The sequence below is a fragment of the Zootoca vivipara genome, chromosome 3 (assembly GCF_963506605.1).
Source record: "Zootoca vivipara chromosome 3, rZooViv1.1, whole genome shotgun sequence".
Classification (NCBI taxonomy): Eukaryota; Metazoa; Chordata; class Lepidosauria; order Squamata; family Lacertidae; genus Zootoca; species Zootoca vivipara.
Window position 1 is genome coordinate 24,564,701 of NC_083278.1, and position 253,018 is coordinate 24,817,718.

Genomic DNA, 253,018 nt, shown 5'->3' on the forward strand with positions numbered 1-253,018 from the left:
AAATAAAGGTGCCTAGATACTATCATTTGGATTCCTAGGCTACCCACTCCCCAAAATCGTCTCTACTGTTAGGGTGTTCTGCTCACAGTAAGCCCTCAGTAGCCGCCCCCCTCCCCTGGCATCCACATAGAGAACATAAATAACTGCAGGGAGGCAGGAGGCTCCCATGTGATCTAGAACCTTGGCTGCTCAGGGTTCCAGATGGTGTGGAAGTCTGTACAAGTGTTAAGCATTAGCACTCTGCATGTGGGTTCAAGTGGGAGGGGTTACTCAGCACAGCTATGCTTGAGTGTTATTCCCTATAAGGATGTCTCCAAAGAGGGCTTCCCTTTTGCTTGTTGGTGTGCCCCAAATGCATTGGGATCCATCAGAATAGAGGGGCCTTGTTGTGCTCTCAACATGGTCACAGGGATACCAATCCAAGGGGAAGCATCCAATTGTTTATTCTTTTGTTTGAAAGTGCCCTCTCTGCCTGGACAGACTTTCAGCGATTTCCTTTAAAGGTAATGCTTTATCACCAAGTAAATTTGTGCATAGGCTTCTTTTCTACAAAAACTTAGGTCAGGAGACTATTTCCCTTCCCCAACGCTTGCCACCATTGACCCTCCCAAATGCTACCTCAGCAGCCATGTTAGTAAAGGTAAAGGGGCCCCTGACCATCAGGTCCAGTCGTGTCCGACTCTGGGGTTGCAGCGCTTATCTCGCTCTATTGGCCGAGGGAGGCGGCGTTTGTCCGCAGACAGCTTCCAGGTCATGTGGCCAGCATGACTAAGCTGCTTCTGGCGAACCAGAGCAGCACATGGAAACGCCGTTTACCTTCCCGCCAGAGCGGTCCCTATTTATCTACTTGCACTTTGACATGCTTTCGAACCTCTAGGTGGGCAGGAGCTGGGACCGAGCAACGGGAGCTCACCCCGTTGCAGGGATTCGAACCGCCGACCTTCTGATCAGCAAGCCCTAGACTCTGTGGTTTAACCCACAGCGCCACCTGGGTCATGTTAACGAGCCATGTCAACGAACGTTAATCCATTACGATAGTTTTACATGGATTGGCATATTGTAATTGTTTATGTGCAATCATTTTTTCCGTCGACTTTCATTGGCACAGCCATGTGGCTGAAACCCATTCCCACTCGCCTTGGTGCTTGTGCGTTTTCACAATTGTTGTGTACCAGCAGTTCATAGGCCTTCAGGAAGTCAACGTTTAAACTTCCCTCTGGCTTCCGTTGGTGTCCCAATGTCGCCACGTCCCTCTCAAACCAGCTAATGCAGGCATCCCCAAACTTCGGCCCTCCAGATGTTTTGGACTACTATTCCCACCATCCCTGACCATTGGTTCTGTTAGCTAGAGATCATGGGAGTTGTAGGCCAAAACATCTGGAGGGCCGCAGTTTGGGGATGCCTGAGCTAATGTCTACATCCAGGGACTCCTTTAAATAGTTCAAAACAATGGGCTGGATCCCAAGTGGCAATGAGTTACTCCACTGCAGGCCCTTGCTCCACTCCCATGGGTGGAAGGGGGTGGTTCCCACTGATTTCCCTCCTCCCCTTGCAGCCCCACCACCTCCCAGGCTGTTCCAGGTGGCCCCACAGCCTCCTGGGGAGGGGTGCAGCCGGTTCCAGAAGCTAAGGATGCTCACGCAGGTGCTGCTTTGAGTATACGCAATTTTGAGTATATTCACCACCCCGGAACAGGACCCCAGTGCAAGATGCACTTATGCTGTAAGTGGCATTTCATTAGAGCCTCTATTTGTATACAGTCGTACCTTGGAAGTCAAACAGCCTCCGTTCTCAAAGTCCATTCGACTTCCGAAACGGTCGTAAACCAAAGCTTGGCTTCTGATTGGCTATAGGAAGCTCACTTCCTGGTTTCAATCGTTTGGGAGCTGATTTTTTCGGGAGCCAAAGCGTTTGAGATCCAAGGTACGACTGTACAAGGACCCACCTAGGTGTGCTAACTCAGCAAGCCAACAAACATGGGATAATCATGTCCGCATGTCACATAACTCTAACCCATTAATGTAGCACATGAGGTCTTTTTCATGTCATGCCAGCAGCACTGCAGTGGCTTCCACACTGCCAGCCTGGCCTTAGCTGCGGCTTTTTACATGCTGCAAGCTTCCACAATAACAATTGTTCTTTCTGTCTCCTAACATTTGCATGGTTGTGGAATTTGCATGTATAAAGAAGTAAAGGGTGTTGGGTTTCCTACAGCCGGGCCTTCCTTTTGATTTCTAGCGGATGCCTCTTTGTAAATCTCCGCCACTCCAGTCCTGCTGCATCTTGCGAACTTTCCTCCTCTGTAGAAGGAAAGTCAATGTGACATGCGGCCCACTTCCAGCAGTGGCAGATAGCAGAGCTTCACATGACCTGAACTGCTCTTTAAAGTGCTAGCCTATTACTGCCTTAACAGAGAGGTGCTCAGACTTTTGCAGTAAGGATCAAGGAAGAGTGAGTTCTCCTTGGCTCAATCTGGAATCTGTTTTTCTTCTGAGCTTTCCTGAAGAATACTGGAGTGAGCAAGGGTGGCTTGATGAGAGAGAATGTGTTTCCTGTTTTCCAAGAGATTACAAGGGATAAAGGATCTCTCCTCTTCCTAAGCAAAGGAGAAAAGCCTGGTTTGTTTCCTTTAAGGAGATGATAAATCATAGAACATGCTCATTTTTTTTGCCAGCAACAAGAAGAATAAATAATAAGTGTCAGAGACTTCGTGGAAAAAGTGGGCTTTGATGAGGGAGTTAGAGGAAGGCAAACACATGGGTGAGAGGCAAGGAACCTGTGGCCTCTAAATGATACCATCTCCAGCCAGCATGCCCAATGGTCCAGGAGGACAGGAGCTGGAATCCAAGCACACCTGGAGGGCAAAGGGCTTCCCATTCATTGATGGAGGTGTTCTGGAATGGGGTTTCAGGCAGGCTTCAAGGCTGTGCAGGTCTTTGAAGGCAACAGGACAAGGAACTTATGCTTGGTCCAATCACCTGTGAACAATGAGAGAGGTGAATGGTTTTTTTGGGGGGGAGCAGAAAGCCCCTCCTCCGTGATTAAAAGTTGCAAGGCTCACCCACCCCAAACGTCTCGTTATATTCAAAAGAGACCCTGAAGCATGTTGAACTTTGCTTCATTTATACAATGAGCCAAACCCTACTCAAAGCTGGGAGCATGGGGGGGGGACAGCTGTAGCCCCAGAGTGGAGCCCCTGTAAATGGTCTCGGGTTCAACCATCTATGGGCAAAGAGCCCGCCCTGAAACCTTGGAGAGCCTCTGCCAATGAGCACCTCCCAATATTGGGCTAAATGTTGGGTATGGACCGGCAGTCTGGCTTGGTAGGAGGGCATCTCCCTCTGCCCTAATCCCCACCTTAACCCCCCCGGATGGCATTCCACGAAAAGAGGCCGCTGGTGCATTAAGATGACAGCCGTTCTATTGTACAGACTTGTCTGGCTGAACGTATCTATAATGCATAAAGTGCTGGCAGAGCAAGTCGGCAGGTGTGCTCATCTGATTGCTATGCTGCTCACACGCTGTTCTGAAGAGAGCCCAGGATAATTCCAAAGGTTACCGAGATGGGTGAATGAATCGGCTAAGAACTGACCTGCTTTATAGGTGAAAACGAGGAAACCGCCTCCCTGTGCGCATTTAAAAGCCCGCTGCTTGGAAAGTGAAATTTTAAAAGGGGACCTATTAAAACAAAAGACGTGCCACTCAAGCAAGGGGAGAAGGATGTCATCCTGGATTTTGGGTGTGTGTGTGTGGAGTTATGGGGGGGGGGCATTTTGCGGCTGCAGCGGCGAAATATCATTTACCTACTCTTAACACGTTCCACAATCCGACAGAGGTGCATGCAAATCAGGCTCCCAGACTAGCTAACTTTCAGGTAATTCTGGCCAAAAGCCGCTTTCCCAGTCAGCTCTTCAAGTCAGTTTGGGGATTACAAGCTCGAGAGATTCCCATCTCAAAAAGGAAAGGGCGGAATGGCCACAACCATAGTGTGAGGGTAGGATTAAGAGAGAGAGAAAGAGCATGGTGTGATTGCTGCATTAGCCAGGATATTCGGGATCAGCTCTTGATCTGGGTAGGCCTTTGTGCGATTGTTTGCAAATCCTTCAAGTTTCACAAATGACACCAGCTGTCAGTAGGACTAAAATCGTCAAATCTGGTGCATAATTTTTACGGCAAAGTGGGATGGAGGAAGGCAGACGTGGGGGGGTGGGGACTCGGAGGGAGAGAGACAATGCAGGTATGATTTTGGAGGGGAAGGCCATAAAGTGGGCTTTCCATTTAGCTTAGTTAAAAATTTTTAAAAATAAAGTAATTGGCGGAACTGTCAGATCTACACTGAAATTGCTAAAAAGGTGCCGAATTTAAATTTTTAAGCAGTGTGTTTTTAAGCAATTATTCAAAGAGGAGGCCTATGAAGGCTAACTTCCAAAGCTCATGCACACTCTAGTGGTGGAAGTCAGAACATCTATCCAAGTGGGGTTATTTCAGACATTTTCAACAGCACTGTGAATCAGAAGAGTGTGTGTAAACAGACCCTGTCTATCCGTCCGTCCTCTTTCTTTTTCCCCAATGGCAAATCACCCACAGGATTGCTCTTATTAGAGTTAACCTAGCTGTGCATCTGGGAAGCCCAAAAATAGCCTTACTGTGAATATGCATTGGGCGTATGGATGATATTGGGGAAGGGGAGCTTTTAAGTTCTGAATGGAATATTGTTTTACTCCATATATCTTAAGTGCCTGTTCTGAAACTCAATAAAAAACTGAATTTTGAAAAGAACCTTAAAACAACCTTTACGTGCTGTGCATGGATTGCAGAAACATATCCCATACCACGCAAGCAGAATGAGGAAATGCAACCAAATGCTATGTTGATGCTGTTCTTTTAATAAAAAAACCCCAAATTGCAGGCAAAGACCTTTTTCTGTTCGGAGAAGCCTTTGGCCACTAGCTGATTGTTGTGGCTAAGACTTCTGAGAGTAAAGGTAAAGGGACCCCTGACCATTAGGTCCAGTCGTGACCGACCCTGGGGTTGCGCGCTCATCTCGCATTATTAGCTGAGGGAGCCAGCTTCCAGGCCATGTGGCCAGCATGACAAAACCGCTTCTTGTGAACCAGAGCAGCACACGGAAACGCCGTTTACGGTCCCTATTTATCTATCTGCACTTTGACGTGGTTTCGAACTGCTAGGTTGGCAGGAGCTGGGACCGAGCAACAGGAGCTCACCCCGTCACAGGGATTCGAACCGCCGACCTTCTGATCAGCAAGCCCTAGGCTCTGTGGTTTAACCACAGCGCCACCTGTGTCCCAAGACTTCTGAGAGTGGGTGTTGTCTATTTTCTCCCCCACCCCACCCTTTTTTGTACTTTTAGATGGTTTTAAGTGCTTTTGGTGGTGGTGGTTTTTAATAGTGTTCCTTTCTTTTTTTAAAAAAGTATTTATACTGATTGTGTGTGTGTTTTAGCTGCATTCATTTTATTTCATGCTGCGAACAGCCTTGAGTCCTGCACTGAGAGAAAGGCAGACTATAAATAAAATAAATAATTAAATACCTACCTTATCTATCTATTTACTTTATTAATTTATGAATTGCTATTTTTGCATGAGTCTCAAGGCAGTTTACAAACATATCACATAAACAGCTAAAAGGTATATACAGTAGTAACTCGACTTACGAATTTAATCCGTTCTGAACGGACCTTCGTAAGTCGAAAAATTCGTAAGTCGAAGCCAATGGGGGGAAATTAAAAAAAAAATCGTAAGTCAAAAAAATCCTATCTAAAAATTCGTAAGTTGAAAAAATCCTATCTAAACCGCATCCAAAATGGCGGACGGAACTCTGTAACTCGAAACATTCTTAAGTCGAGTCATTCGTAAGTTGAGGTACCACTGTATATTTTTAAAAGCAGTACCAAAAAACCCCCAACTAAAGATAGGCCTATTTTTTTCAAACCTAACACGTAAGACAGAGACCTTTATTTGTCACTGTGCCATGTAAACATATAATGTGCAAAATCAAACCTAATTAAGCGTGGGCTAAAGAATCAAAACCCCAGCAAGTGTGTTTTGTTTTGTTTTGGTTTGGTTTTGGTTTTGGTTTGTTTTGTTTTGTTTTGTTTTTGGATCTTGCCAACTTTCGCACAGGCCCCTCTAACAGATATTTGATCTTCAGGAATTAGCAGGAGGAAATGGAAATAAACATCTCATGAAAACCACCACCCGCTCATTGCTATGCATCATGCTGCTTTAAAAGATTGAGGAGTTGGCTGGGAAGGTTTTATTTATTTTATTTTATTTTATTTTAAACTGGTTAGTTGGCAACCCTATCTCCTGAACGTTTGTGACCCAGAGCTAAACCCGGGTGCCTGATTCTGAGCAGAGAACAGCCAGGCCCCCAGTATGAAGTCAAAGAGAGCAATAAGCGAGAAGTACTCCTTTTAAAACACTCTTGCTAAATTGTCTTTGTGGCCATCTCCTGCTATTTTCCTTCTATTAGAGCAAGAGCTTTCCCCTGCAATAAGACAGGTAAAAAAGGAGGCTGTTTCAGGATCAACATGACCAGAATATCTTGTTACGGTACTTAAAAAAAGACAAAACAGTTCATGCTAGGCAGCCCAAACTCCAGTTAGCTGATCATCTAACATTCCTGCCTCCTCAGCTAGTCAGTACATAGGAGGTTGCCTTATGCAGAGTCAGACTATTGATCTAACTAGCTCAGTACTGCCTACTCTGACTGGCAGCAGCTCTCCAGGGTTTCAAGCCAGGTTCTCCCAGGCCTACCTGGAGACAGTGCCAGGAATTTAACTCGGTACCTTCTGGATGTGAATCAGATGTTCTATCAGTGACTTAGTCCTTCAAACAAAGGTGTGTGTGTGTGTGTGTGTGTGTGGTCACTCTAACTATTTTTCTCATGGGTGACCTCAGAATCATGCTACTGCTTTATAGAATTTTGTGAGGCTAAAGCCAATTGGAAGGGGAGAATTGGTTTTTTTAATGAGTTAATTCCTCCCCCACCCCTTTCCTTTCCTTTTCGTTCCAGTGTGGTGTAGTAGTGGTTAAGAGTGGTAGACTCTTAATCTGGGGAACCGGGTTCGCGTCTCCGCTCCTCCACATGCAGCTGCTGGGTGACCTTGGGCTAGTCACACTTCTTTGAAGTCTCTTAGCCCCACCCACCTCACAGAGTGTTTGTTGTGGGAGAGGAAGGGAAAGGAGAATGTTAGCCGCTTTGATATTCCTTCGGGTAGTGATAAAGCGGGATATCAAATCCAAACTCTCCTTCCTTCCTTCCTTCCTTCCTTCCTTCCTTCCTTCCTTCCTTCCTTCCTTCCTTCCTTCCTTCCTTCCTTCCTCTTTCTTTCTGCCTTAGTATTTGGATGCTACCACAGGATGGGATCATCCTACACAAAATGCTCTTAAGTATTTCTTGTTAACATTTAAATTCCACCTTCCCTCCATGGAGCTTAAATTGACAGATGTAGTTCCACTGCTCTTTTTTTTAAAAAAAAATGTTTGGGGTGCTCTCATTTTCCTACTCATATTGAAATACTGCCCCTCAATGAGGCCAAACTTAAGATTCACAAAATGTTTGGGGGTATGCATACCCCTGCGTCCTCCCAGGAAAACAAGCACTGCGTAGTTCTTGCCTCAACCCTCTCTGTTTTATCCTCACAGCAACCCTGTGAGGCAGAAGGTTTGACTGAGAAAGTAGGAACTTTTGACTAGCGCAAGGGCATCCAGTGAGCTTCATGGCTGAGTGTGGATTTGAACCCTGGTCTCCGAAGTCCTAATCCCACATTCAAGCCGCTACACCACTCTGGCTCTCTAATAGGGCTGGGGGATATATCAATATATCGTCCAAAACTGGTTTGGAGTACGTATCTTGATACCGGTTCCATAAATTTTGACCTGGCAATATAACATGAATCATGGTGTGTGTGTGTGTGTACACACACTATACAAACATCACAATATGGGTAAAACCACAAAGCCTGCCGATGCCTCTACATAGCTGCATTATTATTTCAGACACCGTGGTATATTGGTGTATTGCTATGCGTACCTGGTGATATATCACAATATGCTGAAAACCAGGTATCGCCGAGTAAGTACTGTATAGGTTTTATTAAGAGACAAGTAGGGTTCCGGTCTTTTTCCTAGCACAGAGATAAGGCTGTGAAGCCACACACCATGTTCTCTCTCTCTCTCTCTCTCTCTCTCTCTCTCTCTCTCTCTCTCTCACACACACACACACACACACACACACACACACACACCAATTTGCATGAGGCACAGAGATGACAGTCCTAAATGGAACACAGTTGAATTCTCTCATCACCCGCACGGGCAGGTGGCTACCTCACGGTCTCAGGTAAGACCTTGTGAGTTTCAGCTGCGATGGGAAGACTCTGCATCCTATCTGGGAGTAGATTTATGTTGGTCTGTGCTCTGTGTGCCCAGGGCAGGAACATCAAGAACCTAGCAGACGGGATCTGGAGACAACTGGCACCAGACCACCCCCTCAGTGCCCTAGCAGGAACCAGCCCTTTCACAAATGCTAAATTTTTAATTCCGAAATTTAAAAAGGAACAAGAGAAAAGTCCTGGGGGTTTCAAGCTGCTCCCTGATTGAGTGCAGGCAGACACAGTGGCTGTCAAACAAAAGTAAACAGCCCTCTCCCCTTCCCTAATTAAGAGTACAAATCATTACCTCTTCAAGCTAGTCAGCAGTCTAGATTTCCCAAGGTCCTCAAGTGCTCTCCGTTTTGCTAAAGGGCTATTCATCATGTTCATATATTATTATACCCACCCACCCCAAAGCAAATGAAGTAGGAAGGAAGGAACGAAGGAGAGCAGGGGAGAGAAAATGAGAGAGATGGAGCTGTACTCTATAAGGGAGATACTGTATTTGGAGGTGTGAGCGATGAAGGCAGAAGCATTGAGCTACAACACGGTTACCACTGGTCCCCTTTCAGCCTTCCCCTTCCTCTTGGAGCTCCCAGACCTTCTAACTGCTGTACGACAGGCAGAAATTCAACTGGTGCAGCTTTTCCTACCATGGAGCTGCAGCGCTGGGGGAAACTGAAATGGTGGCTGCGACGTCACAATTCCAGATTCCTTCCCGGAGGTGTTCAAACGTCACAAGGGCTAAGTTTTCATGTTAAAAACAAAAACAAAACAAAGGAATAATAAAATGCTGGCTGTTTAATTGTATAACCTTGAAAAGACATCTAAAGGCAGCCCTGTTCGACTTCCAAAATGTTCGAAAACTGAGGCGCAAAGGGTAGCCTGCAAATTTGAGAAAAACTGAGAAACACTCGGTGGAAGTTGTTCAACTTGCAAGGTGCATTTGAAAACGGAAGCATTAACTTCTGGGTTTTCGGCGTTTGAAAACTGAAAACGTTCAACTTCCGAGACGTTCGAAAACTGAGGTACCACTGTATTGGGAAGCTTTTTAATGTGTCATGTTTTATTATGCTTTTATATACGGTATGTTGAAGCTGCAGAGGCAAGAACGTATGTCAGCTGCAGCGTGAGGATTCGTCCACTGAGGGAAACGGGCAAAAACACAGGCCAGCTTCCCTTATTTAAGTATGTCTGTGCTCATCACACATTTTCTCATCATTGGAGGAATGACTTCCAAATGGCTTTCCCGGGGGGGGGGCATGTTTCCTGGCAAATAAGGGCTTTGGAGAATTGTTTTGCCATTAAGCCAGCTGAACAGGTGAGGTACTGCTGAGCTACGGAGGGAGAGAAGGCCCCATATCCCTCCTGGCAGCTGCAAACCCAGATTACAAAGGGGCAACTGGAGTGAACATACCAGGGCCCAAGTCTGCAAGGAGCCTTCTTGCCTCAAACCAATGTTTCACCCTTTTTTGTTTCTCGGTCCTAGGCAAGCAGGGCCGAACCAATGGCCCCTCTCCATCGCCTCTCACACGCACCCCTACAGAGAGACAAGGTCTCAACGTGTGCGGCTTCCGGTTCAGCGCCAGCGCCGATCGGCGGGGTCCCGTCTCGTGTCCGAGACGGCCCGTCTCTGCTAGGAGTGGGGAGGGCAGCGAGAGCGACGCTGCGCCCCTTAGAACCTCGGGAAGAGCGTCCCGGGGGCGAATTTTGCTCGGCAGAGCCCCAATCCGGACTCCCCAACTCTCCGGCAAGCTCTAATAAGAGCTCCGGAGCGAGGAGGGTAGAAGTCGCGGGGGCCATCTTGAGCAACAACGTTACCCTAGCGGAGAGAAGCTTCAAGCCGAAGGCGGAGAGCGCTGGATTCTTCCGAAAAAAACGATTGGAAATAAGAGTGTAAGTAATCTCACGATTTGGACTATAAAATAATTTGGATTTGGGAGAGAGGGGAAAAAAGAGGAAGCCACCCCCCCCCCACGGCAACCTAAGAGACAGTAAATAGAAACCCGAAGCCGTAAATAGAAGATTTCAATTTAAAAGGTTCCCTCAAAGGCATCAAAGAGGATCTCCCCTAGATGCAGGGTAAAAGGGGAGAAAGACTGCGGTTGTGAATACCCTGCAGAAAGAGGTTAAGATCAAGAAAGACCTTTCTTTTCCCCGGGAGCCGGCAGCCCAGACAACCCAGTGAGCTGATCAGGATCTATAAGTGGAATTTTATTTTTATTTCTATTTTTGGACTCTTTGGAAATCCTTTTTTTGGTTTATATGCTTTTGAAATGTGAGTTTGAACTTTATTTCTAATAAGACTTGGAGAATGCAGCCAGCTTGTTAAAATGGAGTCGAGAAAATAAACTGTGACCATTTTCCACCCCATGTGACAAGTTTTGACCTTGACAGGATTGAACTATGTCAACAAAAAGGTATTCGCCTGAGTTCCAGCGGACTGTTTTGACCATAATGTGGGAAGTAAGAATAGGACTATGTCAAGAGGAGACACAACAGCAAGAGTTAAAGCAACAATTTCAGATGGTGATGGCAGAATATGACTTCTTAGAGGATGAAGCTACTGAAACTGAGGAAGACGAGTGTGAGAATGACAGTGACAGTGATTTGGAGGATTTTGACAATGATGAGGACTGTGATTTGGAACGAAAAGATGAAGATGAGGACTGCGACAATATAATACAAAATGAAGCTCACCACGAAAAAAAAGATGATTTTACTCTACAAAAAGTCAGGTGGAGTGCCCCTCCTTTGAGGGGGGCACGATTGGATTTACTGGAACTCCAGAATGCCCACAGGGAAGAGGAAAAAAATAAGCAGAGAAGAGAAGAAACTCAGGGGTGCTGTATGGAGGCCTGGATGGCAAAATATTGTAAAAAGGGGGTGGGGTGAAGGGAAAGTGAAGTTGTGATTAATAGGATGGATTATTAGGATTAAAACTGGACTGCTGACTACAGAACCTGCTGGATTGGGGGGTTGGAGCCGGAAATTGGGGATGAAAGGTTAGATTGGGAATAGTTATAGTTTAAAAGTGAATTGATTTTGGAAAAAGGTGAAAATATGGAGGCTTATAGAGGGGGAAAAATTAGGCACGGGAAGAAAAAATGGGAGTTTGATTTTTCAGTGATTTGGATATTTGGTGAAAATGATAATAGCTAAGTTTTAAAGTAGTATAAGGTATAAAGGTAATTATTTCATAGAATAAGAAACTGTTGAAGAGGATAAAAAAGGGATGAAAACCGGGGAAGGGGGGAGGTTGGGGAAGCCCACAAAATATGGTTTATTAATTATGAATGAAAAAAGATTATTTTTGTTTTGTCTTTCCTTTTTTGTCTCTCTCTTTTTTTTTTTTTTACTCTTTTTTGGTATGAGAATAGATGGTTGGATGGACGTCTTCCTGCGTACTGCCCTGGTTTCCTGGAGCTCTCTGGTGGCAGGGGGGGGGCTTTGGGGGCAGGGGAGGGGGAGGAGGACAGAAATCCAACCATAAAATGGACCATCTCTGACTGTTCACCTGCGTGGGATACTTCTGTGGCAGGGGAGGACCCATGGAGAGGGGTGGGAAGAAGGTGGAAAAGGTGTTCATGTATGTACCGTTTTTTGTAATTTGTAAAATCAATAAAAATTATGTTTAAAAAAAAAAAAAAGGTCTCAACGTGTGCAGGCTTCCACACCAACTTGAACCCTTTTAAGACCATGTGGAAATCTTGTCTCTTCAGACGTTTCTCTCGGGGATTCAGCCAGCAGCTGTTTCTGTAGATGAGTGGGCCACATCAAAGCCTGCTCCTGCTTACAGTCGCTTGCAAACTTAGGGAAGGTTCCACCCGAAATTTCCCTTGGGAGCAAACACACAAGGGTGCTTCTCCGCAAAGGGACCTTCTTGCCTCCACCTGGTGTTTTTCCTTTTCTTTTGACTCAGTCCCAAATAACAGCCCCTTCCCTTCCCTTCCCTCTCACACCTTCAGAGATACACACCATGCTTTCAAAGCACATTCGAGAGTGGAGGCTGGTCCACTATGGGGCACAGCCCTCTGAAGGAGAATGTCAAGCCATTAAAAAATAAGTAATGTTCCCCCACACTTTCCTGCCGTACACACATTTGAACTCAGAGAAGCTGCAGAAATGCTTTTGTTCCCTGGCCAATGTGCTCTTTGTAGTACTCGGCCAATCCCAATCCAAAACCCTATGGCAAAGAGGTGATAGATTCATAGAATTGTGGAGTTGGAAGGGACCCCCCTGGGTCCTCTAGTCCAACCCCCTGCAGTGCAGGAATCTCAACTAAAGCAACCATGACAGATGGCCATCCAACCCCTGCTTAAAAACCTCCCAAGGGAGTCTGTTCCAACAGCGCTTGCCCATCAGAAAATTCTTCCTGATGTTTAGTCTGATTCTCCTTTCTTGTAACCTGAAGCAATTGGTTTGAGTTCTACCCTCCTGAACAGCAGAATGAATGAATGAATGAATAAAAATTGCATACTGCCCTTTAAGTAAAATCACAATATAAAAATGCAAAATACATAATTAAAAAACAAAAACAGCTCAGTAAACACCCCCAACCCAAACAAGCTTCCTCCACCCTCCATGTGACAGCCCTTGAGATTTCTGAAGATGCCTTCTCTTTCCCAGGCTAAACATACCCAGCTCCTTCAACCGTTCCTCATCAGGTCCCTCCCATATGTCTGTGGGAAATGGTTGTCAAGGCTACTCTCTCTCATCCACACATATTTATTCATCCACACAACACCCACCAACGTATATTTTCCAGTAGGCTGTAGCTGGTTGCTGACGGAGACAGAATGCTAGGCCAGATGGATCCTTGCTGCAACCCAGCCCTGCTCCCTCTCGCAGTCTTTGGCTCCTCTCGGTTTTAGCATTCCACTCAAGTCCAGGCATCTGGCTCTTGCTGCCTGTGGCCATGTATTTTTCCGCCGGCACAACAGCCCGCGGGGGCTCTGCTGGGAACTTCCTGCGGCTGACGCGCCACCAACGACCTAACCCTGCCTTGAACTAGTCGGCTAATTAGTGCCGAGGTTAAACAAGAAAGGAAGGAAGCGCCTCTCTCCAGTGAGCAAACGGCACGACAGGCTAGAAAGCCTCGGTCCTACAACACGGCCGCCCTCGACGCCCACACATGCCTGACACAGAGATGAGTAACCTGAAATATCAGTAGTGAAGCTAATGAGACGTGGGGGGAATGGCAGAAGAAATCACAATCGTGAGCTCCCTGTCCAGAAGGAATCGCTCGGTGAAGGCAACACTGATCCAAATGTGTGCACGGTTATCGCGCAACCCAAACTTGAATCCTGGCCACTTTGCAGTTTTCAAACCACTGCTGGACCAAGCAGAGGGCTGCAATCTGATTAATATTTGGAAGGAAATATGTTGGGGACTGCACCCCTGAAGTGCTCAACTGTAAGGGATTTTTTTTTTGATCATCTGCATAAATATTAAAACAAGACAGTGTTCTGATTTTCCAGCAAATACCCCATGCACTGCTGAACAGCAGAAAATGCTGTTACTTCTTAGTTCTGGTACCAAATCTGTGCAGCTATTGGGACATACCCTGCATAGCGCAATTGCAAAGAGTGTTCCAGTTCGTCTTGCCTCCCACCCCACAAGGGCTTGTGCAAACTCCATCTGACTTTCCCCACTGTAGGTCCCCCACTCCACCCCCACTGCTATCTATTGCAGATCTCTCATCCCTCCGGAAAGTGTTTGGGGGCATGCAGGGGATAAGGGGCAACATTCTTGTTCTGCCAGATATAACCTATTGACCAGAGATGTGTTTCAATGACTTGCTGCTGTAACCTGACTTCAACAGGATTTGCTGGATTGCACCCAAGGCGGAAAATAACTCTGTTTATCCAAATGCTTAGATAGTTAAGGAAGCCAGACAGAAGGAACCTGGTTTGTCGCGACTCATTTATGGGACACAGTAGTTATTTATTTCATAAAATTTATGTACCGCTTGATTGTTACAACCAACCAAAACCTCAGGCTACTGGATAAGGCAGCATTATAAGGATGCTATTAATAGTTTCTGCCCAAATATTTGTTGCTAAAGCAGCATTTGCACAAAGTGAATCTGCATGAACACGGCACTGGATTAACTCAAGAAGTATTCAAACAGTTTTAAATTTGTATTTTTAAAAAGAAAAAAACCAGCTCATCCTCAACTGAATAACGTCTGCACTATATTGAAAAGCAAAACCAGATCAGGTAAGCATTTATATTGCCTTGTCATCCGCGTTCCTCAGCTTCGTGCCCTCACAAAGTTGGAAAAGCTACGCTATAAGAATCTTCAGGTGTAACTGAATTATTTGACTACGTGAGCAGCAGAGAGATCCTTGAAATAAGTAGTCGAAGTTAAATGCAACCTCCAGTTCTGCTCAAAAGGATCTCTCCTACTTTTTAAGTAAAGGAAAGGTAATCATCTTCCATCCAACAATTGATTGAGGAAGAACAGAACAGACGCCCCCCTCTATTTGCTTCCCCTACATTAGAGCTGCAGGAAACCAACATCTCATTAATAAGCAGGTGGCATTAAGAAAGCCATTTTGCTATTTCCATTGTGCGGAAGTTGTGGGAAACTGAGTCTTGCGCCTCTCCACTGGTTTATTGTGCTGCTTGCACCAGAGACTGCTGGTACTGTACACGAGCAGGAAAATGATCCGCAGGCCTGTTGTACGCTGTCCACACAGGTTCTCCGACAAACAGCCTCATTGCCTTCACATAATTCTGGGAACGGAAACACAGAAAGTTCGCACTTAACATGGTTTACTTCTGCAAAACAAGAATGAAAACCCTGAAAGGAGTGGGGTTCAAAGTACAGGGCTCGATTCCAACTGAAGGGTTGGGAAACAGCCAGCTTTGGAGAAACGCTGGCTACTTTATTTGAAATATCCATTCCCCAATCCCCATAGCCTAATTGTGTTCCGATTCCTTGCAATATTCACATTTTGTGAAGATCAGACACTGTAAAGTGAAATCGCTTCGCCTTGTCCCTGTTCTAAGGCAAAAACATCCAGAAACCCTTCATGGAAAAGAGATTGTGAACAAGTCACAAAAGGGGGAGCCCCTTTTGGAACAGCCTGACACACCAAAATGTAGCAGTTAATGCCCCCCCCCCCACTATTATCTCTGTGTTTGGAACAGTTTCTCAAGTTGATTTTTGGCTCTTTAAAAAACAAAAACAAAAATGAGCACCGCTCAATGCAAAACCAACTGTGAACAAGGCTTGGGGCACACACAGAAGTTATTGCAATGCTAGCCTACATGAAATCAGTACGGTTAACATTTACAATTCAATACATGCAGGTTGGAAGGGGAAGAAGAGAGATCTCTTTGCTCTGTCCGCATTTTTAAAATTTACACACAAGAAGCCAGACTCCAGTTTCTGTTGCTGATGCACAGCAACACCTCTGCAGTTAATGTTCCATGTTTTGCTTTGTTTTTCAACACTGAAGCACCCTTACTCAGAGTAGACCCTTTGAAAGGAACAGGCCTAATACAAGTCCGTTAACTTTAATGGGCCTACTCTGAGCAAAACTTGGCTGACTGCCATCTAATCTTTCCGGCGAAATTAATAGCACGGGAAAACAACAAAGCACATTCAACAAAATTTGGGGGTCATGATATTGTCACTCTGTCAGGGCCTACACCTGTTTTCCTACCCAGAGGGAAACCAATAGATCGCAGAGCTCATTTTAAAGAGCCGGCCAGAGGCCTCAGACCCGTAGCAAGACAGCGACCTTAAACTTTCTATATCGAATGCTTTTATACATCCCTCGCAACAAGCCAGAGAACAGGGCGAGCAAAGCAGATCTCCCAAGGCTCCACTGCATAGTTGCTATGGCAACACCAATCCCTTACTAAAGATGGATTTTGTGACAAGGCTGAAGACACGAGTGCTCCATTTAACTGCAAAGGTAGCAGCAGCAGCAGCACAGAGCAGAGAAAGCGCATGTGCTCTAAATACTATCCCTGCCTGAACCTTGAGGAATTGATTTCTAAACCCAGAGAGTTGGGAATGGCAGCTTGGAAGACAGGTGGGCTTTTATGTCCGAACCGAGGTTGATGCTGCATATGCCTCGATTACCAACATGGTGCAGATACTTATGACTTCCAGTCACTACTAGTGCTTTTTTTTCTGGGGGCAGGGGACACACAGGGGGACACATACCGCTAAATACAGGTAGGTAGCCGTGTTGGTCTGAGTCGAAGCAAAATAAAAAAATTCCTTCAGTAGCACCTTAAAGACCAACTAAGTTTTTGTTTTGGTATGAGCTTTCGTGTGCATGCACACTTCTTCAGATACACTTGAAACAGAAGAGCCAGACCCTTATGTATATACAGAGGGTGGGGGTGGGTGGGAATGGGTGATGGGCTGATAGGAGTGGTAAACCTGTTGATGGCTGTTAACGACTGCTGATGACTGCAATTGGTCCTGCGGGGGAAAAGCAAGGGCTGAGGCGCTAAAGAAAGCTTGATCATGCATAATGAGATAAGAATCCTATGTCTTTGTTCATCCCAGGTAGCTCCATTTTGTGAATCTAAGTTTGGCCTCATTGAAGGGCGGTATTTCAATGAGTAGGAAAATGAGAATACCCCTAAACATATTTTTTTTTGGGGGGGGGAAGCACTGGTCAGTACTATCAACAAAAGTAGGACTGCTGAATTGCTGGGGGCAGGAAAGTCTGTGGGGAGAAGCATTTTTAATAGCTGTTTTTTTCTATACTAATAAACGCAGGCAACTTTAGATGAGGAGACCCAGGGTGTGGTCCGCTGAGAAGCCGGCAATTTGTAGAAGCAGCCTTTCTGGCCCCTTCCCCACAAACCCCTGAAAACCCTCTCAAGAAAGCAGTGGGGGATTCTCACTAGAGTTGCACAGAGAGCAAGATACTGCAGAGCCTGTGTGGTGTGGTGGTTAAAAGTCTCGTACCCAGGCCTGCGAGTCCAGGGTTCAGATCCCTGCTCAGCCCTGAAGCTCAATGGGTGCCCTTGGGCCAGTCACAGTCTCTCAGCCAAGCCAACCTCACAGCATTGTTGTTGAGATAAAATGGGAAGAGCTATGTACCTTGAGTTCCTTGGAGATTATGGCGGTGGAGATTATGATGATAAAAATTAGTGGGGGGGGGAGGAGGAATCCCTTCAATGAATTTCAAGTGACTCCCCGCACCCTACTCCATAGGTTTAATATGGCAAAACACAGGTTGTGTTCACACCAGGTGTGTAAAGCACATCTCCCCCCCCAAATAAAAAGAAAATCACAGAGCTACAATTCTCAGTACCCTTAATTCCCTGGGGGGAATTGCATGCTTTAAATGTATGGTATTGTATGCAGCCTTCAGCCTATAAAGAAGGCTGATCGCCGAAGGATTGATGCTTTTGAATTATGGTGCTGGAGGAGACTCTTGAGAGTCCCATGGACTGCAAGAAGATCAAACCTATCCATTCTGCGGGAGGCAGTACAAGACAGGAGTGCCTGGCATGCTCTGGTCCATGGGGTCACGAAGAGTCGGACACGACTAAACGCCTAAACAACAACAACAATTGTATGCAGCCAGAGATGGTCATCTTTCTAATATGGCGCCCTGTGTGAGGCCTATATTTTGCTCCTCCAAATGGATGGTCTCAATTAAGCATCTTCTCAATTTTGCTGCTCAGCTCAGCACCCTATTCATGGGAACAACTCACAATGCTCTAAATCTGGCACTGATGCAGCCCCACTTCTGACTGTTCAGATGTAGCCCTAGATTCCTTTTTTAAAAAATAAATAAAAAACAAATAAAAGTGGTCACAGGCTCTGATTCTGTACCCATTGCCTGTTATTCCCTCATTATTCCACCCACACATTTTTAATTTAGCAGATTACACTGCAGGTCTCAAGAGTTTTGTTATTAATATGCAGTTCTACAGCTGCAGACAATTCTGTCAACTCTATGTAGATGTTTATGGGGGGGGGGGTAAGGGGGGAAAAGTAATTTCATACAGATTCATCCAACGTAAATCGGTGATAGATGCCAGCAGGAAGCGTGATCATGTCTCCCTTTTCCATGGCAATCCGGATCCATTTGTCGTCTTTATCACGAACGTCAAAATACCCACTTCCTTCCAGGATGTAGCGAATCTCATCATCCAGGTGTAAGTGCTCTTCATAAAATATTTTTATCTGGGAAAGGGGAAGGGAAGAGAAAGCGGCTTTCCATTTAGCGAATCCTATTACAAGCGGCAAAGCATGTAAAGATTGCAAGATGTTACATCAGGAAACCCAAAGCGCCTCTCAATAATGCAATATTTGGCACTGAAAGGAGAGCCCTTTGAGCGCTCTTCAAGCTCTTTACCTGCATTCTCTAACAGCAACCCTGCAAGGCAGGGCAGAATCATTAATCTCATATTGCAGATCACTCTTTTGAGGAACTTCCCAACTCAGACTCTAGTCCAGGCATCCCCAAACTGTGGCCCTCCATTTGTTTTGGCCTACAACTCCCATGATCCCTAGCTAGCAGGACCAGTGGTCAGGGAAGATGGGAATTGTAGTCCAAAACATCTGGAGGGCCGAAGTTTGGGGATGCCTGCTCTAGTCCTTATTCCAGCTTTAGTCTGAGAATAACTAATCACACTGGATCTATCGTCCAGAGCAGATTTTGTGTATCATCATCATCACCACCTCTATTCTGCTTTATATTTTAAAGAAAAAAAGTCTCAAAGTGGTTCACAACACATGTCCAAAACATCTGGAGGTCCGAAGTTTGGGGATGCCTGCTTTACATGATGGATCTGCGAGTAAAATTACCTAGGTGCACCTGAAGTGCATTGAATTGCCAATGAACTACTCTCTTTCCCAGCTCCTCCCTTGTTAAAGCCTTTTTTTTTTTAACCAAAGATGCCACCACAACTGACGCGCTTCCTCAAGTGCTTAGTCAGCTCCGGAGGAAAGAGGTAGGGAGAGGAGAAGAACCTAAATTTAGTGGTGGAGAGAATTTGCGAGCCAACAACAGCTGAAGTGCACTGGAGCTTTCGGAAGGGTGCGTCAGTCAGCGCTGCCGGGTTGATAACGCTCTTGAGACATGTTATGGGTCAGGGAGATCGCAGAACCTGACGGAAATAAGCTGGGCAGGCATTCAGACTCCACTCCAGTCGCGAAATTACTAAAATATTCATAGCACTTAAAACGCCATCACCTTGACAACCAGACAAGGAGAGGCAGAAGAGCTCCCTCTTTCTGAGAAGTCTGAATAATGACTACTAGAAAAGAACCAGTTGGTTTTGTTGCTTTCATTTATAGTGTCCCAAGGAAGCGGTGTGGCCAATTGTTCAGAAGCTTATCATACGTCCTTCTGCCATATAAGTAGGGTGGTTGGCGGTGGTGGGAGAGAGAAGAGGTGTGTGTAGTTGTGACTTATTTTGTACTGGATCAGATTGTTATTACATGTGTGATCTTTGCTGCCTATTTTGTTGTTTCTTTGGCTTGTAAATTTGCCTTGTGTATAGTAATATAGAAAGGTGGTATACAAATTAAAAGTGAAAAGAACAGGGTCCCTTCCAACTCTACAATTCTACAGTTCTATCCAAAGCAGGCCAGTGAGAGAGCTCCTGCCTACAACCAAAACTTCCCAAATGCTCACTTAACTGCATGTGAAAAGACGGAAGTGATTCGCATGTATGCATAAGCTGCCAACTTTCTCCATTTTTTTCTGGCACATTTGCTGTGCCTTTTCACAACAGCAATGGAGGCAGAAATCAAACAGGTGCAACTCATTTTATCCCCCAATCTGCACTCCAGAATTCACCAGCTGTTAAGAAGGTACAGGAGCCCTGTCAGAAAAATAATAGGCAGCAACCAGAGGTAAGCACCTATCTTTCCCGTTATAATAGGTTTTGAAATGCAATAGGGCAGGGGAGAGAACAACTGCATGACTGACAGCAAAATCCAGCCATATCTACTCCGAAGTCAGCCCTTTTTAATTCAATTTGGCTTATTTTCGGGTTAAGCAGGGTTAGGATTTCATCCTTAGTTCTCAGGAAAGGGAGAGCCAGTGTTCATTCAGCAGAATCAGGAAACTTCTGAAACTGGCACACACTCTAGTGGCGAGATCCAGCATTTGCAACCCTTTCAAGGCCCAAACGAGAGACAGAATGTATTTATTACCTTCTCTTCGTAATTCGGAAGCTTATCTTTATGTATCGTTATTATATCCATCCAGTTGTAGTTCCTTTCTTTCCGGATCTCTGCTAACACAGGATCGGTCTCATAGTTGTCAGCATCCAGCTGTGGAATTAAGAAAAGGGTTTGGGTGACGGAAATGTTGAAAACGAGGCAGTTATTGCAATCGGCTGCATCCCAAACGTTCCTTGCGTACAAAACGCTTTTATGACTCTGCAGAGCAGGTTGTTGTGGGATGTGATACATAAGTAGCAGTCAAGTATAACATTCCTTGTTTTCCTAGAGTGGATGTGCAGGGGAACGTTTTGGTCCAGCCAGTCGAAAACTTCCTGTTTCCTCCAGGGCTGGGACATACTTCCTTTGCATGTGACTAGAGGTGGGGGTGACCTTACCCGTCCAGGTAACAAAAGGACAAGGCATGCAGCTCTCTCTCTCTCTCTGACTTCCTCCGTCAAAGTTAGAGCAGCTTTTGAGCTAGAAATGCTCTGTTGGCTTTCAGCCAACAGAGGACACTGGGATTATCCCCATTTGGGATAGATCCACATGTATATACTTTGTAACAAAGTCTGCGTTCAGGGATCCAACTGTAAACTGATGATGTGAGTAAACTTCTTTTATACACTTTAAACAAGATTGTGGCGTGTTTATTCTTTTAAGAGGGATATAAAGGAACTTACCGGGAACCTAGTAGTGAAAGGCTTACACAAGCCTGCAACCAGCGTTCTGCTGTGCGTTTAAGAGGGGAATGTAAAACTCTGCTAAGTAAAGGAACTTGCTAGCGCAAGTTAGGAAGGATATTAATAAACAGTATATCCTCTCCTGCCTCCCTGAACATTCCCACAGTTGTCAGTCTTCCCACTGTACTGGTGAGGAAAGAAAGCCCTGGTACTATTACCTGCTGACGTCCCATGTAAGACACTCAAGATATATAAGCCAGGTGCCAAATGGTTCCTTAAACCAAGGTTGCAGTTGCCAAAATGGAATGTCTAGTTGCCATTTTGGGGCTAGGCGGCTCTAAAGTCTTATTTTTCAAAAGATGTGATTGATTCTCAGTTAAACATCAGGCTAGTTCAGATGACAACCTTGAGCCCAATGGTCAGAAGTAGTGGGAATTCTCTGGATGGCACAGCGTTGGCTACTCTTGTTCTGGAAACCGGCAAAAAAGTTCTCAGTTTCTGAAACCACTTTTGTTCATCAAAAAGGGATCATTGAAAAGCTGGCCTTCAACCGTCGACAGTAGAGCAGGGTTCCCCCTGAAGGAGGACTGCTACACCAGCAAGAAGCCTCTGTCCATGAAGAGCTCTCAGCTGTTTTATACAACTTTCCCTTCCTGGTTTTCCCTCCAGGCGGGCTGCCATCTTTGGCAGAGCAGATTTCCAAAACAACAAAAATTAGCCTTGATAGGGGGAGCAGCAGGGACGCAGCAAACAAACGAGATTAAATTTAAACGCCGACAAGAATCAAGGGGTCTTCATTGATTATTTCACAAGTTTAATATATTGCCCGGGTCCTGATTTAACTGCATTTGTTCAGTAATTGCAATGGGTTGCACCTTGAGGGAAGCAGTGCAGCGCTCATGGGAGGGCAGGCGCAGGTCCACGCTGCCCACTCACCACCCATCCTGTCTAGGATAATCAATGGTTTGTACTGACATTGTAATGTAAACTTCAGCAAGAGTGCTAAAAACTCCTTTGCTGATATGTGTAAAATGAGCAGCCCCAAAGGTTTATGCTAAACCCTAAAGCAGAGGTTCTCAAGCTCCGGTATGCAAATCACTTTTGGCCCCCACAACCTCCACTCAGGTGCTCTGAGGAACAGATGCAGAACAATCAAGAATAGCTGTACTATACATGGTCATGCAATTGACTTTTTTCTCTGACAATGGAGGCAGAGGATGTTTTGACCAAAGCTGGATTATTGAACAGGCAAATAAAGCCATAGCCTGAGGGCCAAGATTTTCATGAGGGAAGTTTTTTAATGTTTAATGTTTTATTATGTTTTCATATATGTTGGAAGCCGCCCAGGGCAGCTGGGGCAACCCAGTCAGATGGGCAGGGTACAAATAATACTATCTATTATTATTACTTGCTATTGTAAGGTGAGATTTCCATCCCCCCTTGCCACCTTCAAGTCCAAATATGGAAAGTGAATGCTGAATAATGTCCAGAGACCAAACCTGACAAACAGTACACTCACCTTGGGATGTCAAGGAAATAAACAACTATCTAGCTTTTAGAAGACATCTGAAGGCAGCCTTGTTTAGGGAAGTTTTTAATGTTTGATGTTTTATCACTTTATTATTATTATTATTATTCTGTTGGGAGCCGCCCAGAGTGGTTGGGGAAACCCATTCAGATGAGTGGGGTATTAATAATAATAATAATAATAATAATAGAGAGAATTTTGCTTACACACAAAGCTGGCACATCCATCACATAAGTAAGTCAAGACTATGATTAATTTTTTTTTTAAAGTCAGAGATGTGCTTTGATTTCTAGCTTGCATACACAGACGCACAAACAAAGTGGTCCTCTGAGCCCCCAAAATTTTCAAGTGGCCCATAAAAAAAGGTTTGAGAACCACTGCTCTAAAATACGCTGTAGGATAGAGAGAACACTTAGTTTAAAATACGTACTTCCATGACCATTGCTTTGCAAACAAGATGCCCCAGGTAAAGAGCCTGCAAAATGTTTTGCTAGCCCATCTGTATACATGTACATCTTTAACCTCTGGGACAGCTCAGTTGGTACAACATGAATCTCAGGGTCAGGGGTTTGAGCAATGCAGGGGGTTGGACTAGATGGCCCTCATGGTCCCTTCCGACTCTAAAATTCTATGGTTCTGTGAGCTAAGCAAATCAATCATTTGTGGTACAGCACAAAAGATACTCCCAATCCACTTTAGTTGAGGTACGCATCGGTACACTCCGCCTATTCAAATATACAAGGGAAGCAAGGGCCTACCGTAACCTTTTTCCCAGCTCCAATCTCCACATATTTCAATAGGAAACAATAGGAGCTTTCCACACTCACTGCTTTTTTATTTCACGCTCTAGTATCTGTAGTCAAATGTGAAATACAGAGTACTGTAGAAGGTCCAAGGGCACATCATACAGCCACCTTGCTGAAGCTAAGCAGAAACAGAAACAAAGCATGTGGCCAGTGTAGTAGAAAAACACTGTTCAGGGAGCAGGTGACCAGCATGTGATATGGGGATTTCTGGCACTTACAGAAGGGTCAAGAGTCGCTGTGCTTGACCTGGGTACATGGAAGCTTCCCATACAATTATCACAGGCTGTAATTCTGCATTTTATGGCCGCTGGGCCCAGCAGCTTACGGCTGCTTTACTCCACACCCGTTAGGGATGACGATTCATACGCTGGAAGAAGAGGCAGCGCTGTGCCATGGGCAGAGTGCTGGAGTACAGCCAGGAAAGCCAGCTTTAAAAGCTCTTGCTCAGCCATGAAGCTCGCTGGGTAAACTTAAGCCAGTCAATATCTCTTGACCTCACACCAGCCTCACCAAGATGTGGGGATAAAAAAGAGATCGAGGAACTATGTATGCATTCAGCTCCTCGGAGGAAAAGCAGGATATAAATGTAATAAATTATTATTATTTCAAAAATAAGGTAGATTCTAGCCCAGGAAAGCTTATGCAATAATAAATGTTAAGTCTTTAAAATGCCACACAACTCTATTGTTCTTGCTACCACCACGTTAACAGAGTTACTCCTCTGAGTTATTATCAACAACAATAAAAATGCTATTGTTAATGAGAACTACAGCTATCTCTCACCCTCCCTCCCATGAGCTTGTGGGAGGGGCGGGGCACAAATACCGACTGTGTTGCTTTTATATTCACAACAGCCCTGCAGAGTGGGATAGACCATGAGAACACGATAGGCCCAAGTCCGCACCCAGTGATCTTCATGGCTGAGGGCATGGGCGTAGCCAGGGGTGTGTGCAAGCAAATAAATAAAAATACTGATTAACTAACTGACCGATTGCGCAGCAGATAACACGGTTCTGCACACACACACCCCAACATAAAACCTGCCCCCCTAAAATAAATCCTGGCTATGCCCATGGCTGGAAGTGGTCCGGATGCATCTCTCCTCATCCCTGGACCTGATGGAAGCTAGGAGTCCAACATTGCCAGCGCCTCGTCTCTGCTTGCTGCCCAGCTCTGGCGACTGGAAACCGAACTGCAACTGAGCGCACGTTTAAAGCACATTCCTCCCCTCAAAGAATTTTTGGCGCTGTAGTTCGTTAAGAGCGGCTGGGAGCTGCAGTTCTACGAGGGGTGGACTGCATCCCCCAGAATTCTTTGAGGGGAAAATGTTGAGCGTGTGTGTACGCGCAACCTGCAGCCAAAGCGCACAGGCTCCTGGACGGGAGGGAAACGCAGCGCCACCAGGATCCTGCTGCACTTTGCAAACCGAGCCCTGGCGCCAGGAATGGCTCCCTCGGGTCCTCCCGCTCCTGCCTACTTTCCAATAGAAGACGCCCAGCTGCTCCAGCAGCGTCAGGCTGACGGGTTCGTTGGGCTCCCGGCGGTGTGCCAGGCGCTGGTCCTCCGCCGACTCGTCCATATACCAGGCTTCCACCATGGCGACCCCAACTCGAGCCTCTCCTGCTTCCCAGCCTTCCCGGGGGAGGGAAGGCGCCACTCGCCGCGGCTCCGCCTCTCCGCTTCCCGGGGTGGGGAAACCACGCGCGGGGCTTCCTGCGCAGGAGCAACCGGGTCTGGCTGTGCCAGGAAGGGGCAATTCAAGTGTGCACGAGGCTCCTAGACCCGCAGCACCTTCCCCATCCCAATCCAGTTAAACTCCGGAATTTTTATTTTTTTTATTAGTTAAAGCGCTTTTTGTTGTTGTTGTTGTTTAGTCGTGTCCGACTCTTCTCTTAATTCTCTAATTTAAGAGAACAACAGTTACCAGACCTTTAGAAGGCATCTCAAGGCAGCCCTGCTTTTAATGTTTGATGGATTTCTGTATTTTAATATTTTGTTGGAAGCCGCCCAGAGTGGCTGGGGGAATCCGGCCAGATGGGCAGGGTATAAATAATAAATTAATTATTATTATTATTATTATTATTATTATTATTATTATTATTATTATTATTATTATCTTTGTGACCCCATGGACCAGAGCACACCAGGCATTCCTGTCTTCAACTGCCTCCCGCAGTTTGGTCAAACTCATGTTGGTAGCTTCGAGAACACTGTCCAGCCATCGTGTCCTCTGTCGTCCCCTTCTCCTTGTGCCCTCAATCTTTCCCAACATCAGGGTCTTTTCCAGGGAGTCTTCTCTTCTCATGAGGTTGCCAAAGTATTGGAGCCTCAGCTTCAGGATCTGTCCTTCCAGTGAGCACTCGGAGCTGATTTCATTCAGAATGGATAGGTTTGATGTTCTTGCAGTCCATGGGACTCTCAAGAGTCTCCTCCAGCACCATAATTCAAAAGCATCAATTCTTTGGCGATCAGCCTTCTTTATGGTCCAGCTCTCACTTCCATACATCACTACTGGGAAAACCATAGCTTTAACTATACAGACCACTGTTGGCTTTTTTTTTTTAGACGCGTGAAAAAGGAGCAGCGGCTCGAATCTCCACCCCGAGTCATGTCGTAATGGAACCGTTTGTGCACGTGTAAATTTGCCTGTTGGGGCAGCTTCCCACGGTATGGGTGTGCTGGTGGCATTTTTCACACCAGCCCACGCTAGCTGTGTGATATCCTCACCATGAGAAGTTTAGTAGGGCGAGATAACTCAAACTTTGCCCTGTACTGGCTTTTGTTTTCGACCCTTAAAACAAAACTGGCATTTCTTTCTGCCAGCCCATTGTGGCTGCGGAAACGCAGCCAGATGGGCAGGTATAAATAATAAAAGTATTTTTAGTATTATTATTAATTGATTGATCTCCCATAATTTACTCTGAAAATAGAACGTTTCAGAATTAAGATGGCCACTGTATTTGTGGAGAATGTATTAAATTTGATTTAATTTAAAAAAAGTTGGGAGAGAACTGCATGTGTCTGCGTCATCTGATATTTGCCTGATTTGTATTTGTATATTTTGTTACCTGCCCAAGCTAGTACAGGCAACTCTGCTTACACAGGGGTTACATTCCTGGGATAGGACATGAAGCGAAAATAGTGTATAGTCAAAACACTTTGGGCGCAATGGTGGGTGGAATTGCCAATACCAAAGTCCCGTCGTCCCCCCACACAAGTGCCCGCCCCCTTTTTGCTCCCTTTAATTTTTCTATTTAAAATTTTTTGCCAAACATGTAAAGCTGAATATGCACAAGTTAAATGCTTGTAGATTGTGAGTTACCTGTACTTTCACCACAATACAAAAGATCAGTTTGAGTACATAAGTTTTGGTACAATAAATGCTGCTCTTGTTATTAGATGGCATTTACACATCGCAGCATCAACCCAAATTTGCTATCTCATGACAAAACAGGAATGCCCTGGGCTATTTTCACAAAATGTGCTCCTGGATAAAACTGAACAGCAAGTCTTGGAGAATTTGGAGTGTCTTCCAGGGTAGATCAATCAGCGGTTCCATTTCTCAAAAGAGAAAACACAAAAGTAAAAAGGCAGAAACTGAATTGTGTTGATTTTTCTCTGGCATTTTTTTTAAGACGTCAAATTCTAATCTAGACCAATGAATTTGATGACACTCATAATCAAGCTTTTTTTTTAAGAATCAGGGCTAAGAATCCTGTGCATATCTACTCAGAAGTGCAATTGTTTTTCGATGGGTCTTATTCCCAGGTAAATGTGTGAAAGATTGCAGCCTAATTCAGTCATTAAATACTGAGAGGTCATTTATAATAGACACATAACATGAGTTATTGACTGACCCTAATAATGCATGATACTTGAAAATATATCCCATTGATTTCAGGGGACTTACTTCTAAGTAAGCACACTTAGGATTTCAACCCTGGTGGCAAATGTTCTGCTGTATAAAAACAAACACCTGAATTGCAGAGATGAGTACTCAAAATTATTTGTAAAAGAAACCCTGTTCTTCATAGTCCCTGTGCAGTTCTATGCATGGGCTTGTAGCTTGTAGCATCAGACGCTCCTACCTGGAATAATGTGTCACCCACTCAGCTCCTTTTTGGAAAGGCTATTCCTTCTGTCTGAGCTATGCTCAGGTTGAGCTAGTGCTCTTCAATCTTTCCTTGCCATCTTTGAAAAGTTATTTCATTCTGTTGCCCCTTTAGGGAAGTGATGTTGCCAGATGTTCTGCGGGAAGACTCAGCACGACTTCCAATAGCTTGTGGGAGGTTTACTTTGGCATGTGCGTTTGCAAAATAAAATAAAAAAAAAGACTGGCTTGGTGGGGTTAAACAAGATTTCTCCTTCCAAGTGGATCTTATCTCCGGTCTTTGTTTGGAAGGTAGGTCAGCCTGAACCTTGGGCGGCTTTGCAGAATTAATTGCGGAAGCTGCTTGTTCTCTCATATTGCAATCAACAGTATGCTTGGCAGTGTTAATCTGCTGCTGGCTAATTTAATGGTCTCTGCCTGCATAACTTTAGATAATTGCTTTTGTTCCTTGGGCTACATGTTGAGGAATGTTGTCATTTGCTCCCTAGGAAATACCAGGGTGAACAAATGGGCCCTGAAGCAGTCAATCCCAGATTGACTCTTCCTGCCCCCCCCCCCATCAGAGAGAGAACCCAGCGTTGCTGCAAGACAGAAAAAGATCCTTTTTCAAATCCACTGGTCATGATCACCAGTGGATTATGGAAATGTCTAGACACATGTCTAGCTATGGAACGCTGAGTCAGACGGTTGATTCATTTGGCTCAGAACTGTCTACACCGATTGGCAGCAGCTCTCCAGACGGCATGTTCCCAGTCCTACCAGGAACCAAACCTGGGATCCTCTGTATACCAAGGAGATGCTCTTATCATTGAATTGTTGCATTTTGTGGGTGATTTCAGTTGATAGTCAAGACCTTAGCAGAATTGGATGACTGGCATCAACAGTAGTCTCTGCATGGCCCAGTCAGGACACCCTCTACTGAAATAACTGGCAGTGTTGGATAATACCCTGCCTTTTAATAAGATTGCATTATGCCGTGCCCACTGTCTTACGGGACATTTTTGAGAGAAGAGAAGGCCAAGGAGTAAACCCTACACCATACGGAGTGGAGTCCCTAAGACGGTTGGATGGCGCCTTGTACTCCTCCTTCCGGCAGCTCCGGCAGCCCAGCTGGTGCCAGACGTATTGCTCTGCTTTTCTTTGGAACGCATCAGCGAGACCAAAAAGGGGGAGTTCTTGTTTGGGCAGCACTGCCCAGACTTGACCTTCCCCAGAAAGGTCATTTCGGTGCTGCTAACCTAGCAAAACAATGTGGGAGGCAGCAGTTACAAGTTAACCCAGGCATAGGCAAACTCCGGCCCTCCAGATGTTTGGGACTACAATTCCCATCATCCCCAGCTAACAGGACCAGTGGTCAGGGATGATGGGAATTGTAGTCCCAAACATCTGGAGGGCCGGAGTTTGCCTAGGCCTGGGTTAACCGGTTTCTGCAGCCACAGCAGGTGCTGTGATTCTCCAGTGGTTGGACTTCACCCCCAGAGGCACACTCCATTGTTCCTCAAGGCCGACGGATGCCAACAATTGTGCCAAAGCGATAACAGCGATTGCGACTCAGTCTTTATTGTAACCATTCTTGGCTATCCTTGCGGCGCCGTAAAATTATACATTTCAGTTTATGAATAAGATTTCTATTTTTCCCCCAGGGAAGCACCTTTAGTCATCACTATGTTCCGAGAGCGAGTACACAAACACAGTCCCCCACTACCACAGATTATGTAGTCACGTTTCCTGCATTTGGGAGATCGCAGGGGGTCAGCACACCTGGAGTGCAGTAGACGAGCCTCACCCTGGGGTCCCCCTTTGCCAGGTAAGTATGTATGTGTGTGTTTATCTCTTTAGCTGAAATGTCTACAAGTGGAACTTTCATGAAGTGTATTAAGGCATTATGCAACATATAAAAAATTTAATAGAATCAGTAAAAGTATCTATAAAAGCATAATAAAAAGCATCAGTTAAACCATCATTCCCCAAACTTCACCCTCCAGCTGTTTTGGGACTACAATTCCCATCATCGCTGACCACTGGTCCTGTTAGCTAGGGATGATGGGAGTTGTGGTCCCAAAGCAGCTGGAGGGCCAAGTTTGGCCATCCCTGGGTTAAACAGTAGTTACACATTGATTAGAGAGAAATTCACATGTGAAAGCCTGCCTAAACAATTACCATTTTCAGAAGACATCTAAAAGAAGGTAGGGATGGTTCCTGCCAAACCTCTACTAGTTCAGCAGGAAGTAAGTCTCACTTTATTCAATGGGGCTTAGTTCCAAGTAAGCGTGATCAGAATGATTCCTCCCACCGAAACACACACACACACACACACACACACACACACACACACACACACACACTGTGGACTAAGCCTTGCAACCTGTAACGTTACAGGCTTTTAGCATGAAGCTAGAAGGCAAGAGCGAGGCTGGAGTGAGACAGGCCGTGCATTTCTGATGCTAGAAGGCAAAGATCAGGTATTACAGCTTCACTGCAGGGTGTGTGTGTGTGTGTGTGTGTGTGGCTTATTCCTTTGATTCTGCTGCCACATAGGCAATCAAGTGGAAAGCTGTCATCATATTGGGCCTGCTTGCACAGAAGAAAAGTCGGGTAGCGTTATTGCCTTTCATCTAGCAGGAGAGAAACAGGGCAGGTTGCCAGCCTGTGCAGGACCCCAAGAATTTATTACGCTCGAGGTTCAATCTATATACACACACATCTCCTTGAACATTAAATTCCAGACGGACATTGCTCACAGCAGGAGCCTAAGGAAACACCAAATGTTGCATCTCAGTGGTGTTGTCGGGGTTTTTCCTCCCCTTTCCCTTTTCTCAATTATTTTTAATTCAGCTCCCCTCTCGTTTGCGGATTTCCAAGCATATGCCAAGCACAGCTTGCCACACATCAAATGATTTTTATTTTGCTGGTGTATCCAAAACTGACACAGGGCAGGATCAGAAGCGATCAGCAGGAGTGGGGTTTCCCCCACCCCTTGTAAACCCCCCACCCCCAAAAAACCTGTCTGCTCCCACAGATGCCTGGAGGTCTGCATTTTCTCCAGCTCCCCGGACTGCTAGAAACGCACCACGCGAAACACTCCAGCAAATCAATTCTGAGTCAGATGCTTCTCACAATGCTCCCCTCGTTCCCCTAGGCAAAACTGAAGGAATTTCTTCTAAGCTAAGCAGGCCAGAAGGCTGTCTGAAAAAGATAGATAGGCAGAGAGAAAATGAGCTCTAAAGGTGCAAGTAATGGAAGGCTTTCTTAAATCTCTAGGCTCAAGCTAGAAGGTTGGTCAGGGGGTGCTGAGAAACAACACTCAACAGTAGGCCATCTTCAGTTCTTTTTCCAGGTCTCAGAGCTCAGGTGAAGAAAGTTAAATACTGCAGTGGTAAACTTTTTCTCTCCCCCCCCCCCCCCGGGCTAACGTTCTTTAAAACTATTGCTGGAGCGCTGGGCTTTGTGGGAAAACAAGGGAGCCTTATGGCACATTAGAAAACTATGGGTGAGATTCACATAATGAACCTCTTCAGCAGAAGTCCTGCAAGAGGACTTCTGCTTGAGCAATGGGGCTTTGCCCCCTCTTCCCCTGTGCATCCCCCAAAATTGAGCAGGGTGCAAGGAGTGATAATCCTGACCAGCAAACTGAAATGCTTGTGCAGATGGAACAGTTAGAAGTGCGTAACATTTGATTGCCCCCCTTAAAAATTGTGGCATAAGCCAGCGGGTACCGAAGATGGTGCCTGGCAGCTATTGTGACATTTCTTATCCCCGTCTTCTGGCCATGCTACCTGATGACAGCTGTAGTCCAATGGCATCTGGAGGGACTGAAGCTCCCTATAAGCTTTTGGGGACCAGAGTCCACCTCATCCGATGCCAGAAATTTTATCCTAAGACGGCAAGCTCTCTCACACACACATACACTCGTGTTGAGTGGAGCTTTTACCCAAATAAATAGGCACTGAGTTACAATGAAGTCCTTATACAATGCAGCTCAGTGGTAGCTTTGCGAGGGAGAGCACGGGAGAAATTTTGCAACTCATTTCCAAAAGATCTTCCACTTTTTAAAAACGTTGTTTAATAGATGTTTCATGTTCCTTTCAGATACCAAATCCTCTTCTATTACAATGCTGACCCTTGCCTGCCTTTTCCACATGTAAATCTACCATGTGACTAGTGCCTTTTAAATAGCTATAGTGGCCAAGTTCACGTTTATAATAAGCTAGGCTTAATAAACCGCAATGTGAATTGGCAACATGCTGGTGAGCGAAGCCTATTTACTTCTCCCTTCATGTGATCGAGTAAACAAACCAGAATCACTTCCCATGATGTCCAATATGGGATTTTGTTGCTCCCCAAAAAGGTTAGGATTTGTAAGCCTACAACCTGTATAAAAGCTGTTTTTTTCTAATCCTGCTTTGTTTGGATGCAAAAAACCAAGAATTTCAGTTTTGGACATTAAGCAAAGTTCTCCACTCTAAGCTGCATGAACTAACTACAGCTCCCATCATCCTCGACCATTTGTCCTGCTTCCTGGGGCAGTTGTAGTTGTAGTTCAGCAAAATCTGTTCTCCACATCTATCATTGTTGGCTGGCATGTGATAGATCACATCTAACATTGTGGTTTATTAAACCAGGATTCATGGCTTGTTGTGTTTGAACATACCCATTAAGTACACAGGTGTGGATTCTGAGTTTTCTCCTGCTGACAAAAAAGAGAGCTTTCACTAATTTCTCCTTCCCTTGCAGCCCCTTGGAAAATCTGTTCCCCAAAAAAGGTTGAATATTGCAGCAGCCTGGAGGGAAATATTATATTGAAAGCTGTCTTCTTCCACCAGCAGGATCTTCTGCTGGATCTAAGGCCTTCCATAAATGAAGTCTTTTCCATTTGCAGAAAGCACACGTACAACCAAAGCCTTAATATTTAGATATGTCATGTGGATGTTTTTGATTAGTGATGTACCAGCATTCGGGATGTGGGTGGCACTGTGGGTTAAACCTGAGCCTTGGGCTTGCCGATCAGAAGGTCGGCGGTTTGAATCCCCGCGATGGGGTGAGCTCCCGTTGCTTGGTCCCTGTTCCTGCCAACCTAGCAGTTTGAAAACACATCAAAGTGCAAGTAAATAGGTACCGCTCCGGCAGGAAGGTAAACGGCATTTCCGTGTGCTGCTCTGGTTCGCCAGAAGCGGCTTAGTCATGCTGGCCACATGAGCCAGAAGCTGTCTGCGGACAAACGCCGGCTCACTCGGCTAGTAAAGCGAGATTAGCGCTGCAACCCCAGAGTTGTCCACGACTGGACCTAATGGTCAGGGGTCCCTTTACCTTTAGCGTGTCAAAAGGCCACAAGCCTCCTGGAAGATGAAATTTCCCCTCAAATCTCCCTGGGAGAAAAACTTATTGCTTGAGAAAATAAAAGCTGCTGAATGCATAGGCAGCCTTATCTCTACTAATGCACACACAGAGAAATTATTTTATTGTGTATTTTAATTATGTGTGGCCATGTTTTTATAACTGGTTTTATATTTGTATACTGCTTGGAAGTCATTGTGGCAAGTAAGTTAACAATGAAGGTTATAAGCACATTTTTTAGAGTCATATACACAGGACAAGACGACCGGGAAGCTTGAGGTGCTTTTATTTATCACCCACCCTGATTATATAAATCCTGATTTTACGCACATGTACTTGGAAGCAAGACCCAGCCTCTTCACTGCAGTAACATGCACAGGATTGCAGCCTCAGATCTTGACCAAGGCTGCGATCCTAACCCCTTATCTGGGAATAAGCTCCATTGAATTCAGTAGGACATCTGAGTAGACATGGTTACGATTGCAGGACAACCTCCAGACTTTGTAGCCGTTCTCTATGGCGTTTGGGCCAACCTTTTCCTCCCTTGTTCAGATGCATTTCTAATTTGAAACCGTCTTTTGCACTGCCTGCAGTGATTATAAAATAGCCCTAAACCAGGGAGGCTGCACTAAACAATTAAAGCAAGCTGCAGAGAACTCCAGCCACTTCTATAGGAAGTGCCTGCTTTTTAGAGGTTGGGTTGAGCCGCATTCCTGCCCTGACTGCATTACATTCTATGGGGCGAGTCAAAATACAATACCATGCCCTTAAGCCTGTATAACATTAGCTGAAACATAGAAGCTGGTGACTAAAACTGGCTATACATCCCCTTCCTTCTGCCATTAGAGGTTGGGTTGGCACGAATCATTCCTGGCCTCTTCTAGACTTCTAAACACAAATGGGCCTTTGCAATGTCAGTTTCTTTTTATCAGCCAGTATTTATCATCAATGTTTGTAATTTTTATCCTGCATTTTTATGGTAGTGTTGTCTAATTCTTTCAACAAAAAGAAAAATAAATTAAAGTGTATCTGGAATAGGAAAAAAAAAACAAACTTTGTGGGTTGTTTCTTGTTTTGCATCGCCCAAATAAAATAACCTTGTAAATATGTAGAAATTAGACCACTGAAGTCGTCCGCGAATCATAGTGTTTCTCGTGGTTCCAGGTTTCTTGATGACAATACAACACCTCCTCCTCCTGGTAAAATAAGCAATAACCTCCGCAGACTGGGAGAAGCTCTAGGAGGGAGAAGAGTTGTGGAATAAAACATCTGCTGTGCATTCTGAGCCATCACCTCCCAGGGAGATTGGCAAATGACTTCTGCCTTGCCAGTTCAAGGAGAGACGGATCAACAGCCCCATGCTCTCTGATGGATGAAGGGGAATATGAAGAGAGGACTGGTCATGAGAGGTCATTAATAATCTCAGAGAACCATGAAAACTGTCAAAGTCAAATTGCAGGGCGTCCGGGCAGGGGAAGAAAAATCAAGACTTGGACTGCATTTCTCTGCACTATTATTGTCGATCCATTTGGAGAGGCACACAGCTAAATAAGCAATGGCCACAACACAGTTGTTGGGATCCAATTGGTGCCCTTGAATTTCCGGGGGGGGGGGGGCGGGGCGATGACTTTAAAACTAGCAGCAATCTGCTAACTCTAGAAGGATATTTACCATCCCTAATGCCACCTTCCAGTTTGTGCTAGGTAGTAAACCTGTGAGCAAATTTTGCTGGCATAGGTCAAAATGTGACCCCCCAGGCCTTTCTTATCAGGCCCTTGGAACTCTCTGTACAGCATATCCCACCAGCCCTACTTTACCCTCCTCCAATATTTCTGTGACTGGAGTCTATCTCTGAACTCCAATAATGCCTCTGGGTTGCCTGGTGGACTCTGTGTAGAAACAACTACCTATCATAAAAAGTCAAAAAATGTACATTTGCTGTTCTTCCCATTTTTGCTTCTGGCCTCACCCACCAATAACTTGGTTAATAACAGGCTCCCCGCATGTGCATTAAAGTATGAATTGGAGCAGTTTTGGGGGCCTGATTTGAGTATACTGCCCTAAGGTTGCTACTGATGTGTATTTGGCACATGCTGTTGTAAATCTGTGATTTTGGTGTTTATTGTTATTATCTATCGCAGTTGAGATGCCAAGGTGAAAAACAAAAACTTTTATTAAATTTTTTTATATATAAAACACAACTCTTGAATGTACAACTGTGAAACAAACGCCTTACGTAAAATTCTGCGGTGTCGTAACTCTTCATAACCAGAATGCATCAAACAAGCATTTTGTTTAAATATCTCATGCCATCTTTAGAATAATCCTTAGTATCCAAACCTGGGCTTCTCAGTATCAAGAAATTGGATGGCAAGTCAGTAAAACTCACATTTATCCACCACAATCACAGCCTGTTAGTCAAAAATGTTGTTACTCTGCCCCCAAAGTCAATGGATATTTCTAACACATTCTAGGACAAGGACTTTCCAGCACCTTTTTTTGCTAGTCGATCAGCTGCTTCATTTCCAGCAAAGCCAGAATGACCTGGAACGTGTTTCTGTTAACAGTAAATTGAACCAGTTACTACAACTGTACAGCCATATTCATTTTATGACTATCTCCCCATCCTCCACATCTCACGAGACAGCTTTCAGTTCAAAGTGCCAAAAATGACTCTTTTTAAAAAGGCCAATACTCAATTCTTGTTTTTATCAAAAGCTAAGGAACAGACATGCAAATGGTTTGCTACTGTTAAGGCAGCGTGTTGGTAAGACATTTTTCCCCCAGTCCCGCACCCGCAAAGAGTTAGAAAGCAACACCGTATTTCAATTCCCCCCAAAAAAACTTGTGAAGAAAAATACACGGGTCAGAATAAAATGCAGTTTTCTGATTCAAAACATAACAAAACACAGGCCTTCCCCTGGACTGGTACCAAACACTTGCACATTTCCATTACTAAACAGAATTACTTGCATTATTTTTGTTAACATTCATTTTTAATAGTATGCACTTGCTATTTATGAAGTCTGCCTTTTCAAACCACATAACTTACCCACTGAATATCCATGCCTTCCGAAAGCTTATCAAGCCTTTCAAAGTCTTCCCTGTTGGTTACATCTGTTCCTTTGTATGTTTTCCAATCATTCTTCTTCCAGTTTTTAACCCAGCTTGTCATACCTATGTAAGAACAAGATGCATCTGTTGAATCGTGACTTTTTTAAAGGACTGCTGAAATTGTCCTCGGATTCTACCGCACATCTGCAAAATGCCATCCAGTTGTGCTGTTCAAAGAAGTGTATATGGTGGTGAATCCAAGCTGGGTCTAGGCAGGCACTGAATGTTTGCTGTAATAAATTTGCAGCCCATTATAAGTCATGCATATTCAGTTTGACTTTGGGCCTACCATTTTAAGCACCGGTCAGCTTATAGCTGGTCTTGCCTGCCATAAGTAGAAGCTGAAGACTAGATCTTGAAGGGGTCATTTGTGGACAGGGACCCACTTCAAGCATAGATAATGGGTAACATCTGCAGATGTTCAGGTCTCTCTCAAAATAAAAAGTTAAAACCAGATGCGGATTCTACAGTTACCAACCCACTTCTAACCTTTGCTTTTGAGAAGGAAGTCACTTTCTGGGCATATATGAGTATTTAACATATTTTTCGCTCCCTAAGACGCACCTGACCATAAGACACACCTAGTTTTTAGAGGAGGAAAGGGGGAAAGCCCCGTTTTGGGGGGGATCAGCTCAAAGTTGTGCAGCTTCTTTTGTAAAGGAGAAAAGCCCCATTTTTTGGAGGATCAGCTCAAAGTTGTTGAGCTCACTTTGCAAAGGAAAAAAACCCCGTTTTTATGGGGTTCAACTCACAGTTCTGCAGCTTCTTTAGGAAAGGAAAGGGAGCTGTTTCTGCAGTTTCCAAACAGATAATCTAATCAGCCAGTCACATGTCGCTGGGGAAACAAACAGCCTCTGCCTGCAGAACATTCAACAATGGAGGCCTGGGCAAGGGGGTGGGGCCAGAAAGGGAGCCAGCGCTCGACCACACATTCGCTCCATAAGACGCACATACATTTCTCCTTTACTTTAAAGGAGGGAAAAGGGCTTCTTATGGAGCAAAAAAATATGGAATTTATCAGGTTTGTTGGATCCCTGCCAATATGGGTTTTAAACATAGGAAATGCCAGTCCCTAGCTTGGGGACAAATGCGTCCAAGTTGAAAGAGGATAAATCCAGAAAGGCAACGTTGGCTGGTAAATCTTGGGACTGGGGGTTGGATGGAAAAGAAACGGTATATGGAGGACAGCCTCCCTTGGCCACAATTCTATTATTGAAAGTATTCTCTGGAGAGCAGCATTTGTTAGCTTTTAATGCAAACCCTTCCCAAACCACTAGCTTTCAATAGAAAAACACCCAACACTCATTCACATGCCTGCTTACCACTAGGATCTGCTTAAACATCAAAAGCAAACATTCATTATATATTACATGCTAAATTCCTAGGTCTTGGATCATTGGAAAGTTATTTATTTCTAGCCCACCTTTCCCCCAAAGAGCTCAAGATTGTACACATAGTTCTCCCCCCACTCTCCATTTTTTCCACACAATGGTGTGAGGTAGGTTAGACCAAGATAATGTGACTGGGCCAAGGTCACTCTGTGAGCTTCATGGCCAAGTGGGACTAGAACTCTGGTCTCCCAGAAAGGTGCTGGAAGCGTCTTGGTAAATAATCAAAATACCAAGTCCCATGCCCTGCACAAACTTATTATCCTTTCAGAAGGCCATTTCACATGCTTCTTGCCTTATTACGTATTCCCAATGCACAGTTACTTACCTTCGATGGTGAACTTGCTGTCAGTATAGATTGCCAGTTTATTGATATTTCGACTCTTGGCTTGCTCTATTGCTTTGCAAGCTGCCTACAGAAAACATTTAGAATACACAACTCAGCAGAAAGGAAGTTGAACCATCAATACTGATGGCAACTTTCAAAATTATAACACAAAAGCAATGTAATCCAATTGTAGCACTGTTTGTCCAGAAATTGAAGCAAATTATGTTAAAGACAATTGACCAATTACTTAACTAGGTTTTATGAATTCTCATAATAGCTACATAATTATTCTGCGTCACTAGCCTATCCATCATGCAATTTCTTTTTGGGATTTATGAGATAACTTTTTAGATTGTTCTTTCAATTTCTCCAAATACTCTCTCTCTATATATATCCATGCAATTCCCCCCTTGAAAAAGAAGTACATTTCCATTAAAACTAAAAGGCTCAAGCACTCAATCGTGCCAATTCTGTGATCCATTTAACTTACCTGTATTTCAGCCCTTTGATTAGTCTGCCGCCCAGGAAGTCTTTCACTACTATTTCTGTAAGAGTACAAAATACATACAACATTCAAGTAATTTTTCTCATGCATGAAGCATTTCAAGGCTAATATGGGGATCAAAATACATCTGTGACCTGAAAGAAACTCTGCATGTTTATAATAGGAAAACCAATGTTATTTTCCTTCAAACCACAGATTTTCAAATTTAGTCCTACGCCATGTTTGCTTCTACCTGAATTGCACATATTGGATCAAAAGAAATGCCAGAGGAAGGCTATGGCCCTTCTGTCCCCAACAGCCCCTGCCAAAAACCCACCCAAGGTTTAGGAAGCCCTGTTGAGTGAGATGGGCTGAGGAACTATGGCATTGAGGGATGAAGTAAAAAGTCTGAAACTTGGACAGAAGCACCTCCTGGGAATGGAAATCCAATCCTTGCTATTTTAAAGTGTTATGTTTTATGTTATTCAGTCAGGCAGACCTCTTTATTGCTCCATTTTGGGAGGAAAGTAAGGAGCCAAGTGAGCCACTACCAGATCTCACATTTCCCAGAGAACAACTGGAAAGTTTGAATGGCTTCTCATGCTTTCAAGGCTGCCAGTGCAAGATGTGATGAATGGCTGGTGTTCTTGGTTCTGAATGATTTAGAGAAAGCCCCCGGGCTTTATTATTTTTCAGCAGTCACTACTTTCCTTTGGTACACACATTCGTCAAACAAGCCATTTCCTTCAAATGTGACCAAGGAAAGGACAGGATTGGTGGACAACAAATTGCTCCAACTCTGACCATCCACCTGGTCAAACGGCAGAGGCCATACTTTCCCTCTACATATCACAAGCCCTGAATATTTTCAAGCTGGATGTTGTTGTTTAGTTGTGTCCGACTCTTCGTGACCCGATGGACCAGAGCACGCCAGGCACTCCTGTCTTCCACTGCCTCCCGCAGTTTGGTCAGACTGGATAGGAAGACACATCATCCTGAGGGCTTTGGAAGCGAATTCTGGCAGATGCTCCTGGCATTAATTGCTTCTGAAAGGGACATCTCAGCAGCTACTTTGGACACCACTGTGCTAGCCTCCATAATGTGACTTCTTACCAGTCTGGTTTCTGGACATTCGCTTTGGTGGGCATGGACTTTATCCATCTGAAGAAGCATGAACAATCTTTCAAGACTGAAGAAAAGGGATATATCGAGACAGCACTATGAGGCTGATTCTGGCTCCTCTTTATTGCTTAGGAAAGCAGTGGACAGATGCCATGCACACTTTTTCTTCTTCTTCTTACAGCCTAGTCTACAACCAATGAAACTATGCTTGGACTAGATTCACCTGGCCGAGTGGATGCGGCCAGGAACCTGCAACTCTTCACAAGAGGCAGAAGATTGGATCAAGAGAAGTGGGTCCACCCTCTAGCCAAAGTATTCATCTGAAAATAATATTAGTGGAAGGACGGGAAAATATCGTGTCTGGATGCAAACAAAAATAGGGATCGCTGCCAAAAAAAAAGCTATTAGAATGGTTTTTATCGCAAGTTATTTGACCACTCATTTCTTACTTACAAAGGATGATCGGGTCCCCAATAGACACCAGTTCCAGCACGTGCTTTACGGCGCCCATTACTTGAGCAACACCCATCAGTATAAACAACTGCATAATCTCCTAAAAATGGAAATGGGACAATTAATTCAACAGGAATATTGCCAGCTGGATGGACATCACGTTTTTTAGTTCTGATATTTAAGAAAGGTGATCAGGACAACCCAACATACTACTGCCAAATTAAAGTCTTATTGAGGTTCCTACAAAAATACACATTTAGGAAAATGGGTTAAAAATAACACATACAAACAAGCCATGTGCTGCTCCCAATGCAGACTGGCTTTCAAGGGACATAGCACAACTGAGCCACTTTGTTTTGAATTATTGTATTCAGAAAAAGATAGTGAGCTACCAAAAAAGCTGTATGTCACATTAACATTATTGTTATTTATTCAATTTATATACTGCCCTTTATCACAAGATATCAGGGAGGTTCACAGAATAAAACGAAAGATAAAAAACACAAGCTTTAAAACATTTCTCTCCCATGGGTTTTGACTCCATCAAAGAGTTATTTCATCTATTTACCAGGAGATATAAAATGCTTTATTATACTAAGATCAATCATCTACTAGAACCTATTGCATAAGTTTGTGACTTATTCTATATAGCACAGAAATCTGCAGTAGCTTAAGCAGAGATAAAATCAAATATAAAATCCTATGTGAACTAAGAGCTCCACACCACTCTTAGTGCGCATGGGGCGAAACCTGGTAAGTTACTTCCAGGTTTGCCGCGCGCGCATGCCAAAGTTTACATAACTAGAGGGTTACGTAAACGGAGGTTCGACTGTGCTGGAAAAGCTCTCAAGTGTAAAAAAATTGTTATCGGTCAATGTGTTAAGACCTGGATTCCAAACTCTGTAAAGCCACTAATGGTGCCGTTCAAAACCTGGACTACTCTGGTTTAGTGCTGGGGCCACTGCCGAATCCACAAACTTGCTTCACACAACAGCGGGAGTGGAAGGTGATGGGGGAAGCAAATCACTGCAACAACAATTTCGCCCAATGCAGTCATGTGACAACAGTGGGACCAACTCAGGCCCCAAGGGATCCTGGGCAGGTGGAATCCTTCCCTTGGATTACAGGTTCCAGCAACTTCTACTGGCTACCGCTGATATGAAACCCACTAGTGGCACTTCTGCTTGCAGGTCGGCAGGGACACCTCCCACCTACTCCAACCCCCCCAGCAAGGAGGGTTTGGATTGTGCCATAACTCACTAGGCAGCAGCAAAGTCAATTTCAATAGGAGTGACTTGTGCATTTCCAGGAGCTCTTTTGCATATTAAATATATATGCAAAGAACTTCCAATGGGGGGTGGGAGAAAAGGGAAATTGGTTTTCTTTTTGCTCTTGTTTTTCTTAGGTATTTTGGGGTTTGTTATCTTATATTTTTATGTTGTGAACTGGATAGACAGTGGTGTACAAATTAAATAAATAACAGCAGCTTAAAAGCTCTATTTAAAAATTGTAAGGAGACAACATTGTTTAGTCACCTGCTGCAATAAAGACACTTACCTGTATATGAGAATTCATCTTTGCGTTCTGGAGGTGTGTAAGGTACCTCAGTATATTTTACACGCTTTCTCTCACGTTGGTTTTCTGAGGGCTGTTCATATGGTCTCTTGTATGAACTATAATCTGACCACGATGTTGTCTTCTTACCCTTTAACCTATTATTTCTTGGTCTTTCATAAGCTGCATTATCGTAACCTTCGAAGAAATGAAATGCAAAAAATAAAAAAAAATCACATTGAAAGTATAATATCCATGTTCAAGAACCTTATACACCCCCAATTACATAAATGAAGTCCCTCTAAAGTAATTAGAAATTAACTCATGAATAAACTGTGAGGAGGACTACAGAAAAATGCATAACCACACACACACAGAGAGAGAGACAATAAGGGTTATACTGCAAGACTAAAGAGTGAGCAGTGCTAACTTGCAGAAGCATGCTTTCAGCGATTAAACGGACAGCAGAACAGATCCACAAAAAAGATGGGCTCATGGAAATCCACTGGCAATTTCTAGGACTACTTAGCTGTATCTACTACAATACAATTAGGACACGATAGTTTTTCCACATATTAGGTACACGTTACAAGTTGTGAGTGGCTTATGTAGATCTGTATTGCCTACTATACAGACAGGCAACAATTGAGAACTCTTGAACAGTGTGTCAGCTTCTGAAATTTACATGAAAGGAATGCCCTGTTTGTGCTCACTTGATACTCTGGAATCTCAACCAAGATACGCATTTAATGTAACACTTCCATTGTTTCATGTAATGTATCTTGTGTTAAGTTGCTTTGAGACCTTTGAGTACTAAATGACTAACAAGTCTAACAAATTGCCATAATCAAGTAAGTTTTGAATACAAAACATACAACGAAACCTGGGGAAATTTTCATGAATCTGTAATTTGTCCTGACCTATCTGAAGCACTTGCTTATTTTTATACTCCCAACTTTCTATGCCCCTTCTCCAAGCACTCAGTCCATGACATTCAGCCACCAACAGAAATATGTGGAAGCACTAAACCAGTATCCAGGGAGAGAGCAATCCAGCGGTGGCACTGAAACACTGAGTCTCTCTTTCTGGCAAATACCACACTGAGCAAGAATGAGAGACAGTCAGATTGCAGTTTAGTAATGCAAAGCACATTAGAAAAGCTCCAGAATGAAAGCACAGGGGTGTGCGGCCTGGCGCATTATGCATCTACTACAGCACTACAAACACCAAGACAAATATGAGGAGCACCTTCTGTAACAACTGCTGGGTCATTAGGTGGTGATGCATCTGCATGTGCTGCATCCCCAGCCAGTGTGCCTAGTAAAGGGAACACATTGTATTATGTGACAAAGCAATTGCCAGTACAGTCATACATCTTCTTGCGAATGCTTCAAGTTGCGTTTTTTTTTTGGTTAAGAACGCGGCAAACCCGGAAGTGTTTACTTCCGGGTTTTGACGTGCATGCACAAGCGTTCTGCGTGGTTTGCACATGCGCAGAAGCGTCACACTGGTTACGGACTTTTCAGGGTGCGAACGGCCCACCCCGGAACGGATCATGTCCGGAACCAGAGGTAGAGGTACCACTGTACAAGTTCTTCCTGTGCTAGATGATCTGCATACAAAAGTCATGTGGACCAAGCTCCAATGCAACTGTAGGTTTATCAAAACTGCAATTTGATCTTACATGCTTCCTCAAAAATAAGTCCCCCTGAGTTCAGCAGGACCCATTCCCAAGGAAGTAAAGCATCGGAATGTAGTCTTCATTTCCCAGCTTTCTAAAGTAGCCCACGGGAATGTAACCATCTTCAATAGTTAGTCACACAGTACAATATCTAAAAATCTTGAACACTCGCATAAAGCAAAGGAATTATTTTAGTTACAAGGGCTTTCAGGCCCATTATCTGTTGCCTTTCAGATCTTGATGGAATCAAACTTTCATCAGCCACAGGCAGCATGACCAATAGGCAGGGATGGTTTGAGTTGTAGTAGTCCAACATCTAGAAAGCCATACTCTCCCCACCTCTGATCTAACACAAAATGAGATATGCAAGAGGTCTAGACTTCCCCTTCTTTCAGCTGTAACTTGTCACTGCTATTAACGCAAATCCACCACTTTCACTTAAAACCAAGCCAGATCCTAAATCTTGGGTGGAGCAATTAGCCTACATAAAAAAACCATCCCAGAACTGAGAACTCAGCCTGTGCCATTAGGAAATACAGCCGACAAGTGTATCAAGCATTTAGCACACCCATACTAATTACCGGAAGGCTACTCTTAAAATTTCTGACAAGCACCAACCCTTTACTGAGTGCTTACCAGTTGAATGACGAGATGTGCCTGTTGATCCATCATTTATGAAGTCCCAAGCATCTTCCTCTGTTGAAAACTTCTTGAAGCTAGCATATTTATATTTGTCAACTTGTTCTTTACATTCCTCCCTATAAAAATATAAAGCTATTATTATTATTATTATTAAAGAAAGAAACACGTTATTATTATTAAAGAAAGAAACACGTTATCTCCAATGCCACCTATTCTTCATTTGAGCAAATCTGGGGACACAAAGCTTCCCCCTATATCAGCTGAAGGGCAATCCTCACACAGTTCTTGGAAGGGAAGTTTCCCAATCTCAAGAATCCACCATAGTTTTAGCCCTTCAAAGGCAAAAGGTCGGGGTCGGCTATGTGAACCACTTTGGGGCCTGGAAACATTACATAAATCTAACTATTTTTTTAAAAGTAACTTAAACACAAAGCCCCATGGAACTAAGAGCACTGAACTAGTGTGAGGAAGATTTGGGTTAAAATCTGCACACAGTTATGAAACTTGCCTGGAGCCAGACACCTGCTCTCAGTGCCACCACCTGACATGGGTTCTTTTTTTATTAAAAAAAGGGGGGAGGGGGAGAGATAATGTTTACTGCCTTGGGCTCTTTGGTACTCTTTTAATCTCAGGGTTGTGGGTTCGAGCCCTGCATTGGGCAAGTATACAACACGGATATAGGTATAGGGCGGTATATAAATTTAATTAATAATATTAATAAGAAGAGGAGGAGTTTGGATTTGATATCCCGCTTTATCACTACCCGAAGGAGTCTCAAAGCAGCTAACAATCTCTTTTCCCTTCCTCCCCCACAACAAACACTCTGTGAGGTGAGTGGGGCTGAGAGACTTCAGAGAAGTGTGACTAGCCCAAGGTCACCCAGCAGCTGCATGTGGAGGAGCGGAGATGCGAACCCAGTTCCCCAGATTACGAGCCTACCGCTCTTAACCACTACACCACACAAATGTAACTGATCTGTCGAAAGCATAACCTGAAAAAAATGAGACAATGCACGCACTCTTGTAAATCAAGAAAAACCTTAATACAAATTTTTTTAAAGAAAAAAAATCTGCATTGTGGGGGGTGGAGCAGATGACCCTCGGGGTCCCTTCCAAACTGGGAGGAATACGAAGCATTTTAGCCCCAGGGAGAGGGGGGAGCTTGGTCACTCCAGGTGTGGCTTCGCTTACCAGGTGCGATACACGCCGGTCCTCCTGCCCTTCCGCACCGCGTAGAACATGTTGCCGCTCCTGACAGTTCCGGGGCCGCTGTTGCTGCTGGGGAGAAAACAAGGATGAGCGAGCAAGGCCAGGATCCGGCGCAGCATAATAACTGCAGACTTCGCCTCGCCTCACCTCCCAACCCCCCACCCACCGCCCTCTCCGTCCGTCATCGCTGTTCTCCTGCTCTTCCGTGTTCGGGCAGCCGCGCAAGCGCATAACTAGCCGCGCTGGAGTTTGAGGGTATGGTTGGGTTAGGCTGAAAACCACCACAGCGGCAGCCAACACTTCCGGATCAGAAACGGAAGAGGGGGGAGGGCAGACGCAGCAAGTAACCTCCTACGCCCCTCATATGGCAGCTATTTAAAACACGAACCGACCGGAAGAGTGGTGCTTTTCGAGTCTTTTCTCCCCTAGGGTCCAACCGAGGAAGTGACGACGCGGAGGAAACCAAACAGTGTTGCGCGCAGGCGCGTTGCCACCACCGCGGTCTCCGCCTTCTTTTCTCAACCTCCTTGCAAAAACCGGAGGGTGGGGAGGAAGGAAATCTCAAAAAAAGACTTGAGTGCGCATGCGCTGGTGCCGAAGGCGGGAAAATGAAAAGCACCGGTGTTAATTCGGTGCACCTTATTCAGAAACCTTTATTCTTTTTCACTAACAGCAGCTAATGGCTTTATTCTACAAACGCTTTAAAGCCAAACTTGCCAGTTCCTGGATTTATTGATAAAGCAACGAGCGTCTGATGGGCAAATTCCACACGTGTTTGCCCAGAAAGTAGTCGAAGTTTACTCCCGGGTAAACTCGAATATATTATAGTCGTAGCTTAAGGGACATAACACCAAAGGAAAGCAAAAGCATGATAGAAAAAAGGATATGAGCCCCAAAGAATGGCTGCATGATTCGCCAATCTAACCCACTTCTAACCGCCACTGCACTGCGATAGTAAAATAAGGCTGCAATCGGACACTAAACCTTTGCCGAGCAAGCCTTAAAAGCCACGGCAGTCTCTGGACTGCAAACACAGTGGCTTCACTTCGAACTGAAGCCTCCCTCCACCATTTTCGGCTTATCTGCACGTGCATCCGCTCACCTGCCTTACCTCGCAGATCTCTCCCTGCGCAGGCACATAAACCAAATGGCGCTTCCTGACCTGCCCACTCTCCCTAGGAGATCGGGAAAAACCACTGGTGAAACAAAAAAGAGGGGGAACATGCACCAGGGTCTTTGAAAGGTCAATTATAATTCCAGGACCTTCCATGCATTACCCCTTTCACCAACAATGGTACTTTCTTACTACCGATTTAGCAAATGCTGGAGAGGAAAGAGCTTCTATTGAAAAGAGCAAGTGGTTCCCCCTCCCACTCTAATGCATTCAAGCCTTATTTCTGGCCGCCTCTTGAATGTACGGTAAATTTGGAATGAGCATAGGACACGAAAGCTCATACCAAAATAAAAACTTAGTTGGTCTTTAAGGTGCTACTGAAGGAATTTTTTTTATTTTGCTTCGACTCAGACCAACACGGCTACCTACCTGTAATGAATATACAGTTACCTTGGGGTTAAGTCCCATTTAACAAAGTGGGGCTTACTTTTCTAGCAGGTGTGCATAGGGTTGAGATGCATGCGAATAAATTAATACCTTCTTCCTTTCACTTTTCCCAAATGATAATCGCCCAGAACCGAAAGTTCTCCTACTTGCTTTGTAGCTCTTCAATTCAAGTGAAATGCCACTTCAGGGCTACCACAAACACACTGACTAGCGTGGGAGCGGAAACTGCAGAAGAAACCTGAGTGCTTGCTAGTTGAGCCCACCCAGGCTATACACCTCGGGTTCCGTCCCTGAGGTTCCTATAATTAGGTCCATTTGCAGAAGCCTCTCTTCGGGGACTCAAAAATATTGAATCATCAGCAGTATGGTGGGCAAACTACGCCAGAAGGAGCGCGATAGGTAATAGCCCTCTCCAAACACCCTACGCAACCTCTATTTTTGCTTGTACTGTACACTACGACGGATCATAAATTATATTTGCAAAGCGCCTAAAGCGGTGGTTTGAAACGGATTGCTCAATTCTACCTCTTACTGAGCAACAAAACAAAACAAAACCGTATTCTTACAGGTATAGGCTCAAGCAGGCAACTTCCGACTACATTGAGCACTTTAATTTTAAAACACCCATTAATGCGTGCATATTTCTTCCCTTGGTGGATTTGCAACTTGGAGGAAGGAAAGCCATAGGTTTACTTTAATTTATACAGCCGACACAACCACACACTGTACTCCCAGCTTCCCAAAAGTGCTCTCCAATACAGTACAGTACAGTACGTATTGCCGTTTGGTGAAAGCAGTGCTTTATCCTCTGCCATGAGTTTCCTCCCGCCGGAAAGCTTCAGAAGGGCGGAAGTACCCTTTCAATCCCAAGCTCCCCGAGACGAGAAGTGGGCGGCGTTGCGGCCGTTCCCGGCAGAGAATCTGTGGTGCTCTCGCGAGAACTCCTCCTCTTCCTTAGGCCGGCGCTGAGAGAGGTAGGCACGGCCAGCCGGGGCCTGCTGGGCTGCGTGGGGGCTTTTTCCCGCGGGGGCTCCGGTGATATTGCTCCTGGGCGATGGAAGCCCTCGCGCCTGGCCTAAGTATCCAGAGATGCGTCCGATTCGCCGCCCCTTAATGCCCGATGGCTTCCTGGGACGGCGAAGGAGACGCATTTCGGGGATAGGGCAGGGGACGGTGGAAGGGAGGGGGAAAGGACCCCCAATTATCTTTATCTTGGTTGCTGGTGTTTCTACGGGTCTTCCATGCGCGCCTGGCTTTCGCAGAGTGTTGCACCGAGCACACTGCCTGGGACACTCTATGAAGTCTTATCAGTAGCTTTAACCACTAGGAAGGACTGCCTTCCGTGCTTTAGCTTTCCCGGGGGAGGGGCGCGGAGGCCGGTTCTACCTCCCTTTCGCTCCCCCACCCCCGCAACCTCCAAGGGTAGCACATGGTCCGTAAGCTCCCAGTATGCCCTGCTCGAATAAGAGAGGGATGCAAAGCAGGAAGCTTCTGCCCCACAGTTATCATATCTCCCCAATACTGTAGGGGAGGGAAACACTTGCTGGGTCTGTGTGTGTGGATCTGTGGAAGTTGTTCTGACGTGGGCCTGCATCAATCCTATTTAAGATGAGGAGCCTGTGTCCTCCTAGGTGTTAATGGACTATGGCTCCCAGCATTGGCCGTGAGTCTGGAAGGTGCTAGGCTGCAGGTTCCCAAAACCTGTTTCAGATTGTAGCTCTGCCTTGCCACTTAGCAATTCCGGATAGCACCAGGAAGGACTTTCTGACTGTAAGAGCTGTTTGACAATGGAACAGACTCTCAGAAGGACTCCCCTTCCTTGGAGGCTTTCTAGGAGATGATGGATGGTCATCTGTCATGGATGCTTTAGTTAAGTTTCCCACATTGCAGGGGGTTGGACTAGAGGACCCACCGGGTCCCTTCCAACTCTCCAGTTCTATGGTTCTATGATTGTGGCCCTTTGATAAAGCTTTAATAAGATGCTTAAGACGGGGGTTCTCATGTGCTTCTCTAGAGTCTCTTTGTAAGGATTCTGTGGTAGCTGGAAAATGCATGTTGGTGCTCGCCTTCTGTGTGTGGACTGTTCTGCATTGTATTAACCTTGCATTTTATTTGAGTGCTTCATATCTTAGTTATTGAGGAAAAAAAGGCCTTGTAAGATACACTACTGTTAATGTGGGGGCTGCAGTTCAGAGATTATGTCCTCCCCACAGACCTCCAATAAGATCCTGGCTAAACTTAAACAAGAGTGTTATTACGCTCATAGTAAATACTTTTAACCACTACACTCCTCTTTGTGGTACTTCTGCTAAGGGTGCATACGACGTTTTTTAATGTGTACCAAGACCAAATCTATCACTGGTTTTTCCTTAAGTAATTTGACTGAGCCAGCCTTTAGAATTGGCTTCTTCCCAGGGTGGATTTGATTTAAATCAATCTGATTTAAATCACGATTTAAATCACGATTTAAATCACTAGTCAGTAAGGCTTGATTTAAATCATAGTTTTCTACATAAAGACTAATTCTTGCTGGTATAACTTTAATATGCAAGTAGATGAATATTTTTAGAATAACAACTTTTCATATTAGTTTTTTTATCCCCAGTTTAATGGGTTATTCATATTTGGACAACTTTACTGTTGTACTTAGGAAGGAGAAAAATAATCATTACCTTAATAATAACAATTTAAATAGATTTATTCAACTGAAACAATAACATTACAGCATATGTTATTTGCTTAAACAAACATCCATGTTTGTTAACTAATTTGGCTAAACAAAAACAATATATATATATATTTTAAGAAACTTAGACTGTCAGCCCAGCCTACACATGAAAAACTTAAATACTGTCCACTCCAAACAATCAGAAAAATATTGTTTCTATTCTATTCACCGAACTTCTTGAAAGTTAGCACTGAAGGGGTTGTTTCTGTATTCATAGGTTTGTAGAACAATAGGATTAAGGCCTTTTTCGCAACTCTGTTCATGTTATAACATTTTTGCTGTGAAGAAGAGGCATGTGATCTCTGTTGAGTCAAATTCAGTTTTGAGAACTGCAAAAGTAAACCAAGTATCTGTGATAATATCTTGTAGGCAGAGAAACTGCCCAATAATCTTACAAAAACCTCTGGAAGAGCATGACATTGTGAATGGATTAATGGAATTTATTTACCCAAAAAATTAAACATATACAACCTTATTCTACATAATTAAAAAACTAATCTTTATTTCATGATGGAATAACCTTTGGATGGTAATATATATTTTCCTCAAAAAGCATTTTATTTAAAAAAATCCAATTTAAATCAAAAAAATCGATTTAAATCAAAAAAATCCAATTTAAATCAAAAAAAATCTGATTTTTTTGATTTTTTAAAAAAAATCATTGATTTTTATCCACCCTGCTTCTTCCACCATCAAGGCTTTCCCTAATTAGATGTCATTGTGATAGGTGGAAATTATTCTTTAAAACAGTACATTGAGATATTGATTGTTTCCTTTGAAATGCAGAAAGGCCATGTTCAGTTCCAGCGCAAAGATTGTGAAGCCCAATGGCGAAAAGCCGGATGAATTTGAGTCTGGCATCTCCCAGGTAAGTGCTCCTTTCAGCTGGTAATATTATAGGCTGTATTGCTTACAGAACATGTGAGAGTTGGAATCTTGAGGCTCCAATATGATGTCATAGTCCTATATTTTAGTATAGATGCTGTGCTAATTAACATTCAGCGAAATGGATACACTCAATCAAACTTTCGTAGCGGAAAAGCAGAGTTGTGATCCACACAAGGAAGAGGTGTGGGAGCAGCTACAGCCTGAGTATCTTTGTAAGCTGTTTGCAAACTCCTCTACTGTTGACCAATGTTTATGGGAACATTTGAACTATATGTATTTGAAATATAACTAAGGTAGTTTCTGCAGATCCTGCTAGATCAACTTGTTGAATATGACTGACGGAAGTCAAAGAAACATAGGTACCCAGTGATTTCCCCCTTAAAACATTTTTTACAGCCAAGAACAACTACAGTTATTTTAGAATTGGTTTGTTGGAGATATTTGTCAACTTTACTTTTAACTTTCCTCCCTCAAGGCTCTCCTGGAGTTGGAGATGAATTCTGACTTAAAGGCTCAGCTGAGAGAATTGAACATCACAGCAGCAAAGGTAGCTTAAAAATGGTTTTCTCAAAGGTGCAGGCTCATTTTATAGGATGCTTGGGGTATATAAGCTACCATGATGGTGTTTCCTGCTTGGCAGGGGGTTGGACTGGATGGCCCTTGTGGTCTCTTCCAACTCTATGATTCTGTGTTGGTATTTAAAGTGATAATTGCAGTGTGTGTTAAGTTCTACAGTGTTTTTCCGCCTGGACATGTCTTTAGCAGACAGATGTGTAACTTGTTCTCTCAGAGTACAACATGGGCATCCATTGAGGTGGCTCTCGCATGGCTCTGCCCAGGTGGCGTATGGGAGCTTAGCTCTGTAAGGTGCAATGATGTATAGTCCCATTCCACAATGTTGGACATGAAGCTTTTCCCTCCCCAGACCGAAAAGGCTGGTGTGGGAGGCGTCCTGTATATTCCTATAACTTCCCAGCTTTAACAGTTGCTGTGAAGACAAACCATGCAGGACACAAGTGATAAAACTAATTGGATGTGTTCAGGATGAGCTGCATTTCATTCATTCATTTCATGGAAACTAGGAATGTTGTTGTGTGCACTGTAGTAGTTGTGTTTGCAGAAATTAGGGAAGCTGTGCTGCTCACAGAAAACAGGTATGCAAAATCAACACACCACTCAAAAGTTAGGAATTTAAAAATACCTTACAGAGGCCTGGTCATCTGCAGTATAAGCTATTACCAGCTTTCTCTCATTCAGATGAGGAATCTGAAATAATGGCTATTTCATGAAGTCATGGCCAGGCCCTCATGAGTTTGGTGAGCTGTGTTGTTTTTCCATCCATTGGATATATCACATTACACGGTTACTTTTCCTTTGTTAATGTATACTAAAAATGCACACAAATCATCAGTTATGTTCCAGTTTTGAGAATCACTGGAGATTATACCTGTATCTGGAACTGAACAATTACGGTATCTTTTTCTTAAACAGGTAAATTGGGCTTCCATCCTATACCTGCTTACAGTACTTGTATAAAAGTAAAGATGTGTAGGGTTGTGGTAAAGATTGCCTTAAAGGATTCTGGAATAGGCTAGACCGGGTTTGATACTTACGTATCCTGTGGCTTCCTCTGAATTATCTAGTACTTGCTACTATTGGCGGCTAATAGGCCAATTGGATGTTGTTCTAACTTTTTGGGGGGGGAGTTTGGAGTTTGTTGGACAAGCACTTAAAACACTTGGAGGTTTTCAGGTGTGCTTTTCTAGTTTATATGTTTATATATATATATATATATATATATATATATATATATATATATATATATGATATTAATACATTTAATATGGAACTTGATAAATGTGGTGCTTTTCCTCCATGAAACTTAGTAGTGCTTGTTTCTATTGGTCAGGCCTTATGTCTACGGCAAAAGGGTGATACTCCGAAGTGCTTCTTAGGTTGTTTCCTTGAGAGCCAAAGAGTTCTTCCAAAAAATAAAGATTTCATTATTGATCCTTTTATTTTTAAATTTATTTTATATACCATCTTTATCTTCTAAGGATCTCAAGGTGTGGTTTACATGGTTTTCCTCCCCATTTCATCCTCACACCCACCTTTGGTAGTTTAGCCAAGAGGGGACACATTGCAGTGGTAGAGCCCCATGCATTGCATGCAGAAACTCCCAAGGTTCAGTCTGTGGTACCTCCAGCTGAATGACCAAGCTGCAAGCACCACTGCTAGTTAAGAGCAGATCATAACTGAGCTAGATAGACCAATGGTCTAAAGAAGATCCGTGTTTCATGACTGGAAGTAATCCTGCAAATGCTGGATGATGTTTAAAAACTTAAAACCATGCTAATTCCCAGTTCTGTTCTTGCTTAGGAAATTGAAGTGGGTGGCGGTAGGAAAGCAATCATCATATTTGTGCCAGTCCCTCAGCTGAAATCTTTTCAGAAGATTCAAGTGCGGCTAGTTCGTGAGTTGGAGAAAAAATTCAGTGGAAAGCATGTGGTGTTTATTGCTCAGGTAGGTGGCAGCTTGTCATAACTTTCTACAAAATGCTGGGTTGGGGGGGAGTGTTAATGGAGGTAGAACAATTATTTGTCTGTGAAAGGTGTGCTAAATTGAATCGGAACACTGCAGCCTTGTACATACTTGGAGACACGTCTTGAACTGGCTCCTACTTCCAGCTGTGTATATGCAGCATAGCATCACACAGGAACTAGATCACAAGAGTCATACCGTGTTTCCCCTTTTTTAATACGTACTCATAAAGTAAGCCATGGCAGGATTTTTAAGTATCTGCGAAATACAAGACATACCCCGAAAATAAGACATACCTCGCTGCTTTCCTTTAGAGCCTCAGAGAGGCTTGAGACCAGGTGGGAGGGGGTGCATGAATTGAGCGCGTCGCCAGGCGAGCCGCGCTAGGAGGACTTTTTACCCCGCTCTTCCCATGACTTTTTCCCACTCCGGCCGAGCACCTGAACAGGGAAACCCCTTGGCGTTGGGAGGCCTGCTGGCCCCTTCTGTGCCGCCGGAGCGTCATGGGCTGCATGGCCCAAGGCTGAGCGGCGGCGGGAGGCCCGTGAGCCCTTCCATGCTGCCGGGGCGACGGACGGCGGTGGGAGCGCTGCTGGCCCCTTCCGCGCCACTGGAACGTTGTGGGCTGCATGGCCCAAGGCTGAGCGGCGGCGGGAGGCCCACGAGCCCTTCCGTGCCGCCGGGGCGACATACGGCGGCGGGAGGGCTGCTGGCCCCTTCCGAGCCGCTGGAGCGTTGTGGGCTGCATGGCCCGAGGCACAGCAGCGGCGGAAGGCCTGCAGGCCCTTCCGTGCCACCGGGGCGACAGACGGTGGCGAGAGCGCTGCTGGCCCCTTCTGCGCCACCAGAACATCGTGGGCTGCATGGCCCAAAGCCCGCGGGCCCTTCTGCGCCGCCCGGGCAATGAACGGCGGCGGGAGCATTGCTGGCCCCTTCCGCACCGCGGGCGAGTTGGCGGCTGATTGACAGGCGGCCTCGCCAATGCCTGGAGGGAGAAGGGCGGCGAGGAGCAAGCGAGGGAGCCCCCACCCTGCCCGCTAATGGAAATGGCCCGGGGTGGGGAGGCAGGAGCGCCTCAGGGAGCACTGCCGTGGCGCTGGCGCCGCCGCTTTACCCAAGAAACCCGTGGGGGTGCTCATCGGGCGGGCCACGACGAACTCCCCCCGTTCCCTCTGGAGTCAGGGTGCCACCGCCACCGCCTCCTCCTGGAGCAATTCTGCGGGACTGGCTTGCTGGCTAATCGACCTCCTGAGTTTAAAGGTGCAGAGGATTCCTGAAGGGGGTCCCCGCGCGTACCCTCGCCCGCTTCCGCACGCGTTCAAGCGGGAAAGGAAGTTTGGCTCCTTGAGCTGCCGCCCCTTATGAATGCGTGTTTCGGTGGTGTGGACAAGGGTCTCGTTTCCCCCTCATGGGACCGGGATTACGCAGGCATCTTTCCGACGACCTACTTGCCATTCACCCCGGAGCCATTCGCGTCTCTCTCATCTCCCCCTCCCCCCGCTCTCCCGCCTCCATTTCGCGCCCGTCGGCTCCCATGTTAGCGATGGTATGGATGGCAGCACCCCGAGCCAGTAAGGTACCGTACCGTAATAAAAACCTAATAAAAAATTAAGACATCCCCTGAAAATAAGACACCTTGTGTTTTTTTGAGGAAAAAAAGTTATAAGACGGTGTCTTAAAAAAGGGGAAACACGGTAGTAGTATGTTTTTATAATTGCCCTCCATGAATTTGTTCCTATCAGTGTTGGAGACAGTATTCCTCTGAATACCAGTGGATGGGGAGAGCACTATTGTGTTCAAGTCCTGCTTGTGAGCTTCTCATGGCTATCTGGTTGGCTCTAATACTCTCTGTCTTAAATCTGGTTTGTTAATTCCATTCCTAAACATGAAAGAAATGTGCTGATATATGTCATGCTATTGTCTTTTAACAGAGAAGAATTTTGCCGAAGCCAACAAGAAAAAGCCGCACAAAAAACAAGCAAAAGCGTCCCAGGAGGTAATCTCAAATTTATATTATTTGAGTAACTAATCATGCACTAATCCAGGGGTTCCCAACAAAATTTTCTCAAGGACCCCACATCGAGCTGCTATTGTGACAAGGACCCCCATTAATTTGTTTAGAGATGGTTCCTGCACTGCAGGGGGTTGGACTAGATGACCCTTGTGGTCTCTTCCAACTCTATGATTCTAACCCCAAGGCAGCTGTTTTCAAAATATTTTTGTGCACCTACAAACCTTAGATTTCAGGTAGGTAGCCGTGTTGGTCTGACGTAGTCGAAACAAAATAAAAAAAATTCCTTCCCTTAAAGACCAAGTTTTTTATTTTGGTATGAGCTGCTGGAAGGAATTTTTTTACTTAGATTTCAGCAAGGCAGCTCATAGCTCTCCTGTGGTGGTACAGCTCCCTGAGAATCAGATCGACATTAGTATTTATGATATCATACAGTAAATAGTTTTTATAGTTGGTGGAAATGCATGTGCAAATTAACATAAAAACACCCTGCCATAGGAGAACAGCCACAGAAGAAAATATAAACTGCCTGGTTACAAGTAAAAACACAGAATACATTTTTTAAACCTTCTTGGCGTTCAAACTTTTTCTGTACGGTCGGGAGCTACCAGGGAAGAGGAGAGTGATGCGGGGCCGGGAAGAGCTTTGCGCTCCGTCTGCTACTGGCGGGAGCTGAGGCACGCAGCTGGCGGGTGGGAGGGAGGCCGCGGAGCCGCCACCGCCGCACGCGCCAGGCCGTGCATTGCAGCCTCTGCGAGGACCAAAGGCAGCCGAACCGGCACGCAGCTCCCGAAGGCCCTGGCGGGGAAGGGCGCTCCCTCGTCCCCATCATCCCCAAGGGAGCCAGGACGGAGGCGCGCGCCAGGAAATGTCCTCTCGGGCGCGGCGGGGCGCGGCGCTGTATTCCTCCGCACACTCCCACGCTCCGGTTTGCTCTTCCTGCCGGCCAGCCTTCCCCTCCCTCGCCTGGGCGGAGACTTCTTTCCTGCCCCTTCTGATTGGCTGCCCCTTCTGATTGGCGCTTCCTGCAGCCAATCAGTAGCCGTGCTGAACTACGCCCTCCCTGCGGACGCGGGAAGCAGCCCCAGGCAGCGCTGGGCAGCGGTGCGGACCCCTCTGGCATAGCTCGCGGACCCCTGGGGGTCCGCGGACCACCTGTTGGGAAACACTGCACTAATCCATTCCCTTCCGTTTGGCATGGGTGCCTATTTTAAAGCTTGAAGACTCAAAGGAGAAGACCATTTTAATCTGACATTGCGGGTCTCTGATCCTTGCCAGGCATTAATCATGAGTAGACCCATAGCTCAGTGGTAGATGACATGTTTTGTGTGTAAAAATTCCCAGCTTACTGGGTGGGCTAGTGGTTAGCCTCAGTATAAGGCAGCTCCATATTTATTTTATACCTAAAACTTAAATGCTGCTAGATTTTGTTCACTACCTTATTACTGGCATTTCATAAGGTTTAGTTACTAGATCTGTCTGCTGTACCCCTGGGATTGGGCGAGGGTAGAAGAATTCATCCTGTGGATGTTTACATGCTACCTGCTGTGTTAGCATCTAGTCTTTCTGCTTCTCTAATGATTCTCTGTGGTGTAGATGAAGGGGAGGTTGGCATTAGTAAAAGCATTTTAATTGTACACAATATTTCTGTTTAGCCGCACACTTACTGCGGTCCACGATGCCATTCTTGAAGATCTGGTTTTTCCGAGTGAAATTGTGGGCAAGAGAATCCGCGTAAAACTGGACGGCAGCCGGCTCATAAAGGTCCACTTAGACAAAGCGCAACAGAACAATGTTGAACACACATCACGACTGGGAAAACAATAGCTTTAACTATACGGACCTTTGTCGGCTGGGTTTGTAAGCTACGTTATAATATCATAATGCAAAGAAAGACAACATTGTGTCTGGTCTTTTTGTTCATCTAGTGACTCCTAGGTAGGCAGAATGTGCATAATTCAAAAGCATCAATTCTTCAGCGATAGCCTTCTTTATGGTCCAATAACATACATTAAAGGTGCATATACACACACAAAGTGAATCTAAGCTCCTGCAACCATTTCTGTTGCATGCATAATAGAAAACCTGGGCAAATAATGAAAAAGATGACCAGATGCTGAAGTGCTGTTGACAATATTTATATCTGATTTGTGCTGCAATGTGCATATTTAACTCTTATTCATTAGAATCTGCTAAGGCAGCCAATTTTTAAGAGGCTCGTTTTGCCACAGCTCCGTTGTAAAATGCTGTATAACGCTGCCATTAAAACTGAAAAACCTTCCTTGTTTCCTGCTGTGAGGCTCCAGATAGTTATTTCGTGGTATCTTCCTGAGGCTGCTGTGCACTCCTCATTAATAAAGTCTTTGAATGCATACAGGGAAAAGATCAGCCGTACATGCTGCTTAGCATAGGTGAAATGAAAGGGCTGTAATCTCAGACCTGTGGTTGTGAGGGCATGATCTATTCATTCCAGTGGGGCTTGAACTAATTTTAGTCTCTGGCAACTCTGACTGAGGAACTACATGATGCTTTCGGGTATGTTTTGATATATCAGGGAGGTGCTCAGACTTTTGCAGTAAGGATCAAGGAAGAGTGAGTTCTCCTTGGCTCAATCTGGAATCTGTTTTTCTTCTGAGCTTTCCTGAAGAATACTGGAGTGAGCAAGGGTGGCTTGATGAGAGAGAATGTGTTTCCTGTTTTCCAAGAGATTACAAGGGATAAAGGATCTCTCCTCTTCCTAAGCAAAGGAGAAAAGCCTGGTTTGTTTCCTTTAAGGAGATGATAAATCATAGAACATGCTCATTTTTTTTGCCAGCAACAAGAAGAATAAATAATAAGTGTCAGAGACTTCGTGGAAAAAGTGGGCTTTGATGAGGGAGTTAGAGGAAGGCAAACACATGGGTGAGAGGCAAGGAACCTGTGGCCTCTAAATGATACCATCTCCAGCCAGCATGCCCAATGGTCCAGGAGGACAGGAGCTGGAATCCAAGCACACCTGGAGGGCAAAGGGCTTCCCATTCATTGATGGAGGTGTTCTGGAATGGGGTTTCAGGCAGGCTTCAAGGCTGTGCAGGTCTTTGAAGGCAACAGGACAAGGAACTTATGCTTGGTCCAATCACCTGTGAACAATGAGAGAGGTGAATGGTTTTTTTGGGGGGGAGCAGAAAGCCCCTCCTCCGTGATTAAAAGTTGCAAGGCTCACCCACCCCAAACGTCTCGTTATATTCAAAAGAGACCCTGAAGCATGTTGAACTTTGCTTCATTTATACAATGAGCCAAACCCTACTCAAAGCTGGGAGCATGGGGGGGGGACAGCTGTAGCCCCAGAGTGGAGCCCCTGTAAATGGTCTCGGGTTCAACCATCTATGGGCAAAGAGCCCGCCCTGAAACCTTGGAGAGCCTCTGCCAATGAGCACCTCCCAATATTGGGCTAAATGTTGGGTATGGACCGGCAGTCTGGCTTGGTAGGAGGGCATCTCCCTCTGCCCTAATCCCCACCTTAACCCCCCCGGATGGCATTCCACGAAAAGAGGCCGCTGGTGCATTAAGATGACAGCCGTTCTATTGTACAGACTTGTCTGGCTGAACGTATCTATAATGCATAAAGTGCTGGCAGAGCAAGTCGGCAGGTGTGCTCATCTGATTGCTATGCTGCTCACACGCTGTTCTGAAGGGAGCCCAGGATAATTCCAAAGGTTACCGAGATGGGTGAATGAATCGGCTAAGAACTGACCTGCTTTATAGGTGAAAACGAGGAAACCGCCTCCCTGTGCGCATTTAAAAGCCCGCTGCTTGGAAAGTGAAATTTTAAAAGGGGACCTATTAAAACAAAAGACGTGCCACTCAAGCAAGGGGAGAAGGATGTCATCCTGGATTTTGGGTGTGTGTGTGTGGAGTTATTGGGGGGGGGCATTTTGCGGCTGCAGCGGCGAAATATCATTTACCTACTCTTAACACGTTCCACAATCCGACAGAGGTGCATGCAAATCAGGCTCCCAGACTAGCTAACTTTCAGGTAATTCTGGCCAAAAGCCGCTTTCCCAGTCAGCTCTTCAAGTCAGTTTGGGGATTACAAGCTCGAGAGATTCCCATCTCAAAAAGGAAAGGGCGGAATGGCCACAACCATAGTGTGAGGGTAGGATTAAGAGAGAGAGAAAGAGCATGGTGTGATTGCTGCATTAGCCAGGATATTCGGGATCAGCTCTTGATCTGGGTAGGCCTTTGTGCGATTGTTTGCAAATCCTTCAAGTTTCACAAATGACACCAGCTGTCAGTAGGACTAAAATCGTCAAATCTGGTGCATAATTTTTACGGCAAAGTGGGATGGAGGAAGGCAGACGTGGGGGGGTGGGGACTCGGAGGGAGAGAGACAATGCAGGTATGATTTTGGAGGGGAAGGCCATAAAGTGGGCTTTCCATTTAGCTTAGTTAAAAAATTTTAAAAATAAAGTAATTGGCGGAACTGTCAGATCTACACTGAAATTGCTAAAAAGGTGCCGAATTTAAATTTTTAAGCAGTGTGTTTTTAAGCAATTATTCAAAGAGGAGGCCTATGAAGGCTAACTTCCAAAGCTCATGCACACTCTAGTGGTGGAAGTCAGAACATCTATCCAAGTGGGGTTATTTCAGACATTTTCAACAGCACTGTGAATCAGAAGAGTGTGTGTAAACAGACCCTGTCTATCCGTCCGTCCTCTTTCTTTTTCCCCAATGGCAAATCACCCACAGGATTGCTCTTATTAGAGTTAACCTAGCTGTGCATCTGGGAAGCCCAAAAATAGCCTTACTGTGAATATGCATTGGGCGTATGGATGATATTGGGGAAGGGGAGCTTTTAAGTTCTGAATGGAATATTGTTTTACTCCATATATCTTAAGTGCCTGTTCTGAAACTCAATAAAAAACTGAATTTTGAAAAGAACCTTAAAACAACCTTTACGTGCTGTGCATGGATTGCAGAAACATATCCCATACCACGCAAGCAGAATGAGGAAATGCAACCAAATGCTATGTTGATGCTGTTCTTTTAATAAAAAAACCCCAAATTGCAGGCAAAGACCTTTTTCTGTTCGGAGAAGCCTTTGGCCACTAGCTGATTGTTGTGGCTAAGACTTCTGAGAGTAAAGGTAAAGGGACCCCTGACCATTAGGTCCAGTCGTGACCGACCCTGGGGTTGCGCGCTCATCTCGCATTATTAGCTGAGGGAGCCAGCTTCCAGGCCATGTGGCCAGCATGACAAAACCGCTTCTTGTGAACCAGAGCAGCACACGGAAACGCCGTTTACGGTCCCTATTTATCTATCTGCACTTTGACGTGGTTTCGAACTGCTAGGTTGGCAGGAGCTGGGACCGAGCAACAGGAGCTCACCCCGTCACAGGGATTCGAACCGCCGACCTTCTGATCAGCAAGCCCTAGGCTCTGTGGTTTAACCACAGCGCCACCTGTGTCCCAAGACTTCTGAGAGTGGGTGTTGTCTATTTTCTCCCCCACCCCACCCTTTTTTGTACTTTTAGATGGTTTTAAGTGCTTTTGGTGGTGGTGGTTTTTAATAGTGTTCCTTTCTTTTTTTAAAAAAGTATTTATACTGATTGTGTGTGTGTTTTAGCTGCATTCATTTTATTTCATGCTGCGAACAGCCTTGAGTCCTGCACTGAGAGAAAGGCAGACTATAAATAAAATAAATAATTAAATACCTACCTTATCTATCTATTTACTTTATTAATTTATGAATTGCTATTTTTGCATGAGTCTCAAGGCAGTTTACAAACATATCACATAAACAGCTAAAAGGTATATACAGTAGTAACTCGACTTACGAATTTAATCCGTTCTGAACGGACCTTCGTAAGTCGAAAAATTCGTAAGTCGAAGCCAATGGGGGGAAATTAAAAAAAAAATCGTAAGTCAAAAAAATCCTATCTAAAAATTCGTAAGTTGAAAAAATCCTATCTAAACCGCATCCAAAATGGCGGACGGAACTCTGTAACTCGAAACATTCTTAAGTCGAGTCATTCGTAAGTTGAGGTACCACTGTATATTTTTAAAAGCAGTACCAAAAAACCCCCAACTAAAGATAGGCCTATTTTTTTCAAACCTAACACGTAAGACAGAGACCTTTATTTGTCACTGTGCCATGTAAACATATAATGTGCAAAATCAAACCTAATTAAGCGTGGGCTAAAGAATCAAAACCCCAGCAAGTGTGTTTTGTTTTGGTTTGGTTTGGTTTTGGTTTTGGTTTGTTTTGTTTTGTTTTGTTTTTGGATCTTGCCAACTTTCGCACAGGCCCCTCTAACAGATATTTGATCTTCAGGAATTAGCAGGAGGAAATGGAAATAAACATCTCATGAAAACCACCACCCGCTCATTGCTATGCATCATGCTGCTTTAAAAGATTGAGGAGTTGGCTGGGAAGGTTTTATTTATTTTATTTTATTTTATTTTAAACTGGTTAGTTGGCAACCCTATCTCCTGAACGTTTGTGACCCAGAGCTAAACCCGGGTGCCTGATTCTGAGCAGAGAACAGCCAGGCCCCCAGTATGAAGTCAAAGAGAGCAATAAGCGAGAAGTACTCCTTTTAAAACACTCTTGCTAAATTGTCTTTGTGGCCATCTCCTGCTATTTTCCTTCTATTAGAGCAAGAGCTTTCCCCTGCAATAAGACAGGTAAAAAAGGAGGCTGTTTCAGGATCAACATGACCAGAATATCTTGTTACGGTACTTAAAAAAAGACAAAACAGTTCATGCTAGGCAGCCCAAACTCCAGTTAGCTGATCATCTAACATTCCTGCCTCCTCAGCTAGTCAGTACATAGGAGGTTGCCTTATGCAGAGTCAGACTATTGATCTAACTAGCTCAGTACTGCCTACTCTGACTGGCAGCAGCTCTCCAGGGTTTCAAGCCAGGTTCTCCCAGGCCTACCTGGAGACAGTGCCAGGAATTTAACTCGGTACCTTCTGGATGTGAATCAGATGTTCTATCAGTGACTTAGTCCTTCAAACAAAGGTGTGTGTGTGTGTGTGTGTGTGTGGTCACTCTAACTATTTTTCTCATGGGTGACCTCAGAATCATGCTACTGCTTTATAGAATTTTGTGAGGCTAAAGCCAATTGGAAGGGGAGAATTGGTTTTTTTAATGAGTTAATTCCTCCCCCACCCCTTTCCTTTCCTTTTCGTTCCAGTGTGGTGTAGTAGTGGTTAAGAGTGGTAGACTCTTAATCTGGGGAACCGGGTTCGCGTCTCCGCTCCTCCACATGCAGCTGCTGGGTGACCTTGGGCTAGTCACACTTCTTTGAAGTCTCTTAGCCCCACCCACCTCACAGAGTGTTTGTTGTGGGAGAGGAAGGGAAAGGAGAATGTTAGCCGCTTTGATATTCCTTCGGGTAGTGATAAAGCGGGATATCAAATCCAAACTCTCCTTCCTTCCTTCCTTCCTTCCTTCCTTCCTTCCTTCCTTCCTTCCTTCCTTCCTCTTTCTTTCTGCCTTAGTATTTGGATGCTACCACAGGATGGGATCATCCTACACAAAATGCTCTTAAGTATTTCTTGTTAACATTTAAATTCCACCTTCCCTCCATGGAGCTTAAATTGACAGATGTAGTTCCACTGCTCTTTTTTTTAAAAAAAAATGTTTGGGGTGCTCTCATTTTCCTACTCATATTGAAATACTGCCCCTCAATGAGGCCAAACTTAAGATTCACAAAATGTTTGGGGGTATGCATACCCCTGCGTCCTCCCAGGAAAACAAGCACTGCGTAGTTCTTGCCTCAACCCTCTCTGTTTTATCCTCACAGCAACCCTGTGAGGCAGAAGGTTTGACTGAGAAAGTAGGAACTTTTGACTAGCGCAAGGGCATCCAGTGAGCTTCATGGCTGAGTGTGGATTTGAACCCTGGTCTCCGAAGTCCTAATCCCACATTCAAGCCGCTACACCACTCTGGCTCTCTAATAGGGCTGGGGGATATATCAATATATCGTCCAAAACTGGTTTGGAGTACGTATCTTGATACCGGTTCCATAAATTTTGACCTGGCAATATAACATGAATCATGGTGTGTGTGTGTGTGTACACACACTATACAAACATCACAATATGGGTAAAACCACAAAGCCTGCCGATGCCTCTACATAGCTGCATTATTATTTCAGACACCGTGGTATATTGGTGTATTGCTATGCGTACCTGGTGATATATCACAATATGCTGAAAACCAGGTATCGCCGAGTAAGTACTGTATAGGTTTTATTAAGAGACAAGTAGGGTTCCGGTCTTTTTCCTAGCACAGAGATAAGGCTGTGAAGCCACACACCATGTTCTCTCTCTCTCTCTCTCTCTCTCTCTCTCTCTCTCTCTCTCTCTCTCTCTCACACACACACACACACACACACACACACACCAATTTGCATGAGGCACAGAGATGACAGTCCTAAATGGAACACAGTTGAATTCTCTCATCACCCGCACGGGCAGGTGGCTACCTCACGGTCTCAGGTAAGACCTTGTGAGTTTCAGCTGCGATGGGAAGACTCTGCATCCTATCTGGGAGTAGATTTATGTTGGTCTGTGCTCTGTGTGCCCAGGGCAGGAACATCAAGAACCTAGCAGACGGGATCTGGAGACAACTGGCACCAGACCACCCCCTCAGTGCCCTAGCAGGAACCAGCCCTTTCACAAATGCTAAATTTTTAATTCCGAAATTTAAAAAGGAACAAGAGAAAAGTCCTGGGGGTTTCAAGCTGCTCCCTGATTGAGTGCAGGCAGACACAGTGGCTGTCAAACAAAAGTAAACAGCCCTCTCCCCTTCCCTAATTAAGAGTACAAATCATTACCTCTTCAAGCTAGTCAGCAGTCTAGATTTCCCAAGGTCCTCAAGTGCTCTCCGTTTTGCTAAAGGGCTATTCATCATGTTCATATATTATTATACCCACCCACCCCAAAGCAAATGAAGTAGGAAGGAAGGAACGAAGGAGAGCAGGGGAGAGAAAATGAGAGAGATGGAGCTGTACTCTATAAGGGAGATACTGTATTTGGAGGTGTGAGCGATGAAGGCAGAAGCATTGAGCTACAACACGGTTACCACTGGTCCCCTTTCAGCCTTCCCCTTCCTCTTGGAGCTCCCAGACCTTCTAACTGCTGTACGACAGGCAGAAATTCAACTGGTGCAGCTTTTCCTACCATGGAGCTGCAGCGCTGGGGGAAACTGAAATGGTGGCTGCGACGTCACAATTCCAGATTCCTTCCCGGAGGTGTTCAAACGTCACAAGGGCTAAGTTTTCATGTTAAAAACAAAAACAAAACAAAGGAATAATAAAATGCTGGCTGTTTAATTGTATAACCTTGAAAAGACATCTAAAGGCAGCCCTGTTCGACTTCCAAAATGTTCGAAAACTGAGGCGCAAAGGGTAGCCTGCAAATTTGAGAAAAACTGAGAAACACTCGGTGGAAGTTGTTCAACTTGCAAGGTGCATTTGAAAACGGAAGCATTAACTTCTGGGTTTTCGGCGTTTGAAAACTGAAAACGTTCAACTTCCGAGACGTTCGAAAACTGAGGTACCACTGTATTGGGAAGCTTTTTAATGTGTCATGTTTTATTATGCTTTTATATACGGTATGTTGAAGCTGCAGAGGCAAGAACGTATGTCAGCTGCAGCGTGAGGATTCGTCCACTGAGGGAAACGGGCAAAAACACAGGCCAGCTTCCCTTATTTAAGTATGTCTGTGCTCATCACACATTTTCTCATCATTGGAGGAATGACTTCCAAATGGCTTTCCCGGGGGGGGGGGGCATGTTTCCTGGCAAATAAGGGCTTTGGAGAATTGTTTTGCCATTAAGCCAGCTGAACAGGTGAGGTACTGCTGAGCTACGGAGGGAGAGAAGGCCCCATATCCCTCCTGGCAGCTGCAAACCCAGATTACAAAGGGGCAACTGGAGTGAACATACCAGGGCCCAAGTCTGCAAGGAGCCTTCTTGCCTCAAACCAATGTTTCACCCTTTTTTGTTTCTCGGTCCTAGGCAAGCAGGGCCGAACCAATGGCCCCTCTCCATCGCCTCTCACACGCACCCCTACAGAGAGACAAGGTCTCAACGTGTGCGGCTTCCGGTTCAGCGCCAGCGCCGATCGGCGGGGTCCCGTCTCGTGTCCGAGACGGCCCGTCTCTGCTAGGAGTGGGGAGGGCAGCGAGAGCGACGCTGCGCCCCTTAGAACCTCGGGAAGAGCGTCCCGGGGGCGAATTTTGCTCGGCAGAGCCCCAATCCGGACTCCCCAACTCTCCGGCAAGCTCTAATAAGAGCTCCGGAGCGAGGAGGGTAGAAGTCGCGGGGGCCATCTTGAGCAACAACGTTACCCTAGCGGAGAGAAGCTTCAAGCCGAAGGCGGAGAGCGCTGGATTCTTCCGAAAAAAACGATTGGAAATAAGAGTGTAAGTAATCTCACGATTTGGACTATAAAATAATTTGGATTTGGGAGAGAGGGGAAAAAAGAGGAAGCCACCCCCCCCCCCCACGGCAACCTAAGAGACAGTAAATAGAAACCCGAAGCCGTAAATAGAAGATTTCAATTTAAAAGGTTCCCTCAAAGGCATCAAAGAGGATCTCCCCTAGATGCAGGGTAAAAGGGGAGAAAGACTGCGGTTGTGAATACCCTGCAGAAAGAGGTTAAGATCAAGAAAGACCTTTCTTTTCCCCGGGAGCCGGCAGCCCAGACAACCCAGTGAGCTGATCAGGATCTATAAGTGGAATTTTATTTTTATTTCTATTTTTGGACTCTTTGGAAATCCTTTTTTTGGTTTATATGCTTTTGAAATGTGAGTTTGAACTTTATTTCTAATAAGACTTGGAGAATGCAGCCAGCTTGTTAAAATGGAGTCGAGAAAATAAACTGTGACCATTTTCCACCCCATGTGACAAGTTTTGACCTTGACAGGATTGAACTATGTCAACAAAAAGGTATTCGCCTGAGTTCCAGCGGACTGTTTTGACCATAATGTGGGAAGTAAGAATAGGACTATGTCAAGAGGAGACACAACAGCAAGAGTTAAAGCAACAATTTCAGATGGTGATGGCAGAATATGACTTCTTAGAGGATGAAGCTACTGAAACTGAGGAAGACGAGTGTGAGAATGACAGTGACAGTGATTTGGAGGATTTTGACAATGATGAGGACTGTGATTTGGAACGAAAAGATGAAGATGAGGACTGCGACAATATAATACAAAATGAAGCTCACCACGAAAAAAAAGATGATTTTACTCTACAAAAAGTCAGGTGGAGTGCCCCTCCTTTGAGGGGGGCACGATTGGATTTACTGGAACTCCAGAATGCCCACAGGGAAGAGGAAAAAAATAAGCAGAGAAGAGAAGAAACTCAGGGGTGCTGTATGGAGGCCTGGATGGCAAAATATTGTAAAAAGGGGGTGGGGTGAAGGGAAAGTGAAGTTGTGATTAATAGGATGGATTATTAGGATTAAAACTGGACTGCTGACTACAGAACCTGCTGGATTGGGGGGTTGGAGCCGGAAATTGGGGATGAAAGGTTAGATTGGGAATAGTTATAGTTTAAAAGTGAATTGATTTTGGAAAAAGGTGAAAATATGGAGGCTTATAGAGGGGGAAAAATTAGGCACGGGAAGAAAAAATGGGAGTTTGATTTTTCAGTGATTTGGATATTTGGTGAAAATGATAATAGCTAAGTTTTAAAGTAGTATAAGGTATAAAGGTAATTATTTCATAGAATAAGAAACTGTTGAAGAGGATAAAAAAGGGATGAAAACCGGGGAAGGGGGGAGGTTGGGGAAGCCCACAAAATATGGTTTATTAATTATGAATGAAAAAAGATTATTTTTGTTTTGTCTTTCCTTTTTTGTCTCTCTCTTTTTTTTTTTTTTACTCTTTTTTGGTATGAGAATAGATGGTTGGATGGACGTCTTCCTGCGTACTGCCCTGGTTTCCTGGAGCTCTCTGGTGGCAGGGGGGGGGCTTTGGGGGCAGGGGAGGGGGAGGAGGACAGAAATCCAACCATAAAATGGACCATCTCTGACTGTTCACCTGCGTGGGATACTTCTGTGGCAGGGGAGGACCCATGGAGAGGGGTGGGAAGAAGGTGGAAAAGGTGTTCATGTATGTACCGTTTTTTGTAATTTGTAAAATCAATAAAAATTATGTTTAAAAAAAAAAAAAGGTCTCAACGTGTGCAGGCTTCCACACCAACTTGAACCCTTTTAAGACCATGTGGAAATCTTGTCTCTTCAGACGTTTCTCTCGGGGATTCAGCCAGCAGCTGTTTCTGTAGATGAGTGGGCCACATCAAAGCCTGCTCCTGCTTACAGTCGCTTGCAAACTTAGGGAAGGTTCCACCCGAAATTTCCCTTGGGAGCAAACACACAAGGGTGCTTCTCCGCAAAGGGACCTTCTTGCCTCCACCTGGTGTTTTTCCTTTTCTTTTGACTCAGTCCCAAATAACAGCCCCTTCCCTTCCCTTCCCTCTCACACCTTCAGAGATACACACCATGCTTTCAAAGCACATTCGAGAGTGGAGGCTGGTCCACTATGGGGCACAGCCCTCTGAAGGAGAATGTCAAGCCATTAAAAAATAAGTAATGTTCCCCCACACTTTCCTGCCGTACACACATTTGAACTCAGAGAAGCTGCAGAAATGCTTTTGTTCCCTGGCCAATGTGCTCTTTGTAGTACTCGGCCAATCCCAATCCAAAACCCTATGGCAAAGAGGTGATAGATTCATAGAATTGTGGAGTTGGAAGGGACCCCCCTGGGTCCTCTAGTCCAACCCCCTGCAGTGCAGGAATCTCAACTAAAGCAACCATGACAGATGGCCATCCAACCCCTGCTTAAAAACCTCCCAAGGGAGTCTGTTCCAACAGCGCTTGCCCATCAGAAAATTCTTCCTGATGTTTAGTCTGATTCTCCTTTCTTGTAACCTGAAGCAATTGGTTTGAGTTCTACCCTCCTGAACAGCAGAATGAATGAATGAATGAATAAAAATTGCATACTGCCCTTTAAGTAAAATCACAATATAAAAATGCAAAATACATAATTAAAAAACAAAAACAGCTCAGTAAACACCCCCAACCCAAACAAGCTTCCTCCACCCTCCATGTGACAGCCCTTGAGATTTCTGAAGATGCCTTCTCTTTCCCAGGCTAAACATACCCAGCTCCTTCAACCGTTCCTCATCAGGTCCCTCCCATATGTCTGTGGGAAATGGTTGTCAAGGCTACTCTCTCTCATCCACACATATTTATTCATCCACACAACACCCACCAACGTATATTTTCCAGTAGGCTGTAGCTGGTTGCTGACGGAGACAGAATGCTAGGCCAGATGGATCCTTGCTGCAACCCAGCCCTGCTCCCTCTCGCAGTCTTTGGCTCCTCTCGGTTTTAGCATTCCACTCAAGTCCAGGCATCTGGCTCTTGCTGCCTGTGGCCATGTATTTTTCCGCCGGCACAACAGCCCGCGGGGGCTCTGCTGGGAACTTCCTGCGGCTGACGCGCCACCAACGACCTAACCCTGCCTTGAACTAGTCGGCTAATTAGTGCCGAGGTTAAACAAGAAAGGAAGGAAGCGCCTCTCTCCAGTGAGCAAACGGCACGACAGGCTAGAAAGCCTCGGTCCTACAACACGGCCGCCCTCGACGCACACACATGCCTGACACAGAGATGAGTAACCTGAAATATCAGTAGTGAAGCTAATGAGACGTGGGGGGAATGGCAGAAGAAATCACAATCGTGAGCTCCCTGTCCAGAAGGAATCGCTCGGTGAAGGCAACACTGATCCAAATGTGTGCACGGTTATCGCGCAACCCAAACTTGAATCCTGGCCACTTTGCAGTTTTCAAACCACTGCTGGACCAAGCAGAGGGCTGCAATCTGATTAATATTTGGAAGGAAATATGTTGGGGACTGCACCCCTGAAGTGCTCAACTGTAAGGGATTTTTTTTTTTGATCATCTGCATAAATATTAAAACAAGACAGTGTTCTGATTTTCCAGCAAATACCCCATGCACTGCTGAACAGCAGAAAATGCTGTTACTTCTTAGTTCTGGTACCAAATCTGTGCAGCTATTGGGACATACCCTGCATAGCGCAATTGCAAAGAGTGTTCCAGTTCGTCTTGCCTCCCACCCCACAAGGGCTTGTGCAAACTCCATCTGACTTTCCCCACTGTAGGTCCCCCACTCCACCCCCACTGCTATCTATTGCAGATCTCTCATCCCTCCGGAAAGTGTTTGGGGGCATGCAGGGGATAAGGGGCAACATTCTTGTTCTGCCAGATATAACCTATTGACCAGAGATGTGTTTCAATGACTTGCTGCTGTAACCTGACTTCAACAGGATTTGCTGGATTGCACCCAAGGCGGAAAATAACTCTGTTTATCCAAATGCTTAGATAGTTAAGGAAGCCAGACAGAAGGAACCTGGTTTGTCGCGACTCATTTATGGGACACAGTAGTTATTTATTTCATAAAATTTATGTACCGCTTGATTGTTACAACCAACCAAAACCTCAGGCTACTGGATAAGGCAGCATTATAAGGATGCTATTAATAGTTTCTGCCCAAATATTTGTTGCTAAAGCAGCATTTGCACAAAGTGAATCTGCATGAACACGGCACTGGATTAACTCAAGAAGTATTCAAACAGTTTTAAATTTGTATTTTTAAAAAGAAAAAAACCAGCTCATCCTCAACTGAATAACGTCTGCACTATATTGAAAAGCAAAACCAGATCAGGTAAGCATTTATATTGCCTTGTCATCCGCGTTCCTCAGCTTCGTGCCCTCACAAAGTTGGAAAAGCTACGCTATAAGAATCTTCAGGTGTAACTGAATTATTTGACTACGTGAGCAGCAGAGAGATCCTTGAAATAAGTAGTCGAAGTTAAATGCAACCTCCAGTTCTGCTCAAAAGGATCTCTCCTACTTTTTAAGTAAAGGAAAGGTAATCATCTTCCATCCAACAATTGATTGAGGAAGAACAGAACAGACGCCCCCCTCTATTTGCTTCCCCTACATTAGAGCTGCAGGAAACCAACATCTCATTAATAAGCAGGTGGCATTAAGAAAGCCATTTTGCTATTTCCATTGTGCGGAAGTTGTGGGAAACTGAGTCTTGCGCCTCTCCACTGGTTTATTGTGCTGCTTGCACCAGAGACTGCTGGTACTGTACACGAGCAGGAAAATGATCCGCAGGCCTGTTGTACGCTGTCCACACAGGTTCTCCGACAAACAGCCTCATTGCCTTCACATAATTCTGGGAACGGAAACACAGAAAGTTCGCACTTAACATGGTTTACTTCTGCAAAACAAGAATGAAAACCCTGAAAGGAGTGGGGTTCAAAGTACAGGGCTCGATTCCAACTGAAGGGTTGGGAAACAGCCAGCTTTGGAGAAACGCTGGCTACTTTATTTGAAATATCCATTCCCCAATCCCCATAGCCTAATTGTGTTCCGATTCCTTGCAATATTCACATTTTGTGAAGATCAGACACTGTAAAGTGAAATCGCTTCGCCTTGTCCCTGTTCTAAGGCAAAAACATCCAGAAACCCTTCATGGAAAAGAGATTGTGAACAAGTCACAAAAGGGGGAGCCCCTTTTGGAACAGCCTGACACACCAAAATGTAGCAGTTAATGCCCCCCCCCCCACTATTATCTCTGTGTTTGGAACAGTTTCTCAAGTTGATTTTTGGCTCTTTAAAAAACAAAAACAAAAATGAGCACCGCTCAATGCAAAACCAACTGTGAACAAGGCTTGGGGCACACACAGAAGTTATTGCAATGCTAGCCTACATGAAATCAGTACGGTTAACATTTACAATTCAATACATGCAGGTTGGAAGGGGAAGAAGAGAGATCTCTTTGCTCTGTCCGCATTTTTAAAATTTACACACAAGAAGCCAGACTCCAGTTTCTGTTGCTGATGCACAGCAACACCTCTGCAGTTAATGTTCCATGTTTTGCTTTGTTTTTCAACACTGAAGCACCCTTACTCAGAGTAGACCCTTTGAAAGGAACAGGCCTAATACAAGTCCGTTAACTTTAATGGGCCTACTCTGAGCAAAACTTGGCTGACTGCCATCTAATCTTTCCGGCGAAATTAATAGCACGGGAAAACAACAAAGCACATTCAACAAAATTTGGGGGTCATGATATTGTCACTCTGTCAGGGCCTACACCTGTTTTCCTACCCAGAGGGAAACCAATAGATCGCAGAGCTCATTTTAAAGAGCCGGCCAGAGGCCTCAGACCCGTAGCAAGACAGCGACCTTAAACTTTCTATATCGAATGCTTTTATACATCCCTCGCAACAAGCCAGAGAACAGGGCGAGCAAAGCAGATCTCCCAAGGCTCCACTGCATAGTTGCTATGGCAACACCAATCCCTTACTAAAGATGGATTTTGTGACAAGGCTGAAGACACGAGTGCTCCATTTAACTGCAAAGGTAGCAGCAGCAGCAGCACAGAGCAGAGAAAGCGCATGTGCTCTAAATACTATCCCTGCCTGAACCTTGAGGAATTGATTTCTAAACCCAGAGAGTTGGGAATGGCAGCTTGGAAGACAGGTGGGCTTTTATGTCCGAACCGAGGTTGATGCTGCATATGCCTCGATTACCAACATGGTGCAGATACTTATGACTTCCAGTCACTACTAGTGCTTTTTTTTCTGGGGGCAGGGGACACACAGGGGGACACATACCGCTAAATACAGGTAGGTAGCCGTGTTGGTCTGAGTCGAAGCAAAATAAAAAAATTCCTTCAGTAGCACCTTAAAGACCAACTAAGTTTTTGTTTTGGTATGAGCTTTCGTGTGCATGCACACTTCTTCAGATACACTTGAAACAGAAGAGCCAGACCCTTATGTATATACAGAGGGTGGGGGTGGGTGGGAATGGGTGATGGGCTGATAGGAGTGGTAAACCTGTTGATGGCTGTTAACGACTGCTGATGACTGCAATTGGTCCTGCGGGGGAAAAGCAAGGGCTGAGGCGCTAAAGAAAGCTTGATCATGCATAATGAGATAAGAATCCTATGTCTTTGTTCATCCCAGGTAGCTCCATTTTGTGAATCTAAGTTTGGCCTCATTGAAGGGCGGTATTTCAATGAGTAGGAAAATGAGAATACCCCTAAACATATTTTTTTTGGGGGGGGGGAAGCACTGGTCAGTACTATCAACAAAAGTAGGACTGCTGAATTGCTGGGGGCAGGAAAGTCTGTGGGGAGAAGCATTTTTAATAGCTGTTTTTTTCTATACTAATAAACGCAGGCAACTTTAGATGAGGAGACCCAGGGTGTGGTCCGCTGAGAAGCCGGCAATTTGTAGAAGCAGCCTTTCTGGCCCCTTCCCCACAAACCCCTGAAAACCCTCTCAAGAAAGCAGTGGGGGATTCTCACTAGAGTTGCACAGAGAGCAAGATACTGCAGAGCCTGTGTGGTGTGGTGGTTAAAAGTCTCGTACCCAGGCCTGCGAGTCCAGGGTTCAGATCCCTGCTCAGCCCTGAAGCTCAATGGGTGCCCTTGGGCCAGTCACAGTCTCTCAGCCAAGCCAACCTCACAGCATTGTTGTTGAGATAAAATGGGAAGAGCTATGTACCTTGAGTTCCTTGGAGATTATGGCGGTGGAGATTATGATGATAAAAATTAGTGGGGGGGGGAGGAGGAATCCCTTCAATGAATTTCAAGTGACTCCCCGCACCCTACTCCATAGGTTTAATATGGCAAAACACAGGTTGTGTTCACACCAGGTGTGTAAAGCACATCTCCCCCCCCAAATAAAAAGAAAATCACAGAGCTACAATTCTCAGTACCCTTAATTCCCTGGGGGGAATTGCATGCTTTAAATGTATGGTATTGTATGCAGCCTTCAGCCTATAAAGAAGGCTGATCGCCGAAGGATTGATGCTTTTGAATTATGGTGCTGGAGGAGACTCTTGAGAGTCCCATGGACTGCAAGAAGATCAAACCTATCCATTCTGCGGGAGGCAGTACAAGACAGGAGTGCCTGGCATGCTCTGGTCCATGGGGTCACGAAGAGTCGGACACGACTAAACGCCTAAACAACAACAACAATTGTATGCAGCCAGAGATGGTCATCTTTCTAATATGGCGCCCTGTGTGAGGCCTATATTTTGCTCCTCCAAATGGATGGTCTCAATTAAGCATCTTCTCAATTTTGCTGCTCAGCTCAGCACCCTATTCATGGGAACAACTCACAATGCTCTAAATCTGGCACTGATGCAGCCCCACTTCTGACTGTTCAGATGTAGCCCTAGATTCCTTTTTTAAAAAATAAATAAAAAACAAATAAAAGTGGTCACAGGCTCTGATTCTGTACCCATTGCCTGTTATTCCCTCATTATTCCACCCACACATTTTTAATTTAGCAGATTACACTGCAGGTCTCAAGAGTTTTGTTATTAATATGCAGTTCTACAGCTGCAGACAATTCTGTCAACTCTATGTAGATGTTTATGGGGGGGGGTAAGGGGGGAAAAGTAATTTCATACAGATTCATCCAACGTAAATCGGTGATAGATGCCAGCAGGAAGCGTGATCATGTCTCCCTTTTCCATGGCAATCCGGATCCATTTGTCGTCTTTATCACGAACGTCAAAATACCCACTTCCTTCCAGGATGTAGCGAATCTCATCATCCAGGTGTAAGTGCTCTTCATAAAATATTTTTATCTGGGAAAGGGGAAGGGAAGAGAAAGCGGCTTTCCATTTAGCGAATCCTATTACAAGCGGCAAAGCATGTAAAGATTGCAAGATGTTACATCAGGAAACCCAAAGCGCCTCTCAATAATGCAATATTTGGCACTGAAAGGAGAGCCCTTTGAGCGCTCTTCAAGCTCTTTACCTGCATTCTCTAACAGCAACCCTGCAAGGCAGGGCAGAATCATTAATCTCATATTGCAGATCACTCTTTTGAGGAACTTCCCAACTCAGACTCTAGTCCAGGCATCCCCAAACTGTGGCCCTCCATTTGTTTTGGCCTACAACTCCCATGATCCCTAGCTAGCAGGACCAGTGGTCAGGGAAGATGGGAATTGTAGTCCAAAACATCTGGAGGGCCGAAGTTTGGGGATGCCTGCTCTAGTCCTTATTCCAGCTTTAGTCTGAGAATAACTAATCACACTGGATCTATCGTCCAGAGCAGATTTTGTGTATCATCATCATCACCACCTCTATTCTGCTTTATATTTTAAAGAAAAAAAGTCTCAAAGTGGTTCACAACACATGTCCAAAACATCTGGAGGTCCGAAGTTTGGGGATGCCTGCTTTACATGATGGATCTGCGAGTAAAATTACCTAGGTGCACCTGAAGTGCATTGAATTGCCAATGAACTACTCTCTTTCCCAGCTCCTCCCTTGTTAAAGCCTTTTTTTTTTTAACCAAAGATGCCACCACAACTGACGCGCTTCCTCAAGTGCTTAGTCAGCTCCGGAGGAAAGAGGTAGGGAGAGGAGAAGAACCTAAATTTAGTGGTGGAGAGAATTTGCGAGCCAACAACAGCTGAAGTGCACTGGAGCTTTCGGAAGGGTGCGTCAGTCAGCGCTGCCGGGTTGATAACGCTCTTGAGACATGTTATGGGTCAGGGAGATCGCAGAACCTGACGGAAATAAGCTGGGCAGGCATTCAGACTCCACTCCAGTCGCGAAATTACTAAAATATTCATAGCACTTAAAACGCCATCACCTTGACAACCAGACAAGGAGAGGCAGAAGAGCTCCCTCTTTCTGAGAAGTCTGAATAATGACTACTAGAAAAGAACCAGTTGGTTTTGTTGCTTTCATTTATAGTGTCCCAAGGAAGCGGTGTGGCCAATTGTTCAGAAGCTTATCATACGTCCTTCTGCCATATAAGTAGGGTGGTTGGCGGTGGTGGGAGAGAGAAGAGGTGTGTGTAGTTGTGACTTATTTTGTACTGGATCAGATTGTTATTACATGTGTGATCTTTGCTGCCTATTTTGTTGTTTCTTTGGCTTGTAAATTTGCCTTGTGTATAGTAATATAGAAAGGTGGTATACAAATTAAAAGTGAAAAGAACAGGGTCCCTTCCAACTCTACAATTCTACAGTTCTATCCAAAGCAGGCCAGTGAGAGAGCTCCTGCCTACAACCAAAACTTCCCAAATGCTCACTTAACTGCATGTGAAAAGACGGAAGTGATTCGCATGTATGCATAAGCTGCCAACTTTCTCCATTTTTTTCTGGCACATTTGCTGTGCCTTTTCACAACAGCAATGGAGGCAGAAATCAAACAGGTGCAACTCATTTTATCCCCCAATCTGCACTCCAGAATTCACCAGCTGTTAAGAAGGTACAGGAGCCCTGTCAGAAAAATAATAGGCAGCAACCAGAGGTAAGCACCTATCTTTCCCGTTATAATAGGTTTTGAAATGCAATAGGGCAGGGGAGAGAACAACTGCATGACTGACAGCAAAATCCAGCCATATCTACTCCGAAGTCAGCCCTTTTTAATTCAATTTGGCTTATTTTCGGGTTAAGCAGGGTTAGGATTTCATCCTTAGTTCTCAGGAAAGGGAGAGCCAGTGTTCATTCAGCAGAATCAGGAAACTTCTGAAACTGGCACACACTCTAGTGGCGAGATCCAGCATTTGCAACCCTTTCAAGGCCCAAACGAGAGACAGAATGTATTTATTACCTTCTCTTCGTAATTCGGAAGCTTATCTTTATGTATCGTTATTATATCCATCCAGTTGTAGTTCCTTTCTTTCCGGATCTCTGCTAACACAGGATCGGTCTCATAGTTGTCAGCATCCAGCTGTGGAATTAAGAAAAGGGTTTGGGTGACGGAAATGTTGAAAACGAGGCAGTTATTGCAATCGGCTGCATCCCAAACGTTCCTTGCGTACAAAACGCTTTTATGACTCTGCAGAGCAGGTTGTTGTGGGATGTGATACATAAGTAGCAGTCAAGTATAACATTCCTTGTTTTCCTAGAGTGGATGTGCAGGGGAACGTTTTGGTCCAGCCAGTCGAAAACTTCCTGTTTCCTCCAGGGCTGGGACATACTTCCTTTGCATGTGACTAGAGGTGGGGGTGACCTTACCCGTCCAGGTAACAAAAGGACAAGGCATGCAGCTCTCTCTCTCTCTCTGACTTCCTCCGTCAAAGTTAGAGCAGCTTTTGAGCTAGAAATGCTCTGTTGGCTTTCAGCCAACAGAGGACACTGGGATTATCCCCATTTGGGATAGATCCACATGTATATACTTTGTAACAAAGTCTGCGTTCAGGGATCCAACTGTAAACTGATGATGTGAGTAAACTTCTTTTATACACTTTAAACAAGATTGTGGCGTGTTTATTCTTTTAAGAGGGATATAAAGGAACATACCGGGAACCTAGTAGTGAAAGGCTTACACAAGCCTGCAACCAGCGTTCTGCTGTGCGTTTAAGAGGGGAATGTAAAACTCTGCTAAGTAAAGGAACTTGCTAGCGCAAGTTAGGAAGGATATTAATAAACAGTATATCCTCTCCTGCCTCCCTGAACATTCCCACAGTTGTCAGTCTTCCCACTGTACTGGTGAGGAAAGAAAGCCCTGGTACTATTACCTGCTGACGTCCCATGTAAGACACTCAAGATATATAAGCCAGGTGCCAAATGGTTCCTTAAACCAAGGTTGCAGTTGCCAAAATGGAATGTCTAGTTGCCATTTTGGGGCTAGGCGGCTCTAAAGTCTTATTTTTCAAAAGATGTGATTGATTCTCAGTTAAACATCAGGCTAGTTCAGATGACAACCTTGAGCCCAATGGTCAGAAGTAGTGGGAATTCTCTGGATGGCACAGCGTTGGCTACTCTTGTTCTGGAAACCGGCAAAAAAGTTCTCAGTTTCTGAAACCACTTTTGTTCATCAAAAAGGGATCATTGAAAAGCTGGCCTTCAACCGTCGACAGTAGAGCAGGGTTCCCCCTGAAGGAGGACTGCTACACCAGCAAGAAGCCTCTGTCCATGAAGAGCTCTCAGCTGTTTTATACAACTTTCCCTTCCTGGTTTTCCCTCCAGGCGGGCTGCCATCTTTGGCAGAGCAGATTTCCAAAACAACAAAAATTAGCCTTGATAGGGGGAGCAGCAGGGACGCAGCAAACAAACGAGATTAAATTTAAACGCCGACAAGAATCAAGGGGTCTTCATTGATTATTTCACAAGTTTAATATATTGCCCGGGTCCTGATTTAACTGCATTTGTTCAGTAATTGCAATGGGTTGCACCTTGAGGGAAGCAGTGCAGCGCTCATGGGAGGGCAGGCGCAGGTCCACGCTGCCCACTCACCACCCATCCTGTCTAGGATAATCAATGGTTTGTACTGACATTGTAATGTAAACTTCAGCAAGAGTGCTAAAAACTCCTTTGCTGATATGTGTAAAATGAGCAGCCCCAAAGGTTTATGCTAAACCCTAAAGCAGAGGTTCTCAAGCTCCGGTATGCAAATCACTTTTGGCCCCCACAACCTCCACTCAGGTGCTCTGAGGAACAGATGCAGAACAATCAAGAATAGCTGTACTATACATGGTCATGCAATTGACTTTTTTCTCTGACAATGGAGGCAGAGGATGTTTTGACCAAAGCTGGATTATTGAACAGGCAAATAAAGCCATAGCCTGAGGGCCAAGATTTTCATGAGGGAAGTTTTTTAATGTTTAATGTTTTATTATGTTTTCATATATGTTGGAAGCCGCCCAGGGCAGCTGGGGCAACCCAGTCAGATGGGCAGGGTACAAATAATACTATCTATTATTATTACTTGCTATTGTAAGGTGAGATTTCCATCCCCCCTTGCCACCTTCAAGTCCAAATATGGAAAGTGAATGCTGAATAATGTCCAGAGACCAAACCTGACAAACAGTACACTCACCTTGGGATGTCAAGGAAATAAACAACTATCTAGCTTTTAGAAGACATCTGAAGGCAGCCTTGTTTAGGGAAGTTTTTAATGTTTGATGTTTTATCACTTTATTATTATTATTATTATTCTGTTGGGAGCCGCCCAGAGTGGTTGGGGAAACCCATTCAGATGAGTGGGGTATTAATAATAATAATAATAATAATAATAGAGAGAATTTTGCTTACACACAAAGCTGGCACATCCATCACATAAGTAAGTCAAGACTATGATTAATTTTTTTTTTAAAGTCAGAGATGTGCTTTGATTTCTAGCTTGCATACACAGACGCACAAACAAAGTGGTCCTCTGAGCCCCCAAAATTTTCAAGTGGCCCATAAAAAAAGGTTTGAGAACCACTGCTCTAAAATACGCTGTAGGATAGAGAGAACACTTAGTTTAAAATACGTACTTCCATGACCATTGCTTTGCAAACAAGATGCCCCAGGTAAAGAGCCTGCAAAATGTTTTGCTAGCCCATCTGTATACATGTACATCTTTAACCTCTGGGACAGCTCAGTTGGTACAACATGAATCTCAGGGTCAGGGGTTTGAGCAATGCAGGGGGTTGGACTAGATGGCCCTCATGGTCCCTTCCGACTCTAAAATTCTATGGTTCTGTGAGCTAAGCAAATCAATCATTTGTGGTACAGCACAAAAGATACTCCCAATCCACTTTAGTTGAGGTACGCATCGGTACACTCCGCCTATTCAAATATACAAGGGAAGCAAGGGCCTACCGTAACCTTTTTCCCAGCTCCAATCTCCACATATTTCAATAGGAAACAATAGGAGCTTTCCACACTCACTGCTTTTTTATTTCACGCTCTAGTATCTGTAGTCAAATGTGAAATACAGAGTACTGTAGAAGGTCCAAGGGCACATCATACAGCCACCTTGCTGAAGCTAAGCAGAAACAGAAACAAAGCATGTGGCCAGTGTAGTAGAAAAACACTGTTCAGGGAGCAGGTGACCAGCATGTGATATGGGGATTTCTGGCACTTACAGAAGGGTCAAGAGTCGCTGTGCTTGACCTGGGTACATGGAAGCTTCCCATACAATTATCACAGGCTGTAATTCTGCATTTTATGGCCGCTGGGCCCAGCAGCTTACGGCTGCTTTACTCCACACCCGTTAGGGATGACGATTCATACGCTGGAAGAAGAGGCAGCGCTGTGCCATGGGCAGAGTGCTGGAGTACAGCCAGGAAAGCCAGCTTTAAAAGCTCTTGCTCAGCCATGAAGCTCGCTGGGTAAACTTAAGCCAGTCAATATCTCTTGACCTCACACCAGCCTCACCAAGATGTGGGGATAAAAAAGAGATCGAGGAACTATGTATGCATTCAGCTCCTCGGAGGAAAAGCAGGATATAAATGTAATAAATTATTATTATTTCAAAAATAAGGTGGATTCTAGCCCAGGAAAGCTTATGCAATAATAAATGTTAAGTCTTTAAAATGCCACACAACTCTATTGTTCTTGCTACCACCACGTTAACAGAGTTACTCCTCTGAGTTATTATCAACAACAATAAAAATGCTATTGTTAATGAGAACTACAGCTATCTCTCACCCTCCCTCCCATGAGCTTGTGGGAGGGGCGGGGCACAAATACCGACTGTGTTGCTTTTATATTCACAACAGCCCTGCAGAGTGGGATAGACCATGAGAACACGATAGGCCCAAGTCCGCACCCAGTGATCTTCATGGCTGAGGGCATGGGCGTAGCCAGGGGTGTGTGCAAGCAAATAAATAAAAATACTGATTAACTAACTGACCGATTGCGCAGCAGATAACACGGTTCTGCACACACACACCCCAACATAAAACCTGCCCCCCTAAAATAAATCCTGGCTATGCCCATGGCTGGAAGTGGTCCGGATGCATCTCTCCTCATCCCTGGACCTGATGGAAGATAGGAGTCCAACATTGCCAGCGCCTCGTCTCTGCTTGCTGCCCAGCTCTGGCGACTGGAAACCGAACTGCAACTGTGCGCACGTTTAGAGCACATTCCTCCCCTCAAAAAATTTTGGGCGCTGTAGTTCGTTAAGAGCGGCTGGGAGCTGCAGTTCTACGAGGGGTGGACTGCATCCCCCAGAATTCTTTGAGGGGGGGAATGTTGAGCGTGTGTGTACGCGCAACCTGCAGCCAAAGCGCACAGGCTGCTGCGCCCTGGACGGGAGGGAAACGCAGCGCCACCAGGATCCTGCTGCCCTTTGCAAACCGAGCCCTGGCGCCAGGAATGGCTCCCTCGGGTCCTCCCGCTCCTGCCTACTTTCCAGTAGAAGACGCCCAGCTGCTCCAGCAGCGTCAGGCTGACGGGCTCGTTGGGCTCCCGGCGGTGTGCCAGGCGCTGGTCCTCCGCCGACTCGTCCATATACCAGGCTTCCACCATGGCGACCCCAACTCGAGCCTTTCCTTCTTCCCAGCCTTCCCGGGGGAGGGAAGGCGCCACTCGCCGCGGCTCCGCCTCTCCGCTTCCCGGGGTGGGGAAACCACGCGCGGGGCTTCCTGCGCAGGAGCAACCGGGTCTGGCTGTGCCAGGAAGGGGCAATTCAAGTGTGCACGAGGCTCCTAGACCCGCAGCACCTTCCCCATCCCAATCCAGTTAAACTCCGGAATTTTTATTTTTTTTATTAGTTAAAGCGCTTTTTGTTGTTGTTGTTGTTTAGTCGTGTCCGACTCTTCTCTTAATTCTCTAATTTAAGAGAACAACAGTTACCAGACCTTTAGAAGGCATCTCAAGGCAGCCCTGCTTTTAATGTTTGATGGATTTCTGTATTTTAATATTTTGTTGGAAGCCGCCCAGAGTGGCTGGGGGAACCCGGCCAGATGGGCAGGGTATAAATAATGAATTATTATTTATTTTATTATTATTATTATTATTATTATTATTATTATTATTATTATTATTATCTTTGTGACCCCATGGACCAGAGCACACCAGGCATTCCTGTCTTCAACTGCCTCCCGCAGTTTGGTCAAACTCATGTTGGTAGCTTCGAGAACACTGTCCAGCCATCGTGTCCTCTGTCGTCCCCTTCTCCTTGTGCCCTCAATCTTTCCCAACATCAGGGTCTTTTCCAGGGAGTCTTCTCTTCTCATGAGGTTGCCAAAGTATTGGAGCCTCAGCTTCAGGATCTGTCCTTCCAGTGAGCACTCGGAGCTGATTTCATTCAGAATGGATAGGTTTGATGTTCTTGCAGTCCATGGGACTCTCAAGAGTCTCCTCCAGCACCATAATTCAAAAGCATCAATTCTTTGGCGATCAGCCTTCTTTATGGTCCAGCTCTCACTTCCATACATCACTACTGGGAAAACCATAGCTTTAACTATACGGACCGTTGTTGGCTTTTTTTTTAGACGCGTGGAAAAGGAGCAGCGGCCGAATCTCCACCCTGAGTCATGTAGTAATGGAACCGTTTGTGCACGTGTGAATTTGCCTGTTGGGGCAGCTTCCCATGGTATGGGTGTGCTGGTGGCATTTTTCACACCAGCCCACGCTAGCTGTGTGATATCCTCACCATGAGAAGTTTAGTAGGGCGAGATAACTCAAACTTTGCCCTGTACTGGCTTTTGTTATCGACCCTTAAAACAAAACTGGCATTTCTTTCTGCCAGCCCATTGTGGCTGGGGAAACGCAGCCAGATGGGCAGGTATAAATAATAAAAGTATTTTTAGTATTATTATTAATTGATTGATCTCCCATAATTTACTCTGAAAATAGAACGTTTCAGAATTAAGATGGCCACTGTGTTTGTGGAGAATGTATTAAATTTGATTTAATTTTTAAAAAGTTGGGAGAGAACTGCATGTGTCTGCGTCATCTGATATTTGCCTGATTTGTATTTGTATATTTTGTTACCTGCCCAAGCTAGTACAGGCAACTCTGCTTACACAGGGGTTACATTCCTGGGATAGGACATGAAGCGAAAATAGTGTATAGTCAAAACACTTTGGGCGCAATGGTGGGTGGAATTGCCAATACCAAAGTCCCGTCGTCCCCCCACACAAGTGCCCGCCCCCTTTTTGCTCCCTTTAATTTTTCTATTTAAAATTTTTTGCCAAACATGTAAAGCTGAATATGCACAAGTTAAATGCTTGTAGATTGTGAGTTACCTGTACTTTCACCACAATACAAAAGATCAGTTTGAGTACATAAGTTTTGGTACAATAAATGCTGCTCTTGTTATTAGATGGCATTTGCACATCGCAGCATCAACCCAAATTTGCTATCTCATGACAAAACAGGAATGCCCTGGGCTATTTTCACAAAATGTGCTCCTGGATAAAACTGAACAGCAAGTCTTGGAGAATTTGGAGTGTCTTCCAGGGTAGATCAATCAGCGGTTCCATTTCTCAAAAGAGAAAACACAAAAGTAAAAAGGCAGAAACTGAATTGTGTTGATTTTTCTCTGGCATTTTTTTAAGACGTCAAATTCTAATCTAGACCAATGAATTTGATGACACTCATAATCAAGCTTTTTTTTTAAGAATCAGGGCTAAGAATCCTGTGCATATCTACTCAGAAGTGCAATTGTTTTTTGATGGGTCTTATTCCCAGGTAAATGTGTGAAAGATTGCAGCCCAATTCAGTCATTAAATACTGAGAGAGGTCATTTATAATAGACACATAACATGAGTTATCGACTGACCCTAATAATGCATACTTGAAAATATATCCCATTGATTTCAGGGGACTTACTTCTAAGTAAGCACACTTAGGATTTCAACCCTGGTGGCAAATGTTCTGCTGTATAAAAACAAACACCTGAATTGCAGAGATGAGTACTCAAAATTATTTGTAAAAGAAACCCTGTTCTTCATAGTCCCTGTGCAGTTCTATGCATGGGCTTGTAGCTTGTAGCATCAGACGCTCCTACCTGGAATAATGTGTCACCCACTCAGCTCCTTTTTGGAAAGGCTATTCCTTATGTCTGAGCTATGCTCAGGTTGAGCTAGTGCTCTTCAATCTTTCCTTGCCATCTTTGAAAAGTTATTTCATTCTGTTGCCCCTTTAGGGAAGTGATGTTGCCAGATGTTCTGCGGGAAGACTCAGCACGACTTCCAATAGCTTGTGGGAGGTTTACTTTGGCATGTGCGTTTGCAAAAGAAAATAAAAAAAAAGACTGGCTTGGTGGGGTTAAACAAGATTTCTCCTTCCAAGTGGATCTTATCTCCGGTCTTTGTTTGGAAGGTAGGTCAGCCTGAACCTTGGGCGGCTTTGCAGAATTAATTGCGGAAGCTGCTTGTTCTCTCATATTGCAATCAACAGTATGCTTGGCAGTGTTAATCTGCTGCTGGCTAATTTAATGGTCTCTGCCTGCATAACTTTAGATAATTGCTTTTGTTCCTTGGGCTACATGTTGAGGAATGTTGTCATTTGCTCCCTAGGAAATACCAGGGTGAACAAATGGGCCCTGAAGCAGTCAATCCCAGATTGACTCTTCCTGCCCCCCCCCCATCAGAGAGAGAACCCAGTGTTGCTGCAAGACAGAAAAAGATCCTTTTTCAAACCCACTGGTCATGATCACCAGTGGATTATGGAAATGTCTAGACACATGTCTAGCTATGTAACGCTGAGTCAGACTGTTGATTCATTTGGCTCAGTACTGTCTACACTGATTGGCAGCAGCTCTCCAGACGGCATGTTCCCAGCCCTACCAGGAACCAAACCTGGGATCCTCTGTATACCAAGGAGATGCTCTTATCATTGAATTGTTGCATTTTGTGGGTGATTTCAGTTGATAGTCAAGACCTTAGCAGAATTGGATGACTGGCATCAACAATAGTCTCTGCATGGCCCAGACAGTCAGGACACCCTCTACTGAAATAACTGGCACGAGTGTTGGATAATACCCTGCCTTTTAATAAGATTGCATTATGCCGTGCCCACTGTCTTACGGGACATTTTTGAGAGAAGAGAAGGCCAAGGAGCAAACCCTACACCAATACGGAGTGGAGTCCCTAAGACGGTTGGATGGCTCCTTGTACTCCTCCTTCCGGCAGCTCCTGCAGCCAAGCTGGTGCCAGACGTATTGCTCTGCTTTTCTTTGGAACGCATCAGCGAGACCAAAAAGGGGGAGTTCTTGTTTGGGCAGCACTGCCCAGACTTGACCTTCCCCAGAAAGGTCATTTCGGCGCTGCTAACCTAGCAAAACAATGTGGGAGGCAGCAGTTACAAGTTAACCCAGGCATAGGCAAACTCCGGCCCTCCAGATGTTTGGGACTACAATTCCCATCATCCCTAGCTAACAGGACCAGTGGTCAGGGATGATGGGAATTGTAGTCCCAAACATCTGGAGGGCCGGAGTTTGCCTAGGCCTGGGTTAACCGGTTTCTGCAGCCACAGCAGGTGCTGTGATTCTCCAGTGGTTGGACTTCACCCCCAGAGGCACACTCCATTGTTCCTCAAGACAGACGGATGCCAACAATTGTGCCAAAGCGATAACAGTGATTGCGACTCAGTCTTTATTGTAACCATTCTTGGCTATCCTTGCGGCGCCGTCAAATTATACATTTCAGTGTATGAATAAGATTTCTATTTTTTCCCCAGGGAAGCACCTTTAGTCATCACTATGTTCCGAGAGTGAGTACACAAACACAGTCCCCCACTACCACAGATTATGTAGTCACGTTTCCTGCATTTGGGAGATCGCAGGGGGTCAGCACACCTGGAGTGCAGTAGACGAGCCTCACCCTGCCCCCCCTTGCCAGGTAAGTATGTATGTGTGTGTTTATTTTTTTTTAACTGAAATGTCTACAAGCGGAACTTTCATGAAGTGGATTAAGGCATTATGCAACATACAAAAAATTTAATAGAATCAGTAAAAGTATCTATAAAAGCATAATAAAAAGCATCAGTTAAACCAGCGTTTCCCAAACTTCACCCTCCAGCTGTTTTGGGACTACAATTCCCATCATCGCTGACCACTGGTCCTGTTAGCTAGGGATGATGGGAGTTGTGGTCCCAAAGCAGCTGGAGGGCCAAGTTTGGCCATCCCTGGGTTAAACAGTAGTGACACGTTGATTAGAGAGAAATTCAAATGTGAAAGCCTGCCTAAACAATTACCATTTTCAGAAGACATCTAAAAGAAGGTAGGGATGGTTCCTGCCAAACCTCTAGTAGTTCAGCAGGAAGTAAGTCTCACTTTATTCAATGGGGCTTAGTTCCAAGTAAGTGTGATCAGAATGATTCCTCCCACCGAAACACACACACACACACACACACACACACACACACACACTCAAACTCTGTGGACTAAGCCTTGCAACCTGTAACATTACAGGCTTTTAGCATGAAGCTAGAAGGCAAGAGCGAGGCTGGAGTGAGACAGGCCGTGCATTTCTGATGCTAGAAGGCAAAGATCAGGTATTACAGCTTCACTGCAGGGTGTGTGTGTGTGTGTGTGTGGCTTATTCCTTTGATTCTGCTGCCACATAGGCAATCAAGTGGAAAGCTGTCATCATATTGGGCCTGCTTGCACAGAAGAAAAGTCGGGTAGCGTTATTGCCTTTCATCTAGCAGGAGAGAAACAGGGCAGGTTGCCAGCCTGCGCAGGACCCCAAGAATTTATTACGCTCGAGGTTCAATCTATATACACACACATCTCCTTGAACATTAAATTCCAGACGGACATTGCTCACAGCAGGAGCCTAAGGAAACACCAAATGTTGCATCTCGGTGGTGCTGTCGGGGTTTTCCTCCCCTTTCCCTTTTCTCAATTATTTTTAATTCAGCTCCCCTCTCGTTTGCGGATTTCCAAGCATATGCCAAGCACAGCTTGCCACACATCAAATGATTTTTATTTTGCTGGTGTATCCAAAACTGACACAGGGCAGGATCAGAAGCGATCAGCAGGAGTGGGGGATTTCCCCCCCCTTGTAAACCCCCCACCTCCAAAAAACCTGCCTGCTCCCACAGATGTCTGGAGGCCTGCATTTTCTCCAGCTCCCCGGACTGCTAGAAACGCACCACGCGAAACACTCCAGCAAATCAATTCTGAGTCAGATGCTTCTCACAATGCTCCCCTCGTTCCCCTAGGCAAAACTGAAGGAATTTCTTCTAAGCTAAGCAGGCCAGAAGGCTGTCTGAAAAAGATAGATAGGCAGAGAGAAAATGAGCTCTAAAGGTGCAAGTAATGGAAGGCTTTCTTAAATCTTTAGGCTCAAGCTAGAAGGTTGGTCAGGGGGTGCTGAGAAACAAGTCAACAGTAGGCCATCTTCAGTTCTTTTTTTCAGGTCTCAGAGCTCAGGTGAAGAAAGTTAAATACTGCAGTGGTAAACTTTTTCTTTTCCCCCCTGGGCTAACGTTTTTTAAAACTATTGCTGGAGCGCTGGGCTTTGTGGGAAAACAAGGGAGCCTTATGGCACATTAAAAAACTATGGGTGAGATTCACATAATGAACCCCCTCTTCCCCTGTGCATCCCCCAAAATTGAGCAGGGTGCAAGGAGAGATAATCCTGACCAGCAAACTGGAATGCTTGTGCAGATGGAACAGTTAGAAGGGTGCAACGTTTGATTGCCCCCCTTAAAAATTGTGGCATAATCCAGCGGGTACCGAAGATGGTGCCTGGAAGCTATTGTGACATTTCTTATCCCCGTCTTCTGGCCATGCTACCTGATGGCAGCTGTAGTCCAATGGCATCTGGAGGGACTGAGGCTCCCTATAAGCTTTTGTGGACCAGAGTCCACCTCATCAGATGCCAGAAATGTTATCCTAAGACGGCAAGCTCACACACACACACACACATACACTCTTGTTCAGTGGAGCTTTTACCCAAATAAATAGGCACTGAGTTACAATGAAGTCCTTATACAATGCAGCTCAGTGGTAGCTTTGCGTGGGAGAGCACGGGAGAAATTTTGCAACCCATTTCCAAAAGATCTTCCACTTTTAAAAAACGTTGTTTAATAGATGTTTCATGTTCCTTTCAGATACCAAATCCTCTTCTATTACAATGCTGACCCTTGCCTGCCTTTTCCACATGTAAATCTACCATGTGACTAGTGCCTTTTAAATAGCTATAGTGGCCAAGTTCACGTTTATAATAAGCTAGGCTTAATAAACCGCAATGTGAATTGGCAACATGCTGGTGAGCGAAGCCTATTTACTTCTCCCTTCATGTGATCGAGTAAACAAACCAGAATCACTTCCCATGATGTCCAATATGGGATTTTGTTGCTCCCCAAAAAGGTTAGGATTTGTAAGCCTACAACCTGTATAAAAGCTGTTTTTTCTAATCCTGCTTTGTTTGGATGCAAAAAACCAAGAATTTCAGTTTTGGACATTAAGCAAAGTTCTCCACTCTAAGCTGCATGAACTAACTACAGCTCCCATCATCCTCGACCATTTGTCCTGCTTCCTGGGGCAGTTGTAGTTGTAGTTCAGCAAAATCTGTTCTCCACATCTATCATTGTTGGCTGGCATGTGGTAGATCACATCTAACATTGTGGTTTATTAAACCAGGATTCATGGCTTGTTGTGTTTGAACATACCCATTAAGTACACAGGTGTGGATTCTGAGTTTTCTCCTGCTGACAAAAAAAAGAGAGCTTTCACTAATTTCTCCTTCCCTTGCAGCCCCTTGGAAAATCTGTTCTCTAAGGTTGAATATTGCAGCAGCCTGGAGGGAAATATTATATTGAAAGCTGTCTTCTTCCACCAGCAGGATCTTCTGCTGGATCTAAGGCCTTCCATAAATGAAGTCTTTCCATTTGCAGAAAGCACACGTACAACCAAAGCCTTAATATTTAGATATGTCATGTGGATGTTTGTGATTAGTGATGTACCAGCATTTGGGATGTGGGTGGCACTGTGGGTTAAACCTGAGCCTAGGGCTTGCCGATCAGAAGGTCGGCGGTTTGAATCCCCGCGATGGGGTGAGCTCCTGTTGCTCGGTCCCTGTTCCTGCCAACCTAGCAGTTTGAAAACACATCAAAGTGCAAGTAAATAGGTACCGCTCCGGCAGGAAGGTAAACGGCATTTCCGTGTGCTGCTCTGGTTCGCCAGAAGCGGCTTAGTCATGCTGGCCACATGAGCCAGAAGCTGTCTGTGGACAAACGCCGGCTCCCTCGGCCAGTAAAGCGAGATTAGCGCTGCAACCCCAGAGTCGTCCACGACTGGACCTAATGGTCAGGGGTCCCTTTACCTTTAGCGTGTCAAAAGGCCACAAGCCTCCTGGAAGATGAAATTTCCCCTCAAATCTCCCTGGGAGAAAAACTTATTGCTTGAGAAAATAAAAAGCTGCTGAATGCATAGGCAGCCTTATCTCTACTAATGCACACACAGAAAAATCAATTTTATTGTGTATTTTAATTATGTGTGGCCATGTTTTTATAACTGGTTTTATATTTGTATACTGCTTGGAAGTCATTGTGGCAAGTAAGTAAGTTAAAAATGAAGGTTATAAGCACATTTTTTAGAGTCATATACACAAGACAAGACGACCGGGAAGCTTGAGGTGCTTTTATTTATCACCCACCCTGATTATATAAATCCTGATTTTACGCACATGTACTTGGAAGCAAGACCCAGCCTCTTCACTGCAGTAACATGCACAGGATTGCAGCCTCAGATCTTGACCAAGGCTGCGATCCTAACCCCTTATCTGGGAATAAGCTCCATTGAATTCAGTAGGACATCTGAGTAGACATGGTTACGATTGCAGGACAACCTCCAGACTTTGTAGCCGTTCTCTATGGCGTTTGGGCCAACCTTTTCCTCCCTTGTTCAGATGCATTTCTAATTTGAAACCGTCTTTTGCACTGCCTGCAGTGATTATAAAATAGCCCTAAACCAGGGAGGCTGCACTAAACAATTAAAGCAAGCTGCAGAGAACTCCAGCCACTTCTATAGGAAGTGCCTGCTTTTTAGAGGTTGGGTTGAGCCGCATTCCTGCCCTGACTGCATTACATTCTATGGGGCGAGTCAAAATACAATACCATGCCCTTAAGCCTGTATAACATTAGCTGAAACATAGAAGCTGGTGACTAAAACTGGCTATACATCCCCTTCCTTCTGCCATTAGAGGTTGGGTTGGCACGAATCATTCCTGGCCTCTTCTAGACTTCTAAACACAAATGGGCCTTTGCAATGTCAGTTTCTTTTTATCAGCCAGTATTTATCATCAATGTTTGTAATTTTTATCCTGCATTTTTATGGTAGTGTTGTCTAATTCTTTCAACAAAAAGAAAAAGAAATTAAAGTGTATCTGGAATAGGAAAAAAACAAACAAACTTTGTGGGTTGTTTCTTGTTTTGCATCGCCCTAATAAAATAACCTTGTAAATATGTAGAAATTAGACCACTGAAGTCGTCCGCGAATCATAGTGTTTCTCGTGGTTCCAGGTTTCTTGATGACAATACAACACCTCCTCCTCCTGGTAAAATAAGCAATAACCTCAGCAGACGGGGAGAAGCTCTAGGAGGGAGAAGAGTTGTGGAATAAAACATCTGCTGTGCATTCTGAGCCATCACCTCCCAGGGAGATTGGCAAATGACTTCTGCCTTGCCAGTTCAAGGAGAGACGGATCAACAGCCCCATGCTCTCTGATGGATGAAGGGGAAGATGAAGAGAGGACTGGTCATGAGAGGTCATTAATAATCTCAGAGAACCATGAAAACTGTCAAAGTCAAATTGCAGGGCGTCCGGGCAGGGGAAGAAAAATCAAGACTTGGACTGCATTTCTCTGCACTATTATTGTCGATCCATTTGGAGAGGCACACAGCTAAATAAGCAATGGCCACAACACAGTTGTTGGGATCCAATTGGTGCCCTTGAATTTGCGGGGGGGGGGGACGACTTTAAAACCAGCAGCAATCTGCTAACTCTAGAAGGATATTTATTTACCATCCCTAATGCCACCTTCCAGTTTGTGCTAAGTAGTAAACCTGTGAGCAAATTTTGCTGGCATAGGTCAAAATGTGACCCCCCAGGCCTTTCTTATCAGGCCCTTGGAACTCTCTGTACAGCATATCCCACCAGCCCTACTTTACCCTCCTCCAATATTTCTGTGACTGGAGTCTATCTCTGAACTCCAATAATGCCTCTGGGTTGCCTGGTGTACTCTGTGTAGAAACAACTACCTATCATAAAAAGTCAAAAAATGTACATTTGCTGTTCTTCCCATTTTTGCTTCTGGCCTCACCCACCAATAACTTGGTTAATAACAGGCTCCCCGCATGTGCATTAAAGTATGAATTGGAGCAGTTTTGGGGGGCTGATTTGAGTATACTGCCCTAAGGTTGCTACTGATGTGTATTTGGCACATGCTGTTGTAAATCTGTGATTTTGGTGTTTATTGTTATTATTTATCGCAGTTGAGATGCCAAGGTGAAAAACAAAAACTTTTATTAAATTTTTTTATATATAAAACACAATTCTTGAATGTACAACTGTGAAACAAACGCCTTACGTAAAATTCTGCGGTGTTGTAACTCTTCATAACCAGAATGCATCAAACAAGCATTTTGTTTAAATATCTCATGCCATCTTTAGAATAATCCTTAGTATCCAAACCTGGGCTTCTCAGTATCAAGAAATTGTATGGCAAGTCAGTAAAACTCACATTTATCCACCACAATCGCAGCCTGTTAGTCAAAAATGTTGTTACTCTGCCCCCAAAGTCAATGGATATTTCTAACACATTCTAGGACAAGGACTTTCCAGCACCTTTTTTTGCTAGTCGATCAGCTGCTTCATTTCCAGCAAAGCCAGAATGACCTGGAACGTGTTTCTGTTAACAGTAAATTGAACCAGTTACTACAACTGTACAGCCATATTCATTTTACGACTATCTCCCCATCCTCCACATCTCACGAGACAGCTTTCAGTTCAAAGTGCCAAAAATGACTCTTTTTAAAAAGGCCAATACTCAATTCTTGTTTTTATCAAAAGCTAAGGAACAGACACGCAAATGGTTTGCTACTGTTAAGGCAGCGTGTTGGTAAGACATTTTTTCCCCAGTCCCCCACCCGCAAAGAGTTAGAAAGCAACACTGTATTTCAATTCCCCCCAAAAAAACTTGTGAAGAAAAATACACGGGTCAGAATAAAATGCAGTTTTCTGATTCAAAACATAACAAAACACAGGCCTTCCCCTAGACTGGTACCAAACACTTGCACATTTCCATTACAGAATTACTTGCATTATTTTTGTTAACATTCATTTTTAATAGTACAGTATGCACTTGCTATTTATGAAGTCTGCCTTTTCAAACCACATAACTTACCCACTGAATATCCATGCCTTCCGAAAGCTTATCAAGCCTTTCAAAGTCTTCCCTGTTGGTTACATCTGTTCCTTTGTATGTTTTCCAATCATTCTTCTTCCAGTTTTTAACCCAGCTTGTCATACCTATGTAAGAACAAGATGCATCTGTTGAATCGTGACTTTTTTAAAGGACTGCCAAAATTGTCCTCGGATTCTACCGCACATCTGCAAAATGCCATCCAGTTGTGCTGTTCAAAGAAGTGTATATGGTGGTGAATCCAAGCTGGGTCTAGGCAGGCACTGAATGTTTGCTGTAATAAATTTGCAGCCCATTATAAGTCATGCATATTCAGTTTGACTTTGGGCCTACCATTTTAAGCACCGGTCAGCTTATAGCTGGTCTTGCCTGCCATAAGTAGAAGCTGAAGACTAGATCTTGAAGGGGTCCATTTGTGGACAGGGACCCACTTCAAGCATAGATAATGGGTAACATCTGCAGATGTTCAGGTCTCTCTCAAAATAAAAAGTTAAAACCATATGCGGATTCTACAGTTACCAACCCACTTCTGACCTTTGCTTTTGAGAAGGAAGTCACTTTCTGGGCATATATGAGTATTTAACATATTTTTCGCTCCCTAAGACGCACCTGACCATAAAACACACCTAGTTTTTAGAGGAGGAAAGGGGGAAAGCCCCGTTTTGGGGGGGATCAGCTCAAAGTTGTGCAGCTTCTTTTGTAAAGGAGAAAAGCCCCATTTTTTGGAGGATCAGCTCAAAGTTGTTGAGCTCACATTGCAAAGGAAAAAAACCCCGTTTTTATGGGGTTCAACTCACAGTTCTGCAGCTTCTTTAGGAAAGGAAAGGGAGCTGTTTCTGCAGTTTCCAAACAGATAATCTAATCAGCCAGTCACATGTCGCTGGGGAAACAAACAGCCTCTGCCTGCAGAACATTCAACAATGGAGGCCTGGGCAAGGGGGTGCAGCCAGAAAGGGAGCCAGCGCTCGACCACACATTCGCTCCATAAGACGCACATACATTTCTCCTTTACTTTAAAGGAGGGAAAAGGGCTTCTTATGGAGCAAAAAAATATGGTATTTATCAGGTTTGTTGGATCCCTGCCAATATGGGTTTTAAACATAGGAAATGCCAGTCCCTAGCTTGGGGACAAATGCGTCCAAGTTGAAAGAGGATAAATCCAGAAAGGCAACGTTGGCTGGTAAATCTTGGGACAGGGGGTTGGATGGAAAAGAAACGGTATATGGAGGACAGCCTCCCTTGGCCACAATTCTATTATTGAAAGTATTCTCTGGAGAGCAGCATTTGTTAGCTTTTAATGCAAACCCTTCCCAAGCCACTAGCTTTCAATAGAAAAACACCCAACACTCATTCACATGCCTGCTTACCACTAGGATCTGCTTAAACATCAAAAGCAAACATTCATTATATATTACATGCTAAATTCCTAGGTCTTGGATCATTGGAAAGTTATTTATTTCTAGCCCACCTTTCCCCCAAAGAGCTCAAGATTGTACACATAGTTCTCCCCCCACTCTCCATTTTATCCACACAATGGTGTGAGGTAGGTTAGACCAAGATAATGTGACTGGGCCAAGGTCACTCTGTGAGCTTCATGGCCAAGTGGGACTAGAACTCTGGTCTCCCAGAAAGGTGCTGGAAGCGTCTTGGTAAATAATCAAAATACCAAGTCCCATGCCCTGCACAAACTTATTATCCTTTCAGAAGGCCATTTCACATGCTTCTTGCCTTATTACTTATTCCCAATGCACAGGTACTTACCTTCGATGGTGAACTTGCTGTCAGTATAGATTGCCAGTTTATTGATATTTCGACTCTTGGCTTGCTCTATTGCTTTGCAAGCTGCCTACAGAAAACATTTAGAATACACAACTCAGCAGAAAGGAAGTTGAACCATCAATACTGATGGCAACTTTCAAAATTATAACACAAAAGTAATGTAATCCAATTGTAGCACTGTTTGTCCAGAAATTGAAGCAAATTATGTTAAAGACAATTGACCAATTACTTAACTAGGTTTTATGAATTCTCATAATAGCTACATAATTATTCTGCGTCACTAGCCTATCCATCATGCAATTTCTTTTTGGGATTTATGAGATAACTTTTTAGATTGTTCTTTCAATTTCTCCAAATACTCTCTCTCTATATATATCCATGCAATTCCCCCCTTGAAAAAGAAGTACATTTCCATTAAAACTAAAAGGCTCAAGCACTCAATCGTGCCAATTCTGTGATCCATTTAACTTACCTGTATTTCAGCCCTTTGATTAGTCTGCCGCCCAGGAAGTCTTTCACTACTATTTCTGTAAGAGTACAAAATACATACAACATTCAAGTAATTTTTCTCATGCATGAAGCATTTCAAGGCTAATATGGGGATCAAAATACATCTGTGACCTGAAAGAAACTCTGCATGTTTATAATAGGAAAACCAATGTTATTTTCCTTCAAACCACAGATTTTCAAATTTAGTCCTACGCCATGTTTGCTTCTACCTGAATTGCACATATTGGATCAAAAGAAATGCCAGAGGAAGGCTATGGCCCTTCTGTCCCCAACAGCCCCTGCCAAAAACCCACCCAAGGTTTAGGAAGCCCTGTTGAGTGAGATGGGCTGAGGAACTATGGCATTGAGGGATGAAGTAAAAAGTCTGAAACTTGGACAGAAGCACCTCCTGGGAATGGAAATCCAATCCTTGCTATTTTAAAGTGTTATGTTTTATGTTATTCAGTCAGGCAGACCTCTTTATTGCTCCATTTTGGGAGGAAAGTAAGGAGCCAAGTGAGCCACTACCAGATCTCACATTTCCCAGAGAACAACTGGAAAGTTTGAATGGCTTCTCATGCTTTCAAGGCTGCCAGTGCAAGATGTGATGAATGGCTGGTGTTCTTGGTTCTGAATGATTTAGAGAAAGCCCCCAGGCTTTATTATTTTTCAGCAGTCACTACTTTCCTTTGGTACACACATTCGTCAAACAAGCCATTTCCTTCAAATGTGACCAAGGAAAGGACAGGATTGGTGGACAACAAATTGCTCCAACTCTGACCATCCACCTGGACAAACGGCAGAGGCCATACTTTCCCTCTACATATCACAAGCCCTGAATATTTTCAAGCTGGATGTTGTTGTTTAGTTGTGGCCGACTCTTCGTGACCCGATGGACCAGAGCACGCCAGGCACTCCTGTCTTCCACTGCCTCCCGCAGTTTGGTCAGACTGGATAGGAAGACACATCATACTGAGGGCTTTGGAAGAGAATTCTGGCAGATGCTCCTGGCATTAATTGCTTCTGAAAGGGACATCTCAGCAGCTACTTTGGACACCACTGTGCTAGCCTCCATAATGTGACTTCTTACCAGTCTGGTTTCTGGACATTCGCTTTGGTGGGCATGGACTTTATCCATCTGAAGAAGCATGAACAATCTTTCAAGACTGAAGAAAAGGGATATATCGAGACAGCACTATGAGGCTGATTCTGGCTCCTCTTTATTGCTTAGGAAAGCAGTGGACAGATGCCATGCACACTTTTTCTTCTTCTTCTTACAGCCTAGTCTACAACCAATAAAACTATGCTTGGACTGGATTCACCTGGCCGAGTGGATGGGGCCAGGAACCTGCAACTCTTCACAAGAGGCAGAAGATTGGATCAAGAGAAGTGGGTCCACCCTCTAGCCAAAGTATTCATCTGAAAATAATATTAGTGGAAGGACGGGAAAATATCGTGTCTGGATGCAAACAAAAATAGGGATCGCTGCCAAAAAAAAAAGCTATTAGAATGGTTTTTATCGCAAGTTATTTGACCACTCATTTCTTACTTACAAAGGATGATCGGGTCCCCAATAGACACCAGTTCCAGCACGTGCTTTACGGCGCCCATTACTTGAGCAACACCCATCAGTATAAACAACTGCATAATCTCCTAAAAATGGAAATGGGAGAATTAATTCAACAGGAATATTGCCAGCTGGATGGACATCACATATTTTAGTTCTGATATTTAAGAAAGGTGATCAGGACAACCCAACATACTACTGCCAAATTAAAGTCTTATTGAGGTTCCTACAAAAATACACATTTAGGAAAATGGGTTAAAAATAACACATACAAACAAGCCATGTGCTGCTCCCAATGCAGACTGGCTTTCAAGGGACATAGCACAACTGAGCCACTTTGTTTTGAATTATTGTATTCAGAAAAAGATAGTGAGCTACCAAAAAAGCTGTATGTCACATTAACATTATTGTTATTTATTCAATTTATATACTGCCCTTTATCACAAGATATCAGGGAGGTTCACAGAATAAAACGAAAGATAAAAAACACAAGTTTTAAAACATTTCTCTCCCATGGGTTTTGACTCCATCAAAGAGTTATTTCATCTATTTAGCAGGAGATATAAAATGCTTTATTATACTAAGATCAATCATCTACTAGAACCTATTGCATAAGTTTGTGACTTATTCTATATAGCACAGAAATCTGCAGTAGCTTAAGCAGAGATAAAATCAAATATAAAATCCTATGTGAACTAAGAGCTCCACACCACTCTTAGTGCGTATGGGGCGAAACCTGGTAAATTACTTCCAGGTTTGCCGCGCGCGCATGCCAAAGTTTACATAACTAGAGGGTTACGTAAACGGAGGTTCGACTGTGCTGGAAAAGCTCTCAAGTGTAAAAAAATTGTTATCGGTCAATGTGTTAAGACCTGGATTCCAAACTCTGTAAAGCCACTAATGGAACCGTTCAAAACCTGGACTACTCTGGTTTAGTGCTGGGGCCACTGCCGAATCCACAAACTTGCTGCACACAACAGCAGGAGTGGAAGGTGATGGGGGAAGCAAATCACTGCAACAACAATTTCGCCCAATGCAGTCATGTGACAACAGTGGGGCCAACTCAGGCCCCAAGGGATCCTGGGCAGGTGGAATCCTTCCCTTGGATTACAGGTTCCAGCAACTTCTACTGGCTACCGCTTATATGAAACCCACTAGTGGCACTTCGGCTTGCAGGTCGGCAGGGACACCTCCCACCTACTCCAACCCCCCCCCCCCAGCAAGGAGGGTTTGGATTGTGCCATAACTCACTAGGCAGCAGCAAAGTCAATTTCAATAGGAGTGACTTGTGCATTTCCAGGAGCTCTTTTGCATATTAAATATATATGCAAAGAACTTCCAATGGGGGGTGGGAGAAAAGGGAAATTGGTTTTCTTTTTGCTCTTGTTTTTCTTAGGTATTTTGGGGTTTGTTATCTTATATTTTTATGTTGTGAACTGGATAGACAGTGGTGTACAAATTAAATAAATAACAACAGCAGCTTAAAAGCTCTATTTAAAAATTGTAAGGAGACAACATTGTTTAGTCACCTGCTGCAATAAAGACACTTACCTGTATATGAGAATTCATCTTTGCGTTCTGGAGGTGTGTAAGGTACCTCAGTATATTTTACACGCTTTCTCTCACGTTGGTTTTCTGAGGGCTGTTCATATGGTCTCTTGTATGAACTATAATCTGACCACGATGTTGTCTTCTTACCCTTTAACCTATTATTTCTTGGTCTTTCATAAGCTGCATTATCGTAACCTTCGAAGAAATGAAATGCAAAAAATAAAAAAAATCACATTGAAACTATAATATCCATGTTCAAGAACCTTATACACCCCCAATTACATAAATGAAGTCCCTCTAAAGTAATTAGAAATTAACTCATGAATAAACTGTGAGGAGGACTACAGAAAAATGCATAACCACACACACAGAGAGAGAGACAATAAGGGTTATACTGCAAGACTAAAGAGTGAGCAGTGCTAACTTGCAGAAGCATGCTTTCAGCGATTAAACGGACAGCAGAACAGATCCACAAAAAAGATGGGCTCATGGAAATCCACTGGCAATTTCTAGGACTACTTAGCTGTATCTACTACAATACAATTAGGACACGATAGTTTTTCCACATATTAGGTACACGTTACAAGTTGTGAGTGGCTTATGTAGATCTGTATTGCCTACTATACAGACAGGCAACAATTGAGAACTCTGGAACAGTGTGTCAGCTTCTGAAATTTACATGAAAGGAATGCCCTGTTTGTGCTCACTTGATACTCTGGAATCTCAACCAAGATACGCATTTAATGTAACACTTCCATTGTTTCATGTAATGTATCTTGTGTTAAGTTGCTTGGAGACCTTTGAGTACTAAATGACTAACAAGTCTAACAAATTGCCATAATCAAGTAAGTTTTGGATACAAAACATACAACGAAACCTGGGGAATATTTTCATGAATCTGTAATTTGTCCTGACCTATCTGAAGCACTTGCTTATTTTTATACTCCCAACTTTCTATGCCCCTTCTCCAAGCACTCAGTCCATGACATTCAGCCACCAACAGAAATATGTGGAAGCACTAAACCAGTATCCAGGGAGAGAGCAATCCAGCGGTGGCACTGAAACACTGAGTCTCTCTTTCTGGCAAATACCACACTGAGCAAGAATGAGAGATTGCAATTTAGTAATGCAAAGCACATTAGAAAAGCTCCAGAATGAAAGCACAGGGGTGTGCGGCCTGGCGCATTATGCATCTACTACAGCACTACAAACACCAAGACAAATATGAGGAGCACCTTCTGTAACAACTGCTGGGTCATTAGGTGGTGATGCATCTGCATGCGCTGCATCCCCAGCCAGTGTGCCTAGTAAAGGGAACACATTGTATTATGTGACAAAGCAATTGCCAGTACAGTGGTACCTCGGTTTACGAACACCTCGGTTTACGAACTTTCGGTTTACGAACTATCCTAACCCGGAAGTTAGTAAACCGAGGTGCCGGAGGTCTACTGAGCGTCCGATGCCTTCGGGGAGGCCGGGCCTTCGCTCCGATGCCTCCTGGAGGCCCGCAGCGAAGGCCCGGCCTCCCCGAAGGCATCGGAGCAAAGGCCAAACCTCCCCAAAGGCATCGGAGCGTCGGATACCTTCGGGGAGGCTGGGCTTCGCTCCGATGCCTTTGCGGAGGCCGGGGAGCGTTTCCGCGACTGGGCTGCAGCCGCGAAAGCGGTCCCCGGCCTCCGCAAAGGCATCGGAGCAAAGCCCCAGCCTCCGGAAGGCATCGGAGCCGGGACTTCGCTCCGATGCCTTTGCAGAGGCCGGGGACCGCTTTCGCGGCTGCAGCCCAGTCGCGGAAACGCTCCCCGGCCTCCGCAAAGGCATCGGAGCAAAGCGGTTAATCCGTTCTAGGGGGTGTTTTTCCTCGTCTAGAACAGATTAATCAACTTCCCATTACTTTCAATGGGAAAGTTCACTTCGGTTTACGAACACTTCGGTTTATGAACAGACTTCTGGAACCAATTGTGTTCATAAACCGAGGTTCCACTGTACAGTCATACATCTTCTTGCGAATGCTTCAAGTTGCGTTTTTTGGGGGGTTAAGAACGCGGCAAACCCGGAAGTGTTTACTTCCGGGTTTTGACGTGCATGCACAAGCGTTCTGCGTGGTTTGCACATGCGCAGAAGCGTCACACTGGTTACGGACTTTTCAGGGTGCGAACGGCCCACCCCGGAACGGATCATGTCCGGAATAAGAGGTAGAGGTACCACTGCACAAGTTCTTCCTGTGCTAGATGATCTGCATACAAAAGTCATGTGGACCAAGCTCCAATGCAACTGTAGGTTTATCAAAACTGCAATTTGATCTTACATGCTTCCTCAAAAATAAGTCCCACTGAGTTCAGCAGGACCCATTCCCAAGGAAGTAAAGCAACAGAATGTAGTCTTCATTTCCCAGCTTTCTAAAGTAGCCCACAGGAATGTAACCATCTTCAATAGTTAGTCACGCAGTACAATATCTAAAACTTGCATCAGCCACAGACAGCATGACCAATAGGCAGGGATGGTTTGAGTTGTAGTAGTCCAACATCTGGAAAGCCATACTCTCCCCACCTCTGATCTACCGCAAAATGAGATATGCAAGAGGTCTAGACTTTCCCTTCTTTCAGCTGTAACTTCTCACTGCTATTAATGCAAATCCACCACTTTCACTTAAAACCAAGCCAGATCTTAAATCTTGGGTGGAGCAATTAGCCTACATAAAAAACCATCCCAGAACTGAGAACTCAGCCTGTGCCATCTGGAAATACAGCTGACCAGTGACAAGTATATCAAGCATTTAGCACACCCATACTAATTACCAGAAGGCTACTCTTAAAATTTCTGACAAGCACCAACCCTTTACAGAGTGCTTACCAGTTGAATGACGAGATGTGCCTGTTGATCCATCATTTATGAAGTCCCAAGCATCTTCCTCTGTTGAAAACTTCTTAAAGCTAGCATATTTATATTTGTCAACTTGTTCTTTACATTCTTCCCTATAAAAATATAAAGCTATTATTTTTTTAAAAAGAAACACATTATCATCTCCAATGCCACCTACGTACTCTTCATTTGAGCAAATCTGGGGACACAAAGCTTTCCCCTATATCAGCTGAAGGGCAATCCTCACACAGTTCTTGGACGGAAAGTTTCCAACCTCAAGAATCCACCATAGTTTTAGCCCTTCAAAGGCAAAAGGCCGGGGTTGGCTATGCGAGCCACTTGGGGGCCTGGAAACATTACATAAATCTAACCATTTTAGTTTTGTTTTGAAAGTAACTTAAACACAAATCCCCATGGAACTAAGAGCATTGAACTAGTGTGAGGAAGATTTGGGTTAAAATCTGCACACAGTTACGAAGCTCGCCCGGAGCCAGACACCTGCTCTCAGTACCACCACCTGACAGGGTTGTTAGGAGAATGGGTTCTTTTTTATATAAAAGGGGGGGGTGAGAGATAATGTTTGCTGCCTTGGGCTCTTTGGTACAGGCTAGATAACAAGACTCTCTTAATCTCAGGGTTGTGGGTTCAAGCCCTGCGTTGGGCAAGTATACAACACGGATATAGGTATAGGGCGGTATATAAATTTAATTAATAATATTAATAAGAAGAGGAGGAGTTTGGATTTGATATCCCGCTTTATCACTACCCGAAGGAGTCTCAAAGCAGCTAACAATCTCTTTTCCCTTCCTCCCCCACAACAAACACTCTGTGAGGCGAGTGGGGCTGAGAGACTTCAGAGAAGTGTGACTAGCCCAAGGTCACCCAGCAGCTGCATGTGGAGGAGCGGAGATGCGAACCCAGTTCCCCAGATTACGAGCCTACCGCTCTTAACCACTACACCACACAAATGTAACTGATCTGTCGAAAGGATAACCTGAAAAAAATGAGACAATGCACGCACTCTTGTAAATCAAGAAAAACCTTAATACAATTTTTTTTAAAGAAAAAAAGAAAAAAAATCTGCATTGTGGGGGGTGGAGCAGATGACCCTCGGGGTCCCTTCCAAACTGGGAGGAATACGAAGCATTTTAGCCCCAGGGAGAGGGGGGAGCTTGGTCACTCCAGGTGTGGCTTCGCTTACCAGGTGCGATACACGCCGGTCCTCCTGCCCTTCCGCACCGCGTAGAACATGTTGCCGCTCCTGACAGTTCCGGGGCCGCTGTTGCTGCTGGGGAGAAAACAAGGATGAGCGAGCAAGGCCAGGATCCGGCGCAGCATAATAACTGCAGACTTCGCCTCGTCTCACCTCCCAACCCCCCACCCACCGCCCTCTCCGTCCGTCATCGCTGTTCTCCTGCTCTTCCGTGTTCGGGCAGCCGCGCAAGCGCATAACTAGCCGCGCTGGAGTTTGAGGGTATGGTTGGGTTAGGCTGAAAACCACCACAGCGGCAGCCAACACTTCCGGATCAGAAACGGAAGAGGGGGGAGGGCAGACGCAGCAAGTAACCTCCTACGCCCCTCATATGGCAGCTATTTAAAACACGAACCGACCGGAAGAGTGGTGCTTTTCGAGTCTTTTCTCCCCTAGGGTCCAACCGAGGAAGTGACGACGCGGAGGAAACTAAACAGTGTTGCGCGCAGGCGCGTTGCCACCACCGCGGTCTCCGCCTTCTTTTCGCAACCTCCTTGCAAAAACAAGAGGGTGGGGAGGAAGGAAATCTCAAAAAAAGACTTGAGTGCGCATGCGCTGGTGCCGAAGGCGGGAAAATGAAAAGCACCGGTGTTAATTCGGTGCACCTTATTCAGAAACCTTTATTCTTTTTCACTAACAGCAGCTAATGGCTTTATTCTACAAATGCTTTAAAGCCAAACTTGCCAGTTCCTGGATTTATTGATAAAGCAACGAGCGTCTGATGGGCAAATTCCACACGTGTTTGCCCAGAAAGTAGTCGAAGTTTACTCCCGGGTAAACTCGAATATATTATAGTCGTAGCTTAAGAGACATAACACCAAAGGAAAGCAAAAGCATGATAGAAAAAAGGATATGAGCCCCAAAGAATCGCTGCATGATTCGCCAATCTAACCCACTTCTAAGCGCCACTGCACTGCGATAGTAAAATAAGGCTGCAATCGGCCACTAAACCTTTGCCGAGCAAGCCTTAAAAGCCACGGCAGTCTCTGGACTGCAAACACAGTGGCTTCACTTCGAACTGAAGCCTCCCTCCACCATTTTCGGCTTATCTGCACGTGCATCCGCTCACCTGCCTTACCTCGCAGATCTTTCCCTGCGCAGGCACATAAACCAAATGGCGCTTCCTGACCTGCCCACTCTCCCTAGGAGATCGGGAAAAACCACTGGTGAAACAAAAAAGAGGGGGAACATGCACCAGGGTCTTTGAAAGGTCAATTATAATTCCAGGACCTTCCATGCATTACCCCTTTCACCAACAATGGTACTTTCTTACTACCGATTTAGCAAATGCTGGAGAGGAAAGAGCTTCTATTGAAAAGAGCAAGTGGTTCCCCCTCCCACTCTAATGCATTCAAGCCTTATTTCTGGCCGCCTCTTGAATGTACGGTAAATTTGGAATGAGCATAGGACACGAAAGCTCATACCAAAATAAAAACTTAGTTGGTCTTTAAGGTGCTACTGAAGGAATTTTTTTATTTTGCTTCGACTCAGACCAACACGGCTACCTACCTGTAATGAATATACAGTTACCTTGGGGTTAAGTCCCATTGAACAAAGTGGGGCTTACTTTTCTAGCAGGTGTGCATAGGGTTGAGATGCATGCGAATAAATTAATACCTTCTTCCTTTCACTTTTCCCAAATGATAATCGCCCAGAACCGAAAGTTCTCCTACTTGCTTTGTAGCTCTTCAATTCAAGTGAAATGCCACTTCAGGGCTACCACAAACACACTGACTAGCGTGGGAGCGGAAACTGCAGAAGAAACCTGAGTGCTTGCTAGAGGAGCCCACCCAGGCTATACACCTCGGGTTCCGTCCCTGAGGTCCCTATAATTAGGTCCATTTGCAGAAGCCTCTCTTCGGGGACTCAAAAATATTGAATCATCAGCAGTATGGTGGGCAAACTACACCAGAAGGAGCACGATAGGTAATAGCCCTCTCCAAACACCCTACGCAACCTCTATTTTTGCTTGTACTGTACACTACGACGGATCATAAATTATATTTGCAAAGCGCCTAAAGCGGTGGTTTGAAACGGATTGCTCAATTCTACCTCTTACTGAGCAACAAAACAAAACAAAACCGTATTCTTACAGGTATAGGCTCAAGCAGGCAACTTCCGACTACATTGAGCACTTTCATTATAAAACACCCATTAATGCGTGCATATTTCTTCCCTTGGTGGATTTGCAACTTGGAGGAAGGAAAGCCATAGGTTTACTTTAATTTATACAGCCGACACAACCACACACTGTACTCCCAGCTTCCCCAAAGTGCTCTCCAATACAGTACAGTACAGTACGTATTGCCGTTTGGTGAAAGCAGTGCTTTATCCTCTGCCATGAGTTTCCTCCCGCCGGAAAGCTTCAGAAGGGCGGAAGTACCCTTTCAATCCCAAGCTCCCCGAGACGAGAAGTGGGCGGCGTTGCGGCCGTTCCCGGCAGAGAATCTGTGGTGCTCTCGCGAGAACTCCTCCTCTTCCTTAGGCCGGCGCTGAGAGAGGTAGGCACGGCCAGCCGGGGCCTGCTGGGCTGCGTGGGGGCTTTTTCCCGCGGGGGCTCCGGTGATATTGCTCCTGGGCGATGGAAGCCCTCGCGCCTGGCCTAAGTATCCAGAGATGCGTCCGATTCGCCGCCCCTTAATGCCCGATGGCTTCCTGGGACGGCGAAGGAGACGCATTTCGGGGATAGGGCAGGGGACGGTGGAAGGGAGGGGGAAAGGACCCCCAATTATCTTTATCTTGGTTGCTGGTGTTTCTACGGGTCTTCCATGCGCGCCTGGCTTTCGCAGAGTGTTGCACCGAGCACACTGCCTGGGACACTCTATGAAGTCTTATCAGTAGCTTTAACCACTAGGAAGGACTGCCTTCCGTGCTTTAGCTTTCCCGGGGGAGGGGCGCGGAGGCCGGTTCTACCTCCCTTTCGCTCCCCCACCCCCGCAACCTCCAAGGGTAGCACATGGTCCGTAAGCTCCCAGTATGCCCTGCTCGAATAAGAGAGGGATGCAAAACAGGAAGCTTCTGCCCCACAGTTATCATATCTCCCCAATACTGTAGGGGAGGGAAACACTTGCTGGGTCTGTGTGTGTGGATCTGTGGAAGTTGTTCTGACGTGGGCCTGCATCAATCCTATTTAAGATGAGGAGCCTGTGTCGTCCTAGGTGTTAATGGACTATGGCTCCCAGCATTGGCCATGAGTCTGGAAGGTGCTGGGCTGCAGGTTCCCAAAACCTGTTTCAGATTGTAGCTCTGCCTTGCCACTTAGCAATTCCGGATAGCACCAGGAAGGACTTTCTGACTGTAAGAGCTGTTTGACAATGGAACAGACTCTCAGAAGGACTCCCCTTCCTTGGAGGCTTTCTAGGAGATGATGGATGGTCATCTGTCATGGATGCTTTAGTTAAGTTTCCCACATTGCAGGGGGTTGGACTAGAGGACCCACCGGGTCCCTTCCAACTCTCCAGTTCTATGGTTCTATGATTGTGGCCCTTTGATAAAGCTTTAATAAGATGCTTAAGACGGGGGTTCTCATGTGCTTCTCTAGAGTCTCTTTGTAAGGATTCTGTGGTAGCTGGAAAATGCATGTTGGTGCTCGCCTTCTGTGTGTGGACTGTTCTGCATTGTATTAACCTTGCATTTTATTTGAGTGCTTCATATCTTAGTTATTTAGGAAAAAAAGGCCTTGTAAGATACACTACTGTTAATGTGGGGGCTGCAGTTCAGAGATTATGTCCTCCCCACAGACCTCCAATAAGATCCTGGCTAAACTTAAACAAGAGTGTTATTACACTCATAGTAAATACTTTTAACCACTACACTCCTCTTTGTGGTACTTCTGCTAAGGGTGCATACGACGTTTTTTAATGTGTACTAAGACCAAATCTATCACTGCTTTTTCCTTAAGTAATATGACTGAGCCAGCCTTTAGAATTGGCTTCTTCCACCATCAAGGCTTTCCCTAATTAGATGTCATTGTGATAGGTGGAAATCATTCTTTAAAACAGTACATTGAGATACTGATTGTTTCCTTTGAAATGCAGAAAGGCCATGTTCAGTTCCAGCGCAAAGATTGTGAAGCCCAATGGCGAAAAGCCGGATGAATTTGAGTCTGGCATCTCCCAGGTAAGTGCTCCTTTCAGCTGGTAATATAGGCTGTATTGCTTACAGAACATGTGAGAGTTGGAATCTTGAGGCTCCAATGTGATGTCATAGTCCTATATTTTAGTATAGATGCTGTGCTAATTAACATTCAGCGAAATGGATACACTCAATCAAACTTTCGTAGCGGAAAAGCAGAGTTGTGATCCACACAAGGAAGAGGTGTGGGAGCAGCTACAGCCTGAGTATCTTTGTAAGCTGTTTGCAAACTCCTCTACGGTTGACCAATGTTTATGGGAACATTTGAACTATATGTATTTGAAATATAACTAAGGTAGTTTCTGCAGATCCTGCTAGATCAACTTGTTGAATATGACTGACGGAAGTCAAAGAAACATAGGTACCCAGTGATTTCCCCCCTTAAAACATTTTTTTACAGCCAAGAACAACTACAGCTATTTTAGAATTGGTTTGTTGAAGATATTTGTCAACTTTTCTTTTAACTTTCCTCCCTCAAGGCTCTCCTGGAGTTGGAGATGAATTCTGACTTAAAGGCTCAGCTGAGAGAATTGAACATCACAGCAGCAAAGGTAGCTTTAAAATGGCTTTCTCAAAGGTGCAGGCTCATTTTATAGGATGCTTGGGGTATATAAGCTACCATGATGGTGTTTCCTGCTTGGCAGGGGGTTGGACTGGATGGCCCTTGTGGTCTCTTCCAACTCTGATTCTGTGTTGGTATTTAAAGTGATAATTGCAGTGTGTGTTAAGTTCTACAGTGTTTTTCCGCCTGGACATGTCTTTAGCAGACAGATGTGTAACTTGTTCTCTCAGAGTACAACATGGGCATCCATTGAGGTGGCTCTCGCATGGCTCTGCCCAGGTGGCGTATGGGAGCTTAGCTCCGTAAGGTGCAATGATGTATAGTCCCATTCCACAATGTTGGACATGAAGCTTTTCCCTCCCCAGACCGAAAAGGCTGGTGTGGGAGACGTCCTGTATATTCCTATAACTTCCCAGCTTTAACAGTTGCTGTGAAGACAAACCATGCAGGACACAAGTGATAAAACTAATTGGATGTGTTCAGGATGAGCTGCATTTCATTCATTCATTTCATGGAAACTAGGAATGTTGTTATGTGCACTGTAGTAGTTGTGTTTGCAGAAATTAGGGAAGCTGTGCTGCTCACAGAAAACAGGTATGCAAAATCAACACACCACTCAAAAGTTAGGAATTTAAAAATACCTTACAGAGGCCTGGTCATCTGCAGTATAAGCTATTACCAGCTTTCTCTCATTCAGATGAGGAATCTGAAATAATGGCTATTTCATGAAGTCATGGCCAGGCCCTCATGAGTTTGGTGAGCTGTGTTGTTTTTCCATCCATTGGATATATCACATTACACGGTTACTTTTCCTTTGTTAATGTATACTAAAAATGCACACAATCATCAGTTATGTTCCAGTTTTGAGAATCACTGGAGATTATACCTGTATCTGGAACTGAACAATTACGGTATCTTTTTCTTAAACAGGTAAATTCCATCCTATACCTGCTTACAGTACTTGTATAAAAGTAAAGATGTGTAGGGTTGTGGTAAAGATTGCCTTAAAGGATTCTGGAATAGGCTAGACCGGGTTTGATACTTACGTATCCTGTGGCTTCCTCTGAATTATCTAGTACTTGCTACTATTGGCGGCTAATAGGCCAATTGGATGTTGCTCTAACTTTTTGGGGGGAGTTTGGAGTTTGTTGGACAAGCACTTAAAACACTTGGAGGTTTTCAGGTGTGCTTTTCTAGTGTTTATATATATATATATATTGTGTGTATGTATATATATATATATATATATATATATATATATATATATATATATATATATATGATATTAATACATTTAATATGGAACTTGATAAATGTGGTGCTTTTCCTCCATGAAACTTAGTAGTGCTTGTTTCTATTGGTCAGGCCTTATGTCTACGGCAAAAGGGTGATACTCCGAAGTGCTTCTTAGGTTGTTTCCTTGAGAGCCAAAGAGTTCTTCCAAAAAATAAAGATTTCATTATTGATCCTTTTATTTTTAAATTTATTTTATATACCATCTTTCTCTTCTAAGGATCTCAAGGTGTGGTTTACATGGTTTTCCTCCCCATTTCATCCTCACACCCACCTTTGGTAGTTTAGCCAAGAGGGGACACATTGCAGTGGTAGAGCCCCATGCATTGCATGCAGAAACTCCCAAGGTTCAGTCTGTGGTACCTCCAGCTGAATGACCAAGCTGCAAGCACCTCTGCTAGTTAAGAGCAGATCATAACTGAGTTAGATAGACCAATGGTCTAAAGAAGATCCGTGTTTCATGACTGGAAGTAATCCTGCAAATGCTGGATGATGTTTAAAAACTTTTTTTTTTTTTTTTTTAATTTTAAAAACAAACTTTATTTTATATCACAACAAAATACAATCAATCAAGATCAGCAACAAAATAAAAACGAATTACGAGCATAACAATGTTGCAATTGTCTTATTTTCCCACCCCCCACCCCTCCCACTTCCACCCCCTCCCCAGCGACTTCACAACCTGGCCTGAACTTATCCCCTTTATCTTCCTTTTAATTCTAATATACATACCTTATTTCAATATTTACAATAAATTCATATCATTCTTCTCGTCTATCAAGTTTCTTAACTCAAATTCTCTTATCCTGCTACAATTAGCACATCATATTTCTAAAAAGAGAGAGAAAAAGATAGAACCTTTAAACATTGGAGGTAGGCCTTAAATTATCTATCTTGGTTTGGATATAATCTGTAAATGCTTTCCAATTATTTTTTGAAACATCCTCTTTCATTCCTTTAACTTCTTCATGTTTTGTGGCCAGAATATAATAATTATAGAGTTTCTTTTGCCAGTCTTCTTTTGTTGGGACGGAAGCAGTTTTCCAATTTTTTGCAATTAACACTCTTGCGGCAGTTACAGCATAGCTTATACAGCATCTATCTCTGGGATTGACATCTTCGGGCACCATTCCTAACAGGAGCAGTTTGGGGCACTTCTTAATTGAGTATCTCAAGATTTTCTTTAATTCCTTGTAAATTATTTCCCAGAAAGCCTTAATTGGTTTGCAACTCCACCACATATGTATGTGGGTTCCAATTTCCTGATTACATCTCCAACAGGTGTTACTCGATTCTGGGTAAATTTTAGCCAATTTAGCTGGTGTTAAGTGCCATCTGTTTTGCATTTTCATTATATTTTCTTTTATATCATAGTTTGGCGAAAAATTTGAATCTCTCCTCCACAGATTTTCCCATTCTTTCATTAAGATGGGCTTGCCTAAATCCTGGCTCCATTTAATCATATAATCTTTTGTTAATTCTTCCTCGGTTTTCCATTGTAGTATAATTTGATACAGATTTTTTATATATTTATCTTTATTTACCAACAGAATCTCCTCTAATTTAGATATTTCTTTATCAAAGCCAATTTTTTTGTCGATTTGAAATCTCTGATTCACTTGAAAATATTGTAGCCATGTATTAAAATATCCTTTTACTGCCATATATTCTTTTAATTGCCAAATTCCATTTTTATTTTCTAATAAATGTTTATATGTTGGCCAATTTACTTCCATATTTTTCCTTTTGACCGCAACTATCTCTAGAGGGGAGATCCACCAGGGTATTTTGGGCTCAAAATATCTTTTATATTTTTGCCAAACTGCATATAAGGATTTCCGAATAATATTTAACAAAAAAGTGCTCCTTGATGATGTTTAAAAACTTAAAACCATGTTAATTCCCAGTTCTGTTCTTGCTTAGGAAATTGAAGTGGGTGGCGGTAGGAAAGCAATCATCATATTTGTGCCAGTCCCTCAGCTGAAATCTTTTCAGAAGATTCAAGTGCGGCTAGTTCGTGAGTTGGAGAAAAAATTCAGTGGAAAGCATGTGGTGTTTATTGCTCAGGTAGGTGGCAGCTTGTCATAACTTTCTACAAAATGCTGGGTTGGGGGGGAGTGTTAATGGAGGTAGAACAATTATTTGTCTGTGAAAGGTGTGCTAAATTGAATCGGAACACTGCAGCCTTGTACATACTTGGAGACACGTCTTGAACTGGCTCCTACTTCCAGCTGTGTATATGCAGCATAGCATCACACAGGAACTAGATCACAAGAGTCATAGTAGTATGTTTTTAGAATTGCCCTCCATGAATTTGTTCCTATCAGTGTTGGAGACAGTATTCCTCTGAATACCAGTGGATGGGGAGAGCACTATTGTGTTCAAGTCCTGCTTGTGAGCTTCTCATGGCTATCTGGTTGGCTCTAATACTCTCTGTCTTAAATCTGGTTTGTTAATTCCATTCCTAAACATGAAAGAAATGTGCTGATATATGTCATGCTATTGTCTTTTAACAGAGAAGAATTTTGCCGAAGCCAACAAGAAAAAGCCGCACAAAAAACAAGCAAAAGCGTCCCAGGAGGTAATCTCAAATTTATATTATTTGAGTAACTAATCATGCACTAATCCATTCCCTTCCGTTTGGCATGGGTGCCTATTTTAAAGCTTGAAGACTCAAAGGAGAAGACCATTTTAATCTGACATTGCGGGTCTCTGATCCTTGCCAGGCATTAATCATGAGTAGACCCATAGCTCAGTGGTAGATGACATGTTTTGTGTGTAAAAATTCCCAGCTTACTGGGTGGGCTAGTGGTTAGCCTCAGTATAAGGCAGCTCCATATTTATTTTATACCTAAAACTTAAATGCTGCTAGATTTTGTTCACTACCTTATTACTGGCATTTCATAAGGTTTAGTCACTAGATCTGTCTGCTGTACCCCTGGGATTGGGCGAGGGTAGAAGAATTCATCCTGTGGATGTTTACATGCTACCTGCTGTGTTAGCATCCAGTCTTTCTGCTTCTCTAATGATTCTCTGTGGTGTAGATGAAGGGGAGGTTGGCATTAGTAAAAGCATTTTAATTGTACACAATATTTCTGTTTAGCCGCACACTTACTGCGGTCCACGATGCCATTCTTGAAGATCTGGTTTTTCCGAGTGAAATTGTGGGCAAGAGAATCCGCGTAAAACTGGACGGCAGCCGGCTCATAAAGGTCCACTTAGACAAAGCGCAACAGAACAATGTTGAACACAAGGTAAGAAAGGGCATCTCTGTGGCGCAGTGGGTCAGGGTGTCTCCCTGCTAACCAGAAGGTTGGTGGGTTCGAGCCCACCCAGGGATGGCTTGTGGGCAGGATTCCTGCATTGCAGGGGTTTGGATCCAAGCACTCCATGAAGCAAGCAGAGTTGAAACTGGCAAAGATTACTGCTATTCCGGTTGCTGTGATTAGTCTGTGCTCAAGCTGTTTGACAGCCCATCCCCTTGGGGTGCTCGAAAGAGCCAGGTTTTCCACCAGCAGTATCTACAAACAAGAAGTATAAAAACTTGGGGAAATGTGCAGCTTTCCTTGGGTGTTCAGCGCTGTCCTTGCTGTCTCCTTGCTGACTCTGTAGTACACTCCAGTACCACATGAGAATTTGCAGTTTTAACAGCCAGCATGCTGGCACATCTGTACTACCTGAGTGTTGGTGTGTGCAGCTGGCATCACAAGATGGAGCCATTTACGATGAATGATGGAACTCAAATGGCAGAGTGATACTGGTCCACTTAATTATCAACACAGGCATTGTTCAGATTTTCTCATAATTTTGTCTGAAGTTTAAAATGCTGTGCTTCTATACAAGTGGAGTGACACAGTTCCATTTCGCAGTACAGTATGGAAGAGGGACTTCACTTCCAGAATTCCATGTGGCAATGCCATGCCTTTTGTCTGGCTTCGTGGGCTCCGTTGGGAGGAAGAATGGGATAGAAATTCAAAGAATAAACATTTTCTAAGAAGTAAAGCCATGTACAGCACCGTTTTGAAACTCGCTGTGTATATTGGTACAAGAACTATTGTGTTGTAGAAAACGATAGTTTTCTCTTTACCACTTTTGTGACTTCTGTTCCTTCCCTTTGCAGGTAGAAACATTTTCTGGTGTCTACAAGAAACTCACAGGCAAAGATGTTGTGTTTGAGTTTCCAGAATTTCAGCTGTAAAGTACAACAAATGATTGAATAAAACAGTTCAATTGTTCATATATCAAAAAAGTAATGTGTTTTTATTAAAACATTTGGAGAGAAAGAAAGAAAAAACATTTGGAGAGAATGGGAGTCTCTGCTAGGGTTTGGTGGTAGAAGGTTTAATGTCCCGCACAACAATCTTACTACTGCCCAAGGTAGGTAACTGAAAAAGAGTTCTGGCATAATCTTTAAGACCCTTGATCCCTGGCTTTTCTGATAGAAAAAGGAACCAGGACAGTTTCTGATCCAGTGTTTCTGTATGAGATGACATTGAGCATGTGTTGATCTGTAGACCTTAGACCTGCCTAACAGTATTTCTGATATGCAGCAGGATGCCAATGTAGTTTTAAATGTTTAGTGGTTTTTAGTCATTTTGGCATTTTAACAGTAAGCAAATTGTTCAGCAGCACTAACAAGATTTCTGCTTTGGTGGCTTGGGTAAAAGGAGAACTCTGGGTACCTAGGGTGGAGTTGAGCTGTCCTACCTACACTGTATCACATTGTTATTGATAAACTTTGATACTGACCTAAGCCTGTTTTGCTACACAAACTTCGCAGAAGAATGTTGACCTGTGAGCCATTTTTACAGTTCAAAATGGGAAATAGCTTTAGGTTTTAACTATTGAACTGATGCTGTAATGAATTTGAGGCTGCAATCCTGTACCCACATACCTGGTAATATGCCCCATTGAACTCAATGAGACTTGAAATAGACACGTTTAAGATGATCCATGAATGTAGTTCCTGTAGGGGGAATGTCTCTTTATAGTAATGAAAATTGCCTTTTAAAAGTGAAGCTTATAGCCTATTGCGTATACAGTATTCTACATCCCATAAATGTGTCAAAACAATAGAACATTAGATCTCATCTATGGCTAGATGTACTTAATTCTGAAGTAATTCTAGTAGAATGTGATATATCAACATTCTGTTCGGCACGCTTTCGTAAATAGTGGCTGTTGTCCAAAGGCTCATCCAAAAATTTGCGCACACCAATGAGGTTTTTTCGCTTTCTATTTTAACATTGGACCACTGTATTGTATCACAAACTACTTTTGAAAGGCAGCTTAAAATCAAAAGCAAGTTGCTGTGTGTGGGGAAATGAATTACTATTTGAAAAGGACAAGAACAAGCCCATCCTAGCACATAGAATTAGCAGGCGATGATCCAAAGAATGTCCTGTGGGTTTAGTGTCTTCAAAATTTTGGTGAATATCAGCAGTCTCTTAAGTCTTTAGACTCCCACATAATAAACTGGATTGTGAATTATCTCAACGTCATCACCATTCACTGACATGCTTAGTAAGACAGAAATACTTCGGACACTAAGATTTATGGTGGATTGTCAATATGGAGGATTTGCATCTCTCTAAAATTTCCAGGCACCCTTTTCTGTATATAGGATCTTTCTAAACTCTCAACTCTAGCTACCCTACCACACTTTTCTCAGGCCTTAAACATTCTTATATTGGACATGGATTTAGATAGGTTACAGCAAAACCTACCATAGAGCTATCCAAAACTGGCCAATCTACTCCCCTTGTGATGCTTCTGCTATATTCTTTCCAGGAATGTTCTATTAAGAATGTGAGAGGACTTTGAACTTCAACTTGGGTTCTGCTAATCATTATAATAGGGTTAGCTGGCCATGTTTTCTCCTGCTCTCTGCACTGGGTGATCAAAGAATTTCAGATCCTGGGTATCTGAATTGGAGAAGGAAAGATGCATGCAACATGAACTTGTCATCTTTCCCAGAATCACTGCCAAAAGAAACTCTTCCAACCCAGCTGGCTGGTGTTTTTTTAGACTTCTTCAGTGGGAACCGTCGAGAAGAGGGCAACCAAAATGGTCAAAGGCCTGGAAACGATGCCTTATGAGGAACGGCTTAGGGAGCTGGGTATGTTTAGCCTGGAGAAGAGAAGGTTAAGGGGTGATATGATAACCATGTTCAAATATATAAAAGGATGTCATATAGAGGAGGGAGAAAGGTTGTTTTCTGCTGCTCCAGAGAAGCGGACACGGAGCAACGGATTCAAACTACAAGAAAGAAAATTCCACCTAAACATTAGGAAGAACTTCCTGACAGTAAGAGCTGTTCGGCAGTGGAATTTGCTGCCAAGGAGTGTGGTGGAGTCTCCTTCTTTGGAGGTCTTTAAGCAGAGGCTTGACAGCCATCTGTCAGGAATGCTTTGATGGTGTTTCCTGCTTGGCAGGGGGTTGGACTGGATGGCCCTTGTGGTCTCTTCCAACTCTATGATTCTATGATTCTATGAGATACCACATCTTTGAATAAAAAACATGTTGCAAAATAATATGTCATGGGCAGTCTCAATCTGTAAAACTGATTGTTTTGTGACATCTCTGTTATTAAATGGGGTAAAGGGTTATCTTCCTACTTGGATGGTTGTAGTATTACCTGCCTTGAATATTCATAGTCTTAAAATCCGCCGTGAAGGTTCATGGTGGCGCTGTGTGTGGGAAGTCAGTTATCTGCCCAAGTTTTTAATGTGTCTACTGGGAACGCTGCTGTTCTGCAGAACCCTAGAGTCCATTACATAGCTGTGCCTTGACCTTACCCTTTTTAAAATAAAATCTTTAGGCACAAAATCAAGAATCTGCAGGAAAGCAATTGGATTCTTGGCACATGGTGGTTTGAGCAACTTTATAATGACATCCCGTGCCTCGTATCTGGAAAATTCTGCATTTCAGAATTATCAGTCGGTGCTGTTTGAATAGTGTACATTATGAACAGGGGTTGAAATGCACAGGATTGTCAAAGCTTTACTTCATGATAGGTTCAAGTGATTGGTGGAAGAATTGTGTGTAACCTCCAGCTACCTCTTGTTCTTACATTAACAGTTAATACGCCCTACTGAAGATATTTTTCTTTGAAGGTGGTTGTGTTCTGAACCTGTAACAATTTTATTTCAACCTGTAAGGCTTTAAATAGAGGTATCAACTCTACCTCACCTTTGGGCGGTTAATAATAATGGTTGTTAATAATAAAAGTTGTTTTTTTTTATCCCTCTCTTGAGGGATAAAACTAGTCCACTTGGAATGAGACACTCCTTCAAAAAAAATGTGTGATACTTGACTGTACTTATACTTGTGAGTAGACTCACTAATTTTACTTGGTTGAGTATCACCCAGATATTCTCAAGTTTCTTAAACTTATCCAAAGTATATCAGTTTTAAATATATAATATGCATTACTTTGAAAACGTCAACCTGTTTATTTGGTTCCCTCTACATTTTTTAAAAAAATATTTTTTGTCTCACTACTATTACACTGTTTATGGGCAGAGAGATCAATGCACTGGTGATTTGTATGTAACAGTCTTCAAAGGTGGGGGGTGGGGGGAATGAAATAACCCTGTCACATTCTGTACATCAAACAGATTTCTTGGTTGGTTGTGAGTCTCTTCTGATTCTTTAGGAACTACTTATATGAATAAAGGGAAATAGTTGCTTTTCAGCTTGGCTCAGAGAGTTCCTGTGTATTTGAAACTAATTGCTAGAAAATACAGTAGTTCCCCAGCGAATGCTTCCACTATTTTGATGCATATGGTTAACAAGTATTCACACTATTTGACTCCTAATTGAGGGCCCCAGACTTTCAACCACCGACAGTAAGGGTTTTTACTTGCTTCCAGAAGCTGTTTCTATTTATTGAAGTATCTGAAGAAGTGTGCATGCACACGAAAGCTCATACCAAAATAAAAACTTAGTTGGTCTTTAAGGTGCTACTGAAGGAATTTTTTTTCTATTTATTGTAACATCCTTTTTATAATGCAACCTTTTTATAATTCAACCAATCTGCATGAATCCACATGGGCAGATGAATTATCTTTCTTGGGCCAACAAGCAATGAATCCGATTCAAAGATTTCCTGAAGGGTAGTGAGAAATAGAAGAGTACTGAGGTGTCTGCTCCTCTTCCATTTCACTGGCTGCTATATCTTGGCTGTTCTGCACTGGCCCCAAACAAGACAGATGGAGACTTAAGCCCCTTTGGGGGGGTACCCCAAAACCAAAGGCACCTCAGTTTTATCTTAGCAGTTGAAAGCCTTCCAGAATATCATTACTATTAATCCATCTACTCTGAGACATGAACTACTGGACACCTTGTTCATCAAGAGAACATGTATAATAAGACCTTTTTCTTATGCAAGTCTCCTATGATCAATGAATACTACTCAGGAGAGTCTCCAAACAGCAGCTGCTGACAGGACAGTAGCTCCTGCTGATAATAGCCTGCTATAATTTGGCTGTGCTTATGGTGGAATATGAGCTGCTATAATCAGTTGCCTCTGGGAGTTTCTTGGTGCATAAGGGAGGCATTTCCCCCTACTGTGCTCTTTCAAGATAAGGAGAAATGGGAATGGGTGGGGCATCATTTTAATGGCCCAGTGGGGTTTTTAATAATAGTGTAGTAGGGTCAAATAGTAGTTTTCCACAAATATTTGGTGTCTTTATTTTTAGATGGCTGCAGCAAGAGCCTAGGCTCCAGTCCAGAGATCCAAGAGCAGTTAGTGCTAGGGATACAGTGGAACCTCGGTTTATGAACACCTTTTAAAACGTTTTCTCCCCGCAGTTGCCATTATAGTAGTACACCCTCAGAGTATACAAAGGGATCTATTCTAGCTTGTGAAGACCTGGAGTCTTCAGCATCGCTTATTGGTTTTTAATACCATGCAAACTGCACTGTGGGGAACACACCTTTATTATAGTATAGAACAGGGTTTCCCAAACTTTGGGTCTCCAGCTGTTTTTGGACTGCAGTTCCCATCATCCCTGACCACTAATCCTGCTAGCTAGGGGTGATGGGAGTTGTAGTCCAAAAAGAGCTGGAGACCCAAAGTTTGGGGAAACCCTGGTATAGAGGGAAGGTGAGCTTGTGCTGGATTTTATGGGAACTCTTAGGTACAGTTTTCTTGTGAAGGCGGGAAGCATGTAAGAAGAGGCTGCTGGAACTTGCCAGTGGCCTATCTAGTCCAGCATCCGGTTCTCGCAGCAGCCAACCAGATACCTGTGGGAAACCTGCAAGTAGGACCCAAGCAGAAGAACCCTCACCCTGAGATTTCTAGCAACTGGTATTCAGAAGCATTAAAAGGTAAAGGGGCCCCTGACCATCAGGTCCAGTCGTGTCCGACTCTGGGGTTGCGGCGCTCATCTCGCTCTATAGGCCGAGGGAGCCGGCGTTTGTCTGCAGACAGCTTCCGGGTCATGTGGCCAGCATGACAAAGCTGCTTCTGGCGAACCAGAGCAGCGCACAGAAACGCCGTTTACCTTCCCGCCGGAGCGGTCCCTATTTATCTACTTGCACTTTGATGTGCTTTCGAACTGCTAGGTGGGCAGGAGCTGGGACCAAGCAACGGGAGCTCACCCCGTTGCAGGGATTCGAACCGCCGACCTTCTGATCAGCAAGCCCTAGGCTCAGTGGTTTAACCCACAGCGCCACCTGGGTCCCTATTCAGAAGCATTACTGCCTTCCAACTGTGGAGGCAGAGCAAAACCATCATGGTTAGTAGTCACTTGATAGCCTTATCGTCAGGAATTGGTCTAGTCCCCTTAAGGCCGTTTTGAGTTGGTGGCCGCCGCTGCCTCCTGTGGGAGTGAGTTTCACAATTTTGACTCTGCTGCATGAAAAAGCACTTCCTTTTAACCGTCCTGAGCCTTCCAAAATTCAGGAAAACAAGGCACATTCATGGCACCATATTGGTTCCAGGGCCTGTACCCAATACATATGACTGGTAACATCATGGCAGCACTCTTCTCCACTGTGTTGGAGGAAGGGACTGATTAGGACAGTGGCTTTCGTCTCGCGAGGTGAAAAGGCTCTGACTGGCCTTGGAAAATGCAGCTATAAGTGGTGTGTTTGGGTCTGGCACAGAACTAACAGCTATTCCCACAGGAAATGCCTTCTCTTAGCAGCCCAGACAAGCTTCAGTGGTGATATGATTATTGAACTTCATTAGGTTTTGTCCTTGCTACTGCCTTGTCTTAGCTGCTGCTGGGAGAAGGCAGTCTGAATACAGTTACAATGTGCTGCAAGCAACATGGGAAACGGCAACTGCCAAGTCTCTGTGGCCAGGCAGAAGTGGTGCTGGTCAAGAGCTGCAGATGAAGTCCAGCCTTCCCCACAATTCAGTTATCTCCAGTTTCTATACTATAGGGCCCTTTTAACACCCCTACCTATGGTCTGAAGTGGTACAGTCCATAATTCCACTACCTCGCTGTGTTTAATGTGTAGAATGTCTCTAAGCCAAGTGCCAAGATTCGATGAGAACCATGCCCACAATGCATTTCTAAATATCCCATCTGAAAACTAAAGGGAGACAGCAGAAGCTTTGCTCTAGCTGGATCCTGTTTACATTACTGCAACTGGCCAGACCTAAACGGTTAACCAAGGATTTCTCTTCATGGGAAGGAGGGTTGTGAACGGAGAGGCATTCTGCATTCCCCCAAAAAAGTGCATTGCCAAAAGAAGCAGCTTACATCATGGGTCGCTGTAGCGTTCCCACACATTTTGCTCCTAATTACTGTCCTGCTGGACAGCTGAGCTGTTTCAAACAGGAAGCTGTTTATAGATAACGCTCGCAACTGTTGGGTCTGATTTGCTGGATGTCGAAGAGCAGGAGACGAGTTTGCTTCAAATTAAAAACTACCAGGCTTTTGTAAATAGTAGCAATGAGGTTCATCGGTGCAGTGTCCCTCCAGGCAGAGGTTGTGCTACGGTGCCTGTTTTCTCAGCAACTGTAAGGTAGGTGATGCTTCAAGCCTGAGATAAGCAGATACACTTGCTCAACGCAGAACTGTCAAGCTTTCCCTTTTCTCACTATTCAGCATAAGGGAATTTCCCTTAAAAAAAAAAAGGGAGAGCTTGACAGCTATCAGTGGAGTGGGTAGTAAACTTAAGGCTGGATTAACAGTGGTGTAGCGTTCATTTTCTTCTTCTTTAATGGAAGCTAAGCTAAAGAGAAAGCATGTTATGTTCAGTAGAGGAGTATAGTTTCTGGCTTTAGTTTTTAACAGTTCTTGAAAAGCACGCAAGCTGCAGTGTATTTTTACAGATGGTGTAGTAGTCACTTGAATATTTACTGCAGTCTGTAGAGAGTGTAAAGTAAGCTAAAAGGTGGAGTTTGTGTTGAGGGGTAGCAGACCAAAAGTGAGCTGTCTTTCTTCACAGCAGCTAAATAATAAATCTAAGGGGGAAATAGCAGAGAAATGCTAAGCAAAACCTTTCCCAACTCGTAATATGCAAAAGGATGCAAAGCATTTCCCAACTTGTAATATGCAAAAGGATGGCAGCTCTGTTAATACTGTTTGATTTCCTTTGTTTCTTTTTTCTTTTTAAAAAAGAGTAAGGCATATTGAATATGCTCGGCTTAATTTTTTGCCTGCCACGCTGCTTTTAAAGACAGCTAAGTCTTGCCAGGAAAAAAAGGTGGCAGTAATTAAATGGTATTGGCCAGCATCTTAGAGGAAGGTGTGGTGTGATCTGCATGGGTGCAAAAAACATTGGAAACTTTGGGAATCGGTGAGATTTTGTAATAGATTGGAGAGAGGGAGAGATGGAAACAGCAGCAAGGAGAGGGAAAATGCTCTTTCCCATTGGTGGATTCTGGTGGGTTCCCTTCCTGACCTGGCCTCTACACACCCTCTTCCAGGCAGTACTTAATTAAAAAGTGACAGGCTTCAAGCCTGCCTATAAAATTATAGCCTCTGTCTGGGAAATGATTCCAAGAGTGGTTGCTGGCTGTGAATAACTATTTGGGACTGAGTGAGGAATTCTCACAGCCATCCTGCTCCTTTTCCAGAATGGAGCCCAATGCTTGAAAGGAGCTCTGGAGACGGTTCTAAGAAGCCCTGACTTGAATTAAACTCTGCTTCTGAGAAATAATTATGGAAGAAGAAGAAGAAGAAAAAAAGGGGGGGGGAATGAAGGGCCTAGTAGAAAAAAAAAAACAAGATAAAAAAGAGTACAAGAGGAGGGAAGCTGGGTGAGTAGGTTTGGTGGTGGTGTCAAGTCAAAGGATAATAGAAAAGAATAATGGCCGCGGCGGGGGGAGTTAGTTGTGGAGAATTGAAAAGTGGAAGGAGAGGAGCACAAATGGATGTGGGAACAGGGAAAAAGATAATTAAAGATCCCTTAAATGGTCTCTGAGGTGTGTGTGAGAGATGCCTCAATGGCACTGCAAGTATTTCTGAGGTGCCCAAGTCTCCTCAGACTAATCTCCCAGTTCTGGGCACTGTCTAGTAGCCATTGCTTGATGGGAGCTACCTGGACTAGGAAGACTATACAGTAAAGGAAAGGACTCAGGGCTCTGTTCCTAGCAATCTTCTCCTCATCTCACATTTGCAGAAAGCAAGCAAGGGAACTAACAGACCTGGGGGAAGAAATGAAGTTGGTATTAATCCAACCCCCCCCCCCAGCCTGGTGACGGGAGTTGTGGTTCAATAACATCTGTTGACAGGCTGAAGAACAATGGTTAAAGCAATGTAGGAGGTTTAGTAGGAGGCAGAGTTTAGTCCCGAGGCCTGTTTCAGTGTCAGGGTTCAGACCTTAAAGCAAGTTTTTCAAGAAACTGCCACAGTAGTGAGTAACTGCACTGAGCCCTCTACAGATCTAGGATTAGGGAGCTGGGCCTCTCTAGAAGAGATCGCAGTCCTCAGGAATATCCACGACCTAAATGCACACCAGGTTTGACAGGAGGCAGAATAGATTAGAGAGTTCCAGTCCTTTCCCCCAAACCCTACTCCATCTTCATTCCCTGCCATTAGTGATGCCAGTGCCTCTTTTATCTCATAGAATTCAGTGGAGGCCACCTAGAACCAAGTCAGCCCCAATCCATTTTCCCATGCTAATCCAGGAGGAAATTGCCATTTGTTCTTCTTCTTGAGCTTGCAAACAACAGTGGAAAACAAAACAATTTGAGGCAGTTTTTTCATTAGGTTCATCTCACCCAATGCGTTTGTACTTGGGATCTGTTCCTAAGCGGCTTTCATTTCCCTCAGTTGAACTCTCACAGCGGTTTTGAAAATGCAATTCGGGCCTCCCTAAGGGAACCGTGAGCTTGACCTCTCCCACCATATGCATTGATTGGGCTCGGAGACTGGCTGTCAGCCTTTCCCTCCCAACCAGTGCAGTATAGGACTCTGTGGCTGCCTGTTGTGTTGTCTGTAGTGTGCTAGTCCCCCTCTCTCTTCGCCCTCCTTCCCTGGGGAACCTTAAAACCTCTTCAGCCTTGCGTTTCCATTTCTTTTGATCTGTTAGTCTGAACTTTTTTTTCCTGGGCTGAGGACAAGAGTGAGCTTTGGCTTGGCAAAGGCCCCTTTTCTCAGTTGCACTTGGGAGGTTTTGAATATTTCTTTGCTTTGCAAAGACTCTCTGATGAAGTCTGAGAACCCCCGATATAGCTTTTCTGCACATGACTTCCTGTGGAACTCTACTCTATATACCGCATAACACAAGGTACATGATAAGCTGCTTACATGCTGCAAAGGTAGGAGGCACTGGACTGTAGAAGACTGCAAACACCGCCTGGAACTACTGGAAGTCTTTGGAATTCCTTTTAACTGTTTATTCATTCTTTCCTTTTAGGAGTAAGGGACAAGCTCATTATGAAGAGTGATCTGGTTTTCTTTGTCTCTGTAATTAGCCTTGCCTTCCTGTCTCTGCCAAGATCTGGATATGCTCAGCATATTGCAGAAGAATCCTGCTCTGTTCAGATTCTGGTTCCAGGCCTAAAAGGTAACGGGCGTATCTATTTTCATGACCAGCGAAGTTCCCCTGATCCCACCCAGTCATATTTTTTTGTTTGCTGAGGTTGCTTTCGGGATTGTTAGGTGTTTTCCGTTGGCTAAAGGGAAAATGGGTTGTACCTCACATAGTTGGCAAGAATGCGTTTGCTAGGAGTCTCACAAACTTGATCAGGAGAGTGTTAAACTGAATCCTGAAAGTGGGAGATAATATTTTAGAGGACAGGGGACACACCAAGTACTGGGGATGATAACTTCATTGGTGTACAGGAAACTGGGTTAGTAGTACAGGAACTTGCTAATGGGCAGGAAAAACCAATAAGGAAGCAGCTGGAGGAAATGATTTATGGTTTTAGTTGTCTTTATACTAATGCACAGAACATGGGGAATAAAAAAGTTGAACTTGAGCTCAGAAGGTGGTAGACTCTCCTTCACTGGAGGTTTTTTTAATTAAAAAAAACCCTAGATCGTTATCTGTCAGGGATTCTTTAAGCTGTTATTCCTGCATTGTATGGGGTTGGATTAGATGACCCTGGGGGTCACTTTCGACAACAATTCTGTGATTCTATGAAATTACATGTGCATACTCGTTTTTCTAAGGCTTCGCCTCTGTAGGGGAAGGAGCTTTTAGTCTTATGGTAGGGAGCTAAAGAAATCAACCTGGGAGTTTTTAATGGTGATGGTGATTAAACATCACTGCACACCCACACCCTTAGTTCTCTGTCTAACCAGGGCTGAGAAAGCTGTAGCCCTCGAGATGTTGCTGGACGCCAACTCCCATCATCACCAACCAGCGTGACCACTGGTCAGGAACGATGGGAATTGTAGTCCAGCAGCATCTGGCTTCAGGCATCCCATGCCTGCTATAACCTGCCTGATACTGGTACCGTTGTCATACTTTTTACTCATCCCACAATCCTAGTACCTGTCAAAATTCAAGCACTCCCCCCTCAAGGATTGTAATGAGAAAAGTGTTGCGAAATTTGGAAGATTTCCCGATGGCAGAATTTCAAGGGGACCTGCACAAAGGTATGCTTCCCTATTTCCATATAGGCTGGCATGTAGCCTGTTTTGGAATTCTGCCTACTGGTGCTAAATCCAATTTATAGTTGCATTTCCAGATCACTTGTTAAGAATGCTGTAGAATTTTCTTTTAGGCCTGCATTATATAGTGATCACTTAGATCACTGCTGATCAGCTGATGCGTTCTTTAATTCCACCAGATCCTGGACTGCATCCCTGGTGATTTAGAGTTGCCCACCAAATAGGAAAAATAAATAAATAGATGCCTCCTACATGGCTGTTTCAGTGTATTTAACAATGGCCTGATATGTAGGTGAAGCTACATGGAAACAAGCACCATCTTCTAAAGTTTGTGCACTGAGCTGCTGTTAAAGACATAGCTTCAGTCACCTGTAGGGGACAAAATGACAATTTATGATGATGGTGCAACGCAAGGAATGAGAGTCTCTCTGAAGCATCCTTTTGGATCAACAGTTGTAGTGCTTGCGGAACATGTTTTTCAGAGAAACTACTTGGTGTGTCTCTTGACTTCATTCTCCCTAGGGTTAGTTAGTCTGGCCTACCAGCCCTGGGTCGCTTTTGCCCCCCTTTTAACATTTCCAAAACATTTTCTGGGAACTGTCGTGCCTGAACATTCTGCCTCTGACCTTAAGGCCACTACACTTAAAAAAGAGGGAAAGTAAACAAAGGGCCAGTTGGAATACACTGGAATTATTTAAGAAATGCGATGCCAGATCCCATGGTTTAAGCATTATAGCTGAGTGCTTTGTTACCCAGCCAGATGGGTGGGGTTAAAATAAAAAAAAAATATTATTATTTATTATTACCACTACTACAGTACTACAAGAAGTAAACACACCTAACTAGCGTTGTAGCAGTTGTTAAATATTCATGCTTTGGTATTTTAGCAAATGAAAGAAATTTACATTTTGGTTGCTTAATGTCTTCACATTTCATTTTCAAAGTATAAGGACGTCATTTTTTCGCATTGCTATTCTCGCCAATTGCCACCTAGTTTAATTTGTTGTCCCAGTGTACTTAAGCACTAGTGCCTTCTCATGCATACGATAAAACAAATCTAAGCCAATAAAAATGCAGCGCACAAAAAAGCAGCTTGCATCTACGGTGTGTGTACCCCTCGGGCATATATGCGCCGTAAGCTTACATTGCTGTTATGCCATCATTACAGATTTGCCACAAAGGATCTTTGGAACTGCAGTTTGAAGCAGAGTTTTGCTCGAGTTACCGTACCCCTTACAGATCTACAGTTCAAGAGGGAAGGATTATTCAACTAAATTTAAGCCAGTAGTATACAGTTATGCCACGTGTACAGTACGCCTGCAGAAACAGGCCCTAGTTAATGTGTAGCATGTGCTTGTTGGCCTCATGGCACATGCATTATATAGGTATGGAGAAAGGCCCCTAAAGCACGATGCAGTGGAAGACAAATGTATTTTGCAGTGAAGACGGGGAAAGGTAGAGCGGAGTATAATGGGGCTGCTCCTTCTGCAGGAGGAAAAGGTGGCAATGTTCTGTCCCTGCCTACTGTGCGTAAACTGGGCTGGGGTATGAGTCACTCTTGTGAAGGAATAATGGTATGTACTGAAAGTGTGTGTGTGTGTGTGTGTGTGTGTGTGTGTGTGTGTGTGTGAGAGAGAGAGAGAGAGAGAGAGAGAGAGAGAGAGAGAGACCTTGCCCTTCTGCCTTTATATTCCAGAATGCCATTGCCCAAGCCAAAATGCTGATTTCTACACCTTGGGGATGAAACTATCCAAATGCAATGTCTGAATTTAGTAGGATGCTTTTATTCAAACAGGCAGCACAGCACTTTAGAGAAAACGGAGAGCAGCGTTAAATTGGGACTGGTTGTCTCTTAACTAGATTTAATACAGTGCATATTTATAGAAAGGAATAGTCTATTCCGCAGAGCACAGACTAGGTAGATGGGGGCATTAATCTTGATCTACTGATGCCTTCTTTGACCTTGGAAGAGCATCTAAACTACTCTATGTTAGTAGTAGCATCACCACTGGATAAAACTATGAAACCACACAGAGTATGAACAGCTAGCTTACGTTTCGGGGGAAAGCCCTTCTATATATTGTCACACAAATGCTAAAAATGATGGTTGTTAGCATGCACAGGTCTGACTGTTTAATGAATTCCAACAATCTCATATTCATCAAATGATCAGAAAACACTATCTGTCTATTTCTGCCTGAGAAAGAAAGGGAGATGGGTCCCGAATCTGCTCATGGTTCCACATATCCTACCTAATTAGAAGCTATAATCATAATAGTGAAGGAGATTGATGAAGAAATTCAGTGAAGCACAAAATGGCCTGCGAAGGCCACAGCTAATATAAAATCTCTAAAAAGCCATCAGTGCCTGATCTAAACTGTCAGGGGGGTAGCTGGCTAGCTTAGAGGAGTGCTAATGAGATTTGGAGCCTTTCATCTGTTGGCTGAAATCCAGCTCATGCCCTCAGCTTCTCTGCAGCCTTGAGTCTTAGTACTTTGGAGCAATCGTATTTCTTTTTCTGGAGGATGTCGGTGAGGTGCCTTTGACACTACAGCAAAGATTTTAAAAAGTACCCACTTCACATCCGGAATGGCCCTGTGGCAGAGGCTGAATTCACACAAAGGCAAAAGGTGTCAGGTAACTAAGAAGCGGCTTAGTCATGCTGGCCACATGACCCGGAAGCTGTACGCTGGCTCCCTCGGCCAGTAAAGCAAGATGAGCGCCGCAACCCCAGAGTCGTCCGCAACTGGACCTAATGGTCAGGGGTCCCTTTACACCTTACCTAACCTTATTGGAGCTGTGGCTAAGGGCATGGCTAGTTTTCCTAAGGGCATGTACTGTATATACCGCAGTACATTATCCACATTTTCCTTCACAAGGAGGGCTATTGATCAATGAAAACATTTGAGAATCTCCCAGAGTTTCCACTGCTACATTTTCTAGTAACCTATGGTGCCATTTAAATGTTGCATTTGTCTAATGGTCAGTGCTTTATATTAGTGTGTTTGTGTGTGTCCGAATGTCTTATCATGTATTGTTGCTGTTGTTTTTAAGTTGAAAATAGAATGGAAACCATGACTTAATGCAGAGGCTCTGTCCGAAGTTTACTAATTGCATCCCCATTGCATGGCTAACATGTACTGTATCTGAATGTTCTGTGACCATGCTGTTCTTGTTTTCTGAAACTGAACTTTCTGCATCTTTTTTTTCTATCCTCTTTCGCCGTTCTCAAGACCTCATTAGGTTCTGACAAAGCCAGTTCTTTTCCTCTTGCCTTTGTACTCTCTCCCTTTACACCTTTGTCCTTTTCCCATTGACCAGGCTTGAGTGTAATTACCTTAGGGAAGAGGCCTACTCTTTGTTATATCTTTTAAACTTTTATCTGGAAAATCCCTCTCTGAAAACTTAAAAAATGGTGGAGTTCAAAAGCCGAGGTTGCTGAGCAAACACAACCAACCAGACCCTTGACACCAGGTTCTTCTTCTTATATTTAGACATACATGCACACACTGACACTCAAATGTCATTCAGTTATGCTCAGAGTGGGCCCTTTGGTACCAATTGCAAAATTATTTCAGTGGATCTGCACTGAGTTTGAATGCCGCCCGCTCCTATTACTACTTGTAATTTTCACTACAAATCAAGAGGCTTGTTCATATTGAGAATTCAAGCATGTTGCTGTTGTTATTGTATCTCCTTTTTAACTGCAAAACAGGGGATGCTGGAGAAAAGGGGGAGAAAGGTGCCCCGGGCCGCCCAGGACGAGTTGGACCTCCAGGAGAAAAAGGTCAGTATTTTTTTTAAAGAGGGAGGTGATGGAGGTTACTCTTCATGAAACTGTTTATTTCCTAGTGCTGAGTAGAGGGTAATCATGTATATCAGGCTTTCTGGCAGTATTGTTGGTTCCAGTGTTCTCAAAAGAGAAGAAAAGGCTCATAGCAGAGCCAGGAACCTAACATTTCTTCTGCCTTAAGTTTTCCAGGCATCATAATTCCATCTTCTGTGATGCAATCAAAACCATGGGAATTCCTGCCCAGTCTTCCACCACTAGAGGGAGTGCTGCTAGATAAAGCTGCTTATACCTGTAGAAGCTATAAAATATGTGGAAATGATGCAGCTTTCCCTTGGAGCAAATATTTCTCTGTTTGATTACGATTTCCATCTACATTTTCCCTGGAGCATATGGGAATTATGGCTGTTCATCATGAATCCTAAATATTTGTCACGAGAGCTTGTTCAGAGATGGTCTGAATACCAGTCGTGGAGAACAAACCACCTGCTCAGTGGCGTAGCTTGGCGGGGAGTCACAGGGGAGGTTGCCCCGGGCGCAAAATTGATAAGAGGCGAAAAATTTCAACACCCAGTGCTGCCTCGATACAGCTGCCCACTGCTGTCACTAGGCTCCATTGAAAACTGCTTCTCCATGCGAACCAGGAAGCGATCTCTCCAGAATGACTCTTTTCTTATTTCTGCGGCTGCAATCTCCTGGGCGACACGGATGCCGTTAGGCAGTTGAATACGTATGCACACTCCTTCTTGTTTCCCTCCCTCCGCATGGCCCTGCGTGCTGGCAACCCATGCTATGCCACTGCCCTGCTTGTTGGGTTCCTGGATGCACCTGGCTTGCCACTGTTGGAATCAGGATACTGGGCTAGGTCAAAAGTGGGAAACCTCTGGTCCACAGACCAATTTGGCCTGGCAGGCTGTTGCTTAAAAAACACACCCCACCTGATGTCAGCTGAGTGACATGAGTGGTCCCTATAGGTGTGGTGGGAGATAGTGACCAAGCACAATTGAACTTCCAGTGGATCTGTGTGCCATCAGCTGATTGAGCAGGTACTTCAATTCTGCTTTTTGCAGAGTTCTGGCGTGAGAGAGGGTTCTCAAAACCAAGATCCAGCAGGACCCTGCTTTCTTGTAATACCAGACTTAGCTAAGGAAAGGTATTTTTCACATTCAGGAAGCAGCCAGTGTATTGCCGGGGGGAGGGGGGCAGTAATGTCTGGAGCATGGGGAGGGGTGTGTGAAAGTAATTCCTTGGCCGATCTGGCAATGTTTTATGTTTATAATGATGCTTTGGGACTTAGAATCATTTCTGTAATTCCATTTGTGCCAGGCCTGTAAGTTCTAAAATACTTAGGCTCTTTGTGAGTATTATTAAAAAGACATAAGAGGCTATTTTCATGGTAAAAAAATCTTATGAGAGAACAATTGCACACCAGAAACCAATTTATCTGACCCCTTTTATTTGACCTTTCTTCTGGATTTAGAGCACTGGGAGCTCTTTGAGAGACCTGGAAGGAGTAGTTAGAAAATAAATACAAAAACTAAATGTGGCATTTGGCTTTAGAGAAGGTATAAAGTTTCTGCCCCCACAAACAAACATACACACACTCAAGCTCACCATAACAACGGCAAATAGCTTTGCAAGAAATGAAAGAAATAGTTAAGAACCTCTGAATACCAGTTAACGTTATACTTGTCAATTTTGTTGCATTATGATTTTTTTTTTTTAAGAATGCACATACAATGATTGTTCCATTTTTAAAAAGAAATTGGATAAAACAGTAAATAGCAATCTTAAAAAAACAGGGCATCTGATTTCATCACCATCAATAATAATTATATTGATTATTATTATTCTTTATTTTTAATTGCAAATTTAACAACTACTGTTGGGTACTACTCCTAAGAAGAGTGAAGGTTGCTTCTGCATAGAGTTCCAATGTAGAGAATGTTAGGTGACCCTCTGACAGGTCTAAGGATAGGGGAATCTTCCTGCCTTCCTTCTTTTGAATTTCCATTGCACACTTCAGCTTGCCAGAAGAGCTGCCTAGGCTTAAATCAATATGTGATACCTGTAATAGTTTTAAGTACTTTTATGTTGAGACCCAAAGACCTGAGTGAACCTCAAGGATCAGAAAACACAGGACTACAGAAAAACAAGTCCTATTATTAAGATCAATCACAGTTCAGAATGCATGATGCAAACTCTCAGGTTGGACACAACTCTTCTTCAGGCAAGATATTTCTATAATGGTTTTTGTTTGTTTAAAGAGGGGGATGTTTCTAAGCCAGAGGTCCATGAAGGATCATGTTAGCTGGAAGTATATTGTTCCATTGTCTAACACAGAGGTTTTCAACCTTTTTGAGTCCACAGCTCCCTTGACCAACTACATACTTTCTGCAGCACACACCCCTGTGGGGCTCAGGAGCCCAATGATTTCATCTCTTGTCTGCAGAGATAGCAGCTTCTCACTCTTTTTCAAACATCCTCCCTTCTGGTGTATTCCCTCAGCCTCCTCTCCTCTTTCATTGGGAGTCCTCTGGGCAGCTGCTGCTGCTGCCCCTGGTCTTTGAGCTGCCCCATACCTGCCCTAAAGAGAGGTGCTTCCTCACGCTGCCCCACAGGGGCCTGGGACTTGTCTGTCTATTCCCAAACAGCAAGGGCTGGCAGGCTGGGCTCCCTCCCTCACCCGCTTGCTTGCTTACTCTGAGGCCACCTCAGCCCCTGGCAACCAGCACCCCCTGACCAGCCCCAGAAGCAGCCTTTGCCTGGGGAGCTTGTAGCCAAGGCTGCTGCAACAAACAGCTGTGCAAGCCTTTGGGAGGCAGAGACACAAGAGGGCATCAGAGGAGGAAGGGAAGAGGGACAGAGGCCAGTGCTGCCCGTGGTACCCTGATCATCATTCAAGGCACCCTAAGGTCCAATGGCACACTGGTTGAAAACTACTGGTCTAATGCACTGAACCCTTTCGCACAACTCAATTTTGTATTGAATATAGTGATTATTTGGTTGCATCTGTTATAAGAGCTTCCATCTTCCTACATGAAACTCACCCTGCCATATGTACACAAGCATCCTATATAATCACTCTAATTTTTCCACGCATGGATGAGAGCTTCAAGCTGGGTTCCAAAATGTTGGCTGACGAGGCTGCTGCTTCTGTTATCTAGTCACAGAAGACTGTTGTGATTTTTTCCTGCATTCATGATGAGCATTGCAGCAGCCTCAAATATGCTGGCCAGAAGATGTCACAAAATTAGTATTGGTATCTCACAGCAGGAAACCGAGATGGTTTTTCAGTTTTAATGATAATGCTGTACAGCACTTTCTACAGCAGAGTTGTGACAAAATGAGCCTCTTAAAAATGGCTGCCTTAGCTATTTGTCATGAATAAGGAACATAAGCACAATAAGGCACAAACTGGGTACAAATATTGCTAGCAATGCTTAAGTATTTGTTCTGTGTCCTTTTCACCGTTTTTTCCAGGTTGACTCAGGGCCTGAGGTTGCAACCCTATACAGTCATACCTCAGTTTAAGTACGCTTCGGTTTGAGTACTTTCAGTTTAAGTACTCCCCGGACCTGTCTGGAAAGGATTAATCCACTTTCCATTACTTTCAATGGGAAAGTTCGCTTCAGGTTAAGTACACTTCAGGTTAAGTACAGACCTCCTGAACCAATTGTGTACTTAAACCAAGGTACCACTGTACATGCTTACTTGGCAATGAACCCCATACTTCTGAGTAGACGTGTATAGGATTGCATTATAAAACAATTCGAGACGGAGGACGGAAGCGTCCATGCACCCAGAAGCCTCTGGATTACTGTAGCAGCTACTGATCAAGTGGGGAAAAAGCCATCCAGGCTCTCAGTTTGCACGTTTTGCTTGTTCACTTACAATCTGCCACTACAGGTCTTCTCCCTGCAGCACCAGATAAGAAACAAGATGGTTGTAATGGGGGTTCATGGAATATAGCTCACTAGAATCCATGGTTGCTACAGCCTGCTGGGAGCTTCTGAGCAGGCGGAGGTTCTTCTTAGGCAACTTGTGTAAACTGGCTACCTCCATACTAGTGTGTGCTCTTCTTGGAATGGGATCTACACAAAACTATCCGCCCCCCCTCCCATTCTTCTGCTCATTTTGAGTGCTATTAAACAATGTTGTTTAGTCGGGTCCGACTCTTCGTGATCTCATGGACCAGAGCATGCCAGGCACTCCTGTCTTCCACTGCCTCCTGCAGTTTTGTCAAACTCATGTTAGTAGCTTCCAGAACATTGTCCAGCCATCTCATCCTCTGTCGTCCCCTTTTCCTTGTGCCCTCCATCTTTCCCAACATCAGGGTCTTTTCCAGGGAGTCTTCTCTTCTCATGAGGTGGCCAAGCTATTGGAGCCTCAGCTTCAGGATCTGTCCTTCCAGTGAGCACTCAGGGCTGATTTCCTTCAGAATGGATAGGTTTGATCTTCTTGCAGTCCATGGGACTCTCAAGAGTCTCCTCCAGCACCATAATTCAAAAGCATCAATTCTTCGGCGATCAGCCTTCTTTATGGTCCAGCTCTCACTTCCATACATCACTACTGGGAAAACCATAGCTTTAACTATACGGACCTTTGTCGGCTAGGTTTGTTAGCTACGTTATAATATCATAATGCAAAGAAAGACAACATTGTGTCTGGTCTTTTTGTTCATCTAGTGACTCCTAGGTAGGCAGAAGACTGCATAATTCAAAAGCATCAATTCTTCAGCGACATACATTAAAGGTGCATATATACACACAAAGTGAATCTAAGCTCCTGCAACCATTTCTGTTGCATGCATAATAGAAAACCTGGGCAAATAATGAAAAAGATGACCAGATGCTGAAGTGCTGTTGACAATATTTATGTCTGATTTGTGCTGCAATGTGCATATTTAACTCTTATTCATTAGAATCTGCTAAGGCAGCCCATTTTTAAGAGGCTCGTTTTGCCATAGCTCCGTTGTAAAATGCTGTATAACGCTGCCATTAAAACTGAAAAACCTTCCTTGTTTCCTGCTGTGAGGCTCCAGATAGTTATTTCGTGGTATCTTCCTGAGGCTGCTGTGCACTCCTCATTAATAAAGACTTTGAATGCATACAGGGAAAAGATCAGCCGTACATGCTGCTTAGCATAGGTGAAATGAAAGGGCTGTAATCTCAGACCTGTGGTTGTGAGGGCATGATCTATTCATTCCAGTGGGGCTTGAACTAATTTTAGTCTCTGGCAACTCTGACTGAGGAACTACATGATGCTTTCGGGTATGTTTTGATACATCACTGAGGCCAAGGTATTGTTGTCTGGGCAGCCCAGGTCCCCCATACATACTTCCCAGGCTTGTGCCCCAGGGAGGTCACTTCCGTGCAGTTTGATTTCACCCTTCGAGGCACACTCCATTATCTCTCAAGACTCTCTGACCTATGAGGATATATGTAAAAAATTGCATTTAATTTGTCTTTTGTTTTGTCCCCCCCCCAAGGAGAAACAGGGGACAAAGGACAAAAGGGGAGCATAGGGAGACATGGAAAAATTGGCTCCATTGGTTCAAAAGGTATGTTTTCTTTCAATACTTCCTAAGCGGTTATTTCTGAAAAAGTTGTTTAAATTATTCTGAGGTTCTTTCTGCAAGGAACAAGAGAAGATGATTGACCATGATTATGACAAAGCCACATGCGACGATCATGTCAAATAATAATACTGTAATAATAAATTTTTATTTGTATCCTGCCTCTGTCTCAGCTGTTGAGCGGCTTCAGGCCGCTCTCCATAGGCGCGAGGGGAGCGCTGGCCTGGGGCCACCTGAACAGCTGAGAAGCGTGGCGGCCCCAGGCTCGCGCTCCCCGCACGCCTCCGGAGCTTTGCGCAGGGAGCGGGAGCCTGGGTCTGCCTCCTCCGCGCCTCTCAGTTTTTGAGCGGCTTCAGGCTGTTCTCCGGAGGTGCACAGGGAGTGCGAGCCTGGGTCTGCCTCCTCCGCACCTCTCAGCTCCTCGCGCGCCCCTCCTGCCCGCCTCACTCACAGGGGGCGGCCAGAGGGATCTTGGCACCAGATATGGTTAAGACGGCCCTGAGGTCAGCATTCTGGTGTCAGTGTATAAGATAAAGGCTATTGTTCCTACTTGAGGCTATCTGCTGAGAAGCTTAACTTTATTTCCCCTTTCTTAGGAGAAAAAGGAGATAATGGGGATGCAGGACCACCTGGTCCTAATGGAGATCCAGGTAAACCAAATATATTAGCACTTGTTTTCATGTATTTACATCCAATTTAAGGTCATAATTAATAAATGTGAAATTATGTATAGTTTGTACAAGCTTGTATAATACAGTTTTTTAAGACAGAATATTTCAGCAGCCGTAATATTAGATTAACCACTGAACTCAAGGGATATGCATACAGATGTGAATTAGCCCTTAGCAGTCCAAGTCATCTTTTTTGTACCTATGTGTACTACACTCTCTCAAATTCAGCTCATGTCTATGAACCAGTCATTCCCCACCCCAGCAGAATTCCTACTACGTATGGGATAACACGGCAGAATCTTAGTTTGAACCCAGTTGTGAATAGATATGAATTTCAACAGCCATTTCTATGGTTATCTTAAAAAGTTGCAGGAAACTGTGGGCTCTGTTTGAGTGCAGCCAAGATTTTATTGGCTTACTATGGTACACGTGGTTGTTCAGGAAAAACAAATGATGGTTTGGATATAATGCTAAGAGCAGGCCTTGTGGTTTATATTGCTTGGCTGCAAAGTGGGAGCAACTGAACACCATCTACCAGCAAGGTGTTCATCCATAGTCTGCCATGGTTTATTCCATACTACGATTTACTGTGACGTAGAGACCACCCCCTGTGATCCCTTTGTGTTGGGAGGGACCATGTTGAACACAAACTGCCGTACTGTATATGTATGTACCAGCAGCCAGGTCTGGGGGTTCAATACCTGCAATGGAGCATTACTGGTATTCTCCAGAGGGTTGGAGTAAGAGGGTAGTAAGTTAATGGATAGAAGTTGTGAAATATGCACTATTTTGGGTGGCCAGCAAACAGTGCGAGGCGTTTTGTGCCAATGCCGAAATGTAACTTGCACACGGATTTTCTGCAGGCATTCCTTGCGAATGTGGCCAGCTACGAACAGCCATTGGTAAAATGGATAATCAAGTGACCTTGCTGACGACCGAGTTGAAGTTCATTAAAAAAGGTAAGAATGTCCAAACAGTCTCCCCTTCCTTGCATGTGGGGCAATCTTGCTTGCTTAATCACTGGTTGATTGTGCTATGCATTAAGTTGGTTTATATAGAAATGCAAGTGCTCACTTTTCAGCACTGCCCTCCCCCGCAGCTGTTGCTGGTGTGCGTGAGACAGATAATAAGACTTACTTGCTGGTGAAAGAAGAGAAGAGGTACATGGACGCCCAGCTCTACTGCCAAGGAAGGGGAGGAACGCTGAGCATGCCCAAGGATGAAAACACTAATAGCCTAATTGCTGCTTACATCAGTCAAGCTGGCCTCAGCCGAGTTTTCATTGGCATTAACGACCTCGAGAAAGAGGGCCATTTTGTTTACTCCGACCGGTCCCCAATGCAGACCTTCAACAAATGGAGCAACGGAGAGCCAAATAATGCTTATGATGAGGAGGACTGTGTAGAAATGATAGCCTCTGGGGGATGGAATGATGTCGCCTGTCATATTACAATGAATTTTGTTTGTGAATTCGACAAAGAAAATGTGTAGAAATATGATTCACCCCCACCCCACCCCACTCCCAGCTCAATTTTTGAATCAAGCTTTGTGTGCAGGTTAGGCTGTGTGTCTGCACTATCAGGTTTTTTAATGTACCGGAATAAGATGGTGCAGTACACATATCCTGAACTGCTATCTGTTTATGGGGTTGTGTGTGTGTGTGTGCATGTAACACTAAGCTATGGTTGGTTTTAACCATGATTTATTTAATAAGCCACGAGTTGTCTCAGTTTCTTGTGTTTCTCCAAAGCTTGGCTTGTTTCCCAGCCACCCCTGCCTTGTGATTTGTAGCCTGATGAGCATTTGGGGTGGGGTACCAAAGCAAGCCATGCTTAAGCAAGGCTTTCACATAAAGCAAAACCATAGTTAACATAAGTCACGGTTCACAAACATATCATGTTTGTTGCCAGAAATTAAACCAGGGTTTGTTTGCTGGGTTGGGTTCACCCATTCAAACAAATTTATTTAGGCTAAACAAATCATGGTTTAGCGGTATGTGCAAATCAGCCTTTATTTGAAAGTTAGTACCTTGTTGATGAGGTACTAATCTTTCAACAGGCTTCATATTAGTCTGGACAAATATCCCAGAACACCCTCACCTCTGCCAGTGTTTCAAAGTTCTTCTATCACCAAAAAAGCAATGCGACATTTATATTTGTTTAGTTCGGGTTATGTGGCTATCCATCCTGAAAAAAATCCTCATATCTGATCTCTCTCTCTCTCTCTCTCTCTGTGTGTGTGTGTGTGTGTGTGTGTGTGTGTGTGAGAGAGAGAGAGAGAGAGAGAGAGAGAGAGAGAGAGAGAGAGAGAGAGAGATGCATACACATTCCAAGATCAAGCCATGGCATATGTCAAGCTTCCCATTCCATTTGTGTGTGTGTGTTCATAGCATGGGTTTTCTTCACTCATATTCAGCACAGGTTTTTTTTAAAGCCCTGTTTCATGCATTATCTTTGCAGTGCTCCCTCCCCTCTGTCATACAGGCAACCAAGTATGAAGTGGAAATTCACAGCACATGCTTCCTTTTCTTCCACAAAAAGGGAATTCCAATACAGTTTGCTTGTTTTTTAGCCATAAGGAGAGTTACCTTGTGGAAGGAATAGGGGCGTGCCCACTTCTATACCATGCAATGAGGAATGTCTCCAAGCACAACCTTTCACTGAAATGATGAGACTCATTCATTTCAACAGGGCTTGCACAGGAAATCTCCCTAACAGATTAAAGAACAGCACACCATCCTGGATAGTAGTAGGCACATCTGAACATGAAATACAGTCATACCTCGGTTTAAGTACTCTTCGGTTTGAGTACTTGCAGTTTAAGTACTCCGCGGACCTGTCTGGAATGGATTAATCCACTTTCCATTATTTTCAATGGGAAAGTTCGCTTCAGGTTAAGTACACTTCAGGTTAAGTACAGACCTCCGGAACCAATTGTGTGCTTAAAATGAGGTACCACTGTATATTAAGAATACAACACAGGAATTAATGAAGGACAAACTTCAACATTAAGATCTATAACGCAGGGTGCTGGTGTCAATCAACTCCAAGACCTACCCTAGTTACTTTTGTTGATAAAGTATTATAGTAGTATTTTTAGAAGTATATTATATTAGTATTGTACAGCTGTAAATATAATCTAGGTATTTCAAATATCAATATTTACCCTTCAGAAGGGAAGAGCAGAGTTTACAGAGACATGGTTTAAAGAAATATGGCTGTAATCCAACACAGAATTAAGCACAGTTGAACCACTTGAAATCGGTAGGCTTATACTCACGTTATGTGCGAGGTATTTAGGCAGAAAATATCCATCAAATCGTTTGTTGAGATTAATGGAGATCTACAACAAAAGTGGAAGGTATAAATGTAGATTTTAGGAAGTTATTTTTGAAGACCTATAGTCATCATTTCTATCTTTTAAAAATCCCACCCTTCTATTGCTCACAATACATCCTGTGCTGGTTCATAATCATAAAATGTAAACTTTTATCTTTTATCACTTTCTGAATCCTAATGAACTAGTTCCTTAGCTCTTCCATTAAAACAGTTGCTAAAGTGGGAATACAGCACTGAAGTAAACCAGTTCAACTCTTTAGGCAGTGTTTAATAGATTATAAATTGAGTATTGCAAAATTATTCACAGAAAACACGAATATTACATTTTCCTTGTGTACCCTTTGGCATAGAGTGGATCTGAGCATTGTGGCTTGATGGCCAGAATAATGTAGCAAAGTTAATCAAGTCCCAGCCTGTTGCAGTTTAAAGCTATCTCAGTAGCCATAATCTTACTCTGAATTACACATGAACCAGGTTGTTCCATTAAATCAGGAGTACATTTTGCACAGAACTGCATCCTAAATAGTTGCCATGATTGTGTTTAGATACTTGCTTGCATGCTATTACTGTTTTCTTAAAAAATAATAATAATTATCCAAGCAGGTCTTTGTAAGTTGTCATGCAACTCACAAAAACTTTTAAGTTATTCATATTCTGAGAGATGTTTTAAAATTCATTTACCCATCCTTCCATTTGTCACTGTAGGCACATAGCTAAATGAATGCTAAGATTTTGTGGGAGTAAGTTGACTCTACAGACTTAATGAATGTTATCCATTTAAAACAGAGGATGCAGCTGGTTGCACCTGATGTTTGGCCCTTCATGAAGTTCTATAGTTTTAATTATTATTACTGAGGCCTTAATCCCATGATAGAGTCAATCCAATTGGATTTCTTCTAGCCTGGTTGCAAATCAAGGGAGGTAGCACATGAAACAGTTGAAGTTAAAATTAAATTTGCATTTTATTTCCCAGTTCATCTGCACAAACAAATCCACCTGAAGCCAGATACAAATCCCAGCACTCAAGCAGTGGGTATTAATTCAGCTGGCTTCTCAAGATTGCTGGCGTTGGAATTAAGCTGAGAAGTTCATTAATAATGGGTGAACTACAAGACTGAGTCCAGTACACGAACAAGAAAATTGGTTCACCATCTCTATTTGACTTTAGGAACAAGATTTATGCTGTTCCTAGTTATTGGGTTAAAACAGGCATCCCCAACTTTTGGCCCTGCAGATGCTTTGGACTACAATTCCCATCATCCCTGACCATTGGTCCTGTTACCTAGGGATCATGGGAATTGTAGGCCAAAACATCTGGACGGCCACTAGTTGGGGATGCCTGGTTAAAAACTTTACAGAAGCATAGGGCAGCAGTTCACTTAACGAATCTATATTTCCAATCCTGCCTATGCATAAACAACTGCATTCTCTTATTTAATAGATATCAAAAATGTGGCTATTTGTTATGACTAGTTCACTTCTGTATTAGGCTTACATTGCTATGCTGGTAGTAGAGTGCTTTCTAAACCTGTTCCTCCTTGTTGGGATGTTGTAACTTCTGTGCAGCACAGAGCTGTTCCGGAATTCGCTAGCGGACCATTCATCACTAAGTCACTTATGATTCAAGCCCTTTCCCCTTTCTCACTGAGGTTTGTAGCATTTCAAGTAGGGGGTAAATAACCTTTCCTCATCCAGGCATTGTTGAATTTCAGTCCCATCAGTCCCAGCCAGCGGGAATGATGGGAGTTGCAGCCCCACATCATTTTGGAGAGCCACAAGTTCCCCATCCCTGCTTTAAAGCTCTCTGCTGCTTTTCTCATTAGAAATAACTTGGATACAAAAATGAATGTGGCATAAAATAGTGAATATTGGCCCATGTGATAACTTGGAATAACTGCAGTCTTATGCATAGTTGGTAATGTATTCTGCTGAAGAAAGCAGGAGTTCATTCTAAGGGGATCAGACTGTCACCCTAATCTTGCCAATGTTGATTCAATGGGATTTCTATGTAAGCAAAAAACAATAGGGTTGGGTGTATAATAGGTTTCCTGATGCTGTAACATCCCAGAGACTATGACAAAAACAGAGTGGATTATCTGTAACTTGATACTGACTTAGTTCCCAACATTTAAAGCTTGAGGGTATATGTTTTCTGTTGCGTTCTTCAATATTTATGTTTAGTCTAACGATAAGCTTCCTGGTAGCACACAAATGCAAGTACGTAACTAATTTATAGCGACTGGGTTGATAAAGGATTTTTTTTTGTAGCAATTTTGCTCTCAAAAATAAAGTACGGCAAACATTTGAAATTATTGTGTATCGTTTTGCATTTAAGGGAAATAAATAAACAAATATGGTAAATAAATTTTATCCCAACTTTTGTTTCCTTTGAGCTTAATTTCTTTTCCCTTGTTTCTACCAGTTTGCCCAAAGAGGTGGAATCCCAGCAGTTTAATTTCAACCCTAGAATTTTAAAAGAATTTAAAGGGGGGGGAACGTAATATGTTTGACTCTATGATAGGGTCTTTTTCTCCGTTAGGACGTAAATTGGTTGCAGATATACAGGTACCATGCCTTGGAACCTCAGATAAAGTTAAGCTGAAGAAATTAATGGGAGGAAGTCCTCCCTGCTTCCAGGAAGCTATCTGTGGACTCCCCCACCCTGCCAATTTGGGGTGTTTCTTTGCTCCCCCAGAAACACCCCTGTGCTGCACCCCAACCCTCCAGAGAGGCACAGTGTTCACTACTGTGCATAGGTTGACATGTCTGAAATGTGTTTGTCTAGTAGACCAGCGGTTCTCAAACTTTTTTCTCTGGGCCACGCTTTCAGAATAAACATTTGCTCGTGTAACACCAAGTTTTTAATTGATAAGAAGCATCATTGGAAAACAAAAAGAAACAACTCCTAGCAGTTGCTTGATTTATAATGTAGAGCACATCCTATGCCCTTTGCATTTACAAATATCAATTTTAATGTTATACAAAGTGTCACATATATGTTATGCTCCTTGGAACTGTTCTTCCAAAGGGATTTTTACAAGAGCTTGTCTTTGACCATAATGAAGTATTCTATTCTAATGTAGAGCACAACTACTTTGTAATATAATCATGGGACACCCAGAAAGTTTAAAATAATGCATCAATATAAGAAATCACACACACCCCCAATACAGCAGCAGCAGCAGCAGCAGCAACAACAACAACATACAACAACATACAACAACAACAACAACAACAACATACAACATACAACAACAACAACAACAACAACAACAACAACAACAACAACATTTGTATCCCACCCATCTGACTGGCCTCTTACATGCATACCTTAAGAATGTATATAAGATCAATGAGAGATGTGAACTTGATTTTGCTGGGTAATCTCATTTATATTAGGTCTCAGCTCTTCATAAACACAAAGAAGCCTTTCTTTTTCTGATCTTTCATATCTGTCAGAAAAGGTATTTGGAAAAGATATCTATCCATTTTTCTGCAAATAAATAAAAAAATATTTTGATTACTATGCTACACTACACTACACTGAAATGTTTAAACCTTTCTTCGACTGCCCCTGAATGTTTTCCACCCTCTTCTGCCACACCAGTGCAGTGTGCCATACTCTTTTGAGAACCCACTGGTCTAGACAGCTTTGATAACATCCCAACAGATAATGCACTAGTGAAAAAACGTCCCTTTAGAAGTTATATGGCAGAGGGGTTTTCTAGCATGCCTGTGCAATGCACACCACTGTACATGGTGGTGGACACGCACCAGGTCTCTGTAGCCAATTGGATCTTCCCAGCACACCAGTACTATGTGTCCCTGTGTGTTGGTAGGTAACTGCTCCCGCCCCCCTCCCCCACAGAGACTATGTTGTCACGACACATCTGTCTTATATGCTGCAAACACGCCAGCAGTGCCAGACCTGACTTAATCATCTTTGTCCAGTGTGCAGTTTAATCATCTCTGCGTTACCATGCTGCCCTCTAGTGCCGTACTGGAAACAGTTGCTTTGAGTTTGCGATTATCGCAGGTAAGGGAGCCGGAACACTGATTTGAAATGGGGTGTTAGCCTTGCGTCGCTGTTTTTAGTCATTGTAATTGGCCGCTTGGACTGGCTGCTAATGGAAATGCTGTCTCTCTGGCCAGTATATTTTGTGTGTGTGTGTGTGTGTGTGTGTGTGTGTGTGTGTGTGTGTGTGTTGGGGAGGAAAATACCAGTCCATTTCAAATGCAGAAACGCACACATTATTTGGAAAGCTAAATTATTCGTTCTAAGCAAGTGTCAGTTTTCGACTGACTGGATTAATAAGTGTCCTAACTGTTCTCTGCTCTCCTGCAAATGTGTACACACACATATACCCCTACCCTTTTGAACCTGCTGCAGCCCCAGATATGCGGCACAACTGGCAACAACTTCCAAAGGGAGAGGTTACCATTGCAACAGAAAAGCAGCAGGGGTTGAGGGAACAGAAAGTAAGATGGTATACTAAAACAAAACAAAACAAAACAAAACAAAACAGCAGCAGCAGCAGCAGCAGCAGCAGCACAGGCAGACACATTTATGTCTGAATCCAGAAACAGACCTGGGACTGTTATAATCCAAGTTCTAAATGGCAGGAGAAACCTTCAAGTTATGAGTTAGGGCCAGTTCATGCCTGCTGTTGTCAAGCAAGCACTTCTAGCGGCAATGTATGTATGCATTGAAACTCTTAACTTAGCAGTAGTTTCTGGTCCTCATGAACTTGCAAGGCAATGGATCATCTAGAACAGTGGTTCCCCACTGGTAGTCGTCGGACCCCAGGCGGCCCATGTAACCCACCCAGGGGATCCGTGGCACCATTCACGTAGCAAAGACTACCAAAGAGATTTTAAAAAATTCAAATTCGGCTTTTGAAAAACAGGGGGTTTGCAGTAGGCCTACTTAGCTAATTGGGAACCACTGATCTAGAGGTATGCATACCAGTCCCTCACCTCAAAACAGTATTTCTCTCCCCAACCCCAACTGATTTTGTACCTGAAACAGACCTTTCTTCACATCCTAGCCTTTGAACTGCCTCCTTATTTCCCCCACCCACCCTAGGCCAGGTTTGACAGGTGAGTGAGGCCCAGCCCTCCTGACATCACAGTGATGTTGTGTGATCTGTTTTCATACAGCGCTCTGCATGGTGCTTTGCAAGCTCCAAAGATTACTAGATTTAAATCAATGTGGGAGCAAATGGAGCCTCTAAAATGCAGGCAGAGGCACAAAATATTAGGAAGGGAAAGCAGCAAAAATGCTGATATCCCTTCAATGGCTACTGTAAGGGCGAAGAGCTCTTTTCAAATTAATTATCCCAATAACATTTCTTAAACACTGATATATACCAGCAAAATGGGTGCCCAATTAAAAAATTGTGAATCAGCTGTCATTCACATCAATCCAAAGGAATCAATGGATTACTCAAGCTGCCAGAGCAGATAAAAAAATGTCTACTGTTTGCTCAAGGAGACGCAGCACAAAATTGATGGCAAACACAGAATTGGTGGTAGGTAGAAGAAACCAGATTTAGGAAACAGGCTTGGATTCAGAGATGTCCGCTGTTGGCAGAAAAACACTTCCACTTGCGCAAGCTGCTCCCTCTGAATTTGTTCATCATACGCCCCTACTCCACTTCATTCCACACCAATCGAGTGGATTGTGAATCCTCGAGGAGAGGCAGTGGCACAGGAGGATATAATGGGAGTCAGGAAAGCCCTTTTTTGTGAGAGCTTATTCATCTCTGGATTCGCCACACTGACTCCTTTGCAAGATATCACCCTAAAACTGTTCTGGAAGACCTTTGGCAGGTTTAAAGAATTGAAGTAAAGCCAAAGGTCACCTCCCAAAAAAAATCACAGTTAATACTAAACTAACATTTGGAAATTAGTTTCAATATAATATAAAATAGATTTAGGAGCCCATTTGTACCCGTTACGGCAGTTCAGAAGATCTGTTGGCGCACGATAGAGAGTACCTATGCATGGCTTATTACTGAGGAGGATGCCATAAAAATAAGGATGAATTAAAGGCAAACACTCAGCAGGAAGGAGCAGAATTAAATAAGCCCATTATTATGCATAGGTGTTGCCTTGAAAAGAGGAATGAAAAAGAAATGCAATACGATAAGCTGTTTAGTTTAGCCATTTTTCATTTAAAATAGGCAGTGGAGGATATAATTGACTTAATATTTCGTATTTCATCAAGTGGTTGGATTTTACCTTTAATGGCTCTTTGTGTTAAATTTTTCATTTTATTTATTTCCGAATTTTTTAAACATGCAATTAAATTTTGTAGGCACATGTGAATAGAGAAGAGAAAATAAAAAGTACCGGTATGAATCATAGAATCATAGAGTTGGAAGAGACCACAAGGGCCATCCAGTCCAACAATTTTAGGTTTTATGTCAGTAAAACGTAAGTCTCTCCACACACGCACCCCAAATCCTTTTTTTTAAAAAAAGCTGACTGCTTAGAGGCAAACTGGGAAGAAATAAAAATACAGTCATACCTCGGTTTAAGTACGCCTCGGTTTGAGTATTTTCAGTTTAAGTACTCCGTGGACCTGTCTGGAATGGATTAATCCACTTTCCATTACTTTCAATGGGAAAGTTTGCTTCAGGTTAAGTACGCTTCAGTTTAAGTACAGACTTCCGGAACCAATTGTGTTTGTAAACCGAGGTACCACTGTATATATAACATAACATTAATAAATTCAAAGAACCTTAGACAAATCTTGGAAGAAGTAACGAAGACTGCAGCAAATCAAGAGGGATTGCTCGTTGCAAACAGAATGGCAGCATGCGGGAACCATTTGCCGTGCTGATGGTCTTAGGGCCCTGGCAACTGACCAGCTTCTGATGCTGTCATTTGCTATTACTGTAAGAGAAAACACCACCCATGCCTCCTGTTTCAGCAGATGGGATACATTGTGCATATGTACACTCACACAGTATTACTACAGGCTTTCTGCCAAGGCAGGTCCACGCTACATGAGAATGATCATCCTCTGGCTGTTGTGTTGCTAATACAGCAAAATAGACCTTCTATTCCAGGCATGGTTCCAGGTGCAAAGTTTGTGAAGGCCAGTATCGTGGTAGAAAATAGGAGTTTAAAATGTGGCACAAACACCATGCTTCGAGCAATTTGCTAGGCTAATTTAAAATGCGCTGCTTAAGTAAAAAAAATGTATTATATTCATAAAGAGACTGCACATTCTTTTTGTATGTTTGTTTGAGGAAGAGGGTGGGTGTTTAGATGGATCCCTTACAGAATCAATAAAGACTAATGATTGTCTACTGGTTGTGTAACTTGCTTATTGGGGAATGTCCACCAATACGTTTAAAACACTAGTCTCTTTCACAGTGCAGATTATTTACAGCTGTCGTGGACCAAAACTACTAATAGAGTAAGACTAATTTATTTTTATTAATTTCTCTTGAGATGTTATGGCAAAGGTATTTTAGGCTGAATTATTTAAAAATATCCATAGGAATGTCCATATTTCATGTTTTCCCAGTGAATTGTGAAAAGTTTCAATTAAGTATAATTTAACAATTTTGTTCCCATTTTTGCTGGTGTGCCGAGACGACACAACTTGGCTATTTTGCTTGTAACTAATTAGCATATAGTTATTAGAATATATAGCACTAGCTTTTACAACTGAAATGCCATTGCTTTATATTGAAATAATTATGGTAGCACAATTAATCACATCTTATTAGCAACCTTGTAATTAAAAACAAAAATCAGCATGGTTTTATATTAATAACTGAACAAAAGAAATCTTTTAACTGTTTTTACAAAAAAGAAATTGCAACCTTTCAGCAGTCCCACTTGGTCAGGAGGACGTCCAAGTATATAAACATAATATGCTTGGACTTCGAAAAAAGATATTGACAAAAGACTCATGAGTAACTCTACAACAGTAATAATATATTCTCAGGAGTAAGCCCTATTGAATTCTGAGGCGCTTACTCCCAGGTAAGTGGGGTTGGGTTGCAGGCTAAACCTAGCAAACGTGGTAAATAGGGCTGGTCCGTTTTAGTTCAGTAACTGGCTAAACATAAAGCAGATGGAAGGAATAAACTGTTTCAAAATGGAGGCAAGTAAGCAATGAACTGTACAAGGATCTGTATTCTGGATGTGGACCAGTATTTTTATTTAACATTCATAAATGAGCTGGGGGGTAAAGAGTGAACAGTGAGGTAGCCAATTTGCAGATGGCACTTAATTACAGTCATACCTCGGTTTAAGTACACCTCGGTTTGAGTATTTTCAGTTTAAGTACTCCACGGACCTGCCTGGAACAGATTAATCCACTTTCCATTACTTTCAATGGGAAAGTTTGCTTCAGGTTAAGTACGCTTCAGGTTAAGTACGGACTTCCAGAACCAATTACACTCATACTTCAGGTTAAGTATGCTCCAGGTTGAGTACTCGGTGGACCCATCTGGAACGGATTAATCCACTTTCCATTACTTTCAATGAGAAAGTTCGCTTCAGGTTAAGTACGCTTCAGGTTAAGTACGGACTTCCAGAACCAATTACACTCATACTTTGGGTTAAGTATGCTTCAGGTTGAGTACTCCGTGGACCCGTCTGGAACGGATTAAGACGCTTTCCATTACTTTCAATGGGAAAGTTCGCTTCAGGTTAAGTACGCTTCAGGTTAAGTACAGAATTCGGGAACCAATTGTGTACTTAAACCGAGGTACCACTGTATTCAGGTGAATATTCAAGGAAAGAGCTCCAACATAATTTCTCCAAACTGAATCATTGGGCAACAAAATGGCAAACAATATTTAGTGCAAGTAAGTACGTGACACTCATTAGGGGGAACAATTCCCAACTTCATATATACAGTACACTGATGGCATGTAAGAAAGCTGTCAAAAAGGGAAATTCCATACTTGGGATCATTAGGAAATGGATTAAAAATAAAACTGCCAGCATCGGAAGACATTTATATACAGTAAATCTATTGAGTTGCCAAATTGTGGAATGCTGTGCACACTTAAATTAAATATAATTGAACTGAAAACTGTGCAGAAAAGGGCAAACCCAATGAGCAAATGTTAGAATTTCTTTCATAGGAGGAAAGAAGAAGAAGAGTTTGGATTTGATATCCCACTTTATCACTACCCGAAGGAGTCTCAAAGCGGCTAACATTCTCCTTTCCCTTCCTCCCCTACAACAAACACTCTGTGAGGTGAGTGGGGCTGAGAGACTTCAGAGAAGTGTGACTAGCCCAAGGTCACCCAGCAGCTGCATGTGGAGGAGAGGAGGCACGAACCCGGTTCCCCAGTTTACGAGTCTACTGCTCTTAACCACTACACCACACTGGTGTAGGAAAGCCTAAATAAAGTGCTTGGGGCTATTTTTTCTTAAAAGGCAACAAACAGATGATCATGAATAGAGTCTAAGAGCATTAGGCATGGTTTTGACGAAGTAGGTGGAGAAAATACTGTTCTCCCTCTCTTTTAAACCTAGAAAATGGGGGTCACCCTGTGAAACTAGTTGGCCATAGATTGAGAAACTGCTGTTAAATTACAATAAATGTACAGAATTTGCTGCCACAAGATATGGCGACACAGCCCACTGGCTTAAATGGTTTTCAAAGAGGATTCAATTCTAATGGCCACAGCTAAAAGGGAACCCCAGAAGGCCAGCCATATGGGGCCTTTCTGCATTTACCATTTATAGTGTGTAGTTGCTGTTTGATCCAGTGTTTGCCTGCTCCTTTTTGTTACATATCGCTGTTATTAGCAAGTGGGTATGCTACTTTCCTTTCCACACAAATTGTGGGTTCTGCCTGAACTGAGAAAATCTCCATACCTGTAGTAGCCTTGGGTTCCTCAAGCCAGGAAATACTGGATTTATTTATTTAATCACCATTACTTATTTAATCAAATTACAAGTTTGCTTTTAAGAAAGGGGGAGCTTAATGTGATAAGGTGGGGATATATGATTTATTTTATTTCTCTTCCCTTTTAGAAGAGCAATATCTTTTTAACAAAAAATAATCTTTTGAAGAATGATGACTGTTCATCTCTCAGAAAAAAAGGGCAATGTTTTACCTGACTTCCTGCATCTGAATGACTTGGGATGCGAATCTGTAGGAGGGAAGGTAAATTCAAAGATATTCACCGAAACAAGAGAAGTTCATAAAAGTAGATGATATTTAGCGTTCGTGCAGGGGTTTTGAAAATGTATTTTTTTAAAAATCTAACTTCTAGAGATATAAAGTCATTATCATAATTATTATGATACCAGGACTTGTTTGTCTGTTTGAATATATTTTGGTAATTGAAACAATAGTTTTCCATAATTAATTTTGATAGCATGTTCAAATAAAAGTGCTGCATAAAATCTTAAATCAAAAGCAGCTCCTGCCTGCAGGGCTGTAATCTACTAGACAGACAGACACAATTGCACACTTTCAAGTGCAAATGGTATCACAGGTGCACAAGTTTAAGTGTTACTGAGTGCAATAATAATAGCAGTTTAACTAGGATTTGTGTAGCTTCTTTCTCACATACAAGACACCCATTGGATTTGGCTTTTGTGTTGCGCTAGCAGAATGGCTGTGGTGTGAGCAGGCTGGTGTAATTGGATATCATCCAATATCATTCTACAGCACCTTAAGCAATTCAAAACCATATCAAATATAGAACACGATAAGTATAATAGCAATAATAATAAATAATAATTCCTCTGTAGCATTTGATTCATTTCAAGATACCCAATACAGCCAGCCAGCCATTCTGGTAAAGATGAAAAAACAGAATTCACTACTCATTGAACCCCCCCCCCCAAAAGTCATTTTGAACAAATGCAGTTTTAGAGCCCACGTAAAAAACCAAGATAAGGGCTGATAGTATGTCTCAGGGGAAGGAATTCCACAACTTGGGGGGCCATCACTGAGAAGGCCCTGTCCCTCATACAAGCCTGCCTAATCTCAAAGAGAGATTTCCAATGTCGCATGTAAAATAAAATTAGTAGTTACATGTAAATTGAAGCTGTAATTCATGCTTATTTTTTTTTATTTTGTAAAGGTTTTATTTGCAACGGATGACTTTTTTGCTCCGGCAGAAAACCTCTTAAAGGTAGGTATGCAATATCTATATGGCTCTTTTTTGGATTGCATATGTATTCTGGTCATAAAGGCCACTGCGATCAGGGCCGTCTCAAGCACGTCGGGCGCCCTGGCACCGTGGTGCGGAGATCGCTCCGGCGCCCCCACCCCGCTCCTTGCCGCGGCTGGTGGGTGGGCGCAGCACGCAGCACGGTTTCTGTGCGGCTCTGCTGCGCGGCGCCCCCCTGCCGGGCCAGCGCCCCGGCCACCCCGCGCCACCCAGACTACCCCTAGAGCCGGCCCTGACTGTGATCCTCTGATGAAGGCTGGTATATAAATCTAATAGATAAATAAAGGCCAATTAACAGTCTAATGCTTAAGGTATTGCTGCACAATTGCCTTTCCCAAGCTGTGAAAAGTTTTTTGGGGGAGGCACACACTACAGAGTTTCATTTCCTTTGTATAAGAATAAGCATTTGGCCAATTTACAGCAGTTAGGTACGGTATTTTCAGACTCTGGCCTTTGTGGTTGTACATAGAAGAATGTCTCTTTAGGTGGTAATGGTGTGCAACTTCACTACTTCACTTATTTCAAATGGCCTTACATTACAAGGGCTCCCCTTATAAACTAGCTCTGCTTCATTTGGGGTTGTAGCCCACCACTATATGGTAGCCGCTGTTCACGTGCTAGGCCCTTTTCAGGCTGAGACCAATCTCAAGGGAATGTCCACAGGCAGCTAGCCAGCCCACTAGCCCTCCCTTTGCCCAGTTCACTTTTAATTTGGTTCATTTCACATAACAAACAGAAAACCCCGAATCAAGGCATTCTGAGGCACCTACTATAAACATATAGGTTTGTACTTCCGTCAGCTTTGAACCTTATTATAATGAAGGGCATAATGCAAGCACTACCTTGATCTTTTTATATATATATGTTTGCTTAGAAACAAAGACCAGCATATCATGCAGACCTATTCACCGAGTTTGGGAAGTGGAGGGATGGATGGGAAACCAGGAGGAAGCGCATTCCAGGTAAAACAGTTGAACCAACGTGTTGTTTTTTTAAGAAAACTTTTCTTTTCTGAGAGAATTTCTGGAGATTATGGTGAAAGGTGGGTAAGGAATCTTATAAATAAATAGGGTGAAAAATTCCCTATATCTACATATATTAACTTTGGTTGGGTGTTGCATTTTAAAGGTTCTTCCTTTGCGTCTTAGGTCATGATTGGTGTATCATTCAACTGGGGGTGCCAGGTACGATTTATGGGTTTGAGGCAGACACTTCTTACTTTGCTGGAAACTGCGCTCCTCAGATATCAATCCAAGCTGCTTCCTTGAAGCCAGGTAACTTAAGATCTCAAGAACTTTGTTAGAGGTTCTGGTGATGCTGTATTAAAACACGGAAAGGTGACAGGAAAGGGATCCTAGCGGAAGCAACATCAGGACAACAGTCACGTGGCCTGAAACCCAGTGGGAAATGAGCATCATTGAGAGAAACTTTCCTTCAAGGCCTAGGGCTAGAGCAGGCATAGGCAAACTCCAGATGTTTTGGGACTACAACTCCCATGATCCCTAGCTAACAGGACCAGTAGTCAGGGATGATGGGAATTGTAGTCCCAAAACATCTGGAGGGCTGAGTATGCCTATGCCTGGGCTACAGATTACGAAAAGTCATGGAGGGGGCAAGGGAAAGCCAAAAATGGACCCTCAGGAGGAGAGATTGTCTATTGGGAAAGTGTGAAGGAGACTTTTTCAGGTTTAGCTACCAGGCACAAGGATATCTAGGGACTAATACAGGCACTGGAGATCAAAAAGCCATAGCAATGTTTCACCATTCATGACTCTGCTTGTTTCTAATCTTCTGTTACTACAAAAGAGCAGCAAGGGTATCCAGAGATACCTCAGTTGGTAGAGCATGAGACTCTTAATCTCAGAGTCGTGGGTTCGAGCCCCACGTCGGGCAAAAAGGTTTCTACATTGCAGAGGGTTGGACTAGATTCTATGACTCAAAGTCTGAAATGGCACAAATGTGATTAGGAGAGTGTGCACTTATTATGATGCATTCATCCCATGTGCTGCTATACTGTGCTAACCCCAACCTTATCTGCATCACAGGGACATCCTGACAGAAGCTTTCTTTACCCCAACAATATCAATATAGTAAACGGCAATGGTCGTGTTGGCAATGATGGTGTTGTCTCTCACATATCAGCAGCTTTTCATTTTTTTCATGTTTCTGCACGTGGTGTTCAAAGTCACGTTTAGTTTGCTCTTTAGTCTCCCCTGCCCCCTTAGCCCTACAATAGATACCCTGTTGCTAATACAATATTTTACGAGATAAAATAGTGACTCCAAACAATTAGCTTTTCGGAAGTGGATGTGGAAGAGGTTTTGAATATGCCCATATTATCTACTTAAATTTCTGTTGGGCATATTGTCTTTGCAGGGGAGGTACCAGCGCTGCCAGCAAGAGGGAACAGAATAGGAACAGCCGCTTCGGATGAAGAGCTGAGGATTGTGAAGGAGGTAACTGGGATGCCTGTGCAGGAAAAGCACTAGATAACACTGAGTTATTGCGCTAAAGTTACTGTGTTTTATCAAAATGTTAAGGCACATAATTTTAGACTACCTTCACTGCCTATTAGTCAGGTGTTTGCTGAAGGGAGGAGCTAAAATTGCCTCTTAAAAAAAAGTAAAGGACCCCTGACAGTTAAATTCAGTCGCGAACGACTCTGGGGTTGCAGTGCTCATCTCGCTTTACTGGCCGAGGGAGCTGGCGTTTGTCCACAGGCAGTTTTTCCGGGTCATGTGGCCAGCATGACTAAGCCGCTTCTGGCGAATCAGAGCAGCGCATGGAAACACTGTTTACCTTCCCGCCGAAGCGGTACCTATTTATCTACCATATTTTTCTGTCTATAAGACGCCCCCATGTATAAGACTATTTCTGGGGACTCAGATTTAAGAAAATGGGGGGGGGGAGAGATGTATCCGTGTATAAGATGCCCCCTAATTTTTGGCATTATTTTTAAGGGAAAAAACCCTAGTCTTATACATGGAAAAATATGGTGCTTGCACTTTGATGTGCTTTTGAACTGCTAGATTGGCATGAGCTGGGACTGAGCAACGGGAGCTCACCCTGTCGCGGGGATTCAAACCGCCAACCTTCCAATCGGCAAGCCCTAGGCTCTGTGGTTTAGACCACAGAGCCACCCGCGTCCCAATGAAATTGCCTCTTGGCATCTGCAAAATATGAAGGTGGGGGAAAGGGGATCGGCTGCACCATGCAGGTACCACATATAGGGAGTGACTAGCAGCAACCAATGGGGATAAAGGCCTATCTTCTGAACTCTATACAGTAATACCTCGGGTTACGAACGCGATCCGTTCCGGATCGCAGTTCGTAACCCGAATAGTTCGCAAACCGAGCGCGATGGGCGCCGCCATTTTGCGCATGCGCAAAGCGCGCGAGCGCGACTTATGCGCGCGTGCGTGCGGCGAAAACACTTCCGGGGTTGCGCAGTTCGTAACCCGAACTGTTCGCAAACCGAGGTGGTCGTAACCCGAGGTACGACTGTACTCTCTTCTGCTTCTCTGAACCATCTCCCACATATCCCCTCTTTCTCAATTTATTTACCCACAGCTCTCTCTGCAGCCCTAATCTCTAAAGCCTACTTTACAAATAATGATAAGGAATGAGTTGTTAAAGCACAAGTTAACTATGAGTTATCCCAGACCACCAAACAAGCCATGGCTTGTTTCTCCAAAGTTTGGGTTGTTTTCTAGCTGCTCTTGCCTCATGACTTTTATAATTCAGTGAGCACCTGGGGTGCCAAACAAGCCAAGGTTAAGGAAGGGTGATGGGTTCATACATATCACCAAGCCATAGTTAAAACAAAACAAGGTTAGTAAGCCACCAACGAACCATAGATTTAGAATGTACTTTGTTGTCAGTAAACAAACCATTGTTAAAGCTGCTGGCCTGGGTTCACACATAACACTATGCCATTTTTTAATTAATGCAACATTTGTAAAGGAGAATATACAAGAGTTTGTATAAACCTATGTGCATACAATTGTTGTATGTGCAAAGGCTCTGCTTCAATCTGTGGATATCAGGGGTGGGGTTAACAGAGAGAGCAATGCAGGATTGTCCAGCAAAATTTCTCACCATGCACAGAATAAATACATAAAAGAGAGCATGTGAATTGTGATGAAAACATTCTCCCATCACCACTCCTGCTTTTGACGCACTTAGGTAGACCTTGGATATTTCTATACTGGAGAAAGGGCTATAAACAACAGGTGTTTGGAATTTCCCTGAACAAGTAAACAGGATGGGGACAACAAGTGGCCTATGGAGCTGTGCTATGAATGGCTGGTTTAACAGATCACACCTACCTACAAGTTTGTAACATTAGTCACCTACTAAACTTGCATTAAAGAGGCCACTTTTAGCAGCACTGCACACTTCAAAAGTTTTACATCTGAGTTATGTAAGCACCCTAAATATTTTAAAGGCAGTCTTATTGTGGGCGTGGGGCCACCGCTATACCAGCTCAGGTGTATTGAAAAGAAATCTAAGTAAAGTTACCATTTCCTTGAAAGTTAACCAGCTAATGAATATTTATTTTTTAGATGAGGTCAGATGAATGGACTTCCTTAGTTCCCATCTCAAAGATAAAATCAGGAAACCTTGATGCTGCCCACAACTATTTTGTTGCAACTTTGAAGCAAAAATGGACACATCTAAGACTCAACATATATCCAGGTAAGATCCCTATCAGAGGAAAGGAACCTGTGACCCTCCAGATGTTGCTTAGTTATAACTCCAGTTATCCCTGACTATTGGCCATGCTGGCTGGAACTGATGGGAGTTGAGAGACGATGAACATCTGGAGAACCACAGCGACGAAGCTGCACCACAGCTGTATATGTAACACCATTTGCTTGCATCCTTTCCGTGTTATTTCTGTCTCCCCTTTAACAATAAGCATAGCATATATTAAGTTATATCCGCCATATATTGTAAAATATAGAAATGTGCATATGCATTATTTCCTCTAATCAAAATATGTGCATCCTTTTCTTCTGGCATGAAACCAGAATTAAAACACTTTCCCCCTCCCAGATGGTGGAATTGCACGTTTAAAAGCGTACGGCACAATGCAGGGAGAATGGCCACTCTCTGGCCTGAACCATTTGAGTGATTTGGTGGCAATGGTGAACGGAGGTGTCTGTGTTGGATACAGTGATGCTCAGTTAGGCCATCCTGGGAATATTTTAGGTAAGAATGACACCAGGCTTTGTTTATAGCCATTGGTTTCATGTAATGCAGTTTGAACGTGATGTTTCCGTGAAATTGAGCTGTCAACTTTTTAGTGAACCGCTAAAGAAACAATCCTCACAATTGTTGTTTAAGGGCATAATCCATGAAATACTATCCCCATTAATGGCACTTATGCTCAGTAAACCCAAGTGAAATAAACAGGCATGGTGCAAACAGTAGTGTTTGGTGAATTCCATTCTGTTTCAGCTGAGAGTCCAATGACATTGGTTAAGCATGACATTTTGCCCAACTGAAAATAATTTCTCCAGTTTATCGGTAGATGAATTGGCAGAGCGAGGCAGAGAATTTTGGATATAATTTTTCAGATATATATTTTCCACACTCCTCATTTCCCCTTGCATTAGGAAATTGCAGTGGGTAGTGGTTCGCACATTCAGCTTCCTTCTGAGGAGAATGTAATTTGTGGTATTGCCTTTTTTCCAAGACTTATTACAAAACAGGGGAATAGAGAACCACTTGTCTTTAACACAGTATTGGTTCCCCTAAACAGCCTGTTCTTGGATTCCTCTTGTTTCCCACAACTGCTTTTTGCCTGGGGGTAATAAATCTTCAGACTCCTTTGCTATTTATAATAGAATTCCAAACACATGGTCATGGAAAATGAAGGAAAAGAAAATATAAAGGAATAAAGTAGAAATCACATCTAGATGAAGGATTTGTATTAGAAAGACCCAGCTAAATAAGGTATTAATATCTATCTGCAATATGGATGAGAATCAAATGAATTCTGGGTTGCAATATTTAGTTATTGAATTAGTTTGATTAATTGAATACGGTTTTGTCAGCTACAAACATGCCACTTATTAATTAGGGAACCCATAAGCATGGGAAAGTGCTTAGTGAAAATCCTGACACCCTTGTATTTGAACAGCAGATCAATATGCCATATCAGAAACTCATTTTGAAACTTCACTCGAATGAATGTTTAATATGCACAAGCCCAAATCCCTATTGGGTATGCAGAACTAATTGTGTGGTTCTTTGGAACCTGGCTAAAGCATTTTTTTCCTTTGGAAACTGTTGTTTTATTGTTGCAGAAATTTTATTAAAAAATAATCATTAGGTGACCAATTACAATATTTACAGTTAATTAGTTGAGGTTTATCTTATCAATAGACAACCCTACTTAGTTCAGGAAAAAAATCACTTTAGAACATATAAAATTAAGGAATAAGGCGATTCATAGTTAAGACTTTTGAATTATTCTCTCTATATAGTGTCTCTACTCTTTTGTTTTGGTGATGGGTTAGGACAAGGAAGAGCAAAGTCCATGAAAGATGGATGGGAAACAGGCAGAAGTCTGCAAAGGCCACCCATTTTAAAGGTAAGAAACTAATTATTTATAACAACTCCTATCCAATTCCTAAACATAATTCATACACAGAAGAACACTGATCTTTAGAAGCTGCAATGAATGTAATATTTTCAGTATTCCTCAGCTATTTCTTGTCATTAAAGTGTTTTATTGATCTTTATGATGCCTCCAACAACAATGAACACGCATAACAGTATACTGAAACAATACGTTTCCATACAAAATGCAGTTTTTTGAGCGAAGGAGATAACATGGAAACTGCTGTATATTGGAATCCCCCACAAATGGATATTAATATGTGAGTGGATCACAAGGGGGAAATCAACTACTAAAAAAAAATGTCTTCCTTTTAATTCCAGCTTGGTGACAAAGGAATCTTACTTGTACCAGGAAGTGAATGGGCAGTCTTCCGACTGGGACATTCAGGTGTTATAACACACATAGAAATAGACACCAATCACTTTAAAGGTACACATTTCTTGTTATGTTAGTCTTATGTTCTTTTGTCAAACCCTCTTTACGTAGATAACTCTGTGAAAAGTTTACTACTATTCAATGTGTTTCCAAAGATTTTGGTCCAAATATTTATATATTTATCTGGAAGATTTTGTTAAAATTCAGCAGATTTTAAATATTTTGTCCCTCCTTTCAAGCTGTAACAGTCAAGCAGATGTTTTAAGAAGCAGACTGTGGTGGGTAATATTCATATTTCACCTTTGAAAATGCCACAGGGTACTACTATATAATCTGTGCAGTATGATCCTAAGCATGTTTATTTGAAAAACACACACCCTCTTATCACTGAATTCAGTGGAGTTTTACCTCAGCAAGTATGCAAAGGGTTCCAACCTTAAAATGCAACCATATATCTCTTTACTCAGAAGTAATACTTGAATGGGACTTCTTCCTGGGTAAGTGTATATAAGATTGCAGCCCAAATTTACTTGGAAGGAACTATTAGTATATCACATTCAATTTTATTTTATTTTTTTATTTTTTTACTATTAGGAAACTTTCCAGATACATTTAAACTTGAGGCCTGTATTTTGAGTACAGAAGAAGAAAATGAATATAATGCACAAAAGTGGACTTTGAAGCAAGGTCCAAAATGGAACACACTGGTACCCGAAACAAAGGTCAGCTTTGAATCTTTAGATCAACTGAATATGAATATATCTGTATTATGGGTGGGAAACACTTTACAAAAAGCAATACGAGTTCCAGAAAAACAAAAGCCACAAACATACAACATCCACAACTAGACAAAAAAGAGAGAGATTGGAATGACAATCTTGTCTGCAACTACTATTTTAGCAAAATTCCTTCTTGGAATATTTAAATGTACCAAATTTATTGTGTTCTTTCTCCCCCAGCTTAAACCTCATACGAGACATTTTTTTGATGGTACTACCATAAAGATGCTGGATGTGTTTACTCATGTGAAACTTTCTTTTGCTCCTGATGGAGGTGTAAGTAGGCTGCGTCTCTGGGGATTTCCACGGGCCGTGCCAGACATGAGGAAGTAAAAATGTTCTCAGGAAAAAGGCTCTGCAGAATTTCACTCATGGTTAATACAAGCCCGAATACAATTCATCTATCTGCATTCATTGAATTATACAGTTTTCCGCATCATTGGTTCAAATGCAACAATTTGTTACGGTTGTACAATAACATCATTTCTCTAGCTGAATGAATAATTTACATATATATTTGCTAACAGGTGGTTATCGGATTTGGGAAATGGTATTATTTATTAAACAATGTTAAGAGGCAATGAATGCAGCTGTTGAACAGATAGAACACATAAGGTAGAAGGGTTTTGTTTTTGTTTTTTTAAAGCGCAGTTACACATCAAGCCGGTTATATATGGTTTAGTGTTGGACTAGGATTTGTGCGACCTGGATTTAAATCTCTATACACACAGCCATGAAGCCAACCGGGTGACCCTGGACCAGTCAGACATTCTCAAGTCTCTTGCCTCCCACGATTATTGTGAGGATAAAACAGGGAAGTGGCAGAACTGCATTTGCCACCTTGAGCTCCTTAGGTGAAAGGTGGGATATTAATGTAATAATAAATAACCAGGACTGACTCAAGGCAGGTTGCTGCCTGATGTGTGGTACTGCAACAGGCACCCCCTGCCCTGCCAATGTCAGTAGTACTAAAAGTAGAAAAATCACACTTCTCCCCCCCCACGGCAATAAGAATATTTTTTTTTAAAAAAACTAACAATTTAATGGCACCCAAAATCAGCTACCTGAGGTTTCCTCCCTCATTCCGCCTTGTGTGCGGACCAGCCCTATTCATAAAAATGATAATAATCCTATGTGTAATCTAATTTTCACTTTTGCTTACATTAGTCTGGAATATCCAAAATATGTCCTCATATATGATGCCATTTATCACAGCCTTATTCTATGTTAACTTGGAAGTCATTCCCGCTTGATTTGATAGAAGAATTCGAGCAAGTGTGCTTAGGAGTGCAACGTTAAGTGATGCTGATCACAAATAGCTGAGAGATTATGGAACTATTAATTATCAAAGCAGAGAGCTAAACTGTATGGAACATCTGTGCAAGAATATGCTTCAGTATGTTTGAGGTTTGTGTGCTAAGAGTCAATATTGCATTATTATTATTTTGCTTAGATACCGTAGTTGTGCCTATCTTCCTTTTGCCATCTAAAATCGAATTATGTTATAATAAAAGAATACTTACCTTTCCTGGTTCATACATTGCATACTTTATATTCTGTGCTTCCATCTTTTCCTATTGACCCAAATTTATTTAACTTTTGTTGGTGCTTCTGGTTGTTTGTTGTGTTTTGGAGAGTGTGTGCTTTTCAGGTGTTGGGACACACCACCAAGCTAGCAGATCTCCTACTCAACCACCTTTCTTTGTGGTTAACTTTGCCCCAGACATAGGTAGGCAAACTAAGGCCCGGGGTCCAGATCCGGCCCAATCGCCTTCTAAATCCAGCCGGTGGATGGTCTGGGAATCAGTGTGTTTTTACATGAGTAGAATGTGTCCTTTTATTTAAAATGCATCTCTGGGTTATTTGTGGGGCATAGGAATTTGTTCACCCCCCCAATAATAGTCTGGCCCCCCACAAGGTCTGAGGGACAGTGGACTGACCCCCTGCTGAAAAAGTTTGCTGGCCTGAGCTAAAACAACAGTGGAGGTTGGAAAACGGATGTGTAACACCGCTGGCCCATTTCCAGTAAGAATAAACAAACAGATTTGATGAAAATAAATAGGTCTGCTTCTCTTGAGTGCTCCATGAATGGGAGAACAACGCCCCTTCTTAGAGCCAAGTCACATGTAATAATAAAATTAATGTGTTTTTTTTAAACACATGGTTAGATACCCAGGGTGGTACTGAACTGGGTTTGATTTAAGAGTAGACCCAATGAAATTAATAAATAGGACTAAGCTTGGCCCGCTCTGGGTAAAACAGAGTTGAATCCCACCCACGGTGAAATCTTATGCATGTTTATCTCTCCAATGGGGTTTCCTCCCAGAGTTATTGGAGGATGCGGTTATGCTCGCTTACCTACCCTGTTTCTCCGAAAATAAGACGTAGCCATAAAATAAGCCGTAGCAGGATTTTTAAGCATTCAAGGAATATAAGCCATACCCCGAAAATAAGGCATAGTGATAGGCACAACAGCAATGCCGGCCGCGGCAGGAGGAGGAGGAGGAGGAAAAAAATAAGACATCCCCTGAAAATACGCCATAGTGTGTTTTTTTGAGGAAAAAATAAATATAATACAGTGTCTTATTTTTGGAGAAACACGGTAGGAGTCAGCCTCAATGAACACGCACTGCGAGCCTTAAAAACGTTTGCTTGCTTGCCCTTTCACAAAGTCACACCCTGATCCGGTCTCCCTTTCCAATATCTTGTTTTCCAAAGGATCAGATCCCCCAGCTGATTCTTGCAAAAACACTCCCACCCCCACCCCCAAAACGGGGAAGATCCGTTTCCTCCTTATTTTGAAACGCGCTCTTTCCCTCAAGTTCATTTGCATTGCTGCGAGTGATCTGCTGAAGGTTGTGCACATTTAACAAGGCTGGCTCGTCGGTTCTTTTCTCAATAAGGCGGGGAACACACAACCTGGGTTTTGTTTTGTTTGCATCAAGGAGAGGGCATAGCAATAAGCTTGGGCGGGGCGCGAGGCGGCAATCGGTCTGTGTTGTGTGGGGAAAAGAAACAGGAAGGTGATCAGGAGAAGGAGTGGGAATAACTTTGCACCCCCAAAAGAGGGGGGAAGCGTAGTTGCAACTCTCTGAGGAGACAGCAATGAGGCGGAAGAGGAAGGCGCTGCGGAGTTTTCACCCTTTTATTTTAAACTGGAAATGAAGCGCGCGGTGGGTGAGGACTTCTAGGTAATGGAGAAACTACCGAGGAACGGGAGAGTCCTTGGTTTGAGGGGAGCTGGTCATTGCTGCTGCAGCATGCATGTGGCCATTTTCCTTGACCCATAAGTGGGGCAGGCGGGTCACGCGGTTAGTGCCAAAGGGAAGCCGCCGTGCGAGGAGGCGGGCGCCCGCCCGCACAAGTCTCGCGCTTCCCGCCTTCGGGATCGCGCGCAGCCCTCGGGGCGCCTGGGAATCCCTTTTGCAGCCTGAGCCATCTCCCTCCCTCTCCCAATGCGTTTCCAGGGAAACCCTTGTGGGGACCTATTTTGTTTGCTGGGGGCTGCAGTCACAATCCTGCCACACACATGGCGTGATGTCAGGCTTTTATGTATTGGGGGTGTGAGGCTCAAGGTGGGGGAGAGAGAGGGAGAGAGGGAGATAAAGTTGCCCCGTGGAAGACTTTGGGGTGGGGCTAGGGTGGGCTGGGGGTGTCCCCACCTTGGTGCCACTATGAAGTAGGTGGTTAGAGGTCTGAACAGGAGCTCTGCAGCCACCTCCTCTTCTCTGCCCCACTTCCCTTTGCTTTGGGGCGTATGGGAGGGGTCCTGGATTTGTTTTTTGGGGTTTCCTTTCTTTTTTAAATGCACTGGTGTGTATTTTATGTTCTTCCCCAAACGCCACTCCTCCCCAGCCCTCTCTGTCTGAACTGGTGACTTCAGTATGGTGGGAGCGACTCGGACTCGAGCCGTCTATAGCTTGACAGATGTCACCCCTGCCCGGACGATTTGGGTGTACCGTAACGGTGACCCCTTCTATTTGGGAAGGAAGTTTGTGATCAACCACCGCTATGTGCCTAACTTTGAAGCCTTCATGATACAACTCAACGAAGGCGTGGAGACACCCTTTGGGGTGAGGAACATATACACACCCCGCCAAGGGCATTCGGTTATGGACCTGACCGACATTGAGCAAGGAGGCAGATACGTGGTTGCTGGCAGGGAAAGGTTTAGGAAACTGAAGTAAGTATGAAAAGGTTTGAACGGAGGCAATCAAGAACAATTGGGGCGATGCAGATCTAGTCTAGTGCATCAAAATGCGCAGGAACGCGAGATTTTTCTTTAATCGGAAACTGGAGTGGCTTTCCAAGACATGCATATTGTAGAGAATTTTAAAATGTTAGCTTTGCATGTGAAAGGATTGTCCCTGTATTTCCCAAGAAGATAAAGTTGTAGAGCCTGTGCAATGCAGGAATCACAGCTAAGGAATCTCTGAGGTTGACAGCAGAGACACATTCTATTACCTAGGCTTGACATCTTAGTGTACTACACCAGAAAAAAGTGCCTGTGTTGCAAAAGGTTTCGTGGTGTCCCCCTTCCATCATGTGGACTTTGCCACCTTGCTTTGATTTTGCAATTCTGGCCTTTCAGATAGCTTATACAGTGGTACCTCTACTTACGAATAACTCTACTTAATTTTCTACTTAATGAATGGAGCTCCGTCCGCCATCTTGGATGCAGTTTAGATTTTTTTCTACTTACGAATTTTTAGATAGGGTTGCTTCGACTTACGATTTTTCTCTCTCAATGCATTCCTATGGGATTTGACTTACAAATTTTTTCGACTTACAAATGTGTGTTCGGAACGCATTAAATTCGTAAGTAGAGGTACCACTGTACTTTTTACAGAGACTGAATGCATCCATACCATACATGTATAAGGTAAAGGGAACCCTGACCATTAGGTCCAGTCGTGATCACCTCTGGGGTTGCGGCGCTCATCTCGCATTATTGGCCGAGGGAGCCGGCATACAGCTTCCAGGTCATGTGGCCAGCATGACTAAGCCGCTTCTGGCGAACCAGAGCAGCACATGGAAACTCCATTTACCTTCCCGCTGGAGCGGTACCTGTTTATCTACTTGCACTTTGACGTGCTTTCGAACTGCTAGGTTGGCAGGAACCATACCTATGTAGACATACCCAAATAGGGACTGGCCTCTTAATACAGGACTGAGGAACATGTGGCGCTTCAGATGTTGCAGGACTTCTACTTCCTTCCCTCCCGATCGTTTGCCAGGCTAGGGCTGATAGGAGTTGTAGTCCAATAACTTCTGAAGGACTCCCTGTTCATTACTCTTAACTCAAACATCTTCTTTTCCTGCTTTGTGTCTCCTCCCTTTCCAGTGTTCTTTTATGATGTTCACTATCCTGCTCTCCGTTGCCAATCCTCTTTCCTTCCCTCCTTCATTCCCTTGGTTACAAGTCTGCAGACTCTCATGATTACTTGCTATTTCACTAAAGGGTGATTGAGTAGAAACATCTAAGATTTCCAACTTAAATGTGAATCTCTCCTCTGGAATACAACAGTAAAAAGCATTATACCAACGTGTTCCTGACATTGTTCTTGCTTGGTGAATTTAATGGAGAGAAACGCAGGCAGAAAATGGAATCACTCACAGATAACAATTCTTTGACTACTGAAATGCGGCTTTCAGGGCCATTTACTTTAATTCTGAGCAGCGGTTTTGAGTAGGCCATGTTTACATTCCTCTCAGTGTTGTAAGTGCAAACCCGTTTGATCAGATTTTTGTTTGAACCTACTTATGCCCTCACAAATGCAGGATGACGGCTGTTTGCATTTGTTTATTAGTGTTTCAGGGCAGAGGAAATAAAATCCATTTCCTTGCTCTCCTCAGAGTTCAATACATTTGGAGTAAACATAGAATGCAGAGGTTTCACTCTAGGTTACAAGTTTGTAAAGTGCCTATAAATTTGTGAACTTTGATGCCTGTGAAGCGGCTCTTCTTATACAGTTGAAGAATTGAAAATAACACCATACCACAGTAGATTTAAAATAAACTGAAAGATCCCAAGCACATTCTGTTTATGGGTATGGTAAAGTACAGTAACTTTGCAGCGTCATTTATTTTGATGCTTAAGCATTTTCTATGAGGCAGTCATTTGTGGAAAACTTGAATGTTTCTAAAAACAACAGTCTTGTGGAACCTTAAAGAGTAACAAGTTTATTATTTGTTTTATTTTATTTATTTATTGAATTTATATACCACCCTATACCCCCAAGTCTCAGGGCAGTTTACAGAATAAAATCAGAATATAAATACCACAAAATACACAATCAAAATAAAAACAAAACTCTCCCCCTCAACACATTTTAAAGGGTTTAAGATGGCAATCCACTCAACCAATAGCTTGGTTAAAAAGGAATGTTTTCGCCTGGCGCCTAAAGGTGTACAATAAAGGTGTCAGGCAAACTTCCATGAGCATTCCACAGACAGGGAGCCACTGCAAAAAAGGCCCATTCTTGTGTTGCCACCCTCTGGACCTCTCATGGAGGAGGCACACAAAGAAGGGCCTCAGAAGATTATCTCGGGTCCTGGGTAGGTGCATATGGATGGCATATAATGGCGCAAACTTTTCTGGACTCATCCCTACTTCATCTAAGTCAGTGAAAGCTTATACCCCTTCTCTCCTGCTCTGAGACTTCGAAACGAGTTGCTCTTTCCAAGATACAGATGCCTGTATCTGGTGGTACAGAAGCCTCTTTTTCTGGTATTAATTTGGACTAAGAAGATTCAGATAAATCAAGGCCCTGTATTCCGTGAGGCAAAAACGTTTTAACTAAATTTGCAAGCTGTTGAGTAACATTTTGTTTATTCTGGTTATATTTTTCCTTTTAAGTTATTTCGGTATAGGGACAAAGAAACCTCAAAGAAAGAAGAGGGATGAGGTGGTGAGTATTTGATCAGTGGCATTTTCATTTAACATTTGCTCAGTCTTCCTAGCATTTAAAAAGACAAGTTCAAGGCACCTTTGAAATGATGCTAAAGTCATGCTCAGCTTCCATAAGCCCCAACCACCATTGCCCCAATGACCAGTGATTTTTAAATCCCCGGAGGACGGCAGGTTCCCCACCCTTCGTTTAGACCAGGGGTAGTCAACTTTTTTATACCTACCACCCACTAATGCATTTTTCTTGATGGTAAAATTTCCTTACCGCCCACCAGTGCTGCAGTAACATGTGGTGTAGAAGCCCCTACTGCCCACCTGGAATCCTGAAACGTCCACTAGTGGGCGGTTAGGGACCAGGTTGACTAACCCTGGTTTAGACTAACCATGATTTGTTCAAGTTTATGCAAAACTGCAAACAGTGGGTAGTTTAAAAGTGGAAGCAAAGAAAAGAACCCCTACTCCCTTTTGATGCTGTTGTTTGCCCATAGGGATACAGTACCTGTAAGTTTGGCCATGGAGTAAATAGATAGCTGTTTTAGGGAGATTTTAATCAGGAAGACAGCATTGGGGTGGAAAGGCTAATCTCTCTCCTCCCACATACCTGCGGTCCCAATCCAGATAGTTCACATGCATGGAACATCTCTTTTGCCTTGAAGGGAAGGAACTTCCCCATTCTTCCTGATAGTGACTCTCCTGCTGTGCCAAACAGCAACTTCAGAGGTTGCTGAAAAGGCAGTGGTTGCGACAGCGTGTTAGGAAGTGCAAATCATATATAAATTGGGACATTAGGATTCTGGTAGATTTCTCCAACTTCTGAGCAAGTGTAGCAGCTTAAATTATATCATTTTCTTCATACTGCCCGCTTTAATTATTATATTTTATAAACATGTTGCATTATACAATTTGTGAGTTTCACTGTTTTTGCAGATTCGACCCGTGGTCCACAGTAATATAAAAGTACCTTCCAAATGGCAATCAAGCTATAATAAGCCACTAAATATTAGGTAAGTATATGGTTATTGTTGTTGTTGGTTTAAAAAAGTACATATATTATTAACAAATCCTCAGATGTTATCAATGTTCTTCTGAAATAAAAATAAACTATAAAGATGGCTAGAGTGTTTGACTAGGATCTGTGTTCAAATCCTTAGTTAGGCATGAAGTTAACCAGGTGACCTTTGTATTGCCTGTGTCTGAAACATCACTGCCAGGCATGTCCAAAGTCTGCTTCAGGGGCCTAATCCGGCCCACTGGTTGGTTTAATCTGGTCCCCGTGGCAGTTTATTTCCTGGGGTAAAATCCTAAAAAAATCCTTAAAAAACCTCAACAACTTTGGTCGCCCTTCACTTCATCAAATCTGGCCGTCTTTGAAAAAAGTTTGGACCTCACCACGTGGCATAAACCATGGCTCGCCATGCACAAAGACTGGGGACAAATAAATAACAACCCCCAGCTTAATGTTACCTATGAACAGGTGCAGGTGGGCCATCTAGATGTTCCTGAGCAATTTGCATCACCCTTGGCTGTTGACCATGTGCACTGGTCTTATGGGAGTTGTAGTTCAGTAACATCCGAGGGCCAGAAGTTTCCCACACTTGCCTCAGAACAAGGGCTGCAAACGGGCATGACAGTCTTTGCTCCCTTTGTGTGCTAGTGGGAAGGAGCAAAACTATTGGGCACATTCATGGTAAATGATTAACTGTGGTTTACCATGGTATGTACACAGGGCTGCTACCTCTCAGCCTAGCCTATGTCATAGGATTGCTGTGGACAGTGCTTTTTTTCTAGAAACCTAACTCACTATAGATGTTATGATGCTATTCTTTGTAACAACAAGAGTGCCCCTTGGAAAAAAAGCAGCACTGGTTGTGGGGAGAGAATCATGTATCCCGTCCTGAGCTCCTTGGAGAACGGGTGGGATAAAAATACACGGAATAAATTACAGAACTTAAGTTTGTCTCCATGTGAGAGAAGTGTTGCAGAGCAAGCTGTTGTCTTTAGTTCTTTTGTACGACAAGGGAAGTAAGCAGAGTACCAAGCTTGCACAGTGTTTCAGCATTCACAGCAACTTGTATTTGAACAATTTGTATTGCTTATCTGGATTGACGAAGATCACGTAAAGACGATCCAATTCTCACTTTTTCAGACTTCTGAGATGTAAAGAAAAAGGGCAGGGATGGGTGTGTTTAAAAGTACTTGAAAATGGGTTGGGATATCCTTAACCAGAAGGACTAACAAACTTCTTTAGACTATTCATATTTATTATTGGCACAATATATTTGTACTGTAAATGAAATTCATTTTAATGCAGGGTTCATGGTTTCTATCTATGCCCCGAAAATTCCACTAGATGGCCCCAAATATCCTCTGACAGCAGCCTCTGTGGCTTTTAGAATTTTGTTTTAAATATAAGCAGCCAAATATAAATATTTGACTTGAGAGTTAATCTGAAATCAAGCTGGATTTGAGTTTGCTGGTGTCTCTGGTAACGTAATAGATGGTGGTTCATATTATGGATGGATGTTCTGAATTATTTTGTTAATACTACTGCTACAAGTCTGTCATTGCCTTTTGCTTGAACAATAAACCTATTTGATTTGAGACCAGAATTGGAGGTTTGTACATTGCAATTTTGGGTACAGCTATACTATGGATGATATTTAAATATTTATAAGATAAAAATGCACTTGTAACCACACACACAATAACAGTTCTTGTAATGTGAAGTAAATATCTGTTGAGGTCCTGTTACTTTTGACGTTTGGGAACTTGTATTCAACTAAGTCGCTACCTTTACCATTACTCAAGAGTAGACTCATTGAAATTAATGAACTTAAGTCTGTGCACACATTAGTGACTTAAAATACAGCGAGGTTGCTTTCTCTGCGTGTGTTTCAAGTTCGGTTTGCCTGTTGCTGTGCACATAAGCATGGCTTGATGTGTATTGAAGCCACGTGAGTGGATGATGTCTTCACCTTATGGAATTGCCTGTTTCCCCGCACAGTTTCCACCCCTGGAAATTCGTAAGGAAAGGAAAGCTCAAATGCACAGACCCAGGTTTCAATGTGACCATGTTCAAGTTGCCTTGAAGGTGGCTTGGGAGAAAGAGCACCAATACGCAGTTTTTCCACTAGAAACTACAGGATAATTCTGGGCAAATTTATGTGTACACGGATTCAAAAATGAGTGGTGGTGGCACAATAGTACCAGAGTAAAACCATCATGTCCATTAACTTCAGTGGATTGAGTAAATAGGATAAAATGGGAGAGGCAGGGGCATTTATGCTGCCTTAATTTCTTTAAAGGAAAAGGTGGAATATAATTGCAATAAATTATTAGCTTAGAAAATCGTGCAGTACTGTTCTTTGGTGTAATAGGGAAGCATCGTTGGAATGAAGCAGAGATCTATAATATCAAATCCTCAAATATACTGCTAACTAGCCGGATTGTGATCTTTGCTGCCCCAGAGTGAACCTTCTCATTTTCTGTCTTATCTCTCTGCAGCCTTTAGGCCAGGGGGTAACAAGTTAGAAGAAAATATGAAACACTCTATTAGAAGCCAAATTAGCCAGCTAAATGGTTAGCAGCATCTTAAAAGCTTGAGCTCTGCAGCTCTCTTAGTTTCCATCAAGAAAAGGCAGTTTATGCATAAAAAGATTTGGGGAGCAGGGTCAGATGTAATGGGAATACTGTAGACCCGGAAGAACACCTCTGAGCCAGTCTCTCACCCCAAAAGTAATGAACCATAGCACTTGACAGACTTAAAGAAGAGCTTCATCCGGTGACTGTGTCTGAAAAGATACAATTAAAAATCAGGCAGCATCTAGCACAACATGTTACAATTGCTACAACAGCATATAATTAAGTGGTCCACCAAGACCCTCAGCAGTGAAGTGATCTGTGGGGGAAAGTTTGAGAACCACTGCCATAATGTACTGTAGTTTTATTGATACACTCTGTGATGCTAAAGCAGGATATGTGAAAGCAGGTTGGGGTCAAGTATACAGAGCTGGATCTTTAGCACTGCTTATACTATTGTAGTCATAGTTAACCCAGCCTTATATATCAGATGTGTTGTTTAGCTTTTCATATGAGAGAGTAGAACCGCTACTCCTTTTGTTGTTGCCCTTTTGTAGTAACATGCTTTAAGGAAATTAACAGCAGTGTTAAGAAAAATCCTTTCAGCAAATCTTGTTGCTGTATTGTGTGTGTTGGCTCTTCGTTTGATTACACTATTACTGTAGGAGAAATGATGCTGCACTACACAGACACACTAAGCAGGGGAAAATAGAGGAGTGGAGACTTGGAATAGCCATTCTCCAAAAATATATAGGTACTTCAACTGACGTAGTGTCTGTCTGTGATTTATCCAAACTTTTGCTTCTTTTCAAAGCTTTTGCAGCCCAGTTCCTAATCATGTTTACTCAGAAGTAAGTCCCATTGATTTCATTTATACTTAACTTCCAGGTCAGTATACTTAAGATTACAGCTTTAGTCTCAAAGTGGTTCCATGGATCTTTGCAGGTAGAGGAAGAGCCATTTTCTAATGCGAGCTTCACTGAAGAAATCAATTGATTCTATTATCTCTTTAAAAGGATTGTGGTTTATTTCCTCTGGGAATTGTTGAGGACATCTTTTGTCGGTATAGGAGAAAGTAATTGAATTTTCAAAGGCTGTATCTTCCTTGGGTTCTCCAACTGAACGTATTTCACTTTTCTTTCCCCTATCATGTCAGATGGAAGTGGGTGAAAATATACAATACTATCTGATGAGTTAAAATGTTTTGTCGGAGAGGTTGAGATTTGAAGTTTGTCTCTGAAGTGTAACTAGCTGGATTCCTAATGAAACATATTCTTATCAAAGTAATTTTCTAAATACAATATTTTTTCCCAGATGTTTCCTTACTTAAAATAGCTTGTTCATATGTCTTTTTGATAGTGTTTTCACAAACGGAGACATGTTGATACCGCCTGTGAAAATTCTCCTCCCCAAGTTCACGCTGAAAAGTTGGAATGGTGTCCTTGGATTGATAAATGAAAAAGTATCTTCACGCTCTGGGGGTATCCATAGGTAAGCAGTGCTTAATGTGGCTATGTACACAACTTCTGAAGACAGTGGTGGGAGTACACCAGATGCAGAGTAGATGGGATTGTATACACAGCCTTAGATTACCTTAAAAGCAGCTGGGTCACATTTATAGTGGCTACTAGCTATTGAAGCAAGACAGCAAGTATCTGAATGCCAACTCCTGAGGAGCAACAGCAAGAGAGAGAGATTGCCCACATGCCCTACTTGTGGGCTTTCTATAGTTGTTTGGTTGGCCAGCATTGTGTCTGCACTGGGCCAGTGTAATAATAATAATAATAATAATAATAATAATAATAATAATAATATATTATTATTTATACCCTGCCCATCTGGCTAGGTTCCCCGAGCCACTCTGGGCGGCTTCCAACAAAATATTAAAATACAGGTGTAGTCTTCACTCACGAGTGTAGCCAAGATTTTTGTTGGCGGGGGGGGGGGGCAAGCCTTTTGTTAGGCAGATGGCCTTCTCGGTAGTGGCGCCCTCCCATCAGATGTCAAGGAAATAAACAACTACCTGACTTTTAGAAGACATCTGAAGGCAGCCCTGTTTTGGAAAGTTTTAATGTTTCCAAATGTTTGATGTTTTATTCTGCTTTTAATCTGTTGGAAGCCTACCAGAGTGGCTGGGGAAACCCAGCTGGATGGGCAGGGTATAAATAAATAATAAATAAATATTATTATTATTATTAGGGAGGGCAGGCCTCTTGTTTGGGGGGGCATAACCTCAGTTATGTATTTTTATTTATTTGTATTGATATAGGAGGGAAAGCTGCCTTTCCCTGCCTCCCCCTTGGCTACGCCTTTGTGGTCTTTGAATATTGCTTTGGAAAAATGGAACTAATTTTCTTGGTTTTTCCAAAATTATAATGAAACAAACTGCTAGTGGAGCTGATAATTATGCACACTGGAGGGACTGTATTCTTTGATAGGTATAAGATACTTACTTTTTCAATATGCATTTCTTACAGACTGTTTACATTAAATGGCCAGTCTGTACATGGGTCTGATGAGCTAGAACATAACCATTTTTACGTTGCATGCGGCAAAGAAAAATTTCAGCCTTTGCCATACTGGCAGCACTCTAGAGTTCAAGAAGATATCCGGCGGTGAGCACAGTATTAATGATTTAACTTAATTGATGTTACATTGCTGGGATATTAAGAACTGACTTTATACCTCCCGTCAACCCTCCCCCCAACCCCCCCCCTTTTGCTGGGGTTAGTACAGTGGTACCTCAGGTTAAGTACTTAATTGGTTCTGGAAGTCCGTACTTAACCTGAAGCGTACTTAACCTGAAGCGAACTTTCCCATTAAAAGTAAAAGAAAGTGGATTAATCCATTCCAGACGGGCCCGCAGAGTACTTAAATTGAAAGTACTTCCTCTGACAGGACGCAGGAAGGGAGCTGGATGTGTTGAAAGCATAGCACAACTCTTGTGTTCACTGCTCTGGCCTGGCCTCTCTGAGTGAACTTGCTTGAAGAACATAGGATTCAAAGAACGGTTGGCAGGGGGACCCCAAGGGTCGTCGAGTCCAACCCGCTGCAGTGCAGTAATCTCAACTAAAGCATCCATAACAGATGGCCATTCAACCTCTGCTTAGGAAAGTACCAGCTAAGTCAGGCACCCCCAAACTCGGCCCTCCAGATGTTTTGGGACTACACTTCCCCTCATCCCTGACAACTGGTCCTGTTAGCTAGGGATGGTGGGAGTTGTAGTCCCAAAACAGCTGGAGGGCTGAGTGTGGGGATGCCTGACCTAAGTCAACAGAAATGTGCAAGAGATTTGTGGGCTTGTTTCAACCTGGCCAGCATCCTTTGCAGGCACACTGAAGGCATGTTCTGGAAGCCTCTATGCCATAGTGTCTATAGTGTTGCGCCCTGCAGAGCCAGAGGGCTGACAGGAGTTCGGATTTCACAGAAGAACCAAGGAAAATGTCTAAAATGCCAGTGCGGCCACTTCTAGTGCTTTTATTGAAGAGCACCTGTGGGACGGACTCCACAGCAAGTGATGGACTGTCCGCACCCAAGCTAAGATGCACACATTCATTATACAATGGAATAGCATTTGTCACACGGGAGCACAGGTGGTAAATGTCCAAACATTGTCAATGTTTCTCCTCTCTGTGCCCAACCTCCCAGGCCCACAGATAAGGGTATCATCCAACCAGGCCAATTAGTGGAGATCAAAGCAAGCTGTGTATGAGCTCCATGCTACAGCTTACTACCAATTAAGGATGGGGTCGTCTTGAGTACCAACATGGCTTAAGCAGAGCATCTGGAACAGTCCACCTTTGGTTCAGCACATCTAGCTGGCCCCTAGTGTGATCTCTTCTTTGTTTTTTTTGCCCCTGAGCAACTGTTATCCAGCCATATTGACTTGGATTAGATCAGATGGCCAAATATTTTTCCATTGTCTTTATTCCATCCCCCAAACCCTTATTTATTCCACCAGTAATGTTTGTTATCTCACCACAGTTGACTTTCTGTGTCTGAAGCTGGTTTCGAAGCGATTAGATGTCCTTGCATGATATGTCAATAACTCTCCCACAACGCTGGGAGAGTTTCCTTGGTCTGTGGTTCAGGTTTTGTTTCCACCTTTCATACTGATCCAATTAGGCGTGTGTAAAATAAAACAGATATTCTTAGTGTTTGTTCCCCAACCTAAATGCCTTCATCTCTTTGTTTATGAGGTTATGGTTGAGGGCAGCTAGTTTTCAGGAAATACTTGTCATATAGAGCTTTCGTTAATGTATTTCCATTTGCTCTGATTCAGCTCAAGAGCTAAATCCCGAAGGTCCATTCCTGAAGGTCAGTCAGACCATCTTGTTAGAATGCTTTTTTCCCTTTTTTGCCCCAGTCACTCTCTATCTATCTATCAGATTCCTTTAGCTGAGAGACAACAGGTGACTGACTTCTTGGAGCTCTGCCCACACTTTTATTAAGCCTCCTTAATGCGAGATGAGCACGCAACCCCAGAGTCGGTCACGACTGGACCTAATGGTCAGGGGTCCCTTTACCTTTACCTTTATCTTGATATAGGCCTTGACTTAGATCCTTCTTTGTAAAAGTTATTCACATTCTCTCACTCTCTACTTAAATAATGGTTACCCAGTTTTTTTTGTTCTCTGACTTATGCCCAGTGTGTTTTTGTTTTGTTCCTTGTTTGTTTTGTTTTTTGTGGGTGCAACTTTTGTGCATAAGCTCTGAACTTTGTAGAAAGCTACAAAGGGGCCGAGTTGCACAGTTATGCTAACTGCAGCCTTACTATTTTCAGCCATGCTTATGAATGGAAAGGCATGATTATATTTGAGAATTTTAGGATATATATTTGTAGGAATAAGGGGAAGCAGTACCGGAATATAGTATTTAACGAACCTGAGAGAGAGATGAGTGGAAGTCTATTAGGAGAGGAGGAGATATAGGGGAATAAATAAAGGGGATTATAGCTGGAATGTATTTTGAGTATTATGATTATTATATTTTTAGGTTTGAATGAGTATTTGAATGTAGGATTTTCGTTTTTGTTTTTACTTGTAATTTTTTAGGTTTACGAGTATTATTATTTAAGTTTGATTTAAGTTGGATGTTGTATGAGATTAATTTTTATGTTATATTTTCATTATTATTATTATTTCATTATATATGATTTTGTATGTTATTATTTCTATATTATTTATATTATTGTTTCATGAGTGTGTGTGTGTTTATGTGAATGTATTTTAATTTGAATTCCAATAAAGTTTATTAAAATTAAAAAAACAAAAAGAACATTGACCTTTACTTATAAATATTCACGTTAAGTAAATTACACTTTATATTTTTAGGTATTATTCTAACACACCTCGACCTCTAGAAATGCCCCCTTCGAAAAAGGTAAGATTATTTATAATGGCTTTTAAACATTCTGATTGCAATCCAGTTAGATCTGGATAATGCTCTCCTCTCCTCACATTTAAAAATGCTGCATCAACAGCTGTTCACTGTCGAACGGACAAATTTCAGGTGAATTCAAGTTGGGCAAATCCAAATGGATTTCAATCCCTGGCACAACTTCAAGGATTTGCAAGGCTCTGCAGTCTACATGGAGTTCTGCTTGGACAATGTATGTGAAATACGATACTGTAGTTGGGATCCAATGAACTGCACGGCACAGTCTGTGCTGTGAAGGAGATATTGTCTCCTGGCTCCCTGGCCACAGTGCCAACTGCGTTAATTACAGAGGTAGCTTTGAACAGCAGATTGTGATATGGCAGAGATCTCATCTTCAAAGGGGTGTGTGTGTGTGTATGTGGAATCAAAAATCCTAGGGCATGCTTAAACTGTTAAGTGTGGTTAAAGTACCGTACTTTTCTGTGTATAAGACTATGTTTTTTTACTTTTAAATAATGTTCAAAATCTGGGCTCGTCTTATACATGGATAGTATCTTCCCCCCATTTTCTTAAATTGGAGTCCCTCAAAAAAGGGGGTGTCTTATACATGGGGCGTCTTATAGACTGAAAAATATGGTAGCTCTTTGAATCCTATCCATTGCCGTCGTCATAGCTGCCAAGTTTTCCCTTTTCTCGCGAGGAAGCCTATTCAGCATAAGGGAAAATCCCTGTAAAAAAGGGATAACTTGGCAGCTATGGCCGTCGTTGTTTAGTCGTTTAGTCATGTTCGACTCTTTGTGACCCCATGGACCAGAGCATTAGCAATGTCTAATATGTGTGCAACCGTTCAAGTGCACATCACCGCAACCCGGAAGTGGCCGGAAAAGGGACAGGGGCAGAGCGGCCAGAAAAGGGACACTGGCGTGTGAGTGGGGGGTCTGTCTCCCCCCACCTTGTTGTTTCATTTCCCTTGTAATGTGTGATTTGCAATATGTTTATCACAGTCTGTTTCCCTGCAAAATTTCTTTGTAAAACAATAATACTTTATTTCAAAATTGTCTCCTTTTAATAGCTAATACGCAAATAAGAAGGAAAAACATCTCTTAAAAAATACCTTCAATTGTGTTCGAACACTATAGTCTTGTTCTTTATATTATTATAGGCTTTGGGCCATTCCCCCCCCCCATGTGGGTGAATCTTATAGTTATCAGAATTACCTGAGTTTGGAATTATCTGTAATAAGAAGAAGTAAAACATGAAGAAGAAATGTTTTTAATGTGAGATGGCAAACAGTAAAAAGAAGCAACTTTCATTAAAGAATGTGGCTTGCCTAAAGCCACCAAGTTTCGGGTTGAACTGAGTTTGCACGAGGTATTTTTTTCTGAGTCCTAATCATGCCTAGCCACTAGACTATGGGGTTTCCAACTTTTTGGACCAGCAAGCACATTCTGAGTTTTGAGAGAGTGCTGTGGGCTCCAGTCACAAAATATATGTCACAAAAAGGGGGCTCTTGGAGGCAGGGTGTCACACAAAATTAGAGAGGGGGCAGTCATGGTAAAGCTTTGCCCTACCGTAATTGCATTTCTATACCAGAAGAGGCTTAACCTGTTGAATTTCTGCCTGCCTGTACAGCTGTTAAGGGAAATCTGCTTTTCTCCAATGCCAAAGTCCAGACTGCCCCTTAAATGGGAGGAAGCCCCGTAAAACCCAAACTTACTTCTGAGTAGACCTGGATACCATTGGACTGTAACTTAACTGTGCAGTGAATACTTAAGGAGTGCCTGGTCTTTAGCTTCTGTGTAGCAGGAGGCATGCCTAAAGCTCTCTGCAAAGTTAATCACATTTGCCTTTTGTGGAGATTCGTATTGCCTGGCGTTCAAAAGCCTCACTTTTAAAGTGCCTTCAGAGTGATGAGGGTATTTGGCTCTAGTGATGTCATAAAGGCACTAGCCAGCGATCAACCCTTAGCAGTCAATCATACACCTGTATAATTGCCATTAGTCTTCTATTTGGGATATGTTTTCACAGCCACCAAAACAAAAACACCCACCTCATTCTGAAAATGCTATGACTAAACAGTCTGTAGTTGCAATCCTGTATCCACATACCTTGGAACAAGCCCTGCTAAACTCAGTGGAGCTTATTTACAAATAATAATAATAATAATAATAATAATAATAATAATAATAAAAAAATTATTTTTATTTATACCCCGCCCTCTCCAGTCAAAACCGGGCTCAGGGCGGCTAACACCAATAAAATTACAATAAGACATAAAAGAAAAGAAAACAATTAATTAAAATACAGATTAAAATACAATATTAAAATTTAAAATTCTGACTTGATATATACCGGTAGGTTTGCTTGGTTGATTGGGTCAGACTTGCATGTGAAACCTTATTTGTCCTATAAAAGACATCCTTATCAAGATAGGTTTTTATTGACTGAAAGGAAGGCCAGTTGTAGGTCTTCTCACCCAATATTTGCTTGTTTTCACATTTTATTTTCACATTTGTACAGTATACTGCTTTTCACCAAAAAGCAACATTTAACGAAAATAGTAACATAATGTAGCAATATAACACTTTGTGTTGTCCATCATTTTCTTGGAAAGGAAGTAAAGAATTACAACTTGTTTGCTTGTTTATATGTTCAGATATATAGCCCTCTTATCATATGGGCTTAAGATGGATAGTAACATATTAGGCTTTAAAAGTTATGTATCAGTAATTAAATTCGGAGCAGCAGTGAGGAACTTCTGGCCTGCAGGCCTAATCCAGCCAGCCGCATCCTTCAATCTGCTCTGCCAGGCCTGTCCCAGAGCCTCACCCACCTATTAATCATCCCATGTGATTTTATGGCTTTTTTTGTTGTTTTATGGCTTTTACCATTAGTCAGCTTGCCATGACTAATGGATCATTTGGTGCATCTACCATGTTTTAATCATTAGATTGAAAACAAGCCCCTAAAGTGCTGGCAAAGTAATAATGTTATCTCTGATCTTAGCACTAAGCACCCCAGCACAGCACTAAGATAAGAGAGATAAGCACTAGAATGAGAGTGGAGGGAAATAGTGCATGGGGGGGGGGGATTCCTCTGGCAGAGGGATCTTTGTAGCCACCAGGAGACATGTGCTATAGTGGGGAGAGACCTGCAAATGCGCTCTCTGTGTGTGCATTTTTCTTTTTTCAAGGTTTCATTTTGTTTCACCCTGCTCACCTTTGGAATGTGGCCCACATTGTCACAGATCGTGAAAATGATAGAGATCTTCATCAGTTTTTTTGCCATGGATAAAGCAGGCTGTAGCTCATGCTGCAGAATATGTCGGTCGTAGTTCATGCCACAATAAATGTGTTAAGGTTGTGTGTGTGTGTGTTTAATGCAAAAGAGCTCTTACAAGTAAATTTATCTTCTGTCTTGGAAGTTGAGTCATGAGAAGAATTTCCAAACTATGTAATAAAGATGGTGGTGATTTATATTGGGTATCAGGGGGCCCTTTAATTTTCTCTCTCCGCATGGTGTGATGTATTATGTGCTACAGCACTGATACAACTGTACCCTCCCTCATGCCAGTGCAGGTAGCCAAGCCTAGGCAAATCCCAGGCATATGTAAGAGACAGATATCATTCAGCTCACAGGCAGTGAATCTGTTATAGACTCACTCTGCGACTCCATGCTTAGGATTGTAATGCATAAAGTGGTATTGGGCTCTCATGCATTCGTCTAATTGTATGCCTGTGAGGTTGGGAAGAGGGTAACTTAAATGCAGCCCATTGTCTTTGCGAATTGAAATCTAATTTGTTTACCTGCTTATTTCAGTTTTGTAATAGGTATTAGCGTCATGAAACTAGTGGAAGAGTAATAAAACTGTAGTTTAAAAAAAACGCTTTAGGAAACAGCAACAGGGAATAATTTGTTTACATGCCTTCTGATGCTGCAAAATATCCCTGTTGATATTAAAACCTGTAATAAAAATGCAAATTGTGGTGCTTGCATATATTTTAACACTTTTGTTGATTTATTGAATGCATACATTTTTACATTAAATCAGGCACCCCCAAACTCGGTGGTGGCACCTGCCCTGTGGAACAGATGTCAAAAAGGAAAACAACTACCAGACTTTTAGAAAACCTCTGAAGGCAGCCCTGTTCAGGGAGGCTTTTAATGTTTAATAGATTACCGTGTTCTATTTTTCTGTTGGAAGCCGCCCAGTGTGGCTGGGGAGGCCCAGCCAGATGGGCGGGGTATAAATAATAAATTATTATTATTATTATTATTATTATTATTATTATTATTATTATTATTATTATACTATAAACTGCGGCCCTCCAGATGTTTTGGCCTACAACTCCCATGATCCCTAGCTAACAGGACCAGTGGTCGGGGAAGATGGGAATTGTAGTCCAAAACATCTGGAGTGCCAAAGTTTGGGGATGCCTGCATTAAATACTAGACCTAATTTGAACACTTGCCTGCCTCTCTCAGTATATGTGTGTGTTTGTTTGTACAAAAACACATATACATACATAACATAAGTACTAAAGAGAAACTGTAGCAGGTGAAAAAAATAACATTAGGAGAAGTCTCCGTTTCAGTTAGTTGGGGAAGAGAGCTATATCATATCATAGGAACTTAACCAATAAAACCCAGCAGTTTAATGCATTATGCCAGATACGTAAAGTCCAGAGAATAATGTTTGCTTCTGAGCTGATATTTCAGATTACTGGTAGTAATTCCAGGGACAGGGCTGTATCTCAAAATAAATGTGAAACATTCCCTTTCATCAGTCAAGATCATGAAGAGGCTGTGCTAGAGTTCAAATGTTAGCCAGTCTTCCATTTTAATAAATCCTCAGATTAAATGTGTGGTGTATGATGAAGTATGTAGGCTCCCACTCAAATGATGAGATTCACTTGGGAAAACAGCCAAATGTCTTCTGATTCGCCTTCTACTTTGTTATGGCTAGAGAGAGAGATTGGTTTTCAGAATAGGCTGGCACTTCCTTCATGTAGGCTTGCTGAATACCCCTTTCACTTGGCCGTTGAAAAGCTACTTTTCTTTGCTATCTCATACAACTTTGGTATCTCGTACAACCTTTGTGTACTTTTTGATGTTTTGAATTGTTTATGTCTACTTTTGTTATGTTTGTCATTATGCATTTGTTAAATGTGTTGTAAGCCGCCTTGAGCATGGATAGGCAGCATACAAAAAAAAAGGTTTATTGACTGATTGATAATTTTAAAATGTACAGTACAGTACTGAGATTATTGCAGTAGGTATGTATAACAACTGTGCTTTGTCTGAAGCAGTGTTAGAAACTGAGATATGAAAGCTAGGAGCTAAATGGCACCTTAAATCTAGGTTATGGGCATAACAACGGAATGTCTGTTTTTTTAAAAAATAACAAGAATACAAACCTGAAAAGGAATGAACTGCAGCTAAAATCTCATATTCATTTTTCACATGGTGTAGTCCTCATCTGAAGACTGCACAAAAAAACAAAGTCATTCTTCCCTTGCCTCCCTCCCTAATATTCTTAAGAGGGTCTCTTCTCCGGTCTTCAGAGAGAGGCTAGAAGTGGGGAGGCAGAAAAAGGTCCTCCTTTCCTTTTTAACCTGAAATCTTAGGCACAGTACTGTGTCCAGAGCTCAGAAAACTGCTTGCGCTAATGAAATTCCTTGCCGCAAAACGCGCCTAGAACAATGGGAGTTTCAAACACTGAAGTACAATGTCTCCTTCAGCTGCAAAGCTATGAATTTTCACCTAGCAGCTTCCAGATTAGTCCATTGTGTCCCATAAAATGTTAGTTTATAAAAGAAAGAAAAACGGAACCAAGCAACTCAAGAAGGACTTATGCTCAGTAGGTTCCAGGATCTATGCAATGTTGCTGGAAGCTGAGTACCTATTGAATCAAGCCCCCGACCCAAAAGGAAAACAGAGTGTTGGGGAAAGGGCATTTGCCTTCCGGAATAGCTCATATAACCAGAGGCAGCATGAGATACTTTGCTGCCCATGAATACTGAACTGTATTAGTTTCTGAATCTTTTAACAATGTTGTTAGAGTAGTCGTTTGCTGCAGATCTAAAGGAATAGGTGTTCTTTGGATGTTTATTGAGTGTGTTTCCTTCAGCCTCCTTCCACAGAACGATCAAAACGGGCAGCCGGCATGCAGCCTGCCACACCACCATCAAAACGAGGAGCAGGAGATAGGTCTTCAGTTTATTATGCACAACCCAAGAAGGCAAGTCGTGACGCTGAGGCTTATAAGCAACTGACATCTGATGATGGTAACACAAAATATTGTATCTGGTACCTAAGACTCCATAGTTAAATGCAGGCAGATTCGGTATTGATGTCCTGGTTTACATATTAATGTGTATCTTTCCCCAATTGTAAAATGTACATAGTCACTTGAGCCAAAATACTTGTATTCAGTGTAACATGTGCACCAGAGAGAAACTAAGCCTTAAAAAAAAAAGCTTATTAAGAAGGAGTTGCAAACCAATGCATATTTGCAGACATTGCTGGTCTTTTTCAATGTTCTTAATGTTTTTAAATTTACAATTACAGCATAATTTCCATATTCTTTTACTAGATAAAAGCTCAATATTTAGTAACCGTTAATGTCTCTGTTATTTATAACATGACTCTTGCAACTTCGTACCGTATCATCTTCTGCCTCCTTTTTATTATTACTTAATACAGAAATAAAACATTTCAAAATGATGAAATTTATCAGACTGCAGTTGTTCGAAAATATTTATTGTATACAAACATTGCCCTTAAAGAAGTAATTGCTTTTTAGCTATGCCTAAATATTGTTATAATTTATTTATGCTGGTAGTTTTCACACTGTGGGGTAGATAGTGATTAATACAGATATATTTTAATCCTGTTTATTTTCAGGACGCGGGGTCTATAAAGCTCGTACACCCCCACAAGAAATTAAAGAGGCTCAGCAAATACAAGAAGATAACAATGTGCAAGTGGAAATACCTGTTGACCAGGTAGATTTAAAGTACATGTCTTCTTTCTGAATGAATTGATTATAACACACACCCCTCTCTTCCATCTGCCTGTGCATGGAAACAAATATTGGGCATGCTTGATTGGCCACAATCCAGCAAATTTCAGTGCATTTAAATCCCATTGACTAGGATGGATGCAGTCTGCCCTGTGTAAGGGCAGAAAGCAGTTCTGCATACACAAAAGGATGGTGACTGCAATTTTACCTTCTGGCTGCTTCCCCATCTACCATGTTGAATTCATCTCTCAGGGGTCCTCCAGCACCTAGTGTTGGGTCTTGGGTAGAGCACGGGGCTGCAGTAGGAAAGAGGAAGAATAGAATAGGCCTGGTAATATGCAGAAGTGCCCTTTACATTTCAGCTATTAGATTTCAGCTGTTAATTTCAATGGAAATCTTACGTGCATACTTAAAGCTTATTGCAATTGGTGGGACAGAATTGCTCAAATTTGGCTAGATTGTAGTTCTGGATATTTGAATGTGTGTTTTTGTTTTCTGCCAAAAGTAGACCATTATTTCCTGTTCTGTTAAACCATTTGTTTTCAGTCTTTCCAGATTCTGGATGCACCTTTAGCCCCAACCTGAAATGTTGGGCGAAGTTTTAATTTTAAAATAAAGAAATGTTTCTGTCCCTTTTTTCTCTTTCTGTATTTCCCCCTTCACTCACTGTCTTTCTCGGAACAGATCTGCACTGTGGATATACTGGTTTTAAAGTCAGTGAGGGATGTGGGTGGCACTGTGGTCTAAACCACTGAGCCTCTTGGGCTTGCTGATCAGAAGGTTGGCAGTTCGAATCCGCACAACGGGGTGAATTCCCGTTGCTCTGTCCCAGCTTCTGCCAAGCAGTTCAAACATACCAGTACAAGTAGATAAATAGGTACTGCTGCAGCAGGAAGGTAGATGGTGTTTCCATGAGCTCTTGTTTCCTTCACGGTGCCCCACTGCGCCGGAATGACCTGGAAAGTTGTCTGTGGACAAACGCCGGCTCCCTCGGCCTGAAAAGTGAGATGAACACTGCATCCCATAGTCGCCTTTGTACTTAACCGTCCAGGGGTCCTTTACCTTTTACCTTTACCTTAAAAGTCATTCCTTCCTTTTAACAAAACTGGGGAATGGCACTTGTTACTTGTGTGTGCATCAAGAGGGAAGGAAGTAGAATTCTATTCAAAAGATATTTAACATCCCTGCTGCATAAATGTATACTTGCTCCCCAACCCACATATACTCAGTTACAGGTAGGTAGCCGTGTTGGTCTGCCGTAGTTAAAACTGGAAGGATTTTTTTATTTTGTTTAAACTCTAAGGTGCTATTGGAAGGATTTTTTATTTTTATTTTGCTTCCACATATACTCAGTCCTTCTACTCTTTTTGTAAAAGGAAATGCAAGTTTTATGATGCCACTGGTGAAGCCCTCCTTAGGTCAAGTTTTGATCTACTTATTGAAAGCCAATGTACCATTACAGAGCAGGTGGTAGAAGATGCCTTTGTAGAGCCACCATCTCATCCAAAGCCCTGCTGACTCACTGTGGCCAGGGCAGAAGAAGCATTCAGTTGTGAACTCTCACCTGTACTCTGAAGCGAAGCAGTCTAGTTAGAAGTTTACCACCTCATTTACTATTTGCAAAAACGGGACCTTAGGTTCACTTTACTGTTTGAGAGGACTTTACCCATTTCCCAGACTGTCACATAAAGGTAAAGGACCCCTGACAGTGAAGACCAGTCGCAGACTCTGAGGGTTAATATTGTAATGCCAATTTAGGATGGCAAGCTTTCCGTGAGGCATAACTGCAGTTTGTTTTCAAGAGTGGGGAAACGGGAAACAAGTCGATTGCTTGATTCCCCCCCCCCCGGATTTGTGATAAAATGACATAAGAGCATTTTTGTTTTCTTTCCTTGTGTTCATGCAAATCTTTATTGGAATGCATCATACTCCAGGCTCCTGCTGAGGTTGTCCATGATGAAGACCTTTATGCAAATTGGAATACAGAAAAAGAGGTTAGTTTTGTTTTTGCAGTATTTGAGAACTTTTTTATACAGTCAAAATGGAATCTTGATCCTGGGGTGTTCCTTGCCAGTTTTTACATCAGTCAAACAAATTAACTTCTTAACACCCAAAGCCATTCATAATGTGGCATTTGAGATGGGTTAGTATAGCACCGGAAACTGCATTAGTTCAGACCTGCTGAGATCAATACTTTTGTTAAGAGGCACAGTTGTATTATCTAACATAGACAATAAAAACTTTCGTATACTTTCATTTCAAGGTTTATAGTAAGCCGATGAAATAAGGGAATTCTACTCTATGCAACTTTAATAATCAGATTAAACTTCTCCACCACTTAGTACATATATAGCTGGAATGGCTGAGCTCCTGTTGCTGTCACTCAAAATTGTGTAAAGTTCCCAAGATATAATGTCCATTCTCATTATGACAGGCTGCAACCACATTTAGGTTTTGTTGGAGTCCTTTACTAGCTGTAAACACAAATGTTTGTAAACACAATGTGTAAACACAAACATTAAGCCTTTGCTTAATTTTAAGTGACTGTCAGGCCATGATGCCCCCACCATAAGCATTGCTAGCATACCATTCAGATGGTTAGAGGGCAAATAGGGTAAGAGCCCTATTTTGTTATAATACACTTTCCAGTTAATTTGAAACTGAATTTGAGATGGTAAGAGACCTGCTGGATTGGGGAGGGGGGGGGCGGTGACAGTCTAATGCTGTTTTAATGTTTCAAATGTGGCCATGCAAATGCCTCTAAGAAAGCTTACTTATATCTAGAGATTTCTGGATATAACCTTCCAGAAACAAACCTTCTCTTTCACTATCATAGCGGTTCCATTTTAAGCATATGCATAACTTACTTTTTGAGAATTTTGCTTCATTCTCTGTTACCTTTCGATTATTAAAGTACTTTAAAAAGTAGTATTTTTCCAGATGTAGCTAAGAAGCTTGTTCATAAAAAGAATCTGTATTAAAATAAACATTTATACTCACAGTTTTTGTATATATTTTTAAAAAAATTATTTTATTTTGACAAGCTAATGATCATAAATAAATACTGGTAAGAATAAGAATGTGCACCCCACCACAGAGACCATTCCATTGTAACTATCCAACCGCCCAAAATTTCAACACCTCTTGCGATGGTTTGACCCCTTTCTGTTTTAACAGTACAGTGGTACCTCGGTTTGCGAATGCAATCCATTCCGCGAAGGCATTCACTCGCCGAGGCATTCGCTTGCCGAAGGCACGCTTCTGCGCATGCGCAAAGTGCCGATAGAGTGCTTCTGCGCATGTGCAAGCTGCGCAGATCGCGTCTGTGCATCCGACGCCGCGGAACCCGGATGTAAACACTTCCAGGTTCGCGGCGTTTGTAAACGGAGGTGTTCGTAAACGTAGGTAGGCATAGACCGAGGTTCCACTGTGCAAATTCTACAAACACCCTCCATACCTCCTCAGAATCATTTCTCCTGCATATTCCGTGTCTTACCTTAATGTCACATGTTAATTTATCGTTAATAGCTGTACCCCACACCTCTTTATACCATTCTTCCCTTTTTATAATCTGGTATATATTGTAGAGTTTAGCAAAGTTGTACATTTTAGTTGTATGTTTAGATAACAGTGGAATGAAGGGTTAATGATTGCTTTTGATTGTTATCATATAGGCTGAAGAATATTATCAAGACGTGGAACCTGAGAAAAAGGTCTGTTTTAAATACCCAAATATTTCAATATATAAAAACTATGAAACAGCAAGAGCTGAAGTACTGAGTAGGGGAAATGGAGTTGCCCTTCTTCCTTCATAACAAGCATTTGCTCCTGTGAATTAGTTTATCAATTCAGGAGGTACAAGACCACCTTTCATGTCTCCCCTACACCCTACAGAAATGATGGAGCCCTTTATATAAAATATATATTTTCCTCATCTATTCAGTCTCAGATAATAACAAGACAGGAAAGTGCTTATAGTGTGGTCTGGTCATTTGTAATACTTATGTGGACTTAGGGGAAGCACTTGGGATAGAAATTGCTTAGGAGCACAGCTTCCTTACACTGATCTGAAATGAGCTCAGTACAGTGGTTCCTCGCTAGACGAATGCCCCGTAAGACGAATTTTTGCTTAACGAAGCGATTTTTCGAGCGGAGGTTGCCTCGCAAGACGAATTCGTTTTGTGAAAAATTCATCTAGCGAATCGCGGTTTCCCATAGGAATGCATTGAAATTCAATTAATGCGTTCCTATGGGCAAAAAAATCAAAAAAAATCAATGCATTCCTATGGGATTCGCCAGACGAATTTTTCGCAAACGAATTGACTCACAGAACGAATTAAATTTGTCTAGCGAGGCACCACTGTATTCCCATTTACCCAAGCCCCTGACTTTCTCTGCATTACAGTGGTACCTCGGGTTACAGTCGCTTCAGGTTACAAACTCCACTACCCCAGAAATAGTACCTCAGGTTAAGAACAGAAATTGCGTGGTGGCAGCGCAGTGGCAGTGGGAGGCCCCATTAGCTAAAGTGGTACCTTAGGTTAAGAACAGTTTCAGGTTAAGAACGGACCTCCAGAACGAATTAAGTTCTTAACCCAAGGTACCACTGTTTATACTGCACTTGGCTTGGGGCCTGACAGGGGTGCCAACTTAAATAAAATATGGGGGGCAGGTAACCCCCACCCCACATAACTGATCACATGATGCAGTGCATCCACACCATTTGAATGGGAATACCCATCATCTTTGTGGGGGTCCGACCCCCTCAAATATTTTATTGTGGGGCCTGAAGCCCCCACGGCCCTAGGAGTTGGCGCCTATGGGGCCTGAGTGGTCCTTCAATTTTCCACTTCTATTGTGGCCTCCCATATCATCTCTCACACTGTTTTTTCAACCCTCTCCTGAACAGTTTCATGGGGCTGCAGGGGGAAGGAGAGTTTGGTGAAAATTGCCTCTAGTAGCAGCATCCCTGAACAGAGTTTTGATCATGGGAATTTGGGATCCAGTTCATTTCTTTCCACCTTGGTCATGTGAGACAACACTAATTAGTATACTAAGAGGCAAGAAGGGAAGGGAGAATACTGGTTCATGCAGCTGAAATTGAATCACTTCAACATATCCGTGTAGTTAAGCACGCCACGTTAATGTCAGACTTAGAAAATAAAGCGCATTGTTAAAGTTGAAAAATCATGAATTCTTGGCTGAAAGACAGTGAAGGGCAGTGGGGAGTATTGGTAAAATATATTACAGATTTGCTCTGGAAACAGTTGCGAAGTATTAACTGCTAACATTAGATTAAACAAGCTATGGGTTTTAATATATGCAAAGATTTATAGTAATAGTTTAGTACTATTGATTTATTTAGAAATCTACTACCAGCAAAAGAGTTTTCTTTAATTAATAATGCCCAAACTGCCAATAAAGTGTATATTAAGTATTTTCTCCGCCAGTGAAATTTTGTAAAATCAAATACGTATTGATTTTATAATTGGCTTTCTTATGCATTGCTCACAAAATATATTTAAGTTAATATCTCTTCTTACTTTTTTGATACTGTTTTGTGGCTATGCTTGAAGTATTTTAGAACTTCCCTTGAAAATAGGATTGATATTGATCGAACCAGAAGTATTAAATGCTGTCGAACAGGGATGCCTTGGGGAGAATCCTCAGTGTTAAGATTTTTGGTCCAGGGCTGCAACTTTGCAAACAGTGGGATTTATAGTAGAATCCTATGCTTATCTACTCAGAAAGAAGCTCTATTCAACAGAGTTTGTTTCCAGCGCCTATGTAGATGTATATAGCAGGCAAAGGCAAACTCAGCCCTCCAGATCCCTGATCACTGGTCCTGTTAGCTAGGGATGATGGGAGTTGTAGTCCCAAAACATCTGGAGGGCTGAGTTTGCCTATGCCTGGTGTATAGCATAACAGCCTTAGTAGTGTAAGTATGCAGGGGGGAAATGGAATTTAGTCAGTGTGTAACAGGATTGCAGCCTAGGGCTTTATCTGAATACTTTGCTTTATAACTATGGAAAATGATTAGAACTGTATTTATTATATCTGATGACTTTACATAAGGAAAGGTTGATAAAAGTTGGATAAATGTGTTTTTACTCTGAAATACAGTGTGTCCACTGCTCCCAAACATTTTAGGGTAGGAGTTCTGGTACACATGACCAAAGGATTACTGGATTGTATCCCCCATGTTCCATGCTTAGCTCAAAACATGTCATTAATTTTAAAAGTTACTACTGTAGTTTGTTTGGAATTCAGGATGCCTCACACAATATTTTAAATGCTGCTACATTCAAAACAAGTCATGTCTCTCACGCAGCCAAAGCTGAATCAGTCTCTTGTACCCCCATTCAACAAATCTTCACTTCCTTTTATCAGTCCATTCATTGGGCTTTGAAGAACAGAGCCTAACTATTACATAACAAGCATACATTAGCAATTTGTCATTTTCTAGCAGAGAATGCCTCAGTGTTATAATAAATCTTACCAGTTTTAAACTCCAGGTGCACCTTGTTTAAGATATTACAAAAGTGGATTTATTACGGCAATTATGCTGGTGTCTATGAAATATACTAAAATTTCATAGGGATTTGAATTGCTAGATTGTTCTACCCTGTGGTACCATCTGTCACCTTTTATCACATTTAAATAAGTTGGACTTAAAATCCGTATCTTATGAATGACTGCTAGCCCATATCTATCTATCTATCAATCATTATCTATCATATCTATCTATCACCTACCTACCTACCTACCTATGCATCCATGCCCCTCCTATTCTCATGCTTTCAGCTTTCAATTTTCAGCACAGCTTACATAATACTGTGGCATATAGAGAGAGAACGGCTACTGTTCCCTAGTGTGTTTCACTCTGTCACGTGATAATGATTATCATGGCTTGAGCTGTGTGGAATTCTAAACAGATTCCGTACAAAGTGCAGAATATGTCCAGCTTCCTCACCAAAACATCCTCAGATGATCGAATTAATTGGTTACAGATGTCAGGTGGTTTGATGTAGACGTTGAGTATGCTGAAATCAGCCACCTAACTGCTGGTTGGTGGTTGAATGGGGTTGGCCAGGCTTAAGGTGGGTCTCCAACGGCACATCACATCTGAGTGGGCCACAATATCACTAGGAGGGAGTGCTAAGGACCTTCAGCCCCCGAGTTTGGAATCTGGACATAAAACACCCCACAGGCCGCCTTAAGAGAATGCCCCATGACAGCAAAGTGGGGGGGTGGGTGGGAGGCAGCCAATGCCTTTTCCAACTCAATGCCTTCTCTGCCAACTAGTTGTGGTGATTGTGATGAAGTAGTAGGCAAAACCTGCAGATGAGCCCCGGTTAGTCTGAAGGAGAATTCCTCCCTGGCCTCTGAATACAATGACCAGTGTAATCCATAGCAATGTCCAGCAACAGCATGCCTCCTCAGCTTTAGGCAGCTCGTAAACCACAGAAATGGTAACCCTGGCAGTTGGCAGGGCCACAGAAACACTTCTGAGCCTCTTTGCCATATCTCTGGAACTGGTAGTCAAAAAGTTTAGCTCTGAGCCTGACGGAACAAGTTTTGTGTTGAAGAAGCCAACCCACAGCTGCCCATTCATTGTCCATTTCTGCATCTCACAGTTTGGCTCGCAACTGTGGTTCATAAAAGGAGAGCAGTTTCCTTTCTGGGTGGCGTCTATTATCTCATCGTTTTTTGAATGCCCTGAAATAATAATGGATATTCGAGCACTTCACCAGAGTATTCCAGTACTAAGATGTTGGGGTGTAGGTCTTTTGCTGCTCTCACCCTAGCCTTTCTTTTCTGTCAGAATGACTTCAACATCTGCATGTTGCTTCCTCTGAAACCACCAGTTGGAGCAGTACTCCCTATTGGGGCATCTTGAGGAACATTTTATCATGAGTAGACGATTAAGACGGTCTTTTCCACACGCCTTCTCTCCTTGAGAAATGTGGGAAGAAGGAGAATAGGAAATCCAGCCTGCCTGACTGGCTGCCTAAGTCATGGCACTGCTGGCCTTATCAGGGGAGTGGACCAGAAGGAAGAGGTTCTCCCTCCCCAGCCCCTCGCATGCTCCCAATTGGCTGGAGTGCCCCACAGGCACGTCCCCAGCAGTCAGTGCGACAAGAGGAGACAGAAGCACCCTCTCCAGCCAACAGCTGGGCCCACAACAGTTGCTCCCAGCAGGAATGAGCCTTTCTGCAAATTCTCCCTTCCTGTTGCAGCCCTCCCCTGCCTCAGCCCCATATTGGCCTAGAAAGACTTGTTACTCTCAGGAGAAGGGGAAGATGAGAAATCTCCCTGTAAGTGAAGCTCCACTTATGGAGCTTAGGATTTAAAGCCCGTGTGTTTGTGTGTGTGTGTGTGTAAAATTGCTATTCCATACTGCTGATTATACTGTATTGATGATCTAGAGTATTTTAGAACCTTAATGGATGTTGATTTTTGTTTCAGGAAAAAAAGGGCGTTTTCAAAAAATTCTTTGGATTCTTCTACAAATCAAAGAAGAAAGGTATGTCATAAATTTATTTTCAAGACAAATATGCAATAGCTAGTAAAGATACTCTACGGCTAATCTATTCTATGATATTATTATGTTGGGATTACAATTTTGTGTGTGTGGTTTTTTTTTTTAAAAAAAAACCCAACAATGTAAGAATTACCATGCTTGGCTAGACCTAATTCTGCCTAGTTCAGCATCCTTTCTGCTGATGTTGGTCAACCAGATACATGCTAAGCATAATTCTGCAAGCAAGACAAAGTTCCACTAGTCCCCCTTTCTTGGTTACTCCCCATTATCTACAGAATTTGACTGTTTCTTAATATGAAAACTATGTTATCATAGTTGTCATAGTTTGTACTGATTGTCACGACATTCTTTGGTGGTAGGTTCACACACACACACACATATACACATATACATATATATACATACAATATATTCAACCCAAACCACCCTCCATTGTTTGCCCTAGATTCACTGTCTGTCAGTTTCATCAGAAATGTTTTGAAAGCGAATACTTTTACACTCTGCACATCATTCATGATTTATTAACCTCTGTCCTTAGGGCAGTTTTTGATGCCTCATAAAGGCAAACCCAGATCTGCCATTGAATTGCATGCTCAGCACAGCTACAGCCATTCATGATTTCCTGATAAGAATACAGAAAATGGTTTACATGGATATTTCAAAACAGATGTGCATCTAAAAGTGAATGGCGTGGTGTGGCCCTAAGTTGTTTTTTTTCAAAAGTCAGACCAACTGTTGAAACTAGTGATCCTCAACGTGTTTAGGTGCTGAGGATATAAACCTCAAAACAACACTCTCACTGTCATTGATCAGCAAGGAGACTTAAAATTTGGCACCTGAATTTTCGTGCACAACTATTTGCAGCTGGTGTTTGGAGCTTGAAAATTTGGTTCCTTTTGTGCTGAATTAGCACTAGCAAGGCTTCCACCAAATCATAAAACCCTGTAACTGGTGGATCTTGGCTGTGGGCTTGTGCCTTAAATCTCACTGTTATTTTCCTTTCCTTTCCTTTTCTCTCTTCATTTTTTGCCTGATAAATCAATATGCCAATATACAGGCAACCCACACGCATTTGATATGTGCACAATCGTGTATACGTGTAGCATGCCAAACCTGGAAGTGACCCAGAAACATCATAAGGATACCACTGAAACATCACTAAAAGAGCAGGGCAAAGGCGGGATGGGACGTTTCCTCACTTTTTCACTTATATGCGATTCCGCCAACACATGCGGTACCTTGGAACGTAACTGTCAGGGATGCTGGTGGCTACCCTCGAGTAACGGCGCTCCACACCGTCGTGTCTTTAAGACTTTTATTGGTGCATACTTATTTACAGTGCAAGAGATAGGGGAAACATGACTGTTCAGTCTTCATCAGAATCTCGCAATGGCGCTTTCCGGCTACGCGCCCAGCAAAGTAGTTTGGGGACCCCAAAGCACCGCCCCTTGCTCCTACGGGAGCTGGCATGCCTCAAATCAGGCATTGGGGGGAAAAGGGCGCCTGTCCGATGCTCCACCCCTGGCCATTTCCTGTATAGGAGCTCCAGGCTGCAGTCGTGGCTTTTGGATGCTGCCGGAGCCCTGTACCGACTTGCTCACTTCATCCTGCCCTTCACTGGACCCGCTGCTGGAGCTCTGACTGGTTGAGGAGCTGGACTTTATGATGGGGGGGCTGTTCTCTGTAACTCCGCCCCCTTACAGTAACCTTCATGTACAGAGGGGACTGCCTGTATCTCATATTGTTCTCTACCTTTCTGAATGATTTATATTTGTATATTGGCATCTGTCTCAAGAGACAATGGAGTGTGCTTCCGGGGGTGAAAGCAAGCCGCTTGTGTTAGCAGCACTGAAGTGAGCTCCCTGGGGTTCAAGGAGTGTGTGGAGGTCCTGGACTGCCCAGACGACAATACCTCCTTGATCCCCGGTCTTGCTGATGTGGTCCAAAAGAAAGGAAAGCAATACATTTGGCACCAGCTTGGCTGCAGGAGTTGCCGGAAGGAGGCGTACAAGGCACCATCCAACTGTCTTGGGACTCCATGCCGGATTTATGTAGGGCAGAGGTCAGCAAACTTTTTCAGCAGGGGGCTGGTCCACTGTCCCTCAGACCTTGTGGGGGGCTGGACTATATTTTGAAGGGGGGGGGGGAGAACAAATTCCTATGCCCCGCAAATAACCCAGAGATGCATTTTTTTAAAAAGGACACATTCTACTCATGTAAAAACACGCTGATTCCCGGACCATCCGCGGGCTGGATTTAGAAGGTGATTGGGCCGGACCTGGCCCCTGGGCCTTAGTTTGCCTACCCATGGTGTAGGGTTTCCTCCTTAGCCTTTTCTTCTCTTGAATATAGGCAGTGGAGGTTTAGGATCAGAGTTTTCCTTCTCCTAAATGGGCTACCTTCCCAGAGTGACAAGCCCCATCTGCCCCTCACTTTGCTTTACAGCATGTGCAGAAACTTCCTTCTTGACCATTGGACCCACTACTGGTCTTGTCCACTCAATCTGCTGGATCTCTTTGCATGTAGGGGACGTCCCTAACTCACTGAGGGTTTGAGACCCATCAGCTACTCTCGCCTGCTTTAGCTGGCCAGTCAAAAAGCTTTGCAGCTGTTACATTACATATGTTTTCTTTCCCCCTTTAACAATTTATTCTTTGTAAAATACATTTTCTAACAAATAAAGTGCAAATGCTAACAGGAGGGAGAGAGGCTTTAATCCAGGCATCCCCAAACTTCGGCCCTCCAGATGTTTTGGACTACAATTCCCATCTTCCCCAACCACTGGTCCCTTTAGCTAGGGATCATGGGAGTTGTAGGCCAAAACATCTGGAGGGCCGCAGTTTGGGGATGCCTGCTTTAATCCCTCAGACCAGCTGTGTGTAGATCTTGGCTATGCTTATCTACAGTAAGTCAAAACTAAAAATTGGGAGGTGGTAGCTCATAGCACGTGCATGGCACTGTGAAATGTCATGCCTGGAGGTGAGGGCTGCTTCAGATAGGTCTATGGGCCCTTTACACAACACAAAACTATAGGTTTGTAATGCTTTACCAGTACAGGGCTTACGCCCATTGCTCCTAAAGTTTTGATAAAGGAAAAGTCAGTAGCTAACATTAAATAACCATAGATAATTTAGGTAAATTCCCAAGGGAGTGCTTCTCATATTTGCAACAGTGAGCCAGGAAAATACTTACAGCCTCTTGATTTAAGCAAGCTGCCTCAGCAGTTCATCTTTACAGCTTAAAAAAGAAAGAAAGAAAGATTTGCACTTGTGAGTGAATCCATATTCTGACAGCGTTAAATGTTGGTTGTTTCTTCCGAAATATTTTCCAGCAAAATACGGTAACCTATTCAATATGAGTCTTAACGCCAGCCAATTCATTCATTCTTGAGAAGTATTATCTTTGTCCTGTCATAGCTATTAAGACTCGTTTTGTCAGCTGGGAGGCTACAGAGTTATGCATTTTCTTCTTACACATGAATGCTATCTTTTTTGGTGAAGCTATATTCATTAACTGGCTTTTCATTGAAAAGCTGCTGTAGCTTCTGGACTACAAAAGCCTGAGAAATTCATTTGGGTAATGCTAGATGGCTAGAGAAGTGTACATTTTCGCAAATGTCTTGGTTTTAAGTATATGGTCTAATGCAGTTTCTTTCCCCTTTGCGTGAGGTGCCTTTGGTGTCTTTTTTGTGTGAGAACAATCTGTCATATCGGGGAAACACATATATAAGAAGTCAGGCTGAATAATAATGCAGTTCACTGAAAGCAAGCAGCTGAAAGGAAACTGAAAACCCAGGGGTTAGTCTATCCTGCCAATGCATTCCCTTGATAGTAGTCACTGGAGACTCAGCCATTCCCTTTGCATTTTGTTGCCTTGCTTCTGCCCTCCCTGAACAGTGGAAGCACGAAGCCTTGGCCTGCAAAGCACACAAGTCATTGGCCTGCAAGTCCTTGGCCTGCAAAGCACACAGCCATGGCACAGCAATGAGTACCACCACTGTAGAAGTTGAATCATGGAAATTTGCTCACTGTCTCTATGTCCTGTCTTCGACACATGGTGATATTTCTTTGGTTACCAAATTTCCTGGGTGAGAAGCAGTGTTGTATATCCACTGTCATCTTCAGCTCCCGATGAGCCAGCGCATCAAATATGGAAGAAGCATAGGATGTCAGGATTCCCATGACAAAGCATTGCAACTGTAAATGCTCGGTGGTTTTTAACCAGTTGTTTGCTTCACCGTCAATCATGAATATGCAACATGGTATCAGCGTGAATTGCATAGTGGTGAGCTCACAACCAGCAGCACATTGCTCAGCCAGCGTTCTCCCTGCAAAAAGCTGTGCCAAACCAACAATAGTTATATATGCACAGCCAACTATGAATCGCCTTATTATGCATAGGGTATCACCTCATAGGGAGACTGTATTCTCCCACCCCACCCCACATCCCAGATATAAGTGGTTTAGAACCGGTTGATGTTGATGATGAAGTCAAGATGTGCCAGGACTTGTAATGCTACAATGCAGTGAGAAGACAATGTAAAAACTAACTGACTAGAGAAATATAAAATAGATAAACTGAAGTGTGAAACATGGGCAATGTTATTGCTCATTGGACAAATATACTCAAGGACTTCACTGACACCCTTTATTCAACAGCAGAGGGAAGCTGAGTCCATGTTACAACACCCTGTATTCCAGAACGTGCAACACTTGGCAATGTGAAACTATCAGTCTAGTACCTACACTGCTGCAGAGATTACATCCTTCCGGAAAATATAGCATGTGTGATATATTTCTTATTATGGGACTCTGTGGAGTGGATCAGCCAATATAGTTATCTCCTTTCCATTCAAATGAACAAGTCTCAGAGTAGCAGTGGATTAGCTGTTGGATGCAACTATACCAGCTGATCATGGATGATTTTGGAATGGATGTTATTCAATCTGTGTGCCAGTTTAGAAAATAGTCACGTGGTCTTTGACCTACACTTGTGCCGTCTCAACACGCTCAATCACACTTCTCTGTGCCATTACAACTTTGCAAACCTTCATACATGAAAGTTGCTTGTCATACTGAATGCTTGGACTGAAACTGCTGAAGATGAAGAGCATACGGCTGTTGGATTTCAGTGCCAGCAAGCAGCCATTGTGTCTCCTGGTCTTCCGAACTATGAATATGGCCAAGAGGTGGTATATCCTGCCTTAGCAACAAAACAAAACAAAAAACCAGCACAAGCTCTCCACTTCAGACATTGCTGTCTAGCCCATCCATTAGTTTTGTACCAAAAAGAGTACCACGCTTAGAGAAATCCAAAGAGCTCAAAATATGCTCTGTTTGAGAGCAGTGGCACACTGGATCATTAGTTACCTATTTGTCTTTTTTCCCCCTGGATGAGTCTGGGCACCATTGCATAGTAGGGGCACTTGGAAATGGCTCAAGAAAGCTTTGTTTGATTCATCTAGAATTCCCTGCCTCAATTTTACAGGAGGATCAAGAACATCAGAAAGACTAATGGACTTTGTGGAACTGGTGGAACTAACAGCAAAAATAGGAAACCAACATGATGGACTATTCATGGAAGAATGAATATCTGAATAAGATATCATACTTGGATGAAATGGAGAGCAGGATTTGAAATACGAGCAGCAGAAGAAAAATGAAAATATATGAAATAGAAGATATGTCTTAGGAGAAACTTTTGTTAGAATGCAGTATGCAAATGGGATGGGGTTAAGAACAGCATGGAGGGAAAGGTGGGAAGTCAGAGTTTAAAGAGAAATGTATAGCAAATTTGAAATCTGGAATTTATATGTTAAAGATTTTAAAGTTTAATAGAAATTTGGCACACACAAAAAGAACATCAGTAGGGCTACTGGGTAACATCAGTCCTTGATCATCATGGCCTAGTGAGATGAGGACTCCAGAACCTTGCATCACCGCACCACTTAGCTCTTGCTACCTCATTACCTGGACTCCATTTCATTTACAGTTACATTTTTTGTTCTCAGGTGAGGAGACCTTATTAGCTGGAAGTGCTGGGTCTGTGGTAGAAACTAACAGCCACACAAGTAATGTCAGTGGCATCACTCAACCACCCCCTGTAGCCGAAGTGCCACAGAGCCCCTCCAAAAGAATGGACAATAAAGAAAATGAGGGAGATACAGAAAGCATTGTTTCCCCAGAAATGGAGGGACATGATGTACCAGCACAACTTGTACCTGAGAGGGAGATGCAGGAAGAAGATGAACCACCACACCTTGTACCCAATAAGAAGACAGGACATAGTGATCAGCCAGAGGACCAAGCGGACTCTGTCAACATGCCAGAACAACAGCTGATGCAGAACGATGCAACTGGAGATGTAAAAGTCAGCCAGGATGGTGAGTTGCCACATACAGGGAGAATGCGCTGTGCTGTCTGGCAGAGCAGAAATGGGATGCTGCTATGCATATGCCACGACCTTGGTCCCATTCAACTCTACAACTCTATGACTCAATGACTAACAGTTATTGATAACTTTCAAGTGAAAACTGTGCTCGTTGGGGAAGTTGCTTTGTTCTCTCTCTCATGGGTTTTGTTTCAGCCGAAACTTGCTGGAAACTCAGTTCCAGCACCTCTCAGGTGGGCGCCCTTGCCATTATAAGAGAACAAGGGAGGTGTTCATGGTGAGTTCTGGCACCTCTTTTCCTAGAAAAAATGACACTGCTCTCACTGATGGCCAAATCAAACTACGGGAGTTGGCAAATCAATCTGGTTCGGAGTTAGGAATTAGCATGCATTTGGAACTCTTGTTCCTTCCAGATACTTTGCCTCCTGTTAATGAGGATAGCTAGTTTACACCAGACTTGCTTTCTCTGTATGGCTTTGCGAAGCCACCTGTAGAGCAAACTTGAAGGAGCTTAAAGAGTATGCTTGGGGTGCCAGCCAGATTGGGCACCTAGCTACCACTCTGGACTTCTGACCAATAATGGTACACAACAGCTTCTCCCCTCTTATTCTGTTTGACTTTTTTGCTTTTAGTGTGTCGAATTGAATACGGGTATAATAACTAGATCAGCTCAGAATATATTGTAGTGCATAACGTTTACTTTTATGAGTAGAAGTTCTCCATTTTCTTCCCCTTGCCCCCACCCCAAAAATCCATTGCATTCCTTGAAATATCTCTAGTGTTGGTAATCAGTGCATTTGGTCTGCTGGCTTAGGCAGAGATGCTAAAATACCCTAAAGTTAATTCTGTAATGCACGAAGCCTCTCACTATGTTAGAATCCATATAATAATGACAACAGCCTATTTACTCTTCCTCTCACACATAGTTTTCATTTCTTGGTTGATTAACTTTAGGTAGATAACTGAGTATTATGAATGTAATGAGAGAGAGAAAATAATCCATTGTGCTTTCAATTACATCCAATAGTGAAAAGGTATAATTATAGAAGCTAGGAGAGTAAGTCCTCTGTATGTTTATATTGTAGATGAAGCCGCAGCACCATGCTTTCCACTAGAGCAGCCTAACGCTTTCCATCAGAACATCCTATTTTCATTTCCGTCACCATGTTGTAGAAACATTTCAGGTCTGCCTCAGGCTGCAAACTTAAGCAATAATGATCATGTCATTTCCAGGAATGTGATTATGTGTAAAAAAAACCCCCAAACCTTCCTCCTGATAGGCATATGCCTTCTTTCACTGAGCTCTCACGCTTCCACCCATTGGATCGTGGATTTATTATTTATTTCATCTCACTGTCATCCCCAGGGCTTGGGGCAAATCGCAATTAAATAAAAAGGAAAGAAAGCTTTGTCACACCAAGGGTGTTCTGTGCAAATGTTTCCAAGGCTGCATTCTGTGTGTACTTCAAAGTCCACTTAAAAGGCATGGGCCTTAACTACAAACTACAAATACTTAGACACTAGAATGCAAGTTTGCTAATTTTTAAGCATAAATGGGAGAGGGTATCGACCGTTCTTGCCTATGTGTGCTGCTATAATGATTTTGATTATGGGATTACATTTCCCCCTCCAAGGGAACGCAGAGATGTTCAGCAAAAAAAGTATTAACAATAATCTGGGAATGAATTAGCATTTTATAATGAATGAGCCGTCAGTTGAAGGATTCTGCCTCATTTGTTGAACATGCTGGAAGGTGTGTAGCAAATGAAATAGGAGACCGTATAGGCCGACGGGTAGTGGCTGTTTGTAGGTTAGAGATGTGAACGGAATAATGTAGTACTGTATTAAAATCCCCAATCCCACTGACAGCCAACCTACAGAGACCTAAGTTGTTCAGTCATGAATTTCTAGGTAGAAGCAGAGTTTTTTTAAAAAAAACAAAAACAAAAAACCAACAACAACTGAAAATTACTTCCCTGCTATGGCATGTAGCACAACTTATCTCATGCCTTGATATTGTTATGCTGCTTCTCTCTTTCCCTGCCCAAAAAATGGCCAGTGATTGGAATCAAGGAAGTCCACAGTGTTGTCATGGTGTAGGGTAATTTTTACTAGACATTGCATGAAGCTGACATCACACTGTAGACACCCTGCTAACAGGATCATTAATTCTCTTGTCTCTGGTGTCAGCAGCTGTCTCCAAAACAAAATTATCCTCACAACAATCCTAAGAGTTAAAATTGATTAACACACCATCTACACCACCATTAGTTTGTCTGGAGGAAGTGCAGAATACAATGGAAGAAATCAATAACTCAATTTCTAATTTTAACTGATATTTATTTGCATTGTATTGAGTTCCTTGAACACCACTTAGAGATGACTATAATTAAGTAGTATATAAATGGTTTAAAAAATAAAATAATTAAAAATACTGCTAAGCTTGAGTACAACACAGGGGAAATTTATTTAATTCAGCTTTTCCCTGTCTCTTCCTCACTTCCTTCTGGATGTCTAAATATAATGTGGCACCTTTTTTCCGAAGTTTTGTTTACAACTAGACATGTGAAGTCAGGGGGGAAAGAGGTATATTTTGTCCGCCATTTTTCAAAATATTCATCCAGAATATTTTCTCACGGAATGAGTGAAATGATTCATAACGTAAGACTCTACCCATTCCAAATCTACAGTATTAAAGGATGGGAATTGCTGTGTAGATATATACAATAGTTAAATCCAAATGCTTTTCTACACCCAGAGGGTCATTTTTATGAGAGGAGCATATAGGGCCTTCATTTTCTTGTGAATCACTACTTTCCTTCTTCTGGTGGCCTTCAATCTACTTTGTAAATACTGTCTTGCATCTCTTGCCCTTTTGATCTGTCCCCTCCCCTTGGGATGGTAACCCAAGCAAGGGAAGGTCAGAAGTTCCTTGGAGATGAATGTGTGTCAGTTCAGGACCACAGACAGTGCTCCTAACAGCTGACGCCACATTGAATCAGCAAGGCCTTGAAGCAACTGGATGAGTTTTAGGTAGATATTGACCGGAGCCCCTCCTCAATGATGACCCCTGGCCAGTTAGATGGGCTGATGCCTTCTGCTGCAGCCATTAGGTACTTCAGGGTAATGGGGTTTTGACATCTGTGGAAGTCTCATCAGGGCTCCCTTGATCCTTCAAGGAGTCTGTGGACCAACCACCAAAATCTGTTCAGAGATGTCTTCTTGGGGCTCAGTTGAGAGCAGTGGGAGTGATGGCCTCATGGATCCACAAAGGACAGACCAGGGGAGTTGCAGTTACTAGAGGAACCTGTCTCTAAGGGGTCCTAGAATGGGCCATGGCATTATGTGAGGATGCGGGTGCAGCTGGTGTCAAACTCTGCACTGTAAAGCTTCCTAGCCAACCAGAAGTAAATATGGATGGACGGAGAGGGGTGGGAGCATGCAGGACTGGGCAAAAGCAGCTTGCCTCCCAGTGCTCTCACCACAGAGAGAAGGTGTCCAGTGAGAAAAATAGAGGAGTTTAGAGTGAGGTACTAGTTGGGAGCTTGGGAATGGAGGTATCGTAGCAGTAATAGGAATGCTGTACAAGAGTGGTCGGGGGAGTCTGGGGCAACAGTTCTAACATTAGAGGGAAAATGGGTAAGAAAGGTAGGGAAGACAGGCTAAGGAATCCTAACACCAATGTGGTATTTATGTTGTACAGAGGGTCACAGTGATGAGGGTCTCTGAAGTCTCAAGTCAGTGGTAGGAACTAACTGGCACTACTCTGAAGTAAGGGTGTGGCCTGGAGTCTGAGAACTTTCCATTCATGTAAGGCTGTTTGTGCCCCCCACCCTGCTCAGTTATACTTACAAGTTACATACTTAAAGTGGCTATCGGCTGCAAAAGTTTCTAAAGAAACTTGCAAAATCTGGTGCTGATCCCATAGAAAAAATATAGTTTTGGATGGTAGCAAGCAAAGCTCCTATTGCCTGAAACCAACTGAAGGCATATGCACCTTTTACCTAGAGGTACTCGTGTTGTGAAATAATCTTCATGTTAACTTATTGCATTTACAGTTATCGAGAAATACAGTTTAGTCAATACTCGGAAGCACCGAGTTCAGAGGAGAGATACTGTTAACTGCAATACCAATGTGAAGCTGGCTTTCATATTTGAATAAACACTTACCTAATTTTTAGATCCAAACGAAGAAGCAGACGAAGATTCGAGAAAACCAGATTCAAAGAAACCGTCTTACGAAGCGAAAAATGAATATTTTGATGCATATGATTACAACTGAGGGGGCTATTTTGAACACCTTGCCATCTGTTACAAAGGTACAGTATATACTCATTGTGTCTCGCATACAATTTGTAGAATTTTCCTTCATTCCAGTTACTAAATCTAACTTTTAACTATAGATACAGATATTGCTTAGTTATTGCTAGTGATTTAGTATAAAGGTGTAGGGAATGACCCATAGAACTGATTTCCATAAGCGTTTTCTTACAATTATGGGTGTATTTAAGGACAGCACTAGTCTAGCCCTAGTCACTGAAACATTGTCATTTGTATGAGGATGCACTGAATGGCAGTTAAATCTGTATGAAATATGACAGTAAAATGTGAATTAGTAGCAGTGTTTTGTGTAATGCCATTTTTCCCCTTTTTTTAAAGGATTTTAATGTTGGAGCTCATGAAACATCTTGTTTATCACTGGAGGTACCATCACTATCATTTAAATATATTTAAAGAGTGCCATCTTTCCAGCACAAATAGAAATGTAAACTTTAATTATGGGTTATGTTTTCCTTATTTGTTGGTGAATATATACTGCTCCACATTAAGGTATGGTGAGGATGAAGGTCTTAAAATATTTAGCAAAACTGCAGCATGCAGTGATTTTCACTATACAAGTTGTTGACGATTAATTCTTTTTATAATTTCCTGATGAATTATTTTTTTTTTCTGTCTGCCTAATCAGCTGCCCTGCTGTGAAATATAATTGCACTTGCACGAAAATTACCATCTCATGAGATGAATGAGTTTGATGATTAAATTTGGTAGGAAGAAGTAATAACGTCCAAACACTAAAGTAGAATGACATGCTGATCCCTTTGCCGCAATTTGATGGCATTTCTAAAAGAACAGAATAACGTTTTAGGAACAATTCATTCCGACGCAACTCACAACAGAGCAGAGAAATTTTAAAGTAAGGCACAATCTCTTGGAAAACGAAAGAACTTCATCCCTGTTAAATAAAAAAATACCAGCCTTGATCTGTGGTCATCCAAATATAGCTCACCAAGGGTTTAAAAAAATAAAATAAAATCTCTCAAGTCTGATAACAAAACAAATTTGCTGGTATATGCAATTACTAAACTGCATCTGAAGTACAGTAGCAGCCTGGCATTCGTATCAGTAGGAGACAGACTTCTGTTCAAATAACGTGAATTATCTGTTGTTTTATCCATAGAGAGCAGATACAGTGTTCTACCCATATTTTCCTGAATGATAAGCCCTAGTGTTTTTTCTCCTTGTCATTTTTTAACGAAGTTCATTATTTTTGAACTTGTAGCTCTCTCCCTCCCCTCTCAAATGAAATACAAATATTTGATGCAGAGCTAGCCAAATCCTAGATGAGAAAACAACAGGCTCAAGACTACAGATGTGAACAGCTTTTGAAACTATTTATTTCTCAAGCTTGTCTGTCATAATGTCCTTGGTATCTACAGAATAAAGCGAGTGCCACCATGTTCCATTAGATAATGCCTAGGAGACAGAGACAGACTCAATACTGCACACAAGACCAGCTCTCTCTTGCTGATTATTCCCCCTGAAAGGGGCAGTGCCAGAAGGAAGGAGTGTGAAACAAGTTAGTAGCCGCCCTTTTTACTTGGAGGGCATCATTTTCACATAAAAATTGTGACTGAATCAGGAATAAGACTGCTGCGGACCCAAGATGATGCTTACTTTTGTAGTTAACTCCATCAGAATCAAGTAGACTTTGGGGAAAATGTGTGGGTAGGTGGTTTGCATACCCAGGAGATGGGTCAATTAGGAGTGCCTTTTAACAGCTTTGGGTGTAGGACAACCAGAGCCCAAACTTAAAACCAACCATTTCAAAATACCTTGCGTATTTCGAAGCATTGGCATAATCCTAGCAAGACTAAAATGTTTCCACCTGCTGCTGGAACCCACTCAAAAGTAGGAGCTTGCCTGATCTCGTGCTAGTGCCCTCTGCTTTACCAAAACCTTTTTGCTTGCCATCAGCTGCCAAAATTAGTGTACTGATTGGTTCACAATAAAAGGGGCCAGTTGACCTTGCTGTGCTGGAGTTTAAATTCCCTGTGGACATGCCCCCCGTCGGCGCTGAATGGTTGGAGAAGCCCGGTCCTTGAGCGGGGCCCCACACAGCGCCATAGGGAGGCGACAGCAGGGAGCCCGCCAGTCTCCAGCCCTTAGCCAGATGACGCAGGACCCGGGGCCTGGTTGCAACGCCGCCCACCAAATAAGGTAAACGGACATATCTAACACCTTTATACAGATTTACAGATTTTTTTTCAGGAGTTGGGGTTGGCTCAGTTCAAATGATTTAAGTGTGGTGGTGATTAAGCCTTGGCAAGAGTTCATTATGGAAACATTTTGTATCAAATGAGCTCTTAATAAAACTTAACTTCCACGTGCTCTCAGGAAAATGAGTTTCCAGCAAAACAGTCCTATTATGGGGTGCCAAGCATTCTCACTGACATGTTCAGATAAATTACCAGTACAAAGGGTTTACCAGCTTGCCTTGTGTCATAACGTGCCTTAAGAAGTACAGTCTGGCTAGCTCCTCCTAGGAGATTGGTTGACGTATCTGTGGTGCTGGCAGTGTTACGGGTGCCACGCAATACTTGTTCTGCAGTTGTAAGAAATTTAACTTTGAGTATGGCAGCAAAGGTGTCAGCCTGATGTCAATAGGGAGTTGGCTGGCAACTTTGCTGTCTCCACTGTACCTGCTTGAAGCATTTTTGTTAGGTAAGTCCATTAAGACACATGCTGATGTGCTTTAATATATTTTAATGTTAATTTTAATTATTTCAAAATGCTTTTATTGTGTAGCAGTTTTTTATTGTCGATTTTAAGATTTATTGAAAACCAGTTGGAAAATTCATTATAATCGTGTGGTATGTAAATTTTCTTAAATATATGAAATATATCTGAAATTCCTTTTAGCAATTCATTGTTTTCATTGAGAAGACAAATACCTCTGGTGAAGCATTAATGCATACTACCTTTCTCCAGTAATTACTACAGATCTAGGGAAACAGGACAAGAAATCTTGGTTCCCAGGAGAAATAATTTATCAGAACAGCTCCCAGTGATTTCTGAAATTGATTTTGAAAAGAGGGCTCACAGTGGCATATTAAACTGTTTTGAAGTATTGATAGCTGTGAAATTGAGTTCCAGCAGGAAGTTCAGAATGCCTCACCCCACCCCCAAGTAATGCAATGGTATATATTCTTCTGCCTTCACCCAAAAGGAAAGCAGTGCATAACCTGGTGATGACAGAATAAGTGATGCAAGGAGGGAGCTGCAGCCCACGATAGGAAAAGAGGTGACAAGGGAACACCTAGCTATGTTAAATGAGGAAGAGGGATAATGAGTGGTGTGCGAAAGGGCTCTGGAGAGGGGTTGCTTAAAATAGCAGCCACTCGAGCGCTGCTGCTGCTGGCACCAACAAAGCCCAGCCCCTTTCCTCCTCTAGGCAGGGCAGGGAGAAGCCAGGAGGAGGGAGGGAGGAGGCACTGCCGCTGCCATCATGAGAGGGAGAGGGAGGGAGAGGTAAAGAACGTGCACGTGCTGCCGATCCAAGCGGCGATTCCCGGACCGTCCGCAGGCCGGATCCTGAAGGCAATTGGGCCCGATCCAGCCCGCAGGCCTTAGTTTGCCTACCCATGGATTACATCTTCAAAAAGGGGTAGGTGGGGAGAGAAGACCTTGGTAACTATCAAACGGTCAGCTTGACATTAATACCAGGAAAGGTCCCGGAACAGATAATTAAACAGACGGTCTGTGAGCACTTTGAAAAGGATGCCATAATTACTAAGACCCAGTGTGCCCTGTTGGAAGGTTACAGCGCCTGCTGTGGCTGCAGAGACCATACAGGAGAGAATGTTTTGTTGCAGCTGGGGCTGAATGAAGGCGTCTGGTTGAACTGCTGCAGATGCACCGTGACGCTTGTTCTCTGTGCTCCTCCCAGCAGTCATTTCTCCTCTGGTCATTGCTATGAATGATGAACCTGACTGTCTCCATGCCCTGCGGTCATCTGCAAGGGATTCCCACATGGTGGAGTTGAGGTTGCCAGCCTTCATGTCATGTTTGCAGAAATATTTGTAATGCAGAGTTGGTCTGGTGCCTGAATCCCCTGTAATGACCAAGGCAGCGTAGACGTCGCTGAGACAAGAGTGTGAACATACTGTGAATGTGGGCTTGGGAGAGCACATCTTTGGGAGACTGTCCTGCCATGTGATACCCAAAATCTTTTCCTATGGGGTTTTACAGCTGTCCCATATGGTACAGGAACACCATTCCAAGCTGCAAACTTTGAATAATATGCTGCAAACCGTTTTGATAACCTCTGGAACTTCCCTAGAGAATGTGTGTGAAAAAATAACATTCCTCATATCCATTATGTAGGTCACATTCTGATAATATTAAATTAGTGGGGGGGGAGGAGAATAAACATATGAGTCACCAATTAGCCAGTTAGATTAAAGACCCCTTACTGGTACGGGTATAAAAGGAAATGAGGATATATTTCCATTTTTTTTATAGTCCCTCCAGTGAATGGTCAATTAATCTTGATGATGATAAAACTGCTAAAGTGGAACGGCGTTAAGAGTCCTTGCTCAATGATGTATGCATTTCACTCCCCTAGTTAAAACATAGGCCGTCTACTGACTGATAACCGTCAGTTTTGTGATCAGAGCCAGATACATCATCACATCTTTAATGACGAGATATCTAGCTCAGTTGCAGACAAAACAAATCTTTTAGATTAAAAAAAAATCCTATCAAAAAAATTAACAAACACAAATCCTGAGAATTTTGGGATAGAGCTACACAGTTGTGTCCTGTTTATTGCAGGCTGCAGTAGCAATTCACTGGGGGCCCTCTAGATAAATTATTGCAAATGACATTTACAGTGGTACCTCGGTTTACAACCACATTTGGTTCCGGAAGTCTGTACTTAACCTGAAGCGTACTTAACCTGAAGCGAACTTTCCCATTGAAAGGAATGGAAAGTGGATTAATCCGTTCCAGACGGTCCGCGGAGTACTTAAACTGAAGCGTACTTAACCTGAAGCGAACTTTCCCATTGAAAGTAATGGAAAGTGGATTAATCCGTTCCAGACGGGTCCATGGAATACTCAACCTGAAGCGTACTTAACCCGAAGTATGAGTGTAATTGGTTCTGGAAGTCCGTACTTAACCTGAAGTGAACTTTCCCATTGAAAGTAATGGAAAGTGAATTAATCCGTTCCAGATGGGTCCGCGGTGTTTGTAAATCGAGGTGTTTGTAAACCCGAGGCGGTTGTAAACCGAGGTATGACTGTATTTTGTAGAGTTATAGAAAATGTGCTGCCATCAACCTGGGAAGGTAGCCCATCTAGGAGAAGGAAAGCTCTGACCTGAAACCTTGTGGGATATCTTCAGCAGAAGAAAAGGCTAAGGGGTAAATCCTACACAAATCCGGAGTGGGGTCCCTAATATGGTTGGATGGCGCCTTGTATGCCTCCTTCTGGCAAGTCCTACAGCCAAAAACAAACCCCTGTGTTGCAATAAGAACTAATCACAACAATACAAACACAACACATAGGCTAATAGTTAGTAGAAACTATATAATAGAATAATGATATGATTCAAATTATAGGAGTAAGCCAATCAAAGTTCATATATGCAATATAACAGAGTGGTAGCGAGGACCATCAAACCATGTGTTCAAAACAGATGTCTAAGGACAGTCTCACAGTAGTCTTTCAAAAGTAGCAACAGGAGGCATCTCAAAAGTTTCAAAAGTAAAGTTTCTCAATAGTTTTTCAAAAGTTTCAACGGAAGACGTTTTGAAAGCCTCAAAAGGACTGTAGCTGTTGCTGTACGCTACGGCTGCGGCCCGAACACTAGTAGCAAAGAACTGGAAAGGGTAAGATGTTCTGACTATAATGGATTGGCAGAATAAGTTACAAGAATATGTGGAAATGGCGCAATTGGCCAACTTTGGGCGGCACTTTTTTTTTGTTTATTCGCTATTTTAGGTGTGAAAGCTGTGCTTTTTTGGAATTATTTTTATGCCAGATCCCTCACTGATGGGTATGGAACGTTGTGGCCAAATTTGTTACATTACAGTTCAGCTGTTACGGAGAAAGGCTGTGACCTCTGCGCACACAATGCCTACATTTTTTTATATAGATAGATAGATTAATAATGGTAGGTACATTCAATATTAGAATATAATCATACAATGGGAATTGACAGGAAGTCCAAAGTCTTAGTTTTGTTAAAATGTAGCATAAATTCAGCTGAAGCTTAAGGTTCATAATTATGTAAGAAAAAATAAGTATAGGGGTTTTTGTGTGTGTACATATTTGAAATTTCAATGTCCTTTAAGTGATGTACTATAAATATGTAATGTATTGTAGGACTATTAATAAAGCTTGTTGCATGTTTAAAACAAAAACAAACAAACAAAACAGCTTCAAAAGGACAGTGTCTCCGGAATGATGCTACTGTTTCGTAATAGTCTTCATCAGCTGGAAATAAGATACAAGGCATACAATCCAGTGGTTTGATTTCACCCCCCCCCAGAGGTGCTCTCCATTGTCTCTCAAGACTGACATATGCCAACAAGCTGTCATGTATAACTGTGCTAAATTATATGCCAACAAGCTGTCATGTATAACTGTGCTAAATTAGTTGTACCCTTCTTTAGGTTTTTTTTGGGGGGGGAGGGGTCATAAATACATTTCCTGCACATAGACATCTGGCACACCAGGCTCTTTGATAATGCTAACTTTCCATGTGCAGGATATTTCTAGTATGTGGGGAGCTTCAAGCATAGAATCCTCCACTTGCATTAAGATGGGGTGCAGTCCGATGGGGAGCCTAGCTTCAGGTATTTTTAGGATGTCCTGCTCTGAAACCTGCCCATATTATTTGTGCAGCTTTCACAAACAGAGAAGGCAATTTGTGAATAGTTTTGGGGAAGAGTCTGTTGGGTTGTGTGCGTGCATGCATGTACATATGTGAGCGCGCACGTATTTGACAGGTAGCCAAGCTTCTCTGCCATTTAAATTATTCTGATGGAATTGCTGTGTTAATTCAGCTTTAGTCTCTCATCTGCAATGAGCTGCATTTGTTTTCGCTCTTGATGCTGCTGTTTGATCATGCTTTCACACACTGTTTAAATAGGAAGCAAAATCAGCATGCACAGACTCTGAGAGATAATCTCTTGCACCCAGAAACAAATAAGATGGAACAGAGAGGAGCTATATTCTGCCATACAGAACTAGATTTGAACAGCACTAGTTGCTGTTTGGTTATAGATTCCTATCAGGCATTTTATTCACCGAGAAGCTACTTTTTACATGCTGCATTCTAAGATAAAGAAGGGAGAATGGTGTAACAGCTACCAGCAGAAATCCCAGCCTGAACCAAACATTGCTAAAGCTGATCATGTGGCTTCTGGTGACAGGAAAATAATAATAATGACTTTGGGATGCTTAAGCTTCCAGGCAGCTCTTTTGGCTATGATCCGAACGTTTTCCTGAAAATGTACCCTAGAGGGGACCACAATCCCACTCCGTCCCTGGGTCAGAAAACAAGATTCTACCCAGATAAGTTAAAGAGAGAGAAAATTACATGCCACCTGCCATTGAAAAAATATTTTAGAGTTCATCCTCTACCAGGTGGCTCTGAGAATAAAAATGTACCTTCCAAAATCAAGAGGAAATGCAGTATGAGATGAGAAGGTCTATTACCATTTCTTAGATATTAATAGAATTAAATATGAGCAAAATTGGGAAAGCAATATATTACTCCTATAAATGTTTGCTTTTTTTTGATTGGGTGCTTGTTCAACCAGAGGAGGAAGAGCTCGTTTCTTTAAGGGTCAGTTCTGAAGTTAACTGGTTTTCTTTCCCACAGCTTACCTTCACGATACACACAAATACTTTCACATTATTTTGTTTCACTGGGAAATGACAGGTGCTCATTTACATGCTATTCGGTCCCACAGTTTCCCGGGAACCGTTTTCTCTTCATTTCCCCCATTCTGCAAAGAGCTTTATAATCAACAAGGTACTTACTCCAGGACAGACTTACTGTAGTCAGTAGGCCTCCCCCTGCGTAAGAAATATGAGGTTTGCTGTTTTCTCTAGTCTAGTGTATCTCTGCACCCTTTCACATCCATGCCAAGCACACAGAAACTGTGGAATTGTGAAATCCGATCAGTTGCCCAACATACATTCAGCTTACCTTTGAGAAGTATGGTCAGATCATGTTGCAGGAAGAGGCTAATTGGTTACCTCACTGGTGTGTGTGACTGTAAAAGGAGTAAGGTCAGGCAATTAGATTATGTTATGAGTCACAATTTCTGCGCTGGCTTCAGCATTTTTAGAATGTGCCATCATCCATTTCGGCATCTGTGAGTTGAACATGGTAGGACCAGAGTTCCCAAACTGGTTAGCTGTGTATCTGTGAAAATAGAGTGGAAAACCATCAACATCTAACATGGGGGGTGAGGGTGGGGGGCGAGTTTGGGAACCAATGTCACAGTATATAGAAGTGTTTCCCAAACTTCGGTCTCCCAACTGTTTTTGGACCTCAGCACCCATCATCCCTAGCTAGCAGTACCAGTGGTCAGGGGTGGTGGTGGTGGTGGTGATGATGATAATGATAATAATAATTTATTATCTATATCCTGCCCATCTGGCTGGGTTTCCCCAGCCACTCTAGGCGGGTTCCAACAAAATATTAAAATACAATGGTCTGTTAAACATTAAAAGCTTCGCTAAACAGGGCTGCCTTCAGATGTCTTCTAAAAGTCTGGTAGATGTTTTTCGCTTTGACATCTGGTGGGAGGGTGTTCCACAGGGCGGGTGCCACTACCGAGAAGGCCCTCTGCCTGGTTCCCTGTAACTTGGCTTCTCGCAGCGAGGGAACCACCAGAAGGCCCTCGGCACTGGACCTCAGTGTCTGGGCAGAACAATGGGGGTGGAGACACTCCTTCAGGTATACTGGACCGAGGCCGTTTAGGGCTTTAAAAGTCAACACCAACACTTTGAACTGTGCTCGGAAACGTACTGGGAGCCCATGTAGATCTTTCAAAACCGGTGTTATGTGGTCTCGGCGGACGCTCCCAGTCACCAGTCTAGCTGCCGCATTCTGGATTAATTGTAGTTTCCAGATCACCTTCAAAGGTAGCCCCACGTAGAGCGCATTGCAGTTGTCCAAGCGAGAGAGAATTAGAGCGTGCACCACTCTGGCGAGACAGTCCATGGGCAGATAGGGTCTCAGCCTGCATACCAGATGGAGCTGGTAAACAACTGCCCTGTGCCTCCATGGACAGCTGTGAGTCCAAAATGACTCCCAGGCTGCGCACCTGGTCCTTCAGGGGCACAGTTACCGCATTCTGGACCAGGGAGTCCTCCACACCTGCCTGCCTCCTGTCCCCCCCAAAACAGTACTTCTGTCTTGTCAGGATTCAACCTCAATCTGTTAGCCACCATCCATCCTCCAACCGCCTCCAGACACTCACACAGGACCTTCACCACCTTCACTGGTTCTAATTTGAAAGAGGTAGAGCTGGGTATCATCCGCATACTGATGAACACCCAGCCCAACCCCCCTGATGATCTCTCCCAGCTGCTGCATGTAGATGTTGAAAAGCATGGGGGAGAGGACAGAACTCTGAGGCACCCCACAAGTGAGAGCCCAGGGGTTTGAACACTCATCCCCCACCACCACTTTCTGAACACGGCCCAGGAGGAAGGAGCGGAACCACTGTATAACAGTGCCCCCAGCTCCCATCCCCTCTATGCGGTCCAGAAGGATGTTAGGGTTGTTCGTATCAAAAGCCGCTGAGAGACCCAGTAGAACTAGGAAACAGCTCTCACCTTTGTCCCTAGCCCGCCGGAGATCACCGACCAGTGCGACCAAGGCAGTTTCAGTCCCATGATGAGGCCTGAATTGAAGGGATCCAAATGGTCCGCTTCTTCCAGGCGTGCCTGGAGTTGTTCAGCAACCACTCGCTCAGTCACCTTGCTGGGAACTGTAGGTCAAAAACAGTTGGAGACCCAAGTTTGGGAAACACTGGTTATATATAATCGAATCCGCTCGACGGTGGTGAGCTCCCGTTGCTCTGTCCCAGCTTCTGTCCACCTAGCAGTTCGAAAGCACTCCAGCGTAAGTAGATAAATAGGTACTGTTGCAGCGGGAAGTAAATGGCGTTTCCATGCTGTGAGGGGCAAGGGGTATCGCGAAGCCCCTCCCCTCCTGAGTTCCAGCCCAGCCCAGAGCACGACTGAGAGCAGGGAGAGCTCCAGCTCCAGTGGGGAAACAGGAAGTGGGATCCAAGGCTCTGGCAGGGTAGAAGAGCCAGCGTCCCAGGTGGGACAGGAAGGAGGAAAGAGGGGGGGCAGACCCATCCCCCCAACTCCGGAACTTCGCAGAAAGCGTCGGGGGAAGAGGATGGGGCTCCCCAAGTTGTTATGCTGGCGCAAGACGCGCCAAAAGCCATTCGGAGGTTCTGATGAAAGCTGAAAAGACGTGTCTCTGTAAATAGCTCTACCTTTAGCACTGTAAATACGCAGCACCAATAAAAAGATAAAATGCAGAGCGGTGGAGAGTCGTTACTCTGAAGTAGTCCCATCCGACCACTGTGACACATGCGCTCTGGCACTCATCGTGGTGTCCCGTTGCGCCAGAAGCAGTTTAGTCATGCTGCCCACATGACTCGGAAAAACTATCTGCAGACAAATGCTGGCTCCCTCAGCCTGAAGTGAGATGAGCACCGCATCCCATAGTTGCCTTTGACTGGACTTAACCATCCAGGGGCCCTTTACCTTTACATTATATGATCAGTGTATTTAAAGTGTGCCTTTAAATGCTTGTTTTACCATTGGGTAGGCACCCACTATTTTATCACACCTTTTCCTTATGTGCAAGTAGAGTAGCTGAAGGTAACTCTGCATTATCTACCGTATCAACTAACAATTACTGTCATTCTCGGTGCTCAACTAAATAAGATGCAGGTTGCAATGAATTCCTTGTTTGTTATCTTGAACAATCAAGCATGAGAACCAGTCGGGTCCACTGGGCATAGCATGACCTGGGCCCACATTCCTATCCCTTCCCATTCTTCTCTTCTGCCAGTGGTAAAGGTAAAGGGACCCCTGACCATTAGGTCCAGTCGTGACCGACTCGGGTTGCGCGCTCATCTCGCATTATTGGCCGAGGAAGCCGGTGTATAGCTTCCTGGTCATGTGGCCAGCATGACAAAGCCGCTTCTGGCGAACCAGAGCAGCACATGGAAACGCCGTTTACCTTCCCGCTGTAGCGGTTCCTATTTATCTACTTGCATTTTGACGTGCTTTCGAACTGCTAGGTTGGCAGGACCTGGGACCAAGCAACGGGAGCTCACCCTGTCACAGGGATTCGAACCGCCGACCTTCTGATCAGCAAGCCCTAGGCTCAGTGGTTTAACCACAGCGCCACCTGGGTCCCTCTCTGCCAGTGATAGCCTTGCACAAATCTCTCTGCCACAGTTTACCAGTGCCTGGTGGTATTATTATTATTATTTTAAGTGATAAATCTCCAGCTAGTTTGGAAGTCACACTTGGATTGTGAGGGCATTCTTCCGCACAAGAACACGTGGGGAAAACTTTTCAGCCCAAGGGTTACATTTGATCATTTGCTCTCATGCTCCTGGACATCCCTGAGTTCTGCAGATATCTTTGCTAATGCTCTAATATCCTCCCTTTGCTCTTACCCAAACTGCATAACCCAGAGTATCTTTCTAAAGAAGATGGGAGCTATGGTTCAGCAACATCCAGATGGCCTGCCAGATGTGACCCCTACCCTGGGGCCACCAGCACAAGATGGAGAACTTGGCACTGAAGTGATGCCAGGGTTGTGCACTACAGCCAAGAGAACTGAAACCCTGATGTGGCCGTCAATCTCTCATGTCTTTTAAATGCCCAGCAAGAGCTGTTTTTCAGCACTTAGGGCATGGGTAGGCAAACTAAGGCCCGGGGGCCAGATCCGGCCCAATCACCTTCTAAATCCGGCCTGCGGACGGTCCGGGAATCAGCATGTTTTTTACATGAGTCGAATGTGACCTTTTATTTAAAATGCATCTCTGGGGTATTTGTGAGGAATAGGAATTTGTTCATTTTTATTTTTATTTTCAAAATATAGTCCGGCCCACCACATGGTCTGAGGGACAGTGCCCATGGCTGAAAAAGGTTGCTGACCCCTGGTTTAGGGTTAAGCTAATCATGGGTGCTTATATATTAATATTATTTTATAGATGGCACTACTGATGAATTTTCTGCATTTCAGATTTGGATTCTGGTTAAAAGAATTTCTACCTGCCTCAAGCCCTCTTTGAAGTACTAGCAACCTCCATTAAAAATATTATTTAACACAAAGAAAACCCGTACTTTAATTGCTGAGAATGCAGTTGAAATTTCCAGTAGTTATGAATTGTGGTGTGTGTGTGTGTTGTTGTTGTTGTTTAATATAACAGTAGCCTTTGAGCGTGCACACTGTGCTCACTTTTTCTTCAAGGTGCCTTCGCAATACTAATCCTCACATGCTTGAGATTTTGTGCTGGCTAAGTTGACAGTCATCACCAATCCCAACAGGATGCATCTTCCAAAAGCTTGCTTGAAGAAAAGGCAGCATTCTATGTACAGAATTGCATCTGAAGTGAAGACTGTACTGGTGGCTGTGAGCTTATCTAAAAAGCACCATTATTTTCACCCTCTCTTTGGAGATAACTTGTATTCTGTGGCTTAGTCACTAGGTGGTGCTCGCCTTCGTTGTTTTTTTAGACTGCTCTGCTTTCTTCTGTATTAAGTACGCTCAAATTGGACGTTTTCATCAGAATGGTTAAGAAGATAAGGAGCAACTTGAAAACGCAATACTGAAGGGATGAACAAAATCCAACAAGGCACTCGTTATCATAAATACGTCGTTTTTAAAATTATTAATGGGAAAAGAAATTCCAGAATTTGTACAAAAATGAAGGGGTGAAACCAAAAAGCTAAATTAACATGTAAATCTATTTGGGAAACTTTTATAACTGAAGGAGTGTCTCCACCCCCATCGTTCAGCCTGGACACTTGAGATCCAGCATTGAGGGCCTTCTGGCGGTTCCCTCTCTGGGATAAGTGAGGTTGCAGGGAACCAGGCAGAGGGCCTTCTCAGTAGTGGCACCCTCCCTGTGGAACGCCCTCCCATCAGATGTCAAGGACTTTTAGAAGACATCTGAAGGCAGCCCTGTATAGGGAAGCTTTTTAAGGTTTAATGTTTTACTATGTTTTTATACATGCTGGAAGCAACCCAGAGTAGTTGGGGCAACCCAGTCAGATGGTTGGGGTACAAATAATAAATAGAGGCGCATCGTATTATCCTCAGTAATTAGGGACAATTGCTCTAAATTACTCCCAACAACATTCAACATCTTGTAGTCAAAGGGCAAGTGATAAAAAAGTGATATTTCAAGTACCACCCATCTCCCACGATGCATGATAAAGAAAGATATTACAGTACACGTGTTTTAAAACCCTCCCACTTTTTATTGAAATCCACCGTGTGGCATGTAACATGGAATGGAGCTATAAGCAAGGGTTATACAGCTCTATTCCATATGGGCAGCAAATGGTGTTTCTGAAGAGCAGGACAGTGATGCTTCACACACAAAAGGGGCTTCAGTGTGGATTGCACCCTAGAGCTTCCTCAAAGAATAAAACAACAACAAGAAAAATATTTATATGCTGCTCATCTGACTGGGTTGCCGCAGCCACTCTGGGTAACTCACAACGAAATATTTAAAAACATTAAAACATCAAACATCAAAAACTTCCCTGTAAAGAATATGAAAACAGTACTTTTTTCTGTATCAGCCTTGTTTTGTTAATTTAAATGCAGAACACACTGGCTAAGAGAAATCGTTTTTTTAAAAACAAGTCTGCAATCTACCAGGAATGTGGAAGGAATCCACCAAATTTAGATTATTCTAAAGCAGACTCACCTGATTCAGTCCGGGGTGGGAAGGTGGGGTGGGGTTCATAGCCTAGTCCAGATCATGGGTCACAATTCGCATTCCTGCAGATTCCTTTACATGGCAGTCAGAGGGCTGCCTCTGTTCCTCTTCAAGGGATTTCTGTCCTTAAAAATTAAGCAATCCAGCTTGGGGCTCCTTGCCCATTTGAATGCAATAGAGCAAGTCTCTTTGGGAATGATGACTGCTCTAAAGGGGGAATTGTATGGGAATAGCATGGCTTCCCTGTGCATTAGCCACTCCTGTCTTTGTGTAACCGGGTTTTCCATTTTGGAAAGGATTGAAATCACTTTTAGAGGAATAGAGGCAGCCCTGAAGCTATAAGTACTTCATATATCTCAGTGTTCCCGTGTGGATTTTGAAGGATTTCACTTAAAAAACACACACACACATGGAGATGAGACAAGGCAGACTTAGTCCCATCTCCATGCAGAACTGGGATGGTCTGAACTTCAACGGTTCTGTTCAACCCTACAATCAGCACATGTATATAACAGGACACCTGTATACAACAGTGATTTCCAAAGCACACAGGACATCTGTGCACACTTCCAGCGAGGCAACTGTACACCCTTTGTAAGGATTTGCGCTTTGAGGCCCCCCAAGCCCACTCCCGATAAATAAAGACACAAGGACACAGAGATGAAAGTTAATGTTGGTGGGCGAAATTTAGCCCAAAACTTTATTGATTAGGGAATGTGTGCGGTATTGGCTTAGGCACTGGCAAGCGACACTATAACTGACTTCCTGCCTGCTTTGCTGGAAGTCTGGCAAGGGTAAACTGAAGAGGTAGTCCGGCCACCGTGAACCAACTCAAGCATCTCGGGGTTCCCTGGGTCGTGGTATGGCCCTAGCCCCTCTGTGGGCTTCGGACAGGACCCAGACCCCTGGATTCTTTTAGCGGAACACCCTAAAGCATGGAGGGGCAGGTGATGGCCGTACCTCCCCTCCCCCACACACCGCTATGCCAATGCCTAACCACCACCTTACAAAGTTGTGATGATTGCTGAGAGGTAGGCAGAATCCAAGTGGCCAAGCCAATCTGCCAAATGGAAAAATTCCTACCTGGCCCCCATTTCAAAACAGGCGACCGAACGAAGTCCACTGCAAGGCCAATGGGTCAGCCTAAAGGAAAGGAGGGAGGGTGGGAGAATCGTGACACGAGGCAAAAGGGGCCGAGCTAGCCTGCCGGAGTTTAAATCGTCCCAGTCATGCCCCCCGAGAGCCTCCAGATTGGTGGCTCTGGCGGTGGCGCGGCTGGGATGTTCCCGCAGTGTGATGTGGGACGCAATCCCGCCCCCGCTGAGGGGAGGGTGTGCGCTCAGGGTGCCAGGGTACAAGGCATTCCCGCTGGAAGTGGAAATGATTTCCAGGAGAAGTCAGTGTTAAATGTTAATAACAAGCTAGCCTCAGGGAACTGAAAGAATCTGTATAATTTGCTCTGACATTTTTACAAGTGCCTACATAATATGCAGGAGTTGCGTGCTTGTCTGATGCAGGCAGGTATTTAGGGAAGGCAATAGTTTAATATAAAGGAATCAGAAATGAATGTCACTTGTGTTTTCATAATGGCAAACATACATACAAAATTAACTGGCTTAGAGAAAGGTTGGCTTTCCCCCACCCACCTGCCTCATCCCGCTTAAAGCTGACCATGAGCCACTTCGAAACATCAGAGAATTATTATTTTTTTGACATTGCCAAGCAAAATCCTAATGGTTTTTGAGAGATGGGAAGAAAACGAGTTACCTATAAATATGCTTCAGTGTGTCCATACAAGCCTGCATAACGTTGCATCATGAACCCATGTCCTGATGCAGAAATATTGTCTGCAGAAAACAAATATTTTGGGGTGGAGCTCAAGGACCCATTCTGCCAAGAAAGCATTAAAATCCCAAGACAGCTCCTGAAACTGCAGAAACCTTATTTATCCATTACAGGCAAATAAGTGGGACAGCTAGGATTGCAAGGGCACTACCAGTTTAAAGTTAGACACTGTGGTGTGGGTTTGGATTGCAACACTTTTGTTCCATGCCATGGTGGTGGGATGCATTTCATGATATCGTTTATTGATTTGCAATGAAACACATTTGCCATTTAAAAGATCTTGGGTCTCCAAGGAGGGCTGCTTATTTTCCAGTGTAGCAGTTTGGCAATTTGAGCAATGAGGCTCACATTTCTTTTTCTTTCCAGATGGAGCAAGCTGTATTTCAGTTTCCTCTTGTTTCTGTAGCAAGGGCCATGATATTTCTTCTCTACTACATGTCTCTGTGCTCATGTGCATATCTTCAGGGAGTTCTACTGAGCTACTGACATCCTAATTTTTAAAACACTTGAAGCATGGTGAGATTTTCTTTTTAGAGGATCTCTAGAGCTTTTCCATTACACTGCTCATAGATCCACCCTGATGCCCTTTAAAAAAGAGGGGGGGGAGTTTATTTCCCTTAGGAATGCTACATGTCGTTATTACATTACTTTCCATAGTTAGGGCGACTCTTCTAGAAACCTATCCTGTTTTCAGGGATAGCATCAATCTTGTCTCCCCTCCCCCACAGCGCATCAATTTAGAGTAGAATGTACAAAACATCTTAGTTTTGACAAAAAAAATATATCCTGAAGATTACTAGGATCCAGGAATGGGATCCTGGAATGAGAGGATAAGAGAGGAAGGAAGATATTTAAAAGAAAGAAGTAGTAATGAACGTTATGGCTATAGAACATAGTGGACCCTTTGGATACAAACTTAATTTGTTCCGGGGGTCCGTTTGCACCCCCCAAAATTATGTAAATGGAGCCACGCTTCTGTGCACGCATGCAGCACGATTGAGCGCTTCACGCATGGCGGAACCTGGAAGTGTACACTTCCGGGTTTGCCGTGGCCGTAACCTGAAGTTTCTGTATCCAGAGGGATACGTAAGTAGAGGTACGACTGTACTTCTCCCATAGGCTTAGAAACACTACCTTGTTTGCCACAGCATATATGAACAGATTTTTAGTAGATCTACCATCCAATCCTAACAAAGGCTGCAGTCCTATGGACAGTTAACTGGAAGTAAGTTGCCAGGAACAACAGGCACCATGAGCATATTATTTTCCTATGAAACCTAGGAAGCCAGGTGCCCTGGGAAAATTACATTTCCCTTGGCTCCCGATGCTGGGGATGCTATTGCAGATATTTCATAGCTTGTTCATGACATGCAGGGAACCATGAACCCTATATATTTGATGGGACAATTGGCATGTGAACATGCCCTTTCCCACAAGCAGCATGTTACCGTGTTTCTCATATTATAAGACATGTCTTATATTTATTTTTTCCTCCAAAAAACACACTGTGGCTTATTTTCAAGGGATGTCTTATTTTTTTCCTCCTCCTCCTGGCGCGGCCGGCATTGCTGCTGCGCCTATCACTATGTCTTATTTTCGGGGTATGGCTTATATTCCTTGAATGCTTAAAAATCCTGCTATGGCTTATTTTATGGGTATGTCTTAAAATATGAGAAACAGGGTATGTATGCATTTCACTCATATTTCTGAGAAGAACTGCAGGGCATATACGGTACATATATTTCAGTTACATTATATATGTATATGAAGCTGCAGATAACATTTGCATGATGTACTAGCCACCAAAACTATCCAATAAATTCACAAACACGATAGATATTAAGAACTTTCTGACATTCATTCCCATTATAGTTATTTGCCGTAACTGTTCCTAACAACAGTTATTCCCTTCGACACACAATAGATTACTGTGTCAAAATATCTTTTCGGTGAGCTGAAGATGAACTTATATTTTTGACAAATAATTTGCCTGGAGTTATCCTCCTGGAGTCTCGGCACTTGAGTACATTCCTTCATTATCCTCATTGATTGCTGATTTCCCATGCACAGCTCTGGTTTCTCTCTCTCCAGTCTGCTTGAGTTGAATGGTACTTGACAGTGTTGCACATTATTTGTATTTAACTTCAGGCAGGCATTGCTGCCTTGGAGACACTTATGGTTTATTCAAGGTTGAGATGATTTAAGAGAAGTACCCTCTTGCCACAGACAGTCCTGCTAAAAGTTGTTTAGAAATCTCACACATTGTGCAGCAATTCTCAGACATTCTTCATCAGATCACTGTTGTGGCAGTGAGCTTAGTGGATTGGTTGCGCGGCATTGATTTTGGGATGTATGTGTGTTGGGACAATTCATAGCTACAGAAGACTCTCTCAAAGATCAGAAACGTTTGGTTTTTGCATGGGTGGAATATAGCCTACTGTACTAAGGTAAGACTCATCTCGCAGGGTTGCCTTACTCCATATGTGCCCACTTTGACCTTCAGAACTGGCACAGTTTTTGGTGCCACATTATACTCATTCCACAGTTGTAAGGAATCAATTTTTCACTTTGGCAGCACCAGCACTTTGGAAACTCCCTGCCTACTGACACCACGTGGACACCTCCATTGTAATTTGTAAAACTATTTTGTTTTAGCAAGTCTGTCCAGACGCGTGGTTGTTGATGTGCTTCAATATTAATTAAGAGACTAATGTAAACGTTTAAACATTTTTATTTGTTTTTGCTTTTTAATATTTATTGTAAAGCGCTTGGAGGTTTTACTACAATCAGGTGCTACATTAAAAAAGAAATACATAAAACAAAACTTGTTTCTCAACCATCTTTTAGCTCTGGCATGGCCACAGGGATCTGAAAGGTTGCCCACAAGGGAGTGTATCCCTTGGCCTGATAAAGATCCCCATATGAACATTCAAAATGTCTACATAGGAAAGGAGGGGGCAGAGTAGGAGAGGGACCCTAACAATTGAGACTCTCTCCTTTTACAGGTGGCTGGAACAACACCCAGCTGCTCCTTAAATGATCTACTAACTATCCTGGGATATTGTTGTTGTTTAGTCGTTTAGTCGTGTCCGACTCTTCGTGACCCCATGGACCATAGCACGCCAGGCGCTCCTGTCTTGCACTGCCTCCCGTAGTTTGGTCAAACTCATGTTCGTAGCTTCGAGAACACTGTCCAACCATCTTGTCCTCTGTCGTCCCCTTCTCCTAGTGCCCTCAATCTTTCCCAACATCAGGGTCTTTTCCAAGGATTCTTCTCTTCTCATGAGGTGGCCAAAGTATTGGAGCCTCAGCTTCACGATCTGTCCTTCCAGGGAGCACTCAGGGCTGATTTCCTTAAGAATGGATAGGTTTGATCTTCTAGCAGTCCATGGGACTCTCAAGAGTCTCCTCCAGCACCATAATTCAAAAGCATCAATTCTTCGGCGATCAGCCTTCTTTATGGTCCAGCTCTCACTTCCATACATCACTACTGGGAAAACCATAGCTTTAACTATACGGACCTTTGTCGGCAAGGTGATGTCTCTGCTTTTTAAGATGCTGTCTAGGTTTGTCATTGCTTTTCTCCCAAGAAGCAGGCGTCTTTTAATTTCGTGACTGCTGTCACCATCTGCAGTGATCAAGGAGCCCAAGAAAGTAAAATCTCTCACTGCCTCCATTTCTTCCCCTTCTATTTGCCAGGAGGTGATGGGACCAGTGGCCATGATCTTGGTTTTTTTGATGTTGAGCTTCAGACCATATTTTGCGCTCTCCTCTTTCACCCTCATTAAAAGGTTCTTTAATTCCTCCTCGCTTTCTGCCATCAAGGTTGTGTCATCTGCATATCTGAGGTTGTTGATATTTCTTCCGGCAATCTTAATTCCTGCTTGGGATTCATCTAGTCCAGCCTTTCGCATGATGAATTCTGCATATAAGTTAAATAAGCAGGGAGACAATATACAACCTTGTCGTACTCCTTTCCCAATTTTGAACCAATCAGTTGTTCCATATCCAGTTCTAACTGTAGCTTCTTGTCCCACATAGAGATTTCTCAGGAGACAGATGAGGTGATCAGGCACTCCCATTTCTTTAAGAACTTGCCATAGTTTGCTGTGGTCGACACAGTCAAAGGCTTTTGCATAGTCAATGAAGCAGAAGTAGACGTTTTTCTGGAACTCTCTAGCTTTCTCCATAATCCAGCGCATGTTTGCTATTTGGTCTCTGGTTCCTCTGCCTTTTCGAAATCCAGCTTGCACTTCTGGGAGTTCTCGGTCCACATACTGCCTAAGCCTGCCTTGTAGAATTTTAAGCATAACCTTGCTAGCGTGTGAAATGAGCGCAATTGTGCGGTAGTTGGAGCATTCTTTGGCACTGCCCTTCTTTGGAATTGGGATGTAGACTCCATGGACAAAGACATCCTGGGATATAGTTGCAGTTTAAAAGGATCAGGTTATAGCCAGTGATAAGGGAGGAGCTCTGCCTCGTTTCCTGGGGACACTTTACAAGTCAGAGGACTCTATACTGAGCTTTCCTTGACCTGGTATCAGTTGTTGAACATGCACAAGATCTGTCTATGAATCTTTTCTTTACATGGTGTTTTCATTGTGGAAATAATGGAAGGTGACCAGATGGCCTCTTGCCAACTTTCACACAGCAGCAATCAAACGGCAGCTGGTTCTACAAAATTCAGCTCACATCGCCTGAAGCTTTCTCTGTTTCTCAGCACTTCATGTGCTGCTCAGGTGAGATCACAAAGACTATTTGAAGGGCTCGCAGGTTGGAGCCATGGAAATTCTCCACTCAACGTGTTGAAAGCAGACACATGAATGCTTTTGATTAAATATGGAAAAGCTACATGGAAGCACTGGAGGCATTTATTTTGTTTTCAAAGTGTAACCCAGGGAAGGCAGAAGTCAGTACCTAGGACAACTAATAGTGAGGATGAAAAGGCTATTAGGCCACACAGGAACATGCTCGTTCTCCTACTATGTTTGAACACAATGAGCTCCTGAATTCGGAATATGACACATCTATAAAAGCATTGGGTGGTAGCCAGTGTTCCTGTGTTCCTGTTCCACTAGTGCAAGAGGCTTTCACTTGTGAAATGGAATTTTCCTATCTCCTGCAGCACACCTGCACACCCTCAAAATCAGCTCCAAGGGGTTGGGGGACCCTCCGAAGAAGAAGAAGAAGAAGAAGAAGAGAAGTTTGGATTTGATATCCCGCTTTATCACTACCCGAAGGAGTCTCAAAGCAGCTAACATTCTCCTTTCCCTTCCTCCCCCACAACAAACACTCTGTGAGGTGAGTGGGGCTGAGAGACCTCAGAGAAGCATGACTAGCCCAAGGTCACCCAGCAGCTGCATGTGGAGGAGTGGAGACATGAACCCGGTCTTAACCACTACACCACACTGGCTCTCCAAAGGAGATTTGTTTGGCTTGCAGACCTCAGAGCATTGGTTTTGTGTGAAATTACAAACTAGATGCTTCTCATTTGCCATAGAATTACTGGTTGAATATTATAGTAAACAAGTGGGAACTGCAGCAGAATATTGCAATGCAGAGTGCTCCTGTCCAGGAAGCCAGCAAGCCATGTCCCCTCTCCCGGGATACTTCAGTCAATTCTGCTCACACCCACGCTCCGTGTTTGCTGATATCCAGAAGAATGATTACATCTCCTGCAAAGCCCAAATTTGGGCAACAAAATGTGAATCTTGATGGTTGGTGATTTGTTGTTGTTTAGTCGTGTCCGACTCTTCGTGACCCCATGGACCAGAGCACTGTCTTCCACTGCCTCCCGCAGTTTGGTCAAACTCATGTTCATAGCTTCAAGAATACTGTTCAACCATCTCGTCCTCTGTCGTCCCCTTCTCCTAGTGCCCTCAATCTTTCCCAACATCAGGGTCTTTTCCAGGGTGTCTTTTCTTCTCATGAGGTGGCCAAAGCATTGGAGCCTCAGCTTCAGGATCTGTCCTTCCAGTGAGCACTCAGGTTGGCGATTAAGTTTCTCTTTTTGGCAGCTACTGGACAGCCAAATTTCGTGGTGAAACTTGAATTAAAACATAATGGTCTCATGGGTGCAGTTTTTAGCAAACTTTTGCATTGCAACATCCAGGTTCGTGATGCAGAAACTGAGGCTACAGAAAGACAACCATATCCCTTCCTGGAGAGCTGCAGGTAGTTTGAAGGAAATGGCACTATTTGCATATGACATCATGGCGACATGGCAGATTTTTGTAAACTCTTCCCCGGCAGGTCTTTTGCCCCAGGAACTCTTACATCAATCACATGAAGGGGTAGGGTGAGCGACAATATGTATGCATCTACCCTTTTGCATGTAATGCTGGAAAACAGGGACCACCATTCCTTTTCACATTTTCCCCTCTGATTTTATAGGGTGCAAAGCTAAATTCTGTCTGTGCTCCCTGTGAATTATTCAAGTGACAACCCCGGATTGTTTCACCCTTCTTCACCATTTGGATAAAGCATACACGTCATCCCCTTTTACATTTATATTATTTATATTGATTTTATGCCACTTTAACTGCCATAGCTTCCACCAAAGAATCCTGAGGCCAGTAGTTCGTTAAGGACATACCCCCCCTCACAGAACTACAATTCCCAGAGTATCTTGGGCAGAGGGATTGATTGTTAAACTAGTCCGCAGTGTAGATGTGTCCTAGTGTGAATTGACTTGTATTTGAGTACAAAATCTTTTGTAACAATCTCATTGAAGTTAATGAGTTTATTTATGAGATATTAAAGAGAAATCTGGCTTATTAATGGGGGGGCGGGGGTGGTAATTCAATGATATGTTCCTAACCCCCTTATTTGTCTTTCTTTTACTAGCAGGGCAAGCCACCCCTGACTTATAATGAGGAATAAAGTTTAAGGAGCCTTCCCTCCGGACATTCTCTCCAGCTCAAATGCACACAACACAATAAACACTGTGTCATATATAAGTTCAGAATTGGCCTCTGGGAACTCGGCACCCAACCTGACAGAGGAGGAGACGTGCAGTTTTGCCTTCGGAGCAATTATTATTTTTTCCTTTTTTTCATTTTGTCCTGCTAGAGTAATAAGGTTCTTCATTTCCTCAGTGTTGCAGATAGTAGCCGCAGGTATCGATGTGATCCATATTGTATCCCGTCCTCTTGCACCTGCTGTATATCAATCCTAATTAATATTGACTTAGTCTGCCAGGAGCTCACCATACAACTCTGAGAATTTATTCATCCATGGATGCACAAATTTGAATGTGTTGTTTTGGTTGTTTTTTAGCAAAGCAAAGGCCTACGTCCTCTCTGTGGGTGCTGGATTCCTCGGCCTGCCACTTCCTTCTGTTTACTTAAGCTGCCATGCTATGATCAGCAGTTAAAAGTTTAAGCGGCTCCCTACCTTCAGGGGCACAGAGACCCTTGAAATGAAGGAGGCGAAAATGATATACTAACATATGTAGGCGTCAACTCCATAGGACTGAAACCAATCTTGAGGGGCCGGGCCTCGCAGTGACAGGCCTCGTTGGGACCCCCATGGCACCAGGCATTGATTTACTGAACACAACATTTATAATTTTTGAGGTCTTAACTCCTGCCTAGCACCTGTTAATTGGGCGATGGTGTGTGTGTGTGTGTGTGTGTGTGTGTGTGTGTGTGTGTGTGTGTGTGTAAAGGCAGGAAATGTAGGGACTGTGGGAACCCTAAAGCTTGCTACCTCAGGAGTAACTCCCAGTAATCTCAGTGGGTTTGGGGCTGCCTAGTAGATAGGCTTGAGGTGGCCGCTGCAACTTGGAATGTTATAGCAAGGTATATAAATGTGTGGTCATGTTGTTTTGAAAAGAAATAAACAACATCATGAACTTCATATATCGGAGCTCTCAGAAGGATGAGGGGTTATGTGAACCCTGTCAGGGTGCTGAAGGCAAAACTCTGTGAGGGAGAGAAGCGGGATTTGTGGCTCCCCCCCCCTCCCTTCCTTCCTCCTTCCCTCCCTCCCTCCCTTCCTGCATTTTTCATTCTTCCAACAGGCAGAAATTCAGCAGGTGGGGAGGATGGGAGTCATTGAAATCAATGCACATTACTAATGTAGAAGCATTTGGCTCTGCTGTATGAGCATGGCCAGCGCAGGGAACGACCCAGTGTAATGGATTGCTTTGATGTCATTTCCAGCAGCGAGTGAAGAAAAAAAGTTTCTTCCCCACCCCAACTCCCCTCACCGGTCCTGTCCTGTATTTCACCAGAACAAAGGTGGCAACTCTGTGCTTGAAATGCAAAGTTTTACATTGCAGTCAACGGGGCCTGCGGTGCAGACTTTTCAGTACTGATTGCTGTGACCTTAGAGAGGAAAGAGGGCAACTCCCTGATGTTATACGATATTGTTGTTTGGGGTGCTCTAGGAGGCTGAGGCGGGCAAGGGCCCACAGCCCTGCTCCCTAGCTGGCCAGGTGAGGGTCGCTAGCTATGGGAGGGAAGTGTGTGATTCCTCAGCTGGAGAAGGCTTGGAACAGGTGAGGGGTCACCTGACTCATCAAGCCCAGATGCTGCAGTCAACATGCAAAGTATGAAAGGGAAGCAGAGCTAAAGGTCTGCTCAACTGGCCCGTGTTGATGGACCTCAGCTTGGACCTCTGTGGGACTGTGCTTGTGTGGGACTGACCTCCAGGTCCCCTGACCCCTGGATCGGCTGCAGAGGCGGGAACCTGGCCTGACAGCACTTGGGACTTGGTGGCCTGCCAGAATGTGCACTAGCATCGGCTGCGGGATTGTGCAGTCCTGCGGGACTTTCCGCCAGGTACCCCATGGTTTGGGACATATCCTTATATAATTTGTGTACATATTGCCTGTCATTTAAGTGCTTTTAAAACACATTGATGCAATGTGTCTAGTTCCTCTCCCCTGGTTTTTTCCCCAGTGACACATTATCAACTTTTCAACTGCGTGTTTTTTTAAAATAACTGCACATTTTATGTCCAGCTGAATTTTTTTTTTAAAGAACCCTGCTACTTGGAGGTGTCATGTCAGCCTAGCTGCATGTCAATTTTAGATCGTGAACACCTGCTGCATGAGAGTCCTTCCTTGGACATTCCACCAGGAGCACAAAAAGTGGAGGGCCAGGCAGGTTGTGCATCCGTTTATTGCTGCTCCCTGGGTTGTTTTGATCGGAAGTCCAATTTTCTCATAAAACACGCTAGCCCCTTTCCTGGAAAAACAAAACAAATTTCAGGAAATGGCTAGTACTTGAGATGAACTTACATAATGAAGACTATGCCAAACAAACAAACCCTAAACCACTAGCATTTTATTTTGTAATATTCATTACATTTGCATTCCATTCTTCCTTCCGGGGGTCTCTGGGACTGTCAGGTCCAGGCCTGCTTAGTTTCAGAGATGGAATCCAAGGTAGATATCACTCCCAGTTCCATATTAAAAATGTCTGTGGGAATTCCTAGGGGAGAACCATTATTTTATTAGCAACACTACTGAAACTCTTCATCATCTCCGTTTTCAGTTGTCTGAAATAAACCAGCAGTACTGTGAGTGACAGTACATTGCAATATACAGCAGACTGCAATTTGAACTTGAGATCTCCCAATGAACCAAGCTTCCCCTAAGGTAAGAGTTCAGAATATGCTGGCTCTGGAATTCTGCTTCGATGAATGTGCCTTTGAAACCTACACACACACACACACAATCATATGTTACATCATGTGACTTTTCAAAATATGTCTAACTCAGGGCATTGCTATGGAATTTACACCATACCAGGCATTAAATGCAAAGAGAGAGAGAGAGAGCTTTGTAAAGGATAATTTTTTTGTTCTGATGTCTTACTGGGTCAGAAAGACCCCCTGTGTTTCTGCAATGTTGATACTGAGTTTTCTATCCATTTCCCCTGGAGCATCAGGTACTGCCACAGTGAGAGACAGAATGCTAGGTGATGTGGTGCTTATGTCCCAATATAATCTGTTTTGGAAATAAAGGTTGTACTTGGAGACATAGACCATGTTAAATGTGGGAACAAATTGTTGTATGTATGTATGTATGTATTACTGTTGTTATACGTAGGATTATTAAAATAACAGCTACAAGGGGACCCAGTTTGAATCTGGACCATAGCACTGGTGGGAGTTTAATCCTTCCCCCTTGCACTATTCTCACTATGAAAATGATCTCTCCCTCCCCCCCGAAGCTGCTATTTGAGCTTGGAAGGGAAGGACCATGGGTGCAAATAACATTTTAACACAGCAGCTTGGGTAGGCAGTGACCTTATTTTATTTATTTATACTTACAAAATTGTTTTCATTAAAGATTTTCTTGGATTACAAAAGTACATAAGGCGTCTCTGCTTTCAGTTCATAGGGTTATACAGATCAGTTACTGGTATATTCGATGTGAGACCCTAATGTCATAGACAGTATAAGGTTGGGGGAGAGGAGAGGTGGTGTCGGAAGAGAGGGGAGGTAGTAATATAATAATAAATTTTTATTTATATCCCGCCCTCCCCAGTCAAAACCGGGCTCAGGGCGGGTGACACGAATAAAATTACAATAAGACGTAAAAGAAAGAAAAACAATTAATTAAAATGCGGGTTAAAATACAGTTTAAATTTAAAATGTTAAAATGCAGCCTCATTTTAAAGTAGCCCAAATCAAAACCATAAGGGAGGAAAACGTAGGAGTCAGACTGAGTCCAGCCCAAAGGTCAGGCGGAACAGCTCCGTCTTGCAGGCCCTGCGGAAAGATGTCAAATCCCGCAGGGCCCTGGTCTCCTGTGAGAGAGCGTTCCACCAAGTCGGGGCCAGTACTGAAAAGGCCCTGGCCCTAGTTGAGACCAGTGTAACACCTTATGGCTCGGGATCTCCAAAATGTTATTTGTGGACCTTAAGGTCCTCCGCGCGGCATAGGAAACTTTTATTCTTTTACATAGTGTATGTGCAAGGTATTTGTGTCAGCGTCATGTGGGTAGATTTCTATTCATTTTTTAGTTTTTGTTGGTGGTGGGAAATATGGGGGTGCAGAACATGGTTGGTTGCCTTCAGTTGACTGCAGTGAGGTTTTTGTGTGTGTGTGAGAGAGAGGGAGGGGGTTGTTAGGTCAAGTTAGCGATATTGATTTGTATGCTGTCGGTGGGTTCTTTTTGTTGTCTTTTAGGGCTCTGTGTGTGTAATAAAGGGGAGCCACGCCGGGATGAAGGCGTCCTCTTTTGTTTGCCCCCGTGCTAGTTTCAGTTAGTTGCTTAGCTTTTCTAAAAGGGCTGTTTCCCATACAATATGGTACCAGTGGTCCATGTTCACTCCTGGCAGGTCCTTCCAGTGTCTAGTTATGATGCTCCTGGCTGCTGAGGTTGGATCTACACACATAAAAAAAAAAAATCATGAAAATGCATTGTAAACCTCATAATGGGAAATCACTTTGCCGGAAGACGGAACTCCACAGCGCCATCTGGTGTCTCAGTGTTATAACAAATCAAAAACAATTTTTTTTACTAATGTAGCTTGAGTCCTGAGAGTATGTGGCTTATGAGTTCTTTGTAGTGTGAGTGTGTGTTATTGTCTTGGAAAGATATTCAGTAGGGCCAGTTCTGGGGTGGCTTCTAATACCTGCTTTGTTTCTTGTAAGACAGATGTCCAAAAGGGTTGGATTTGAGCCAATCCCACCACTAGTGGAATTATGCCTTATGAGGAACGATGCCTTATGAGGAACGGCTTAGGGAGCTGGGTATGTTTAGCCTGGAGAAGCGAAAGTTAAGGGGTGATATGATAGACATGTTCAAATATATGAAGGGATGTCATATGGAGGAGAGAGAAAGATTGTTTTCTGCTGCTCCAGAGAAGCGGACACGGAGCAATGGATTCAAACTTCAAGAAAGAAGATTCCACCTAAACATTAGGAAGAACTTCCTGACAGTAAGAGCTGTTCGGCAGTGGAATTTGCTACCAAGGAGTGTGGTGGAGTCTCCTTCTTTGGAGGTCTTTAAGCAGAGGCTTGACAGGCATATGTCAAGAATGCTTTGATGGTGTTTCCTGCTTGGCAGGGGGTTGGACTGGATGGCCCTTGTGGTCTCTTCCAACTCTGATTCTATTTTATAGGCTAACTTTCTAGGCAATGCCCACCTAAGCTGTTTTAGAAGAGTAAAAAATAAACAAAAAGAGGAAGACAGTGATAGAAAAGTGTAAACCATCCAATGCTTTAAGCTGCCCCAAGAATAAGAACCAATATGAGTCAACAAAACATTAAGATTTTAAACAGCAGCCGCAACCACAGTCCAGCCAATAATGTTTGGGTCCCCCCCCCCCGAGATGTGGTGGTTACCCTTCTCCCAGCAGTCACATAGCTGCTGTTAGATAGAAAAAGATGTGCAGATGTGATTAAGCATTTAAGATACCAGTATTGCACTATTTAGTGAGGTCTGCTTGATGGCTGTATTTCGGGTTAAAATGTATTTTACTTCAAGTCAGATTGTGTCATAATCAAAGTCTCTCTCCTGCATCCAAACCGTATCCTGAAGCATAAGGCTTTGCCGTTTTTGCCCATAATTCTTTGAAGGAAATTATGTGCTTCAATTGTACCATGCTTTGAAGGTGTCGTGTGTACTGTTTTCCAGAAGTGTTAATTTTCCTTCATTTCATGTTGGCTGATAACTAAGCCTAACTGGCCTTTTTATTGTAACACAGACAGACAGTAGGCCTCAGAATGTGTCCCAGAATCCTTTGCATTGTATCGCATGCATGAATCGCTATGGAACTGGTTACCTGAGACAACAAATTTTGATTCCCCCCCCCTGACCTAGATGACTGTTTAGATCCTTCTGTGAATTGGTGAGGCCTCATGTATCTAAACTTTGCAGGTCCCTTTCATCCATCACTTTTAATTAACCACTCTGCTTCCTGTTCCTGTCTTCATTCAGTCATGAGCTGGCAAGAGAAAGAAAGGTATAAGAATACAGCCCAACAGGGAAGGATCTCTACAATTTTCCCTCTACACATGTGGTTTTGTTTTCTGGAGAGTTGGAGTCCCTAGCATGCTTGATATTTTAAATAGCCAAAGGGGTGCTGTACCTGTTTGGGTCACAAGGTGTCAGTGTTTCTCCACATACATACCAGCCTTTGCCCACCCTACTTCCTAAGAAAGTTCATACAGTAAATCTGTTGATTTATGTCAAAACATGTCTTATAATCATTTAATTAGGAAGTAAAGTCTCAGTGTGGATCAGAATGGTTCCCTTATTAAATTCAGAATTGTTTCAAGAGGTTGACATACATGAAGAGTATTTATTTTTGTATTGGAAAAAAACTATTTTTCAGCTACAAACAACCCAATCAATGAAACTAATTTGCCACTATGTGTAGCAAACACAACAAACAAACAAACAAACCTAAACCAAGGACGAAAAAGAACAGAGGTGATATGCATTTTTACAATCTAACATAATGCATCTATTGAGCAGTTTAAAAAAAAAAATTGAACAAGGGCTACAGCCTCAAATGTCAACCTTTTCTGTCGAAAGTTAACTCAGATTTCCTATGATGTCCCATGACAATTGTGGCTATAACTCAATGAAGAAATTTACTGTGACAGGCTATATAGATTGTTAACTTTCTTCCAAACTTGTGTCTAAAGTTTCTGTGGTTAATGGGGGAAACATTAGGACTGGTAGGTTCAAGCAGTGAAAGAAATTCTCTCCCCATGATTTCCCAAAGGGTTATGGTTACTGACTCCTAAAGTTTGATTAATTCAGCAAATGTGCATTACCGAGCGAAAGGCAGGCTCGCAGCCGCTCACCCAATACTTACAGTACTCTGAATTTTGTGCAGCGCACTTCAGTGGAACTGAGGAGCTTTTGACAGCGAGGGCTTTACTCCCTGACAACAAGGATAACTGGGAATGTTACAGTGGTGGGAAAGGCAGAATGCAAGGGTCTCATTATAATATGGCACTAAATTGCATCCTCTTTGAATCCCATGGTTGGGATCCTTTCCCTCTCTCTTTTTCACTAATAACAGCCACGGGGGAGCCACTAGGGACTGCAGTGTATGGAAGCAGGGGGTTAACCCCCCCCCCCCGTGCCATTTTCCCACTGGAAATGGCCCTCTGGCAGCCACCGACAGAAGCAAATTCAGGCGCAAATAGAAATTTAGGGTAGGGAATTCCTCCCTCCCCCGCAGTTATTTTGATACTTCTTTTATTTTGTAAGTTTCTAAGATAATAAAAAAGGCCAAGGCCAAGATAATTTAATATTCATTATGCCCAGATCGTGAAGCTGAGGCTCCAATACTCTGGCCACCTCATGAGAAGAGAAGACTCCCTGGAAAAGACCCTGTTGGGAAAGATGGAGGGCACTAGGAGAAGGGGACGACAGAAGACGAGATGGTTGGACAGTGTTCTCGAAGCTACGAACATGAGTCTGACCAAACTGCGGGAGGCAGTGCAAGACAGGAGTGCCTGGCGTGCTATGGTCCATGGGGTCACAAAGAGTCGGACACGACTAAATGACTAAACAACAACAACAACAACAACATGCCCATTTTATCAGGTTTACATGGAAAAGAAAAGTTCCAGTGTTGTTTCTGTAGGTTGTGGACAATTATATCAAGGAATCAAAGACGTGTTTATTGTCACAAGGCCTCAAATCATCCAGCCCAACCAGGGTGTTTCAGATTCCACTATTTATTATGAAGCAAATAAGTTTCGGTGTAGCTTTTTGCCCTAGCCTATCCCTGCTATGCTAGGAGCCAATGAATATCTGTAGCACTGTTCAAGGCGACGTAGCCCTGCACAATGACTGGATAGGAGATGGCAAGTGAACGGCTTGGTTTCAGGATACAAATGTAAACCATAATAAGCAACACCTACCTGCAATAAAGTATGTATCCAACCTAGAGCTGTGTGAGCATTCCCCCCTCTCCTCTCTCCGCATGTCCCCTGAATCTGTTCCAGAGGCTCTCCAAAATCTGTTATGGGACTCTAGGTAATGGCGTAGGGGGTGTGCAAACCAGGGGAATGGGGCTGTGGGGGTGGGAGTCTTGGTCCTTGCACTGGCGGGATGTGTTATTGCCCAGATCCTGCATGGTGTAGCTATCTGGGGAATAGTCGTTTGGGAGGGAAGATGATTTTCAGTGGAGAAACTGATGGTGTTTGCGTAACTCTCCTCCCTGTTACTTCTCTGTTGGAATCTCCACAACTTGCTTACCCCTTGCCAAGAGCTTTCTGCAGGTTTACACGGTTATCATAAGGCTTGCCAATCAGTGTGCATCTCTGGAATGTGGCCCAGGGCATAGAGCAGTGGTGAGCAACTTATTTCTTCTAAGGACATCATTTCCACATGCACGGTCTCTTAGCAGACCCATGCCACCAGTGAAAGAGAGGCTGAAACCCAAAGTGGACGAGACCCACTTTCCTTTTTCTTCCTCTCTCTCTGCTGCCTCTCTGCCACCCCACCCCCATTTTCCCCACATTGCCACCCGCATGAAATTAGGCAGCAGTTTGTCGAGCCCTGGCATAAAATTCGACCCTTAGATCTGGGCAGATCACAAGGTCAAGCCTTTCATTAGTTATATTATGAGGCTGTGGGGGCATTTTGTCATCTGAACTCTTTAGCTTGCTATCTGTGAAATGGGAATAATAGTGACTTACCTCCACCAATTTGCTATGGTAATAAATAAAAGGAAAGCTGGAAAACACATTTAAAAGTGCTGTATAAATTATTATATAGAACAGATGCTTCAAAGTTTTGCTACCCCACAAATCGGAGGCATATCATTGGCAACACGAAACAGCATAAATCTGAGCGAGTGCAGTTCTCGGTAACCTTGTACAAAGGGCAATTTCATCTTCCATCTTTGATAACACCCTCCCATGCACACAAACCAACACAATGCTTTTTAAATCCATTTACTTCTGGCCTTTTTCTTCCCTTTTCCAGGAACATTGCTGGAGGTAGTAAAGAGAGAGGCCAGCGTTTTACCTTGCTGCTTCTTGCTTGGGCACCTCATTCCAATGAAACGTACCGCTATTTATAGCTCTTCCGTGTTTACTGGCTGTTAATGGGACTGCCAGCCTCTCCAAGATCCATTTCAATCTAATTTAGCCAATATATCCTATGGCTTCCAATATGCTATGCTTGGGCTGAAATCTAGTCCCAGTTAGCTTATTATGGCCCCTTTGGTCACTTCTTAAAATCAATGCAGCCAATAAGGCTTTCCTTGTGACTCATGATGCTGCTGTTTTAGAAGGCCCTGTGAGGCAATCTTAACACCCATAGAATCGTAGAGTTGGGATGTACCCAAGGGTCATCTAGTCCAACCCAATGTGATGCAGGAATAAGGGTCAATTGCTCCGTTCATACAAGGGTCAATTGCTCTGTGTGGGTGTTGGCATGCCAGTCACCATGGACTGCCTGACAGGTTGACTATCATTTGAAGGTGCTGCTTTGACATCTATAGTTCAACCCCAGGAACCTATGTATTAGGATGATAGCGATACTACTACTAACTACTACCAATCATGTAGCAACAGCAAGAAATATAATAACAATAATAACAATAATAACAACAATAATAAATTTTAATAATAATATTTTTTTATTTATACCCCACCCTCCCCAGTCAAAACCGGGCTTAGGGTGGCTAACACCAATAAAATTACAATAAGACATAAAAGAAAAGAAAACAATTAATTAAAATACAGATTAAAATACAATACTAAAATTTAAAATGCAGCCTCGTTTTAAGTAGTCCATAAATCAAAACCATGAGGGAGGAAAACACAGGGGTCAGACTGAATCCAACCCAAAGGCCAGGCGGAACAGCTCTGTCTTGCAGGCCCTGCGGAAAGATGACAAATCCCGCAGGGCCCTGGTCTCCTGTGAGAGAGCATTCCACCAAGTCGGGGCCAGTACTGAAAAGGTCCTGGCCCTAGTCGAGACCAATCTAACCACCTTATGGCTCGGAATCTCCAGAATGGTGTTATTTGTGGACCTTAAGGTCCTCCGCGGGGCATATCAGGAGAGGCGGTCCCGTAGGTACGAGGGTCCTAAGCCGCATAGGGCTTATAGTGTTTATGTTGTTTGTATCTCATAGCCACATGCTCCCCAACATCTATGATGGCATTCATTTTGTGGCCTGAATTTGGACAATAGCTGCAAATTTCTGGGAAAATGGAAAAGGAGCAGTGCTTTTATAACCTAGCCGGCTTCGTATCACGTGGTTGCTGGGAATCGGCTACTATGCACTCAGCATCTTAATTTTATGAGGGAGGGGGAACTTACTGAGAAGGAAGCTGGGAATGTTAAAGTGATTAAAACAACTACCTCTTTATTAGTCTACGTGGTACCAGTTTTGTATAATGAGCTGCATAATTATACAGTGCAAAACCCCTGATGCCTTATATTATAGGAATTAGATGCTTAAATTGTAAAATAGATCTGATCAGCCTATGAAAAAAATATTGCAGAAATAATCTTGGTTTTGGTTAAAAAACAGTGACAGCTTCTTTGAAACCTTGCAGGCTGAATACATGTGGGTTTAAGTATTTTAACAAAGGTGACCCACCGGTGGAGCTCTGTCTTTGTTCAAAACACAGTTGTAGGTTCAGGTTGTCAGGAGCACTAAGTGTATTGCCATCCCCAGTGCTACTGGTTCCTGGCTCACTGCCACCAGAGCAGAAGGAAAAGGTGGGTGGGGGAAGGGGGGAAGGAAGGAAGGAAGGAAGCGACAGAGAGATTGAGACCTCCTTTTCACCCCACGATTTCTGCAACAACTGGGAGGGAGCAGTTGGTTTCTTCTCGCAGGTTGAAATCTGCACCAGAGGAGCACTTGAGGAAGGGCTCATAACACACACCTAATATCGGGGATGAGTGTGTTTCAACTTGCTGAAGATTGTAAGCCACATCTGACTATTAAATGTTTCAGCAGCATCTCTACTGATCTCTGCACTGGAAGAGAGAATCCCTTAGCATTTATCTTAGAGCCCCACTTTTGGCATACTGGCAACATATTCATAACGGCCAACTTCCAAACAATTGGGAAGTACCAGGTCAAAACTTGGGATGAGTAGATGAATACTAGGGTGGATCTACACACGGGGGGGGGGGGAACCCACTAAAAATAAATTTGATCATACAATAGGAAAAAAAATCCCTATGGAAATTTGCGTAGAAAAACTTTCTGCTCTTCGGCACCATCTGGTGTTGCATGTTTATAACCCATTCACATCGTTGTTTCTTTACTAATGCAGCTGAGTTCCTAGTCACTGAACCATGGGAAAAGTCAGTTGGGGCCCAACTGAGTGGAGGTTGAGCTAAAATGGGTGGAGTTTGCCGCACTGCAGAATTGTATAGCTCTGTTGTAATTCTGTGTGCACCACCTCTCTCTTACCCCACTGCCCTTCACACACTTCTCTGCAGACAACACACTTCTACAGGCCACATGTTCCCCATCTCACTTTCAAGGGAACGTTAATTGTTATCTCTGCTCTCCTGTGATCGGTGGTGTAGTATGGGGGGCACAGGGGCAGATGTCCCAGGTGTAGAATTGTTAGGGGGTGCAAAAATTCAACACCCAGTTCTGCCTCAATACAACTGTGCGCGTCCTTTGCTGGGCTCTGTCGAAAATGGCTTCTCCATGTGAACCAGGAAATGACATCTCCAGACAAAGGAACAACTCTTCGTTTCTTATCTCTGTGGCTGCGATCTCTTGGGTGACGTGGACACTGTTAGGCAGTTGAATGTGCATGTGTTCCCTCCTTCCCACCGGCTCCCTTCTGCATAGTTCTGGGCACTGGCAACCCATGCTACACCTGTGATCTGATTGGCTTGACTTGCAAGAGCAAACTACTGCAAAAAAACTGACACCACTTGCCAGTTGTGATTACCTTCTGCCTGGGATGCAGGCATACTCTAATGCTGCTTATAAAAATTCACTTGTACTAAGCAAAAAGTCTCTCTCTCTCTCTCTCTCTCTCTCTCTCTCTCTCTCTCTCTGTGTGTGTGTGTGTGTGTGTGTGTGTGTGTACAATTCCCCCACTCCCAGAATGCACAATTAAGGACACCAGAAAACACAAAACACTTCCCCATCTATGCAAAGAAATATGCCCCTCATTTTGGATTCCAGTGTACCAGCTAGCTATTTCTGTGTGCCTTTGTGTTGAAGAAAGTGGTGTTGGAGCCTGCATATAATTTGGTGTCAATGAATCTGTACGGAGTAAGATGAATGAAACAGGCAGGATGTGATGTGATGTGATTTGGCAAGGGAAAATTGATATCGGACAGTGGCATTTCCTATTGGGTGCTCCATAGATAGATCATGTCTAGAACAAGTGTGGGGAACCTCTGGCCCTGCAGATGAAAGAACCATAGAACTGCAGAGTTCAAAGGGACACCAAGGGTCATCTAGTCCAACCCCCTGCAATGCAGGAATCTCAGCTAAAGAATTGATATGGATGTTGCTGAACTACAACTCCCATCATCCCTAGCCATTGGCCATGTTTACTAAAGGTGATGGGAGTGCGATTTCAGCAACATCTGGAGGGCCAAAAGTTACGTACTCCCGATCTGTATGTTCCCAATGGACTATAGCGCACTGTCCATTACTTCATTTCCAAATAAGTGTCTCATTTTATATAAGTGAAAGAGGCTAATTTGCTCCCCACCAAACACCCAGTGTCATGTCCTCTGATTCCAGTGCCTTACATTCTTTTTGAAAGTAGTTTAGTCACTGAATTCTGCAATGCCATTCTTAAATCAGTTTTCATCAGCTGCACGGCGTTATGTAATACTCAATATATCCATATTAGTCATTTCATCAGTTTTATGTTCCAGTTCTGTTGAAAAATCTGAGTTGATTGAGTGCCTGATGTTCTGACTCATCGCCATTTCCTCCTGCCATCAACTCCCCACTCCACAAGCACCAGCCACATTTCTTGCCCCAACCCCTCTGCCATGTTAGTGCAGAGGTGGTTTGGCCATCATATTAAAAGGAACCATGGCAGTAGCTTTGACACACATCCAAGAAGGAAATAATCTTGAAGATGTAGACCAGGGGTAGGCAACCTAAGGCCTGTGGGCTGGATGGCCCAATCACCGCCTCAATCCGGCCCACGGACGGTCCGGGAATCAGCGTGTTTTTACATGAGTAGAATGTGTTTAAAATGCATCTCTGGGTTATTTGTGGGGCCTGTTTGGTGTTTTTACATGAGTAGAATGTGTGCTTTTCTTTAAAATGCATCTCTGGGTTATTCATCCCCCCCCCAAAAAAAACCATATAGTCCGGCCCACCACATGGTCTGAGGGACGGTGGACCGGCCCACGGCTGAAAAAGGTTGCTGACCCCTGATGTAGACCTTCTACCCAAATGCATCCCAATTAGTCAGCCTTCATGTGGCAGGTAGTGCTTGTTGTTGTTTAGTCGTTTAGTCGTGTCCGACTCTTCGTGACCCCATGGACCATAGCACGCCAGGCACTCCTGTCTTGCACTGCCTCCCGCAGTTTGGTCAAACTCATGTAGGCAGGTAGTGCTAGATCTTGTTTAAATTAATTCAAGAAGATGAAATATACTTTAGCGAAGAGTCAAGGTGGTTAGCCAATGTGCAGGGTTGGAGGAAAGCCAAGAGATTGTGTCATGAATTTTGGGGGACCTTTTGCATACAATAGGGGCTAAATTCATTTATTTTTTGGATGGGATCTTGATCTGTGGAACAGACAGTCTTGCAGCTGTGGGGAAAATGGCAGAGCTGGATCCAGCTTTGCAGCTTGCAGCATAGGCAGAATGACACTTTGCAAAATGAAACTGAAATTTAAAAGCTCTCTTTTTAACATTCTTATTAAAACACGTGTTGGCAGGGGTGTATCTGCCAGATGCTTACTTCATGAAATAAAGAGCTTATAATTCATAATGCTAGACATTATTACTCTGATTTTATACACATTAATAACTATAATCTCATAAAACAAAGTTTAAATGGACAGAAAAAGCTGTATTTGGCCAAAAATGTATACTGTGCCCAAGAAAATATAATTGTAAACAATTGTTATTTCGGAGTTCTTCAAAATCACCTGTAATACATCGTGCAAAGAAACAAGCGGCTGAGCGCAATGAGTGCCAGATCTTCATTCTGCTATCCAAAACCTGCTTATTAGCAGAATGTGCTCCAGAAAAACCTCAAGCTCAGATGGTGGGGTTGCGGTTCAAACTGCCTGGAGGAGCGAGGAAGAACCGCAGGAATTAAAAATGAAAAGGCACAAATTGTTGCAAAGGAAAGTCATGCTGGTTTCTTACATTGATACTAATTACGTCTTTTCATTTTCCAGTGGGAGGGGGCACTGCTTAAAAAAAAGAAGATAGGCAGGACTTGGCATACCCTAAAAAATGTTGGATAGTCTCAGTTTACGTGAGCCCACTCTGAGATTAACACTTAGCAAATGAAGGTGTTGGTAAAGGAAAGTGTTAATTAACTCACCTAGATAGTTTGTACCATTAGACACATTAAACCAATGCACTGAGGTAGTTCACAAAGATTCCATAACCTATTTGTGTGGGGGTGGGGGGTGTTCCTTTATTAGGCCAACCAAAGTGTCTCAAAATATTTTGCAAGCCTTTGAGCTCTCCAGAACTCCTTATCAGGCTAAATGGTATACAGAACAAATGGAGAAGGGAAGGGAAAAGGTTGGCTGGTGGTGAAACCAGAGTCTGCATCTGGTTACAGCCTCAAGGTGGAATGTAGGAGGAGGCAGCAGAGATGCAAACGAGGCAATATGAGGTGCTGTGGAGGCTTCAAGTTGTGCCAAAGTCTGCTGGGTAGAAGAAACATACAGCAGTTGACAGCATGTTACAATTTCCTCTGCCGCTTTGAAGAGGAAGTGTCCAAGAGAAGACACTTCATTACTGTCACCAGACGAAAGCCTGAGTATAGGGGTGCTGCAGAAATGACAGATTGCGAATGTATGTGAGAAGGTTGAAACTACTGCTGCGCCGGAACAGGCGCTCCAGTTTCTCTCAAGTTTTCTCCCATTGCGAATGAAGCTTGCACGTTTCTGCCTCATTCTCGGAGCGCTTTGGAATTTTGGTTGGTGTAGGGTTTTGAACTTACCCGGAATAGTTACAGGTAGGTAGCCGTGTTGGTCTGCCATAGTCGAAACAAAATAAAAAAAAATTCCTTCCAGTAGCACCTTAGAGACCAACTAAGTTTGTCATTGGTATGAGCTTTCATGTGCTGAAGGTATCTGAAGAAGTGTGCATGCACACGAAAGCTCATACCAATGACAAACTTAGTTGGTCTCTAAGGTGCTACTGGAAGGAATTTTTTTATTACCTGGAATGACAGCTCCACACATCAATGGGGGGCGACTTTTGCGTAGACGCGCGCAGCCCCCTGATCCCAGAGGCGACTCCCTGGTAGTTTGGGGCTGGCACCGCCTTCCCAGGTAGGATGCCAAGGGTCTCTGCCTACCCAAGTCTAGCGCCCAATCCTGCCTGGGGAGGTGTTGCCAGGGGATGGCCAGGTAAGGGGAGGGACTGTCCGGCTCACACAATAGAACTTGAATCTTACCTCCAAGCACCAGTTGGTTCCAGAGCTTCTCCCACCCTCCACACCCTCATTCAAGTCCTTTTGCAGGTTAACCTTTTCTCTACAGGTTCACAGGCGCAGCTATGTCAAGGCCGCTGTTGAAGGGTCGGAAAGGAATTTTCCTGCATTGGCAGGTTTCGCCTTTCCCGTAGCAATACGTCACAACTTTGGCAGTGTCAGGCCTTGGGTGGAATTCTTTGGCGATTTTCCTAGAGGGAGGGGCATGAGGTAGAGACCTCACCCCCTTTGCAGCAACAAGAGCGGGGTATTGGGGGAAGCCTTGACCATGCCAATGGGCGTCATCACTTCCCCCTTCCAGCGGCGGCGAACAGGGGGCGGGCTCTCTCTGCTTGAACATTTGTTCTCCAGAGCCAGCCCCAACCCCTGGCAGGGGACTGGGAAGGATAACGGCCAATGCCTGAGCCAAGGTCTCCCTACATCTGAATCTTAATAAAGCTGTGGCCAAGTTGAATCCCATAGCACGTTGTTATGTGTCTTTATTCCGCTCAGCGGGTTGCCTGGGGGTTTGGGGGACTCTGCCTGTCCACGCAATAGTCAGTGGGGTGGCAGGTAGGGTGACGCCGTTCTCCTGCCTGCTGAACACCAAGCATCACTCATTGTTCCTGATATGGGGAGGTGTGTGGAGTTCAGCACTGTGACAGAGCCAGCTTCTGCTGCTGCACCATGCTGACCTCCACACACATCTCCTTCTCAGATACCAGCAGCGATGCTCAGGGTTTGGAAAGCAGGTGAGAAACCCCACCCTACCTGCACCACCCACCACCAACTACTGCTGACCTTTTGTGTGAGAGACATGGACCCCCATTGTAGAATTAAGCCACAGGTAGCACGCACAAAACCACCACCCCACGCTCTTCTTTCTCTTGCGATGCTATGCCCTGGTCCTTTCAGGCAACGGAAAGAGACAGGCTCCTGTTGACTGCTCCACAATCACTCACTTTGTCCCTTCCAGATAATCGGGCTGATGTAACCATCGCCGCCATCAGTCCTAATGAGCGCAGGTGTTCTCTCGTGTCCTGCAGTTTTGAAGCAAGAGTATTATCCACATTGGAAGAAATTGTTCACACTGCCTTTTTAAAATAAAAGAACGAGGCTTTGCCTTCCGCAGAGCTGCTTCACTGTCGTTCACTCTCGGGTAGGAAAGAAAAGAAATGAATAATCTGGACACAGATAAGACCTCTGACAGCAATCAAAGTAAATACTTGTGAGTTTTGCCCCTGGAGCTATAACCAGCCGCATCTGCTTTTTCAGGATGACACCACAGGAGCAATTATGTTCTAGCCCCCTGTGTAATGCGCAATCTAATGACCACTCACAGGGAACATTACAATCTTACCCTTATGACATTACATTTCAAAAAACGGGCAGGAAACATTCTCTTTTTATTTGCTGTAATGTTTAATGATTTGTGAAATCAACAGCCACAAAATCCAGCCTTTATCCAAGCCCCCCCCCCCCTGCCCCTTGGTCAGGTAGGAAGTTCAGATTATTCTTTTTATATGCATTGCTTGGTCATTTATCTGCTCAGTTTGAGAGTTTTACGGAAATGCATTTGGACCTAATAACCTTAAGCTCACTGTACGTGGGTGTGGGGTTGGGGAGAGAGCTGTTTCCACCAATATTAAAAGTGGGTCGGAGAACTTATAAATGCTCTAAAAAGCAAAACAAACAAGCAGACCACACAAAAGAGAAGGCATGATATACCAGGCAGGTACCTGTGTTAATGGTTTGGCACCACAGACTATTTTTCGCCTGATAAATCTGCTTGTGGGTGAGAAATGACTGCCATTTGGGGTTTAAATAAGTCCTCTTTTTTAAAAAAAGATGATGATGGGGTGGGGATACTGAAACTTTAAACTGAATCATGAGCTGAAGTCTGGAAGAAGAGAGATACAAATTGGGCAAGAGCTGCCACCAAAATTTGACCTAAAGCAAAACTGTTGGAGATCCTCTTGAGGCAAAATGGCTGAAGAATTTGGCCAAAAGCTTAAAGGATCTCAGTGACTAGTAAAATTTCTCGGGAAAGTCCCTCCTGTCCCTAGCTTCTCACAGTAGTTTACCTAAAACAAAATTTGAAACAAGTGCTGATTTTCAGGCGAAACAGTTGAAGGATTAAGAGAAGCTGAAATACTTTATTGGGTGTAAAAATGTGTCATGTACATTTGGCACACCTTCCTAGGCAAAATCCAATACGCATGTATGCAACATGGTATTCTGCATAATGTTAGATAATGCCCAAATCATTTAGGCTTCTTCTAATACAGGGGTTCCCAACAAAATTTTCTCGAGGACCCCTCATCGAGCCGCTATTGTGACAAGGACCCCCATTAATTCCTAATCCTAAAATTAAAAAGTGAGAGCCAAATTAAGAGTCTTTTTATAAGAGTCCAGGGAGGAGGGAGGGGAATGGAGAAGACAGGGTACCTGCACAGTAGCGCACAAATGAAGCCGACGCGCGCAAAGCAGCTTGGGGAGGTGAGCGTTAGTAGAATGCACGCGTTGCCTCTTTGCAAAACAGTAGTGTTTGTAAAGCGCCACCTAACAGCATACAGCAGAACTACTGCCTCTATCTAATTCTAGACTCTGCTCATGCAGGAAGCGGCCAAAACAAAAAATCTATCATACGAAATATATTTAATATATTTTTTATTCTAATAGCATCTTGCGGACCCCTCTGGCATAGCTCGCGGACCCCTGGGGGTCCCCGGACCACCTGTTGGGAACCACTGTTCTAATACATGCGAGTCTCAACTTTCTCAGGGGTTACGTTCCGGGGAGAGCATGTAAAGCCAAAATTGTGTATACGCCGTATATTCCGGCGTATAAGACGACTGGGCGTATAGGATGACCCCCAACTTTCCCAGTTAAAATATAGAGTTTGGGATATACTCGCCGTATAAGAAATACAACCTGGCGTATAAGATGACTCCCGACTTTTGAAAAGATTTTCCTGGGTTAAAAAGGAGTCTTATACTCAGGAATATACAGTAGTCAAAGCATATTGAGTTCAATGGTGGGTGGGATTGCCAGAGTTTTTTCCCCTAAACACCCCCTGTGACTGAAATTGTGTGTTTGCAACCAGTGGTGGGAGCGCAGCAGTGTAAATGGGAGTGTATATAGTGCCTCAGAACTAGCCTGAAAATGTCTTCGTAAAACATGATTACCCCAAATAAATCTTTTCTAAAAGCTACTATTTCTATGTGTACTGAACATTTCAAGAACAGCTGGTCATGATTTGTTATTATTATCAACAATGATGCTCTGGTCTACTTTCCAGGCTAGGTGCCTGTGAAGACCTCTGGCATATGCTAGTCTTGAGATTAAATTACATCCTATGTGGCAGATATGTGATTGTTTTTTCTTGAAAGTTGAAGTTTGTTTTAAACAGCTGGGGAGTGTCTCCCACATACGATTGGTGCAGCAGCATGAGGGAGGGGTATCCAATCTCCCGTACCATTTTCCTGATTCTTGGGGGTACAGGGGTACAGGGTGTGTGTGATTTAGATCCGGAAAATGGCAAAGGGGAGGAGTTTAAAGCCACACCCCCATGCTGCTGCACCAATCACCTGTGGACCCTTGCATTGCAGCTGGTTAATGTATACCAGGAAATCCAGCTTTCCTGTCGAATGGCTGTGTAGACACAAATGTCATATACAGTGGTACCTCTACTTACGAATTTAATGCGTTCCGAACGCACATTCGTAAGTCGAAAAAAATTGTAAGTCGAATCCCATAGGAATGCATTGGGAGAAAAAAAATTGTAAGTCGAAGCAACCCTATCTAAAAATTTGTAAGTAGAAAAAATCCTATCTAAACCGCATCCAAGATGGCGGATGGAGCTCCGTTCGTAAGTAGAAACATTCATAAGTAGAGTTATTCGTAGGTAGAGGTACCACTGTATACATATGTGAGTATGGTGTTGTTTCTAGTTTATCGATAATTAGTCTGTTTAGACTTCACCCATGGAGCTCATATTGCTTCATGAAGCTCTTTGGCAGGAAACCAATGTTAGGTTCTTGGTCTTTTGATTTTTATATTGCAAATTAAAAACGAAAACGACTCCGTCTCTCTACAGTTAAGAGAGGCAATCAGCTACTAATGGAAATGTTTTGTACTTGCTAAATGCCGATTGTCTCTGTGTCCCGACTGTCGCCATAGTCCTTCACAAGAAGGATAAGTGGGAATAAATTGAAACCATTGGGGTGGGGGTGGGTGAGTTCTTTTAGAGGTGGGAAAGGAAAAGTGAATGGTTAGTAAATGAGGCAGCCTCTTTCACTATATTGCCCTTTACATCTGCTGTTGATTCTGACTCTTCATTTATGGAGATGTAAGGAACTCCTGTGACCACCTTGGCCATGGTGGGAGCAAGATGGCGGACTAGATGGGCCATTGGCCATATCCAGCTCGTTCTTCTTATGTTCTCATGACCTCCATGGTGGTTTATATTTGACTTTGATGCCATTTAATAGCAAGAAATCTTGCACTGAAACCCCTCTAGCCTCTCTGTCACACATTAGGGCATGTGCCTCTCCAGTCAGCTAAACTCACATCCAAGCTGCACTTTCATATAAACCAATCTCCCATTATTATTTTTTAAATAACATGAACACAACTTGAACGGTAAACAACTTATTAATGCAGATGATCAAATGCTTAGCTGGAGAAGAAGGATTAACGGATGGCTGAATGTGACTGAGATAAAAGAGATAGTTATAGATGAGGTGGAAAGAAAAAGACCAGACCCCCCCCCCCCCCGGCTGCGACTCAGATTGGCAGAGAACACAGTGAGAAGAAACCTTTTCTTCTGAGGAAAATTGGTCTAAACAGGATTAGATATTCTATGTAGGAACAACCATGATAACAGATATTAAGACTTAAGGAGTTGCTAACAGATCTACAAAGGGGAAATTAAAGCAGTTCTAAATGTAGAGCTGGGTGCACATTGAGGCCGTAGTTTTTTTCTTACCAATCCGCACATATCCAGGACATACTGCATATTTTATTCCCCTGGAAAGCACTTTTTCACAAACTAGCTTAATTTTGAGAGCAGATTTATTTAGCTCTACCCATGCCTTAATTAAGCCCTATGTCTAATTCACTCTCAAAGTGATTTGACAATAAAAATACAATCAATAAATGCCATTTTTGGCACCTGTCTGTCTCAGGAGACAATAGTGGGGTGTGCCTTGGGTGGTGAAGTCAAACTGTAAGAAAGTTACAGTGCCTGCTGTGGCTGTAGCAACAATTATAATCATAGAGTTGGAAGGGACCCCAAGGGTCATTTAGTCCAACCCCCTGCAATGCAGGGATCTCAACTACTTCATCCATGACAGATGGTGGTCCAGCCTCTGCTTTAAAAACTCCAGTGAAGCAGAGTCCACAACCTCCCAGGAGAATCCATTCCACTGTTGAACAGCTCTTACCGTCAGAGAGTTCTTCCTGATGTTTTGTTGGCATCTCCTTTCTTGTAACTTGAAGCCAGTGGTTTGAGTCCTGTCCTCTGGAGCAGGAGAAAACAAGCTTGCTCCATTTTCCATGTGACAGCCTTTTAGATATTTGAAGTTCCCTATCATAGCTCGTCTCTGTCTCCTTTTTTCCAGGCCAAACATACCCAGTTTCCTCAACTGTTCCTCATAAGGCTTGGTTTCCAGACCCTTTATCATCTTGGTTGCCCTTCTCTGCACACATTCCAGCTTATCAATATCATTCTTAAATTGTGGTGCCCAGAACTGGACACAGTACTCCAGGTGTGGTCTGACCATGGCAGAACAGAGTGGTACTATTCCTTCCCTTAATTGGGACACTATACTTCTGTTGAGGCAGCCTGGAGTAGCATTAGCATTTCTGCTGCTGCACCACTGTTGACTCATGCTTAGCTGCCAAGTATCCCGTTTTTCACGGGAAAACCCCAGATTTTAGTCTGTTTCCCGCTGTTCTCCCGAATGGAGAAAAATCCTGGAAATCCCCCGGATTTCCTACCTGCCAGGGAGCCTCCATTTTGGTTGCTGCTCTGCCTATATGTGGGCACCGGAAAGAGGGCAGAGCGGCACCGGAAGTAGCTTCTACGCATGCCCGGCGGCCATCTTGGTGGTGGCCGCACCAAGATGCGACTTCCGGTGCCGCGCTGTCCTATTTCCGGTGCCCACACATGGGCAGAGCAGCCTCGCAAGTTGCTTCTACGCAACTTCCGCCGCTGCTCCGCTGCTGATCCCGCATTTTTCAGCGAGAGACTTGGCAGGTATGGACTCATGTTAAGCTTGTGGTCCACTAAGTCCCCTAGAACCTTTTCATAGGTACTACTAGTAAGCCAGGTTTCTTATATTTGTGCATCTGGTTTTTCCTGCCTAAGTGCAGAACCTTACATTTGTGCCTATTGAAATTCATTCTGTTAGTTTGAGCCCAGTTCTCCCATCTGTTAAGGTCATTTTGAATCCCAGTTCTGTCTTCTGCGGCATTAGTTTTGTGTCATCTGCAAATTTTTAATGAGCAGAATGACATGATTTCACATATAAAAACAATTATAGCAATGAAAACAATTAAAACTGCTCTCCCATTTGTAGAAACAATTCAAAGCAATTTCATGTGTAAAAAGCAATTTCAAATCCAGTACAGACAGAGACAGGAGTAAAGGCGCTCAGAGTAGGGTTCAGAGATAATCTCACTTTCCAGTTCCAGAGCTCTGGAGGAGGAGGACTGGTATTTATCTTTATCTTTATGCTGTTTCACTTTCCGCAGTGCTTGGAAAACCTTCCAAAGCACAGTGTGATGCAGATAAATCCCAGTACTCCCAATCTCCCTTTGATGCCTTTTGCTTTAGGACCAAATTAGATGTAACCTGGGAAATCCACCATCAAACAAATCCCTCGAGATCTTTTCTTTGCTTAAAAGCAGCAGCGGTATAGGGAGTGGATCAGGGGTGCAGTGGGGAGGAGGTGAGGCTTAATCCTTTCCCCCTGTACCATTTCCCCAATGAAAATCTTCCTCAGACTGTTCTCCTCTGTGGCTAATAATTGGGGAATGGTATGGAGTAAAAATAAATAAACCCAACACTATGTGGTCTCTCCCTGCAAGTTGCTCCCTGCAAGTTTCTCTTTAAAATTGCAAATAGAAAGGAAAAAGAAACAAACAATGGCTCACAACAATAAGAATAACCCACCAACCCTAAATTAAACATACATATCAATATAATCAGTGAGAATAGGCCCTTTCAGTGGTGTCCCCCGATTACATTTCTATTGTTTTTCTTAATTGCTTTCAATGTAAGTTGCTTTGGGTCAGTATGTGAGAAACGTGGCCAGCGAGTATAATAAAGGCCAACTATAATAAAATAGTAATGAAATACCGGTAGTAACGATATTGACAACAATGATAATGGTGATGCTGACCTTCACATGTAGAAACAGCTGTTTTCAGTGTTGGCGTTGACCTTTAAAGCCCTAAATGGCTTCGGTCCAGTATACCTGAAGGAGTGTCTCCACCCCCATCATTCTGCCCGGACACTGAGGTCCAGCGCCGAGGGCCTTCTGGCGCTTCCCTCGCTGCAAGGTTACAGGGAACCAGGCAGAGGGCCTTCTCGGTAGTGGCACCCGCCCTGTGGAATGCCCTCCCATCAGATGTCAAGGCAATAAGCAACTATTTTACTTTTAAAAGACAACTGAAGTTTTTAGTTTTTAATGTTTGATGCTGTGTTGTATTTTAATATTATGTTGGAAGCTGCCCAGAGTGGCTGGGGAAACCCAGCCAGATGGGCGGGGTATAAATAATAATAATATATTATTATTATTTATCAAATGAGGACAAAAGCACCAGATAATTGAGTGTTGCCTTACCCATGTCATGTCTAGTTTTGCTCTTACAGTAGGTGTGAATCTGATGTTTAATCTCTTTTATTGCCTGCCATGTTTCTAATCCAAACACACCTCAGACCACTTTGCCCCCGTGCAGGGTCTTCAAAAAGTTTATAGTTATAAATTCTACCCCGTCTGCTTTTCCCTTCCTCAAAGGTTACTTTTTCTTTGAGGAAACAAATGGCCAATGGAATACTATTACAACAATACAGTTTTGCTGTATCAAAGCTTTGTGGAAATATATTTGATAATTTAAATTCTGAAGTGGTTACTTCATCAAATATGATTTTTACTGCAGTCCATCAATGTTTTCTTCAGTGTAGCAGCCTTATTTTTAATTATACTTGCCTGGACTAAGAAATCCTTGGCATCTCCATATGCTTTGAAGCCATTATATTCCCAACAGAAAAGAAATATTAAAAAAAATCATTAAAAATAACTGTCAGGGGTTTTAGCCTCTGGGAACAGTAGCCCAAGACGTGGTAACTTGGTTTTCTTTATTCTTTTGCCTGACTACACTTTTTAATAATTATTAGGTTCATTAATGTAAAGCCAGCTATGAAGGATTTTGAGAAAGTTTTTTATTTGCTTGAACATATAGTAGCAGTAACAAGACTTTGTAGAAAAGGCTTTTGGGCATAGCCCATATTCTAGAGATATTTATTTTTCTGGAAAATGTTTCTCTACTTTTTGTTTTTTTAAATAACTTTTTTTTGTTTATAAACAAATATAATTCTAATAATAAATACTACAAACAGTCCAAGTCTTCTCATGTCCCAAAAATGGAATACCAAATTTGCAGTAATATCTACAGCATATGGTTCATTATTAGAGGTCATTGTATAGGTCCTTGGTTCATGAATTAGTTTAAACAAAACAAAAAGGAGAAACAGGATAGAACAGAATTAACAGGTAACATTCAACAAGTTTCACTAATTTTATGATGGGAATTAACACCGGAGTGAACAGTAAAAATTCTAATCCAGATTGGGGGCCATTGAATGAAATGTAAAACTGAAATCTTTTAGATTTTCTTCACTCCATTTAGTATATGTTTGGAAGAGTTGTATATTTGGTTTCAGTGCACCAAAGGGCAAATTAAATTGAAACTTTTAAGGGACTTGAATTTTTATATCACAATTCACAAAATTATTCAAAATGATTTGGGTGTTGAAGCATTTTCTTTTGCATTTGAGAAAGATAATCAAAGATTGTTGTCTTATTCTTGCAATTTAAAATAAACTTAGCAGTTTCAAGTTTTGTTCTTTTCATTTTTTCTACATTACATCTATTCTTGACAATTGGAGTTTTTTTGTGCGTGTGTGTGAAGTAGTTAGCCTTTCCTATGATGCAAAATAGGGCACTGGGACCCTGGAAAGTTACTCAGAGGGGGAGGTATCTCTGAAAAATGTTTCCCATCCTTGCTTCATCCTTGGACCAGACAACCTTTCAAAGGGAGGACATCTTCAAACAGAAGACTGTCCTCTGACATACCTTCAGACAGAGGAGTGTCCTCTGTAAAGTAGGACACATGTTCACCCTAGTTTTCTGCCACTAGTTGGCCTTCCTACATGCCTTGGAATGGGACATAATTTACCCAAGTCTGGTGTGGGGTTATGAGGATTGCTGTGTTTAGCTTACAGGAATCCCGTGAGGATAAATATTAATTTATGAGGTGACTGGTTATTACAGCAACTGGTGCCATATAAGTCGGCTTCCTAGACCCTCACCCACTTGAAATAAATGGTGAAGAACTGAGCTTGTCTTCTCCCTTAATGCTTTCTCTGCTGTTTGGTAATTTAAATCTTTCTTTTTCAAGAGAGAGAGAGAGAGAGAGAGAGAGAGAGAGAGAGAACCAAAAAACACAAGCCATAAAAATTAAGCATCTCTGTGACGAATTGACCTGTAGAATATAGGCATAATATATTGGAGGAACAAATTGACATTTACTGTTTTAATCATGTTATCACCCCAGTGGTAAAACAAACAGGAGTGTAAAATGATAATCTTGATTGTTCAGGTCTCAAGACTTCTATAAAAATGCAGAAAATAGGCAGCTGTGTTAATGGTTTTAGAATGCCAGCAGGCATTCGCACAGGGGGAGCCAGAGGAAGACGGCACCACTAAATGTCAGTTTTATTGACAAGAAGGAAATAATATCTTTAAACACTCCCCAAAAAGCAAGACTTCAAAGACTTTAATTAATATGCCACGGAGGTGCCGCACTGGAAAACTTTCTACAAAAACAACAACAATTACTTTATCCAATTGTCTCATTAAAAAAAACATTCCTGTAATATACACACTACATCCCACTTGCAAAAGGGGACACAAGCTCACTACGATAACCACAAGCTTTGATTTTGTATGAATTTTAGCTATTGGCAAAGGCAGACGTTACAAATGTGTAGTTATGGCCCTGTTTATTACTACTGCTGTCCAGATCCCTAAACAGATATGGTACTTTGTTTTCTTTGAGCCTCTCAGCTTGGATTCCTTCAGGTTTATTGCCGTCGTTGCCAGAAATGTTGAAAACAATCTGTATTGCATTGACACCCATAGGAAAGCACCTACGAATTTTAAATTGCTAGATTAGACATTTTCTGTATAACTAAGAGAGAAAGGGGGAAACTGTATCTCAGAGATAGGCAAAGTCCAGCAGAGTCTGGCCGGGTTGAGTGGAGGGACATTCCCCCTGCTGCTCAACCCTCTGCCACCCAGTGCAAAGGAGTTTGGATTCCTCTACCAGGGCTTAATTCTTCTCCAATTTGTGCTTATTTTAAGAAAGGCGTTTACAATCTCTTAGTACAAACTTGCAACACACCTCTCATGTTTCTTCCTCAAGGCTTCCTGGTAGCCCAATGAGGAATTTAAGGTAACACTGAGAGATCCAATGCACCCTGATAGCTTTTGTGTTAGATTATTATTGGTGTGAGTTTTGGGGATAGGTAGTCTGTATGGCTGAGCCCCCTTCGAAATCTGGGATCCAGCACAGATTCAGTTCATGGAATAGCCTGGTGAAGTAAGATAACAAAGGAAGTGGCTTGGCGCCAGAGGTGAAATGGGCGATCCCCCTCTTTCAACTGCCTGGTAGTTAGAAAGACAAAAGCAAAGAGTTGAGTTGTGTAGAAGTGAAAAGCTGCAGGCTGCAGGCTGGGCAGCTGAGAGACAGAACCATGCCTATTTTCTGTTGGAATCCAAAGCTGTGGCTATGAGAGAATCAAGACCTTCTTGGAGTGTAAATTTTATGCAACCCTCTATCATAGGCTCAGGTTAAATGTGTGTGTGTGTGTGTAAATAAACAAAAAAAAATGCAGCAGTTTTTGCTGCTCTCATCCCAAGGAAACTGACCCTTGGGAAAGTGCCTGGAATCTTGCACCACTCAGATTCAAGTGGTGTGCAGCATTAACTGTTTGGAATGTGATCTATTCCCCCCCCCCCTGAATTGGGGTCATTTTGAAATGATAGGGCGATAAGCTGATGTGAGGGGGCTGCAGTGGAGAAGAGAGAAAGGGAAGGTCTGTTCTGTTTATTGATGGCCTATCCAGCTATGACATTAAAGGGGTCTCTAGTGGAACTCAATAGTTGGTGGATTGAAAACGTCTCCAACAATGGTGCAGGAGGGTTAGACTGGATCAATGATTATCCCTCTTCCCATGAAATTGTAGCAATTCTGTGAGTTGCGGATGGGCAAACAGAGTATTCAAACAGCCTCACCAAACCATAATTCCCAGAGTTCTCAGTGGTGGCAGGGGTGGGTGGGTGGGTAAGTGGTATAGCACATATATAACACATGGTAGATGTGTTCCAAGTCCAAGAATAAGAAACTGGTTGTTGGTTTTCGTTGTAGTCAGTGGATGTTTCATCTTTCAACTCAAAGCTGCGAGTGGGCTCAGACTTCTATGTCCTGAAGTATAAAACACTTGAAGCAGTTTGCTTGGATATATTATGAGTTTGTGGGTGCCAGGCGCCTTTAATCCCTGGATATAACAAAGACTAAAATATAAATCAGGCTAGCTTTCTGATGAGGCAATCACCTGGGTGATGGGCCATTAGGAGAACAAAGGAAAAGGGCACCTCCTTCAATTCTTAGATAGCTAGAAGGACAAAGCCTGAGTTTTACAGCAGAGTTTTGGGGTTCTGGTGTGAACTTGAAGCAAAGCAGAGAGAGGGAGTGAGGGAACACCATGCCAGATCTCTGATTGAATCCAAGGCTGTGGCCATGGGAGAAGCAGGACCTTCTTGGGATGTTAATGCTGTGAACCTCTCCATTGTAGGCTCAGGTTTTATATACAGTGTCAGAGATGCTTATGCGGCTACTCTAGAGTAACGACTCCTCACAGCATAGTCCTTTCAGGCTTTTATTAAGTGCTGATTATTTACAGTGCTCAGAGTGATCTATATACATGTTGTCTGTCAGGTATCAGTACCTCCGAATGGAGGTTGGCGCGTTTTCCTCCAGCAAAGAAGCTTGGTGAGACCCAGCCTCTTCCCCCGACGTTTCTTGCGCAATTCCGGGGTCGGTGGGACTGGCCTTCCCCCCTTGCTCCCCCCTTCCTGTCCCACCTTGGTCAATGGCTCCGCTACCTTGCCTGAGCCTCGGACACCACTTCCTGATTCTCCGCTGGAGGCAGAACTCTCCCTGCTTTCCCCAGCGCTTGGGGATGGGCTGGAACTTAAGATGGGAGGGACCTCCCGGTATCCCCTGTCCCTCACATACAGTATCTGTAAATAAACCATATATCATAAAGACACCGCAGTCTCTACTGTGGTGCATTCCCAAAAGGAAATACAAACTCTGAGTGAGTTCCTGGCATTTCACACAGCTCGGAGATTGGAGTGGTGTGCAGCAATATTATACACTGTTTCGTTTAGCTCATCACACCCGAAGTGTTCTCATGACTATATACTTTTAAAATCCCACAAACATCACCTGAGATGAAATATCATACAGTTTTATGGGAAAGGTGCACTAAAGGTCCACAATAGCCTATTTGAGGATTACGGCACTGGAGTTTGAGGCTGGTGATTTATAAGGCTCTATCGCATTTGAGCTCATAATTATATTTGCCAATAAATATCCTGGGCAAGCATCATTTGTAATGTTCACATCATTTTATAACAAATGTTGTTGTAAATGGCACTTTCCTCCCCCTCCCCAAATGAGAGACTGGCTTGTCAGAATGATCTAAGATAACATAAAAATGAAAACCAACCCCCCCCCCATAAAAATTACCACTAAAATGATATACAATAAAAGTCATTTGGGCCTTTAGCAGGATCATGAGATGTGGGAAGTTCCATGGTTTTTCATCCGCGTTATTGAAGGAGGTAAACATTTCCCCTAAATATACATATATTTAAGAAAGTTGGGAGAGAAAATGAAGCATTTGCGAATTACATTGTACGTTTCAAGATCTCTAATTACCTTTGAAATGTAATTCCAACCATGAAAAGTGGTTATATATTACACTCTGACTTTTTTTTAACCTATGAATTTGAAGTGGGAGGTAATTGCATATTGTTTAAAGAACAATTGTTTCTAAATTGGGAGGACACTTATTCTCAGGAGCTTAAGTTGAGAATTTCTTCAAGCATTACTGTATTTAAACTCAGTTGCTGAGGTGTTATAAAGGCCAAAAAGTCACAGTCTAATAAAACAAACACACCCAATACAGTAGATCACATGTTTAATTTGTGGCATCACTGATAAATAAATAAATAAATTTTTATTTATACCCTGGCCTCCCCAGTCAAAAACCGGGCTCAGGGCGGCTCACACCAACAGAATTACAATAAAACATAAAAACAATTAATTAAAATACAGATTAAAATACAATATTGAAATTTAAAGTGCAGCCTCATTTCAAGTAGTCCATAAGTCCAAGCCATGAGGGAGGAAAACACAGGGGTCAGGCTGAGTCTAACCCAAAGGCCAGGCGGAACAGCTCTGTCTTGCAGGCCCTGCGGAAAGATGACAAATCCCGCAGGGCCCTGGTCTCCTGGGAAAGAGCGTTCCACCAAGTTGGGGCCAGTACTGAAAAGGCACTGGCTCTAGTAGAGGCCAATCTAGCCATCTTATGGCTCGGGATCTCCAGAATATTGTTGTTTGTGGACCTTAAGGTCCTCCGCGGGGCATACCAGGAGAGGCGGTCCCATAGGTACGAGGGGAACTGTAAAAGGAACTGTAGGTAGCAGTCCTGGACAATAAATTCATCCAAGACTCAAATCATCAGGCAGGTAAAAGTAATATTTCATATAAACTTTCCTGCAGCCACCGAAGAGGTGTCAACACCTTGAAACTGGCCCACTTCACTTTTGACTGTCTCTGATCCAGTGTTAAAGTGAAGGCTTCACAAAATCACCAATTACATCAAGAATGACACTCATGTAAAACACATGCAAACCAATTTACCCAACATCTCTTTCAGCTTCTGCCTTCTGGAAGAAGGGACAGGGTCATAAAGACCAGGGCTAGCCACCTGAGAAATAGCTTCTATCCAAGAGCAATTTCGGTTTTGAATGCAGCGAAAGGCAGTCTGTGAGGGAGGGTCTGTATTCAGTCATGGGGCATCAGAGTTTTAGCAGGTAAATCAGGAGGGGTATTGGAGTTTTTTTTAATTTTTAAGGGGGTAATTATGCTGATGGTTGTGTAAGTTTGATGTAGATGTTCAGTTTCGTTGTTCTGCATGGGACAATGACAATAAAGATTATCGTATCGTATTCACAACAATAAAGAATCGGGTTCTTTGGGTGGGAATAGTACATTTTTCATAGAACAGCAGTTTGGATGCTGGAGGCATTCAGTATCCCACCGACAAAAATGTAACCTTGAAGAGGGACAAACAGAGCTGCACAACAGTAAGGAGCTACTGGTCATTACTCATTTTACTGCACAAATGGTTGATTTAATGGGGAGTTAATTAGGCACTTTGAAGTCCTTTTCTACCTGTAGGAGAGTTGGCCCATCATCTCGTTAATAAAGTTTGTTGACATTGCAGACTGATTTATTTTATTCGTACCAGGGAAAAAATAATACCCCTTTTCTGAACCCACACAACATTCCCTTGTAATATTTTAGGAGCTTTGCACCCTAGTGCTCTTAAGCGTGGTAATTATACAATTGCACATCATTACACATTTTGGTGACATGATCACGCAGGGGTTCCACTAATTGTGTAATTAGACCTAATTACAGCAATTGTGAAAATATATGTTAATGAGGTAGGGGGTGGAGGGGGGAAGCTTAAAAGGCAGGGGGGGAAAGTGAAATCAAAACCAGATTCCATTAATTTGCATATGAATGCATCAGAAAAAAGATCATCCTATATAAAAATAAAAGGTTTTCATTTGATCTTTGTTGCAGGGGTGGGCAGAAGGTAGATCTGGATCTAATGGTAGATCTTTGGATGATTTAAAATTGAGTGGCAAGGATTTCTAACTCTCAATGAAATGTCTCCCCTATTGCCCAAACTGCGGGAGGCAGTGCAAGACAGGAGTGCCTGGCGTGCTATGGTCCATGGGGTCACGAAGAGTCGGACACAACTAAACGACTAAACAACAACAACAACAACATTGCCCTAAATAATTGTGCTGAAATGAAGGAATTGTGTGAAAGGAGTGTGGGCTCCTTCCAGTTCTGGTACTCAAATTCCTGGGCTCATAATTATTTATTGCTATGTGTGTATGTTTTGCAGAAGGCTCTGGTTGGTGTATCTCGAGAGTTCCATTTTATTTTTATTTATTTGGTTTATAAAAAGCTCTTACAAGTCTGCTCATCCCTCTTCTATAGCATGATTTCCTTACACCGAGTGCTTTCAACCCCATCAGTGGTGCTATTTTTCTAGAAAAAGAGGTGCTGGAGCTCACCATGAACACCTCCCTTGTTCTCTTATAATGGGAATGGTGCCCACCTGAGAGGTGCCGGACCTGAGTTCCAGCAAGTTCTGGCTGGGGAAAAACCTGACCATCAGTATCTCAAACATTCTATGTTTACTAACAGAGACCAAGAGGAAGATTTCAGGATGGTGATTTCGGGAGAGAGCGAGAGAAGTTTATTAGACATAATTTTGAACTTTTTATCTGACATCCCTCCTGATTCGAATGTTACGGATCACTTCTGACTCATGTTGGAGAAGTGTATTTAAGAAAGTTGAGGAAGCAGAAGTTCCAGATTGCAGATGTACAAGTGGTTGCCAAATTTGAATTCCCAAAAATATTTCCAGTGGTTATAGTCAGGGAAGCCAGAACAGGGGAAGTCCCTGGTGGCTTATGGGCAGAATCGTGACAGAGCTGGGCAGGTCAGGAGCACAACATAGAGGAATCTAGCTAAGCAAGAGCAGATCTGAATTTGGAAAATCAGCAGCAAAAGCCAAGACTAGATCTGGTGCGTCATGGGTGGAATGTGTCAGGATCTGGGTTTAATTAGCTTTCCAGAACCCAGTAAGTGCCAGTTCTAGGTTTGGGAGATCACTTGGTGGGTCTCTCTCCCTGTCTGTCAACTCATAGCAGCTCATTTGCTTGCCCTTTCCTTCTGCCCCCAAGCTGCACTACTGCACAGCCAGAGAGACACAATGAGAGACCAACGCTCATTTTACTTGTTCCTCTCACTTGCTCAGAAGGGGCAAGTGAACAAATGGTGGGAGAAGAGAGTTCTGGAGTGGGCTCCTACCAGGGTGTGGACCTTGACACCAGCCCTGCGGTGCTGAACCCCTGGCATCAGCCCTACCAATATTGGTTACCTAACAGAACACTGGTTGGTAATTCTGCATGGAAGTTGCTGCTAAATCTTCCTCAACGTACACTTGGGTATAAGATGCTGATTCCTGCAGTTATTAGCACACCATTCCTATGAAACAAAATAAAAAAATCCTTCCAGAAGCACCTTAGAGACCAACTAGGTTTGTAATTGGTATGAGCTTTCGTGTGCCTGAAGTATCTGAAGAAGTAGTATCTGAAGATGTGTGCATGGACACGAAACTTCATACCAATAACAAAACAAACTTAGTTGATCTCTAAGGTGCTGCTGGAATGAATTTTTTTATTTTGTTTAGACTACGGCAGACCAACATGACTACCTACCTATATCCAGTCCCATGAAGGCAGCCCTGTATCAGGAAGTTTTTTTTAATGTTTGATGCTTTATTATGTTTTTCTATGTGCTGGAAGCCACTCAGAGTGTTTGGAGAAACCCAGCCAGGTGGGCAGGGTATAGATATTATTATTATTATTATTATTATTATTATTATTATTATTATTATTGATCCAAAAGGCTGTCTAGGACTCTGCATTGCCTCACTGTCATTTAGGATTGCCAGATATTGTGTATTTAATTAGAAGTACCCCTTATTCTAAAATGCTACCAAAGTTGAAATTTCACATTTTGAAGCTGTATATAGCCCCCCTCTAAAAAACATGCAGTCTTTATGGGGGGATTCCAATGGATATCTGGGGATTTTTTTAAAAAAAAAAACAGTACAGTATGTCAGTATTCACTAGAATTATTTAGAGTTTACCCATTTCTCCCCGACCCCCCCCTCCTCAACTCCCATGTCATGTACAAAGGAGTTTTTTTATTTGTACAGTGTTACTAAAGATAGCTAAGTAATAATCATGGTACAGATAATCTTTTGTGGGAGCTGAGGGCCTGTTTCCCCCTTCAGCTTTATTCTGGCAGTCAGACATGTACTCTCACCGAGGTGAGAATGCCTTGGGTTTTGTTTTGTTTTAATCTAATTTTAATTGCATCTTCTGCTGGAGATCCAACCAAATAGGAGGTTTTTAATTTCCTGGAGGAACACATCCGAGCTCTCCTAGCATATGGAAAATGTCTCCTGCCTGATTGTATCGGCTAGGAAATGAGAAGATTTAATTCCTCTGGTAGCAGCTTTCTCTCCTCTCATTAAGCTTAGTCAGGAAATCTAGCTGTGAATTCCTTGGCCCCCTCATTTGTCCACCCTAAGCAGGTGACATGGTAGAATCTACCAGCAAGGAAGTGCAACCTTTTGCAGGGCCCATCATTAGGCTGCTCGGCGACGTTTTGTCCCGGATTCCATTTTGCGTGTGACTGAATGCGAGTGTGTGGCTCTTCCGTTTCATTATAGCCAGAGGAAAGAATACGACAGGCCAAGATGCTTCTGTAGTGTAAGCCCAGCGATGGCAATGTGGTTATACCAGGGATTAATTTAGCTCCCTGTATGCAGCCTCGCTCCCTGCTGTGTAAGGAGTGGAAGTTCTTGGTGCCTTTATTTAGAAGCTGCAGTTTCCATTAAATTTAATCACTTCTCCCTGTGGCTACAAATGGAAGGTGGCTCTGGTTACATTTAATTCTCTTCCTTGGCAGCTTGCGTGATGAAGGTGTGGCTTCTAAACGAGGGTGTCTTCGAAATGGGAACAGCTAATATGCACCAATGATGTCTAGGTGAAGCTGAAAGTGGGATAGGCAGGAGCCAACTGCAACAGAAATATGAAGCTTGTTCTCCTTTTGTTATGTGTTTTATAAAAATAGATGGCTCTTTTGTCCTACGCAACGATCGGAATTAGAAGCGAGAAAACCCCCCACACCAACAAGGAAAGTGCAAATCAGGCAATTTAGGCCTCTCTCCGTTTCTCATTTTCCAGTCTGAAGTTCAGTACATTTCCACATTTCCGTATCATTTTGCAGTTTAACAAGCGAAAAAGCTCATCAGAATTCTGGTGCAAATTTCTTCAGTTGAGAAGGACATTTCCCCCTCCTTTCAACTCAATACCTGTGGGATGCAAAGGGTTAAGTGCAGTCAAGTCACAACAATCCCTAGATAGTCCACTTGGAGGACTGAGGAGGAGGAGCCTAGTTTCCTCTTCCTTCACATGCAAATGAGTTGGGGAAGTGGCACATAAATTCTGAAGGAAACAGCCATT

The 253,018-nt window shown here is 43.3% G+C and overlaps 9 protein-coding genes, 2 non-coding genes and 1 pseudogene across 26 annotated transcripts; 7 read left to right on the top strand and 5 right to left on the bottom strand.

The window, feature by feature from the left end:
• Nucleotides 1–14,338: 14,338 nt before the first annotated feature.
• Nucleotides 14,339–25,235, bottom strand: LOC118082420 (acireductone dioxygenase). The gene is made up of 4 exons (XM_035109910.2): nt 25,056–25,235; nt 20,553–20,672; nt 18,393–18,572; nt 14,339–15,139 (listed from the first exon to the last, which is right to left on the bottom strand). Exons 1-4 carry the CDS (start codon nt 25,173–25,175, stop codon nt 15,017–15,019), a joined length of 543 nt encoding a protein of 180 aa, XP_034965801.1. The 5' UTR covers nt 25,176–25,235; the 3' UTR covers nt 14,339–15,016.
• Nucleotides 25,236–29,362: 4,127 nt separating this feature from the next.
• On the bottom strand, nt 29,363–29,504 carry LOC118083266 (U1 spliceosomal RNA; annotated as a pseudogene).
• Nucleotides 29,505–35,192: 5,688 nt separating this feature from the next.
• LOC132591159 (ribonuclease H1-like) lies at nt 35,193–45,236 on the bottom strand. Of its 3 annotated transcripts, XM_060272465.1 has the most exons (10): nt 45,164–45,236; nt 44,980–45,066; nt 43,784–43,905; nt 42,715–42,783; nt 41,470–41,664; nt 39,913–40,012; nt 38,344–38,398; nt 37,854–37,938; nt 36,076–36,200; nt 35,193–35,580 (listed from the first exon to the last, which is right to left on the bottom strand). In XM_060272465.1, exons 1-10 carry the CDS (start codon nt 45,226–45,228, stop codon nt 35,494–35,496), a joined length of 990 nt encoding a protein of 329 aa, XP_060128448.1. In that variant the 5' UTR covers nt 45,229–45,236; the 3' UTR covers nt 35,193–35,493. The 3 variants fall into 3 exon arrangements, with proteins under 3 accessions (XP_060128448.1, XP_060128449.1, XP_060128450.1); XM_060272466.1 differs by lacking the exon at nt 42,715–42,783 and having other exon boundaries at nt 45,164–45,235; XM_060272467.1 differs by lacking the exon at nt 42,715–42,783 and having other exon boundaries at nt 44,980–45,215.
• Nucleotides 45,237–47,439: 2,203 nt separating this feature from the next.
• Nucleotides 47,440–56,553, top strand: LOC132591859 (small ribosomal subunit protein eS7-like). Its single transcript, XM_060272271.1, has 6 exons — nt 47,440–47,532; nt 50,073–50,154; nt 50,650–50,721; nt 52,554–52,697; nt 54,647–54,711; nt 56,382–56,553. Exons 2-6 carry the CDS (start codon nt 50,080–50,082, stop codon nt 56,551–56,553), a joined length of 528 nt encoding a protein of 175 aa, XP_060128254.1. The 5' UTR covers nt 47,440–47,532; nt 50,073–50,079.
• LOC118083284 (small nucleolar RNA SNORA73 family) lies at nt 50,968–51,192 on the top strand. The gene has a single exon (XR_004692360.1). It is a non-coding gene; the product is annotated as a small nucleolar RNA SNORA73 family (small nucleolar RNA).
• Nucleotides 56,554–69,189: 12,636 nt separating the features above from the next.
• LOC132591860 (acireductone dioxygenase-like) lies at nt 69,190–83,548 on the bottom strand. Its single transcript, XM_060272272.1, has 5 exons — nt 83,542–83,548; nt 79,913–80,148; nt 75,402–75,521; nt 73,242–73,421; nt 69,190–69,990 (listed from the first exon to the last, which is right to left on the bottom strand). Exons 1-5 carry the CDS (start codon nt 83,546–83,548, stop codon nt 69,868–69,870), a joined length of 666 nt encoding a protein of 221 aa, XP_060128255.1. The 3' UTR covers nt 69,190–69,867.
• A 6,439-nt stretch (nt 83,549–89,987) lies between these two features.
• On the bottom strand, nt 89,988–100,601 carry RNASEH1 (ribonuclease H1). 4 transcript variants are annotated; one of them, XM_035109905.2, is made up of 10 exons: nt 100,519–100,601; nt 100,335–100,421; nt 99,125–99,246; nt 97,510–97,578; nt 96,275–96,469; nt 94,710–94,809; nt 93,140–93,194; nt 92,650–92,734; nt 90,871–90,995; nt 89,988–90,375 (listed from the first exon to the last, which is right to left on the bottom strand). In XM_035109905.2, the coding sequence occupies exons 1-10, from the start codon at nt 100,581–100,583 to the stop codon at nt 90,289–90,291; spliced, it is 990 nt and encodes a 329-aa protein (XP_034965796.2). In that variant the 5' UTR covers nt 100,584–100,601; the 3' UTR covers nt 89,988–90,288. The 4 variants fall into 4 exon arrangements, with proteins under 4 accessions (XP_034965796.2, XP_034965799.2, XP_034965797.2 ...); XM_035109908.2 differs by lacking the exon at nt 97,510–97,578 and having other exon boundaries at nt 100,519–100,598; XM_035109906.2 differs by lacking the exon at nt 100,519–100,601 and having other exon boundaries at nt 100,335–100,506.
• A 2,192-nt stretch (nt 100,602–102,793) lies between these two features.
• RPS7 (ribosomal protein S7) lies at nt 102,794–110,623 on the top strand. The gene is made up of 7 exons (XM_060272469.1): nt 102,794–102,886; nt 104,423–104,504; nt 104,999–105,070; nt 108,298–108,441; nt 108,891–108,955; nt 109,478–109,628; nt 110,495–110,623. Exons 2-7 carry the CDS (start codon nt 104,430–104,432, stop codon nt 110,570–110,572), a joined length of 585 nt encoding a protein of 194 aa, XP_060128452.1. The 5' UTR covers nt 102,794–102,886; nt 104,423–104,429; the 3' UTR covers nt 110,573–110,623.
• LOC132591945 (small nucleolar RNA SNORA73 family) lies at nt 105,315–105,539 on the top strand. Its single transcript, XR_009557411.1, has one exon. It is a non-coding gene; the product is annotated as a small nucleolar RNA SNORA73 family (small nucleolar RNA).
• A 6,211-nt stretch (nt 110,624–116,834) lies between the features above and the next one.
• Nucleotides 116,835–136,890, top strand: COLEC11 (collectin subfamily member 11). Of its 5 annotated transcripts, none has more exons than XM_035109901.2 (7): nt 116,835–117,357; nt 120,199–120,348; nt 125,116–125,187; nt 130,682–130,753; nt 131,365–131,418; nt 132,303–132,398; nt 132,521–136,890. In XM_035109901.2, the coding sequence occupies exons 2-7, from the start codon at nt 120,219–120,221 to the stop codon at nt 132,928–132,930; spliced, it is 834 nt and encodes a 277-aa protein (XP_034965792.2). In that variant the 5' UTR covers nt 116,835–117,357; nt 120,199–120,218; the 3' UTR covers nt 132,931–136,890. The 5 variants fall into 5 exon arrangements, with proteins under 5 accessions (XP_034965792.2, XP_034965794.2, XP_060128453.1 ...); XM_035109903.2 differs by having other exon boundaries at nt 116,933–117,357; nt 132,539–136,890; XM_060272470.1 differs by lacking the exon at nt 116,835–117,357 and adding an exon at nt 118,638–120,069 and having other exon boundaries at nt 120,257–120,348.
• Nucleotides 136,891–142,107: 5,217 nt separating this feature from the next.
• Nucleotides 142,108–155,259, top strand: ALLC (allantoicase). 3 transcript variants are annotated; one of them, XM_060272475.1, is made up of 13 exons: nt 142,108–142,206; nt 143,894–144,009; nt 144,795–144,927; nt 145,856–145,906; nt 146,820–146,907; nt 147,094–147,219; nt 148,322–148,401; nt 150,511–150,643; nt 151,004–151,159; nt 152,473–152,546; nt 152,897–153,005; nt 153,546–153,673; nt 153,911–155,259. In XM_060272475.1, the coding sequence occupies exons 3-13, from the start codon at nt 144,835–144,837 to the stop codon at nt 154,061–154,063; spliced, it is 1,191 nt and encodes a 396-aa protein (XP_060128458.1). In that variant the 5' UTR covers nt 142,108–142,206; nt 143,894–144,009; nt 144,795–144,834; the 3' UTR covers nt 154,064–155,259. The 3 variants fall into 3 exon arrangements, with proteins under 3 accessions (XP_060128458.1, XP_034965791.1, XP_034965790.1); XM_035109900.2 differs by lacking the exon at nt 143,894–144,009 and having other exon boundaries at nt 142,118–142,206; XM_035109899.2 differs by lacking the exon at nt 142,108–142,206 and having other exon boundaries at nt 142,215–144,009.
• A 739-nt stretch (nt 155,260–155,998) lies between these two features.
• On the top strand, nt 155,999–214,947 carry DCDC2C (doublecortin domain containing 2C). Of its 5 annotated transcripts, none has more exons than XM_060272474.1 (15): nt 155,999–157,913; nt 160,590–160,641; nt 161,568–161,644; nt 165,579–165,710; nt 166,697–166,834; nt 169,553–169,601; nt 175,729–175,885; nt 176,505–176,605; nt 178,557–178,616; nt 180,297–180,335; nt 185,092–185,149; nt 195,739–195,876; nt 196,217–196,261; nt 197,813–213,140; nt 213,378–214,947. In XM_060272474.1, the coding sequence occupies exons 1-12, from the start codon at nt 157,615–157,617 to the stop codon at nt 195,837–195,839; spliced, it is 1,263 nt and encodes a 420-aa protein (XP_060128457.1). In that variant the 5' UTR covers nt 155,999–157,614; the 3' UTR covers nt 195,840–195,876; nt 196,217–196,261; nt 197,813–213,140; nt 213,378–214,947. The 5 variants fall into 5 exon arrangements, with proteins under 5 accessions (XP_060128457.1, XP_034965786.1, XP_034965787.1 ...); XM_035109895.2 differs by having other exon boundaries at nt 175,729–175,839; XM_035109896.2 differs by having other exon boundaries at nt 196,217–213,140.
• The last annotated feature ends 38,071 nt before the right edge of the window (nt 214,948–253,018 follow it).

Excerpts from the sequence above, each read along its gene's own strand:
- LOC118082420 (XM_035109910.2), bottom strand. The coding sequence starts at position 25,175 with ATGGTGGAAGCCTGGTATATGGACGAGTCGGCGGAGGACCAGCGCCTG. Across the intron at positions 20,673-25,055 it reads TGGGCGTCTTCTATTGGAAA|CTGGATGCTGACAACTATGA; the intron begins GTAGGCAGGAGC and ends TTAATTCCACAG. Across the intron at positions 15,140-18,392 it reads GATTTACGTTGGATGAATCT|AATTATGTGAAGGCAATGAG; the intron begins GTATGAAATTAC and ends TTCCGTTCCCAG.
- LOC132591159 (XM_060272465.1), bottom strand. The coding sequence starts at position 45,228 with ATGCGCTTGCGCGGCTGCCCGAACACGGAAGAGCAGGAGAACAGCGAT. Across the intron at positions 45,067-45,163 it reads GATGACGGACGGAGAGGGCG|CAGCAACAGCGGCCCCGGAA; the intron begins GTGGGTGGGGGG and ends TTTTCTCCCCAG. Across the intron at positions 36,201-37,853 it reads CAGCAAGTTCACCATCGAAG|GTATGACAAGCTGGGTTAAA; the intron begins GTAAGTAACTGT and ends GTTCTTACATAG.
- LOC132591859 (XM_060272271.1), top strand. The coding sequence starts at position 50,080 with ATGTTCAGTTCCAGCGCAAAGATTGTGAAGCCCAATGGCGAAAAGCCG. Across the intron at positions 52,698-54,646 it reads ATGTGGTGTTTATTGCTCAG|AGAAGAATTTTGCCGAAGCC; the intron begins GTAGGTGGCAGC and ends GTCTTTTAACAG. Across the intron at positions 54,712-56,381 it reads AAGCAAAAGCGTCCCAGGAG|CCGCACACTTACTGCGGTCC; the intron begins GTAATCTCAAAT and ends ATTTCTGTTTAG.
- LOC132591860 (XM_060272272.1), bottom strand. Across the intron at positions 75,522-79,912 it reads TGGGCGTCTTCTACTGGAAA|CTGGATGCTGACAACTATGA; the intron begins GTAGGCAGGAGC and ends TTAATTCCACAG. Across the intron at positions 73,422-75,401 it reads TTCCGAATTACGAAGAGAAG|ATAAAAATATTTTATGAAGA; the intron begins GTAATAAATACA and ends CCCCTTTCCCAG.
- RNASEH1 (XM_035109905.2), bottom strand. The coding sequence starts at position 100,583 with ATGCGCTTGCGCGGCTGCCCGAACACGGAAGAGCAGGAGAACAGCGAT. Across the intron at positions 96,470-97,509 it reads CCCAGCAGTTGTTACAGAAG|GTTACGATAATGCAGCTTAT; the intron begins GTGCTCCTCATA and ends ATTTCTTCGAAG. Across the intron at positions 92,735-93,139 it reads ATCAAAGGGCTGAAATACAG|GCAGCTTGCAAAGCAATAGA; the intron begins GTAAGTTAAATG and ends TGTTTTCTGTAG.
- RPS7 (XM_060272469.1), top strand. The coding sequence starts at position 104,430 with ATGTTCAGTTCCAGCGCAAAGATTGTGAAGCCCAATGGCGAAAAGCCG. Across the intron at positions 104,505-104,998 it reads TTGAGTCTGGCATCTCCCAG|GCTCTCCTGGAGTTGGAGAT; the intron begins GTAAGTGCTCCT and ends TCCTCCCTCAAG. Across the intron at positions 108,442-108,890 it reads ATGTGGTGTTTATTGCTCAG|AGAAGAATTTTGCCGAAGCC; the intron begins GTAGGTGGCAGC and ends GTCTTTTAACAG.
- COLEC11 (XM_060272470.1), top strand. The coding sequence starts at position 120,026 with ATGACTTCCTGTGGAACTCTACTCTATATACCGCATAACACAAG. Across the intron at positions 120,349-125,115 it reads TCTGGTTCCAGGCCTAAAAG|GGGATGCTGGAGAAAAGGGG; the intron begins GTAACGGGCGTA and ends ACTGCAAAACAG. Across the intron at positions 130,754-131,364 it reads TGGCTCCATTGGTTCAAAAG|GAGAAAAAGGAGATAATGGG; the intron begins GTATGTTTTCTT and ends CCCCTTTCTTAG.
- ALLC (XM_060272475.1), top strand. The coding sequence starts at position 144,835 with ATGATGACTGTTCATCTCTCAGAAAAAAAGGGCAATGTTTTACCTGAC. Across the intron at positions 148,402-150,510 it reads AGCTGAGGATTGTGAAGGAG|ATGAGGTCAGATGAATGGAC; the intron begins GTAACTGGGATG and ends TTTATTTTTTAG. Across the intron at positions 153,006-153,545 it reads AGACACCAATCACTTTAAAG|GAAACTTTCCAGATACATTT; the intron begins GTACACATTTCT and ends TTTTACTATTAG.
- DCDC2C (XM_060272473.1), top strand. The coding sequence starts at position 157,615 with ATGGTGGGAGCGACTCGGACTCGAGCCGTCTATAGCTTGACAGATGTC. Across the intron at positions 165,711-166,696 it reads CGCTCTGGGGGTATCCATAG|ACTGTTTACATTAAATGGCC; the intron begins GTAAGCAGTGCT and ends CATTTCTTACAG. Across the intron at positions 176,606-178,556 it reads TGGAAATACCTGTTGACCAG|GCTCCTGCTGAGGTTGTCCA; the intron begins GTAGATTTAAAG and ends ATCATACTCCAG.